Consider the following 265,948-nt stretch of genomic DNA (forward strand, 5'->3'; position numbering starts at 1 on the left):
TTTCTACACAACAAAATAGGTGAACTACATTTTTTAATATAACTTCTATTTTGGGACTCAGATAAAAGCTATTTTGATTTTCAATGAAAAAATGGAGTGCTCAGACATTTAGTTTTTCATGGATTGGCTCTTGTGTAAAAACTTCTGGCCTCTCCACTGAGTTACATACAAATGAGCAAACGTGCTAGCAGAACCAAATGGGCTCCCAACCATATGTGCCAATTACCTTATAAACACATTGTAAGCTCTTCCACAAAGAGAAGAAGAACTTCTTAGGGTTGTGAAGACCCATTAAGTTGGTTGACAGTGGACGGATTGGTGCGTGTGTGGGGGGCGGGGTGATGATGTAGATTTCAGAAGAAAAGACTTGCTCAAACTTCCTCAGGCACACGGTAATGTTCACCACGGATCATTGTTACATCCTTTGGACAGAAGATTAAGTGTAAGCAGGACACAGAGCAAAACAGACAGAAATTCTAAATCAACACATAATGCAGCAGGACAGACCCTAGGATCTGAGGCCAGCAAGTCTTAACTGTAACCTGACTGAAGGTATTAAAATTGCTAAAGAAGCATTTGTAAATCTGAAGGAGGATTATTAGTTGGTGAGGGAAGCACAAACAAAATGACAGAAAGACAAATTTTGAAGCTTTTCAAGTGTCTTATTTTGGGGCTTCCCAAGTGGCCCCAGTGGTAATGAATCTGACTGCCAATACAGGAGATGCAAGAGACACAGGTTTGATCCCTGGGTTGGGAAGAGCCCCTGTAGTAGGAAATGGTTAATCCACTCTGGTTTTCTTGCCTGGAAAATTCCATGGACAAAGCAGCCTGGTGGGCTACAGTCCAAAGGGTCACACAGAGTTGGACACAACTGAACACATAGAAAGGGCCTTATTTGGAAGGGCAATCTGATATTTCAAATTTCTGTCAAGGTAAAAAAAAAAATTAAGTGATGTATAAAAGTCAGCTATTTCTGAAACATAACATGTTAAAATCCAGTGGTATAATACATAGTTAATCTGGATCAATAATTAGATTTTGCTATTATCTAAATGTAATTTCAGGGTGTAAGCCATAGCAACCTACCATTTTGCAGGTCGACTGACTGTTTTCTGGGCCTCATTTCAGAAGTTATTGCTATGGGGCTCTTTTAGATGGCTGACCCCTCCATGGCCCTGACCCTCACGTGTTTCTGACTCATCCACCTTCTGCTCTCCAGTTCTAGGCCCACTTAAACCTCTATATCCTACTTCTTTTGTTACGTATCATTGACATAAAATTTTCTTCTAGCTTGTTCTTTCCTTTTAATCAAAACTTTCAATTTTCTTTTTCCTTTCCACTAGTTCCTATGTAAGACTATTTTTGTAAATTTGACATCACAGTACTTGTTTTTGTTTTGTTTTTACCATTAATTTTTTTTAAATTGAAATATGGGTTTCCCAGGTGATTCTACTGGTAAAGAATCCGCCTGCCAATGCAGAAGACACAGAGATGTAGGTTCAATCCCTGAGGGGATCCCCTGGGGAAGAAAATGGCAACCCACTCCAGTAGTCTTGTCTGGAAAATTCCATGGACAGAACAGCCTGGTGGGCTACAGTTCAAAGGGTCACAAAGAGTAGGACACGACTGAGCAACTGAGCATGCATAAAGTGCCTTATTTGGAAGGGCTTGTTTTTGTTTTGTTTTTACCATTAAAATTTTTTCTAATTTTAATATAGTTGATTGACAATGCTTAGTTTCTGGTGTACAGCAAAGTGACTCATTTGTATGTACATATATATATATATATATTTATATTCAGATTCTTTTGTTATGGTTTACTATACAACATTGACTATCATTTCCTGTGCTGTACAGTAGGACCTTGTTGTTCACAGTACTTGTCACCTGACCCTAATCCTACCTTTGGTTTTCTGAAAGGACTTCATAAGGGGAATGAATGAGAAACCATTCTCATGTCCCCCATTTCAGAAACCTCCCCTCCCCCACCACTGCCAGCTCCTGGAGGGGAGCCTCTTGAGTGCTCTGGGTATTGGCAGAGAGGAGTGATAGTCTTTGCTTCTTGAACTCTTTTGCTGAGAGTTTTGGTATCTATATTCATTGTACTTTTCTTCTTTCCTTCTGTCTTTGCTTGGTTTTGCTGTCAAGATAACCTTTCTATAGGTCATCACTGCCAGTCTGGTTTCTCGCTTGGATCACACCCCAAATTCCCACTGTCCACATGTTCTTGGTCCAGCCAAGGGAATCCTCTGGAAGGCGTCCTCCAAGGGAGGTTATTGCATCTCTCTTCAGCCTTTCACAGGAATAAGCACATGGAAAGGGTAGATCTCAAGGGCATCCAATAAAACCTGCAGGGTGAGTTTAATGAACTAGTGTGGGGTGGTGGGCAGTGGGGAGGTGCTAAACCATGCCCTTTCTGCACTGAGATAGTCCTTAGCGAGCCTTTATGCCAGCTCAGCACCAGGCACTCTGTGAATCAGCCACCCCCACACCTGCAGCCGTGCTGGGCCTTTCCCCAAGTTTAGGTCACACCCTCCAACCTGATGGGTGACTCTCTTGTGTAACCTCTTCCCATTGGCTTTAGGGTAAGACTACTCAAAAGCTGAGAGACAGAGGAATGAAGGGAAGAGAGTTGCTCCCTTACACAAACTGCTTTCCTCCAAAGGCCTCTGCCTCTCTTCATTTAGTCAAGAAGATCCAGGTTTGGATAGGCCTACAGCTTTCTGCAACAACTCCTCTTATTAGACCCCCTGGGTGTGGTCTGTACATGGCCATTTTGTTGACCTCAAAATGGAACAGAGTCCACTGAAATCCTGGTTCCTTCTCATGACTTGCAGGTAAGTCAAGGGCTTCTATGGTAACCCCAGGTGTCTTAGTCTGTTTGGCCTGCTTTAACAAAAATACCATACAACAGGTGGTTTAGAGACAGCAGAATTTTTTTCTCACAGTACCAGAGGCTGGAAAGTCCAAGATCAAAGAGCTGACAGACCCAATGTCTGAGTAGACACTCATGAATATGTTCTCATTGAACTGCATGCAGCAGACAGGGATTAAGAGCTCTCTGGCATCAGGCATTAACCATCTTGAGGTCTCAGCCCTTATCACCGGAGCACCTCTCACAAGCCCTACTTCCAAATGCCATCACCTTGGGCTTTAGAATTTAATATATGGAATGGGGAACACACATCAAATATTCATTCTATAGCCTCAGTAAAGGACTGTCTATTGGGTTTTTACATCCTCATGGAATATATTAGAATGAGCACACAAAAAGCCTTTAAACTCTTAAAGACAAGAATCTTGGGGTGGTGAAGATTGCATTCATTTATGAGGAGATTTTTCAGTTTCTAAGTTATTCATGTGTAGAAATTTATTAATGAGCATGTACTCCTTCTATGTGCCTGCATGCTAAGTCGCTTCAGTCGTGTCCAGCTCTTTGCGACCCTGTGGACTGTAGCCTGCCAGGCTCCTCTGTCCAAGGGATTCTCCAGGCAAGAATACTGGAGTGGGTTGTTGTGCCCTTTTCCAGAGGGTCTTCCCGACCCAGGGATCCAACCTAGGTCTCTTACATCTCCTACATCTGCAGGCGGGTTCTTTATCACTAGTGCTACCTGGGAAGCCCTATTCCTTCTGTAATTTTCAGTAATCAATAAAGATGATAATTATTTTTAAAGAACTCTGGTTTGTAATGAAAGGCTTCCTAGATTTAAGAACATCATTCAGGAGACTGTTTTCAGTCCTTAATGGTCTAGTCGTATGAATTAATAGTACATCCCCACCAGGTGGATGAATGTAGAGATGGGTTGATGTGCATATTTCTACCTGCTCGTGTGTCACCTTCTCTTTTTCCTCTCTCCCAATCTTCCTGATTCAAACCACTACTATCCTTGTACCGAATCACTCTCTCATCAGCATCACAAGTCCATAAGGCTTTTCTAATTTGAAAATCAAACAACTTCCCAATACAACTCCAATACCTAGACATTCAGAGTCAGCAAAAGAGTGAACCCAGTTCATTAAATGAGCTTCATTCAATCTTAAGGTACATCAGCTATTAAAAAAGATTCATTCTAGAATTGAAAAAAATCAACAATATCACATAAAGTGTTGGGGAGATTATGATCTTCAATTCTTTGATTCCCTCCCAACCATAAATTCTCCTTTACATGTAGAATTAAAAAGGGATGTAAGAAGAATTTATTCTAAATTCTTGGGCCTTTCAGCCAAATAAAATATTGACAAATAGACTGGAGTAGGAGAAGAGAAATTGAAGAGAATTCTTCTGTGAGAATTGGTGCTATGAGTTCCCACCTCTAACACCAAGAAATGGTGTGTGTGTGTGCATGAAATGTTAAGAGTGAGATGTTGCCATCTAGTCCCTAGCCTTGTAGGAGAGGCCTCAGCGAACCTACTTGGAAAATCTGAAGTATGGTCCTTCCATCTAAAAGCGAACTGGTACCCAACTCAGGCACGGGGAAACGTCAGTGGACTCTCAAGTGTATGCTGACTCCCTCCAGGATATCCAGGAAGGGCTGATTGTTTTAGTAGTAGAACTAGGACAATGCAGCTACACTGGGAATGGCTTGAGTTCTCAAAGGCTATTGGTGCAAGTCATGTGTAGAGGGGATGTGGGCTCTGTGGTGAAACCATTTGGTGTAGTTTCAAGGGCTCCAAAAGAGCTCTGGTACCACAATGCTTTATGTCTCAGTGCAGAAAAGAATTCGGTAAGAGGCAAACTGATAGATAAGAATGATTCAACAGGATGCTTGTGAGGCTTACACACAGATGGGTGAGAAATGCCATGCCCCCAAAACTTACTGGCCTACAGTGTTACAACCAAAGGAAAAGTAGGGAGGGGAGAAGAATATTTTGGTCTCTCTTCAGTAGATGTCATGCTTCCATCATCAGCTCCTCCTCCAAGTTGGGCAGGGGAATTTTCTTGCCCCTACATGGTCAAGGTAGGTCCACAAACTACATTTTTTTAATGTGTGCAGACAACATATCCTAAGGATCATTAAGTTACTGATCATTAACTCACTGAGCAAGATATAGGTTTCATGTTACCACTGATTTTTTTGTTTGTTTGTTTTGGGGCTTATCTCAGGTTTTTGTTGCATGATTTTGTTGCTAAGCAAACCTACTTTCTTGAGCATCCATTAACTTAAAGTGTTCAGAGCTCAGATGCTTCAGTCGTGTCCAACTCTTTGTGACCCCATGGACTAGAGTCCACCAGGCTCCTCTGTCCATGGGATTCTCCAGGCAAGAAAACTGGAGTGGGTTGCCATGCCCTCCTCCAGGGGATCTTCCTGACCCAGTGACAGAACTCTCATCTCTTATGCTTCCTGCATTGGCAAGGCAGGTTCTTTACCACTAGCACCGCCTAGGAATCAGCTATACATATCATACATCTCCCTCTTGAAACTCCATCCCATGTCCCATCCTTCCATTCCAGCTCTCTAGGTCATCATAGATCATTGAGCTGAACTCCCTGTGCTACACAGCAGCTTCCCACCAGCTGTCTATTTTATACATGGTAAAAGAGTTGGACACGACTGAACACACAGTGTATATATGTCAATGATACTCTCTCAATTTGTCACATGTAAGATTCCACATGTAAGCGATACCAGAATGATATTTTTCTTTCTCTGCCTTACTTCATTCAGTATGACAAGGTCCATCCATGTTGCTGCAACTGGCATTGTTTCATTGTTTTTAATGGCTGAGTAGTATTCCATTGTATATATGTACTACATCTTCTTTATCCATTTCTCTGTCAATGGACATTTAGGTATGCCTTGGCTATTTTAAATAATGCTGAAATGAACACATGAAAAGATGATCAACATCACTAATTATTAGAAAAATAATTGTAGCAAATCAAAACTACAATGAGCTATCACTTCACACCAGTCAGAATAGCTATCATCAAAAAATTCACAAACTTTAAATGTTGGAGAGGGTGTGGAGAGAAGGGAACCTTCCTAGACTGTTGGTGGGAACGTAAATTGCACAGCCACTGTGGAGAACAGTATGGAACTTCCATAAAAAACTCATTTTTAAATGCATTTCTCATGATGTACTCCACATATAAGTTAAATAGCAGGGTGACAATATATAGCCTTGATGTACTCCTTTCCCAATTTGGAACCAGTCTGTTGTTCCATGTCCAGTTCTAACCATAGCTTCTTGACTGGCATACAGATTTCTCAGGAGGCAGGTAAGGTGGTCTGGTATTCTCACCTCTTGAAGAATTTTCCACAGTTTATTATGATCCACACAGCCAAACAAAGGCTTTGGCATAGTCAATAAAGCAGAAGTAGATGTTTTTCTGAAACACTCTTCTTTTTTGATGATGCAACGGATGTTGGCAATTTGATCTCTGAAATCTCTGCCTTTTCTAAATCCAGCTTGAACATCTGGAAGTTCACAGTTCACATACTGTTGATATCTGGCTTGGAAAATTTTGAGCATTATTTTACTAGTGTGTGAAATGAGTGCAATTATGTGGTAGTTTGAACATTCTTTGGTCTTTCTTTGGGATTGGAATGAAAACTGACCTTTTTCAGTTCTGTGGCCACTGCTAAGTTTTCCATATTTGCTAGCATATTGAATGCAGCACTTTATAGCATCATCTTTTATGATTTGAAAGAGCTCAACTGGAATTCCATCACTTCCAGTAGCTTTGTTTGTAATGATATTTCGTAAGGTTCACTTGACTTCACATTCCAGGATGTCTGGTTCTAGGTGAGTGATCACACCATCGTGGTTATTTGGGTCATCAAGACCTTTTTTTGTATAGTTCTTCTGTGTATTTTTGCCACCTCTTCTTAATATCTTCTGCTTCATTGCTGCTGCTGCTAAGTCACTTCAGTCATGTCCAACTCTGTGCGACCCCATAGACGGCAGCCCACCAGGCTCCCCTGTCCCTGGGATTCTCCAGGCAAGAACACTGGAGTGGGTTGCCATTTCCTTCTCCAATACATGAAAGTGAAAAGTGAAAGTGAAGTCGCTCAGTCATGTCTGACTCTTAGCGACCCCATGCACTGCAGCCTACCAGGCTCCTGCTTCTGTTAGGTCCATACTATTTCTGTCCTTTATTGTGCCCATCTTTGCATGAAATATTCCCTTGGTATCTCTAATTTCTTGACGAGATCTGGCCTGGCATTGTCTTAAGTCTCTCCTCCAAGCTAGTGGGCCTTCAGTAGAGTAATAGGCGAGCTTAGCAGGGAGAAGCAGATTTTAAGTGACCATAGTGTTTCCTGCAGCTGGTGCAGGGATTTCCAAGTGGCCTCCTAGAGTAGAGATGTCTCTACAATTCACTTTTAGGAAACCACGAGGGCGGTCTCTGGAAAAGTGAATGGCCCGCAGGAGAGTCACATTCAAACATGGGCAAGTTCAGAGAGCAGGAAGCCACCTTTGATGTTACGTGTTGCAGTAAAACTATCTTCTCTGTTTTCTTCTTCCCTCATATCATCCAGGAGGGGAGACACTGCACTCCTTCCATTCAGCAGGATTGCAGCCCAAAACAGATCTTGGGTAGGGGATAACATCACCACATAATACATTGTAAAGAGATGTGAGATTCATACATAGAGTTGTGGTTAAATTACAAGTATGTTTTGCTCATTTCACTGGTTAACAATGTACCTACACTCCAGTGGACCCAGGCAGGCCATCTCAGGACCATTCCCTGTGCTTCACTTTGGGTCTGTGTGGATTATCTCATTCACTTACAAGCATCACTGCTGCTAAGTCGCTTGAGTCGTGTCCGACTCTGTCCGACCCCATAGATGGCAGCCCACCAGGCTCCCCCGTCCCTGGGATTCTCAAAGCAAGAACACTGGAGTGGGTTGCTATTTCCTTCTCCAATGTATGAAAGTGAAGAGTGAAAGTGAAGTCGCTCAGTCGTGTCGGACTCTTAAAGACCCCATGGACTGCAGCCTACCAGGCTCCTCCGTCCATGGGATTTTCCAGGCAAAAGTACTGGAGTGGGGTGCCATTGCTTTCTCCGACAAGCATCACTAGAAGCTGTGATTTCATATAATATGTTCAGAAAGTCAAGTGCCATTAGGGTATGAAGTTATCACGGAAATTCACAGGCATGTAGAGATTTAAGTGTGCTTAGTCACTCAGTCATCCGACTCTTTGCGACCCCACGGACTGTATAGCCTGCCAGGTTTCTCTGTGAATTGGACTCTCCAGGTAAGAACACTGGAGCGCGTTGCTATGCCCTCCTCCAGGGGATCTTCCCAACCCAGGGATGGAACCCAGGTCTCCCAAATTGCAGACCGATTCTTTACCGTCTAAGCCACCATACAAAGACCATAACATCCCATCATAAGGCAGCGTCCACCTCAGCAGCTACTCAGGCTGGGCCCAGGTGCCAGCAAATCAGAAAGTCATTTGGGCAGCTGGGAAAGTCTGCCATTCCTACAACCTGGGGAGGCCTTCTGCTAATTGAGCGGCTCTTTGGCCAAGGAAGGGACTTCCCTGGTGGCTCAAAGGAGACTAGGGAGCTTCTTCCCTTACGATGGCAGCGCAAGCCCCTGAGGCGACTTGCCTCTGTTGACACACCTGCTGCTTAGCCCATGGGTGCCTGGGCATTTCCGGTCAGCAGCCAGTTACGTGACGTCGCCGGGAGACTGCGCTCTTCAGAACCCAGCACCGCCCCGCTGCCGGCCTTGCGTGACGTCACGGCGCCCGGACGCGCCCCGCCCCCGGCCGCTGTCGCCAGGGGCCGCTCCCAGCGGGTCTCCTAGGCAACCAGCGCTCCGCCCCTCCGCCCCTTTAACCTTTAGGGTGCGCGCGCGCCGCGTACTGCGCCGGTTCCTCCCTCCCTCCCCTCTCTTGTCCCCCGTTCACCGGGGCTGTCCCGGCCGGAAGCGAAGATGGCGGTGGCGGCGGGCGCGGCGTCTGCCGAGCTGGTGATCGGCTGGTGCATCTTCGGCCTCCTCCTCCTGGTAGGGGAGGCGCTTGGCATGACCCGGGGTCTGGCCGGGTCTGGCCGGGGGACGGGGGCGGCCCCGCCGCTGGCCGCCGGGGCCCCGACTTCCTCGTCCCGCCCCTCCAGCTCCGGCGGCCGCCGCGGAGGCGCCGGGTGGGGGCGGGCCGCGGGAGGGGCGCGCCGGCCGCCGACTGCGGGCGCGGGGTGGTCCCCGTGGCGCAGCCAGTGCCCCAGACCTGGGCCCGAACAGAGGCCCCTGCGCACGGGGGAGCGGGGCGCCGAGAGGACAGGCCCCGGAGGCAGGCAGCTCCCGTCTGCGCGCGTCCCGCGGGCGCCGCGTCGTCGGCCCGCGAGCCGGCTCTGCGCTCGGAGCGGCTCCACCGTGTCCCTGCCTTTAGGGCCGTGGGGTCCGCAGCCTTCTCTCCCCCATTGTACGATACTGCCTTGGTGACGTGCGTTCTGACGCCGGCTTTTGCCTTCCTTCCTGGTCTTTGATGGCTGAGACACCTGTGCCGCTGAGTTGGGGCCCTGTTTACTTCCAGGGTCAGGGTCTGTGTGCCCACCTGTCTGACCTCAGGGTGCCTCCATCGCAGCCGCCTGACTCCTGCTTATCCAGGCAGCCAAACGTGGGCCAGGTGGCCTAGCTTTTATTTCCGTGACCCATGTTAAAACTCTTTTAATTGGGAGTTCAGTTTATTTCTCTTCGTTCCCCTCCCCGGTCTCACTCACTCTGGTAGTCTTCAGCCCAACCTGTTGTTTCTTCAGTGTCCCGAAGTATTAATGCCACTTGGCAGTAGGAAAACAACAAAATCAAACCAAAAAGAAAAGAGAAAAATCCAGTTTACTTGTTGAAATCAGAATTTGCCTCATTTTACTTTCTAGGTTCTGTTACCGTGTCTGCAATCTGTATAGTATGTTTTTTCTTGTAGATGTTGCAACAGAAACTACCTCCTTCCTGCAGTGTGTGAAAACTTGAAAAGGCTTCTTTTGTAGCCTTTATCACCTGCCCAGAAAGTAATAATGCCTTCACCTTGGAACATGCTTTTTTCTGCTTGGAGAAAGGGAAAGACCTGAAAGTTGGCTTTGGTTTCCAAAGCCTGTACTTGGGCTTTTCCGGACTATTGTATTCACTTGACTTTGTAGGGGAACAAAATTTGGCACCCCAAAATGTCTCGCTGGCATGGGGATTAGTTTAGACTGGTTATTTGTAAGAAATGGAAGACTCAGGAAATACTTCTTTTTAGAAAAATCTGCCTTAGCCGCTGGAAGAATCTGGATCAGGGCCCTGTCTCCAATATAAGATTTATCACCAGAGATACCTGTAAAGAATGTGGGCTGGGTTTGGTGGGCCTAGAGCGCCGAGAGTCCCTCTGTGTCCTTTGTCCCTGCCTGGCCCAGCAAAAGTAAAAAGTTTGTTTTACTAAACTTTAGCTTTCTACTTGCATGTGAAGTGCTGTCCTTCCAGTTCAGGTCCCAAGCCATCACTTGCAGCATCCTCTGTCTATAGCTGAAGGTGGTATTTAAAGTGAGGGCTTTGGCCATTTTGTTAAGTTTTCTTGGGTATCTCCCCTTTACAGTTATCAGTTCAGTTCAGTCGCTCAGTTGTGTCCGACTCTTTGCGACCCCATGCATCGCAGCACGCCAGGCCTCCCTGTCCATCACCAACTGCCGGAGTTCAACCAAATTCATGTGCATTGAGTCGGTGATGCCATCCAGCCATCTCAAACTCTGTTGTCTCCTTCTCCTCCTGCCCCCAATCCCTCCTAGCATCAGAGTCTTTTCCAGTGAGTCAACTCTTCGCATGAGGTGGCCAAAGTATTGGAGTTTCAGCCTCAGAATCAGTCCTTCCAATGAACACCCAGGACTGGTTTCCTTTAGGATGGACTGGTTGGATCTCCTTGCAGTCCAAGGGACTCTCAAGAGTCTTGTCCAATACCACACTTCAAAAGCATCAATTCTTCGGCACTCAGCTTTCTTCACAGTCCAACTCTCACATCCATATATGACCACTGGAAAAACTATAGCCTTGACTAGATGGACCTTTGTTGGCAAAGTAATGTCTCTGCTTTTGAATATGCTATCTAGGTTGGTCATAACTTTCCTTCCCAGGAGTAAGCGTCTTTTAATTTCATGGCTGCAGTCATTATCTGTAGTGATTTTCGAGCCCCCAAAAATAGTCAGCCACTGTTTCCACTGTTTCCCCATCTATTGCCCATGAAGTGATGGGACCAGATGCCATGATCTTAGTTTTAAGAATGTTTAGCTTTAAGCCAACTTTTTCACTCTCCTCTTCCACTTTCATCAAGAGGCTTTTTAGTTCCTCTTCACTTTCTGCCATAAGGGTGGTGTCATCTGCATATCTGCGGTTATTGATATTTCTCCTGGTAATCTTGATTCCAGCTTGTGCTTCTTCCAGCCCAGAGTTTCTCATAATGTACTCTGCATATAAGTTAAATAAACAGGGTGACAATATACAGCCTTGACGTACTCCTTTTCTTACTTGGAACCAGTCTGTTGTTCCATGTCCAGTTCTAATTGTTGCTTCCTGACCCGCATACAGGTTTCTCAAGAGGCAGGTCAGGTGGTCTGGAATTCCATCTCTTGAAGAATTTCCAGTTTATTATGATCCACACAGTCAAAGGCTTTGGCATAGTTAATAAAGCAGAAGTCAGTGTTTTTCTGGAACTCTCTTGCTTTTTCGATGATCCAGCGGATATTGGCAATTTGATCTCTGGTTCCTCTGCCTTTCCTAAAACCAGCTTGAACATCTGGAAGTTCACGGTTCACGTATTGCTGAAGCCTGGCCTGTACAGTATGCTGCTGCTGGTGCTAAGTCGCTTCAGTCGTGTCCGACTTTGTGCAGCCCCATAGACAGCAGCCCACCAGGTCCCCTGTCCCTGGGATTCTCCAGGCAAGAACACTGGAGTGGGTTGGCATTTCCTTCTCCATTGCATGAAAGTGAAAAGTGAAAGTGAAGTCCCTCAGTCGTGTCCGACTCCTAGCGACCCCATGGACTGCAGCCTACCAGGCCCCTCCGTCCATGGGATTTTCCAGGCAAGAGTACTGGAGTACAGGATACATGTTATTAAATATTTGATCTTCTCCTGTTGATTTAGCTCATGTCAATTTAATTGTTAGACCAGGCAAAAGAAGAAGGAAAAGTAAATTTCTTTCTTCCTGATAGTTTAGAGGAAAACAAAGGAGCACATAACCTGTATCAAAGTTCAGGGATAATAACTTGGCAATTATCAACAAATAAACATTTCAGATACAACAGTTATGCTATAAATTGTAGGAGGATGCAAATAAGACAAAATGTGACCTTTAAGAGGGCCTGAAGATAGGTGGGAAAATAAGAATTCTTGAAACAGGTCTATTAAGTACTGAAAACCAAAGTATGATTTTATAAATTAAATAGGACTTGAGACAATAAAGAACAATTTTGGGAGAAAGTGGAATAGAGGCAAACTTTGGATAGAAAAGGAAGGGAAAGCATTTAAGTTGGTGATATTACAGCAGGAACAAAATAAAATGAAAATAGAATTAATGGTTTGAAATTAGATGTTAGAATAGGACTAAATTAGTAATGAGGGCCATTGTTTAATTTTCTGCAAATCTCTGTAATTTGTGGATTATTAGATGAGAACTGGATTCTCATGTCTGCTTCTGCATCCAACCTTTAGAGAGGTTACCATGAGATTTTAGTGATATGTAGTTGGAAGCAGAGTATCTTTTAGGTCATAGTGACATTGTTCTTTATAATATTACATCAAAACTCAGTAAGTAGAAGCTTCTTAGGATGAAATATGGGATTTGAAACCCTATCAATGAACTTCTGTTCTTTCCCCTATAGGTGGTTTTATAACATGATGCATTTGGTCATTTAGAAAATAACTGGTTCACCGAGCTAAGCAGATCTTCAAAATACGGATATATTTCATTACATAAATCAAATATCACATCCGTCAATATCACCACTGATCTTGTCAGAAGAAATGTCTCAGAAATAAGTATTGAGAAATTGCCAAGCTCACGGTCTTGGATACATAGTCATTTGCGCTTTCAAGTGAAAATGTTGTTTCTTGGAAATTGTGCCTCCTTTGGCTTTCAGCTCTTAACATAGGATACTTTTCCTGGAGACAGCCATCTCTACTTGAGCACATTCACATTTTCTTCCATGGATTATTAAAAAAGTCACGGGTTAAAGTTTAATGAAGTTGACATTTACTGCTTTGTCGATTGTAGTTTTAAGTTAAATAGTCTTTTTTTCCTTCTGTGAGTGTGTGGTAGTTAAAAAAATAGTCACTCCTGGCCTGTTTGGTTCCATTGTTTTGATTTGTGCTTAATTGGCCAGCAGTTGGGTTTCCCTGGTGGCTCAGCTGGTAAAGAATCCACCTGCAATGTGGGAGACCTGGGTTCCATCCCTGTTGGGAAGATCCCCTGAAGAAGGGAAAGGCTGCCCAGTCCAGTATTCTGGCCTGGAGAATTCCATGGACTATATATAGTCCATGGGGTGGCAAAGAGTCTGACAGGACGGAGCGACTTTTCCCACCGTAACTTATGCACCACGAGTGCAAATATCAATGTAGTAGTATTGTGAGAACAGTTTTCAATTTGCAGATCCCCAGAAAGAGTTGTGGGACTGCCGGGGGTCTGGGGACTTAACATTTTGAGAACTGCTGCTAATCACCTGTTAAAGATTCAAAACACTGAAATCGACAGCTTTTGTAATCTTGGGCAAACAGGATGGGCTTCATTTTCTTCTGTCACATAAGGAAAGGTTGGACTTGGCTGCTCCAAGCCTATAATTTAACTGTGCACATTTACTATATCAAATCTGAGCCCTTTACCCTAGTCCCCACCCCCACAGGATTGTCAATAATTTGGCTTACACCATCTTTCAAATTGCATTTCCCATTACTGTATAAGGTTGAGTCTCCGTTTCTGTAAAGCAAGTTTACTTTTGTTACTCCCAGTGAGGGGATCGTCTGGGAACTTGTTAGAAATACAAATATGGGGCCCCGGCCCTGCAGAATCAGAATCTGCAGTTTGACAAGATCTCAAGCGGCATGTGTTCCTTGATTCTCACTCCTGCCTGTGCCCAGGTACTTCTCCACCTTGACTGCTCATTACAGACACCTGGGGAGTATTAAAAGCCCAAATGCCCAAACCAGTTAAGTCAGAATCACTTGGGAGCGGTTGGGGACTGCTCTAAATCTTTCCTTATGACTGTTAGCAGAATTATATATTAGTTTCTTTCATGAAATTCTCTAAAATGTTATTTCATATGACATTTAATAATAATTGCTGCTCTTTGTTGAGCAATTACTAGCCCAGGCACTGTGCTAAACTCTTTACATTCAGTTCCTATAACCTGCTATGAAAGAAATATTCTTATGTTACAGATGAGGATAGTTGGTTTATTTTATAATGTAGTAACTATTGATAGATTTAACCTGAAAACAAAAAGCTCTTTGGGGTCTGTTTTAATAAAGTTTCCCCAAACCCCTAAAAGTTTGGGATCCTCGGGCTGAACTGTTTGCCCAGGTTTCCCTTTTCCTGCTCGACTGCCTGTTATTGGCAAGCTCCTTCCTCTGCAGTAATACCTGCTGCTTCAAACTTTGTATAAGTGCAGATCTTCTTCAAGTCCAGCAAAAAGTTTATTCTGTTTTTTGTTTTAGCTGCTGCTAAGGATAGAAAGGCTCATCTTCCAGTGACTTCCAGAATAATTTGGGGAAAGCTATATTTGTCAATTTAGAAACAAACCCATGAAATATTAATATAAGTAACATTTTATAAAAGAATATTTTCTAAAACAAAATGAAATTAGTAAATTGTTAAGAATTTGAATAAAGGTCTTTTTCCAACCTTTTTTCCTCCTTCCCTCCCTACATTTCCTTCTATTTCTTTCTCTGCAACATCCATGTTCTGAATGCACATTTTTCTTTTCACTTTATTTTTTCCTGCTATTCTGACACCAGCTGAAACGTTAGTAATGTAAAGAAATTACATGCAACAATTTGGATGGATTTCAAATTCATTAAGTTAAGTAAAAGAAGCCAGACTCAAAAGACATACTATGTAAGTACACTGACATTCTAGTAGAAGCAGAATCTGTGGGCATAGATGATAGATAGTGGTTCTCAAGGGCTAAGGAGTGGTGCGCTTAGTCACTCCATCGTGTCTGACTCTTTGTGACCCCATGGACTATAGCCCACCAGGCTCCTCTGTCCAAGGGGGTTCTCCAAGCAAGAATACTGGAATGGGTTGCCATGACCTCCTTCAGGGGATCTTCCCAACCCAGGGATCGAACCCAGATCTTCTGTATTGCAGTCAGATTCTTTACCAACTGAGCCACCAGGGAAGTGGAGAGAGGGGTTAATTATGGAGGGGCAAAGGAGGTTTTTCTGCAGTGATGGAACTGTTCTTTTCTGTTGATTGTGTCAGGAGAATTTAGGAACTATAACTAGTTAGGTGGTGTTCTTAGTTCATTTCTGGCTCCTGAAGTATGATACCCAAAAGGGAAATAATGTTACATGAAAAACTAGGTTTGTTTGCCTATTGATGAGTGTTGAGCCAGCAGACACAACCAAACCAAAGATCAGGAGAAGGGAGAACACTGGGGGTCTTTGCTAAGCCAGTCCTCATCAGCAAGATTGGGGAAGTTTAAAGCTAAGGGTCATACATATTCATGAAGGGGCTTGGGTGGTAGACAGAATCCAAGGAGGGTCAGAAAAGATCAGCGTCATTCCTTAGGTTCCAGTTGATCTTGTAGTTGAACACTTCAGCACAATCTTTAAAACAGACCTGGAAGTGTTTACAACTGATGTACTATCTTTGCTGTAGTTACTTCTCTTGCTTGATAGAGTTGTTTGTTTCTGCATCATTTTGTTCCCTCTAGATTTTTAATTATTGAGATCTGTCCAAGGTCAAGCATTGTGGCCAGGCTTAGATCACAAAGTAGCTTATGCCAAAAATGGCTTCTCATATGTCAAGAAAGCCATGCCTGGATCTCTTTCTCTAGGGAACCCGTACCTTGTCTGCACCAAAAGTTAAATCTGTTGAAAAGCATGAAAGGACAGAACAAAGCTTGTGTCCCAGAGCTTTTATAGAGCTTACTTAAAACCTTGGTTCTCAAGTTTGCCTCAGATTGGGATCCTCAGTGCCGATGCCTGGAGAAGCCTCAGTCTCTGATGAAAGTGATTTGGAGGTGGGGGGTGGGGGTGGGGCGTAAAGACATTTTAAGTTTTTACCAAGGGGATTCTGACACAGCCAAGGTTGAGAATCACCCATTTAGGATCTGGCTGCCATCCCCTATGATTGAGTAAAGCAGAGATTTTCGAAGTGTAGTCTCTGGACCAGCATCAGCCTTTCTGGGAACTTGTTACAAATACAGGTTTTCTGGACCCTCTCCAGACCTATTGAATTTGAAACTGCTATAGTGGCCCTCCAGAGAATTCTGATGCTAGAGTAAAGTCCTTTACTCTGTGTTAATTTCTAGAACAATGTTGGTGACTATTAAGAAGACCTGATGGATTACAGATGTCAACCTCAGTACCTCTGAGTGTACTTTTTCCCCTGGAAATTTCCTTGTAATGCACATGCATCCATTTTCAGTGTTCATTCTTCTTTGTGTGTGTTAGTTGCTTAGTTGTGTCTCACTGTTTGCAACCCGATAGACTGCAGCCCACCAGGCCCCTCCATCCATGGGATTCTCCAGGCAAGAACACTGGAGTGGCTTGCCATTTCCTTCTCCAGCAGGAACTATAGAAAGAAAGTGAAGTCGCTCAGTTGTGTCCAACTCTTTGCAACCCCATGGACTGCAGCCCACCAGGCTCCTCCGTCCATGGGATTTTCCAGGCAAGAGTACTGGAGTGAGGTGCCATTGCCTTCTCCAACTTCTTTGTTTAATACCCTTTAAAATGTGAATTACAGTATAATACGTTGATTGCATGGTGATTGTTGACAGTTAACCTTTAGCTGAATGATACTCTTGAACTGTCACAAAGGGACAGAAGTTAATTTCAGTTTGGGTGGTGTTTTGTGATGCTTATGTAGTAAGAACAGGATAGAACAACTTTTTTTTTAATTAATTTTTTTTTTAATTGAAGGATACTTGCTTTACAGATTTTGTTGTTTTCTGTCAAACCTCAACATGAATCAGCCATAGATATACATGTATCCCCTCCCTTTTGAACCTCCCTCCTATCTCCCTCCCCATCCCACCCTGCTAGGTTGATACAGAACCCCTGTTTGAGTTTCTTAGCCATATAGCAAATTCCCATTGGCAATCTATATCATAATATAAGTTTCCATGTTACTCTTTCCATACATCTCACCCTCTCCTCCCCTCTCCTTATGTCCACAAATCTATTCTCTATGTCTGTTTCTCCATTACGGCCCTGTAAGTAAATTCTTCAGTACCATTTTTCTAGATTCCATGTATATGTGTTAGAATATGATATTTATCTTTCTCTTTCTGATTTACTTCACTCTGTATAATAGGTTCTAAGTTCATTCACTTCATTAGAACTGACTCAAAAGGCATTCCTTTTTATGGCTGAGTAATATTCCATTGTATATATGGACAACAACTTCTTTATCCATTCATCAGTTGATGGACATCTAGGTTGCTTCCATGTTCCGGCTATTGTAAATAGTGCTGCAATGAACAATGGGAAACAACTTTCAGTTACATCTCCTTTAGCTTGGGAAAATGTATAGGGAAAAGTATTCAGAGCTGGTTATAACTGTAATGTGTCAACCATTAATGGTCATACTGTGTTTGCGAGGAAGTATGTAACTGAGCACTGTTATCAACAACCTTTGCTTGTTTTTTTGGTGTCTTGGCACCCCAGTGATGATGTACTGCTTTAATGAACTTGGCTTTGAAAATGATAAATCCTGACTAAGTTTATAAGGGGTAGGGGACTTCTCCATGCACACCTGAAAGCATCTTTACTTGACATAAAGTTTCCCACTGGGAACTTTAAAACACATTCTAAAATCAGTATTAGAGCATAGATAGGGCAGTAACAAAACCTTTCTTTCTGTCTGTTTCAGGCTATTTTGGCGTTCTGCTGGATATATGTTCGCAAATATCAGAGTCAGCGGGAAAGTGAAGTTGTCTCCACCATAACTGCCATTTTTTCTCTGGCCATTGCACTGATCACATCAGCACTTCTTCCAGTGGATATATTTTTGGTTTCTTACATGAAAAATCAAAATGGTACATTTAAGGTAATTATTTTGTCCTTTCATATTCTTGGCAATTAAGTATTTAATTGAATGTGTAGCAGTGCAGTGTGTGCTGTGTTTTATTGTTGTCTCTGGGAGTAAGTGAGAATGGAAATGCACACAGAGGCTGAAGATGTGACAACTAATGTGGAAGAGACTTTTCACTGATTTACAACCATCTAAGAAGTCCTTTTGTTAATCAAAAAATTTGCCAATTGATCACAAAAGGTTTTATTTTTGTGCCTGTAGTAGCTCCCTTGAAGTCTGACTGGATTTCCATTATCTAATTAAGATAATTTAGAACGACCTTTGTTAGTGGCAGATTATGGTCTTCATCTCTATGTCATGTTGAAGACTCTGAGTCACTGCGATGCAGGCTACAGACGATCAGACCCGAGTTCTAGTCTTGGCTCCTCACTACCTAGTTTGTGTCTTTGGCCAAACTGAACTTTTTGGACTTCATGGTCCTTATATTTAAAATGCATGGTGTTAGACTGGAAGGCTTATGAGTTCCTTTTCAATTAGTCAGATTACTTGTACATTTCTTATTTAGTGTAAACTCTGAGATAGAAACTGTATCTTGTTTGTTTCTAGGTGCCCAGTGTCTGACACATAGTAGGTACTTAAATATTTGAATGAAATGTTATTTTAATTATCTCAGTAATGCATGATTCCAAAATAACTTCCTGAATTGGGCCAACTGGACTTAAATAATTTTGTAATTTTTTTGAATTAGGTTTGGCTAGATTCTAATTGCTGTGAAAACTGCATTTCTTTTCTATAGGTTAGTCATTCATTTAGCAAGTATTAATTGAGCTCTTAGTATGTGCTGAATGCTGTAGAGAGATAGTAACTAGTGTCCATAGAGTACTTAGTGTGCGTCAGACCCTCTCCTAAACGGTTTACATATCTTAATGTCCCAACAACCCAATGAGGTAGATAGTGTTATCTCTGTTTTCATAGAGATGGGCAGGAAGCCAAGGTTCAGAGAGGTGACATAACCCATCTCAGGTCTGGGGTTTGAATATGCTGTTACTGGGATTTCCTATTGCAGTGTATAATTATTGTTTGAGCAGGAGAGTTTTCTTAATTTTTAAATTTAGAATATTTGGTTTGTTTAGATTTTGTGGAATTACATTTTCATCTGGAAATTTCTAAAGTATTTTAATGAAATTATGAGCTTCCCCTTAGATCATGTAGTTGTTCTGGGACCATACTTAGTTTAGTAATCACTTTTTGGATACTAGTTTTCTGTTTTATTTATTTTTAATTTGTGAGATTACATTATACTTGTTTAAGACTTTTCACCTGCCTAAAGAAACAAAAGTATTTCCCATTAAGACTTATGACATTTATTCTATTAAATGCTTCATTAGAGAAGAAAATGTATAGCTGTAGTTAGTGTGCTTATTTTATGTTTGTTAAATCGACTTGTCTCCTGAGAAACCTGCATGCAGGGCAAGAAACAACAGTTAAGAACAGACATGAAACAATGGACTGGTTCAGAATTGCGAAAGGAGTATGACAAGGCCGTATGTATATTGTCACCCTGCTTATTTAACGTCTCTGCAGAATACATTATGTGAAATGCTGGGCTGGATGAACCACAAGGTGGAATAAAGATTACCAGGAGAAATATCAACAACCTCAGATAATACAGATGATACTACTCTAATGGCAGAAAGTGAAGAGGAGCTAAAGAGCCTCTTATGAGGGTGAAAGAAGAAAGTGAACAAAATGGCTTAAAACTCAACATTCAAAAAACTAAGATCATGGCATCCAGTCCCATCACTTCTTGGCAAATAGATGGGGAAAAAGTGAACATAGTGACAGATTTTATTTTCTTGGGCTCCAAAATCAATTTGGATGGTGAATGCAGCCATAAAATTAAAAGACACTTGCTCCTTGGAAGGACAAAGCTAAACAGCATATTAAAAAGCAGAGATATCACTGTTGACAAAGGTCTATAGTCAAAGCTATGGTTTTTCCAGTAGTTATGTACAGATGTGAGAGTTGGACCATGAGGTAATCTGAGCACTAAATAAGTGATAGTTTCAAATTATGGTGCTGGAGAAGACTCTTGAGAGTCCTTTGGACAGCAAGGAGATCAAACTAGTCAATCCTAAAGAAAATCAACCCTGAATATTCATTCAGAAGGACTGATGATGCTGATACTGAAGCTCCAGTACTTTGGCCACTTGATGTGAAGAGTCAACTCATTGGAAAAAACCCTGATACTGGAGAAGATTGAAGGCAAAAGAAGCGGGTGACAGAGGATGAGATGGTTAGCATCACTGACCTCAATGGGCATGAGTTTGAGCAAACTCTGGGAGAGAGTGAGGGACAGGGAAGCCAGTGCTGCAGTTCACGGAGTCGCAGAGTCAGACATGACTTAGTGACCAAACGACAACAAAAATCTAAATGTGGCATCAGTAATTAGAAGGGAAAAATTCTGTGTTAAGGTTTTTCCTCTCTTCTTTAAAAACTTTTTCTTTATCGAGGGATTCATTCAGCAATTGTATGGCCTTTGTGATAGCTTACGGTGAATGGTGTTGGATTCGTGATCTCCAAAGAAGATTTAGCTTCTGGACCAGGAACCAGGCTTGATCACTCAAGAGCTTTTGTGTAGCAGAGTTTTATTAAAGTGTGAAAAGGGACAGAGAAAACTTCTGACACAGACCTCAGAAGGGGGATGAGAGTGCCCCCGCCCCGCTAGTGTTAGCAAGGAAGTTATATACTTTTTAAATTGGTTATTACAATAAAAAGAATGTTTCAAGGTGGTAAAGATCTTACTAGACCCACTCCTATAACTTACATTTTAAGATAACAGGATTAGCCAGGTTTTCAGGAAGAGAAACTGTCCTCAAGCAGGATACATTGTTGTTTTATAATCCTTGGTACAGAGTTTAAAGTGAGTTGTTTGTTATGTAATCATCAGTTCTGGGCTTAAAGAAAAAAATGTTTTATGTGACTGAGGAATGTAGACAAAAGATGTTTGTCCTTTTCTCTTCCTTGAGAATTCCAGACCCCTATTTCCAGTTTGAGATCCCTAGACTCCTTTCTCCTCCTCGGGGACCCCAGACTTCTTATCAGCCTGCCTAGGAATTCCCTCCTTTCATTCCCTCCTTTTCTTTTAGGAGAATTATGTTGCCAAGGGAAAGCGGCGTTGTTTTCATTGCATAACTACTTCCTGCTGTTGAGGGGCATAGTCCCTAAATTGTTGAAGCAACATATTCTGCTAAACCCTCATATGGAGGGTCTCTGATCTGGGGGCCTCAAGTAATAGTTGGAGGAGGCTATGGCACTCATAGGAGCCTGGACAGCCATTTGTAACTTAAAAGCTTTAAGACGGTTAGAAACAAACCACATTTTACAGTTACAGATGTAAGGCAAAATAGTCATTAACCCAAGTTAAAACCTAATCAAAATTAAAAGTTACATTATGGCCATAGTTAAGGTACAATACGTTGTACCAGTCCATCTTAGGATTGCTGGATGTCATCACAGAGTTGAAGAAAGTCTTTTCCTTGAAGTGGAGAAACCCACCCTGGGAAGTCTTTAATTGATGAGAAGGGGGAGCGCTCCACAGACCCAGCAATTATGATTCCAGTATTATGGAATGCAGTGTAGGAACAAGCCCAGGACAGGAAGGCGTTGTCTTGAGGGTCAGATTGCAGACTCAGGACTTTTGGAGTCAGCAGGAGTAAGCCCACATAGATTCTCAGACCCATGTCCGTTCCTGGCTCAAACACCAGCTTGTTTGACTTAAAGGCTGGGTCAGGAGTTAACCTCCCAATAATGTCTGTTGAAAAGGCTGAAAGCTGAGTCACATAGTTAGTTCTAAGGCTTTAGGATCTGTGACAGTATCTCTGTGCAAAACCAGTCTGTCATTGAGGTAATCCCATTTTGTGGGGGCAGTCCATACCCTTATTATTAAAGGTATGGGTAAAACTAAACCAACTATCTTGTGTTTCCTGAGTTAGCTTACCAGGATGCCTCTTATTAGTCTTTTCAACCTTTCCTAAAGATTGGGGTCTCTAGGAACAGTGTAAGTGATGCTCTATTCCTAGAGCTTTCGACACTCCTTGAGTCACAGCAGCTTTAAAGATGGAGCCATTGTTGCTCTGAACTTTGGAGTCTAAGATCCCACTTACATCATGAGAAGTCAGTACATTAAGATTTCACCCATTAGTAAACTTAGGAGCTTTAGGCATTAGCAAAACAGTAGTAGCAATTACCCTTAAGCAATGTGGCCACCTTTTTTCAGTAACAAACAAACTGAACTCGGATTCTGTGGGCAAACTCAAAGCGGGAGCCTGCGAGAGAGTAGTTTGAAGAGCCTTAAAAGCCCTTTAAGTCTCTGGGGACCAAACCAGCTTGTCGGTTTGGGCCTGCTGAGTCTCAGTTATAAGTGTATATAAAGGCTGGGCAAGTTCCCCATAACCCAGAATCTAAAGGAGGCAATAGCCTATAATGCCCAAGAATCCTCTGAATCATCTTAAAGTCATGGTAGAGGATGATTTAGTATAGATTCAATTCTAGAAAGCAAACTTAAGATCAATGACTGAAAAATATTTGGTTCAGTCAGAAATTTCAGACAATGAAGTATCAGGATTAGGCACTTACTATTTGTATATCTTGAACAAGTCTCCATTTATCGTTTGACTTTTTTTTACACCCAAAATAGGAGTGCTGCATGGACTGTTACAGGGGATTAATAGTCCTTGTTCCTCTAAATTTTCAATGATGGGTTTTAACCCTTCCTTAACCTCAGGTTTTAATGGATACTGCTTTTGATGTGGAAATAGGTGAGAGTCTTTGAGTTTGATAGTGACAGGAATAGCATTTTGTGCTTGACCCACAGTTTTTCCATCAGCCCACACTTTAGGATTTACATTTTCTTTTCTTTTCTTTTTTTTTTTAGGATTCACATTTTCTTCAGTTATAAGAGCAGGCTCCATATTCATGAAAACAGAGGCCTGGACCTTGTTTAGTATATCCCTCCCCAGAAGGGGTGGGGGAAGCTCTGGCACGATCAGAAATGTGAGAAATAGCACAGAGTCCCAGTTGCAGCTTAAAGGATGACTGAAATAATAGCGTTTGGCTTGTCCAAACAGCCCCATTACGATAGTGGATCGGGAGGAAAGTGGACCAGGGGCTTTAGTGAGCAGAAAGTTGCCCCAGTGTCCAAAAGAGATTGATGTGTTGGCCCCCACAGTTATTAATACCCGGGGTTCCTCAGGTGTAATTAGGACGGGAGCTTGTGTGGGGACCCCTGGGCACCTTCAGTCCTGATTGTCTTGCAAGTCCGACCCCTGAAACCTATGCCTCTGGGGTAGTCTTTCCTCCATTGTGGTCCCTTGCAGACTGGACATGGAGCTGGGGTGGCTTAGAGGCCTGAGGGCAATCCTGCTTGAGGTGCCCCTCGTTTCCACAGTAATAGCAAGCCCATCCCTTTTTACCTGGGTCCCTCTTGGCATTCTTCTCAGGCTGTTTCAGAGAGGGTCTAACAGTCATGCTGGGGATTCAGTCTTTCCCTGGTCTTTTTTTTTTTTTTTTTTTTTTTTTTGACTCGTATTTTCCTCTTATTCTCTACCATAATATACCATCTGAGCCAGCTGCAACAGTTTAAAATTTTTAAAGACTGATTTGGTCCAAATGCCTGTTTTTGTAACTTATGGTGGATATCTGGAGCTGAATGAGTGATAAATCTTTTAAGATCATTCCTCCCTCTGCACTTTCAGGATCAATGTCAGTAAACTTATGGAGAGCCTCCCATACTCTATCTAGGAATTACTAGGAGTTTCCTTCTCTTCCTGTTCTATGTCAGCCAGCTTAGCATAGTTTAGTCTTAGTGTGCGCTTGCTTGAGTCCTTGAAGGTTACTTCTTGCAAAGACTCTGATCCTACCTTCCTTTAGCCGTGTTATAGCCTCAGTCTGGCACAGTTGTGGGAACTGCTTGACTCCCAGTAGGGATGACGGCTATTTCATGTTCGCTTTTCCCCCTTGTCTCATGTTCAAGCCATTTATTTCCAAAAGCAGTAGCTTCCCCCAGAACTCAAGCTCTCAAGTCAGGAGTGAGCGTCAGTCCTAAGACATACCCTCTGAATAGTCTGGACCGCATTGGGACTGTTTGAAATTCTACCTAGACTGAGGCAGCCCCTCCTGGAAGGGTGCCCTGATCCTCAGCCTTGAGGCTTGAGAGTAGTTCAGTTGGGAGCCCCAGATACAGGGGCAAAGTAGGAGGACAGGAGGGAGCTGAAGGTTTCACACCCAAATCTGCACCCTTAGGACATAAGTCTGGCATGTCTCGAGAGAGACAAAGAGCAACACGTATGGCACTTCTGCCCATTTCTCTTGTTTTCTACAGAACTGGTCTAGTTGTGAAACAGTATCGTAATTGAGAGACCTTTTAACAGGCCAGCGTTTCCCCATCTTCTAAAGGATACTATGGCCATTCAGTATCACAGAAGAAGATCAGGCATGTCTCTTTAAACTCTGGGTATCAAACTTGTCCCAGTTTTTTAAAATACATTGTAAATGAGTGGTTCTGGAACTGTTAGCTCCCATCTGTGAGAGAGAAAAAAGCCGCATCCACAACCGTGGCTTCTTTCCACTAGAAGTGTCCCTTCCTGCTCTAAATGGGGGTGTAGACAGACTCTTCACCAAGGTTTTCCTTCCCTGGTCGGACTTAGTCTGTCCCTTACCAACGCAGGCATCTTACTCGTCCCTCCTGGTTGTCCCCCTGAGGCGGGGTAGAGGTGCCCCAGGGGTAGGCCTGATAGCATCCCAGACTGATTTCCAGTTTCTTACCACCAAGACATTTGACTTCCCGGAATGTTTCCCAAGCTAGTACTACCAGGGGAAGCCTCCGTCTTAAGTGTGCCCAGGCACATTCCTGAGTACAGTGCTGACCGCAGTAGAAGCGGTGAGTCATAAAGGGACAAACAGCAACCAAGATGTCCCTCCTGAGTGTCACCACGCCAGCATATGTGATAGGAAAAGGGTCAGCCAGCGAGGAAAAAGTGTTTTTTATCCTCAAGCCACTAGGGCTAATCCTTCCAGTTCATGTCTACAGATTGCACAAAAGGAGTATCTAGGGAGTTGAGACAAAAGTCATCAGAGAGCCTTCTCTGGTCTGCTAAGAGCTGACATTACCACAAAAGAAGCCCATTGTAATTCCAATCTAACCACATCTTGCAATTCCCGATCTATGTCCTTGAAAGCCTCATGGTCACCAGCAGGGCTTCTCTCCACGTAGATAGGAGACACAGCCATGACAGAGACTCACTTTCAGGTCCCTGGCTCCTGAGGTCGGCAGCCAAGAGAGTGCCTGAGAGACTGAGAGACGTTCCTGGAGCTGGAGCTCCACCTTGCTCCCAAACGTGCTCTTGGAACTTTCGGCTCCTAGCAAGGCTAGGCGCTTACATACTTGGGGTCTAAGTAAAAGTACATAGTAACAGCATGGATCACAAGTCCCTTGAAAGTCTGATCAGACAGATTATGTTAGTAGCTCTAATTCCCCACACACTTAGGAAATGGTCAAAGAGACCAGGAAAAGATGACTGAGAAAGGAAAGTTCTGTCCACATGCTTCGCCCATTTCTGGCTGCTCCTCTCGCAGGGACGTTGGGTGTCTCTTGGCATTGGCAGGTCAGTATAAATATAAACCCCTGATGAGATTCCCCTTTTGGGGGCTACCCTCAGTCATTACAAGACACTGTGAAACTGCAGAGCAGGGCTCAATGCTCGCTTCATGCAGGGCGTATCATCCATTCACACAAGCACACCATAGAGTTAGTAAAGCAGAAAACCTGTTTACTGAGAAAGCAGAGACAGCTCTCAGTGTTCTTACTTTGGCCTGAAGATCCCGGACCAGCCCCCAAGGTGATGGCTTACGGTGAACAGTGTCGGATTCATGATCTCCGAAGAAGAAGATTTAGCTTCAGGACCAGGGACCAGGCTTGATCACTCAAGAGCTTTTGTGTAGCAGTTTTATTAAGGTATGAAAAGGGACAGAGAAAGGTTCTGACACAGACCTCAGAAGGAGGATGAGAGTGCCCCCCTTGCTCGTGTTAGCAAGGGAGCTATACGTTTTTAATTGGTTATTACAATAAATCAAAAGAATGTCCAAGGTTGTAAAGATCTTACTAGACCCACTCCCACAATTTACATTTTAAAAGAACAGGATTAGCCAGAAGGTTTTTAGGAAGGAGAAACTTTCCTCAAGCAGGATACATTGTTGTTCTATAATCCTTAGTACAGAGTTTAAACTGAGTTGTTTGTTGTGTAATCATCAGTTCTGGGCTTAAAGAAAAAAAAAAAATACTTTATGTGACTAAGATTAAGAAGTATAGAGGAAAAAACAGATGTTTCTCCTTTCTTCCTCCTTGAGAATTCCAGACCCCTATTTCTACTTTGAGAACCCTGGACCCCTTTCTCCTCCTCAGGGACCCCAGACTTCTTATCAACCTGCCTAGGAATTGACTCATTTTTTTTCTACTTTTCATTTACTTATTAATAGTTGTTTCTGTCTAGTTATGTTTATTTTTAGCCAGCCAAAAGCTTAGATAATATACCAGTTTTTCCCCAATACTTTGATGTATATATATTGATGTTTTAAAATATTCTTTGTTTCCCTTTTTGTCTTTTCTTTGTTTTGGAGCACTGGCTGGGGGACTAGTGAATTTCCTAAGAGTTGTCATTTGAAGCTGGCCTGTGCTAATAGTTAAATGAGAACTCAAGAGACTTTCAAAGAACTAAGTCTGGTAAACTTTAAAGAGTATTTTCTCCAAAAAATTATTAATGAATTCTCTTGAGATGCTTAGTAAAAGACAAGAGTATTTAAACATTAGTATTTAAGAACTAGTTTCAGACTTCATGCCGGAGCTGTGAATTTAGGTGTCTCAGGATAAAAGTGTGCCACAGCACCTTTAATCTCTTTCGTCCTTATTAGAATGTGTAGGTTGTTGTTTTCCATGATGAATTATGTTGTGGCCTAAGTTTTACAAAGTGCATTTCTTACTCCTAAATGAATATGTCTGTCATCTGAGTTTCTCAGTTTCCACCTTGGATGTTGAAGCCTCTAAACTGATTAGGAACCTGCTTATGAGGTACAGTTTGGAAACTTGAGATGTCAAGGCCTGCTGACATTGGGCTTAAGAGCTGAGGACACCAGGCAGGCAGTCAACTACACTTTCTCTGTTTTGTCTACTTTACCTTACTAGTTATTTCTGCCTTCCTTTGGTCAAGGGTATATTGTGATAAAGTCTGAAGTGTTTCCATTGACCTCTTTTTTCAGCTCCTGGCACTATGAATGTTTTTTGCCAGATAATTTCATTGTTTCTAGTTTTCTGTGTAATAATTAACTTCACAGATTAAAAACCACAAAACTGTAAAGAATAGCTGAAAGTGTTCTATTATAGTGCCTTGTGTAGTTGGCCAATAACTTTGGCTCATGAAACATACAAAGTGTGCATGCTCAGTCATGTCCGACTCTTTGTGACCTCATGGACTTGGCCCTCCAGGTTCCTCTGTGCATGGACTTCTCCAGGCAAGAATACTGGAGTGGGTTGCCATTTCCTCCTCTTCTTTCCCGACCCAGGGATCAAACCCACAGCTCCTGTGTTTCCTGCATTGCAGGCAGATTCTTTACCACTGAGCTAAAGTGTACTACTAAAAAAAAAAAATCAGAAACAGCCATTAACATGAGCAAATATTCTTTATTTTATACAGTGTATAAAATTAGTTAAGATGTGTTAACTAATTATATTAACTAATTAAAATTAGTTAATATAAAAATATTTGTTTTGGTAGCTAAAATATTCATTTCTTCCTTCCGTCCATCAGTGATAATCTCTTTATGGCCTGAGATTATCAGGTGTTTATGTTGAACGCTCTCCTATTGCCTCATTCCTCCTCTCAGATGCAGATAATTGTACCTTAGAACTTTGTGTTCTTACTACACCTTAAATGTATTCATGCACTTAGTATTTGCTAAGTATTTAATACAGACCTGACAGTTGTGGGTGCTGGAGACTGATGCTGAAAACCAGTGAGTCCACTGCTCTCAGGCCGTGTACGTTCTCTGAGGCCAGACCAGCTCGCTTCCTAGTGCTCAGTTCTGTGAGGATGCAGAGCAGACCAATGTGAGCGTCCACTCAGCAGTGGGTGTTGAGGTGGGAGGAGGGGAAGGCCAGACTGCTGCAGAGGGTCCTTAAGGTGAGACCCAAGTGAGGTGGCCTTCATGGAGACGCCGCAGCAGGACATCGGCCCTCGGGGAGACATGCATCTGGTCTGCTGGACTGAGGGGTGGTGTTGGGTTGTGCTGTGGTACCAGCTGAGGTCAAGAGGAAGGTGGGGACCTATTGTTTTTCCCTTTAGTTCATGTCGATGGGTTTAGATTTTCTTCTCAGTGCAGTGGGAAGTTAAGGTTTTCAAAAATAAAGTTAACTTGGGATTAGAGTGGTGTTGGTGAAGAAAAGTGATTAAAGTCGGCATGTATTTTGGAGGTAGACTGCGTGGCTTTGCTGATGCATTAGATATGGGGGTGAAGGAAAAAGAAAACTGAGCAGTGATGCCTAGGACACTTTAGAGCAATAGGGATGCCTGGGGAATAATAAGGCCTGTGTATGCATGTGGGCAAGTGAGTTCAGTTCAGTCGCTCGGTCGTGTCCAACTCCTTGCAACACCAAGGACTGCAACACACCAGGCCTCCCTGTGCATCAACAAATCCTGGAGCTTGCTCAAACTCTTGTCCATCAAGTCAGTGATGCCGTCCAACCATCTCATCCTCTGCCGTCCCCTTGTTCTCCTGCCTTCAATCTTTCCCAGCATCAGGGTCTTTTCCAATGAGTCAGTTCTTCACATCAGGTGGCCGAAGTATTGGAGTTTCAGCTTCAGCATCAGTCCTTCCAATGAATAGTCAGGACTGATTTCCTTTGGGATGGACTGGTTGGATCTCCTTGCTGTCCAAGCGATTCTCAAGAGTCTTCTCCAACACCACAGTTTAAAAGCATCAATTCTTTGGTGCCCAGCTTTCTTTATGGTCCAACTGTCACATCCATACATGACTACTGGAAAAACCATAGCCTTGACTAGACGGACCTTTGTTAGCAAAATAATGTCTCTGCTGAGGGGATGTTAGAAAAAGAGCTGCATTCTGGACAGGTTACCTTCCAGGTGCCTATCATATATATTTAGGTGGTGCAGTCAAGTGGCGAGTTAAGCTCCAGGGAAACCTTTGTGCTGTCTGAAAGTCATCAGCCTGTGGATGGTATTTAGAGCTGTGGACAGACCCGTAGCTGGGGAGAGTGAGTGTCAGAGAAGGCTTGACACCAGGGCTGGGCCAGGGATGGCAGAGCTGTATTATTATGTGGAGGCCACCCACGGGGTGGGGCTGCAGCCTGGTGGGGGGAAGGAAAATGGAAGAGGGGTGCTTCTCAGCGGATGTGCTTCAAGAGCAATGCTGAGAAGTGGAGGGAGAGCGGCAAGGGAGTGACCCCTCGCCTTTGGTGAAGAGTAATCTCTTTGGAGCAGTGGGTGGTCAGGTGGGAGTGAGCTAAGTGTGGGCAGGAAGGTGAGGGAGCAGTGACGGGATGCTGGCAGCTTTTCAGGAAGCTCCGTCCTCCAGGGGTGTAGGAGGTGGGTTGAGGGAGGGGTGTTTTTATTTGTGGTGACTGTGGTGTTTGATGGAAACTACTGGAATGCATACACTGAAGGATTCAGTAGAGTGGGAGAGATGTTTGTCAGGGGAGGGTATTGTTGCAGGCCCGGTGTTGTGTCCTTGCAGAAGCAGAGGGTTGCGGGCCTCAGCGTGAAAGGCTTGGCTGTAAATAGCATGGGCACTCAGCAGAAGGAAGCGCTAGCGTCTGAGTACAGGTGGAACAGGGTCTCCATTTGGGACTGAACTGAGTAGCTCTTGTTTTTGGTCCTCAGATTATTTTAGAGAACTTCAGGTCCGGGTTTCTTAAGCATTGGCTTCTGTGCTGAGTGCTTCATTTCCTGTAAGGGGCGGTCCTGTGTGTTGCAGCCATTTAGCAGAGCCTAACCTCCACCTTCGGATGCCAGTAGCATGCTGTCTCTCCCCCAGCCCTCTCCCCAGCCCCACTGTCTCCAAGACACTGCCAGGTGTCCTCTCAGGGAGAGTCATCCATGAGTGAGAGCCACAGGTCTAAAGGGAGGTTATCTGGTAAAGTTAAGGGTACTTAAGTGTAGCTTTGGGTTGGACTGAGCATTTCAAAAGGTCTCCTGGAAGGATGGAAAAGGAGCTTTATGTATACAAATCACTACCTTTTCGCTTCATGGACTGTATCTCCTTTTCCTTTTTTCTCTAAAATGTTCTTCTTGTGTATTCTCTGTGTAGTATTAGTTCTTGTTTCTCTCACATTCCTTTGGGTCTTCTGAAGTTTTTTTTTTTGGTCTCTACTTTGGGAGGCAGAAGTTTGTAAAATGTATCAAGGGCATAACTAAGCAATTTTCAAAATGTGGAAGTTTCATAAATGGGGCTCTTTTGACAGTGAATCAGATACCTTGGAGGCAAGATTGTATATAAAAGCCAAATATACAAATAGTACTTGAGTGATGTTGTATATTTTACACATATTTTTGCTTTAAAATAGTAACAGTAATATTCTCTAACTGCTGCAAGATTTGGTTAAAGGAAAGAACCCTTGAGGGTAAAAGACACTAAATGTCAGTGAACTTTTGAGTTTAAATCGTTGTTGTTTAGTGCTAAGTTGTGTCTGACTCTTACCACCCCATGGACTGTAGCCCACCAGGCCCCTTCATCCATGGGATTTCCCAGGTAAGAATACTGGAGTGGTTGCCATTTCCTTCTTCAGGGGATCTTCCCAACCCAAGGATCCAACCTGCGTCTCCTGCATTAGCAGGCAGATTCTTTACCAGGGAAGCCCATTGATTTTAAACTACCTCCAGTATTTCTACTTGTGTCTTCTTCTGAGGTTATTGTCTTCTTCAGTTTTTAAGTTTAACTTTTATGTGACTGTCAGTGGGTACATTAATACCTCGTTGGTTGGAATCTTGCCGAGGAATAGCTGTAATTATCCTCTGTTTCAAAAAATCGTCAAGTTTCAAAAATCTTTAAAAATTTGTTTTGATATATAAATAATCACTTAAGAAACACAGCTTTTGGTAGCTGAAGTTTTGGTTGTATTCATTCATTTGGATACCTGAAGAAAAAATTTCTCGTCATTGGTTAGAATTTACCACAGTGCTTTTTCCAGTCTTGTGCAGTGAGCACTGCTTAACTTTATTTTTATTTTTCTGTAGTATATATTTGGTGTTTCTTTGATTACATTTTTTAGTCAAAGATTGTGAGTGTTATTGATTGCAACTTGTTCTTTTTAGCCCCATTCAGAAATAGTTCATGGATATCCATATATACCAGTTTATATACATTTTAGAGATTTTAATGTCCATATGGTATTCCACATTATAAAGGTACAATAATACATTTTATTGTTTCTCCCCAGGTGATTAGATTGTCTCATTTTTTGTGGCTTCTTATTGTTTTTTAGCATTTTAAACAACATTATCCTGTTGTTTATTGATCTTTCTGTTGGGGTGCACAGACTTTCTAGTTGTGGCGCATGGCCTAACTTGCGTGGAGGCGTGTTGGATCTTAGTGCCCTGATCAGGGATTGAACCCTTGTCCCCTGCATGGCAAAACAGATTCTTAACCATTGGACCACCCTGAATATTGTCGGGTGAAGAAAAATCAATCACCATTGATTGGTGGAGGCTGTAATTTATGGGAATAAGGGTCAGCAGGTCCACACAGTCTTACACGCTTCCCATTCTGTGAAGTGGTGAGCTTTCCCGTAGTGTGGGTGCTTCAGCAGAGGCACCTCTGCCTGTGGGGCAGGCGGAAGAGTAGCCTCAGGTAGATCAACACCGTGGATGTGGGTCCCCCCAACACGAGCTGGAATACCCGCTGTCTGCAGGCCGGGGACACCACAGGGGCTGGGCACCCCGTGCCTCTGGGCCCCTTGGTCCGCCGAGTGACTGAGGGGAGGACAGCCCACCTGCTGTGGGCGGTGCGGGGCCTGGGCTTGCAAGCTGCCAGGCATCCCTCCGGAGGTCTTGAGGTTGTTAAGTGGGCAGGACTACTTGTTTCAAAACATCCCTGTGCATATCTGTCCTGATTTGTGTGAATCTTTTTAGGACAGATTCCAGCAAAAATGATCTATATCATGGATGATCTATATCATGGACTGTCTTTCTTACTAATTACTGTGTGTAGATGGCTTTTCCTCCACGTTTGCCATTGCTGGATATTTTTAATGTTTTAAATCTTGCCATTTAGGTAAATGGAAGGTCACTATGATATTAATAATAGATTTTCATGGTTTATTAATAAGGTTTAGTAATTGGCTAAATTCCTCCTTGTTGGTCTTTTACAAAAATTTTCTTAGCTCTTTGTATGTTTTCCAGACGACTTTTGGAACCACCATGTCAGAGCATTGTCCCTGCTGTTGGGATTTTGATTGGCAGTGTATGGTTTCATGGATTTGGTATTTACAGCCTTTTCATGTGGAAACACTGACTTTTCATTTGGATCTTCTTCATATTCTGTAGTTACTTGTTTCTTTATTCAGGTAACATAATTTTAAAGTTTAGCCTATTCTTAAGTTTTTCACAGTCTTCATTGCTATTGGAGAAATAGTATTTTTATTGTGCACTGTGTGCCAGGGTTTGTGTCTGTAGTGCTAAATTTGAGTTTTCCACACTTCTGTTCTTTTAGGCATTTTTCAATTAGAAATTCATAGATCCTTGCTGTAGGTGTTTATAAGTGAAAAAGGGATAAAAAAGAAAAACCTAAATTATTTTAGGATAATTGAATGTTACCACTCTGCCTTAAAAGACTTGTAAGTGGGATTCTTAAAGTATTGATGGAACAGAATTGACCTGAATACTAAAATGAGCCTTGTTACTTAATAGCAAGTCACATAGACTCTCCAGGTTTAATTTTTTATATGCATAAAATTAGGGTATTCAAAAAGACTTGCTATTATATCTCAGTTCTAATTAATGTAGTTTTTAAAAAATTTGAGATTAATTTGAATTAATTTTCTAAAATTACTAATTAAAAAATAATTGGGTTGAATGCAAAGGAGTTTAGTTTACTCTTAGGTATTTTAAAAATGCATGTTATGCTGAATACCTTGTTTCTCATTCCACATCGTCCCTGTCGCTCTGTATAGCAGTGTGCCTCTGCTTCCCCTTGCCTCCGACAGAGCCCGGCCTACTTAAGGTGACTCAGAAGCCCTCACACCTGCCCCTCCTCTCCCTCGCTCACCTGTTTTCCCTTCCCTTTCCAGAAGCTCTAATGAGTCTGTATTTTGCTTCTTTGCAGGCTTTTCAGACTCTCCATGTGTGTGCCTTCACTGTCTTCCCTCCTTCCCGCTGTGTTTTTCAGACCCTGTTTAGTTGCCCTGGGAAGCCACCTCTGACAGTCAGTCGACTTCCATCTCATGAACTTCCTCAGAACCACCTGCTCACGCTTGCTCACATTTACCTGCTAATGCAGTTGTCTTTTTACTCGTCTGTCACTTCTTGAAGGCACAGACCATACCTGTCGGTGTCAATGATACATTTTAAAGTGATACTCGATCATATTAAGACTTAAGTATAACTGTTAAGCAATTAGATGTTTCATTAATATTTCTGTTGTTTCCTTTTTGTCCTAGGACTGGGCCAACGCGAACGTCAGCAGACAGATCGAGGACACTGTACTGTATGGTTACTATAGTGAGTAAATTTCCATTTCATTTCCTGTCTGGGCTGGTCACCAAAGTGTAGAATAAAGCTACATATAAACTTTAAATTTTGAGATTGCACTTGAGATGAGTGTTTCAGCACCAGAAATAAGTAGTATAGAATTCACCTCGTCATCTTGAAGCTTCTGTAAGATACTTTGCTTCATTAAGGTTCACCTGCCGCCCTTCTCTGTAGACGTTTAGTCATGTTAAGTCTCAGCTCTCTGCCTCTGATAGATACCATTGTTTGCTCACCTTCTTTACCACTTTCCCACTTGAAGTGTTGATTTTGAGTATCTGTATTCCAGAAATTTCTTCTAAGTATTGGCAGTAGTAGAGTGTACTGTCTGGGAGTTTGCAGCATCACCTTTTCTATACTCTACAGAGCCTATTAATCTGGGAGTCATGGGGGATTGAGGGCTTCCCTGGTAGCTCAGCTGGTTAAGAATTCACCTGCGATGAAGGGGACCCCAGTCTGATTTCTTGGTCGGGAAGATCCCCTGGAGAAGGGATTTCAGCTACCCACTCCAGTATTCTTGACTGGAGGATCCCCATGGACAGAGGAGCCTGGCGGGCTGCAGTCCATGGGGTTGCGAAGAGTCCCATGCAACTGAGTGACTAAGCACAGCACAGCATGGAGACCTGGGCCCTTCCTCCTTTGTTTCCTCTCTTCCTTCTGTAGTGTTGGATTAGGGAAGCTATTTATAATAACCACTTAAATGTTTCCCAAGTGTTTTCTTTGAAAACATATAAATGTGCTTTTAAAAAATGTTTAAGTGCTGAATTAGAAAAGGGATGTCCTTTTTTTTCAGTTAGCAGTGAGTCAAGAGGTTGAAAAAAATTTTTTGTAGAATACTGAAAAAACATCCGTAGAAGTTTGTGTTGATAGGATGAGTTTTTCAAGGATGTCATAGGATTTTAATTTAGCTGCTTTGGCTCTAACTTTGTCCCTTACCTACCTAAAATCTGCAGGACCTATGAAATTCTTTTTCTTTGGTATAGATTTTAGAAATATTTTTATGGTGTTTTGATAAAGAATTCATTATTTCTTATGAATACATTAAATATGTATCATAAACTTCATATTTGACCTAGTAAGTGAACACTTGAAATGCTGGTATATTAAGCAGTCTATTGCTTTTCGTTACAAATTTACTGTGTGCATGTTCAGTCATTCAGTTGTGTCCGACTCTTTGCGACCCCATGGACTGCAGCACACCAGGTTTCCCTGTCCTTCACCATCTCCCAGAGTTATTCAAACTCATGTCCATTGAGTTGGTGGTGCCATCCAACCATCTCATCCTCTGTCGTCCCCTTCTCCTCCTGCCTTCAATCTTTCCCAGCATCAGGTCTTTTTCAGTGAGTCAGTTCTTCTCATCAGTGGCCAAAGTATTGGAGTTTCAGCTTCAGCATCAGTCCTTCTAGTGAATATTCAGGGTTGATTTCCTTTAGGATGGACTGGTTTGATCTCCTTGAAGTCCAAGGGACTCTCAAGAGTCTTCTCTAGCATCGCAGTTCTAAAGCATCAATTTTTCAGCTCTCAGTCTTCTTTATGGTCCAACTCTCATGTCCATAAATGGCTACTGGAAAAACTTTGACTATATGGACCTTTGTCAGCAAAGTGATATCTCTGCTTTTTAATACATAGTCTAGGTTTGTCATGGCTTTTCTTTCAAGGAGCAAGCATCTTTTAATTTTATGGCTGCAGTCACCATCTGCAGTGATTTTGGAGCCTAAGAAAATAAAGTCAGCCACTGTTACCACTGTTTCCCCATCTGTTTGCCATGAAGTAATGGGACTGGATGACATGATCTTAGTTTTCTGAATATTGAGTTTTAATCCAGCTTTTTTCACTCTCCTCTTTCACCTTCATCAAGAGGCTTTTTAGTTCCTCTTTGCTTTCTGTCATAAGGGTGCTGCTGCTGCTAAGTCACTTCAGTCGTGTCCAACTCTGTGCGACCTCATAGACTGCAGCGCACCGGACTCCTCTATCCTTGGGATTCTCTAGGCAAGAATACTGGAGTGGGTTGCCAGTCATCTGAATATCAGAGGTTGTTGAGATTTCTCCTGGCAATCTTGATTCTAGTTTGACAGGATATAAATCCCCTCATCAAAACAGTTCTATGGGTGGGGCCTGTCTCTTTGTGACACTAAACTGCATTTGTGCTGCAAAATGTGACAAGATAAGCCTGATTTTATCTAGGTGCAGTCCAGGTTTATGAACCCTATCTTATCATTGAACCTAGAGGCTACTGTGTTGATCCATCATAGTCAAGGGTACAAAGACTTCTACACTGGAGTGTTAATTCGGCAATCTTTCCCGTTTGTTTTATAGAGAGAATTAAGTCTACAGAAAATGATTTGTGATAATTTTTCTTAATCCTCCTAAGGATAATGTGTCTCTAGTGTCATTTTAAATACATGGGGAAAAATTAATCTTTATAAACAAGATGACTTAGGGATTTAGGGTTTGATTCTCTGTATAATTTGGATTGTAGTGAGAGACTACTTTGAGATAGGAGAGTCACTGATCTAGGAAAGAATTTTGCATGAGAAGCCAAATTATGAAAAAAAAAGATTTCCTGATGACTGTGGAATCGAAGCAAGAGGATTTAATAATATTAATGGTTGTTGTCATTATGTTACTTAATTCATTTTAGCTATGATTGGTAGGTCTTTGACTCGGATGATGACCTACAGCTAAGAATCATAGCTTCTGAGATGGTAACTGTCCTCAAGCCCGGCTGTTTCCTAGAAATGCTCAATAGTACCTAACTGCCCATTACTTCGCTTCTCCTGCACCCTGAGTGCCACACAGACTCCAGAGAATCCAAAGCGCTATTTTATCCGTTCCCTGCTGTGAGATTCTGTAGTTCATCTAATCTCTTCTAACATACCAACACATTTTTGTTGCCTGACCTTGCCAGGTATTGTGCAAGGCTTTCACATTTAACGTTTTCGTTGATCTTCAGGAATGTCATTTTGTGGAGGTATTTTCTACAATTTACTGATAAAGAAATTGATACCTCAGGATGTTACAGATCACCTTGTTAGTGAATGATTAGTCCAGAATGGGCATTATTATAGTATTATTATAATGTTTCCTAAGCTGGAGCTGCTTACTGTTAAGTGAGCTGTCTTTTAATAAACTCTTCTGGGGATGTTTGTTACCTATGGGAATGCTTAGCATGGAACTTCTGGGGCAGCTTCAAACATCACCTGGAGGCCTTTTAAATAATATGGAATACTAGATTACATCCAGAGAGACTCTGATTTACGTTGGCATTCTGTTAACATCACCACTCTTCTTATCAGAGAAGCACTTACGTATGGGAAGGATGGAAGGCTCGAGGTGCTGGATTCAAGTTTCCCCCAAATTTCTGATTCTCTCTTGAGACCTCAAGTTTTATCACTAGTAACAAATACTGTCACTTACTTTCTTTGAAGTGATAGGTTCACTTTGTTCATTTCTGAGAGAGTCGCCTAATACTCCAATCTGGATTACTATTGCTTTTCTGTCCTTTGTTCTTTCAAGCGAAAATGATACTATTTGAGAAGAAGTGCCTAGTGCAGCTCACAGCTGAAATAGCACTAGTGGTTCTCACAAGGACGCTGAATGTGTACTTCCTTAAACAGAACTTAGACCAGATGAGCACTCATGGGTGGACATCTCAGAAGTATTTCTGCTTAAGGGTACTTTCCTGATTACAAGTGCCCCACGCTGGTGAGTGCTAGAGGGTGAAGAATGTAGTAACTGCCAGGGGAAAGGGAAATAGCATCTTACATTGTCATGAAGATGATTTCATGTGCAGATATCCTGCTGATCTGTGCTGATCTTGAGGTCCTGAAACCACATGTTTAAAGAAACTTCTGTTGTATTAATAGAACTTTGGGTGTTTTTTTCTGGAAACTTTGTGGAAGTGAATGCTGCTGCAGATACCTCAGCTGCTGATTGGTTATTACCAGGCTGTGTTAACTGAAGCTGCCTACAAAGACACAGCTTCCTGGAGCTCACAGAAGGCTGAGAGGGTAGACTAGCTTGTGTGCATGTGTGTGTGTGCGTGCGTGTGTGTGTGCACGCGTGCATGCTTAGACACTTCAGTCATGTCCGACGCTTTGCAACCCTGTGGACTGTAGCCCGCCAGGCTCCTCTGTCCATGGAATTCTCCAGGCAAGGATACTGGAGTGGGTTGTCATGCCCTCCTCCAGGGGATCTTCCTGACCCAGGGATTGAACCTGCATCTCTTATGTCTCCTGATTGTCAGGCAGGTTATTTACCACTAGTGCCACCCGGGAAGCTGGTGAATTGCCTACTTCTGCCCCTTTAACCTGTACTCGTGGTGACCCTGTACTCAGAAGAAGACTGTCTCATCAGAGGATGTTGTGCCCACCCCAGAAACATTGTCTCATTTTTCTTTTCCTTTTGAGTATTTTTGTTTATTCATCTTTGCCTTCAAACTTCTTTGATATTTTCTTTTCTTTTTTTTTTTTAATTTTATTTTATTTTTAAACTTTACATAATTGTATTAGTCATTTTGATATTTTCTTTTAAAGTTTCTCTTGCCTGAGTCTTTGGCTCTCAGTTCTGTTTTAGGTTCACATTTGAGCTTCTTATTAACTCCTCTGTATATGTTTAGCCTTTTATCTGAGTTCTGTTTGGCATCAGATTAATTTTTATCTTTAAATTCTTTCTTTTTATTTATTATAATTTATTGTAAATGTTTATCTCTCTTCTCTGACTGTTGTTGAAATTTTTAGTTTTAATTCTTTGACCATCTACTTCCCTTTAGCTTCTTTTAAGTGAATTTTCCTTTTACTTAATCATTTATCTTCACGCGTGTTTTGATTTTGCTGTGAGTGCAGGGCAGTTTAGACACAGGGAAAGCCCAAACCAAGAGCCGGGGTGTTCAGGGCTGTGGTGCGGGCTTGTCTGTGGTTGTCCTGTCACTTGCTTCTGGTGACACTATCTCCTCTTGACGCTGATTTTTGGGCTGTCTCTTGTGTACATAAAAACTGAATCATATCCTGTGTGTTGTTTCCTATTTGGCCTCCTTAGTGCTCAGCGTTACATTTGAAAATCATCCATATTGTTGCAGGTAACAGTGCCTTGTTTATTCCTACTGCTGTATAATGCTTCACTGTAGCCGTGTATCGTGGTTTATCCACGCTCCTACTGGTGATCAGCTGGCTTGTTTAGCATTTGGCCGTTCCCAGTGCTGCTGCAGAGAAGGCGATGGCACCCCACTCCAGTACTCCTGCCTGGAAAATCCCATGGATGGAGGAGCCTGGTAGGCTGCAGTCCATGGGGTCGCTGAGTCGGACACGACTGAGCGACTTCGCTTTCACTTTTCACTTTCATGCATTGGAGAAGGAAATGGCAACCCACTCCAGTGTTCTTGCCTGGAGAATCCCAGGGACGGGGGAGCCTGGTGGGCTTCCGTCTATGGGGTCACACAGAGTCAGACACGACTGAAGCAACTTAGCAGCAGCAGCAGCAGCAGTGCTGCTGCTAGGAGGCTCTTGTGTATATGTGTGTAGGGCGTGGATGTATGTATACTGCATTGTTTTCCATTTTATGGGTGTTCTTTTTCAAACAATCCCACATAGATTATATAATAAATTCTCACTTTTTTCTGTTAAGGAATTCTGTAGTGGAAATAGAGTTTGCCAAGTGTATGCATATTTAGGTGAGTTAAATTATAGAACTGGTATCAATAAGATTGACCAAGAAGGATTCAAACTGAAACCATGCACCTCAGATTTGAACTTGAACCCACACATCCAGGCTTGACCCCAACCAAGACCCAGCCTGGGGCTTGTACCCATGATCTTCTAGTTGAGATCATGATATTCCTGGTCTCAGGACTTAATGAAACTCAGGGTCTTGGTGTCTCGTCATGGAAAGAACTCAGTGAGAGCCACAGGGAGAGGTAAGAAGTGGATTTATTTCGAGAGAAACACACTCCACAGACAGCGTGTACCATCTCAGCAGGTGAGGGCAGCCCCAGGGCATGGGATGGTGTTTTATAGGGGTGGGTAACTTCCTAGGATAATGAGTAGTGGGACAGGTAGTCTAGCTGTTTGGGGAATGGCCAGAGATTTCCAGGATTGAGCCACCACCCAATTTTTTAGTGCTATGGTCAGCCTTAGAACCGTCTCGGTGCCTGTGGGTGTGTCACTTGGTCTGCTGATGGGTTACAGTGAGCATACACTGAGACTCAGGTGTAGTGGAAGTGGACTCATCTGTCATCTTGGACCTGTTTAGTTCTAATCATTTTATGTTGTATTCTCAGGCCATGTCATTCTTTTAAAAGGTTGTACCCTGCTCCTTCAATCCTGTTTCAAAACTGTTCTTGTGGCAGGCATTCTGGAGCACCTAAGAGAGTTTCCCATGTGGCACTAGTGGTAAAGACCCTGCCTGCCAATGCAGCAGACGTAAGAGACACGGGTTCGATCCCTGGGTCAGGAAGATCCCCTGCAGGAGGGCATGGCAACCCACTCCAGTATCTTTGCCTGGAGAATCCCATGGTCAGAGGAGCCTGGCGGGCTACAGTCTGCAGGGTTGCAAAGAGTCGGATATGACTCAAGTGACTTAGCACACACACACCATTTCTCCTCTCTCCCAGTTGGTTAGTTGCTGAACACTTGTAGCTGGAGTTTATACAGTTACTCTGAACTTGCTGTCTAATCTGTGAATCGTGCCGTGGTACCTTGAGGTCCCTTCACTTCTCTCTGGCTTCTCCGTGTGTGTGATGAGGCTGGAGCAGTGCCTCTGCACCATGCTGGGAGTGTGAGACGTGTGAGTGCTGAGCAGGTGTCACTGCCCTGCAGACCTCTCTTGAACTTCATATCCGTGTCCAGTGGTCCACTTGACAGTTTCTACCAAAAAGTTCACATCTCAAAATTAACATTTCTAGAGCAGCTGATCCTCAAGCTGTTAATATTCGATAAATTTCCTGGTGGTCAGTGAATAGCAACTGAGTTCAATCAGTTCAGTTGCTCAGTCATGTCCGACTCTTGAGACCCTGTGGACTGCAGCACGCCAGGCTTCCCTGTCCATCACCGACTCCCAGAGTTTACTCAAACTCATGTCCATTGAGTTGGTGATGCCATCCAGCCATCTCATCTTCTGTTGTCCCCTTCTCTTCCTGCCTTCAATCTTTCCCAGCCTCAGGGTCTTTTCCAAGGAGTCAGCTCTTTGCATCAGGTGGCCAGAGTATTGGCATTTCAGCTTCAACATCAGTCCTTCCAATGAACACCCAGGACTGATCTCCTTTAGGATGGACTGGTTGGATCTCCTTACAGTCTAAGAGACTATCAAGAGTCTTCTCCAACACCACAGTTCAAAAGCATCAATTCTTTGGCGCTCAGCTTTCTTTATAGTCCAACTCTCATATCCATACATGACCACTGGAAAAACCATAGCCTTGACTACTGAGTTACTTCAGTCCAGAAACCATCTTTGACTTTATTTTTTCACAAGTTGTATCAAATATGTATAATGTTCTCTTGTGCTTGGCTTTCAAAATGTATCCAGAATCTGGGACTTCCCTGGTGGCCTAGTGGTTAAGATTCCAGGCTTTCACTACCATGGCCCCGGGTTTGATCCTCTCGGGGATCTGAGATCCTACTAGTCGCAGGTGTAGCCAAAAAAAACAAAACAAAACATTTATCCATAATGTGACCACTTTTTAGTACTGTCTTAATCAGTTGGGGTTGCTATAACAAAAGCGTTGCAGACTAGGTGGCTTAGCAACAGACGTTTATTTCTGTCAGTTCTGGAAGCTGGCAAACCTAAGATCAAGGTGCTGACAGTGTGGAGTCTGGTGAGGACTTGCTTCCTGTTTGCAGATGCTGGTCTTCCTGTTGTGTCCTGACACAGCAGAGAGAGAGCAGGCTCTCTCATAGGCCTTCTGTCACGCACCGATCCCGTTCACGAGGGTGCCACTCTCATGACCTAATTACCTCCCGCCTTCAAACACCAACACGCTGGGGTTAGATTCAGTGCATGAATTTTGGGGAGACAGAAACAGTCCAAAGCACTGTGTATGTGAGAAGGGATAATTTGTACTTCTGTGTTGTTAAGAGTGAATGATCTGGTTGGGATTGTGGCTTCACACATGGCCAAGTAAGAAGGTTGACAGAGCCTCTCCCCCAAAACCAATACAGAATCGACAAAAGAACAACTTCAGTGCTTTGGAAATCAACCAGAGGACTGTTTATGCTTGCAGACTGCTAAGGACAGTGGTTAGTGTGTGATATTTTAGACTAGGTCTATACCCTTCCTTCTAACCACTTCTTCCCTCCTCAGCTTAAACTGAATGAGAATAAAAATACTGCATATCAAAATTTATGAGGTGCAAGTAAGAGAAAACTTGATAAATTCTACTTTATCAAAATTAAAAATGTAGCTTTCAAAAGACAGTTTAAAAAAATGAAGTCACAGATACAATATTTGCAAACTGTATGTCGTATAAGGCTTGTATACAGAATATAATAACAATTCTTACCAATCAGTAATTAGACAAAGAGTTAAAAATGAGCAAAGTATTTGAGCATACTTTCATCAGTAACGATTTCTAAATTGCTTGTAAGCACATAAAAGGATGTTCAACATTGTTAATGATTATGGAAATGCAGATTAAATCCCCAGTGAGATACTGCTGCACACCCACTAGAATGATTATCTCAACTCAGGCTCTGTAAGAAAATACTGCAGACTGGGTGACTTAAACATGTATTTCTCACTGTTGTAGAGGCTGGGAAGCGTAAGATCATGGTGCCAACAGATTCGGTTTCTCTCTTGACTTGCAGAGGGCTACCTTCTTGCTGTGTCCTCACGTGGGGACTGGGGGAAGGAGAGGGAGACAGAGACCGGCCCTCTCTTCCTTTTACCCTAAACCCTCAGATCATGCCATGGAGTCCTGCTCAGGACATGATCTAATTCTGATTGCTTGCCAAAGGTCCCACCTCCAGATACCATCACACTGGAGGTTAGGGCTTCAACCTGTGCATTTTGGGGCAGACCTACATTCAGTTCATAATGGCTGTAATAAAAACCAGATACTATCCAAGTATTGACAGATCCAGAGAAACTAGAAAGTTCAAACACTGCTGTTGGAAATGTCAGATGGTGTGTTGGGTTGAAAAGCAGTTTTCAACTTTCCTAAAAAGTTGAGCTGGAATCAAGATTGCAGGGAGAAATATCAATAACCTCAGATATGCAGATGGCACCACCCTTATGGCAGAAAATGAAGAGGAACTGAAGAGCCTCTTGATGAAAGTGAAAGAGGAGAGTGAAAAAGCTGGCTTAAAACTCAACATTCAGAGAAGTAAGATCACGGCATCAGGTCCCATCACTTCAAGGCAAATAGATGGGGAAACAGTCACAGACTTTATTTTCTTGGGTTCCAAAATCATTGCAGATGGTGACTGCAGCCATGAAATTAAAAGACGCTCCTTGGAAGAAAAGCTGTGACCAACCTAGACAGCATATTAAAAAAGGCAGACATTACTTTGCTGACAAAGGTCCATACAGTGAAAACTGTGATTTTTCTAGTGGTCACGTTTGGATGTGAGAGCTGGATCATAAGAAAGCTGAATGCTAAAGAATTGATGCTTTTGAACTGTAGTGTTGGAGAAGACTCTTGAGAGTCCCTTGGACTGCAGGGAGATCAAACCAGTCCATCCTAAAGGAAATCAGTCCTGAATATTCATTGGAAGGACTGATGTTGAAGCTGAAACTCCAATACTTTGGCCACCAGATGAGAAGAGCTGACTCATTGGAAAAGACCCTGATGATGGGAAAGATTGAAGGCAGGAGGAGAAGGGGATGACAGAGGATGAGGTGGTTGGATGGCATCACCAACTCGATGGACATGAGTTTGAGCAAGCTCTGGGAGTTGGTGATGGACAGGGAGGCCTGGCGTCCTGCAGGCTTTGTGACCATGGGGTGGCAAATAGTCAGACAGGACTGAATTGAACTGAACTGAAAATGTTAAATTTTTTAGTTTATAAACTACGTGATCCAGCAGTTAGTTACACTTCAAGGAATATGCTCAAGAGCAATGGATATAATGTCCACACGAAGATATATATGCAAATTCCACAGCAGTTTTTTTCATAATAGCACAGAACTGGAAAGAATCCACATGTCCAGCAACCAGTGAGTGTTTAAGTGAAATGTGTTCTGTTTGTGCAGTCTAAGTTAGGGGTCAGCAAACTGGCATTCCTGTTTTCTGTGGCCACTTTCTGAGATAAGATCTGACTCTTCACAGAAAAAATGAAGAAAACTCTCTTAGTCCCATGCTTAGTAAAAGAAGCCAGATGCAAAAGACTACATCTTGTTTAATGACCTCAGCATGAAATGTCCAGAAAAGGCAAGTCTCTGGAGACAGAAAGCAGATCAGTCCTTGCCTCAAACTAGGAGTTGGAGTGGGGTTAATTGCAAATGGCACAAAGCAGCTTGTTTGAGATAATGGAAATGCTCTAAAAATGGATCATGGTGCTAGTTACTCAAGTGTATACATTTACTAAAAATCATTGAATTGTGAACTTAAAATTTGTGCATTTTGTGATATGTCAGTTTTATTTCAAAGTTGTTGGGGAAATATTTAATGAGCAGATATAAGTGAAGAGTATAGGACAGTGCTGGGTATATGACAGGCTGTCAGTGCAGGATAGCTGCTATTATTATGACCTAAAACTTGAGGGGACTTGCATTTTTATGATTTCTATTTTCTTTTTTTGTGTGTGTGAAATTTGAACAAAATCTTACTTTAATAATACTGTATCACATGTTAACTTCTTGTTTTTTTCCAACTAAAATTAGAATCTTATGTGAAAAATGAGGCTGAAAAGTTATGAATTACCAAGGTTTATAAACTGGAATGTGGTTCTTTGTGTATGACACAACATGGCTTCCAAGAATTGTCAGTTAGTAACGCTAATCTGCATTATGTCTATTTATGTACCGTTTATGTGTATTTTATGTGCCGGTATTTCAGCTAATGTTTCTAAGTAGCTTTGGCGTCAACAGTCTGGTCATCATTAGTTTCTACACAATTGTGCGTTACATTGTAAATTGCTTAGCCTTTTCCCTGACTCTGTAATTTAACGTTTTAACAGTTTCTTGTTATAAAAATAGCATTGCAGCATAAACCTTGGAATTAATTTGAAAGAGAGGAAAGAACCAACCAAAATAGTCCTTAAGAGAAACGATTGTTCTTCAGACTACGTCAGATGATGTATTCTAACTCAGAATCTATAAATGATTTTATTTGGAAAGTTCTATACTGTCAGATCATGCATCGGAATGTTTTAATCACTTTGCTGTGTTACCAGCAATGGTGCAAATGATCTCTTGTCGTGTAACAAATTGCCCCCAAATTTTTCAGTTTAACACTGCAGACAGATGTTATCTCACGTCCCTGTGGGTCAGGGGTCCAGATGCAGCCGTCAGCAGGGACAGTGGTATCCCGGGGTGTGGGCAGAGGCGGCCTCAGGCCTGGGCTGTCTGTGTTCCACAAAGTCAGCTTTTGCCGCATGCACTTCCCATAGGGCAGCTCATAACATGGAAGCAAGCAAGACGGGAGCCAGAGATTTTTAGTTACTCATCCCCTGCTTTGGTCATACTCTGTTATCAGCAGTGAGTCTAGTCCAGCCCACACCCAGAAGCAGGGCATGAGTATCAGAGATGTTGGCCACTTTAGAGGCTGCCTGCCACAGCTGTTTTGCAAATATTGACAGTTATGGTATTTACTCAACATGTAATACTTTTATACTTGCAGAGTATTTACTAAGCAGACAAGGTATGAGGTTTGAAGCCAGCGTTTTGCAGTCCCCTATGTGCCTTTCCCCAATGCCATCTCCTCCCCAACCCCTTAGAAAAAACACTGTTTAAATTCAGTTCAGTTCAGTTCAGTTCAGTCTCTCAGTCGTGTCTGACTCTTTGCGACCCCATGAATCGCAGCACGCCAGGCCTCCCTGTCCATCACCAACTCCCGGGGTTTACTGAGACTCACATCCATCGAGTCAGTGATGCCATCCAGCCATCTCATCCTCTGTCGTTCCCTTCTCCTCCTGCCCCCAATCCCTCCAGCATCAGAGTCTTTTCCAATGAGTCAACTCTTCGCATGAGGTGGCCAAAGTACTGGAATTTCAGCTTTAGCATTAGTCTTTCCAAAGAAATCCCAGGGCTGATCTCCTTCAGGATGGACTGGTTGGATGTCCTTGCAGTCCAAGGGACTCTCAAGAGTCTTCTCCAACACCACAGTTCAAAAGCATCAATTCTTCGGTGCTCAGCCTTCTTCACAGTCCAACTCTCACATCCATACATGACCACAGGAAAAACCATAGCCTTGACTAGACGGACCTTTGTTGGCAAAGGAATGTCTCTGCTTTTGAATATGCTATCTAGTTTGGTCATAACTTTCCTTCCAAGGAGTATGCGTCTTTTAATTTCATGGCTGCCCTCACCATCTGCAGTGATTTTGGAGCCCCAAAAAATAAAGTCTGACACTGTTTCCACTGTTTCCCCATCTAGTTCCCATGAAGTGATGGGACCGGATGCCAGGATCTTAGTTTTCTGAATGTTGAGCTTTAAGCCAACTTTTTCACTCTCCACTTTCACTTTCCTCAAGAGGCTTTTTAGTTCCTCTTCACTTTCTACCATAAGGGTGGTGTCATCTGCATATCTGAGGTTATTGATATTTCTCCCGGCAATCTTGATTCCAGCTTGTGTTTCTTCCAGCCCAGCGTTTCTCATGATGTACTCTGCATATAAGTTAAATAAGCAGGGTGACAATATACAGCCTTGACGTACTCCTTTTCCTATTTGGAACCAGTCTGTTGTTCCATGTCCCGTTCTAACTGTTGCTTCCTGACCTGCATATAGGTTTCTCAAGAGGCAGGTCAGGTGCTCTGGTATTCCCATCTCTTTCAGAATTTTCCACAATTTATTGTGATCTGTCTATGTTAATTCCTTACTTGCCTTATAGTATTACCATGCTATATCCTTAGTTATACATTTTTTGAACTGTATATGGAATTATTTGCTTGTTTTCATTCAAGTCACGTGTCTCTAGGATTCACACATGTTACTGCATAAGGTGCACTTTATTATCATGGTGTGTGACTATGTGCTACATGGTGATCATTCTGGATATTTGGACAAACAGTGAACGTGTTTGTACACGTTTCCTGTTGTGTGTGTGTAAAAATAACATACATACAGTGGAATCAATGGGTCGTAAGTCATGTGCAGCTTCAGCACCCTTAAATAGTGCGCCATCATTTTTCTAAATGTACCGGTTTCAGTCCTGTTAGGAGGCTTTACTCTTTTTAGTTGTTCTGGACCCAGAACTTTGATATCTCCATGTATTTGTAGTTTTTCCAGTTTGGCAAATGTGAGGTGATCATTCACTAATCTGCATTTCTCTTATTTGGAAATGAAGTTGCATATCTTTTAACATTTATTGGCTTTTTTAGCTTTCTGATTCAAGTGCCTTTTGGCAGTTGGGATGTGTTTTTGTTACTGATTTAAGATTTTTGTTAATGTACTCTGAGTAGTTTAATTCAGTGATTCTAAATATTTTCTTTTCCCCACTAGAAGTAAGCCATGTGAGATGAGGGAAGAAGTGAGCTCTGGTCCATGACCCCAGAATGATGCCTGGAACATACTCAGTAGATGTTTGTTGAATTGAATGCATTTGTCAGGGGGAGATAATCATGTGGAGTTTGTTTCATATTTCCATTCTTCTAAGTGATGTGTTACATGAATAGATTGTTCTTAAACCATCTTTGCATTCCTTGGATAATCTAGATTGGTCATGGTGGTGGCTTTTTGGGTTTGTTTTTAATTTTTTTGCTAGATTTCATTTGCTGCCATCTTGTTTAGGATTCTTTTAAAGCTTGATTTAGAGGTGAAACTGGCGTGTGATTTTCCTTTATCGTTTTCTCATCAGGTTTGAACACGAAGCCTCTGCTAGTTTCCTAAAATGAATCGAGAGGTGCCCCTTCCATGTTTAGAGAGTGCCGTGAACCACCTAGCACTACCATGTGGTTCTGTCCTCCCGTGATCTGTTTACTTGTTACTGGTCACCAGGGAATGGATATGAGCATGGCGGTTTGTACTAGTATTCCTTGTGACCCTTTCACAAAACTGTTGCTCTTCAAACCCTGCAGCTGAACTTGGCTGTTTTTAGAATTCTTCATAGCCATATGGGAATACTTCCAGCAAGGATGAAAACAGTGGTTTCATCGACTTGTTGTTAATTGATGTTGTTAATCACTAAGCCGGTAAGTTGTGTCCAACTCTTTCTAGACCTCATGGACCGTAGCCTGCCAAACTCTTTCTGTCCATGGGATATCCCAGGCAAGAATACTCCAGTGGCTTGCCATTTTCTTCTCCAGAGGATCTTCCTGACCTTTGGATTGAAGCTGCTGCTTCTGCATTGGCACACAGGTTGTTTACCACTGAGCTACCATAGAAGCCTTTTCATCAAATTAGGAGGCGTGATTTATATCTGACAATAACAGGCAAGTTTGGCCTTGGAGTACAAAATGAAGCAGGGCTAAGGCCAACAGTTTGCTGTGAGAATGCAGTGGCACACACCCTCATAGCAAACACCCTCTTCCAACAACACAAGACATGACTCTACACGTGGACATCACCAGATGGTCAAGACCAAAATCAGATTGATCATATTCTCTGCAGCTGAAGACGGAGAAGCTCTATACAGGCAGCAAAAACAAGACCAGGAGCTGACTGTGGCTCAGATCATGAACTCCTTATTGCCAAATTCAGACTTAAATTGGGGAAAACCACTAGCCCATTCAGGTATGACCTAAATCAAATCTCTAACAGTTACACATTGGAAATGACAGATGCAAGGGATTAGAACTGATCGAGTGCCTGAAGGACCATGGACAGAGGTTCGTGACATTGTGCAGGAGGCAGGGATCAAGACGATCCCCAAGAAAAAGAGATGCAAAAAAGGCAAAATGCTTGTCTGAGGAGGCCTTACAAATAGCTGAGAAAAGAGAAGTGAAAGGCAAAGGAGAAAAGGAAAGATGTACCCATCTGAATGCAGAGTTCCAAAGAATAATAAGGAGAGATCAGAAAGCCTTCCTCAGTGAGCAGTGCAAAGAAATATAGGAAAACAGTAGAATGGGCAAGGCTAGAGATTTCCTCAAGAAAATTAGAGCTACCAAGGGAGCATTTCATGCACAGATGGGCATAATAAAGGACACAAATGGTATGGACCTAACAGAAGCAGAAGATATTAAGAAGAGGTGGCAAGAATACACAGAAGAACTTTACAAAAGAGATCTCAATGACCCAGATAACCACGATGGTGTGATCACTCACCTAGGGCCAAACATCCTATAATGCAAAGTCAAGAGGGCCTTAGGAAGCATCACTACAAACAAAGCTAGTGGAGGTAATGGAATTCCAGGTGAGCTATTTCAGATCCTAAAAGATGATGTTGTTAAAGTGTTGCATTCAATATGTCAGCAAATTTAGAAACTCAGCAGTGACTTTAGGACTGGAAAAGGTCAGTTTTCATTCCAATCCCAAAGAAAGGCAATGCCAAAGAATGTTCAAACTACAGCACAATTGCACTCATGTTATATGGTAACAAAGTTATGCTCAAACTTCTCCAAGCGAGGCTTCAGCAGTATGTGAACTGAGAACTTCCAGATGTTCAAGCTGGATTTAGAAAAGGCAGAGAAACCAGAGTTAAATTGCCAGTATCTTTTGGATCATAGAAAAAACAACAGAATTCCAGAAAAACTAATTCTGCTACATTGACTATACCAAAGCCTTTGACTGTGTGGATCACAATAAACTGTGGAAAATTCTTCAAGAGATGGGAATACCAGACCACCTGACCTGCCTCATGAGAAATCTACATGCAGATCAAGAAGGAACAGTTAGAACCAGACACGGAACAATGGATTGGTTCAAAATTGGGCAAGAAGTACGTTAAGGCTGTGTATTGTCACCCTGCATATTTAACTTCTATGCAGAGTACATCATGCGAAATGCCAGGCTTAATGAAGCTCAAGCTGGAGTTAAGATTGATGGGAGAAATATCAATAGCCTTAGATAAGCAGATGACACCACCCTTATGGCAGAAAGCAAAGAGGAATTAAAGAGCCTCTTGATGAAGGTGAAAGAGGAGAGTGAAAAAGCTGGCTTAAAACTCAATGTTCAGAAAACTAAGATCATGGCATCCGGTCCCATCACTCCATGGCAAATAGATGGGGAAACAATGGAAACAGCGAGACTTTATTTTCTTGGGCTTCCAAATCACTGTAGATGGTGACTGCAGCCATGAAATTAAAAAATGCCTGCTCCTTGGAAGAAAAGCTATGACCAACCTAGATCACGTATTAAAAAGCAGAGACATTACTTTGCCAGCAAAGGTCTATTTAGTCAAAGCTATGGTTTTTCCAGTAGTCATGTATGAGTGTGAGAACTGGACCATAAAGAAGGCTGAGTGCTGAAGAATTGACACTTTTGAACTGTAGTATTGGAGAAAACTCCCAACAATTGTGGTGTTCAGAGTCCCTTGGACTGCAAGGGGATCAAACCAGTCAATCCTAAAGGAGATTAGTCCTGAACATTCATTGGAGGGTCTGATGCTGAAGCTGGAGCTCCAATACTTTGGCCACCTGATGTGAAGAACTGACTCATTGGAAAAGACCCTGATGCTGGGAAAGATAGAAGGCAGGAGGAAAAGGGGACGATAGAGGATGAGATTGGATGGCATCACTGACTCAGTGGACATGAGTTTGAGGAACCTCCAAGAAATGGTGAAGGACAGGGCGCCCTGGCATGCTGCAGTCCATGGGGTTGCAAAGATTTGTACACCACTGTGTTACTGAACAACAATAACAGATTTTGGTCTCTTTATTCCATTGAGTGATCAGACAACAATACCTCCCATTTTAGCTGGAGGGCCTGGTGTTTATTAGAGGACTGCTGACTATCAGGGGAAATATGTTTAGAACCTGGACTAGGCTGCCCATCATGACGCTGCCGTCTTCAGGGGCACAGACTGATTGAGCTTCATCTACTGACCACTCGTAGGACCACCAAGGACGTGACGGCTCAGGGGTGAATGTTTGGGTTACCCCCTTTCTCCTGCAACATTCTATGCTGCTGTGAAGAGGTTGGAAATAAATGGCTGGAATGGTTTTTCAGTCTCACTTAAAATAAGACTGGAGGCAGGTACCCGGGCTGGTGTAGCAGCACTATGCAGGGCCTCCGCTCGCTTCCCTCTGCTCTCCGTCCTTAGTACCTGTTTTCCACCTTAAGGCTGCCACAGAGTCCAGAGACGTGGCTGGAGTCTAAGCTATCATGTGTACAATTCAGGCAGAATGTCGAAGGAAGATAGAAAGACAAAAAGGAGAGTGAGCTGAAAGGAAAATGGGTGTTGTGTGTGCAGCTGGCAGTCTTGACCCCAGATGCTTCAGCTGGGCCAGTGGGATAATTTTAAAAGGCTTTTAGAGTTCCCAGAATATCTTAATACTTTGACCCTCTAAAATAAAAAGCTTTGTAATGATCAATTATACTATTACAATATTGACTGAGCTATTCTGTGTTTCAGATTTCTCATTGGTAGTTAGGAGGAATAAAGAATGTCTAGAAATTCCGAAGCCTGATTTGTCCAAGTTAATTCTTATGCCAGTTATAGTTTACAAATGCAGTTTTCAAAAGATACATTGTTTGCTTTGTGTGTATTTAAAAAATCATTAGAATTATCATGTATTCTTTGCCACAGTTTTTGTCTGGCTTTTTAAGAGTTGATGGCTTTCTGTTCACTTGTTCTTGCTAGTTTTGTTTTAAAAAAATAACTTGTTTTATGAGTTTAATTTCTGCCAATTTCTGTAGATGTGAGGTTTAAAATTTCTTTTTTAGTGTGTTTTTTTATTTTATTTTAGTGGGACTATTAAACCAGAAAGTCTGTTTATCTTTTACTTGTTAGTAGCAATCTTTTAACAAAAACTGTTACAAGTAAAATGTATTTTGTAAAGATGTCAGGATTTGAGAGTGTCATTCCTGTTGGAGTTAAGAATAATTTTCCTTTGAAAATAGCTATCAGTTTGAAGTATAACTTTAAAAGAATCAGTTACTCTGTTTCATGATAGCATTTTTTTCATTTACAGATATATAGTACCAACTTGGCATTAGAACTGATCTGAAACACATGAAAATGTTAATGTATTTTTAGTTTCCTTCTTTACAGTTTAACATTTACATGCTGAAGGAAGAAATCTTTTTGAAGGACACTGAAAAAGAGCAGTCCGATTACAAGCAAATGGCTTAGGATGTGGTGTCAGGGCAGCCCTGCATAGACCAGTATCCCAGAGTCTCTTCAGAACTGTGTTTCTTCCCCACTTTCTTCCTCAGGTGTCAGTTCCCAGAAACTTTTTCTGGATATTCTTACCAGCAACATATGAGATTTTTGGTTGCTGTACATCCTCATGTCTCTTTATAGTCAGTAATTGCCCCCAAATACTTTTTTGACTTGGGTCGTAATAAGCCAGTTTTGCTAGTTCTGGAACTTCTTTAAGATGTACTAGAAGGTACTAGAAGGTGTAGGCTTCCCTGTGGCTCAGCTGGTAAAGAATCCGCCTGCAATGTGGGAGACCTGGGTTTGATCCCTGGGTTGGGAAGATCCCCTGGAGAAGGGAAAGGCTACCCACTCCAGTATTCTGGCCTGGAGAATTCCATGGACTATATCCATGGGGTCACAGAGTCAGACGCAACTGCGTGGCTTTCAGAAGGTGTACATCTTCCAGTGTCTGTGCTTTTATTCAGCCTAAGGTCTGTGAGGTCCATCCTTCTCACAGGTATTCATAGTTTTTTCTTTTTTATTGCCATTTGTATGACTGTACCACTCAGCTTATCTGTTCACCTGCAAATGGACATTTAGGTTATTTCCAGGTTTTGATCACTGTTAATAATATTGCTGTCAACTTTCTCGTTGTGAATCAGACTCGATAGTTTCCCTCTCACGTATCTTCAGAGGGACCTGCTTATGTGGCTGACCCTTGACCAATACCTGGAAACCTGGCCCTTGGCTGTCACCTGATAGTACTAATTGATTAGTGGATATGTACCGCTGAAGACAGAATCGTGCAGTCCAGCTTGTTTAGATTGTTTGTGCATGTGACTTGTGGTATAGCTGCTGTCCTTCTTGGAGTCTGTACTTTTGGTAATCTTAACTGGTCACTCAGGCAGTTGTGCCTGCATTATAAATCACCGATAAGATCCCTGGACTCTGCCCCTCAGGTAGGCTTGTCTGGGCGGAAAGACTTTGCATGTGTCACTGCACTTCATCGCTGGTGGCGTGGGACCGTCTGGTTATATGGTAGGTAGGTGTTAACTTGGTGAGAGACTGCTAGACAGTTCTCCACAGGGTTGTGCTGTTTATAGTCCCTCTTGAAAAGCATGGGAAAGTATGCTGTTCTGCATTCCTGTTAATACTTGGTACTGTCGGCTTAATTTTAGCCATTCTGGTGTCTGTAGCCTCTCATGGGCTTAGTTTGCATCTTCCTAATGACTAGTAATTATGAAAGTAAAGAAAGTGAAGTTGCTCAGTCATGTCTGACTCTTTGTGACCCCATGGACTGTAGCCTACCAGGCTCCTCCATCAATGGTATTTTCCAGGCAAGAACACAGGCAAATACAAGAATTTGCTATTGCCTTCTCCAGGAGATCTTCCTGACCCAGGGATTGAACCCGGGTCTCCCGCATTGTAGACAGATGCTTTACCGTCTGAGCCACCAGGGAATAATGATGAGCACCTTGATAATCATGCTTATTGGCCACTGAATACTGGGAATGCTCATGAAATAGTCACTGGGCTCTGTGGCTGTCAAGGCCAAGGCCACCAAGCAGTAGACACATGGACATGCTGAGGCTGAAGCCAGACCTTACTGCATCTGTCAGTTTATCAAGCATGGCATATGGCTCTCAGCCCAATAAATGCTGTTATAATTTAGGGTTTTTCCTAGTCTTAACAAATTATTTGATTATTTCAGTCCTAATACTGGTATAGTGCTTAGGGTGATTTATAGTACTTTCCCTTTTATGTTTAATTTTTTGAAACTTTTTGTCGTTCAGTTCTCAGTTCTGTCTGACTCTTTGCCACCCTGTGGACTGCAGCACGCCAGGCTTCCCTGCCCTTCACCATCTCTAGGAGCTTACTCAAACTCATGTCCATTGAGTCGGTGATGCCATCTAACCGTCTCATCCTCTGTCGTCCCTTCTCCTCCTGCAGTCTTTTCCTAGCATCAGGATCTTTTCCAGTGAGTTGGCTCTTTGCATCAGGTGATCAAATATTGGAGCTTCAACATCAGTCCTTCCAGTGAATATTCAGGACTGATTTCCTTTAGGATTGACTGGTTTGATTTCCTTGCAGTCCACCGGACTCTCAAAAGTCTTCTCCAACACCTCAGTTCAAAAGCATCAGTTCTTCAGAGCTCAGCCTTCTTTATGGTCCAACCAGTATTTTGGTACTCTTTTGAATACTTGTTTATTTCCACTGGCTCTTAGATTTGGAATAAAAATGTAAATTCTGGCTACTCTCTGGTTTATAGTAGAAACATCAGTATTCATTACCCTTAAATATTTACTGTTATTTTTAATTTCTTACAATATTAATAGGCTGCATAGATTTTACAAAGTATCTGTAGTGCCAAAATTCAGTATGCTGACAGTCATGTTGTGATTGGGCAGTATAAATTAACTCTGGCCTTTTTATCAGTTATTTAGAGTCTGGTTTGTTCTGAGTTTTTTTTTTTTTTTTAACTATGTTGCATTTAGTGGGGGCTGTTTCATAAGTGACTTCCAGAAAAATGAAACAGTGCTAGCTAGTATTTAGATCGTGTTTAAAAATTCTGTAATTTATGCATTCTTCCCAAGAGAATGAGTAATTTAGCTTTATTATACATTATTAACAATACTTTTGTTAGTAATTAAAAGTAGCTATTTTAATTTGTTAGTAATTTAAGTATTATATATTAATAACCTTTAATAATACTTTTTTGGATAAAGGAGTATAATGATTCTTATCCTGTGGTTCCTTTATATAATTGCATAGTCACTGTTTCCCATGAAACAGTGTATGAAAATAAATGTAAATACACAGATTTCTTAGGTTTCTTGAGTCTGAAAAATTGTTTGTTATTTTTATTTTAAATACTGTATCTATAGCTGTTGAAATTTCAAGTTCTATGTTGAATTAAAAACAATACTTTGACTACTGGTTGAAAGTATCTCAAATCTAATGTTATTTTAAAGCAGATAAATAGAAATTCGTATCAGTTAACTTTGAATCTGATTTTACCGTTTCTTACATTTTCTGTATCCTGACTTTTTTTTATAAGATCAGTTTCATAGCATCGTATGTCTTAAACTCTGTTGCTCAGTCTCTGGGTCGTGTCTGGCTCGTCGTGACACCATGGACTGCAGCATGCCAGGCTTCCCTGTTCTTTGTCATCTGGAATTTGCTCAGATTCGTGCTCATTGAGTGGATGATACCATCTAACCATCTCCTCCTGTGCCCCTCTATTCTCCTTTTAGACATAGATTGGGGAAATTATTTGTAACAAGGATCGTATCAGTTACAGCTGTTTCTTTAACTTGAGTGACTGGCAGATGGGTCAGCTGTACTCAGTATTAAGTTGTAAAGAATATAAAAGTTAAAGTTTATTTACATAAGATCGTTCACAGAAAGTTTTTAGTACTATCGTAAGACCTAAGATGTTAGAGGGCACAATTTATTGAAACATTTAGTATCATGATTGTTGCTAAAAATTGCCCCAAAGTTAACTTGAATTATGATTTGCTATGTGATAATAATGGTGTTGACTTCTTGAAACAGGGTTCAGAAAAGGTTGATTTGGATATTACACATACATATCAAGTTGCAGGTCTAGGAATCAGATAGGGGAGTGAATTTGGGGTGTGTGTACCTATATGTTTTAAACATTTGTTAAGTTGGTGTGTTTTTATTATCTCTCATCTCATTCTTTCTGCAGCCTTATATTCTGTTATATTATTCTGTGTGTTCTTCTGGATCCCTTTTGTCTACTTCTACTATGAAGAAAAGGATGATGATGATACTGGTAAATGCACTGTAAGTAGCTTTATTTTAGAGATCTCAGTTTAGGGGAGAAGGGATTATTTCTTCCTGTTTTCAAATAACGTGACTTTGATTTTATTCTCGAGCAGTGTTGTCTAATAGAAATATAATGTAATCCACATGTGAATTTAAAATTTTCTAGTAGCCATAATAAAATAAGTAGAAAGAACAATTAAAATTATTTTTCATGACACATTGTATTTAATATTATATGTTCGAAGTATTATTTCAGATAGTCAAAAACGTTATTAATGAGACATTACTTTTTTTTCACATTCTGTGCAAGTTAGAGTGCATTTTACACCTGCAGCATACCCCGGGTCAAACTAACTATATTCCAGTGCCCGGAAGTCACAGGGTACTTGTGACTGTTGTTCTCGAGTTCGGCAGCTGGGTCAGCAAACTTACTTCTGTGTAAGGCCAGTATACAGTGAGCGTGATGTGAGGTAGGAGGGGCTGTGTGTGGCCCACAGGATGCGGTTTGCTGACCCCTGTTCTGGGACGGAAAGGGGGACTCTCAGATTGTCCTTACTAATTCCTGCAGTAATACAGATACAGAAACCTGGTCAGTAGAGCACACGTGCGTGTCCAGACCTGCAGACCAAGGTCACTGAAGTCTTGGTATAAAACTCTTCACTGAAACATTAGCAGGTAGAATTCAGGAGTATCTTAGAAGCATGTTAATATAGTATATAACTGAGTTGGGCCAGTCTCTGGAATGCATTGGTGGTTTAGAACTAGCACTTCTATTAATATATGGTAATTTAATAGGTCCTAGAAGAAATTGTATGTTGAAAGGTATTTGCCAAAATTGAATACTTTATTTCTAATTTAAGGGAAAAACAGCATAAAAAGAATGAATTTATTTTGTTTTTTTATTGAGTTACATGAATTTGTTTTATAATGTGTTTTTGGTTTGTAACATTTAAATACATATGCGTGTGTGTGTATGTGTGTATATACATATATATATATACATACATACATATACATATACATATATTCACTCAAAAGCCAGCATTAGGCATAGCTGTGCTTATTAAAACTTGACAGCATTTGCATTAAGATCATTAGCAAAGTACATCAGCAATATTTTAAATGATTCCCAGAGTGGTAGTCAGTGCAGTTTGTTAGAGGAAAAAGTGTTTAAATATACATAAAGAAAGTTGAATTATTATCTGCAGATACTGTGTGATTCTGTATTTGAAAACCCAGGGTGTGTAAGCTAGAGTGGCTAGTCACAGAGTTGCTGTTGAAAATGGGATGAGCAGGTGCTTCCTGTCTTCACTGCTTCTCAAGTGCATCTTCCCCATCCCCTATGGTTGACCCTCCTTAACTTTACCTTAGGTATTTTCCCAAAGACTGTCTCAACTCCTTTGTGAATAAGAATTTATCATATGAAACATAAAGTTACATTTTAAAAGGTGATTATTTTAAAGATTTCATTAGGCCGAGAGACAAGTCATGTTTTCTTTTCTCACTGATGTAGCTTTTCCTTTGAGATTAACTTTTCTTTCCATGTATTTAGAGTGTCTAGTTTGTGTTTTTGTTAAACTTTGGCTTACATTATGCGTACCAAGGAAAGCACAGGCTTTAAAGAACTGAGTTCTTGGTTTCAAGTCCTTGTTTAATCCCTTGGCACCTATGTGACATATGGTAAATTAATTAACCTCTGGGCCACAGTTTCCTTATCTCTGAAGCAGGGATGGAATGCCTATCTCAGGGGTGTTGTAAGTATGAAATGAGTTTAACATATGTAAAGTTCTTAGAAACAGTCCTGGCATGGTATGTGCTTTATATATGTGTATGCATATTTATAAAATAAATTTTTGTAAGTGTATGTTTTATATATTATATGTATCCAAACATATATAAATTAAATATTATAATTCTTGCTTAATTATTACTTAACCCATTTTGATAAACTGAGGTATGGGCATTGTAGATTCTGATTGCTCCCTATTTTGAGGAATATTATAAAAATATTCTGGTATTTATTAAAGTAAAGCAATTACTGTTACGTCTCCCACAAAGAATTCATTATATTTTAGGTGTACTGCCTTTTCATGAGATCTAATCATTGAAAAGATCTAAAAAATCTAGTATAGTGTGAAAGATACTTAAGATATGTTATATGCATTGTTTTTCAATAAAGAGGAACTTTGCACAGTTGAATATAAATGTATATAGAACATGAAAGTACTGTTACACTGTAGCAAGAATACTTTATATTTTAAAAGTTTTACTAAATGGAATGTTTTTTCTCCTTTGACATCTAGCAAGTTAAAATGGCACTCAAGTATACTTTGGGATTTGTTGTGATTTGTGCACTTCTTCTTTTAGTTGGGTAAGTTTTGATTTTTATTCTCCTGAAAATGGAAACAGCATTATTTTAATGATAATGATAATAGTAATAAGGGCTCATTAATAAAAATCCAAGAAAGAAAGTCAAGAAAATTTTAAAAGAACAGACTACCAACAATCAGTAACCACTACATTGTTCTATCTAGATATTTTTTAATGTGTTCAAATATATGCAGAAAGCCCCTTCTCCCATATACCCTCCATGTTGTAATTTTACACAGATGTGATTACTTTTTATGTGATTTTTGGTAATCACTGGTTGATACATTGCAGGCATCTCTTCAGGATAGATGCATCATTTTTGTGTGTATTGCATTCCCTTCTTAGGTTGTAACAATTTATTTGGCTGGTCTTGTGATGGCTACTTGGACATTTATGATGTTTGCAGTTTTTCCATTTTTGTAAACAACACTGATGAAAAATCCTTGTCTGTACCTCTTTTCAGATTTGATGCATCAGTCTTTAAAACTTTGAATTAATCTTTGTCAACAGGTTCTTTCTTTTTTTCTTTCTCTGTCTCTCTTCTTTTATTCTTCCTGTTTCCCTCCTTCAGTCTCTCTTTCCCTCCCTTTTTTGGCTGTGCTGGGCAGCTTGTGGCATTTTAGTACCTTGATCAGGGATCGAACCCAGGCCCTCAGCAGTGAGAGCATGGAATCCTAGTCATTGGACCACCGGGGAGTTTCTAATGAGTTTGTTCTTAATTCTTTTTCCATACGTTTTTATAAACTTATATCAGTAAGTTTTTGTGTATTTATTAATACATTAAAAAATTTCATTTTGGAAAACATTTGTCCCTGTTAATAGAAGACATTTATCCTTGTAAAAATAGATCTTGATTTTTTTTTTTCCAGCAGCATTCTTAAGCTTCTTCATTTATTCAACTTTAAACACTTAACAGTCTTTCCTTGTGGCTCAGACGGTGAAGAATCTCCCTGCAATGTGGGAGACCCTGGTTCGAATCCTGGGTTGGGAAGATCCTGTGGAGAAGGGAATGGCAACCCACTCCAGTATCCTTGCCTGGAGAATCCCATGGACAGAGGAGACTGGTGGGCTACAGTATATGGGGTTGCAAAGAGTTGGACATGACTGAGCGACTAACACATACACACAAACACCTAGGTGTGCCAAAGAGCATGTGCATGTACATGGAACACTATTAGGCTAAAAAAAGAAGGCCTACCTCTCCAGGTCAAGTTGTGGGCGTGATCACAATAATCAGCATGACTCCAAGTACAGCCAGAACCAAGCAAACAGAAAGGTTTCAGAGATGATAAATGGGCTTTAAAAATTAAAGTGAGACAGCATAGGACCTCAGTTCCTGAAGACCAATGAATTATAAAAAGCATGCATTTGCTGTAGAAGCAGTAATGAAATAATTTCTGTGAGGGAAATTATTTTAAGATCCCCAGGATAAACAGTGAGTTGGGAGTCAATTTAAAAAACCTTAGAACCGAAGATTTCAAACTTCTGTCTTTTTGTGCCTGTGTGCTGCCCAACTCATTCCCAAAAAGGAACAAGAATCAGATTCCTACCAACTTAAGACTCCTAAGACGTGTCATTTGTCATGTTGGTTTCTGCAGAAGCTGTATCTTGTGAAGTAGTCTTTAAAAATAAAAATGAAAGAAAACCAAAGAGTACCATGAGAAGCCACTTTCTCCTTCCCACTGTAATTTTGCTTTGGTTTGCTCTCTAAAGATTTAACAAAAATCAAAATCATTGGTCTCAGATTCCTGAATTAATGTGACCTCACTCCATGGCTGATGTGGCCAAGGTAGATGCTTTTGTACAATTAGAACAGAAGGACTTTATATCAGCAGGACTTTAGGGCTCTGGCTCCACTGTGTTTACTATAAGGTACACTGATGACAGGGTGGAGGTCAGAGAAAGGTGAAAACGTCCGTCACAGGGTAACATGACAGGTAGCAGGACCCTAGGTAGACTTGAAGGAACCAGTTCCATTCTGGCAGGGGAAACCCACAAAAACAAGTTTCACACTTGCAAAATTATCACTCTGAATTCAGGAATAAGAGGCACTGGGTTGTAGATACAATTCCATCTGTAGATACTAACTTTAAATTTAGAGAAGAAAAACACTTAATGAATTAATATAATGGGTTGGGCTTTCTTAAGTGATTCTTAAGTCCAGCTGTGACACAATTAACAGCTGTGATAAGAAGTCTACCATAGCTCTGGCTCAGAGGTGGTCTTTAGTTTCACAAAGTCCGTCTACAGAAAGTCATGTAGCTGTCTGTCATTGCTAAATTTGTTGTTTGCAGAAGCCCCAGAACTCTGTTTGCTGAGTAGAGTCCTCACCATTGAAGCTCTTCCTACATACAGGTCGTGCATCATGCAGTTCTAAGCACAACACAGTATAACTGCTGTCAAAGTAGTGGTTTCAGGGTAACTGTTGGATTTCCTGGTCACCTGTGTAATCCTCTTTGCATACTGGACACTGTGTGCCCGTATCAACTTGTTCCTGAGTTATTGTCACTGTTGGAAGAGATGTGACCTTTCCCATGTCAGCTGGGGGAGGCCCTGTATTTTCCAGTTGTTGAAAGGATGTGTTCTGGTGGTATTGTTACTTATTTTAGCTCTTAAATATATTTTTAAAGTTGTTTTTGGCTTTTTAAATCAAGCCAGATCTAGTTAAGTGAATTTGCTTTGTCAGTGTGGGGGGTCCCTTATCTGTAAATCTAAATTACCTAGAATAGAGATCAGCAAACTTTTCTTAAAGAGTAGATAGTATTTCAGGTTAGTGGACCAAGTAGTCCATGTAGCAGTACTCAGCTCCCCTCCTGTAGCTCTACAGTAAGTCACAGACAGTGCATAAACCAAAGGGCATGACTGAGTGCCAGTGAAACTTTATTTACACACATGAGCCCTTAGTAGTTGGCTAGCTCCTTATTTCGAACATGACTGAAAACCATCAGTGAAATCAAATCTTCATAGTAGCCAGGATATCTTTCCTGGACAAAACAGATTCTGCAATTTATTGGTTCTTTGCAGGGGGTTAGGAGAGCAGAGCAGAGAAAGAAAGGAAAGACTAGGCCGTGTTGGGGGTGTGACCCTGTGAGAAGGCAGGATGAGGAGACCCTTGGAGGAGGTAGGGAGCCCAGCTGTGCGCGTGTGTGAGGGGAGGGCAGCGCAGTGTTCTCTACCCAGAGGAAAGGTTGGTGAGCCTGGGGTGGGAGTGCCTCTGGCGCCTTCAGGACCAAGCGAGAGCAGCGGGGAGCGGCTGGAGTGGAGGGGCTGGACCCAGCCACGGTACAGGAAGAGGGGGTGCTCAGGGCCTGGGGGTGTTGGCAGCATTCTGACATTGATCCTCAGGGAGCGGGGAGTTGTTGAGGGCATTTGCTCATGGAGTGACGTGATCTGAAATTTCACAGAGATTCCTGGATGGTGTATTGAGAGTTGACTTTGTGGTGGTCAGGCTAGAAACTTGAGGTCTGTTAGGAGCTCTTGCAGTCACCCAGACCAGACAGTATGGTCACAGCAGTGAGGAGATCCTGCCTGTGGTTTGGAGAAAGAGCTGGCAGGGGTTTCTCACAAGGCAGGCACAGAGGGTATGAGACGAGGAGGAAAGGAAGATAGATGCGCCTGGACTTAGCCCAACTACAGACTTCAAGGAGCACTCCTCTCACCTCTGAAATCAATTGCAAGCTGTTTCAGGGTTCCTAAAACCACCCTCAGCTTTGGTAATTCTCTAGAGGGATTCACAGAATTCACTGAAAGCAATTATATCCATGGCTACCAAGGACTCCCCTGGTGGCTCAGAACGTGAAGTGACTGCCTGCAATGCAGGAGACCCAGATTCGCTCCGTGGGTTGGGAAGATCCCCTGGAGAAGGAAATGACACCCCACTCCAGTAATCTTACCTGGGAAATCCCATGTATGGAGGAGCCTGGTAGGCTACAGTCCATGGGGGTCACAAAGAGTCAGACACGACAGAGTGACTTCACTTCACTTACCATTTATTACAGGTAAAGAAGACAGATTAAAATCAGCCTCTTGAGAGATGCATAGGACAGAGTCTGGGAAGATTCCAGATGTGAGGTGACTGTTGTCCTCTGGATACATTACCCTCTGGCTTCCATGTGTGACAACACGTGTGGAGTACAGATTCCCTGCCATCCCAAACTAGAGGGTTGCTCAGAAACCTTTCCTAAACTGAAATGGCCTAAAGGGAAGGAACAATTTCCTGAGGACCCACCTTGCTCACGGAGGCACAAAATAAACCAGATAGAGCACAGATGCCCACACACCCAGGTCAGGGTGGTGGTGGCTGGATGCTGAGACGCTGAGTGTGGTTCCCGGGAAAGAACTGGGTGGTGTCACGCTCTGCTCAGGGTGTGCACTGCCTCTGTAAACTGACTCCAAAACCAACTCTGATATTGTCTTTGCCTTTTGCCTTTCTTCATAAAAGTGACCGTTTTCTTTTCAGATTTCTTTCACCTAGTGAAAATAGGTACTAATATAATTCTTTCAGAAAAGTGAAATGGCATAAAGTGAACTTTCAAAATGCTGGGGGGCTACTTGTATTTCCCACAAGGGAAGCTCACGTGGCGTTTTTATTGCAGCATGTCTGAGGGACTGATAGCCTGTAATTGCCTGCATGATCATCTCACCTCCATGCTGAATTGCATGATGGTCTTTCTGGCCTATCATGTGAGGCTGGGTATGGCCAGCCCCTGTCCTGAAAACAGATGCCCAATCAGGTATGACCTGGATGACATGCCAGAATCGTGGGCAAAATTCAGACTTCACTTGGGCAAGGCCAGGTTCTTTACTCCACGGGAAGGGCGACTCTGTCCTCCACAGGCAGATCTGGAGGAGGAGCAGGTTTGCTGAGGGATCCTCATGAGCTCGGCATGGCTCATGGGCAGTCTTAGCCTTCAGGAAGGATGTGGAGTAGGCCACCAGGTCAGGCCGTAGGAAACAGAGTTTAGTCTCTGTTCTTCCAGTAGCAACATGCAGTGAGAATTAGAGCTTTATCCTTTGTCACATGTGGGAAATGAGTTAGATGATTGCCATACACTGCTCCCTGTGCCGCCTCCCTCCTTTCTCAGTCCTGGAACCCTTTTGTGCTTATACTGAGAGCCTTGATGGGCAGGTGAGAAGGAAGGGCGTGCAGGGCTCTTAGACAGTGGGCAGCTGCGATGGGGGCAAGGGCAAGGGCGTTTCCTCCTTTTGTCTAAGAGGATGAGAGTGGAAGGAGTTCCAGGTCGGTGCACAGGTTTTGGGGCAAATGAAAGTGTTCCTCTCTGATGGGCTCTTGTTTTCTCCTGCATGTTTGCAGTGGGAGTCCTGCTGAGGGCCCTGATGTGGGGGGAGGGTATGGGCTCCTCTAGTTCATCGGCCAGAAGCTTGTGACTGGAGGACACACAGTGCTGTCTGGTTATCTCCTTACCCCGTGTGAGTGTCTGCGGGAGGGGCGTTAGGGTAAGTGATGGGCTGCATTTCCTGAAACTCTTGAAGGTGACATGCTCTAGTTTTTGTTAAGTGATGAACTTGTTTTTGATAAAACAGTAGATAATTTTATGGCCAAAATTTGGTCTAGATGTAAGCAGATCATGCAGCTAACACCATTGGAGCCCTTGTGGGTTGTGCAGTGTTAGGAATAAGATGGAGGGTTTTGAACTCTGTCCTCACACTTCACATGGAGAGAGCTGCAGATAGATACTTGAGTTACCATGTTTAAGGACTCTGATAAGAGACCGATGCCAGAGGTTGATGGTGGGGTAGCAAATTCTGCTTTACAGAATCAGGTAAGACATAAAAGGAATTAGTCTTTGAATCAGAATTTGGTGAAGTGGAAATTGGTCAGCAGACTACATAAAGAAAAATGGTGGATAGCAGCTGTAATGTATGGTTTGCCCTTGGATGGATTTGAGCTGTGCGGTCCACTTAAACGTGGGTTTCTGCAGTCACCAGCCCTGTGGTCCTGTGAGGTTGGTTGATAAGTGGATGTGGAACTGCGGTGCTGAGGATCGTGAGTGTGGAGGGAACACATATCTGAGGACGAGTGTAAGTCAGACTCAAGTTGTGATTGCCTAGAGGCTTGGCAGCACCAATCCCACACACAGTGTCAGGGTCACCTGTACTAGTCTGCTCACACGGCTGTGAACAGCAGGCGTTTATTTTCTCGCAGTTCTAGACTCTGAGGTCATGATCAGGGTGCAGGCAAGTTTGGTTTCTGACGAGGCCTCAGAAATGATGGTCTCCTTCCTGTGGTGCCCTCACGTGGTCTTTCCTGTGCTCCATGGGGCAGCATGTCTCCAAGGGCCCTTCCTCTTCTCAAGGGACATCATGCCCATTGGCTAGGGTCCCAACGTATGACCTCATTTAACTTTAGTTACCTCCCTATGCACTGGTCATAGCAAACACCCTCTTCCAGTGACACAAGAGGTGACTCTACACACAGACATCACCAGACGGTCAACACCGAAATCAGATTGATTATATTCTTCGCAGCCAAAGATGGAGAAGGTCTGTACAAAAAAAAGACTGGAAGCTGACTGTGGCTCAGATCATGAATCCTTATTGCCAAATTGAGACTTAAATTGAAAAAAGTAGGGAAAACTACTAGACCATTTAAGCATGATCTGAATCAAATCCATTATGATTATATAGTGGAAGTGACAAATAGATTCAAGGGATTAGATCTGATAAACAGAGTTCCTGAAGAACTATGGATGGAGGTTCGTGACACTGTACAGGAGACGGTGATCAAGACCATCCCCAAGAAAAAGAAATACAAAAAGGCAAAATGGTGGTCTGGGGAGGCCTTACAAATAGCTGTGAAAAGAGGAGAAGCAAAAAGCAAAGGAGAAAAGGAAAGATATACACATCTTAATGCAGAGTTCCAAAGAATAGCAAGGAGAGATAAGAAAGCCTTCCTCAGCGATCAATGCAAAGAAATAGAGGAAAACAACAGAATGGGAAAGACCAGAGATTTCTTCAAGAAAGTTAGAGATACCAAGGGAACATTTCATGCAAAGATGAGCTCGATAAAGGACAGAAACAGTATGGACCTAACAGAAGCAGAAGATATTAAGAAGAGGTGGCAGGAATACAGAGTACTATACAAAAAAGATCTTCATGACCAAGATAATCATAATGGTGTGATCACTCACCTAGAGCCAGACATCCTGGAATGTGAAGTCAAGTGGGCCTTATAAAGCATCAGTAGGAACAAAGCTAGTGGAGATGATGGAATTCCAGTTGAGCTATTTCAAATCCTGAACGATGATGCTGTGAAAATGCTGCACTCAACATGCCAACAAATTTGGAAAACTCAGCAGTGGCCACAGGACTGGAAAAGGTCAGTTTTCATTCCTATCCCAAAGAAAGGCAATGCCAAAGAATGTTCAAACTACCACACAATTGCACTCATCTCACATGCTAGTAAAGTAATGCTCAAAATTCTCCAAGCAAGGCTTCAACAGTATGTGAACCAAGAACTTCCAGATGTTCGAGCTTAGGTTTAGAAAAGGCAGAGGAACTGAGATCAAATTGCCAACATCTGTTGGATCATTGAAAACACAAGAGAGTTCCAGAAAAACATCTTCTGCTTTATTGACTACGCTAAAGCCTTTGACTGTGCGAATCACAACAAACTATGGAAAATTCTGAAAGAGATGGGACTACCAGACCATCTTACCTGCCTCTTGAGAAATCTGTATTCAGGTCAAGAAGCAGCATTTGGAACCGGACATGGAACTGATTCCAATTAGGAAAAGGAGTATGTCAAGGCTGTCACCATGGTTATTTAACTTATATGCAGAGTACATCATGTGAAATGCCAGACTGGATGAAGCACAAGCTGAAATTATTGCACGGAGAAGTATCAATAACCTCAGATATGCAGATGACACCATCCTTATGGCAGAAAGTGAAGAGGAACTGAAGAGCCTCTCGATGAAAGTGAAAGAGGAGAGTGAAAAAGCTGGCTTAAAACTCAACATTCAGAAAACTAAGATCATGGCATCTGGTCCCATCACTTCATGGCAAATAGATGGGGAAACAGTGGAAACAGTGGCTGACTTTGTTTTTCCACAATCACTGAAGATGGTGACTACAGTCATGACATTAAAAGACTCTTGCTTCTTAAAAGAAAAGCTATGACCAACCTAGACAGCATATTAAAAACCAGAGACATTGCTTTCCCGACAAAGGTCCATCTAGTCAAAGCTGTGGTTTTTCCAGTAGTCACGTATGAATGTAAGAGTTGGACTGTAAAGAAAACTGATAGCTAAAGAACTGATGCTTTTGAACTGTGGTGTTGGAGAAGACTCTTGAGAGTCCCTTGGACTGCAAGGAGATCGAACCAGTCAGTCCTAAGGGAAATCAACCCTGAATATTCATCGGAAGGACTGATGCTGAAGCTGAATCTCCGGTACTTTGGCCACCTGCTGCAAAGAATTGTCTTCATTGAAAAAGACCCTGATGCTAGGAAAGATTGAGGGCAGGAGGAGGAGGGAATGACAGTGGATGAGACGGTTGGATGGCATCACCGACTCGATGGACTTGAGTTTGAGCAAGCTCTGGGTGTTGGTGCTGGACAGCGAAGCATGGTGTGCTGCAATCCTTGGGGTCGCAAAGTCAGACGTCCCTACAGGCCCTGTATCCAAATACCATCCTGTTGGCGACTGAGGCTTCAACATCGATTTTGTGGGGACAAATTCAGTCTACAGCACTCTGTTCTCTGCCTTCCCCAAAATCCATGTTCTTCTCATATGCAAAATGCACTTACCTCATCCCAGCAAGGCCCAAAAGTCTTAACCCAGCATGGAATCTGAGTCTTGGGTCTCATCTGAATGTCATCTAGATCAGGTGTGGGTGAGATCTGAAGACTCTTCCTGGTCGGAACCCTTGCCCAGCAGTGAACCTGTGCAGCAGGACAGGTCGTGTGCTTCCAACCACAGTGGTGACAGGAAATGTGAATGTGCCATACCAGTTCAGAACTGAGCAAGGCAGAGTCCCTTAGATCTTAAGGCTCAGGAATAATCATCTTCTTTGATGGGGGCTTTGCCCTCCAGGCCCACCAAGGGGTGGGTCACTGCCCCGGCCCTCCGCAGCCCTGCCCTGCACCACCCCCTGATTCTGGGTGTTGGTCCTGCCCCTTTGACTCTGCATCAGCTCCCTGGCAGCTAAGCTGAGCAGAGGACCCTGTCTTCTGAAATTGAGGAGGAAGCAGCTTTGCCCTCTTGTCTAGTAGGAGCGGCAGCCCTGATAACTGAAGTGCCTTTGGGGTCTTTCTTGAAGGATGAAAGCACATTCTCTGCTAAATAACTCTGTGACCCCATCCTGACGAATCTCGAGTCTCAGAGCCTTCCCTTATTGTGTCTCATCTGTGCTCCCTTACCTTAGTTCTGGTTGACTGTGTCTCTGCTGGTGTCACCCTGTCTCTTCCTGTCTTCTGTGAGACAGCTGATTAAATCGATGGTTTCCACCCATACTAATCTCCTTGACAAGTGATTGTTCAGCCAAGCTCTTAGAACGTGCCTGCTCACTGTTTTCAAAAGGCTGGTTCCTTTTTGCTTATCTCTCTCTCTTGCATTTTACTATAAATGGTATGGAGAAACCAACTTGCTCCTTCCAGCACTTTGCTTAGAATTTTCCTCAGCTAAATATCCAGTCTTATCTCTTACGAGTAGTTCTGCCTTCCATAAAGCACTATAAAACTATTCAGTCAAACTCTTCGTCACTTTCTAATAATGATCTCCTTTCTTTCAGTTTCCATTAACATATTCTTCATTTCTAGCTGAGATTTCCTCAGAATGACCTTTTGTGTCCATATTTCTAACAGCATTCTCACAGCTTGTATGTCTTCTCTAAGATGATAGAGGCTTTCTCTAAAACACTCTTTTCTTCCTGAGTTCTCACCAGAATTGCCTTTAACATCCACATTTTTATCAGTAGTCTGTTCAGGGCAGTTTGGACTTTTTCTGGCATGCAACCTCCGATGTCTTTAGGTCTTTCCCTGTCACTGAGCTCCAAAGTCACATGTACATGTTCAGGTATTTGTTACAAAGTAGAAACCTGCTTCATAGTGCCAAAATCTGTATTAGTCTACTTGGGCTAGGAATAATGTACATACGTGCACAGCTGTGTCCAACTCTTTTCAATCCCATGGACTATATAGCCCACCAGGCTCCTCTGTCCATGGAATTTTCCAGCCAAGAATACTGAAGTGGGCTGCCATGTCCTTCTCCAGGGGATTTTCCTGACCCAGAGTCTGAACCCATGTCTTCTACATCTCCTGCTTTAGCAGGTGGATTGTTTACCACTTAGCCACCTACTTGAGCTATCTTAACAGAATACCACAGGCTTGCTAGCTTCCACAGTGGACACTTACTTCTTACAGTTCTGGAGGCTGAGAGTCTAAAATTAAAGTGTCAGCAGGTTTGGTGTCTGGTGGGAGCTCTCTCCTTGGCTTGCAGATGGCCGCCTTCTCACTGTGTCATCCTACGGCTTTTCCTCTCTGCTGGCCACCAGCGAGCTCTGGTGTCTGTTCCTCTCCCTAAAAGGACATCAGTCCCATCAGGTCAGAGAGTCACCTTTGGGACCCTGTATCCAGGTACCATTCACATGGGGACTTAGCACCTCAACATAGTAATTTGAGGGGGAGGGGACACACTTGAGTCTATTCCATATGATAACTGAGAAACTGAAGTTAGCATGGAATAGTTAAAGAATGATATAAAAAGTGGAATGTGAATTTAAATCCTCCCTCCCCCAGTTGTTGTTGCTGTTGTCCAGTCTCCAGTCGTGTCTGACTCTGTGACCCCGTAGCACGCCAGGCCTCCCCGTCCCTCACCATTTCCTGAAGTTTGCCCAAGTTCATGTCTATTGCATGATGCCATCCAGCCATCTCATTCTCTGATGCCCTCTTCTCCTTCTGCCCTCAAATTTTTCTCAGCATCAGGGACTTTTCCAATGAGTTGGCTGTTCCATAATGTGACCAAAATACTGGAGCTTCAGCTTCAGCATCAGTCCTTCCAATGAGTATTCAGAGTTAGTTTCCCTTAAGGTTGACTGGTTTGATCTCCTTGCAGTCCAAGGTACTCTCAGGAGTATTCTCCAGCTCCACAGTTCAAAGGCATCAATTCTTTGGTGTTCTGCCTTCTTTATGGTCCAACTCTCACATCTATACATGACCACTGGGAAGACCATAGCCTTGACTATACGGACCTTTGTTGGCAAAATAATGTCTCTGCTTTTCAACACAGTCTAGGTTTATCATAGCTTTCCTGCCAAGAAGCAATCATTTTCTGATTTCATGGCTGCAGTCACCATCCACTGATTTTTGAGCCCAAGAAGAGGAAATCTGTCACTACTTCAACCTTTTCCCCTTCTATTTGTCATGAAGTAATGGGGCCAGATGCCATGATCTTAGTTTTTTTAATATTTAGTTTTAAGCTGGCTCTTTCACTCTCCTCCTTCCCCCTCATCAAGATGTTCTTTAGTTCCTCTTCGCTTTCTGCCATTAGAGTGGTATCATCCACATATCTGAGGTTGTTGATGTTTCTCCTGCCTATCTTGATTCCCGCTTATGACTCATCCAGCCCGGCATCTCTCATGATGTGCTCAGCATCTAGGTTAAATAAACAGGGTGACAGCCGTGTGGTACTCCTTTCTCAGTCCTGAACCAATCAGTTTTTCCATTCAGGGTTCAAACTGATGCTTCTTGACCAGCATACAGATTTCTCAGGAGACAGGTAAGATGGTCTGGTATTCCCATCTGTAAGAGCTTTCCACATTTTGTTATGATCCACACAGTCAAAGACTTTAGTGTAGTCAATGAAACAGAGGTAGATGTTGTTCTGGAATTCTCCTGCTTTCTTTATGATCCAGCAAATGTTGGCAATTTTAATCTCTGGTTCCTCTGCCTTTTCTAAGCCCTGCTTGGATGTCTGGGAGTTCTTGGTTCATGTAATGCTGAAGCCTGGTATGCAAGATTTTAAGCATGACCTTACTAGCATGGGAGATGAGTGCAGTTGTCCGATGGTTAGAACATTCTTTGGTACTACCCTTCTTGGGAATTGGGATGAGGATTGACCATTTTCAGTCCTGTGACCACTGCTGGGTCTTCCAGATTTGCTGACTTATTGAGTGCAGCACTTTTTAAAAGCAATTTCATCCTTTAGGGTTTTGAATAGTTCTACTGGAATTCCATTGCATCCACTAGGTTTATTAACAGCAGAGTTTCCTAAGGCCCGCTTGACTTCGTGCTCCAGAATGTCTGGCTCTGGCTGACTGACCACACCATCATAGTTATCCAGTCCATTAAGATCTTTTTTATACAGTTCTTCCAGGTATTCCTTCCATCTCTTCTTGATCCTTCAGTACAAAAGAAAAAAAAAAAAAATTGTAAGGTGGCATTTCAAGTGTTTGTGTTGGCAAGTGACAGACCATGAGCTTAGCCACATAGGTGGGCTCCTGATCTTACATACGGTGTTTAAGACATTGAGTTTTATCCTGCTGAGCAATTGAAAGGCAGTGCAGGTGTGGAGAAGGAAATGGCAACCCACTCCAGTATTCTTGCCTGGAGAATCCCAGGGATGGGGGAGCCTGGTGGGCTGCCGTCTCTGGGGTTGCACAGAGTTGGACATGACTGAAGCGACTTAGCAGCAGCAGCGGCAGCAGCAGGTGTGGATATACTGGTGTTTGCACCCATGAAAGCAAATATATATGAATTTTTTGCAGCACTGAAGGATGCATGGAAAGGGGCATTTGGGAGTTGGTCAGTGAGACACAAGCGGTGGGAAGGAAGATCAGTCAGTTAGCCACCACTGTCGTCGTTCAGGTGGGAGGTGAGAGTCTGAACTGGAGTAGTTTCGGAGAGCAGAGAGGAACAAACAGGTAGGCAATGTGGAAGATAAATGTGACTTGGTGATTGAGTGTAGGAGGTAAAAATCTTATTTTCAATTTTGCTAAATTCCTGATTTCAATTTTATATCTGCTGAAATTCATTAGCCTTTCCTTTGTCCCTTCCTGCAGAGATAATCTGTATTAAGCTAATTCACTCAGATTGGGTGTTGAAGGTTTTTTCTAAGCAGTTTTACTGTTGTTAAGAGCAGAAAGGAAATGTATAATCTTATGAGGATTTCAGTTCTTAGCTTGATCTTGTATTGTGTGTCTTTGAAAGTTGAGGTTCTCTGTATTCATTTCTTTACGTTGGGGTATAGTTGATTAACAATGATGTGTTAGTTATAGGTTTGCAGCAAAGTGATTCAATTAGTGTATACACTACTATATTTAAAATAGATAACCAACAAGGACCTACTGTACAGCACAGCGAACTTGGCTCAACATTCGATAATAACCTACATGGGAAAGGAGTTTGATTAAAGAACAGGTATAAACAGTTTGCTGGATCCATTTTTTTTTTTTTTTTTGAGAGATATAGACTGAGGTTAATAAAATATCTGTAGCTTTCAACCACACAAATCTCACTACACTTTTGGTTTCTTTAGTATCATCACCATTCAGTAAATGCCTGATAGTCATATGACTATGTCAGTAAGTGCCTCCCCATTAGAGTGAATGTGTCTATATTTTGGGCTCTTTCTACTGAAGTGGCCTCTGCATCTGTTAGGAGGTGCTTGCACGGCAGATCTCTGTCTAGGTCTTTGTCTGCAGGGCTGATATTTGACTGGTGAACATTGCTTGACCCCTTCTCGTTGTTAAAAGGTTGAAATGCTTCCACGTAGGTCATCAGCTACTCCTGAGTTACCCCACCCTTGGCCCAGTCAGAGGGTAAATCCCGGTTCAGCAAGGTCTTCAGAACCAAGGGCAGCATATGTTGCCATGTGAATACCTTTGCCATGGGAAGTGAGTGAAAGTCTCTTAGTCATGTCTTACTCTTTGCCATCCCACAGACTGTAGCCCTCCAGGCTTCTCTGTCTATGGAATTCTGGAGTGGGTAGCCAAAGCCTTCTCCAGGGGATCTTCCAACCCAGGGATCAAACCTGGGTCTCCTGCATTGCAGGCAGATTCTTTACCTTCTGAGCCACCAGGGAAGCTTGAGAATCATTGTTAAATGTTTTGAATATTATCGCCCATGACATATAAACATATTTAGTTTTAACTCTTGAATTCTGCTTATGGATGTTGCTCTTAGTTTATGAGAAGATATTTTACATCTTTTTGGATTACATGGTCCTGGTGGCAAGGCGGCTGATGAACCTGCTTAGGGTTTATGCTTTAGCTGCTCGCTCTAGTTCTACCTAAGATAATAGTGCTGGAATGTTAGTGCTCTGCTGGTTGCCTCAGAGTAAGTGTCTTCCAGAAGTCATTGACAATAGTTTGGGCCATTTAAGATTTTTGTTTTTGAGCACTTCAAGTTTCTCTAAATATTTGAATTGTTTAAGAGCCCTGCTGCTAAGTCGCTTCAGTCATGTCTGACTCTCTGCGACCCCAGAGACGGCAGCTCACCAGGCTCCCCTGTCCCTGGGATTTTCCAGGCAAGAACACTGGAGTGGGTTGCCATTTCCTTCTCCAATGCATGAAAGTGAAAAGTGAAAGTGAAGTCGCTCAGTCGTGTCCAACTCCTAGTGACCCCATGGACTGCAGCCTACCAGGCTCCTCCATCCATGGGATTTTCCAGGCAAGAGTACTGGAGTGGGATGCCATTGCCTTCTCCAAGAGCCCTATTCAGCAGCTTTAACATAAAAGTGTCAAGAGCAAGAGTTAATTACTTTCTTCTCCCACTGGACAGAACCTTTGGTTACATCAAACTGATATAAATACTGAATATTCTAAGTAGGAATGCTGTTTTTAGATATTTGTAATACATATTTCTGTCTTAATAGTACTGGAGATGATATTTTGTGCAACATAGAATTTTTCCCCGTGTTCCAACTAACAAGTTCAAAGTATACTTTTCAAAAATATACATGTACAATTTTTTCCATATATATATATATCTCTCTCTCTCTGAAAAAACTGCATCCAAATAAAATAGAAGAATGTTATATAGATTTTCTGGCTTGATTTATATTTTTATTCAAGTGCTAATACATAAGTTAATGTCATTATAGAAGTATATTATGCACAAGCTGTTCTTTATTTTTTGATTCCATCTTAATGGTTGTATTTAATTGTTTTTGATTTTATAACCAGGGAAACAAACAATGAATTTTTTACATGTATTTCTCTTTCCTTGTGGATAATCACTTTTCTCTGTAAAAGTAGTGAGAAATAAGTCTCAAAGATTGAGATGAGTGTAGTAAATTGATGTTAGTGCAAATAGAAATTTAGATAACCTCGTGCTGTGTCTGCTGATTCATCTTTTTATAAGGATAAAAAGTATCGGTTTTACCAAGTAAGGGCTTCCCTGATAGTTCAGTTGGTAACGAATCCACCTGCAGTGCAGGAGACCCCAGTTCGATTCCTGGGTCGGGAAGATCCGCCGGAGAAGGGATAGGCTACCCACTCCAGTATTCTTGGGCTTCCCTTGTGGCTCAGCTGGTAAAGAATCCGCCTGCAAGCAGCAGTCTAAAAATTTTTTTTAATTAGAGTGATTTCTTTGTTTTACTTGCATACATTATCAGAATGACCATCTTAATATATTGTTGAACTCATTCGGTATTACCCCTTTACAAAAAGATAGATCTTGCCACTTTGCTCACAATTAAGATTATGTTGGATAGGAGGTAGTATTAGGAGGTGGGGTTCACAGGCACAGTCTAAAGGGGGTGCTCAGCCTTTCAGTCTCTTGTTTTGTTTCTGAGCTAGATAATGAAGTGCTTTTCTTTCTTTGTCTCTTTTTTTCAGTTGTAGATTGAAAAATAAATGAAACTACTTCATTGTATATGCTAGATAGAATCTTGAAATACCCAGAAAAATAAAAATCACCTCTAGTTCTACAATGAGATATTTACTGTTAATTCTAGTTTATTTTCCTTCTATTCTTTTCTATGCATTTAAATATACTGAAAGCATGACTTCTATTCTGATTTAACAAGAGATTCTTAACCTTTTTGTGCTGTGGACAAAATAGCTTTAAATGCAAAAAGTAAAATACATAGGATTACAAAGGAAACTAATTATACTGAATATAGAAACTAAATCATGAAAACAAATGTGTGATATATTAAATGCGTGGATGAGAAACTTCTCACACCCCTCTGTACATGGTGCAGGTTGGATTTGCTAATTCTTTCAGGGAGAAGGTTGACCTCACCTTAAAAAAATTACTAGAAATGGAGTTTCAGGTCATTTCCTTTTATTCAACCTTTTGTCTTTAAAACCATTAAGCAGAGTTACTTTCTCCTTTGTAGTGCTTTCGTTCCATTGAATCTTCCTGATAACAAAAATTCTACAGAGTGGGAAAAGGTAAAGTTCCTGTTCGAAGAACTTGGAAGTAGTCGTAAGTATTCTTTAAAAGTCCATAGTAATTCATATTTCATGATACTTGTGACTTTCTTTGGAAGGTGTCTGTTTTTACACTGCTAAGAATTTACCTTCATAATTCTTTTAACTCATGGTTTAAAGGATGCTAGGCAGATGAGGAATCCATCTAGCTGTTATATAGCCAATCTCTTGACTTCTTTATAAAAGTACCATGTTGAAAAGAAAAGGTGATCTTCAAAATATTTTAGCAATAAAGGTTTTATAATTTCTGTGTGGTCTTTAATTCACTTAGGATAATATAGAGTAATATGTTAAATATGCTAGAAACTGGTTTTTATCTTTAAACTGAAAGAACCTTATATTGCTCTTTGATCCTGATTAGGTAATTTTTTTGTGTAATATAAATTGGAGAGTTTTTTTTTTTTTTTTAATGTTTTTGCCATTTGCAGCTTGAGGATCTTAGTTTCCCAACTAGGGATCAAACCTGTGTCCCCTGCAGTGGAAGCACAGTCCTAGCTGCCGGACCACCAGAGAATTCCCCAATTACAGAGGTTTTATGTGGATAAAATGATACGTTATTATAAATTTACCTCACCAAAACATTTTGAAGTTCCTTTTCCAAAAGTTTTCCTTGCCTTAATCAGCATAGCCTACATTTTTAGAGGGGGAAAGAAAGCAGGTTTAGGAAGTCAGTTTAAGAAAGTTTTTTATCATTAAAAAATTAGTATTTTAGAAACTGCTATCAAATAAGAATGGGCATTTTGTTATTCAAAATTTCATGTACATTTGAACATAGTATCTCTATTTTCAAAGAAACCTAGAAAATTTATAAACATGTGGAAAATTCTTACTGCTTTTATATTTATTCTTTTTCTGGTACTGCACATTGTTTGATCAGTACTTCTTTCTCTTTACCTAGATACAGTATTAAATGATGATTAAACTAAGTCTTAAAATCTTTGTTATACAACTTCTTAATTTTCTTGCTTTCCACTTAAGATTTCATCTTGTAAATTGTGGTCCATTAACATCTTGCTGATACCAGCAAGAAGACAGTAGCAGGCCTGGCATCTAATGATACTGCATGTCAGGATTTATGCATCTGAGCCTGTTGCTGAGAAAGAAATTGCTTCTTTTCCTGCAGTTAACTCCTTCAGGTCTCTTGAGTAACTACCCTTTTGCCCTGAACACTTTTCTCTCTTAAGTTTTGCTGGTCTTTGAGTGTTGGTATAACTTGAATCCCTGGTGGCTCAGACAGTAAAGAATCTGCCTGCGATGCAGGAGACCCAGGTTCAATCCCTGGTTGGGAAGATCCCCTGGAGAAGGGAATGGCCCTCCCAATCTTCTTGCCTAGAGAATTCCATGGACAGAGAAGCCCAGCAGGCTACAGTCAATGGGGTCACAAAGAGTTGGACACGAGTGAGCGACTAACACATAACACACACATAGCTTGAATCGGTAATTATATAGGTAGCGTTATTGTTCTACAGGTAGCATTACTATTGTAATGCTATATAATTACTTGCTGTGATCTCTTTAGTCTTAATTAACATTTAAAAAACCTCAAATCTTAAACACTATATTTTAGAGTACATTTTGTTTATCACTGTTAGTAATACTAGTTTTTTTGTTTGGCCAGGTATCTTAGCAGAACACTCCTCTTTATCAGTTCTAAGATGCATATTTTTACATGTTTTCATATCTCTGATTTTGTGATGCATTTTATAAGTGAAAATACCTTAAAACTGCTATTAGCCAAATGCCTGGCCTCTCTTAGTTGTATGAATACTTTTTGTTGATACTTCTGCTGCTGCTGCTGCTACTAAGTCGCTTCAGTCGTGTCCGACTCTGTGCTACCCCAGAGACGGCAGCCCACCAGGCTCCTCCATCCCTGTGATTCTCCAGGCAAGAACACTGGAGTGGGTTGCCCTTTCCTTCTCCAATGCATGAAAGTGAAAAGTGAAAGTGAAGTCACTCAGTCGTGCAGTCGTGTCTGACTCTTAGCGACCCCATGGACTGCAGCCCACCAGGCTCCTCCATCCATGGGATTTTCCAGGCAGGAGTACTGGAGTGGGGTGCCATGCCTTCTCCTGTTGATACTTCTAGTAAGATCAAAAAAGTAACGGCATCAGTGTCTTTGATTTGGTAAAATGTAGTATTACAGTTTCAAAAACTGAGGCTTAAAAATCTGCCTTGCACAGTTTCTGAGCTTGTCAGTAATATGTTCTCCCTAAGTATTATATTTTAAAACTGAGATATTAGTTTTAATAAGGTAGGTCATTCTAATTTTTATTATTTGATATTGATAAAGTGAATTAATTTAATAATTATATTTGGTTCCACAGGACCTGCATTTAACCTAGGTCAATACTGGTCTAGTAAAACCTGTATTAAAACTAGAACAATTAGTATTATTCTAATTTGAATATTAGAATAATATTTAATATTAGAATATTTAAGAATATATACATATTAATATTCTTAATATTTAAGAATATTCAAATTTGCATAGTACTTCATTGCATTATCTGGCATGTTTATTTGAAAGTGTCACTCTCACAACCCACTCTTTGGTCTTCTGTGAAAGTGAAAGTGTTAGTGTCTCAGTTGTCTCTGATTCTGTGTGACTCCATAGACTGTAGCCCACCAGGCTCATCCACCCGTGGGATTTTCCAGGCAAGAAGACTGGAGTGGGTTGCCATTTCCTTTTCCAGGTGATCTTCCTGACCCAGGGATCGAACCAGGGTCTCCTGCATTGTGGGCAGACTCTTCACTGTCTGAGCCACCAGGGAAGCCCCTTCCTTTTAGAGGTTTCTTAAATATAACTTGGTAGCATAGTATTTCCAGAGAAAGCAATGGCACCCCACTCCAGTACTCTTGCCTGGAAAATCCCATGGATGGAGGAGCTTGGTAGGCTGCAGTCCATGGGGTCGCTAAGAGTCGGACATGACTGAACGACTTCACTTTCACTTTTCACTTTCATGCATTGGAGAAGGAAAGGGCAACCCACTCCAGTGTTCTTGCCTGGAGAATCCCAGGGATGGGGGAGCCTGGTAGGCTGCAGTCCATGGGGTTGCACAGAGTTGGACACTACTGAAATGACTTAGCAGCAGCAGCAGCAGCATAGTATTTCTGTTTTCGTATTATCTTTGAAACAATTTTCTATTTGTTTGCATTTTTTTTTCCCTAAGGGAGAATGCTAGCTCCTTTCAAGTTAAAGAGGGAAATAAACTCTTTACGATTTTAGGTATAAGCTGTATTTTTCAAACTTATTTGAAAGTTAAGAACAAAGAAACTAGGAGTTTGAGATTGAGCAGAAGGGGAAGAAAGGGTCAAGGACAGTGACATTCCTATCATGTTATTTCTCAAGGTCTGCCATTGAGAAAGGCCAGGGAATTTTTGGCCAACTTCTGAACATCTAATATTCTGCTGATTTCTTTTTAGGCTCAATAATTAGGCAGTGATTTCCTTTAATTTTAAGAGGTGTGAGGGGAAAAAAGTCTTACTCTGAAAGATCTTTAAGAATTCCATTTATGAAGAGCTATTTTAAAACTTTTCCATTTGAAGTTAGCACTTCAAGAATGGGATAATGCATATGGGGTTTATTCCTTTGGGATGTGTGAGAAACCCAATTTTTATATTTATATTGATTTGTTGAATATAAACATTTAGATAGCTATATATTTTTAACATTGTTTTTCTTCCTTTGCAGATGGTTTAGCTGCCTTGTCATTTTCCATTAGTTCTCTGACCTTGGTTGGAATGTTGGCAGCTATAATCTACACAGTAAGTGTAATGGTGATAATTGAGTTAAAATTAAAGAATCACTTTATGAAGCAATTTTTGCCTTATTAATATATTCAGTTTAGCTCTGTTTTCCTCTTTAATATTTAGTACTTTCTTCATTTTTCTTGAGAAGAGGATACATTTTTAATTACTTATCTGTATTTGTGAAATTTAGTGTTCAGAAATAAATTTTATAAGTTGTGAACCTTTAAGTGGTTATATACATTGTAACAATAGATTCAGTGATTTATAAGCATAATAGAACTGTGAACCATAGATCAGTATCTGTTATGAATCGAGTAGATTTATCTTATTTGGGGATGGTGCTAGCAGTAAAGAACCCACCTGCCAGTGTAGGAGATGTAAGAGATGGGGGTTCAATCCCTGGGTAGGGAAGAACCCCTGGAAGAGGGCATGGCAACCCACTGCGGTACAACCCACATGGCAGTATTTTTTCCTGGAGAAGCCCATGGACAGAGGAGTGTGGCAGGCTGCAGTCCATGGGGTCGCAGAGTCGGACTCAACTGAAGTGACTTAGCATGCATGTCATTTGTGTGTGTGCTCACTTGCTCAGTGTGTCCAACTCTTTGCAGCCCTATGGACGGACTGTAGACCACCAGGCTCCTTTGTCCATTGGTTTTTCCTGGAAAGAATACTGGAGTGGGTTGTCGTTTCCTCCTCCGGGGGATCTTCCCAACTCTGGGATCTAACCCACGTCTCCTGCATTGCAGGCAGGTTTCTTTCACTGCTGAGCCACTGGGAAAGCCCATTTGGGGATATAGAGCTTTTTAAAGTCAGGTATTTTTCATAACTTGATATTTCTTTAGTATAAAGAATCTAATCTTATACTGTCAAAAACTTTTTTTTTCCGGTCTCTCTGGGAATGGTATGACATGAATTATAATAGCCTGACTAACTTGTGTACAGACGGCTTTTTCAGTTTTTTTGCTCAAATTATAGAGGAAAATCTGGTAAAAATGCTTCTTGCCTGCCTCCCAAAAGAAAGCTGTTCAGGAAGCTTTAAACTGTATAGAACCTTTTTCAGATTAATGAAGTTGCAAAGATGGAAAATACTGGTTATAAAGAAAATATTTTGGGGCTTGTTCCAGTGTCTTCCTTGAAACATAAATGGGCTATTAGATAGCAGAATCTAGTTTTGTTAGATAATCATTCAAGTGTCATAATGTGTAATAAAAGAAGTCTGAAATACGTGCATTTTAGTATCTTTGAGGTGCTTATTTGAGTACTCAGTTTTCTTATTCATTGCCATTTTTGCTTTTTTCATGTTTACTACACAAGGAAGATATCAGTGGGTAATTAACCTCCTATCTGACACAATATATGTACAGCAGGAGAATTGTCTTTTAGAAAACATTCACAAGTTAATAACATAATAGGGTTTGACCTGGGCTCTATTTGCTGATCTGTGACTGGTCTGTTACGCTGATCATGGGTTTGCCTTTTACCCTTTGTGGGTCAATGTCTTCGCCATTAGATGAGAATAAAAAATAACCTCTTAAGGATTTTTGAAGGTCCACGTCAAATGATACTTTTTTGTAAAATGCTTTGAAAACTGTAGGGAAATGAGGATGCAGCAGTCAGTGAAAGATGAGTCAAGAGAAATGATCAGAAAAAGAGGAAACCAACAAGCAGGATCTTCGTCAGAAACCAAGAAGGCTCTGCGACTTTCCCTGACTGCTCCAGTTCCATGAGTGCTGGTCAGAGAGGCAGGACTACTTGTCGGGGACGAAGAACTTTCTGTTTCCCATCAGGAGCAGCAGCCATGGGACCACATTGTCCTGCGCCAGCTTCCTGAGTCCTGACCCTCACAGGGACACATGAAGAGCACCCAGCGGGACTGTCAGAGAGCTGGGGCCTCAGGGTACAGGGCAGCTGAATCTTTCCAATGGCCTGGAGACGTGCCTGTCTTTGCTTCAGAGGAAGATACTGTCTTTGTCTCCCAGGCTCTTTGCTGCAAAAACATTCTTGAAAAGATTGTGCAGGAAAAAAAGGGCAGTGAGTGCCTGGCTTGCAAGATGTGCAGAAGTGAGAGATGCATGGAGAATTGTCTTCCGACAGTCAAGAGGCGGATGCTGTGAAGGTACAGAGCGCAGACGGCAGTGAGGGCCGGAAGTAGCTTCTCTGATCTGAGCAGAGATTGGATTGAGGTGGAGGCACAGAGCCGTGCAGGGAGGGCAGTGCAGGCTCCTGGGGAGGGCACCACGCTGTGCTCAGACGGGAGTGGGGGGGTGTGGCCAGCCGAGCAGGTGCAGTCGGGGGGGAGGCAGTGAGTGCCCAGAGAGATGGCCAGAGGGCAGCTCTGCATGCCTTGTGGGCTGTGCCTAGGATTTTGAATTTTATTCCCACTGAGATGAGAAGCCACTGGAAGTTTCTAAATGGAAAAGTAATAGGTTCTGACTAACATTGTGGAAAATTCTGAAAGAGATGGGAATACCAGACCACCTGACCTGCCTCTTGAGAAACCAATGTGCAGGTAAGGAAGCAACAGTTAGAACTGGACATGGAACAACAGACTGGTTCCAAATAGGAAAAGGAGTACGTCAAGGCTGTATATTGTCCCCCTGCTTATTTAACTTATATGCAGAGTACATCATGAGAAACGCTGGGCTGGATGAAGCACAAGCTGGAATCAAGATTGCCGGGAGAAATATCAATAACCTCAGATATGCAGATGATACCACCCTTATGGCAGAAAGTGAAGAGGAACAAAAGAACCTCTTGATGAAAGTGAAAGAGGAGAATGAAAAAGTTGGCCTAAAGCTCAACATTCAGAAAACTAAGATCATGGCATCTCGTCCCATCACTTCATGGGAAATAGATGGGGAAACAGTAGAAACAGTGTCAGACTTTATTTTTGGGGGCTCCAAAATCACTGCAGATGGTGATTGCAGCCATGAAATTAAAAGACGCTTACTCCTTGGAAGGAAAGTTATGGCCAATCTAGATAGCATATTCAAAAGCAGAGACATTACTTTGCCAACAAAGGTCCGTCTACTCAGGGGTATGGTTTTTTCCAGTGGTCATGTATGGATGTAAGAGTTGGACTGTGAAGAAAGCTGAGCACCGGAGAATTGATGCTTTTGAACTGTGGTGTTGGAGGAGACTCTTAAGAGTCCCTTGGACTACAAGGAGATCCAACCAGTCCATTCTAAAGAGATCAGTCCTGGGATTTCTTTGGAAGGACTGATGCTAAAGCTGAAACTCCAATACTTTGGGCACCTCATGCGAAGAGTTGACTCATTGGAAAAGACCTGATGCTGGGAGGGATTGAGGGCAGGAGGAGAAGGAGACAACAGAGAATGAGATGGCTGGATGGCATCACTGACTCGATGGGCGTGAGTTTGAGTGAACTCCGGGAGTTGGTGATGGACAGGGAGGCCTGGCCTGCTGCGATTCACGGGGTCGCAAAGAGTTAACAGGACTGAGTGCTGAGTGACTGAACTGAACTGAACATTGTAACCGTGTTGCTTCGTTGGGTCTGAATTAAGCTGTGGAGCTGATGAATGGGAGTGGGGAAAATATGGGAAATGATTAGAACTCTTTGAAAGAGAGCTTCCCTACAGGAACAATATTATTGTTAAGGTAAATATTTCAAACTCATATATTTTATATTGAAATGGATACTGAAAATTATGTATGCCATCAAATCAAGTATAATGATCACACTGGCTTGGTTAAGATACCCTTGTGCGTGTGTACTGAGTCATTTCCGTCATGTCCGACTCCTTGCAACCCCGTGGACTATAGCGTGCCAGGCTCCTCTGTCCATGGGATTTTCCAACACTGGAAGTGGGTTACCATTTCCTTCTCCAGGGGATCTTCTTGACCCATAGATTGATTCGTGTCTCATGCATTGCAGGGCGGTTCTTGACTGCTGAGCCTCTAGGGAAGCCCTTGACTCTGAGTGCAAGAAATTAATTATTAAAGGTAAAATCATGTCTGTTCTAGAATCTGTAGTTATTAGTATTGAAACTACAGAAGCTTTTGTAGTTTATATGTAGTTTATATGAGTGTGAATTTCTTAGGTACACACTGTTGTTTAGTTCAGAAACTAGTTGATTATCTAAATTTTATTGAGATAATATCCACTGTACTGCATCTAAAGGAATAGCCAAATAATTGGGCACCCAATTTTAGAAGAATGTCAAATGACATGTTATCTTACATAGTGTTTTCAACTTAAATTGAAAGAGAATCTGCTACTTTTTAAATTAAAAAAAAAATAAAAAACCGAACTTCTAGGCACAGTTATTTATGCAGACATTTTAATTTTTTGGTGCCACCAAGTGGGGAAATGTTGAATAATGCTGTTTTCATATAAAATGAATCATATGGACCACTGAAATGCCTATAAGTACAGAGACTACTGACCTGTTTATTATGTATATGCATGCTAAGTCCTTTAAGTTGTGTCTGACTCTTTGTGACCCTATAATATGTAGCCCACCATAGGCTCCTGTGTCCATGGGATTCTTCAGGAAAGAATACTGGAGTGAGTTGCCATGCCCCCCACCCCCAGGGGATCTTCCTGACCCAGGGATCAAACCTGCATCTCTTCCGTCTCCTGCATTGGCAGGCAGGCTCTTTACCATTGTGCCACCTAGACTGTGTGTGTGTGAGTCACTCAGTCGTGTCTGACTCTTTGTGACCCCACCGACTGTAGCCTGCGAGGCTTCTCTGTCCATGGAATTCTCCAGGCAAGAATACTGGAGTGGACTGCCATTCCCTCCTCCAGAGGAACTTCCCAACCCAGGGATTGAACCCAGGTCTCCTGCCTCACAGACAGATTCTTTACCATTTGAGCTACAGGGAAATCTTGTGCCACCTAGAAAGCGCTTTTAATTATGTACACTTACCAGTAAAAAAAAAATGAACATGTCTTCCATGTATATATGTATATACGTGTGTGTGTGTGTGTGTGTGTGTGTGTGTGTGTGTGTGTGTATTTATGCTAAATGTGCTATGCTTAGTTGCTCAGTCGTATCCGACTCTTTTGCGACCCTGTGGACTGTCGTCCACCAGGCTCCTCTGTCCATGGGATTCTCTAGGCAAGAATACTGGAGTGAGTTGCCATTTCCTCCTCCAGGGGATCTTCCTGATTCAGGGATCGAACTTGTGTCTCTTGTGTCTCATGCGTTGGCAGGTGGGTTCTTTACCACTAGCGCCACCTGTATAAATTTACTATAAATGAAACTAATGGATTAAAGAAAATTGTGTTGTTTAGTCGCTCAGTCATGTCTGACTCTTTTTCTGACACCATGGACTATTAGCCCTCCAGGCTCCTCTGTCCATGGGATTTTCTAGGCAAGAATACTGGAGAAAATTAGAGTGATAAATTAAGGATTTTAACATAGAACTAAAGCGGTGGTTCTGAATAACCTTTGAAGACAGAACTGCTTTACGTGCTCAGTCGTTCAGCCTTGCCTGTGGCAGCATGCTTGCCGGAGTCTCTGACCTGATTGTAAGATGCGCCTCTCTCTGTGTGCCTCCCTGATGGCTCAGTTGGTACCACTGTGAGGGAAGGGTCCCTGCCATGCTGTCTTATCATTTATAATTTTTGTTTTATATCAGTGACAGAAGTGTTTTAGCCTTACTTGCTTAAAAAAATCAGATCAATCTTCTTCATGCAAAATAAGGCAAATATACGTGAAATAAGTTGTAAAGTATTCCTAAAACTTCACATTTGGAACATCTCTTCTCAGTCACTTTTTTGGATTGACTGTTCATGTCCATGTTTCACTATAGAGTGTCTTTTATGCTGTCAAAAGAACTGATGAGACAGCTTTTCTTGAGTGCTCAACTTGTCTCTTGTGAATGTCTTTGAAGCTGCTGACACACCCACTGTGTAAATTTAAGCTGTTTTTGTTTTTGTTGTGTTACTGTTTCTTCCCTTGTAACCTGAGTAGCAAAATACAAAAATGTCTTCTACTTTGGGTACCTTCCTTTCTTAAGCTTATAAAGCCTCTGACTATTGCATTGCGAGGAAATGTGGAATCATAATTGTTCCAGTGAAGTTTTGCTTCACTGCTTGCTCTTTTGCTCTGTGTTTCCTTACACATTAACTTTTTCCTTTAATGTCAAATCAGAGTACTATCTTATAAGACATTGTAAGTGGCAGTTTAACTCAGTAGTTGTACCACAAATGCATGTAACTCTACTAGAGAAGTAATTGTAATCTAACCAGCTATGACCAAATTTGTGAATATCTGGATAATGACCGCTGTGCCATGACTTCTCACTTGCCTGTGTTCATAAGATGCATTCAAATTTCGTTGGTGTTAAATATGAGAAAAAAAAATACACACACACACACAGCTTCCCTGGTGGCTCAGTTGGTAAAGAATCTCCTGTAATGCAAAAGACCACCTGCAGTGCAGGAGGCCCTGTTTTGGTCCCTGGGTTGGAAATGTCCCCTGGAGAAGGCAGTGGCAACCCACTCCAGTATGCTTACCTGGGAAATCCCATGGAGAGGAGCCTAGCGGACTACAGTCAATGGGGTTGTAGGAGTTGGACACGACTTAGCAACTAAACTACCAACTACATATACACACACACACATACATACATAATTGTATTTTAGAATCACTGAACACTTAGACTGGAAATCTTTACTGAATAAATGTTGAGTTGTTTCACTAGTTTCGGCATCCGTGTCCTTGAATAATAGGTTTTATAAGTATATTCAGGACATGTGTTCAGTTTATAGGCAATGCTTAGCATTGTCTACAAAAGGTAGAGAGAGATGGCAGGGAAAAATGTGTTTTAATGGGGCAAGAGCATATTAGAAATGTTTTAGTTTGTATATGTTCTTTCAAAACATTTGAGTTTTAAAATGCAGATGGTGGTTTATTTTTGGAAATTGAAACATGATATTAGGAGGCGAGTATGGCTGACCTGGAAGCAGTTTGCCTTGTTGATTTTCTGGTATTTCACTAGAGGGCAGTAGTAAGCAATGAAAGTTCTGTGCTTCTGAAAAATGATAGTCTTCATACGAGTTTTTCAAAGAAATCTGAGGTTAAAATCAAAAGATTGTTGTTTAAGGATCTTAAAGTTGTAATGAATAAATACTTTGTATAATGTGTTATGTCGTTTATCATAATCTAAATATTATAGTTAAATTTCCTGATAGTCACTGAAACTTAAGCATGTAATCCAGAAACAAGCTAGGTAACCAAAATTGTAATTGCTCTCTTTTACTTGTTCTCTTCAGACAGTAATTCCCAAAAAGATGTTGTATTCTGGCCTCATGTTACCACAGGGTGTTGTGAAGGACATACATTTTTTCCCCCAAATTTTTGCATTACTCCAATGCATGAAAGTGGAAAGTGAAAGTGAAGTCACTCAGTCATGTCTGACTCTTCGCGACCCCATGGACTGCAGCCTACCAGGCTCCTCCATCCATGGGATTTTCCAGGCAAGAGTACTGGAGTGGGTTGCCATTGCCTTCTCCCATGTAAGCTATAGGAATTCAATTTAACTCTTCTAAAAAATGTATAAGTTCCATGTAGGGAAGAGAGTTCATGTGAATAAAGAACTCTTTAAAACAATTTTTTGGTTAAGTATTATTTTCTTAGAGAAGTTATTTTATGTTCACTCTTGGAATAAAGGTAGGAAAAAGAAAAACAGACCTAGTCCTTACATATCAAACAGTTTACTGCAGTTGTTACTCGTTTGGCTGAGAAATCCGTCTTGTCACGAACTTGCTGCGTGATTCTGATAAGTTACAAGTTTGGCAGACCTAGTGATAAAACAGATGTGCAGAGCAATAATGTTCATGTCCAGTGTTCTGCACTATAATTGAATTATAAGCAAGGCACATTTACAAATCAAGGAACGTTTCTCAGATGTGGTGTGATTAAGCTGAGACCTGAAGGGCATTGGACTTGGCTAGTGAAGTGAGGTAAGCGGGGAGGCGTTTTGCTAAGGCACTGCAGATTCTGCGTGTGGCCCCCGGGCAGAGCTGAAGGCAGAAGCTGCAGCGAGGAGGAGCTGTGAGCAAGAGGCATGAGGACGGGGTGGGAGGGCTGGGTCATGAAGAGCTTTTGCAGGCCGGGATTGGACGCTGATCATTCTCGCACTGGAAAGAAGTGCACACTGCTTTGTCAAACAGTCACTCGTGAAATTCTGATACATATAAAAATAGGTGGACAGAGTAGCATCACTCTGGCTGGAGTGGCAGCCGACCCCTCGTCTCCCTGCCCTCTGACCTGCTCTGTTGATTCTGATGGCTCCAACCCAGAATCCCAGGGACTCCCACCGGCGCAAATACCCTTATGGGTCCTGGAGAGTCTCAGTGGATGTTAGCTAGGGGAATGCCACGATCTAACTTGAGTGTGAGAGATTGCTTCAGAAACAGTCTGGAAGATGAATTTGTAGTGAGGGAGATCCAGCAAACTGGTTAGGAAATTTTAGATTACTTTGTGTTTGACAGTAAACTCTAAGTAGGGGTCACATTTTAATACTGAGTAGGGTACATATTCCTTGAGTTCTGAGGTTAGTATATTTAGAGATCCAGATCCATCAAACAGAATAGCAAGCATTGGGATAAAATAAGCCTTGTTTGAAACTGATTGGCAAGACAGAAATATACCTGGGCATAAACTGGGTTTTTTTGCCTTGACAGTTGGTTATAAATAGCAATATGGACTTGGGATAAAATGGTATGTGAGACTGGAGAATGACTGAATGATTATCATGTAATACTCATCGAAGTCTTAAAGTATTTACTTTTTTCAATAATGTTTAAAAGATGTGGAGCTACTAGAAGAACAGGAATAGGACAGTCCTGTAAGGGAATGGTAACAATCTCTGTGGACTACATTTCAAGGAGATCAAACCAGTCAATCCTAAAGGAAATCAATCCTGAATGTTCACTGGAAGGACTGATGCTGAAGCTCCAATACTTTGGTCACCTGATGACTCATTGGAAAAGACCCTGGTGCTGGGAAAGATTTGAAGGCAGGAGGAGAGACGGGAATGACAGAGGATGAGATGGTTGGATGGCATCTCTGACTCAATGGACGTGAGTTTGAGCAAGCTCTGGGAGATGGTGAAGGACAGGGAGGCCTGGCATGCTGCAGTCCATGGGGTCGCAGAGAATCGAACATGACCGGGTGACTATACAACAACAGCAGCAATCTCTGGGCACCTTGTTTTCCATAGACTTTTTTCTTTAAACTTTCAGTGTTTTGAGGATATAAAATTTACTGTTAAAAATAATTTAAACCTTATTATGTATTTCCTTTTTATGTTTTACCAAGGTCATTAGGAGTATAAACTTGACAAGAATTTAATTACAAGAAAATTATTCTACTCTGTCCAAATTATGTACTTTTTCAAATACAAACAGAACCTTTCCCCAACCTCTCCTTTTTGTTTTTCTTGTTTTTGGCTGATGTGGAAATCGTGAGAACATTAACTTATGTTTTAACAATATTTAAAATGCAAGGTTTTAAGTATTTCTCCTTTAGAAAATGCAAGGATTTGCGTATTGGGTAATAATTTCAGCTAGTTACTTATCTAAATACAATAAGCTATAGAGTTGCTCTAACTTGATAGAACTGGTGATTTCTGAATTCCTTTTAATCATATTCTTTGTTTGCATTCTCTCTTAATTAAAAAAGAACCCTGAAATGTCAGAATTTATGGTTTCATATATGAATTGTGATTTAATCAATATTTAATCAATGTCTAAAGGAGACCCAGTGAGAATATCAAAATGATTCAGAATGACACTAAGCATATTTGAGATCATCCTGGGAGTTGAAAACCAGGTAGCAGAGCATGAGAGAAAATCTGCAGAGTCACTCAGAACATGAGTTTGGGGTTAAGCCTAAGAAGTAGAGCATTGATCACTTCTGCCTACATTCATTATTTAAGCTCAGTCTCATGACCCTGCCTAACATGACCCTGCTGGCTAAAGTAGTTTGGTAGTATGTCAGGTAGAAAATGTAAAAGATTTAAATACATAATTTTGTATCGACTTTAGAGCCTGTTGATGCAATGAGTGAATGATCATCGTTGCAGCAAAGAGATGATGGTTGTCAGTTTTTCTTCTAAGGATTTAAGGTCAATAACGATTTTGAATAATGGTCACATGGCATTTGCTATTAAGTGTTTCTAATAGTTAAAATAAAACTTCACATTTGGGACTGGCTAGTAGAGAATTGGATAGTATAAAATAATGTTTATTCTTAATGCTGATTAAAATTTTAAAATTTCTTATAGGAATTAAAATACTTAGCAAAAAGATTATAAATATTCAGAACTTACAAATAAACTACATACAGATCATTTGTATGCTAATCAAAATGTATATTAAAATATATTTTACTAAGAGTTTACTACATTTACTTGGATAAAATTGTTTTTTTCCACAGAAAATAATTTTGTAAATTGTTTTTACTGATTTAGACTATCTTAACCCCTGATTAGCCTGCAATCATGATTTATTACTTTGACAAAGTATTATATTTACATTAATTTGGTAACTTATCCTTGAGAAGTAGATATTATCTATTCTAGGAGTAGTTAGTATTACAGTATAATATACATAGTTTAACTCTGTGTAACTAAATATGTAATAAACAGGAGAATCATGAGACCACATAGTCATGGTTCACTCCCATTTACTCTGTTCTTCAGTGACTGTGCCCCTCACAACTGCTTACTCTTTGTTATTACTTCAAAGGACATTTATTTTACCTGAAAATTGTGTATTAATATATTTAAAATAGTATTGCTAACACTAGTCTTGCTTTTGTTTCTTTCAGGCCTATGGCATGTCGGCGTTACCTTTAAATCTGATTAAAGGCACGCGAAACGCTGCTTATGAGCGTCTGGAAAACACTGAAGACATTGAAGAAGTAGAGCAGCACATCCAAACAATTAAATCAAAGGTGAGTTGGTATTTTATTGCCGTTGAGGGTCATAAAAGTACTTTGTCTTTGAGCTGCTTTCTGTTGTGACTTAGACATTGGTGAGCCTATATTTTGATACTGTTTGAATTTTTGTGCAGCATATCTTTAAAAAACTACCTTCTATAAAATGTAGGACGCTGACAGTTTGAGAATTTTTATCTGTGTGTAACAACTGAAACACAGAAGTTCTACTTCCATATGGCCATTCCTTTGCTAGTTCCCAGGTATGCTGATGCCATATGCAATATCGGACTGCACTGTATCACTTATGTTCAGGTTTATGTACTAGTTTTTCTTCCTCTATCACCTTCAACTAAGATGTAAATCTTATTTATAGAACATAGGAAAAAATGGAAAGTTTTCTAAATAATTCTGTTAAACTATGATAATCCTGATACAGAAACCAGATGGTAATATGACACACACACAAAAAAAAACTGTTTATATGACTGGTCTCTCTTCTGAAAGTAGAGGCAAATAATTCAATATAAGTAAAAATATTAGCAATTCAAAAATGATGCTGTAGTAAGGAAATATTTCATAATTGTCAGACTAGGTTTATCCCAGGAATGCAAAGATGATATGTTAGAAAATAAAAGTAGTTTAATATATTGAGAATAAATGAGAAATATAAACATCTTAATAGATGCCAATGAATCTTTATTTAGAGTCAATTTGTAGTTACTACGTTTAGAGAAGTGTCTTACCAAATTGGAAGAAGAGAAGAAACTATTTGGCAATGGAAGCCTCCATGAGCTTGGTGCCTAATGAGGAAAGGAATGTTTTTGTTAAAGGCACATATAGGACAGTAGTGTCTGTCCTGTTCCTGGAGGTCTTGGTCAGATAAGAAATGTGGGAGGAAGAGGGAAGAAAAGGGGAGTAACTTGTGTTATTTGAAGATCTTATCTACCAAAAAAATCTAAAAGAATGAACTGACAAACTAATAGAACTAATAAAAGTTCATCAAGGTGCCCGTTCATATGTACAAAATCATTAACCAGGTGGAGGATGTAATAGAAAATGATCTCATTCACAGTAACTATGAACTATAAAATAATAAGAAATGTCAGAATCTTCTTAGTGAAAATTATAAAATTTATTGAAATAATGTAATAGAAGACTGAAATAAATGAAGAACTTCATCAGTTCCTAATTGGGAAGATTCAATAATGTAGAGATGAGAGTTTCTCATAAGTTTAGGTGGAAATTCAGTATCATGTATAAAAGATAAAAAAATGAAATTTTCACAAACCTCCTGTTGCTGCCAAGTCACTTCAATTGTGTCCAACTCTGTGTGACCCCATAGACGGCAGCCCACCAGGCTCCCCTGTCCCTGGGATTCTCCAGGCAAGAACACTGGAGTGGGTCGCCATTTCCTTCTCCAATGCACAAAAGTGAAAAGTGAAAGTGAAGTCGCTCAGTCATGTCTGACTCTCAGCGACCTCATGGACTGTAGCCTACCGGCTCCTCCATCCATGGAATTTTCCAGGCAAGAGTACTGGAGTGGGGTGCCGTTGCTTTCTCTGTCATAAACCTCCTACTACGTAATAAAACAGATTCAGAATTTAAATCGAATTCATTTAGAAAATATTAGGAGAAAATAAAAGTAAAATTGTAATTTGTTGTGCAGAGGAATTTTCTAAACAAGACTGAGAACTCAAGTGCAAATTAAGAAATTGTTGAATTTTAAATTTTTATGTTTTTAAATTTATGTACCCAAAAAAGTGGCACCAAAAGGAATTTAAAGAACTAACAGTATTTTGAGAGGAAATAATCTGCAATATAGGTGATATATACTGAGCATCTGTAGGTCAAGAAGAAGAAGGGACAAGCAATACATAGAAATAATGAATAAAAGACTAAATAAATAGACAGTATATTGAAGGAGAAATTAACCTGCTCAGTGAAAATATGAAATGATCTTTCAGCTCATTAGTAATGAAGTTCACTAAGATCCCCCTTTGCATGGGTTGTGAGGAGTTTTCCAGAACATGGAACTTTCAGTGCTAAAATGAAAGTCCAGGATGGCTGGAAATTAAAGTAACTCAGTATTTTTTTTTTAATCCTTTGAAAGTCTTAAAAAGTTTACCTTTGTCATGTGAGAATATGGGGATAGGCGTACTGTTTGTGGGAATATAAAATACACAGGTTTCTAAAGAAAATTGAATGTTGTCACATGTGCCCAAACACATAACATGTACCTTTTAATAATTAAAGTTTAACATAACAGTTTGCACCAGTTTGTGGATCACAGCATTGTTGTAGTGAAGGGACTTGCATGTGTAGGGCCACCCAAGATGGACATGTCACAGTGTAGAGTTCTGACAAAGTGTGGTCCACTGAAGGAAGAAATGGCAAACCATTCCTGTATTCTTGCCTGGAGAATCCCATGGACAGTATGAAAAGGTGAAAAGATACTGGAAGATGAGCCCCTCAGATTGGAATATGTCCAGTATGTTATTGGGGAAGAGTGGAGAGCAACTATGAATAGCTCCAGAAAGAATGAAGTGGATGGGCCAAAGCGGAAATGATGCTTAGTTGTGGATGTGTCTGGTGTTGAAAGTAAAGTCTGATGCTGTAAAGAACAATATTGCATAGAAACCTGGAATGTTAAGTCCGTGAATCAAGGTAAATTGGATATGGTGAAGCAAAAGATGGAAAGATTGAACATGGACATCTTAGGAATCAGCGAACTCAAATGGACTAGAATGGGTGAATTTAACTCAGATGACCATTGTATCTACTACTGTGGGCAAGAATCCCTTAAAAGAAATGGAGTAGCCTTCATAGTCTACAGAACAGTTCAAAATGCAGTACTTGGGTGAAATCTCAGAAGCAACAGAATGATCTCAGTTCTTTTCCAAGGCGAACTGTTCGATATCACAGTTATCCAAGTCAATGCCCCACCCCCTTGAAGCTAAAGAAGCTGAAGTTGACTGATTTCTATGAAGACCTACAACACCTTCTAGAACTAACACCTAAGGAAGATATCATTTTCATTTTTGGGAACTGGAATGTAAAAGTAGAAAATTAAGAGATACCTGGAATAACAGGCAAATCTGGCCTTGGAGTACAAAATGAAGCAGGGCAAAGGCCAACAGAGTTTTGTAAAGAGAACATGCCAGTCATAGCAAACATGGTTTTCCAACAACTGAAGAGATGACTCTACACATGAACCTCACCAGAAGGTCAGTACTGAAATTAGACTGATTATATTCTTTGAAGCCAAAGATGGCTAGAAGCTCTATACAGTCAGCAGAAACAAGACATGGAGCTAACTGTGGCTCAGATCATGAGCTCCTTATGCAAAATTCAGGCTTAAGTTGAAGAAATTAGGGAAGACCACCAGGCCATTCAAATATGACCTCAGTCAAATCCCTTATGATTAAACAGTGGAGGAAATGATTGGATTCAAGGGATTAGATCTGGTAGACAGAGTACCTGAAGAACTATGGACAGAGATTCATAACATTGCACAGGAGGAAGGGAGCAAAACTATCCCAAGAAATTCAAGAAGACAAAGTGGTTGTCTGAGGAAGCCCTACAAATAGCTGAGAAAAGAAGAGAAGCAAAAGGAGAAAGGGAAAGGTAAACCCAGCTGAATGCAGAGTTCCAGAGAGCAGCAAGGAGAGGTAAGGAGGTCTTCTTAAATGGACAGTGAAAAATGAGAGAGGAAAACAACAGAATGGGAAAGACTGCAGATGCTTTCAGGAAAATTGAAGATACCAGGGAACACTTCATGCAAGGATGGGCACGATAAAGGACATAAACAGTAAGGGCCTAACAGAGGCAGAAGAGATTAAGAAGTGGTGGCAAGAATACACAGAATTGTACTAAAATGGTCTTAAGGACCCAGATAACCACAGTGGTATGGTCACTCACCTAACATCAGACATCCTGGAGTGTGAAGTCAAGTGAGTCTTAGGGAGCATTACTGTGAACAAAGCTAGTGGAGATGATGGAATCCCAACTGAGCTATTTCAAATCCTAAAAGATGATGCTGTTAAAGTGCTGCACTCAATATGCCAGCAAATTTGAAGACTCAGCAGTGGCTACAGAGCTGGAAAAGGTCAATTTTCATTCCAGTCCCAAAGAAGGCCAATGCCAAAGTATGTTCAGACTATCACACAGTTGGTCTCATTTCACATGCTAGCAAAGTAATGCTCAAAATCCTTTAAGCTAGGTTTCCACAGTACATGAAGTCCATAACTTCCAGATACAGTGTTGGTTTTAGAAAAGGCAGAGGAACCAGAGATCTAATTGCCAACATTGACTGGATCACAGAGAAAGCAAAGGAATTCCAGAAACACATCTACTTCTGCTTCATTGTCTACACTAAAGCCTTTGACTGTGTGGATCACAACAAACCTGGAAAATTCTTAAAGAGATGGAAATACCAGACCACGTTACAAACTGCTCTCTGAGAAGCCAGTATGTAGCTCAAAAACAAAAACAAAAAAAATCAGAAAACAGAACTGGACATGGAACAACTGGCTGGTTCAACATTGGAAAAGGAATCCATCAAGGCTGTATATTGTCATCCTGCTTATTTAACTTATATGCAGAGTACATTATGCAAGATACCAGGCTGGATGAATCACAAGCCAGAATCAAGATTGCTGGAAGAAACATGAACAACCTCAGATGTATAGATAATACCACTCATGGCAGAAAGTGAAGAGGAACTAAAGAGCCTGTTGATGAAGGTGAAAGAGGAGAGTGAAAAAGTTGGCTTGAAACTAAAAAAATTAAGATCCTGGTACCTGGTCCCATCACTTCATGGGAAATAGAAGGGAAAATGTGGAAGCAGTGATAGATTTTATTTTCTCAGGCTCCAAAATCACTGCACATGGTGACTACAGCCATGAAATTAAGAGGCTTGCTCCTTGGAAGGAAAGCTATGACAAACCTAGAAAGCATATTTAAGAAGCAGAGACATCACTTTGCCAACAGAGGTCCATATAGTCAAAACTATGATTTACCAGTAGTTGTGTATGCATTTGCGAGTTGGACCATAAGAAGGCTGAACGCTGAAGAATTGATGCTTTCAATCTGTGGTACTGGAGAAGACTTTTGAGAGTCCCTTGGACTGCGAGGAGATGAACCAGTCAATCCTAAAGGAGATCAGTCCTGAATATTCATTGGAAGGACTGATGCTGAAGCTGAAGCTCCAATACTTTGGCCACCTGATGCAAAGATCTGACTCATTGGGAAAAAAGTCTGATGCTGGGAAAGATTGAAGGCAACAGGAGAAGGGGGCAGCAGAGAATAAGATGGTTAGCATCACTGATTCAATGGACATGAATTTGAGCAAACCCTGGGATATGGTGGAGCACAAAGGAACAATCAGTCCTGAATATTCATTGGAAGCACTGATGCTAAAGCTGAAACTCCAATACTTTGGACACCTAATGTGAAGAACTGACTGCTTAGAAAAGACCTTGATGCTGGGAAAGATTAAAGGCAGGGGAGGAAGGGGACAACAGAGGATGAGATGCTTGGATGGCATCACCGACTTGATGGACATGAGTTTGAGCAAGCTCTGAGAGTTGGTGATGGACAGGGAAGCCTGGCGTGCTGCAGTCCACAGGGTCGTAAAGAGTCGGTCAGATATAACTGAGTGACTGAACTGACTGAATAAATGAATAGAATTACTATTACCAGCCCAAAGTTTTCTGAAGATTTGAGGAGAATAACCATAAAAGAACAGATCACTTTAGGCATAGGAAATGTTAGCTATTATGTAAAACATCAGTATGTTTGCATAGGAGGACACGTGTGTATACACAGAATTTTGTGTCCGATGTTGATCTCTGTTAGTTTCTGTGACAGTGGTAACCTCAAAAGAGGGAGTGGTCACTGGTGGACCATGGGAAGGGAAGCTTTTTTGCCTATATACAATGTGACTACATTTTTTCCCCAAAGGAAATAATTGGTTGACTGCTGGGTGCCTTTCCTGGTGTGTGTTTGAGCACATTTCTTCCCACAGTGGTTTATGCTGTTGGCACAACAGAGCGGGCTCCATCCCTCCCTCAAATAGGCAGATAAGTTGAGCTTGTTTTTCAGTGGATCGCTAAATCAGTTTACTAAAAAATATTTTTTCCCTGAACTAGCGAAAGCCAATGGCAACCCACTCCAGTACTCTTGCCTGGAGAATCCCATGGACGCAGGAGCCTGGTGGGCTGCTGTCTACGGGGTCTCACAGAGTCGGACACGACTGAAGTGACTTAGCAGCAGCAGCAGCAAAAGCCAGCAGTGAAGTAAATCTACCTTGTTGGTGTCAGTGTGGTCTGGATCTGTCTGTGGAGGGAAGTGTTTCATTCCTCTAGTCTTCAGGAAACAGTCTTCTGTAAGGCTCCTTTGAGGATGCACTCTGATAGTAAGCAGTGTACTTGACTTAAAGCAGTAAAGATAGTTAAATATAGTCCCATGGAATTCCCTGTAATTCCATGTAATTCCCTGGTGGCTTAGCCAGTAAAGAATCTGCCTGTAATGCAAGAAACCTGGATGTGATCCCTGGGTCAGGAAGCTCCCCTGGAGGAGGGAATGACAACCCATTCCACTATTCTTGCCTGGAGAATCCCATGGACACAGGAGCCTGATGGGCTACAGTCCATGAGTTGTAAAGAGCCAGACAGGACTGAGCAACTAATACTTTCCACTTTCCATGCAGAGTATGGTTTCTGGACCAGGAGCATCAGGACCTCCTAGGAATTTGGTAGAAAAGCAAAGTATAGGCCTCACCCAAGGCCTGACTGAGTCATATTCTCTTGGGGTGGGGTCTAGAAACCTGTGCTTAACGAAATGTCCTGTTGATTGTTAGGTGTGTTGAAGTTTGGGAAACAGCATAGTAAGGAAGAGATGGCTGGTTCCAGAAGAGCTTGGCAGTGCGTCTGTGTGGAGATCACTGTGGCCATGCGCGCCTCTTGATGAAGGGTTATCCGGGCACTGTCTGCATGTGTGTGTTATTTCACATGACAGTACTCCATGCTGTGTTATAGACCACCGTGTGCTGTCTCTCCCAACATCCTGTTTGAACCTTGAAAGGACTTTAACATTCTAATTATCTAATGTTTTTACATTTTAAAATGGTGCTGAGAATTTCCTGGCAGTCCAGTGGTTAGGACTCTGTGCTTTCACTGCTGAGGAAAAGGGTTCCATCCCTGGTCAGGAAACTAAGACCCCACACGCCATATGGTGCCACCCCAAATTTAAAAGTAATAAAAATGTCCCTTGTAAACATTTTCTTGGTCCTTCCAATAAAAGCAAATGTATATTTCACCCTCAGTATTTAGCAGTTGTCTGATTATTGTGGTTTATTACTGTACCTGGTTGAAGGCACTTTGGGGCAGGGGGAGTTCACGAGGGAACGTGCCCCTGAGACGCCGCAGAAGGTGATGCTCACGGTCACAGTCCATATCATATGAAAGTACAGGGGAGTTACCTTCCCGAGAGGCCAGCCCAAGGAAACCTGGCTCCTTCGCAAATGTACTTGGGGGGTAAGAAAGTGCCAGTTCTTAGCAGTTGTTATAAAATCATATGAGAAACGAATTGCCAGTCCAGGTTCAATGCAGGATACAGGAAGCTTGAGGCTGGTGCACTGGGATGACCCAGAGGGATGGAATGGGGAGGGAAGTGGGAGAGGGGTTCAGGATTGTGAACATGTGTACACCTGTGGCAGATTCATGTTGATGTATGGCAAAACCAATACAATATTGTAAAGTAATTAGCCTTTAATTAAAATAAATTAATTAAAAAGAAAAAAAATCTTACGCTCAGCACATCCTAATCCTACATCCCCCTGCTGGTGTTTGAGTCAGGGACTGAGGAGCATCAGCCCAGGTAAACGCTGGAACACAATCTGACCAAGAGGAGGAGGAACATAGGGCTGGGTATATGAAAGGATGGGGTGAGGGATTTGGAGGTGAAGGAGAGTGATCAAGCAGAGAACATAAAATGCCTCATAAAAGGGGTGTTTAAAAAGATATTATGTCTCTACATAACTTCACCATATTGAGTATTTGGAAAATAGGGATCAAGAAAAGTTCAGCATTAAATGTGCATGCGTTCTTATCACATTTTGACACTGACCTTGGTTCAGAGATGTGTATTCTCACATAGAAGTTATTGGGTTTTGCTTTTTTCCTTCAGTTTGTAAATTTGCCTCAGGAGTCAAGTCCAACCTAAAAAAGTTTTTGTTGTCTGAATCTGCTAAATCTGATGTGTACTCTATTAAGACCTTAATGGTAAAAAACTGTTTTATTTTGATCTGTTATTTGTAGAGCAAAGATGGTCGACCTTTGCCGGCAAGGGATAGACGCGCCTTAAAACAATTTGAAGAAAGGTTACGAACACTTCGGAAAAGAGAGAGGCGCTTAGAATTCATTGAAAATAGCTGGTGGACAAAATTCTGTGGTGCTCTACGTCCCCTGAAGGTAAATGGAGTTTTACAGGATTACGCTGTCACTCTATGTAGCACCTCTCAGGGAGATTGAGCTCGTGTGGAAGCATTGCAGTGTGGCGCCTAGAGCATGGGTTTTAGAGTTAAAATCATCTGGTTTTAAATTGCAGCTCCGATGCCTGGCAGTTTGGGTAAGGTGCATAATCTCTCTGAGCTTTATTTACTCATGTGTAATGTATAGTGCTAGAGGCTTGAAGAAACTTAAAATACAGGTAAGTAATGTAGTATGCTTCTAGTTCTACAACTTTGTACTTTTCTATAGGAGATCTGGGACCCATATTAGAACTTTTTCAATCAGATAGATTTCAGTATTCAAATTCAAAATTTCAACAGAATTTGCTTCATTGTGTGGTGGCATGTTTCTGAAAATATGTACAAGGTATTAAGATGAAAAACTATTAATTTCCCTTTTTTTTAAACCATCATTTGCTAGCCTTAAATTCTTCAGACTCTGGTCTTCCTCTCATAATTCAAAAGGAAATGGGGAAATTACCTGACTGCTTACCCTAAAAAGCTCCTTTTCTAAGAGTTCTTCAAAAACATAATCAGTTAGATCTACTGTATACCATTTTAAAACTGTCAGTTAGAATCAGTTTCTTTTTAAAGACTTACCCTAGTCTGTTTTCCCAAGGTGATTGTTTTCATACCACCAAAGGTATAAAGAAACTGTGGCCACCCTTAACTTAATTTTAAATTGTTTATATATTAGCTTCTTTATAGATATTTATAACCTGGTCACTAACATTAGCTGCCTTGTTTTATATGCTTTGTGCCATTTCACTGTACCTGTGTTTAGAGGGACTTTCACAGCTTTATAAAGTGTGTAGAATGATTTCACCAAATGTAGGCTGTGGTTAGAGAAGATCCACATCGCTGCATAAAGCTGGGTGTCCTCCCGGGCGCATCGCATCGGGCCCCAAACAGTCGCTGACGTCCTTCTATCATTGAGGTTAACTTTCGCATGTTCTGTGGAATTGTAGAAGGTACAGACTTTTGTCTGGCCTTGGCTCAGCTCAGTGCTTTTGAGGTTCACCCGTGTTACCACATTTCTTTTCAGCGGTTCATTCTGTTTTCTTGCTGAGTACCATTCTGCTGTGTCTGTATCACAGCTTGTTTATCCATTCACCTGCTAATGGGGATTCAAGTTGTTTCCAGTTTGAGGCTGTTATGATTATATGCTGATATGAACATTTGTGTACAAATCTTTATGTAGACATTTACACATTCCTTCATTTTTCATTCTGTTCTTTTGAATCTTTTATTTTATATTGGGGTTAGCAGATTAACAGTGTTGTGATGGTTTCAGGTCAACAGCGAAGGGACTTATTTTTCTTTTTGTTTGTACCTCATGTTTTCCAGTTTTTTTAAAAATCGATTTTTACCTGGGGGAAATTGCTTTACAATGTTGTGTTTGTTCCTGCCTACAAAGACACAAATTAGCCATGGAACTCAAGGAAGAAAATTAGTTTTGAGTTGAAGAGTCTTACAGAAATAAGTGTTTAATTAGAATAAGTTAATGGGTCCTTAAAATAGTGTTTATATACAATACTGAGCACATTTCTAAGCATGCAGTCTACATTACTCACTTGATTAAACTTGCTCTCTGACAGATGCACATTTTTCTAGTGTATACAACTAATTGGCCTAGATAACCTAAAGCTCCTGATGCATCTGTTATACTTAGACCTCTTATATTCATATAGAAAGTAATAAATTCATATCCATAGTTATATCACTTATCTTTTCAGACTTTTTTGTGGTAAAACATATATAGCATATAATACACCATTTAAACTATTTGTCGATGTGGCATAACATACATTCACAGTGTTGTGCAACGCTCACCACTGCCCGTTTCCAGAACCTTCATCATCTCTAACAGAACACTCAACAGTAACTAATTCTCCATGCCTCACCTCCACCCCACCCCCATCCCCCTGAAACCATACAGCTCAGATTGGGCTTGAACCCACTGTCTTTTAACTGAGATCACACACCTGGTCTCAGGACTTAATGAAATTCAGGTTCTTGATGTCTCATAGCAGAAAAAATTGAGTGAGAGACAAAGTGATAGATAAGAAGTGGATTTATTTAGAGAGATAAACATTCCATAGACAGAATTCGGTCTGTCTTAGAAGCTGAGAACGGTTCTGGGAGAAATATACTCCTCAGACAGTGTGGGGTGTCTCAGAAGGTGAGAGGCCCTGAAATACGGAGTGGGTGGTTTTTATGGGCTGAGGAATTTCATAGGTTAATGAGTGGGAGGATTATTCTAACCATCTTGGAAGGTGCGGGGATTTCCAGGAGTTCACTTGTTGACCTTTTATGGAATTGTCATGGCACTTGTGGGGTGTCGTTTAGCTGATGTATTACAATGAGCATGTAATGAGGCTTAAGGTCCACTGGAAGTCGAATCTTCTGCCTTCTCAGACCTAGTTGGGTCTGACCAGGTTATGTCGTATCCAACACTGACTTCCTTTAAAGATGGTACCCTTTAAAGGTTGTACTCCTTCCTTCCTGATTCACCTGCCCAGCTCACATCCCCTAATGACCTCTATCCTGCTTTGTGTCTCTCTGAATTTCCTATTGTAGGTACCTTATGTAAGTGAATTATATATCCTTTTATGTCTGGTTTATTTGAATACTTCACATAATTTCTTCAAAGTTCATTCATGTTTTTGATGTATAGAAATTTCATTCCTTTTTAAGGTTGAATAATATTAATTTTGTTTTTCCATCCATCATTTTGTTTATCCATCCATCAATTGGTGGACATTGAGTTTTTTCCAACTTTTGGTTATTGTGAGTAGTGCTTTCAAGGTAATTGGTGTACAAGTACCTGTTTGAGTCCCTGCTTTCAGTTCTTTTGAGTATATATCTCGAAATGCAATTGTTAGATCTTGATCAGTTCTGGTATAACTTTTTGAAGAACCTACTATTTTCCACAGTGACTGCACCATTTTACATGCCCACGAGCAATGCACAAGGGTTCTAATTTATCCATATCATTGTCAACACTTATTTTCCTTTGTTTTGATAATAACCAACCTTGTGCTTGTGAAGTGATATCTCATTATGGTTTTCACTTGCATTTCATTTGATTAGTGACATGGAGCATCTTTTCATTAGACTGTTGGCTTTGTATGTTTACTTTGGAGAAATGCTTATTCAAGTTTCATTTTTAATATTCTGAATGTTATTCCTTATCAGATACATGATTTGTAAATATTCTCCTATTCTTGGCTTGTGTTTTCACTCTGTTGGTAGTGTCTTTTGATACACAGATTTTTAATTTTAATGATGTCTGATGCATTTTTTTTCTTTTGTTACCTGTGTTTTGTGTCATATCCAAAAAATAATTACTAGATCCAGTGCCATGAAGGTTTTTTCCCTTAGAGTTTAATAGTTTTAGCTCTTACATTTAGATCTTTGATCTATTTTGAGGTATTTGTATATGGTGAAGGATAACAGTCTAATTTCATTTTTTTGCATGAAGATTTCTTCTTCCCAGCATCATGCTTTGAAAAGACTGTTCTTTCCCCTTTCAGTGACCTTGGCCCCCTTGTCAAAGATCATTTGAGCATATGTATGAGCATTCATTTCTGGAGTCTTTTCCATTGGCTATATGTCTGTCTTTATGCCAGTACCATACTGTTTTGGTTGCTGTGGCTTTGTAGTAAATTTTGAAATAGAGAAGTGTGAGTCCTGTAACTTTGTTGTTCTTTTTCAAGATTGTTTTGACTGTTTGGGCTTCCTTGAAATTCATATGAATTTTAGGATGGCTTTTTCTGTTCCTGCAAAAAAAAAAAAAAAAGGTCATTATGATTTTGATAGGGATTGCATTGTATCTGTAGAACACTTTCAGTAGTATTGTCATTTTTAATGTATTAAGTCATATTACACCATAAATATGGATCGACTTTACATTTGTTTATGTCTCATTAAATTTCTCTCAGCAATGTTTTGTTGTGGGGAAGAAAGAAATGTTTTTCTACCTTTCTCAATTCTTCTCTCTAGTCTAAGAATTAAATTGACATGAGATAGGTTAACAGGAGAATTTCAAACAAAAATTTGATAACATGTATACACACTGGAGAGACCCAGGAGAACTGAATGACTTCTTAGTCTTAGGAACTAGACAGCACTTCAGCAGTATGCTTGGGGGCTATTTTAAACAAGAAAATTGCAGACAGAAAGTACAAAAATGCAAAGAATGTAGCAGTAAATAGTGCACTTACAGGATACTTGTTTATAGTAAGAGAGCTGAAACAAGAAAGCAGAGTATTGCCTGGTTCATGCTCAGCTCGGAATGTGAGCATCAGGAACTTAGAATTTTTACCTCTTTGCATGTATCTGCGAGGACTTCCCAGGCGGTGGAGTAGTAAAGAATCTGCCTGCTAATGCAGAAGATGCAGGTTCGAGCCCTCTGTCAGGAAGATCCCCTGAATAAGAAATGGCAAATCACTCCAACATTCTCGCCTGAAAAATTCAATGGACAGAAGTAGTCTGTTGGGCTACAATCTGTGGGGTCACAAAGAGTCAGACATAACTGAGAGACTGAGCACACATGCACAGTGTATCTTCAAAAGACCGCTAAGAGCCATGTGTGTTGATTTTAAGGCCATAAATAAATTTTAGCGAGCAGCGGGTTTGTAAATGCAGAATCCACAAATGAGAATCAACTACTTATAAGAAAAACAACAACAAAAGACCTCCCAAATCCAGCAAGTTTTCTCGCCAGCTCTTACTACAAAACTTTGTATTAAACAAAGACAATCTGGGAAAATTTTGGTAGAGAGAAGAGGAAATTTGGAGATGAGCCTGTGATTGATCTTAAACCCCCAATCTTAGGTGAAATAAGCCAATCACCAAAAGACAAATACTGTATAATTCAACTTTTAAGAGGTACCTGGAGAACCCTGGTGATTCTCCAAGGGTCGGGGGGCAGGACGTCTAGGGAGTTCTTTAATGGGTACAGAGTTCCAGTTTTGCAAAATGAAAAGAGATTGGTTTGCAGAACAGTGTGAGTTAATTTAACACAACTAAACTGTACATTTAAAAATGTTTGAGATGGTAAATTTTATGTTATTTGTATTTTACCACTATTTAAGAAGCAAGAAAACAGAAAATGACAAAAAATCAGATAGAAATAGAGTTGAATTCAAGGGAAAATGGGAGGAAAATATACTTAATTTTGGAAATGAAAACAAATTTACAGTGTGTCCAAAAGAGAAAAGGATCAAATAAAATTTAGTAAGAGGGGGCGTTTGAAGAAAGGCAGAAGGATAACCAAGAGAAGGAAAATAAGATGAAGTTAAAAAAAATCCAAAAACGAGTGTTGAAATGGAAGAGAAAGAAAAACTACATATGTGTAGGTTTCCATGCAGTGGCAAAACAAAACAAATTAGCAGAATATTTAAAGGTATAATAACCCCCCCCCCCCAAAATCCTAAAGTAAATAGACATGAATCCACATGTCATGAATATTCTATATCATGAATAGACAGGAAATAGCCACTTTGTACCTGGGAAAATTTTTGTGCAGTTTCCTGGTAAAACCAACTTCAGATTTAAAGAAAATCCTCAAGATTTCCAAGCAAAAGGATCAGCTCACAAGGGCAACATTATTAGACTTAGACTTCTCAAGAAACATACAAAGCTAGGAAGGAATGGAAGAACATTAAAAAAATTAAATCTCAATGAAAATGTATGAACTACTGAAAAAAAAACCAACGCACAATGTGAGAGTTGTGAGTTAAGTTTTACTGGGGGCAAAATGAAGACTAGCCCGGGAGACAGCTCCTCAGGTAGCTCTGAGGAGCTGCTCGGAAGAGGTGAGGGAAAGTCAGTATTGTATATGATTTTAGTGAAGGGGCGCATGCAGTCAGGCACACATGTTGGCAGAAGGTTATTGGCCAGTCATGAGGAACAGAAGTCAGCATTAATGATTTTAGTGCTAGATCTGAAGAGATGCAAGAATCGGGCTCATACAGTTGTCTCCTGAAAATACCTAACTCCCTGAGGGCCTGTTCTACCCATTTTCCTGGATCACAGAGTGCCTCACTCCTGGTCTCCACCCTGAAGCCTTCTCAGGGGGTGTCGAAGGTAGGCAGCAGCAGTGGTTTGTGACTTAGTCTTTGCAGAGACTGATGGCAAGTGCCCAGTTTTAGTTGGCAGAACCAAGGAATTTGTATTTAGCCAAAATATCCTTTAGAAAAACAGTTTTTAAACATTTAAGAACTCAGGGGATTCTGTACCGATGAGCTGTTGTTGAGAAATCCCCGGTTGCCAGGTTCTGGCCTGTTAATAGGTGCAAAGGTGAACATCAGCAAAAGGACTGTGGTGAACATGTAGTATTGTATGAAGAGAAAAGTGTGGGCTGGGGCAGAGAGTGAAGCACAAACATATGTGCTGAGGAATAGGTAATTAAGAAGGGAGAAAAAGAAAATAGAATTTCTCATAGATTACTGTGTAGGCAGTAGGTAGGAGTTGAACACATAAGAACCAATACATTGTTTAGTAAAGAAGTGAATAAGAACATGGGGGCTAGGAGCACTGGAAAATTCAAGTACATGAACAAAAATACAAACTTTCTTAACACAAAAGGACTAAAAATCCAGGAGCAAGGAATTCATATTAGCTGGAGAAAGAAACACAGGAAATACATACATAGTTATCAAATGAGATATTTTCTAAACTAAATGTGTTCAGTTCATTTCAGTGGCTCAGTCGTGTCCGACTCTTTGCGACCCCATGAATCGCAGCACACCAGGCCTCCCTGTCCATCACCAACTCCCGGAGTTCACTCATACTCACGTCCATCGAGTCAGTGATGCCATCCAGCCATTTCATCCTCTGTTGTCCCCTTCTCCTCCTGCCCCCAATCCCTCCCAGCATCAGAGTCTTTTCCAATGAGTCAACTCTTCGCATGAGGTGGCCAAAGTACTGGAGTTTCAGCTTTAGCATCATTCCTTCCAAAGAAATCCCAGGGCTGATCTCCTTCAGAATGGACTGGTTGGATCTCCTTGCAGTCCAAGGGACTCTCAAGAGTCTTCTCCAACACCACAGTTCCAAAGCATCAATTCTTCGGCACTCAGCCTTCTTCACAGTCCAACTCTCACATCCATACATGACCACAGGAAAAACCATAGCCTTGACTAGATGGACCTTTGTTGGCAAAGTAATGTCTCTGCTTTTGAATATACTATCTAGGTTGGTCATAACTTTACTTCCAAGGAGTAAGCGTTTTTTAATTTTGTGTTAGTCATATCAATAAATGCGGATGGGACTTCCCTCTGGTCCAGTGGTTAAGATTGTGCTCCCAATGCGGGCGGCACAGGTCTGATAACTAGTCAGGGAACTAGCTCCCACATGCCACAGCTGAAGACTTTACATGCCGCACCCAAGATCAAAGATCCAAGTGCTGCAACGAAGAGCCGGCACAGCTAGATGAATAAAGACAGAGAGCCTCCATGGCAAGAGTCAGAAAGATGTGGTCAAGTGTGAGAGAAGCACTCAGAACTGAGCTGCCGTTACTGATTTGACGATGGAGGGAATGTGAAGAGGGGACTGAGAGGCTCCCAGCTGATAGCCAGCAAAGAGGTGAAGGTCTCAGCCCTTACCCTCAAGGAGCTTGATTCTGTTCATCAGACTTGATCATCTCAATCAATTCATCTTCAAGTTTAATGATTCTTACCAGTTAAATCTGCTGAACTTTTCATTTTGTTTTCTAGTGAGCTATTTGTTTCAATTACTGCATTTTCCATCTTGAGAAATTCTGTCTCTTTGTTGATATTCTGTATTCAGTGAGACATTGTTTTCAATTTGTTTTGGTTCTTAAAAAAAACGTTTTTCTTTAGTTCGTTCAGTTCAGTTCAGTTCAGTCACTCAGTTGTGTCTGACTCTTTGTGACCCCATGGACTGCAGCACACCAGGCCTCCCTGTCTATCACCAATTCCCAGAGTTTACTCAAACTCATGTCCATTAAGTTGGTGATGCCATTCAACCATCTCATCCTCTGTCATCCTCTTCTCCTACCTTCAATCTTTCCCATCATCGGGGTCTTTTCAAATGAGTCCAATCTTCTCATCAGGTGGCCAGAGTTTCTGAGCTTCATCTTCAACATCAGTCCTTCCAATGAATATTCAGGACTGATTTCCTTTAGGATGGACTGGTTGGATCTCCTTGCAGTCCAAGGGATTCTCAAAGAGTATTCTCCAATACTACAGTTCAAAAGCATCAATTCCTCGGTGCTCAGCTTTCTTTATAGTCCAACTCTCACATCCATACATGACTACTGGAAAAACCATAGCCTTGACTAGATGGACCTTTGTTGGCAAAGTAATGTCTCTGCTTTTGAATATACTATCTAGGTTGGTCATAACTTTACTTCCAAGGAGTAAGCGTTTTTTAATTTTGTGTTAGTCATATCAATAAATGCGGATGGGACTTCCCTCTGGTCCAGTGGTTAAGATTGTGCTCCCAATGCGGGCGGCACAGGTCTGATAACTAGTCAGGGAACTAGCTCCCACATGCCACAGCTGAAGACTTTACATGCCGCACCCAAGATCAAAGATCCAAGTGCTGCAACGAAGAGCCGGCACAGCTAGATGAATAAAGACAGAGAGCCTCCATGGCAAGAGTCAGAAAGATGTGGTCAAGTGTGAGAGAAGCACTCAGAACTGAGCTGCCGTTACTGATTTGACGATGGAGGGAATGTGAAGAGGGGACTGAGAGGCTCCCAGCTGATAGCCAGCAAAGAGGTGAAGGTCTCAGCCCTTACCCTCAAGGAGCTTGATTCTGTTCATCAGACTTGATCATCTCAATCAATTCATCTTCAAGTTTAATGATTCTTACCAGTTAAATCTGCTGAACTTTTCATTTTGTTTTCTAGTGAGCTATTTGTTTCAATTACTGCATTTTCCATCTTGAGAAATTCTGTCTCTTTGTTGATATTCTGTATTCAGTGAGACATTGTTTTCAATTTGTTTTGGTTCTTAAAAAAAACGTTTTTCTTTAGTTCGTTCAGTTCAGTTCAGTTCAGTCACTCAGTTGTGTCTGACTCTTTGTGACCCCATGGACTGCAGCACACCAGGCCTCCCTGTCTATCACCAATTCCCAGAGTTTACTCAAACTCATGTCCATTAAGTTGGTGATGCCATTCAACCATCTCATCCTCTGTCATCCTCTTCTCCTACCTTCAATCTTTCCCATCATCGGGGTCTTTTCAAATGAGTCCAATCTTCTCATCAGGTGGCCAGAGTTTCTGAGCTTCATCTTCAACATCAGTCCTTCCAATGAATATTCAGGACTGATTTCCTTTAGGATGGACTGGTTGGATCTCCTTGCAGTCCAAGGGATTCTCAAAGAGTATTCTCCAATACTACAGTTCAAAAGCATCAATTCCTCGGTGCTCAGCTTTCTTTATAGTCCAACTCTCACATCCATACATGACTACTGGAAAAACTGTAGCCTCGACTAGGCGGACCTTTGTTGGCAAAGTAATGTCTCTGCTTTTTAATATGCTGTTTAGGTTGGTCATAACTTTTCTTCCAAGGAGTAAGCGTCTTAATTTCATGGCTGCAGTCACCATCTGCAGTGATTTTGGAGCCCCCCAAAATAAAATCTGCCACTGTTTCCCCATCTGTTTGCCATGAAGTGATGGGAACGGATGCCATGATATTAGTTTCCTGACTGTTGAGTTTTAAGCCTACTTTTTCACTCTCTTCTTTCACTTTCATTACGAGGCTCTTTAGTTCTTCTTCACTTTCTGCCATAAGGGTGGTGTCATCTGCATATCTGAAGTTACTGATATTTCTCCTGGGAATTTTGATTCCATCTTGTGCTTCATCCAGCCCAGCATTTCTCATGATGTACTCTGCATATAAGTTAAATAAGCAGGGTGACAGTATACAGCCTTGACGTACTCCTTTTCCTATTTGGAGCCTGTCTGTTGTTCCATGTCCAGTTTTAACTGTTGCTTCCTGACCTGCAAAGAGATTTCTCAAGAGGCAGGTCTGGTATTCCCGTCTGTTTCAGAATTTTCCACAGTTTATTGTGACTTACACAGTCAGAAGCTTTGGCATAGTCAATAAAGCAGAAATAGATGTTTTTCTGGAATTCTCTTGCTTTTTCAATAATCCAGTGTATGTTGGCAATTTGATCTCTGGTTCCTCTGCCTTTTCTAAATCCAGCTGGAACATCTGGAAGTTCACAGTTCACATATTGTTGAAGCCGGGCTTGGAGAATTTTGAGCATTGCTTTACTAAGCGTGTGAGATGAGGGCAATTGTGTGGTAGTTTGAGCATTCTTTGGCATTGCCTTTCTTTGGGATTGGAATGAAGACTGACCTTTTCCAGTCCTGTGGCCACTGCTGAGTTTTCCAAATTTGCTGGCATATTGAGTGCAGCACTTTCACAGCATCATCTTTTAGGATTTGAAAGAGCTCAACTGGAATTCCATCACCTCCACTAGCTTTGTTCATAGTGATGTTTTCTAAGGCCCACTTGACTTCACATTCCAGGATATCTGGCTCTAGGTGAGTGATCAAACCATCGTGATTATCTGGGTCATGAAGATCTTTTTTGTACAGTTCTTCTGTGTATTCTTGCCACCTCTTCTTAATATTTTCTGCTTCTGTTAGGTCCCTACCATTTCTGTCCTTTATTGAGCCCACTTTTGCATGAAATGTTCCCTTGGTATCTCTGATTTTCTTGAAGAAATCTCTAGTCTTTCCCATTCTGTTGTTTTTCTCTATTTCTTTGCACTGATCACTGAGGAAGCTTTCTTATCTCTCCTTGTTATTCTTTGGAACTCTGCATTCAAATGGGTATATCTTTCCTTTTCTCCTTTGCTTTATGCTTCTCTTCTTTTCACAGCTATTTGTAAGGCCTCTTCAGACAGCCATTTTGCTTTTTTGCATTTCTTTTTCTTAGGGATGGTCTTGCTCCCTGTCTCCTGTACAATGTCATGAACCTCTGCCCATAGTTCATCAGGCACTCTATCAGATCTAGTCCCTTAAATCTATTTGTCACTTTCACTGTATAATCATTAGGGATTTGATTTAGGTCATACCTGAATGGTCTAGTGGTTTTCCCTACTTTCTTCAATTTAAGTCTGAATTTGGCAATAAGGAGTTCATGTTCTGAGCTACATATATTTAAAACAGTAGCTTTAAAGTTTTTGTCTTATAAGTTCAGTGTCCTCAAGGACTTCCTCAAGTACAGTGCCTATTGATTTTGTTTTTTTTCTCTGTATTAGCTGTACTTTCTTGCTGCTTTGCATGTCTCTCTCTCTCTCTCTTTTTTTTTTAAAGTTAAAACATGAGAAATTTTAAATAGCATAATGCAGTAACTTGGGAGATGAAATTCTCCCCTGGATTTTCTGTTATTACTTTTCGTTGTTTGTTTAGTGACTTGTGTGCATGCTATGAAGTCTGTGTTCTTTGTTGTTGCAGTCACTGAAGTTTCTGCTTGGTTGGTTTAGTTAATTATTGGACACAGATTTTCTTAAACACCTAGAATCTGTAAGTCTCCCAGTCTTGCTGAGGGGCCATCTGTGAGTGGAGACGTGACTTCAGCACTCAGGATGCACTTACACCACTCTTAGCCCACACATCCTGCTCGTGCAGACAGAACCTCAGGGTCGACCAGAATGCACAGTAAGGCCTCTCCTATATTTCTGAGCATGCACAGGGCCTTCTTCATTGCCGGGAATATATAGAAACTTTTCAGAGCCCCTGTGGACATCGCATTCCTCGCGTTTCCATTTCAGTCTTTTTGGTTAGTTTATTTTTTGCCTGATATTGACTAGCTCTAATGGCCATGAAGTTCACTGGTTCCTGGGAAAAAGGAATTTTTGCACTGTATGAGCTCCATTTCAGGCCAGACACAGTCTTGCAAGTGGGATCGTCCATGTACCTTCCAGGCAGGTCAGGTAATGGCAGTCCTCTGGGAAGGAGACTGAAAGAGCCCCAGCCCCTACTGTTTCTCAGGTGGCTGCCCAGCTTAGAGAGGAAGGGCTGGTACCAGAGCAAATCAGAATGCCACAGTGTTCTGTGCTGTTACTGAGAGCCAGCCCTTTTCCTTAAATAAATGCTCCTGGATTGTGGCATGCTTCTGGTTCATTTTCAATGTTGAAAAAGTTTGTTCTGACAATTTATGCTGGTTGTTAAATTGCTTTTAAGGGGAAAGGATTTTCAGCGATTTCTACTTTGTTACTTTTACTGGTGTCATCTCTTTGGCTTAATTATTTTTTCCAAATGGATATAATAGCTAGTGTGGAATATGTAACATTTAGGTCAACCCAAGGTGGTCACCCCTGACTTGATTCTGTAAGTACTACTAACTTAAGTTCTCATATTTAAATATATATAGTTTCCTTGGTCTTTATAAAACATTTATTTTTTAATCTTTTTCTTTGTTTTGTTAAGTAGCTGTGGTTAAACCGTCATAACTCTGGTTCATTCATCTCAGCAGATTGGGGTGTAGTTAAGGATTTTCTCTTCTTTCCTTCTCCAGCGGGCATCCAGGCAGGGCAGTGCTGATTTCTCCCACTCTCTGCCGTGCTCCTTTACTGCTTGCTGGCAGTTGGTGCTGGCACTACCTCCTGCTACAAGCTATTTGCTGTCAGCAGGCTGCTGAGAAATAATATGCTTCCTCAGTGTATGGATATTGGCTTCAGTTCTCCTGGATATCAAATACAGTGCTCAAACCTGGTAGAAAAAGACTGTGTATGCTCCTTTATACCTGCTACTAATAATCTTCTGTTACTATAAAGTAGTCACTTCAACTTACTTAGCAATGAAACATTTTAGAGTAAATGCTTATGTGAAATCCCAGTATGTAAAATGGATATATGCAGTATATTTTGAGTGATATACTAAAGGTACTCTTTCAGAACCAAAGAATTCCCTAGAACACAACTTTAAGATTTATTTCCAGATCTATCTTTCTGTGCTGGGTCGGATAATGTGTTGTTAGTCTACTTTTCTTTTATCATATCAGAATTCTAAAATATTCTTCAATGATCATGTGAAATAAGATGAAAAATCTCCCTAGCATTCATAATGTTTTCCATCTATTTCTATCAACTCCAGGCAAAGGAGAAACCAAAACAGTTCAGTTCAGTAGCTCAGTCGTGTCCGACTCTTTGCGACCCCATGAATCACAGCACGCCAGGCCTCCTTGTCCATCACCAACTCCCGGAATTACTCAAACTCATGTCCATTGAGTTGTTGATGCCATCCAGCCATCTCATCCTCTGTCATCCCCTTCTCCTCCTGCCCTCAATCTTTCCTAGCATCAGGGTCTTTTCCGATGAGTCAGTTCTTCCCATCACATGGCAAAAGTATTGGAGTTTCAGCTTCAGTATCAGTCCTTCCAATGAATATTCAGGACTGATTTCCTTTAGGATGGACTGGTTGGATTTCCTTTCAGTCCAAGGGACTCTTGAGAGTCCCAAACATAGATTTCATCATTTTTACTCTGAAATTTTATTCCTTAGGGACACAGTTCCAATCATTGTTTTCTTGTATACAGCTCATACATATCCTTTCACACTGTCAAGTTCATACTTAGAGTATAAGTAAGTATATCCCATCTATTACAGTACTTAGCACATTTTTCCACAGAGTTAGTTTTATGTGACATTTTCTTCAGTGCTGTTGGTACTCTATTTCAAAAATAATACCAGCAATATAGACTTTTCTAAAGATGTGATATAATTTATTTATAAGATATAAGCTGTTGACCCATGAACAATGTGATTTGAATTGCTCAGGTCCACATACACAGGGATACTTTTCTGTAGCCCATGATACAGCACTCTGCACCCACAGTTGGAGGACTGTGTGGATATGGAGGAACTGCATGTGCAGAGGGCTGACAATTGATTTTTGACTATCCAGAGGGTTGTCCAAGAGTCAACTGTATATCTCATTACTTCTGTGAGAAAATGTTGCAAGTTCTCTATTTTAACAACAGGTTAATATAACCGGATGAGTTTCTTGGTTTTGGTTTTCTGTGTATGTGTATTAGTCTTAATATATTTTTCAGTTAACTTCTTGTATTTGAATATAAGTCAATATGAACTTTTATTTGACCTAGCAAAGAGTCTCATTTGTTTACTTACCAATGAAGACTTTAAATGCTTTTTCTCTTCTGTGTATTTGTTCTCAGATAGTCTCATAATGAAAATTTAGTGACATATGCCTAGGATTATAGATTAAGTTAAAATGTATTTTTAGGTCATTTTTAAGATCATTTTCACATGGTACCTACTCTTATTGAGCATAATGGTTTTGTACTTTTAATATCAACTTTTAGAAGTATATTTTAATGATTTTTTTTTTTTTTTTGCTTTTAGATCATTTGGGGAATATTTTTCATCTTTGTTGCATTGCTGTTTGTAATTTCTCTCTTTCTGTCAAAGTAAGTACAGTAGACACATTTTCTAAAGCACTTACACATCTCCTGTGATATTATACATTTTCCATGCTGAATTCCATTAATGTAGCCTATTCATCTTAAGTAGCTATTTTACTTGAAGTGTTCTACAGCATTAACTCAAAGAATGACTAAAAAGATCCAATAATAGTATTTCTTTGGTCTATATCAATTGAACAATATCTGTAAGATATTTAAATGATGTTTGATTTGTTATTCGTGGTTTTCTTGGACTCAGTTGAATGTACATGCTCAGGTTATGATGTTATTCTTTCTAAACTAACTGAAAATGTGATGGTATAATGTGTAAATTCACTGTATACTTTGTTATAGCTTGGATAAAGCTCTTCATTCAGCTGGAATAGATTCTGGTTTCATAATTTTTGGAGCTAACCTGAGTAACCCACTGAATATGCTTTTGCCTTTACTACAAACTGTAAGTAAAAAAAAAAAAAAAAAAATCAGTCATTTTATACTTTAGCAAACATTGTCAAATTATTATATTGACAAACCTGTTAATGCTTGGCAATATATGCTTGTGCTCTCTGTTAATTTGACTTTATTTACATATAATTTCTGCATTGATATGTTGTCCTAAAAATTATTGTATTGACATATTATTGAACTCTTTAATTTATATATTATTTGAATTGGAGATATATTTAAATTTAGGGTGAACTTTTCCAAGCATTTCCTGATTTTGCCTTTTAATGAAGTCTTTTATTGCATATATAAATATAATTTTTAGTTTAATTTATTGTAGGATTTTTGTTAGGATGATAATATTGAACAATTTGGTAATAGTTTGGTAATTTGCTTCTTGGAGTTTTTTGTGTTTTTTTTTTTTGCCTTTTTTTTTTTTTTTATTATCATAGTAGCCTGATCAGGGTTGGTATTTTAAACATTGCCAAATATGAATAATGAAGTTTCACTTAATTGTATTCAATGCATGACTCCTGGAGCCCTTATTGTTTGTGTATTAAGTTTAATTTTATCTTTTTTCAGGTGTTCCCTCTTGATTATATTCTTATAACAATTATTATTATGTACTTTATTTTTACTTCAATGGCGGGGATTCGAAATATTGGCATATGGTTCTTTTGGATTAGAGTGAGTATATGTTATAATATTTTTTTATTTTTTCCATCATTTTGTATATATCCTCCATTATTGCAAATTATCTTAGATTTATAATACAGGAGTTATAAATATCTTGATACCAAAATGGTGGAAGTGCTGGCCTTTTCGCTTTATGGTAACATAAAAGTGCTCTTTGTCCAGAGCGTGCATGCTCAGTTGTGTTCAGCTCTTTGTAACTTCATGTACTGTAGCCCACAAGTCTTCTCCGTCCATGGGATTATCCCACCATGAATACTGGAGTGGGTTGCCATTTCCTCTTTCAGGAGATCTTCCTGACCCAAGGATTGAACTTGCGTCTCCTGCATTGGCAGGTGAATTCTTTACTGCTGGGTCACCTGGGAAGCCCCTTTGTCTAAAGCAGCAGTTCTTAAACGGGGGCAGTTTTGCCCTCCTGGTATATTTGGCAAAGTCTGGAGATGTTTTCAGTTGTTCTAACTAGGAAGCACTACTGGCATCTGGTGGGTGGAGAGCAGGGAATCAGGGCAGCGTACTGTATTGCACAGGCAGCCCCGCAACAAAGACTTGCTTATCCAGCCCAAAATGTCAGCAGTGCTGAGGCTGAAAAGCTGTGGTTTAGAAGTTCTGTTATTTTCCTTAGTGTTTGGCTGTAGCCCAACCGCATTGCAGCACAACTGGATACACTGTAGTTCGAAACATGGCCCTGTGACTGGGAGTGAAAGATTCCTGTGCTATTGGAGAAGGGGTTATTTTCTTCTTATTCTCATTTTGATATTAAAATGAGATATATCACTTCATACTTCCAGCTGTGTGTAAAATGCAATTAACTAGAGGCTTGAACTAATGAAAGACTTCCTGCTGTGGAAAATTTTTTAAATCTAACATTGCTTCAGTAACTCAAAAACATCAAGTCTAATATCTCTGTATTTATTCCTCTTGGCTTCTCCCTCATGGTTGAAATATGGCTCCTTCAGCCCTCTTTACCCCGTCTGTCTTCTGTGAGGAAGAGGCAGCTAGGAGAAGGGGTGACAGAAGGCGTGGCTTTCCCAGAAGTCTCCCACAGACTGCTTTCTTTCTGATGCGTAATGTTTTATCACTACCAGCCACTACTGGGCATAGGGAAGTGGGAAGTGTGCATTTTTAGGTGATCGTGTCCCATCCAGAATTAGAGTCCTGTTACTGTATTGTACTATTATATTCAGTCGAGTAATAAAGCAAGGGGTTGCGGTCTCAGTCGCTAAAGTGTGCTCTGTCATTGAAATGAGAGGCCTGTCACCAGGCTTCTCGTATCTGCTCCCACATGTTTCAGTTTCCATCCATCCATACAGGATGCACATGGGAATAGCTATAGTCAGATGGTCATAAATTACCATGAACTAGATGACAGTGTTATAGTTGAGTATAACATGAGGATGGGTTTCCCAGATGGCGCAGTTGATAAAGAATCCGCCTACCAGTGCAGGAGACACAAGAGACACAGGTTCGATCCCCGGATCAAGAAGATACCCTGGAGGAGGAAATGGCAGTCCACTGCAGTATTCTTGCCTGGGACATCCCATGGACAGAGGAGCCTGGCAGACACAACTCAGCAGGCGCGTGGGTGCATGTGCGCATGCACGCGCGTGTGCACACACACACAATATGAGGATATCATGAGTATTTCATAGAAATGAGTATTTAAAACATGACATGTCTGTCCTTGTGCAATAATATAGAGAAAACTATAAATATATTACTAATACTTAGAGCTTAAACTCACTCTTTTAACCTGTAGATAGAATTAGACATAGTTCACCATTCTTAGCTCTATGAATTTCTAACAGATGCTGTTACATAATAAGTTTAGAAGATTCTTTGAAACAAACCATGAAAATACTAATTTATTTCTCTAGGTCTTGAGTTTTTAAAATAAACATGAATCTAAATCTAAAAGCTTTACAGGGAAAGAATTGTCTTTGTTATTCTTATAGTTATCTGGAAAGATTAAGAAATCTTAGTATTTATTTTGGAAAAAGAATTGGTGGATTGAACTGCATTCATTGCCCCCTAACAAATGAGCAAGACCCAGTGCCTTCACGTAAAATGTATTGCTGAAATAGCGTCACTGTGTTTTTCCTTCCAGTTGTATAAAATCAGAAGAGGTAGAACCAGGCCCCAGGCACTCTTATTTCTCTGCATGATACTTCTGCTTATTGTCCTTCACACTAGCTACATGATTTATAGTCTTGCTCCCCAGTATGTTATGTATGGAAGCCAAAACTACTTAATAGAGGTAAGTACAAACACTAAAAAAAGTCATTATTTTGACATTTTAAACATAGTAATATCTAAAACCAAATTCTAATTTGTGAAAGCTAGCATAAAATATTAGCTCATCAAATTAAATTTAATACTGCTAAAACTAGTTTTACATTCCATTGTTGGGCATATTTACATTTGCTTCATACAAATTCTTTTGAAAAATAACACTGAATTTCATAATAGTTGTTCCTTAAATGGATCCCATGCTGCCAAACTGCTGAGCTTTATCTCAGCACTTTACTAGAACTCATAATATTTACTTTAAAGTAATATTTTAAGTAAGTTTATTAAGATGGCTCCCCAAAACGTTTTGGTGAGCAAAGAGCAAAAAACGTCTGCTCATTGGTACCATGAATCCCATAGGAGAGACTTTATAAATGTTTTATTTCTGGGTAATTATGCTTTCTCATATCCTGATAGGGATCCTCTTACCTGTTACAGTGATTCCTTGGTGTTATCTTTCAAAAGCCACCTGTGATTCTTTGTTGTACCTGGAGAGCTAGTTTGAATATTTTGAAAGTTTAAGATATTTTGACAATATCTAATTTGGCCTTTATTTAGTTTCCTTTTCCTAAAATGTCTCTTGCTCTGCTTTCTAATAGTTTGAATCAAATCTGTGTTTTAGGGCCCAGTTCAAGCCTTACTTTAATAGAGTCTTTAATTATTAATCCATTCTGCCCAGATCATTCCTTTTTCATCCTTCATTCTTTCTTTAACATGTAATTAGTAGTTAGTTCACTGAGAAATATCAGTAGTGTAAGTGGATCAGAGATAAGACACACATCACAGCAGAGGTACACAGGTGACCCAAGTTTGGGAAACACACTGCTAAGATCACCTTACTCATTCTTCTCATTTCTTACACCTTTTGTTATCTTCTTGCCTTATCCCCTGCGCCTAGTTCTCGAGCTCATGTTATGAAACATTCTTCTGTGAATGGATGAAATAAGATCATGCTTTTGCATGGATAAATGGTATTCTCTTCTTGTTCCACAGTGGAAAACCAAGGGCTGTTTTCTCTGGGCAGAAGCTCCATTGATTAACACAGGGCCTAAACATTGTTGCAGGAAAGCCTTAATGTCAAATTTACCATGAATCTTTTTATTCTAATTGAAATTTTACATAAAATTTACATTTTAGAATATTAGCCAAATGTGGTTTAATAGAAAACAGGGTATAAAGTTCATAATGTGTCACTTTTTAATCAAAATATATATGTTAATATACTATTTACATTTTAACTATATCTTCATTTTTTAGAGCAATATGACTTTCAGTGACCATAGAGGCAATTCATCCCTTTCTGTGCCAAAGAGATGTGATGCAGATGCCCCTGAAGGTAAAGCAGCTTGTGTCGCCTTTCTTAGAATTTATAACTGTGTAAGAAAAGATTTGTTTTGAATTTTGGTGTCTTAAGCATTTGATACATTTGTTTTCATATGTGGTGACAAAGGAACTTTAGAAGAAATTGGTCTCTTCAATAGAACTTATTGGTGATATAATGATTTCCATTAGGGAGAGGATCATTATAAATTAGTTACCCTTGAAGAAGAAAATGTGGTTCTTATTTACCATACTTACGGGTATAATAAGAAATCATTCTTAAATGCCTTTTTTGTTGTTGTTTTAAAAAATTCAATAGACTTTTGGTAGAATCTGTCACTTTTAGGACTGAGAACAAAAGTACCTATGACCTAGAACAGCTTTTAACCCATCCAGCTCTGGTCACTTTAGTTAATAAAATAATGATAAAGTTAATGACGACAGCAGTTAATGTTTAAGAATGTGTAATTGTGAGCCAGACATTGTAAGTTTTTCCAGTGTATTCTGACAAAAGCTCTGAGATCCTGTGCTCTTCATCTCTGAATTTTGAGAGGGTCATTTTTTTTCTGTCTTCTGTTTGCTAAGATGATTTTTTCCCCTGTTACTATTATAGCATTCTTTCCTGGTTAAGGATTCCAGATTTATTCTTTCAAGATATGCAAAAACTTTTCTACTTTTGCCTTCAAAATGCTTTTATTCCAAAGTAAAGTAATATGTCAGATATATTTCTTGATAAGTCATTGAGGGGTTCCATTATGAAAAAGATAAATTTGGAGTGTTTTAGCAGAGTCAGCTCTAGACTGTTGTAGAGTAACAGGAATAGGTACAGAACACTGGATGGCCCGGTAAGGAAGCAGTGAGCTCTATCTGGAGATCGCTGTGGGCTCATCAGAAAGAAAGGCTTCAGACAGGGGATGGCAGGGCCACCTCTCCAGGTGAGAGGAGAATCCAGGGAAGGCTGCTCCAGGCGGAGGAACACAGCGCACACATCAAGTTACCTTCGACCGTATAGTTTTGTGTTCAGACAGTTTAAAACCATTATTATTGTTTTGTTTTTAATTGTGGAGATGTAAGGGGTTGGAGGAAAGAGGAAATGGGGTTGCCGAGTTAGAAGTCAAATCAGAAAGGTCTGGGAAAGAGCCAATGGATGGTTTTACACAAGAAAGTGGAAACCGTGGTCTGGCTTGTTTTCAGTAACTTAAATTACAGAAGAGAGAGAATGGATTTCAGAAACTGAGACCAGAGCATAGAAACCATTTGGGAGAGGGTGCCAGGAGGAACAGTTTTCAGTAATCTAGGAGAGATGGTGAAAGCCTGAAGCAAACGGTGGTCTTAAGAGTGAAATGAACACAGAATTGAGAGATCTCCTTGCTTGGATATGAAGAGTGGCAGGGGAGGCAGAATATTTTGGAATGGCCTCCAGTTTCTGAGTAATATGGTAAATTTTGGTATCACCAAACTGAGGTAAAAATAGATACTAAGATTAAAGAAAAAAGTATAGATACTGCTTAGCTGACTTGAGATGGAGATTTCACGGGCAGTTGGATGTTTACAGAATGAACTCAGAGGGCAGAGTGTGAGGAGCCTGGAGACCCAGGCAGGCGGGTGACAGAACTATGGGGGAGCGAGCGGAAAGAAGAAGGAAAGATGTGGATGCTGGAGGCAAAAACTACGTGCAGTGAATAAAAGGGAATGTAAAGCACTGAAATTCTTCATAGAGCTTGAGAGGGATTGGATGGAAACTAGAGAAGGTATGCAGCATCAGCAGAGAATCTTTTTTTTTTTTTTTAATGAAGAGAGACTTTAGGGATGATGGTATGAATTCATGGATCAGGAAAAGTTGAAGAAAAATATGAGAAAGGGTGAATGATGAGCCAATGTCATCCTGTTCTGGAGGAGATAGTAGTTAGAACATCGAAGAATGCTTTAGGTAGAAGGAAGGATCCTTCTTTGTCTAGATTGCAAGGAAGGAGGCAACAATATGAACTCAGATAGTAATTTCTTAGTGAGGGTGAGCAGGAAGTTCTCTGTGATTGTCTCATCTTGCTTTGAGGTGTAATTTCAGTTATTTGCCGGGAATCATGTGGGCCACTGGGCACAAAACTAAAGAAAGTGGCAAAAGTTTTGCTAGGTGAACAGAACGATCTGACCAGAGATAAGTTAGTGATAAATGAATATATGCCAAGGGGCAGAGATGAAATTATCTCTCTGTATTTTTGCTGATGTGTCTGCACAGCTGGTGCCCTTTTCCATCAGAGCCTAGGCTGTCTGGGGAGATGATTTGAAGGACTGGGGGAGGATGAGAGTTAGAGACAGGACAGGCTGAGAGTCAGAGAAGGAAGAGACCAAACTCAGAGTCCAGGGTGCAGGGCAAAGATGGGAAGAGACCAAAATTGGGAGGAAAGAACAAGATCAAGAGATGAGTCAAAACCAAAATCAAGGGAAAGCAAACGTGAAGAAGAAGTAATAGTAAAATGTTTCTATTATAAATTAATTGACTTAATTTTCCAGGTCTGCTTTGGTAGCTAACAACAAAGACACTTTAGTCCCAGATTTTTAACTTTGAAATGCACACAGCCCCACCACCACCCCACACACATCACAAGTAGGGTTGATACGTGAAATGCTTTGGGTTGTCATATTTTGCTAAGTGAGAATAGAATGAAAAATTACTGTTGGGTTGATTTGTAATTTTTTGAGAGGGCTCTGATCTTGAAGATCTAAAATAAGTTCTGTTTCTTAGATTCTTACATTATTGAAACCTTAGCAGAAAAACAGGTCAAACTTTCAAAATCAGGTTGCACTGGTACAAGGGGCTTTAAAATGCCCCTGTATCGCTAAACTGAATGATTTTGTATGTTATAGATCAGTAAGCTTTAAATGATACACTTGGCCATAACTTTTATATGAATCCCATTTGGTATTTTTCTTTTTCAGTCTAGTTTATAGTGGTTTAAGTGATCTCCTTTGAATTGTTAAATATTTTTCTAAAACATTTTCGTTGATTTATGCTTTGAAATGTTACTTTGCAGTACAAAGCATACCCTTTAGATTTATGGATTTATCTCTCCCAATATTTTGTCTTTGTTCTCTACCAAATCTCTAAATGTCAAATTGCCTGTGCATGCTGGGAAGAGGATGGCAGAAATACAATCGTTATATTTGGGGCATCAGGGTAGTTTTCTTAAGAGAGTGAGAAAAAACAATGATGGACTGTAAGAGAGCTCTCCCTGCCAGATTCAAAATTAAGCATGCTCTGGGTACTGCCACTCATAAAGGAGATATTAACCCTACTAATGCACATATAAGCAAATGAAAATCATTGTTTTATACATTAAAAATTGTAATAATGGAGAAGAATGAGCAGTTCACATGAGATTTGACACGTGGGGTGGGGCTGGGGTAGAGTGTGTGGTGAAAGACTGATCGCGCAGTGTCCATTCACTGTGGACTAGGAAACCTCAGCTTGCAAGAAGAAAATCATCACTTTGTTACTTGTGACATTATGGTGGGCACTTTGACTAAGGTAGATGATACTGTAATAAAAATACCCCACAAGGCACTTGGTGTCACCTTTGTTATGTACCTGTTGCAAGTAATAGTTTTGGAGAACAGTTTTTCAATTTAGAAACAAAAAAGTTATAATTTATTGTGTTGTACTGAAAATTATTTCTCTTGGACTGCAAGGAGATCCAACCAGTCCATCCTAAAGAAGATCAGTCCTGGGTGTTCTTTGGAAGGAATGATGCCAAAGCTGAAACTCCAGTACTTTGGCCACCTCATGCAAAGAGTTGACTCATTGGAAAAGACTCTGATGCTGGGAGGGATTGGGGGCAGGAGGAGAAGGGAACGACAGAGGATGAGATGGCTGGATGGCATCACCGACTCGATGGATGTGAGTTTGAGTGAACTCCGGGAGTTGGTGATGGACAGGGAGGCCTGGTGTGCCGCAATTCATGGGGTCGCAAAGAGTCGGACACGACTGAGCGACTGAACTGAACTGAAAGATAATCTTCCTAGAAAGATGTTAAAGCAGGGATTTTTCTAAAACAGACATATATTGATCTCTTACTAATACTGAGTACATTTTAGAGACTTTTTTCTTAAGTAATATTGCATTCATATATGAGGTTGTCTGGCATTTTTCAAATGTTATAATGTTTGAGAATTAAGAGTCATCTAAAAATAGTTAAGGTTTTTTGTGTTTAAAATAATCTCTGAAAGAATAATTTAGCAGAGTTATAAACAATGCCTATCATACCATGTTTACAAAGTTCTCTTAAAGCAACAATTTTTCAAATTTATCCTTTCGCATAATGCATTGTTTATAAGTTCTAAGTGAGCCACCTGAGCAAATTAGAAATCCATTTTTAGATTTTATATGCAATTATGACAAAAGGACTTTTACATTCTTAGTTTTATATTTGTTAATTGCTACTTAATCTAATAGACATTAATACATGCACAATTTATATGCTAGTGTGAGTAAAATAGTTAAACACAGAATTATAAAAAGTAATATAAACATGCAGAAATATTTGAGTCTGGATAGGAAGATGAATGATCAGTGTCCCTTTGTGGTCTGGCAGAATAGAGTACTGGGTAGGTTCTCAGAAAGAGAGACAGCATCAGAGACATATGCACAGCCCATGCCTTTGGAAAGCAAACAGCCTAATGAATTTGGATATGAAAATAAATAATAGTAATAGAAAAGTAAATGGCATACTGTAATGAAATTACAGGCAGAATGCTGTGGGAAGGCAAAGGAGGTAATGGTTTTCCCTACAGTGTAACATTTTAACTGGGCCCCAAAGCGCAAGTGAATCTAAATGAACAAACAAAACAGTGGAGGCTGTACCAAGCAGAGAAGGAACCTGTGTTAATAAGGCATAAAGACAAATTTATTTGGCCTGATATGGAAAAAGTATGTTGTGGCAGGAGCATTGCATGTTTGGGAAATACAGAGAGGGATGAAGCAAGATTGTATCTTTCTGAATGACCATTTTAAAAAAAATTGTGAACCACAAGTTTAATTTCTGCCATCCTGTTTAATTATTTTACCTTTCCTTGACGTGAACTTGTGTTATTTGGACAGTAAAGCACCTAGAAATGTGATGATCTGTATAAATCAAGCTTGATTTTTGTGGGATGTTCTGGTTAAGTATATTTGTTAATGTATATAGCCAGCCTTAAAAATCATTAATCTGTGGTTTTAGATTTTAGCATTAGGATATAATTTCACTAGGACAAATGGTTAAGATAATTTAAGTTAACTGATGATGCTAAAATAAAAACTGATGTGTTAAACTAAACTACATGAATTACAAAAAGTTGAGCAGATTTAAAATTAAAGAGCTAAAGCAGAGTTATAATTACATATACTAACTACAAAGGGAAAAGTAAGATGATATTGAATAACTAAAGATAATGTTAGAGGAAAATTAATAAAGTAAAACATGCATACTTTTACTCTAAATACTTACTTTAGAGAGGAGTTGAATACTAAGTTTTGGAGTAAACAAGCCCATTATCAGGGAGGGCCTCAAAATACATTCTATATAAATAAAATGTATTTACCATGCTGTTTTGCTTTTGTCATTAGTAAAAGGAAGTAGACCTGTTTTTTCAGAATTTCAGGTACCTATCCTTCTGCAGACTTTTCTCTGAGATACTGCATCATCTAAGATACTATGTCAGTTTGCAGCTGCAAAGAACCAGCTGTGAGAGCGGGATGATCATGGCATGTTTTCCCTGAGGTCAGCCAAGAGGACTCAATCAGCAACAGCTGTCTGCTGGCCAGCTGAGACGAGGGCAGACTTCGGGGGCCTGGCGAAAGAGGGAAATCTAGCTAAGGGTTACTTAAGTCAGATCAGCAAGCTGGTTGTTCTGATTGATCAGTGTGGACAAATAGCTAATCTTCCGTGAAGCGAAGGCTGGGAATGTTGGGGGCTTGTGTCTGGCTGTTTTGCAGGTAAACAAAGGGGTGTCCTAGAGCCTTCTCTATATCATAGGTTGTATCCTTCTTCATACTAAGCCTTCAATACCTGATGTGTATTTTATACTTAAGGAACATTTTAATTCAAGCACTAAATTTTTATTAAGTAAGTTAATGTGACCATTTAAGTAAGTTAAAGGTGAAACACAGTTCTACTAAAGTACTGCTTCAGTTTTTAGTTTAAATTAATTAAAAGTATGTAGTATTAGAAATTTCGTTCCCTAGTCTCAGTAGTCATATGTCAAGTGCTGAAAAGTTGCATGTTTCCAGTGGGTGTTATGTTGGACAGTAGAGCCTGCGTGGTTGGTTGGTGCGTGGTTGGTTGGCATCTCATAGGAATCAGAGCTTCTTACAAAGTGGAGCCCCTCCCTCTCCTGAAGATGGCACCGTCACGTGAAGTAAAGTTAAATATATTACTTGCAAAAAGTGGAAAGCAAAGTTGACCTTAGTGTCAAGAACAAGGAGAAAGAACCAGATTCCTAAGAAATTGTAGTTGCAGACTAGCACTTTGCAGCTATGCAGGCCAGATGCACGTCAGCAGAGTGAATTTGTTTCACTGCAGTTTCAGACTGGCAGTGCAGTAAATGGTGCAAGTAAGTACAATCTTCACGAGAGAACATACCTTAATTCTTGGCTTCACAGAATTCCCACAAAGGAGCGCAAGTGAAGATGTCAGAGTCAAATATTCAAGCACACAAGGAGACAAAGCACCGCAAACAGAAGTAGCAGACAGCAGAGAAAGACCTGCCAAGCTCTGATCCTGGAACTATCAACACAGATTATGGAACAGTTAGCTATGATGAAAGAAATAAGACCAGATCAACATACCACAGACGACAGCAAAGTATTAAAGAATGAATGAAACCCTAGCAAATTTATAAATGGACCAAATGCAGTGTTTGAAAATGTAATTGAAATTAAACTCAGTGTAGAGAACTACAAGAGTAAAACCACAACAAGGCATCTCCACTTACCGTTCATTAACTATGGGAGGAGGAGGGGTAGCTGAGGTAGCTCATCTCAGAGGAAAATGGGCACAAGCCCCTCCAGGTAAATAGATGGACACCATCCAGCATGGCCTGTACCTCCGGGCATGACCGCCTGGGACGATCAGAGAACGGGGCTCAGATCATGAGGAAACAGAACCCAGACCCAGGCTGATGGCTGACAGCCATGATGTAAAAGCAGTGCTTTAGATCCATCAGTGTCATCAGAGACCAGAGGCTGAGGGGCTCACAGGTTCAGGGAAGTAAACAGACATCTCAAGTGAGTGTGATATGTGGTCCTGGATTTGGTCCTGCCCTTAAGGGATGAATGTTTTAGGAAGAATACACTCAGATAAATGACATGTTGCAGTATGGACCATAGGGCCAATTTTTAAAAATATAATATCAATATTAAAAGTCTTAAATTTAATAGCTCTTCTCTGGTTAGGTAAGAGAAGGTCCATCTTGTAAAAAATGCTGTGTTAAGTGGCTAAATTGCATAATGTATGGTTCAGAAAACAGAAGTAAATATTTATGTTGAGAAAAAGATAAAAGAGAGGGAAAAAAAATGAGGCCTACTATATACCACCAGATGGCTGTTCTTACTGTTCAGTCGCTATGTCATGTGCTACTCCTTGTAACCCCAAGGACTGCATCATGCCAGGCTTCCCTGTCCTTCACCATCTCTGGGGGGTTGTTCAAACTCATGTCCATTGGGTTGGTGGTGCCACCTAACCATCTCATCCTCTTTTGTCCCCTTCTCCTCCTGCCTTCAATCTTTCCCAGCATCAGAGTCTTTTCTAATGGCCCCTTAGGTGGCCAAAGTAATGGAGCATCCGCTTCAGCATCAGTCCTTCTAATGAATATTCAGGGTTGATTTCCTTTAGAATTAACTAGTTTGATCTCCTTGCAGTCCAAGGGACTCTGAAGAGTCTTCTCCAATACCACAGTTCAAAAGCATCAATTCTTTGGCACTCTTTATAGTCCAACTCTCACATCCATACATGAGTACTGGAAAAAGCACAGCTTTGACTAGACAGACCTGTCACTAAAGTAATGTCTCTACTTTTTAATACGCTGTCTAGGTTTAATAGCTTTTCTTGCTGAGCAGAATTTAATGCTTTTAATTTCATGGCTGCAGTCACCATCTGCAGTGATTTTTGGAGCCCAAGAAAATAGTCTGTCACTGTTTCCGTTGTTTCCCCATCTATTTGCCATGAAGTGATGGGACCAGATGCCATGATCTTCGTTTTCTGAATGTTGAGTTTTAAGCCAGCTTTTTCACTCTCCTCTTTCACTTTCATCAAGAGGCTCTTTAGTTCCTCTTTGCTTTGTGCTGTAAGGGTGGTATCATCCGCGTGTCTGAGGTTATTGATATTTCTCCTGGCAATCTTGATTCCAGCTTGTGCTTCATCCAGCCCAACATTTTGCATAATGTACTCTGCATGTAAGTTTAATAAGCAAGGTAATAATATACAGCCTTGACATACTCCTTTCCCAATTTGGAACCAGTCTGTTGTTCCATTTCTGGTTCTAATGGTTGCTTCTTGACCTGCATACAGATTTCTCAGGAGGCAGGTCAGGTGGTCTGGTATTCCCATCTCTTTAAGAATTTTCCACAGTTTTTGTGACCCACACAGTCAAAGGCTTTGGTGTAGTCAATCAATTAAGTAGAAATAGATGTTTTTCTGGAACTCTGTTGCTTTTTCTGTGATCCAACATATATTGGCGGTTTGATCTCTAGTTCCTCTGCCTTTTCTAAATCCAACTTCAACATCTGGAAGTTCACGGTTCATGTAATGAAGCCTAGCTTAGAGAATATTGAGAATTGCTTTGCTAACGTGTGAGAGGAGTGCAACTATGCAGTAATTTGAGCATTCTTTGGCATCGCCTTTCTTTGGGATTGGAATGAAAACTGACCTTTTCCATTCTGTGGCCATTGCTGAGTTTTCCAAATTTGCTGGCATATTGAGTGCAGCACTTTCACAGCATCATCTTTTAGGACTTGAAGCAGCTCATTTGGAATTCCATCACCTCCACTAGCTTTGTTCATAGGGATGCTTCCTAAAGCCCACTTGAGTTTGCACTCCAAGATGTCTGGCTCTAGGTGAGTGATCACACCATCGTGGTTATCTGGGTCATTAAGATCTTTTTTGTATAGTTCTTCTATGTATTCTTACCACCTCTTCTTAATATCTTCTTCTATTAAGTCCATATGGTTTCTGTCTTTAATTATGCCCATATTCACATAAAATGTTCCCTTGGTATCTAATTTTCTTGAAGAGATCTCTAGTCTTTCCCATTCTTTTGTTTTCCTCTATGTCTTTGCATTGTTCACTTAGGAAGGCTTTCTTATCTCTCCTTGATATTCTTTGGAACTCTGCCTTCAGAGGGGTATAGCTTTTGTTTTCTCCTTTGCCTTTCAGTATTCTAAAAGCTGACAGTACCAAATGCAGGCCAGGATATGGAATTACTGAAGATAACCACTTCTAATTACCTTTTTAGTAGAATTATAATTATATTATTTATATAATTATACATTAATTACATCCTTTTATGGAAAAGGAAATGGCAACCCTCTGCAGTATTCTTGTTTGGAAAATCCAGTGAACAGGTGAGCCTGTCTGGCTACAGTCCATAGGGTCGTATAGAGTCAGACAGGACTGAAGTGACTTCATGCATACATCCTTTTAAAAATTTACACTTCTATTAATACATGTTATTTTTCTTAAATTCCAAAAATTTAAATTTATATGCACAGTGAGTGTTTCAGCATGATGTATTTTGTCCCACAAAATGACAGGAACATATTTTGAACATAAGAATTAGTGAATATAATGTATGCTATGTGGTAACTCCCTAGCAATTTAGACTAAAAGGTATATCTTCTTGTGAAAGTGAGTGGATCTTTTGTGTGTAATTTCAATTTTGAATCTGCTAAAAATAATTCATCTCTCACATTTTCCTGTCATTTCTGATATAAATTGTTAGCATCAAATAAACCTTGATTTAATTATAGACATATTCAGTTGTAGAAAATGAGTCATTCTTTGACTTGGTTTATAGAATGTATTCCGTTTGAGGTTCTGTAAAAGGACAGTTTAAATCCACAAAGAACATATTAAAAAACTCTTCAGAAATTAAACCTCTAAAAGCGCATAGTACTTTATAAAGCTTGTTGAATTTTTTCATATTTTAAATAACCCACCAATTTAAATTCAAAGATGATATTCTGTATTTGGTGATACAGTTCAACTTAATTCAAGATATTCTTATAAAGTTCTCACTTATTTTTAAAGATAGAGCAACTTCCACACTTTCTTATGTGAAGCATTTGCTTTGAAAACTATGAGCTAAAACAGGATATTCTAATCAAAATTGTTTCTTATGATAGTGTCAGACACCTAGCACTTTCTTTCTGGATATTTTCCATATGTACTCTAACTCCAACATTTTATCTATTCCAGGGCATTCTATTGTAACAATTTGTAATAGACCCTCTAAAGTCTTAATGGTTCCCAAATGTTGCTCAATAAGTTTTAAAAGCTTTTGAATCCCATAAAATGTGAGGAACTGACACCAATATCGTGTTGCTAATGCTCAGCAGACACACAGACACCCGCCTCTGCTCTCGGGTTAAACACCGCTGCGGACAGACGCAAGTGGCTGGCGATCCTGACTGAAACAGCTCCAGTAGCCCCCTTACCAAGACAGGTGGCCTCAGGAGGCTTGCTTTGAGACTTGGCATTTCACTCCATCCACCAACGTAAACCTTGTGTCATAAGCGTAGCCCAAATGTAGTTCTCCACCTTTTACGACCTCGATTAAAGTGGCCCAGCCCAGGCCCTTAAACCTTGTAAATACTCTTTGCCTTTCCCCTTCTTATTCTCCCTCACAGTATTTAGTCTAATAAATATAGTTTTACTAAATGGATGAGGTTTTCTAAGTCCTGTTTTGGAGTGTTGACAGTTGACAATAAATAAGCCTAGTGATGCTGGATAATTTAAGGGGGGTTTAATAATTTAATCAGTAAATTAAGAATCTTAGGTTTCTGTTTCTGCTTTCTAACTACCATCTGGTTTACATATAACGAAATGCGTGTCCTGCCAACCTCTCAAACCTCAGTTCCAAGGCTGAGCTCCTCTCCTTCTCTCTTCCATTTAGCTTTTCCACATGTTACCCTCATGTCATAGGGTAGGAAAAGTTGTCTTGTGCCTTTTGTGTGCCCTCAACTATTTATTTACTCAGAAATCTTGAAATTTTTTTTGCATTTTGTTACTTTTCCAATACTAACCATTTTCTACATTCCACCAAGATTAGATGAGAAATAGCAAACTATACCCATCAGTGAGGATACTTGAAATACATTACATACAGTGTAATAATACAGCTTTGTATGTTTTCACAGAAAAATATTCACCACATGATGATAGTGGAAGAGTGTATATATTATCTCATGTTTTATGTTTTGTGCATAAATAGTGTAAAAGTCATGCTACAACTTTACAGGGATGGTCCAATATATGCAGATCAATCAATATGATATACAGCACATTAAGGAAAGACCGAAATCACACGAGCATCTCAGTAGACACAGAAGAAGCCTTTGACAAAATTCAGCATCCATTTATGATAAAAATTCTTAGCATAATAGATATAGAGGGAACATATCTCAGCATAATGAAAGCTGTTTACAACCAACACAATACTCAGTGGTAAAGCTGAAAGCCTTTTGCTAAAATCTGGTACAAGACAAGGATACTCACTCTCACCTCTTCTATTCAACATAGTATTGGAAATCCTAACAGCAGTCAGACAAGAGAAAGAAAAAAAAAAAAGGGATCCAGATTGGAAGGGAAGAGGCAAAATTGTCATTATATGCATATGGCATGATACTATGTATAAAAAACCCTCAAGTCTCCACACAGAAACTACTTGAACTGATAAATGAATTCAGCAAGGTAGCAGGATACAAGATTAATATAAAGAAGTCGGTTGCATTTCTTTACACTAATAATGAAATAACAGAAAAGGAATGTAGAAAAATATTAACCTTTTAATATCACATCCTCAAAAATAAAATACTTAGAGTTAAACCTGACCAAGAAGGTGAAAGACATATGCCAAGAACTATAAAAATGTTAATAAAGGAAATTGAAGATGATTCAGAGTTTGGAAAGATATCCCATGCTTTTGGCTTGGAAGAATTAATATTGTTAAAATGACCATACTACCCAGAGCAATCTACAGATTTAATGCAATCCCTATCAAATTACCCTGGATTTTTTTCACAGAGCTAGAACAAATAATCCTAAAATTTATATGGAAACATAAAAGACCCAGAATTGCCAGAGCAATCCAGAAGAAAAAGAAGAAAGCAGGAGGCATAACCCGTCCAGACTTCAAATACTACAAAGCTACAGTAATCCAAATAACTTGGTACTGGCACAAAAGCAGACATGTGGATCAATGAATCAGAGCAGAGAGCCCAGAAATAAGCCCACACACCTCCAGTCAGTCAGTCTTTGACAGAATAGACAACGATCTACAATGGAGAAACGATGGTCTCTTTAGCAAGCGGTGCTGGGAAAGTTGGACGTGCGTGTGTGCTCAGTCACTAAGTTTAGCTGCATATAAATCAATAAAGTTAGACACAGCCTCACACCAGACACAAAAATAAACTCAAAATGAGTTAAAGACTTAAGCATAAGACATAACAACAAAAAACTCCTAAAAGAAAACATCGGCAAAACATTCTCTGACATAAATCATATCAGTGTCTTCTTAGGTCAGTCTCCCAAGCAATCGAAATAAGAACAAAAATAAACAAATGGGACCTCATCAGACTTCCAAGCTTTTGCACAGCAAAGGAAACCATAAATAAAATGAAAAGACAACCTATAGAATAGGAGAAAATATTTGCAAATAATGTGACCAATAAGGCATTAATTTCCAGTATACACAAACAGCTCATACAGTTCAACAACAACAAAACAAACCAATTAAAAAGTGAGCAGAAGACCTGAATACACATCTCTCCAAAGAAGACATGCAGATGGCCAATGCACATGAAAAGATGTTCAGCATCGCTAGTTATTAGAGAAATGCAAATCAAAACTACAATAAGGTATCACCTCACAACTATCAGAATGTCAGTCGTTGAAAATTTTACAAATAGCAAATGCTGGAGAGAGTGTGGATAAAAGAGAACCCTCTTGCACTGTTGGTAAAGATGCTATGGAGGAGAGTAAGTAAGTTCCTCAGAAAACTAAAATTAGAGTTAGCATATGATCCAGCAATCCTAGTCATGGGGATATATCCAGATGAAACTATAATTCAAAAAGATACATGGACTTCTACGTTCATAGCAGCACTGTTCACAACAGCCAAGACATGGGAACAACCTAAATGTCCGTCAGCAGAGGAATGGATAAAGAAGATGTGGTGCACATGTACTATGGAATACTGCTAGCCATAAAAATAATGAAATACTGCCATTTGCAGCAACATTGATGCAAACTAGAGATTATACTAAGTGAAGTAAGAAAGAAGACGGCAGATACTATATGATATCATTTAGATTTGGAGTATAAAATATAACACTGGTGAACCTGTCTACAAAACAGAAACAGACTCAGGGACATGATTACCACGGGCTGGGGAAGTTTGGGGAGGGATGAATTGAGAGGTTGGGATTAGCAGATGTAAGCTATTATATACAGAATAATAAACAAGGTTCTGCTGTATTTTGTTATTGTTTAGTTGCTAAATTTTGTCCAACTCTTTGCAACTCCATGGACTGTAGCATACTAGGCTTCCCTGTCCTTCACTGTCTCCTAGAGTTGGCTCAGATTCATGTTCATTGAGTCAGTGATGCCATCCAAACATCTCATCCTTGGTTGCCCTCTTCCTGCTCTCAATCTTTCCCAGCTTCCGGGTCTTTTCCACTGAGTTGGCGCTTCATGTCAGGTGGCCAAAGTAGTGTAACTTCAGCTTCTGTATAGCACAGGGAGCTCTATTCAATATCTTACGATAAAACAAAATGGAAAAGAATATAAAAAGAATGTGTGTGTATATATATGTGTGTGTGTGTGTGTGTGTGTATAACTGAGTCACTTCACTGTACAGCAGAAATTAGCAATGTAAATCAGCTCTACATCATAAATATATACATGTATACATATGTACACACAAACAGCATATAAAAGGCTGTACCTCAGAGAACAAAATGTGGAATAAGGACAAGAAATAAGTATTCATTGTTTTTTGATGTTGTTAATAAATGGCTTTTATTATATAATTAAAGAAAAAAAGCATTAATAAGCCTTTTTAAGAATGAAAACAATGACAGTCCAGATAGTGGCATGCATCTATCTGCCCAGTAACTATTGGTTGTAGAGAAGACCTTTTTCCTTCCAGTTTGTTGAAAAGTGGCAGTGGAGAGGGTAGTTTCTGAGACTTTGAAAAAATGTAATTCTCAAAATCTTAGTATCATTTTTTTCCTGGAATATAAAATGTTTCTTTCTACTTATACTTGGTTCCAGGAAATTTTGTTTAGAAGTCAAGGTGACTAAGCAATATTGCTTAAGTACTTACATTATCACTAACAGTGGATTCAGGTGATTTTTTGTTTTTCCATCTATACTTCACCTCTAAGCCAAAAAAGAGAAAAATGTGTTTTGCAGGAAAGACTTATTTCTATTTAAAACCAATTTCATTAGAGGAGTTACTATACTAATTTACACTTGATGTTTGATGTATAGTTTTAAATAAAAAGTTCATTTTAAGGAAAGCTAGTTTTGACAGGCTGAAATGAAGCTGGTCAAGGAGTTTCATTAGAACCTTAGCCTTATGGCCTGAGGTTAAGAATGGACACTGATGCTCTGTGATGACAGTATTTGTTAATGTCTCTTGTGGTGCTGAGTGCCCAAGTGGGTGATCTATAAACACAATTTGAAATGAAAACGGTACCAAACTCTTCCTTTGTGGATTTAAAAGACAGGTTTGAATATGGGCTTCAGATTTAATACCTCCTACCTACTTCATATTAAGTGAAGCTAATTAATTTTAGCTCTCTGGAGATTTGTAACAAGAAGATCCAATTTAAGAGACTATAAGTCATTCTTTCCCTCTGACTCAAGTACATGGAGCAGTGGCCTTTAAAAATACTACGTGGTCTTTTTGTCTTATACTCTGCACATTTGGAGGGAGGGGATGAGATAGTTCAGGACAGTTAGATTTAGTCTAAAGATGAGGATAAATGAGGTCACCTAGAATTATAATAGATTTGATAGGCTTATTTAGAATGCTATCCTATTTATTTAAGGAATACAAAATTAATAACAGCCTTTGCAATTTAAACACATTTGGAAGATATTGATACATCAGTTTTCATAATAGTGAGAATCACAGTCCTGTGTGTCTTGAAATTCACGTAAGATTTATAAATGTCTAAGTTTCCAAGATTCTATTTGCTGTTGTTGTACAGTTGGTCAGTTGTGTCTAGTTCTTTGTGACCCCATGGACCGCAGCATACCAGGCTTCCCTGTCCTTCACTATCTCCCGGAGTTTGTTCAAACTCAAGTCCATTGAGTCAGTGATGCCATCCAACCATCTCATCCTCTTTTGACTCCTTCTCCTCCTGCCCTCCATCTTTCCCAGCATCAGGGTCTTTTCCAATGAATCATCTCTTTGCATCAGGCAGCCAAAGTATTAGAGCTTCAGCATCAGTGCTTCCAGTGAATATTCAGGGTTGATTTCCTTTAGAATTGACTGGTTTGATCTCCATGTTGTCCAAGGGACTCTAGAGAGTCTTCTCCAGCACCACAGTTTAAAAGCATCATTTCTTCAGTGCTCCGCCGCCTTTGTGGTCCCGCTTTCACATCCATACATGACTACTGGAAAAACCATGGCTTTGACTATACAGGCCTTTGTCAGCAAAGTGATGTCTCTGCTTTTTAATATGCTGTCTAAGTTTGCCATAGCTTTTCTTCCAAGAAGCAAGTGTCCTTTAATTTCATGGTTGCAGTCAACATCTGCAGTGATGTTGGAGCCCAAGAAAATAGTCTGTCAATTGTTTCCATTTTTTCCCCATCTATTTGCCATGAAGGGATGTAGCTGGATGCCATAATCTTAGTGGTTTTGAATGTTCAGTTTTAAGTCAACTTTTTCACTTTCCTCCTTCATCTTCATTAAGAGGCCCTTTATTTCCTCTTCACTTTCTGCCATTAGGGTGGTATCATCTGCATATGTGAGGTTATTGATATTTCTCCCTGTAATCTTGATTCCAGCTTGAGCTTCATCCAGCCCAGCATTTTGCATGGTGTACTCTGCATAGAAGTTAAATAAGCAGGGTGACAATACACAGCCTTGATCTACTCCTTTTCCTATTTTGAACAAGTGTATTGTTCCATATTCTAACTATTGCTTCTTGACCTGCATACAGGTTTCTCAGGAGGCAGGTAATGTGGTCTGATATTCCCATCTCTTTAAGAATTTTCCAGTTTGTTGTGATCCAGTCAAAGCTTTGGTGTAGTCGTTGAAGGAAAAGTAAATGACTAATTGTTCTCATCTATTTTCTCATCTATTATTTTCATCTCATTTCCTTGTTTTTTCAGTTAACTTTTTAAATTGGTATCTATTATGTGGCAGGCACTATTCTAAATACTACTGATACACAGCTAGTGAACAAAGCTCAGATGTGCTGTCCCCATAGGGCTTATTTAGAAGGAGACAAATAAGTATATCAGGCAGTAATCATTATGGAGAAAAAGTACCAGAGGAGAGTAATGGTGCCCAGAAGGAGGGATGGTTTGAAATGCTGAGTAGGGCAGAAAGGAAATCCTTACTGAGAAGCTGACATCTGGGCAAAATGGCCTGAGGGAGGTGAGATCAGATACCTGGAAGGAAGGCAGATACCTGCAGAGAAGCCCTGCATGCCATGGTGACAGCAGGTGCAGAGGTTTTGGGGCAGGGGGACCCAGGAAAGGAGGAGGAAGGGCCAGTCATCAAAGAGAAGGACTTCATTCAGCTTTTAAGCTCAGACAGGAAGTCTAGAAGGCTGTGAGCAGATGACCTGATGGGCCTTACATCCTCAGGGGGTTACTCTGACTACTCTTTTGCATGTAGACCAGGGTATGGGAACTGTTTTTCTGTAAGAGACCAGTTAATAAATATTTTAGGCTCTGTGGGGCCTGGAGTAGTGTCCACACTGCTCAGCTGTGCCCCTGAAACACAGAGGTTGCCGTGGACAGCGTGTCATGTTTCAGCATAACTTACAAAACAAGTGATGGACCGAGTGAATCCTCCTGGGGTATAGTGTACTAGCCCCTGAGATAGACTATAATAAACCAAGGGCAAAGGCAAATTGATAGGACTTTTGCAGGAATCCAAGGCAGAGCTTGTGGTGGTAGAATTGCAGGAAGTGGTTAGATTCTGCGTAGATTTTGAAGATAGAGCCAGTGTGATTTTCCAATGCCATTCCTCCAGTAGGAACCTTAAACGTTCCCCTATACCACCTATACCACTGTTCCACCAGGGATTGAAGGATTCCACTTTTTAACCCATCCTGCATGTTTCCAGTCTTTTTTCTGAACTTGGTCTCCTTTTCCATTGTTGCTCTGCAACTGTTTGTTCTGGAAATGTCACAGCCAGATTCTGCCTAACTCCTCCCATCTTCATCAGTCAGATTCCTGGTCATCTTACAAGGTTTCTTTCCAACCTGATCCTCTTTTTTGAATCTCCAAACATGTGTACAGTTTTGTTTTTTTTTTTTTTTTTCATTTGAATTCCCATAGCAGTTTTACTTCTTACGGTGTGACCTTTACTCTGTCTTAATCTATAGTCATTTATGTATCTTATGTCTAGCCTCCTCTTTTGTAGGAATGTCAGCTCCTTGAATTAAGAAAACATATTAATATATATATATGTGAAGTATATTTTTCTGTCTTGTTCAACCAGCGTTTGTAGAATTGAATCACTTTTTAAAATTTGTTCCTTTTTTATCTTGTTAAAAAATGTTCTTGAAGTAACATAAGATTAACATCACCTAATATCTTGTCTCTTCTTGCCCACTTTATCTATTGAATGAAATCCATTGTATTAACTTCCTGCTCGGTACCTACTGACCCCTTTTCTTACTTGGATCAATTGCTTTCTAATTGTGCTATTAGGTCTAATGTTACAATTTCTGCTTATTGGACTTCTGCTGCATTAGAAACCGTATCTTCTTTCTGGATTTCCTTCCCAAAGCTAGTTTTCCAAGGGTTTAAAAAGAGAAAGAAAAGAAATGCTTTGTACAAAATATATATCTGAAAAGTCCTTGGATATCAACATCCTCACAGTTGATGATATGATGGGAAGTTTGTGCTATGTAAAAAATCGTTTTTTTTTTTAGAACTTTAAAAGTATTGTACCATCTATGTTTCATTTCTGATGGGTGAGAAATCCAGTGCATCTATTTCTTCTTTTGAAGTTAACTTGATTTTTTCTCTTTTCTCCATTTTCCCTTTGGGGAGCTCTTGTTCATTAGTTCCTGGATGTCTTCAATTGATCATCTGTCTCCTCTCATATTTCATATTTTCTGCCTACCATTTTGCTCTAGATTCTTGGGTATGTACTCAGTTTTATCTTCAAACTATACCCTGAATTTTTTATTTCATATAACACATTTGTACTTTCCTTGGGGTACTTTATGTTTCTGATTTTTTTCCAAGTATCTTTGTTTTATGATGTAATATCCTTGTCAGTATATGAAGATACTAAACATTTTTCTTAATGATTGCATTTAAGTAGAATTACAGTGCTGTTCATCTTGGAGTTCTGTTTATCTCGTTCTTTCCCTTCATGCTGATAGTCTCCTGTATATAGCTGATGATTTATTCATATTTATGTTAATTTGTGTTTAAGTATCAGGAACTAGGAAGCCTCATCACGGGGGCCTCTGTGATTGGGGTTTCTTGATCCTTAAGTTGTATTTTTAAATAAATGAAAGGGAAACCAGCTGTTTTACTGGAGACCTTCTAAGTGTGGCTTTCCATCTTACAGAATATTGCCGAGGTCTCCTGTCACCGAGTGGCCTTCCTCCCTTTCTGTTTGCTGTTAACAGTTGCTCCTGGCTTTATTCATGTTCTGTAACTTTAATGAGGTCCTGGGAAACTGGACAGGAAGCAAATGACTGTTCTCGTAAACCTCTTGTGTTCAACAAATTAAAATAGTTCTTCATGGTTAAGTGCTATAAGCTTAAGAGTTGACTCGTTGGAAAAGACTCTGATGCTGGGAAGGATTGGGGGCAGGAGGAGAAGGGGACAACGGAGGATCAGATGGCTGGATGGCATCACTGACCCAATGGACATGAGTTTGAGTGAACTCCGGGAGATGGTGATGGACAGGGAGGCTTGGTGTGCTGCAATTCATGGGGTCGCAAAGAGTCGGACACAACTGAGCAACTGAACTGAACTGAACTGAACTGAATAATAACTTTGTGTCAATAGCCTCATTCGATTTAATTCTCCCCATCAAAGGGGCAGAGCAGTATTGAAGTTAGAGTGATGAGACAGAATTATTAAAGAATCCTGTCGTACCCTAATCTCCAGCATCTGTATTTGACTCCAGATAAGTAAAGAGAGAGTAAACTAAAGTATTAGCCAGATGGTAATATATTAATTTACCATAGGAAGTATTACATTAAAGAAGCTAGAGGCTCACGGTTAGTGAATTCTCACCAGAGAGAAGGAATCTGTATGGAAAGCTGATTTTACAGTCACATAGTTTCTGGGTGGGCCTGGACTCAGGAGAGGGTCTCACTGATGTTGGCTGGTATCATCCAGCTGAGAAGGCCAGAAGTAGTGTGCCCACTGTCAGGTGAGGTTGCCGTGTGTGTGCGCACTTAGTCATGTCCAACTCTTTGCGACCCTGTGGACTGTAGCCCACCAGGCTCCTTTGTCCAGGGAATTTCCCAGGCAAGAGTACTGGAGTGGGTTGCCATTTCCTTCTCCAGGGGATCTTCCTGACCCAGGGGTTGAACCCGTGTCTCTCGTGTCTCCTGCACTGACAGACGAGTCCTTTACCACTGAGCCACTGGGGAAGCCCTGTAGGCCAAAAAATGAAGTATTGATCAGAGCATATTTCTCTTGGATTTTGCTTGAGATACAGAAAGTCTTTTTATTGTCGACGTTCTTTTTCCAGGTGACATTTTGATTGTGTTGATGAAGTTCAGCAGGGACAGTACAGTGAAGTTAACTAGGTATAAGGTTTCTCGGTTTTCTGAAGTCCATGCTAAAGCAGCCCAGGTGATCTTGTGAAACTTCTCAGCTACTTTCTACAGATCCTTGTTTAAGGATTCTAACTCATAAAACATCAACCTTTTTTAAAAATCATATTTAGAATTCTCTGTAAATTTAATTCTCGGAAGGTCAGTTTGTCTTATCACAATCCATCACGAGCAGATATTATATCGATGACACTTAGAAAGAAACTGACTTAGACGTTAAATGACTCCATCCAGAATCTCACAGTAAATGTAATCAGCAGACTCAAGAACCAAATCTCAATTTTCTGTCTCTAATATTTTCTAACATACCTTTTAAATTGCTGTCATTTTATGAAAAAGTTAAGGTAATAGAAAGCAGTTGCTTTATATTTTACCATCTTGGACAATTAAGAGTAATAGGAAATCTCATTAATTTAGAGTTCACTAATACAGTCTGAGATTGTTCCTACATTTATATGCTAATGCTTACCTTTGGCACTATCTTTTATAAGCTGTGTGTGGCCAATTATATTTATATGGTCAGGACAAATGAAATTAGGTACAGTCATTCTTAAAGGAGCAATACATATTTTAGCACTTTTGAAGTACATTGAACTTAAATGTAATCAAAGCTCAACACAAATTATACTGGTTCTTAACACAGTCACTATGAGACTTTATTTTTCAATGCAAAGCATGTGGCCAGGTACTAGCTTTGTTAACCTGGTACAGTTAATATATTCATAAAATATAATCTATTCCCTTTAGAATTTCTATGACTTTTGATGTTCACCAACTCTTTCTTTCCCTTTTACCCAGTTCCTGCAGTGAGATTTAACAAAACATGATTTAACTATATGCCATTTGTTGAATTTCAAGATAAACCTACAATTTTGGTTTTTATGCAAATATTTAAATTTTTAAAAATTTCTTCTGCCCTCCCTCTTCTTACTGGATATATGTTGCTGGTTTCTCAAATCTTTCTCTGTGTGTGTATTTCATATGCTATAAATCCATTTGACAGTGATGATTAACTGGGACTTTAACTCCTCAGATTCCCAGGTCTAGCCTTCCTTCTATCCCAATAGCATGCTTTCCCCTTTCTCAGAACCATTTGATAAATGATTCCTAATCATATCACGATAAAGCCCAAGGTGCTTAGCCTGTTTACATTTAAGATTTGTATGTCTATTATAAATATCCAACAGTAGCAAGACCTAAAGTTAGCATAATCACACGCAACCATAAGAAAGGAAGCATTGTTCTGAGGAATCCAGTCTTCTCCCAGTTCTTTTGTCACTAGTTAAAGAAATTGCTTTAAAATTCTCTGTGGCATATAAATTTCCCCAGATACCCTCCCTCTACAACATACGTATCATAAGGATTAATTTTATAAATAAAGCACAAATATAGACTTAATTCTAAGCTGATTTCAAATGAAGGTATAACATGATGATGACCTAATATTGGCTTAAGTCAGCATTAAATGTTGTTTTTCAAAATATATTTAAAGTAGAAGGTGCTGTTTATTACAGTTAATAACCAAAGTTATCTTAGTGGCAGTCAGCATACACTAACAGTGATGGTTCCAGCAGTCTAAAAGGAAAAAAGTATATAAAACTTATGGGTACGTCAAGCTTTAAGCCAACTTTTTCACTCTCCACTTTCACTTTCATCAAGAGGCTTTTTAGTTCCCCTTCACTTTCTGCCATAAGGGTGGTGGCATCTGCATATCTGAGGTTATTGATATTTCTCCCAGCAATCTTGATTCCAACTTGTGTTTCTTCCAGTCCAGCGTTTCTCATGATGTACTACTCTGCATATAAGTTAAATAAACAGGGTGACAATATACAGCCTTGACGTACTCCTTTTCCTATTTGGAACCAGTCTGTTGTTCCATGTCCAGTTCTAACTGTTGCTTCCTGACGTGCATACAAATTTCTCAAGCGGCATATCAGGTGGTCTGGTATTCCCATCTCTTTCAGAATTTTCCACAGTTTATTGTGATCCACACAGTCAAAGGCTTTGGCATAGTCAATAAAGCAGAAATAGATGTATTTCTGGAACTCTTGCTTTTTCGATGATCCAGTGGATGTTGGCAATTTGATTTCTGGTTCCTCTGCCTTTTCTAAAACCAGCTTGAACATCAGGAAGTTCACGGTTCACATATTGCTGAAGCCTGGCTTGGAGAATTTTGAGCATTACTTTACTAGCATGTGAGATGAGTGCAATGGTGCGGTAGTTTGAGCATTCTTTGGCATTGCCTTTCTTTGGGATTGGAATGAAAACTGACCTTTTCCAGTCCTGTGGCCACTGCTGAGTTTTCCAAATTTGCTGGCATATTGAGTGCAGCACTTTCACAGCGTCATCTTTCAGGATTTGCTTAAAGCTCAACATTCAGAAAATGAAGATCATGGCATCCAGTCCCATCACTTCTTGGGAAATAGAGTGGAAACAGTGTCAGACTTTATTTTTCTGGGCTTCAAAATCACTGCAGATGGTGACTGCAGCCATGAGATTAAAAGACGCTTACTCCTTGGAAGGAAAGTTATGACCAACCTAGACAGCATATTCAAAAGCAGAGACATTACTTTGCCAACAAAGGTTCGTCTAGTCAAGGCTATGGTTTTTCCTGTAGTCATGTATGGATGTGAGAGTTGGACTGTGAAGAAGGCTGAGTGCCAAAGAATTGATGCTTTGGAACTGTGGTGTTGGAGAAGACTCTTGAGAGTCCCTTGGACTGCAAGGAGATTCAACCAGTCCATTCTGAAGGAGATCAGCCCTGGGATTTCTTTGGAGGGAATGATGCTAAAGCTGAAACTCCAGTACTTTGGCCACCTCATGCGAAGAGTTGACTCATTGGAAGACTCTAATGCTGGGAGGGATTGGGGGCAGGAGGAGAAGAGGATGACAGAAGATGAAATGGCTGAATGGCATCACTGTCTCAATGGACGTGAGTCTGAGTGAACTCCTGGAGATGGTGATGGACAGGGAGGCCTGGCGTGCTGCGATTCATGGGGTCGCAAAGAGTCGGACATGACTGAGCGACTGATGTGATCTTATCTGACATTTGTAAAAGCTATTGTTATATGACAGATAGAGGCTTAATTGTACTTTCTTTTGGTTATTCATCTAGTTGGATAAGTGAGAATAGATGGAGGAAGGTGGAAGAAGCAGGAGTCAAGTCTTGATTTTTTTTTTTCAGCAAATTTCCGTGCCCTTTCTTGGCTCTTTTAATTTTGGTCTTTTTCATATGGCCACCTTGTCTGAAAAAAAAAAAAAGCTATTGTCTGAACCCTTATTTTTAGTTTTTAATTGTTAACATCCACTCTTTGGTTTAGCTGGAAGTTTATATGTCCCTTTGAGAAATAACAGCCAGAGTCTCTTGAACACCTGTGATTTTAGAATGCAGTTCCTAAATTGAGCAATTCACATTTACTTTGAAGGTTAAACCAAGTTCAAAATACTTATTCTAGTGTTTCAGATAACAGTAGAAAGACTTCTCTAGATTTCCTGGATACCTGTGATGCATACGATCAGCTAGGAGAGGGCAGATAGGGGAGTGGAGAGAAGCCCCTCCATGTTACTCAGTGTGGAGTTGTAGCTTGAACATAAAATATTTGCATGAGGATTATTAACCAGAATTCCTCTGTGGACATCTGCCCCTTTATGTGCATATAAATCTAATGATAAATACATATAAAGATAAAAGCTGTTACATACTTTTCAACAACAAAGCAGAATACAATGGTCATACTTTTTTTTTTTTTTCTCTTATTTTAGAAGGCTTGTGTCAAATCTTTAAACAATGCAAGTGGTAAACATGTGAAATGATGTGATAGGAAAAATAAGATACACTCTTTGTGGAGGAGAAAGTATCAGCAGGTGTAGCCAATTTAAAGTGTCATTGAGTGGGTTATAGAGCCCTGGGAAAAGTCATCTGATTTCACCTGCTTCTGCCAGTTCAGCCACCGTCTTGTTCCTGTTCTGGCCCTGAAGCTTCTAGTTCACTCTAGTTCTGACCACTGCCCCCAGATACCCTTAGCTGTGGGAATGAGTAACAGAACTTTTATTTTTTAAGTTTAGAGCATTATCAGTGTTGAGAGGGTTGAATAACTTTTTTAAAAACAGGTTTGTGTGTGAACAGCAGAGCTTACATAGTACTTAACCCATGAAAGATACCATTGATGTTTTTAAATTAATTGTGAACAGGCATTTTTTTTTTTTTTTAAACAGTCTGCACCTCTCTTCATTACAAGTTGGTTTTTATTTAAAGGTATGTTACTGTTTAGCAAGTATCCTTTTACTGAATTATACACATTTAAATTAAACCTAGACAGAATATTAAAAAGCAGAGACATTACTTTGTCAACAAAGGTCCGTCTAGTCAAGGCTATGGTTTTTCCAGTGGTCATGTATGGATGTGAGAGTTGGACTGAGCGCTGAGCTCAGAAAGCTGAGCACCGAAGAATGGATGCTTTTGAACTGTGGTGTTGGAGAAGACTCTTGGGAGTCCCTTGGACATCAAGGAGATCCACCAGTCCATCCTAAAGGAGATCAGTCCTGGGTGCTCATTGGTAGGACTGATTTTGAAGCTGAAACTCCAGTACTTTGGCCACCTGATGCAAAGAGCTGACTCATTTGAAAAGACCCTGATTCTGGGAAAGATTGAAGGCAGGAGGAGAAGGGGACGACAGAGGATGAGATGGTTGGATGGCATCATCGACTCAATGGGTGTGGGTTTGGGTGGACTTCTGGGAGTTGGTGATGGACAGGGAGGCCTGACATGCTGTGGTTCGTGGGGTTGCAAAGAGTCAGACATGACTGAGCAACTGAACTGAACTGAAATTAAACCAAATCCATCTGTATCTGTTTTGACTGATACAATATTGAGACAGAACAATAATGAAGATGTCCAGAGTAGTCATGATGCTGATAGCTAAGCAAGTATTTTCCTTAGTGGTAAGGAGCACTAGTCACTTTTAAAATCTTAAGATCAGTTTTTATTGGCACCATTTGAACAGCTCTTGAAAACAATATTCTTTATCATGGGCTTGGTTATATCTTAAAGAAGAAAATTAATATGAACTGTCACTCTGCAGACTTCATCTGGTCTTTAGGATGAGCCCGTAAGGAAAGGTGGTGACACGCACGAGTGTCAGTGGTCAGACGTGCCTGTTCACGTGGCAGAGAAGTGGCCGAACGAGAGCCGACACCAAACCTGTGAAACCAGGGTCTGCAGCTCTTTTCCCGTGCTGGACATTTGAGTTATGCTTTCATTTTCAACATGGATTCAAGTATCTTGTTTTGACATCCTTGGAATCTTCTCAGATTTTAGTCAAAAGAAATTAGAAAATGCATTAGTTATCAGTATGATTTTTAAGTAAAATACCTCCCTTTTGAACAATTTAGTTTACTTCATCAATCATATTAAATATGAGTGCCAGGTACTCCGAGGGGTACTCTGGAATACTCAGGCCAACCTAGTGGGAAAAGTGACAAATTTCGTAAGTTTCTTCCTGTGAAGCATGTTCTGTTGTCACGGGGCGGGGGTAGGGGGTGGGCAGAGTGACTGACCAGCGGCTTTCCTGCCCAGGAGGCTCTGCTGCTGCCTGAGCTGCATGGCCTGGTGTGAAGGCGTCACCTTGGGGGCCAGGAACTGCAGAACTGAGGGGAGAGAAACATTGGTCCCACACTGCTGCTCGAGTCCTTCTTGGTTTTCCTTAGGAAGCTTCGGCTATTCCTTCTAGACTTTTCTGTTGAGAAAGACAATGAGGAATGTGCAGGGGGGGCCCTCGGGGTTCAGTGGTTGGCATTAGACTGGCTGCCCTGCCTGTGAAGAGAAGGCATGTCCCTGCCACACTGCGTGTTTTCCTATAGGAAGTAGAGGCTGTCTATCCAGCTGGGCCTTGAGCCATTCAGAAGGACATGCTGAGCTTCGTGGGAAGGGAGGAGGAGACTGGGATAAAGTAGGACCAAATGCTGCTTTTCAGAGATCCATGCCACAGACAGTTGTAATAAACAAGTATTTCCTTAGATGTCATGTATTAGATACCTAAAGGACTTTGTAAGCTAATGGAAACAGTTAATTTAAATAATATGGAGTCTCACAAAGATATCAAATAACCAGTCTGCTGCTTTCTCCTTAAGAGTTACGTTCTGTTTTTTTTCAAGGAGAAAAGTAAATGATTGTTTTTAGATTCAAGTTATAACAAATATTGTCTAAAGCAGAGACATTATTTTGCCAACAAAGGTCCATCTAGTCAAGGCTATGGTTTTTCCAGTGGTCATGTATGGATGTGAGAGTTGGACTGTGAAGAAGGCTGAGCGCTGAAGAATTGATGCTTTTGAACTGTGGTGTTGGAGAAGACTCTTGAGAGTCCCTTGGACTGCAAGGAGATCCAACCAGTCCGTTCTGAAGGAGACTAGCCCTGAGATTTCTTTGGAAGAAATGATGCTAAAGCTGAAACTCCAGTACTTTGGCCACCTCATGTGAAGAGTTGACTCATTGGAAAAGACTCTGATGCTGGGAGGGATTGGGGGCAGGAGGAGAAGGGGACGACAGAGGATGAGATGGCTGGATGGCATCACTGACTCGATGGACGTGAGTCTCAGTGAACTCCAGGAGATGGTGATGGACAGGGAGGCCTAGCATGCTGCAATTCATGGAGTCGCAAAGAGTCAGACGCGACTCAGCGACTGAACTGAAGTGAAAGTTCAGGGAGTAAGCAAGTCAGCCATCTTTTCAATAGCATTCTTAAGCTCAAAAAGATCTTTAAAGGTATCATCACTTTATTGTTTTAATTATTCAGTTAAAGCTTACCTATATATCGTGGCTGTGCTGGACCTTCATTGCAGTGCATGGGCTTGTCTGGTGGAGCCTGGGCTCTGGAGCCCATGGGCTTCGGTTGTGTGGCTTGCGGGTTTAGTTGCTCTGTGTTGTGTGGGATCTTAATTCCCCAACCAGAGACCAGAGATCAAACCCGTGTCTCCTGCATTGTCATGCAAATTCTTAACCAAAAGCTCTTAATTGGATTCTTAGAAAAGTGCAGCCTAATGCTAACCACATCTGCTTACTTCGTTCATTTCTTTTTTTCATTCTTCATCAGGAAAACTGTTTTGTTTTAGGACATGTCTGGCATTCCAGGTTAAAATGCTTTTTCTAGTTTAGATACATTGAACTAGCCAATACAACTTTTTTATACCTAACAGCAGGAATTAATATTGGTGGTGCTCGCTTTTAAAAATGTCATGTTACATTAAGGTGGTTGAAAGAGTGGGCTTTGGAGATAGATCTAGATTTCCATCCTGTCTCTAAAGCTGATTTAGTTTTGTTTAATACGACCTTTTAGGTAAAGTATTAATAGTCTATTTCAAGAGAGAAACTACTCCACCTTGGTCCTTTATTTGCTTTTATAGATCAGTGTACTGTCACCCGGACCTACCTGTTCCTTCACAAGTTCTGGTTCTTCAGTGCTGCCTACTACTTTGGGAACTGGGCCTTTCTTGGGGTAAGTATAGGCATCCCAGGGATGCCGTGACCATTAGTGGCTCATTTATGGATGGGTTTGGATTTTAAAGTCAGTGCTTTCTGGGAGATTTCAAGTTTGAAAAATAACATATGGCCTGTTTACCTCTGCAGGTGTTCATCATTGGGTTCATCGTGTCCTGCTGTAAAGGGAAGAAGTCTGTCCTTGAAAGGGTAGATGAGGATGACTCAGACCTGAGTGATGATGAGCCCTCTCTCTACTCCGTTTGAGGGCCTCTGTCCTGCAGCGTTTACAGAGTGGACTGCATCTCATGTGCGTTTCAAAGTGTCAAACTAACATTAGGATGAACTGACTAGCTTTCATCAAAAATGGGAGCATGGCTATTAAAAAACTATATTTTTTATGTTTTCTGAAGTGACATTATTGTATCATAGATTAACATTTAAAATTGCTATAATAATAACTATGTAAACATAAAACTACCGGCCTTGTGAGGGAATGTTTGTGGAGATTTTTTTCCTCTAGTGTATAATAGTGTTGAACTGATTAAAAACCCTCCAGAATTAATATTCCCTTCATCATTTTTTAAAAACATAATAAATCACTTGTACCTGTGCCTTTTGGTCTCTAGAGTACTGTGGAATTTTCAAGTGTCTATATCTGATTGTCAAAAAATAATATTCACAGTATAGCTGAATACTAAATATTACTCCTTTATGCAGCTTGTCTTCTAGTTTCTAGATTAAATTACTAGGGCCACTGAAATAGATTTCATGAGCAAATTTCAGGCTACTTGGTGTCTCAGATATATTATATTGTTCATATAGTAATCCATTGGCTATATTGTCACCTCTCAATATTTAAGGCACATACATTGTTGTAAATAAGTAACCTCAAAATTTGTATTCCAGCATAAATGGGAGTATTGTCAAGAATAAGTAATCCTGAAAAATGAGTGAACTGATCAGTTTAAAACATATGACAGTGTTTTGGCATTAAAGATAGTTTTTCATTCTGAAGATTTAGAATTTGCAAAAGATATAGGGAAAGCTGTATAGTATTGATAGGGCATTTTGAACACATTCTGAATAGTGAGAATTCATCACAAGTTATATTTTAGTTTAATAACATAGGCAAATAAGAACTCATAGAAGACACATAGTATGATTCTTGAAATAAAATACCACTCAGTTCAGTTCAATTCAGTTGCTCAGTCGTGTCCAACTCTTTGTGACGCCATGAATTGCAGCACGCCAGGCCTCCCTGTCCATCACCAACTCCCGGAGTTCACGCAAACTCACGTCCATCAAGTCAGTGATGCCATCCAGCCATCTCATCCTCTGTCGTCCCCTTCTCCTCCTGCCCCCAATCCCTCCCAGCATCAGAGTCTTTTCCAATGAGTCAACTCTTCACATGAGGTGGCCAAAGTACTGGAGTTTCAGCTTTAGCATCATTCCTTCCAAAGAAATCCCAGGGCTGATCTCCTTCAGAATGGACTGGTTGGATTTCCTTGCAGTCCAAGGGACTCTCAAGAGTCTTCTCCAACACCACAGTTCAGAAGCATCAATTCTTTGGCGCTCAGCTTTCTTCACAGTCCAAAATACCATAAAGTTTCTGAAAAAGACGTAGGAATTAGCAACCATCTCTCAGTTCTTCTCTCCCTTAATTTTTGTGCCACCTTGCTCTGATTCTTTGTCTTTCTGGATAAACCTTCACACCCTTCCTTTGGTGACCCTTAATGTTCTCCACCAAGATTCTATTTCCTTCTGCCCTTATTTCACGTTTTCTTTCTGGACGATCTCATATACCCTCGGTTTCCATCTACAGTCATTGTTGCATTGGAGGGGTTGGGTGCTATCAATAGAAATGCAATTTTTTATGCCAGCGTGGATGGCAGGGGAGCTTGGGGTAGAACGGATATGTGTATGGCTGAGTCCCTTCACTGTTCACCTGGAATTATTACAACATTATTAATCAGCTATACCCTGATACAAAATAAAAAGCTTTAAGAAAATGCTGATTACTGTAAACAGGAACCAGAAACTGTAAAGAGGAGCTGAGAAAAATTATAAAACTCAATTGCTGAGACAAAAGCTGAGCAAAAGACAGTGAGCGAAAGTGAAAGTCACTCAGTAGTGTCCAGCTCTTTGCGACCCCATGGACTGTACAGTTCATGGAATTCTCCAGGCCAGAATACTGGAATGGGTTGCTGTTCCCTTCTCCAGGGGATCTTCCCAACCTGAGAATTGAACCAGGGTCTCCTGCATAGCAGGCAGATTCTTTACCAGCTGAGCTAACAGGGAAGCCCTTAGAAGTAGATTGAATAATGCAGAAGAACAATTAAGTGATCTGGAATATAGAATAATGGAAATCACTCAATTAGAACAGCAGAAAGACAAGTGGAAAAAAAATGAAAGCAATATAGGAGACCTATCTGATAATATAAAGTGAACCATATACACAAAATAGTAACCCTAGAAGAAAGAGAAAAGGGTTTGAAAGTGTATTTGAAGAAATTACGGCTGAAATTTTCACAGACCTAAAGAAGGAAACATAGCCACGTACAAGACACACAAAGGGTCCCAAACAACATGAACCCAAAATCAAAATAGCAAAAGTTAAAGAGGATTCTAAAGGCAGCAAAAGGAAAGCAAAAAGTTAATTACAAAGGAACCCTCATAAAGCTATGAGCTGATTTCTCTACAGAAAATTTGCAGGCCAAAAAGGAGTGGCATGATATATTCAGAGACCTAAAAGGGAAAAATATGCAATCTAGGATACTCTACCCAGCAAGATTGTCATTTAGAAGAAGAGACAAAGAGTTTATCAGACAAGCAAAAACTAAGAGAATATAGCAATTCTAAACCAACCTTAAAATTTTTTTGAAAGGGCTTCGCTAAATAAAAAAAGAGGAATCTATAGGAAAGAGAAAATCACAATTGCAAAGTAAATCACTTAAGCCAGTAAACAGATTTTTTTAAACAAAGTATTTTTTGTGAAAGTGATGATAACCACAATAAACTGCAAAAGAATAAACATGAAGATGTAAGAGGATATCTAAATCAAAACATGTCGGGGAGGAGAGTAAGAAAATGTTGATTTTTTTTTTTTTTTTAAATATGTTTGAGCCTATATGACTAACAGTCTAAAGCAAGTAACTATAGGAAGGGGTTAACACTAGCTTTGTTGAAGAACAGGGTAACTACAAAATCAAACAATACATTCACAAAAATCAAAAGGAAGAAAACAGAAGCATAATAGAAAATTATCAAATCACAATAGAAAAAAAACAAGAAGAAATACAAATCAAATGGCAAACTATGTAAAAATGGCAAAAAAAAAAAAAAGATTATGTATCAATAATTACCTTAATGTCAATAGCCTAAATGTTACAATCAAAAGTCAGAGAGTGGCAGATTGGATATAAAAAACAAGAGCTTATAATGTGCTGCCTACATGTGACCCACTTTAGGGCAAAGGACCCAAATAGATGGAAAGTATCAGAATAGAAAAAGATACTTCATGCCAATGGAAATAACAAGGAAGCAGGGTTGCAATACTCATATCAGATAAAACAGACTTTAAAACAAAGGCCATAAAGATTAAAAAAGGATATTATATAATGATAACAGGATCAATAGAAGAAGAGGATATACTTGCTAATATATATGCACCCATATAGGGGGACCCATTGAGTTAGACAAGGTTGGGGTCCATGTGATTAGACTGGTTAGTTTTCTGTGATTGTGGTTTCAGTCTGTCTGCCCTCTGATGCCCTCTCTCAGCACCTACTGTCTTAACTAGGGTTTCTCTGACCTTGGACGTGGGGTATCTCCTCCCAGCCGCTCACCACTCCAGCACCGCTTAGCCGTCACTATGAACAAAGCTAGTGGAGGTGATGGAATTCCAGTTGAGCTCTTTCAAATCCTAAAAGATGATGCTGTGAAAGTGCTGCACTCAATATGCCAGCAAATTTGGAAAACTCAGCAGTAGCCACAGGACTGGAAAAGGTCAGTTTTCATTCCAATCCCAGAGAAAGGCAATGCCAAAGAATGCTCAACTACCCCACAGTTATACTCATCTCACACGCTAGTAAAGCAGTGCTCAAAATTCTCCAAGCCAGGCTTCAACAATACGTGAACCGTGAACTTCAAGATGTTCAAGCTGGTTTTAGAAAAGGCAGAGGAACCAGAGATCAAATTGCCAACATCCACTGGATCATCGAAAAAGCAGGAGAGTTCCAGAAATACATCTATTTCTGCTTTATTGACTATGCCAAAGCCTTTGACTGTGTGGATCACAATAAACTGGAAAATTCTGAAAGAGATGGGAATACCAGACCACCTGATCTGCCTCTTGAGAAATCTGTATGCAGGTCAGGAAGCAACAGTTAGAACTAGATATGGGACAACAGATCGGTTCCAAATAGGAAAAGGAGTACGTCAAGGCTGTATATTGTCCCCCTGCTTATGTAACTTATACAGAGTACATCATGAGAAACGCTGGGCTGGAGGAAGCACAAGCTGGAATCAAGATTGCCGAGGGAAATATCAGTAACCTCAGATATGCAGATGACACCACCCTTATGGCAGAAAGTGAAGAAAAACTACAGAGCCTCTTGAAGAAAGTGAAAGAGGAGAGTGAAAAAGTTGGCTTAAAACTCAACATTCAGAAAAAAAAGATCATGGTATCCAGTCCCATCACTTCATGGCAAATAGATGGGGGAACAGTGGAAACAGTGTCAGATTTTATTTTGGGGGGGCTCCAAAATCACTGCAGATGATGATTGCAGCCATAAAATTAAAAGATGATTAGTCCTTGGAAGAAAAGTTATGACCAACCTAGATAGCATATTCAAAAGCAGAGACATTACTTTGCCAACAAAGGTCTGTCTAGTCAAGGATATGGTTTTTCCAGTAGTCATGTATGGATGTGAGATTTGGACCATAGAGAAAGCTGAGTGCCGAAGAATTGATGCTTTTGAACTGTGGTGTTGGAGAAGATTCTTGAGAGTCCCTTGGACTGCAAGGAGATCCAACCAGTCCATCCTAAAGGAAATCAGTCCTGGGTGTTCATTGGAAGGACTGATGTTGAAGCTGAAACTCCAATACTTTGGCCACCTGATGCAAAGAGCTGACTCAGAAAAGACCCTGATGCTGGGAAAGGTTGAAGGCAGGAGGAGAAGGGGACAACAGAGGATGAGATGGTTGGATGGCATTACTGACTCGATGGACGTGAGTCTGAGTGAACTCCAGGAGTTGATGATGGACAGGGAGGCCTCACGTGCTGCAGCTCATGGGGTCACAAAGAGTCGGACAGGACTGAGTGACTGAACTGAACTGACTGACAGGAAGACCCAAATACATAAAACAAATACTAAGAGACATAAAGGGAGAAATTGACATGAATACAGTAATAATAGGAGACTTTAACATTCCACTCACATCAACAGATGGATTTTCTATACAGAAAATCAGTAAAGAAACATAGATCCTAAATGATCTAATAAAAATATAGGCTTGATAGTTTCATTACATCCCCCAGAAACAGTACACACATTCAAGTGTACATGGAACATTCTCTAATTGACCACGTCAGTTCAATTCAGTGGCTCAGTCGTTTCTGACTCTTTGCGACCCCATGGACTGCAGTACGCCAGGCTTCCCTGTCCTTCACTGTGCTCAAACTCACATCCATTGTATTGATGATGCCATCCAACCATCTCATCCTCTGTCGCCTCCTTTTCCTCCTTCTTCAATCTTTCCCAGCATCAAGGTCTTTTCCAGTGAGTTGGCTCTTCACATCAGGTAGCCAAAGTATTACAGCTTCAGTTTCAGCAACAGTCCTTCCAATAAATATTCAGGATTGATTTCCTTTAGGATTAACTGGTTTCATCTCCTTGCTGACCAAGGGACTCTCAAGAGTTTCCAACACCACAGTTCAAAGGCATCAATTCTTCGGCGCTCAGCCTTGTTTATGGTCCAACTCTCACGTCCGTACATGAATACAGGAAAAACCTTAGCTTTGACTAGACACACCTTTGTCGGCAAAGTGATGTCTCTGCTTTTTAATACACGCTTGGTTTGTCATAGTCTGCCTTCCAAGGAGCAAGTATCTTTTAATTTCATGACTGCCGTCACAGTCAGCAGTGATTTTCAGATCCCAAGAAAATAAAATCTGTTACATGACTCAGACGGTGAAGAATCTGCCTACAGTTCAGGAGACCTGGGTTTTATCCCTGGCTTGGGAAGATTCCCCTGGAACCGGGAATGGCTACCCATTCCAGCATTCTTGCTTGGAGAATTCCATGGACAGAGGAGCCTCACAGGCTGCTGTTATGGGGTTGCAAAAGAGTTGGAACAACTAACACTTTTTCTATTTTTTCCCCTTTTATTTCCCATGAAGTGATATGACTGAATGCCAGTATCTTAGTTTTTTAAATGTTGAGTTTTAAGCCAGATTTTTCACTCTTTTTTTTCTCCCTCAAGAGGCTCTTTTGTTCATCTTCACTTTCTGCCATTAGAGTGGTATCATCTGCATATCTGAGGTTGTTGCTATTTCTCCTGGCAATCTTGAATGCAGCTTGCGATTCATCCAGCCCAGCATTTCACATGATTCAGGAGACCTGGGTTCGATCCCTGGGTCAGGTATCTCCAGGGGATCCCCTGGAGAAGGCAACCCACTCCAGTATTCTTACCAGGAGAATTCCATGGACAGAGGAGCCTAGCAGGCTACAGTCCATGGGGTTGCAAAGAGTTGGACATGGTTGAGCAACTAACACTTTGACTTTCAGTCATTTTGCCTGTAAGTTAAATAAACAGAGTGACAATATATAGCTTTGTCTTATTCCTTTTCCAATTTTGAACCAGTCAGTTTTTCCATGTAAGGTTCTAACTGTTGCTTCCTTACTTACCCACATACAGATTTCTCAAGAAAAAAGTAAGGCATTCTGGTATTTCCTTCTCCTTAAGAATTTTCCAGTTTGTTGTGATCCACACAGTCAAAGGCTTTAGTGTAGTCAATGAAGCAGAAGTATTCCTAGAATTCCTTTGCTTTCTCTATGATCCAATGAATATTATTTGATCTTTTCTAAATCCAGCATGTATATCTGGAAGTTCTTGGTTCATGTACTATGGAAGCCTATCTTGACAGATTTTGAGCATAGCCTTACTAGTACGCAAAATGAGCACAATTGTACGGTGGTTTGAACATTTTTTGGCATTGCCCTTATTTGGAATTGGAATGAAAACTGACCTTTTCCATTCCTGTGACCACTGCTGAGTTTTCCAAATTTGCTGACAGACTGAGTGCAGCACATTAATAGCATCATCTTTTAGGATTTTAAATAGCTCAGATAAATACTAGAGCACGTCAATGAACCTGTTAAAGATATTGGATAGAAAATTATAGAAATCTGTGGCATCTGTATAAACTGCCAATGAAATGTCAGAGAAAATAAGGGGGAAAAATCCCATTTACCATTGCATGAAAAAGAAGAAAATAAATAGGAATAAACCTACTTAATGAGGCAAAAGACCTGTTTCTGAAAACTATAAGGTGCTGATGAAACTAACTGAAGATGACACAAGCAGATGGAATGATATACTGTGTTCTTGAACTGCAAGAATCAATATTGTTAAAATGACTATAATACATAAGACAATCTACAGATTTAATGCAATCCCTATCAAATTACTAATGGCATTTTTCACAGAACTAGAACAAAAAAAATTATCATTTGTATGGAAGCACAAAAGAACCCAAGTCACCATAACAATCTTGAAAAAGAAGAACAGAGCTGGATAAATGAAGCTTGCTGGCTTCAGACTACAGTATAAAGCTGCAGTCATCAAAATCCAGTGTGGTATTAGCACCGAACAGACACATAGATAATGGAACAGGATAGAAACCCCAGAAACAAACCAACACATGTATGGTCAATTAATCTATGACAAAGGGGGCAAGAATATATACTGGAGAAAAGACTGTCTCTTCAATAAGTCATGCTGGGAAAGCCTGCCAGCTACATGTAAAAACATGAAATTACAGTGTTCTGTAACACTGTACACAAAAATAAACACAACATGGGTTAAAGACATTACATTTGTAAGACAATACTGTAGAACATTGTTTGACATAAATCACAACAATATTTGTTTTGGATCTGTATTCTAGAGTAATGAAAATAAAAGCAAAAATAAAGAAACAGGACCTTAACTTAAAAGCTTTTTGCACAGCAAAGGAAACCATAAACAAAATGAAAAGAGAACTCATACAATGGGAGAAAATGTTTGCAGATGATACTACCAAAAGGGATTAATTTTCAAAATATAAAAATAGCTCATATAACTTAATATCAAAAAGCAAACAAGCCAATTAAAAAATGGGCAGAAGTTCTAAACATACACTTCTCCAAAGAAAGATTATTGATGGCCAACAGGCACGTGAAAAGATGCTCAATATCACTTATTACTAGAGAAGTGCAAATCAAAACTACAGTGAAGTATCACCTCACCCTAGTCAGAATTGCCATCATTAAAAAATACAGAAATAACAAATGCCAGAGAGGATGTGAAGAAAAAGGAACTCTACCATACTGTTGGTGGGAATGTAAACTGGTGCAGCCACTATGGAGAACAGTATGGAAGTTACTTAGAAAACTAAAAATACAGCTACTGTATGATCCAGCACTCCCACACCTGGGCATATTCTGGTGAAAAGTCTAATTTGAAACGATACGTGCACCTCAATGTTCATAGCAGCACTATTTGCAATAGCCAGGACATGGAAGCTACCTAAGTGTCCATGGACAGATGAGTGAATAAAGAAGATGTGGTACGTATATGCAATAGAACGTTAATCAGCCACAGAAAAAGAAGGAAGCCATGCCATTCCAGCAATATGGATGAATTTAGAGATTATCATACTAAGTAAGGTAACTTAGACAAAGACAAATATCATATGATATCACTCCTATGTGGAATCTAAAGCAATGATACAAATGAATTTATTTACAAAATGGAAATAAACCAACAGATATAGAAAACAAACAGGGTCATCAAAGAGAAAAGAGGTAGGGAGGGATAAATTAGAAGTTTGGGATTAACAGACACACAGTCGTATGTATAAAATGGATAAACAACAAAGACCTACTGTATCAATATCTTATAATAACCTATAATGGAAAAGAATCTGAAAAAAATGTGTATATGTTTAATTACTTTGCAGTACACCTGAAACTAACACAACTTTTTAAATCAACTATACTTCAATAAAAAAAAAATCATTTTGCTAAAGGTAGTTTTAGTAAACCAGAAAAGTTGACTAATGACATAATAATAAAAATACAGAAGGGGCACTGGTAACTTATGTGAAAGATAATTTTCTTCAAATGCTTATAGCATGCTGTTTCATATTTTTTTCATGATTAAACATAACTTTGAGTTTAAAGGTGATATGAACTTGTAAAAGAATTCAGACAACTCACAGGTTATAACTGACCTAGAGAAAATAATAATAAATAGAATACACAGTGATCTCTGAACTTACTTGATCAAGTATTTGTTTGTCCTGAATCTTTTCATATGGAGCCCAATGGGAGAAATAATGGACAGAATTATGTCTGAGCTTTGTTCCGCTTCCAATATTTGTGTCCTATGTCTCTCTTTTGGTCAAAGAGAATTATAAACGTGACACCAGGATTGAAAATTGTGAGTACACTTGCCCTCTGGTATCTGCAGGGATTGCTTCCCAGACACCTCCAGTGGATACCAAAGTTGGTGGATTCTCAAGTCCCACATGTAAAATGGCAGAGTGTTTGCATATAACCTGCTGCATATGCACCTGTATCCTTTAAGTCATCTATGGATTACTTATAATACCTAACACAATGTAAATGCTATGTAAAAAGTTGCTAGCATACAGGAAATTCAAGCTTTGGTTTTTTGGAACTTTCTGGCATGTTTTCTTTCTGAACATTTTTGACCCCTGGTTGGTTAAATCTGTGGGTGTAAGACCCTGCGATGTGAAAGGCTAGCTCCACTAGTGACTTTTCTTTCCGTGTCACAGTTTCCTCATTTGTAAAATTGGGATAAGGATGTTATTCTCTTCATGGAATTATTGCAGGCACACAATTAGTATAAGATGCTTAGTATAATGCCCGTTAGGTGATAAATTCTCAATATGTATTAGCTTTTACTGTTATTTCTAAGATGCTTTCGTGTTTTTAATAATGCTCTTTAATAATCAGGACTCCATTTTATATTCAATAAATATTCCTGTACCCTCACCTCTAAGTACCTAGTAGATTCAAAAACATTTAATTGTGTTATGAAAGCCCAGAGTGGGAGAAACCCTAGAGAGGAAATATCCTGGAGACTTCAACTTTTGTCATATAAATGATCGCTATTAATGCCTGTTTCTTTCTGTTTAGAAATCTTATTTTCTCAAATTGTATTTCAAAATGCCAAAGAATGAAACGCAAGAATAAAGCATCCCGGTTCCTTCAGACACAGGAGCAGTGAGTCCCTCTCAGGGCACTGATTACCAAGCCCAGCACTATATGCTTCCTTCCCCGCCCAGCTCCCTCGCTCGGTCTCCATGAAAAGGCCACAGTACAGTCTTTGTCTTCTAGATTTTTGTGTTTCTGTTTGCCTAAGTGTACAGAGTGGAGAATTTCTCTTCAGTTTCTCTTGGGAACATTGTGAATTCAAAAAATTACACTTGTAAAGCCTTTTTCTCTTTCAGAGTGAATAAACATTGTACACATCCCTGTGGAGTTCAAAAACAAAGTGAAATTAAATGAAACATCCGTCACTTTAACGGCTAGGACTTGCAGTTTATTACCTAAGCTTCTGTTTCTTCATACTCACATCTCCGGCAGACTTGCTTCCATCAGCAGTGTTAGAAAAGTAGAAAGACTGACCTGGGTCAAAATCTGACCTGAGATGCTTAGTATCTGGGTGAATTTAGGCAAGTTATTTTACTTGTATAAGCCTATTTCTTCATCTGTAAAATGGGCTTGCACTGCCTATGCTGTTATCAAAGCACTCTGAACATAGTAGGCACTCAGCCAATTATCACCAAAGACCAATCTATAAGCCTTAGGAACACATAGGAAGGCACAGGGTTTCAAACCAAAACGGATGTGAGTGCTTTGGGTGGGGTGTTTATTCTCCAAGCGGCCATACTACTAACCCAACAGCATCACACATTTGCAAAAACAGGCTTCAAGAAGCCTTCTGAGTTTCGCTGTGAATTCTGTCCCGAGTTCAGATGGACAAGCTTCCCAAAGGAGCAAACCAACAGCACAGGTTTGTCTCCCCATCCATTTTACAACCACTCTTTTGGGCTGAATGAGCAGAAGTGGAGACCTACAAAGACGTATAAGGCATGGACCTCTAGGGTAGCCTGCTCTAACATGCGCGTCAATGGCCTGTTGATAATTCTGAATTAAAGTTACCTAAGAAACGGCCAAAGCAAAGCAGACACTGACTCTCCCATTTGTCTCCATGAAAGCAGGAAATAAACCTCCCTCAACCTACCTGCATCTGGAGGGAGAGGGACCCTCACCCCTAGACAGGGAATCTGGACTGAGAAGCCTGTGCAAAGCAACCAAACTGCGCTGCTTCAATTTTGTTCACCAAACCCATACTCTGTGTCAGTTCTTCACCAATTAAGCCCACAAAGCCTGAGTTTCTTTGTCCTATCAATTCATCATAAATTTATTGTTTCTTTTTCTAAAGAGTATAAAAAGCTACCTGCTTTTGGTCAGTCTCTGAGCATCATTTTATGATCTCCTGTGCACACAATATTAAATTGATTTTTCTCCTTTTAATCTGTCTTGTGTCAATTTTATTCTTAGTCTAGCCACAAAAGCTCAAGAGAGGTAGAGGGGGAAATTCCCCCCTTCTGACACTCCTATCCAAGGAACTTTTCCATTCAATGACTGTGTAACAGCTGGGATTAAAATTGCATAATATATTATGATCAAATATGTGTGGCAAGATTTAAATGCACACAAATGCCAGAATATAAATAATTAATTTTCTGTTTTAGCTTTAACTCTTCTCAGCCTTAATTCTAATCTCTTTCTCCTAAAGTTTCAAAAATGAAAGCTCTAATTCTTCATCTATGCTACTTCAGGCGCCAGTTTTCAGTGTCAGAATGCAGCTTCACGCTCTCAAAGGCAACGGCCCCCAGGACCACTCGTGGACCCGGCAGGGGTGTGTTATCTCAGTGTCGCCCTGTTTAGCGGTGGAAGTAATTTCCTCACAGAATTGTGTGCTTCACTCTTTCAAAACTGTCTTTCTCTTCCCTTTGGTTTGACAGAAAAAGAAGAAATTTCAACCATGGAGGCTCCACATTTCCCAGCATGACTCCACTTTTCTACTCAGTAAAAGCAATTTCTCACTTTTTCCAAGTTACAGTCAATCCTCTCCTTCTCTTGAATTTTTTTTATAACTACTGCAGCTTTTTTCCCTGATCCAAGTTGTTCATATATAAAAGAACCAGCCTTTCTCTCCAACTATATTAAAACAATGTTGAAACACACATTTCAACAATTTAACGCATTTTGGACCTAGACGTGAATGTGTCCGACTATCATACATTTTAAAATGAAGTAAACAAAAGCCAAACAAAACCAGGTTTCACTCTCACTACATAAAAATCACGGGAACTTCAAGGTTACAGTCTTGTCCTGACTGTCCTTTTGAAATAGATATACATATCATATACTTATAAGATTAAGCACTTTTAGAATCATTAAAGAAATGGCAACTGGAGAAGAAAATGGCAACCCACTCCAGTATCCTTGCCTGGAAAATCCCATGGACAGAGGGGCCTGGTGGACTGCAGTTCATGGGGTCGCAAAGAGTCGGGCACGACTGAGCGACTAACACTAACACTAAAGAAAAGAAAAATAAGTTAGAGTCTATAGAAATTTCCAGAAGACCCCATAAAAGAAGAGCTGCGGTCAAGGGCTTGCCCTGGATGTAGCCTCAGAACATCTCCCTAACACAAGGGCTTTCCAGTCTGCGTGGCCATTTACACAACAACTCCAACATTCCTAAGGTGACACCTGGCTTTTGTAGACATTCCGTGAAAGGTAGTTGCCACTACTTCATACGCTGACGTTCCTGCCAACAGAACTCCGTCTATCCAACCATCTCTCTGTCTTAGTAGCTGGAAATGGCTACTTGATTTCACCCATCCATGTCCCCCCACCTTCCTGGATAAAAATCATCACTGTTGGGAAGGTCCAAGCATTATGGCACAGCAGTATCTTCTGTGAAAAGAAACGTTTGCAACTGTCTTCAGAGTTATGTTTTTAAGAGTATAAGGCCCTCACTTAGGCAGTGTCTTGTTCAACCTGCAATTAACGTGTACAAAGGAAGTAATCTAGCTGTGGCTATTTAAGCATTGCAAGATACATCTCTCTTCACATTTACAGCAGCATTCTTTGATATTATTTGCCTAAGTGCACACATTGCTATAAGGAGTCATGGTGACTTAACAAATGCAACGCGCTTTCAATCAGAAACATATTGTGAATGTTTACCGTGTGCCAGCTTCCAGGAGATGCTGAGATTACAAAGACAAATACAGCCTTCAACACAGAATCCTTTCACACCTTGAGGAAGTCTCATGTTATAAGCAGGCTTGCTCCAGAACTTTCAGAAAAGCAGATTGCACGATTCTCACTGACGGAGCGTGTGAGGCCAATAACATCACGGCCCTCATCGCCCAGGCTCCTGCCCGCCTCGGGTTGGTGGCTGTGTACATCGTCTCCAACATTCCTCAGCATCTGCTCCGTAAATAATTTATGAGTTTTGCTCGCCAAAATTTCTGTATGTGATTGTGAATCACTCGATGGCATTTTCTGTCAATCAACAGGCACTCTAGAACCCACCTTGGGAAGCACGCATGCACACCTCTGTTTACACTCCTAACTGTGCCCAGCAAGCTGGCAGTCGGCACTCCTCACCATGTTTATTTTCTGGCCAAAATATCCACTGTAGCTGTTTATTCCACTTTACTGATAATGAAGCAGGGAAGAAGGCAGGAGTTTTACGAATAAATTGAAGGTGTGAGGCTCCCTTGAAGTTCAAAAACTCTAGGTAAACACCATGTCAAAAGTGAAGGATTAAGAAATATTAATGCTGGGCTTTGACTTATGATGCTAGGATTTTGAAAATAAATATTTACAGACAGCAAATGAATTGTTTCATACCAGAGAGGAGCAGCTGCCCCATCCTTTACCTGTAGAAAATGCAAACGGTGCTGGGACCTCCATGTCTCTTTCTCTCTTGCTCCTCCAGCCCCAAGGCTTTGTGAATTGGGTTCAGGGTGATTTGTGCTTTATTGTAAACAATGCTCAAAGTGTTACTCAGATCCACTTTCCAAAAATATACTTTTTGCCTAAGTGTTCAATCTTATATTTTCATTCTTATTAAGACTTGGAAACATTTTTGAAAGGAAAGCATCTCCATTTAAAAGTGAAAAAGGTCAGTGGAGAAAATATACCTTAGTTTTCAGAAACACACTACTCTGCAAGTTTATTTTAAACTGTTTAGGCAGATATGCCTGGTAGACACATCAGCATTAGATTGTGTGTTTGACTGAACAAGTGACAGAAAGAATCTTGCCAGCTCGAATAACAATCTTTTAGGTCAAATTTCCTGTACCCTGCTCTTCCTTTTGGAAAAATGTAAAGTTTGGTTGGCTTGGAGAAATAAGTTATTCCTATAATTTTACTCGATTTAAATATATTTAAAGGTTTACTTTTTACATATGGGTCCTTTTGTGGAGTTTCTGTTATTAAAAATGGAGTTAACGTTTGCAAGGCAGAAGAGCAGCTTTGTGGCAGCTGTTTGGGACATGACCCCTCCAAGTTCGTGCTCCTCCAGGTTCAGCTCCCAGAGCAGAAGCAACATCTCAGGAGAAGATGCAGAGAAGGGAGCTTGGGTGCAGTGGCCGATCCACTGGCACCCAGAGCCATCTTCCCCTTTGTTCCCTCCAGCACTCTGTGCTTCTCCTTCATATTGTAGATTATTTTTTATTTTCCAGACTAGTAACCCTGTTCTCAGCTGTGACCATCTTCTCTTTTAGTTTCTCCATTAACATTTTAACTACTTATTATATAATCGCATGATTATATTATATAATTACATTAATTAATGGAATTAGTAGTATATACAACTCTATGATATACATTATTGTGGGTTTATATAATTACATGATTTTAATTAAATGTCGCATGACAAATTATTAAATACAATCATTTAATTGGACAATGTACACCCTTTTCTCCAGAAGCTCTATTTTTTCACTCTAATGTCATCTCTTTGAGATTTATATTTAATTTTGTGTGTCTTCACTTCTTTTTCAAAGGGAATGTTTTGTTCCACTTTTTTTCAGGTTACACATCCTCTTAAGTGTATTCTGACTTTGCTTTGCTTGCTTGCTCACGATATGTTCCCTGTTTTGGATGCTCCATCCTTGTCAGCAGGGAGTGACTGGGCGATTAGGAGACAGCGAGTCCTCATAAAGACCAAGGTAGCAAGCCAGCAGATTCAGCCCCACACTCGCCCTGAGAACCACAGGCACTCCGACCGCTTGAGTCCTGGGGGAATGAACCCAAGTAGGACCCTTCAGTACAGGGCCTTCTGGACTGACCTCTGTCCCACATCCCCTGCTTCCCCTCCCCCTGCCTGAAGTACCTAAATAATAGTGTCTGATGCACATTCCTCAGCTGTTTCGCAGTTAGTTTCAAATGATAGAAATTAACTCCTTGGTGACCGTGAGCACCTAGCTCCCAGACCTCCTAGAGTCTGAGGGTTGATGATTTTAACCCCTATGACACAACCCTGTGACCTCACCTCAACCAGCCAGAGAATTGTGCACAAGCTGATCACACACCCTAGGATGCCCCTCCCTCACCTGGCTTTAAAACTGCTTCCCTGAAACCCATCAGAGTTCAGGCTTTTTGATGATTAAGCTGCCTGGACTCCTCATCTGGTTCCTACAATCCTGCAGAACATGCTGCACTTTCCTTCACCACAACCCAGTGTCAGTAGACTGGTTTTACTGCATACAAGATAGTGGAGCCCATTTTGATTTTGTAACAGGAAGACAAGGCCTGAAACCAACTCTGATACATCAGATGTCTTAGACATCAAGATGACAATTCCTTATTAGAATTAGAACATGAATCAAAACTACAAGTTATCACCTCATTCCCATCAGAATTTATTGTTGTTCAGTCGCTAAATTGTGTCCAATACTTTGCGACCCCATGGACTGCAGCACGCCAGGCTTCCCTGTCCTTCACCAACTCCCGGAGTTTACCCAAACTCATGTCCATTGAGTTGGTGATGCCATCCAACCATCTCATCCTCTGTCGCCCTATTATCCCCCTGTCTTCAATCTTTCCCAGCATCAGAGTCTTTTCCAATGAGTCAGCTCTTCACATCAGGTGGCCTAAGTATTACAGCGTCAGCTTCAGCATCAATCCTTCCAGTGAATATGCAGGGGTGATTTCCTTTAGGATTGAGAAGTTTTATATCCTTGCTCCAAGAGACTCTTATGAATCTTCTCCAGCACCACAGTTCGAAAGCACCAGTTTTTCTGCTCTCAGCCTTCTTTACTGTCTAATTCTCACATCCATACTTGACTACTGGAAAAAAACATAGCTTTGACTATATGGACCTTTGTTGGCAAAGTAATGTGTCTGCTTTTTAATATACTGTCTAGTTTTGTCATGATTTTTCTGCCAAGGAGAAAGAATCTTTGAATTTCATGGCTGCAGTCACTGTCTGCCTGGCCATCATCAAAAAGTCTACAAACAACAAATGCTGGAGAGGGTGTGGAGAAAAGGAAACGCTGCTACACTGTTGGTGGGAATGTTAATCGATGTAGTCGCTATGGAGAACACTAGGAGGTTTCTTAAAAAACTACAAATAGAGTTATTATATGATCCAGTAATACTGTTCCTGGGCATATATCTGAAAAAGAGACAAACTTTAGTTGAAAAAGATACATTCATCCCTATGGGTGCAGGACTATCGCAGTACAGCACCATTTACAATAGTCAAGACTTGGAAGCAGTCTAAATGTCCATTGATAGATGAATGGATAAAAGGATATGGTATATATACACAATGAAGTATTATGCAGCCATAAAAGGTGAAATAATGTCACTTGCAGCAACATGGATGGACCTAGAGATTATACTATGTGAAGTAAGTCAGAGAAAGACAAATACCGTATGACATCATTTACATGTGGAATATGAATGACAAAAATGGACTTAGGTACAAAACAGAAACAGACTCACCGACATAGAAAACAAATGGAGAGGGAGAAAAAGATAAATTAGGAGTCTGGAATTAGCAGGTACAAATAACTATACAAAATAGATACACATCAATGTCCTATAAGACTGCACATGGAACTATACTCAATATCTTTCAACTGTAATGGAAAAGAATCTAAAAACCATTATGTATATATTTACTAATGCTAATAGTTCTAATAGATTATTTTATATTTCCTATATATGCAGAAGTAATATACATGTGATATCTTTATTCCTTTTTATGAATGAAGGCTGAGATTTTACTTTTATTATTTTTCCAAAACAACTATGGGTTTATATGTGGAGTCTAAAATATGACACAAATTAGCCTATCTATGAGACAGAAACAGAATCATGGGCATAGAGAACAGACTGGTGGCTGCTAAGGCAGAAGGGGTTGGGGAGGGACGGAGTGGGAGTTTTGATTTAGCAGATGTAACCTTTTATATATAGGATGTATAAACAAGGTCTTATTGTATAGCACAGAGAACTATATTCAAGATACTGTGACAAACTATAATGGAGAAGAATATTTAAAAACACACACAAACACACATTCACTTTGCTGTACAGCAGTAATTAACACAACATTGTAAATCAACCATATTTCAATTAAAAAAAAAAACAAGTGTGGCTATTGGTTCTATACAACCTATCTCAAACTCAAGCTGTGATCCAACTTAACCTGGTTGTTACACTAGAAAGAAAATGGAGACATTTCATTGTATTTCTAGGTAAGCATCATATTTAGGTTAAGAGTCAGAAAAGCTTAAGATATAATTTAGCAGATTTAGATCCAATTCTGAAGCCATAAATAAAATTTAAAATATTTTACTGTGGTTGTTGTTTAGTTGTTAAGATGTGTCCAGCTCTTTTGAGACCCCATGGACTGTAGCCCGCCAGGCTTCTCTGACTGTGGGATTTCCCAGGCAAGAATACTGGAGTGGGGTGCTGTTTCCTTCTCCAGGGAATCTTCCCAACCCAGATATAGGATCTGTACACTCCACACCTTTGCAAAGGATCAGTTGTCTTTCAACGCTTGGATGTATTTCTATAATCTCTATTCATTTCTACTGAACTATTTGTTCATCTTTATGCCAATACTACCCTATCTCAATTACTTTATAATAGTCTTGAAGTAAGGTATTGTAAGCTCTCCACTTTGATCCTCGTTTAAAAATTTTTTGGCCCTTTGTGTTTTATAAATATTTTACAACTGGCTTGTCAATTTTCACAAAAATATCTACTGGGATTTTGATGAGCTTTTACTATAATCTACAGATTAATTTGAAGTTAATTGCTATCTTAACGATATTGGGTCTTCTAATCCATAGACACAGTACTGTCTTTCCATTTATATAAGTCTTTAATTTTTCTCAGCAATGTTTTGTAGGTTTCAGAGTATAAGTCTTATACATCTCCAGACTCACTTATCCCTAAGTATTTCATAGTTTAATGCAATTGTAAATGGTATTGTTTAATTTCAGTTTCTAGCTATTCATTGCTATAACAACTGATGTTTTATATTGACCTTCAATTCTTCAACCTTATTTAAATGACTTAATTGTTCCAAGATATTTTTTGTAGCTTCCATCTTCAAAGACAGTTTTATTTCTTCCCTTCCAATATGAAAGCCTTTAATGTCTTTTTATTGCCTTTGGCATCTCCAGTATGCAAATACAATTTAGAGGTCAGTCAATGATTTAAAAGAAGTTTTGCTTTTTTCTTTTTTCATAGATTTTGGGGCTTCTTCCAAATTCCAAATTCCAAATTTATGAATGACTCCCTCCTTTTCAGGGTTTTCCCTCTCAACTTCCGGCCATTCTGATGGCCCCAAATTCTATCCTTTGACGCCTCAAGTCAGTAAGACATTTTCTGCCTGAGGTCTAGTATCTCTGCTCGTGTGGGCTGAAGAGGGCCTCAGGGAAAAATGGTTTGAAAATGGATCTCTATGCACGTCCACTCTTCCAAGGATCGATTTCCTTCCAATGTTTACCTGCTTTTGGTCACTCTCCATGGTTTTTAAATCGTTTTTTTTTTTTAATATTTATATTTTGTTCAGAACTTACAATTTTGTATGCAGGAGGGTGTTGAAGGGCATGTTTCTACACATTTCATGGCAGCTTTTCTCCCAGGTAATCTTTATACTGATTTTTGAATAGAAAAGAACCTTGGAATATAGAAACAGGAGCTGTTATGCCATGAGAAGAAAAGTCCTTCATTTTTGACCTGCGAGTCTGGTTTATTGTGCCAGCATCTACGAAAACTGTGACAGACTTAACTTGCTCGTTTCAGGAGAGTTAAAATCTGACTGCCCTCAGCCCTTGACAGAGGCCACTCATATACCTGTTTGTTGTTTAGTTGCGAAGTTGTGTCTGACTCTTTGGGACCCCATGGACTGTATAGCCCCCCAGATTCCTCTATCCATGAGATTTTCCAGGCGAGAATACTGGAGTGGTTTGCCATTTCCTTCTCCAGGGAATCATCCCAACCCAAGGATTGAACCTGTGTCTCCTACATCAGCAGGTGGATTCTTTACCACTGAGCCACCAGGGAAGACTCTGTTAATCCACTATTAACAAAATCTGAATCTTCAAGCTTTATATGTAAACCCTGCATGACAGTCCATGGTGTGTAAATACATTTATTCAATTATTCTCAGACTGATGGGAATGTTTTTTTTTTTCTCTCTCTCTTTCCCTCTGGCAGTACAAATAATAAATATAATAATAAATACACTCTTCTAAAAAAATCCATTTTGTTATGATTTTTTTTTAAGTTGGCTAGATCACCAAGAATATTATGGCTTTGTCCTATTCAGATTCTGTTGTTTGCCTATTGACTATGTTTAAAATCTCTTTGCCATACAAAACACTTAATGTAGTCAATTAAATCTATCTGGGCCAGTTATTAAACATTTTGTTTTTAAGTCCAAAAGTCCAAAATCATTCCAAATGTCAGAGCTGAGACACCTTTAGATAGCTTTTCTCCTTGAAGCCAGCCTCATGTAGGGTCTGTGGCCCAAGCTTGCAGGGTCCTGAGCTCCTGTTGTTGTTCAATGGCTCAGTCGTGTCTGACTCTTTGCGACCCCACGGACTGCAGTATGCCAGGCTTCCCTGTCCTTTGCTATCTCTTGGAGTTTGCTTAAACTCATGTCCACAGAGTCAGTGATGCCATACAATCATCTCATCCTCTGTCGCCCCTTTCTCCTGCTGCCTTCAATCTTTCCAGCATCAGGGTCTTTTCCAATGAGTTGGCACTTTGCATTGGGTGACCAAAGTACTGGAGCTTCAGCTTTAGCATCAGTCCTTCCAATGAATATTCAGGGTTCATTTCCTTAGGATGGACTGGTTTGATCTCCATGCAGTCCAAAGGACTCTCAAAAGTCTTCTCCAGCACCACAGTTTGAAAGCATCAATTCTTTGGCAGTCAGCCTTCTTTATGGTCCAACTCTCACATTCATACATGACTACTGGAAAAACCATAGCTTTGACTAGACGGACCTTTTTCGGCGAAGTGATGTGTCTGCTTTTTATTACACTGTCTAGGTTTGTCCTAGCTTTTCTTCCAAGGCACAAGCGTCTTTTAATTTTATGGCTGCGGTCACTATCCACGGTGATTATGGAGCCCAAGAAAATAAATTCTGGCACTGTTTTCATTTTTCCTTATCTATTTGCCGTGAAGTGATGGGACTGGATGCCACGCTCTTACTGTTTTGAATGCTGAGTTTTAAGCCAGTTTTTTCACTCTCCTATTTTACCCTCATCAAGAGGCGCTTTAGTTCTTCTTCTCTTTCTGCCATTAGGGTGTCATCTGCTTATCTGATATTGTTGAGATTTCTCCCAGCAATCTTGATTCCAGCTTGTGATCCATTCAACCCAGAATTTGCATGATTTACTCTGCATGTAAGTTAACAAGCAGGGTGAGTATATACAGCCTTGATGCACTTCTTTCCCAATTTTGAACCTGAGCTCCTGGGCTTTGATAACACCAACCTCTTCTCTCTGCTCTTCCCACCCTGGAGTAGAGGTGTGTGTGTGTGAAAGTGTGAGTGTGTGTGTGAGTGTGTTTGAGTGTGTGTGTATGAGTGTGTGTGTGTGTGTTCACAACTGCTTCTGCAGTTAATATCTCTGGGTTTTCTCAGTGTCTTCTTGCCTGCTAAGCCCTCCAACAACTCAGTTTTTATACTAAAATTTTATACTAAATTCCCTCTCCTGAAATAATTAGTGTACTTCTTTATTTTGTAACAGGATTCTGACTAATGTACAATTTCATTAAAAACTTCTAGACCTTGGTTTTTAAGTATTCCCTAAATACTAGTTTGTACATATTTTATATTTTCTGATAATACTTAATTCTCTGCACATTGAAATCTTTAATATATTTGAAATTTACTTTTGGATTATTATATAAGAGAAACCAAATTTTAATTTAAATCAAATTTTAATTTTATCCCAAATGAGTTCTCAATTAGTATCACAGACATTTATTAACTAATTCATCCTTATCCCACTAGGTTATAATATAAAATTATCTTATACACTCAGATATATTTCTGGAACCCAATCAGTTTTAGACTACCTCTTCTCATTTTATATTGCAATATTATAGTAGATTTATAGTTTGATATATTTAAAATTTTCCTGTTTCTATTTATAGATACTTATGTCTAGAAATTTTATTTTTTATTTTTATTTTTTTTAGTGTTTTTTTTTTATTTATTTATTTTTAAATTTTATTTTATTTTTAAACTTTACATAATTGTATTAGTTTTGCCAAATATCAAAATGAATCTGCCACAGGTATACAAAGTTACTGATTTTTTAATATTTATCTATAATAGTATCCAGCTTTAGTTGATGAGCTTATGACATATAAAGTTTAATTTGCATGAAAATAGCATATATTAGCATTGTTAAAACAGACCTTTATGTTTTGCTTTTTATTTCATCTAACATTAATTTGAATTTATAAGCTTTTAAAAAATCTTTTAGTATTTTTTATTCATTTATTTCATACTTTCTCTATCCTATACAATCTGCATATAGCTGTATTTTTAGTTTATTTCTTAACATTTCTGACAATATGTCTCTTTTAATTAAAATTTTGGCTCACTTAAATATATGTTGTTATTCATAATGTGGATTTTTCCTGCATATTTATTGAGCTTTTTATTTATCCTGATTTGTTGTTGTTGTTTCTTTTTTCTTCCTCTATGCCTTCATTCTTTCTCTCCTTGTTTTGACTTAACCAGTCTGTATTGCATTGGGAATAAAAATCTCTGCTTTATTATTTTAGTTCATATTCTGGAAATTTAAATTCTAAATATAGTCAGTATCCTTATGCTTCCCTTAAACCAAGGATATGTAAACTTTGAAAAAAGTAAAAACCAGAGAGTAAATATTTTAACCTTTGGGGTTTTTTGCAACTGCAACTCTGCCATTGTAACATGAAAGCAACCACAGTGACCACATAGAGAAACAGATGTAGTAGTGCTCCAAGAAAACTGCATTTATAAAAATTGATGCTGAGTTGTCTCCAAGGGTCCAGAGTGTGGGGCTTTCTCTAATTCCACAGGCTAAGAGAGTAGAATATCAAGCCACAGACTGTTGTGAGTTGAACTTTGTCCCACAAGAGGATATGATGAAGTCCTAATCCCAGTATCTGTGAATATGACTTTATTTGGAAATAAAGGCTTTGCAAACATAATCAAGATGAAGTCATACTGGACTAGAATGGATCCTAAAATCTGATGGTTAGTGCCCTTCTGAGAAGGCCAAGAGGGCACAAGTTGGTACACAGACAGAAGATGACCACATGAAGAATGAGGCGAAAATTGGAGTGATACATCTACACACCAAGGAGCCCCAAGAGCTGCCAGCAATTATCAGAATCTGAAAAGAAACAAGAAATAATTCTCCCCTATAAATGGGGTCCTGTAAACTCCTTGACTTTGGATTTCTAGCCTCCAAAATTGAGAGAATAAATTTCTATTAAAAAATATATATATATAAATATATATATGAGGCAAATGGGGTTCAGCCAAAGGATGTAGCTCATAAACCTTTCATATACTTCAAGTACTAAGTAGAATGCTTCATCTCTGGTCACCCCATTGGTTTGTAGCTTACATTCAAATGTTTCCAGACCATATATCTGTATCCTTTTAAAAAAATTGTACAAAGTGAACATTATATTATTATTATGTATTAATTATTTATTGTGTTATACTAGTTTGTATTCAGATTTATCCATGTTTATAATTTTTCTTTGATATTTTTTATTTTAGCCTTTTTAAACTGAAGTATAGATGATTTACAATGTTATGTTAGTTTCAAGTGTAGGCAAAGTGCTTTGGTTTTGTGCATACACTCAGGAACCAGCTCTGCCTGACTTCAATCAGCACCAACCCCAGGATCTAGCTGTACATGCCAGAGGTGGGCAACTGTCCCAGAGTCTTTGAGGCCCTGACTCTGCCCACTAGTGAACCAGCAGTAACAAAAGGGACCCGATAGGATTCTGCAACCAGCTGCCTTGTGACCAGGCCAATTAACAAAATGGCAGAAAGAACACACATGTTGATAATTACCTTCAATATAGTTGGACTAAATACTCCAAGCAAAAGACAGACCACAATGCTATAAGATTAAGAATTGACAATAAAAAAAAAAAACTGCAAAAATAAACATGTGGAAGCTAAACAATATGCTACTAAGCAACCAATGGATCAAGAGAAGATTAAAAACTACCTAGAGACTAGTGAGAATGCAAACACGACAGGTGAAAACCTATGGGATGCAGTAAAAGCAGTTCTAAGAGGGGAATTTATAATGATGCAATCTTACCTCGGGAAACAAGAAAAGTCTCAAACAGCCGAACCTTATACCTAAAGCAACTAGACAAAGAAGAAAAACAAAACCCAAAGCTAATAGAAGGAAAGAAATCATGTAGATCAGAACAGAAATAAATGAAATAGAGACAAATAAAAGATAAATGAATCTAAAAGCTGGTTCTTTGAAAAGAGAAAAGAGCAACTCCCCTGGTGGCCCAGGGGCTAAGTCTGTGTGCTTCCAATGCACGGGGCCTGATTTAGTCTCTAGCCAGGGAGCTAGATCCCACATACTGCAACTAAGACCCTTTGCAGCCAACTAAAGAAGTAAACACAAAAGAATGAAATAAAAAGAATGAAATCATGCCATTTGCAGCAATATGTTTGGAACTAGAGGTTATCAGACTAAGTGAAGTAATTTAGACAGAGAAAGATAAATAAATCACATGATTGCTTAAATGTGGAATCTAAAAAAGAAGATAAAAATGAACACATTTACAAAGCAAAAAAGAGACTCATAGACATAGAAAGCAATTTTATGGTTACCAAAGAGGGAAGGATGGGGGATTAAATTAGGACTTTGGGATTAGCAGATACACACTGCTGCCGCTGAGTCACTTCAGTCGTGTCTGACTCTGTGCAACCCCATAGACAGCAGCCCACCAGGCTCCCCTGTCCCTGGGATTCTCCAGGCAAGAACACTGGAGTAGGTTGCCATTTCCTTCTCCAATGCACGAAAGTGAAAAGTGAAAGTGAAGTCGCTCAGTCGTGTCCTACCCTCAGCGACTCCGTGGACTGCAGCCTACCAGGCTCCTCCGTCCATGGGATTTTCCAGGCAAGAGTACTGGAGTGGGGTGCCATTGCCTTCTCCTGTATATAAAATAGATAAACAGCACACATCTACTGTACAAGAAAGATTTTCATGACCCAGATAATCACGATGGTGTGATCACTCACCTAGAGCCAGACATCCTGGAATGTGAGGTCAAGTGGGCCTTACGAAGCATCACTATGAACAAAGCTAGTGGATGGAATTCCAGTTGAGCTATTTCAAATCCTAAAAGATGACGCTGTGAAAGTGCTGCACTCAATATACCAGCAAATTTGGAAAACTCAGCAGTGGCCACAGGACTGGAAAAGGTCAGTTTTCATTCTAATCCCAAAGAAAGGCAATGCCAAAGAATTCTCAAACTACCACACACTTGCACTCATCTCACACGCTAGTAAAGTAATGCTCAAAATTCTCCAAGCCAGGCTTCAACAATATGTGAGCTGTGAAATTCCAGATGTTCAAGCTGGTTTTAGAAAAGGCAGTGGAACCAGAGATCAAATTGCCAACATACACTGGATCATCGAAAAAGCAAGAGAGTTCCAGAAAACATCTATTTCTGCTTTATTGACTATGCCAAAGCCTTTGACTGTGTGGATCACAATTAAACTGTGGAAAATTCTTCAAGAGATGGGAATACCAGAACACCTGACCTGCCTCCTGAGAAATCTGTATGCAGGTCAGGAAGCAACAGTTAGAACTGGACATGGAACAACAGACTGGTTCCAAATAGGAAAAGGAGTACGTCAAGGCTGTATATTGTCACCCTGCTTATTTAACTTATTTGCAGAGTACATCGTGAGAAACGCTGGGCTGGAGGAAGCACAAGCTGGAATCAAGATTGTTAGGAGAAATATCAATAACCACATATATGTGGATGACACCACCCTTATGGCAGAAAATGAAGAACTAAAGAGCCTCTTGATGAAAGTCAAAGTGGAGAGTGAAAAAGTTGACTTAAAGCTCAACATTCAGAAAATGAAGATCATGGCATCCGGTCCCATCACTTCATGGGAAATAGATGGGGAAACAGTGGAAACAGTGTCAGACTTTATTTTTTGGGGCTCCAAAATCACTGCAGATGGTGATTGCAGCCATGAAATTAAAAGACGCATATTCCTTGGAAGGAAAGTTATGACCAACTTAGACAGCATATTAAAAAGCAGAGACATTACTTTGCCAATGAAGGTCCATCTAGTCAAGGCTATGGTATTTCCAGTAGTCATGTATGGATGTGAGAGTTGGACTATAAAGAAAGCTGAGTGCAGAATGGATGCTTTTGAAGTGTGGTGTTGGAGAAGACTCTTGAGAGTCCCTTGGACTGCAAGGAGATCCAACCAGTCCATCCTAAAGGAGATCAGTCTTTGGTGTTCATTGGATGGACTGATGTTGAAGCTGAAACTCTAATACTTTGGCAACCTGATGCTAAGAACTGACTCATTTGAAAAGACCCAGATGTTTGAAAAGATTGAAGGCAAGGGGAGAAGGGGACGACAGAGGATGAGATGGTTGGATGGCATCACTGACTCAATGGACATGAGTTTGAGTAAGCTCTGGGAGTTGGTGATGGACAGGGCAGCCTGGCGTGCTACAGTCCATGGGATCACAAAGAGTCAAACACAACTGAGTGACTGAACAGAACTGAACTGAACAGATCTACTGTGTAACACAGGGAACTATATCAATATCTTGTAATAACCTATAATGTAAAAGAATCTGAAAAAGAATATGTAAATATACATTATATATATAATATGAATCACTTTGCTGAACAATTGAAACATTATAAATCAAAAACACTTTAATAAAAAAATTTTCAAAAGATGCTCTATTTTCCACCCATTTGTTTGACCTCTCCCTGCTCCCACCTTTATTAGATGGGACCTTTACAGCATCTTAACTTTCCTCCTCTCTTGTTCGTCTACTTCACTCTCAACTACATGAGACATATGGAAAATTTTTACTTTCCTGTATCCTTTTCTCCATATCAATTCTTTGGTTTTGTTAATTTAATATTTTAGTTTTAGATCAGAATTTCCATTGAATTTACTTTTCAGAAATGATTTTGCTTTTAGGGTGCTTATTTTACATTTAAATAATATTAACATTATTAATAATATCATATAATATAATGTCATATATGCAACATATATTATATATTATACTAACATCATATAGTAAAAACATTTTCTCGGAAAATCTAAGATAAATCCATTCAGACTCATCCATGTTCTCCATTATTTCTCTCTTCCTCATAGACACCCATTTTGAGGGCTCTGTTTTGCTCCATTTAAAAATTTTTTCTGCTTTTTTTTTTTTGTTTGTTTAAATAAAGTTGTTTCTAGAGTATTTCTCTAATTCTTGCATCTTTTTGACTTGCTGGTGAATAATTTTGGGCTGGGTATAGAATTCTTGGATTGCAACACTTTTCTCCCATTTGTCTTCCATACTTTATTTGGGAAAAATAAGTCTGAGTTTATTATGAGATTATCATAAGAAACACTGGTGGCAGGAAAGATGTAGACCCTCAGAGCCTAGATTTATTCCACTGTGTTATTCCACTACCAGTTTATATATGAGAAGCCCAACATTAACATGTCTTCTTTTATCTAAATAACTGGCTCTTCTGTTTAAAGGTTTACTCCTTTGTCTTAAGAACTTGAGAATTAGATTAGAAAATGGCTAGATTTCTCTTTTCCCATTAACCCTGCCTGAACTCGTCAAGTCATTTACATCTGCAGGTTCAAGATTTCTTCAGTTTAGGTAATTCGTTTCCTGGTTTTAACAATTGCTTTTGTTCCACGTGTCCCTTTATCTCTTACCAGAAATGGCTACAATGTTAATGTATGTAGTAACATTATATGTAGTATGTAGTAACATTGCATATGTAGTACCTTTATGTTACCTATCCTGTATCACCCAACTAGTCTTTTTTCATCATTCTGTCTGGTGTAGGCCAAACAATCCTCCCTTCAGAGATGTCCATGTTCTAATCCCTGGACCCATAAATATGTTAATTTGCAGATACAGTTAAGGATCTTGACATGCAGAAATTATCCTAGACGATCCTGGTGGGCCTAGGTAATCATAAAGGTGTTTTTATAGGAATTTCCTTTTTACATGAAGGCATGTCAGAGAGGAAAGAGGGTGCTGTGCTGCTGACCTTGAAGGCAGAGGAAGGGACCATGAGCCAAAGACTGAATGTGAGTCTAGAAGCTGGAAAGGTGAGCAAACACATCCCCCCAGAGCCTCCTGAAGAAAAGCAACCCCAGTGACCTACTTTAGGCTTGTGACCTCTAGAACTGCAAGATGATGAATCTGTGTTGTTCTGAGTGATTGGGTATGTGGTAGTTTGTAACAGCAGCAGTAGGAAATCAATTCACAATCTTCTTATACTTTAAATTGTGGTTTGAGATATTTCTTGTAGTGACTATCCATGCCTCTAATTCAAGTATCACAAGTATTAGCTTCTCTTTCAGTTCTCCTACTAAAATATTTAGTTTTAAAAAAAAAAAGTGTGTTTTGGTAGCTCAAGCAACTTTTCTGTGCACTCTTGAGTCTCTTCAAGGGCACCTTCAGTTCAGTTCAGTTCAGTTCAGTCACTCAGTCGTGTCCGACTCTTTGCGACCCCATGAATCACAGCACGCCAGGCCTCCCTGTCCATCACCAACTCCCGGAGTTCACTCAGACTCACGTCCATCGAGTCAGTGATGCCATTGAGCCATCTCATCCTCTGTCGTCCCCTTCTCCTCCTGCCCCCAATCCCTCCCAGCATCAGAGTCTTTTCCAATGAGTCAACCCTTCTCATGAGGTGGCCAAAGTACTGGAGTTTCAGCTTTAGCTTCATTCCTTCCAAGGAAATCCCAGGGCTGATCTCCTTCAGAATGGACTGCTTGGATCTGCTTGCAGTCCAATTATTGTGTTATTCATTTAGTCATGTGCCTCCTTTACTGTTGAGCATTCTGCCTTGACTGATGCTTTCTCTATCTAGGTGCTGGGCCTGATGTGAGGTTGTTTTTCTTTGCCAGCTTATTTGGAATTACTCCTGCAGTGGGGCATATGTCTGTCTCTTCCGTTGGTCCAAATGCAGAAGCAGGCAGGCTGTCAGTCTCCTGACCAGGACACCTGGAAGAAGCTTCCATGCGTTCTGGTCTCTTTCATCTCTCCCATGCTCCCAGGCCAAGGAGCACTCGCCCATTATTCCAGATCCTTCTTGATCTCCTCAGGGGCAGGCAGTCTGCACATGGTCACGCCTTTCCACCTGAGGCTGAATGCACTGTGGCTGTGGTCGTCCACCTGGGCTTCCCAGTGCCGGTGTCTGGGTGCTGACCCAGCCCTGGGCAGAGCCTCCCCTCATGTCTTTCAGGAGCCCACAGCTTTCCTTGGCTCTGGTTTCCTGTTGCCACCAGTAGCATTTGACTCAAGTGGGCCAGAATGATTGAAACTGGTGCTAGGAAAGGAAGTCATCATCTTCCTGCAATCCCCAGGGTCCTGGATATTTTTTAATCCTTTTGAATATTCTTCATATGTCTCATTTTCCCGTTAAATGTAATGTATATCAGCACTAATTTTACATTTTTTAACTGGTCACCTCCATTCAAAATTTTGTCTTCATATCTAGGGTTCTGGAATAGGTCTTCACCTGACTCCTCTAAAAAGGTTAATATATTTGCATATCTGGGAATGTCATTTTGGTGATTTTCCACATAAGCAACACCTTGATTCATTCAACTGTTTATAAGTGAGATTTCTTCACTTTCTGGCCTCAGTTCATCCATAGGGGAAAATGTTTCTCTGACTTTTTATTTTTCTATTCCTTAATATAACACTGTTTGCAAATTGCATGTTTACAAAATTATTTTTACTTGCAGCCAATTGTTTTTTAAAACCTGAGACATGGGTGATGCCTATTTCTAAGCTTAATTACTATTTTATTTATGTTTGCAATTTTTTAATTTACATTTTCAAATTACCAATGCCAACATGCATTCATCCTGTGTTCTTCTTTAGAAAATGCTGTCATTTGTAGATTTATTATCCCTGGTTGTCATATTTTTTGCTGATTTTTTAATATCTACATTTATTCCTTTGGTGACCGGGATATGGTTATCACTTTCATCGTCTACTTTGTTGATTCAGCATTTTGTCATGAGGCCTGCTTTGTTATGCTTTTCAGTAAAATTAACATGTTTGAACTGCTTACCATGTACTAGAAATAGATGCAAAAACATTATTTTATAGTAGACCTTTAGCATGATGTTATATAGCTCCAGGGGCACCATTTACGTTATATTCTCCTGGGTTGTACAATGGGATGTTTCTGACTAGCCTAGGATGTACCATTAACCTCAATTTACATATGAAGAGACCTGTTCGGAGACAGTGAGGGATTTTTTCCTGGTCTCATGGTGAATAAATAACCAAACAAGTTTGAATCCCAGATCCTCGGACTCTCACATTCTATCCACTCCATCACCCAACAGCCTCTCATAATAACCAACTCTTGGATGCTTCCAACAGTGATTTTATTTGGTCTATTGCAGATTTCATTTTGTTTTTTATTTTATTCTGGATTGTTCTTTAATAGATGTCCTGTCCCTTTTTATCTCTTTGAGAATAGATTTTATCCCTTTTCTAAAAGCTTCTTGTAGCAAATCTATTTTGGGGTTATGTTTATCTCTGAGCTCTCACAGTTTTATTCTACTTTAGTGCTGTAAAAGCTTTTCAGTGATCCAGATTATTTTTGTTCTGTTTACTCACCCTACCTTCACCTATGTGGCTTTGTGTTTCTGCAGAAAATGACCTTTGTGTGAACTATTTTATATATGTATTGAAAGAAATATGTATAAATATATGCATATATTATATTAATAAACAAATATATGTGTAAGTAAGTAAATAGAAACCTCAAATTAATAGAGTCAAGAGACCAGCAGGGGGAGCTGTCACACACTGTGATGAGGGCAGAGTCCCTCAGAAAGAGAAAGACTCCTTCTTCCTGGGAAAGACTCAGGCAATGAAAAGCTGTGGACAGTTTGTTTACTCCAGCCCTCCCAGCTTCCTTTTCCCTTTATAAAAGGTGGTCTTTCCCCCTCACCATCAGGAGACTTGTGTGTGGCTCACCATGTGTGCAGACCCTGAATAGCAGTTCTCTGCTGATCCCAAATAAACTCATCTTTGCTGGAGAAATACCTGTTTATTTGTTAGAGGTTATGTGTACACATACATATATACACACACACACATATGCATATGCATACAGATACACAAATATACATACACATACATACGAATTAAGATGTAGCTATCTATGTAGTTTTTGCTTGCTTGCATATCTGCATAACATGGCAAATCTGTGAGCTTATATTAATAGTGCAAAGTGTCTGAAAAGGATGATTGCCCCTGAAGAAACAATACTGTATTCTTTTTGTTGCCTACCCTTCAAATGACCCAGCTCTTCATAAGGTAGGGCCACTTTCCTACATCTCAAGTTCATTGTATGATTTCCAACAAGTTCTATTATTATCATTGTTACTTTAATTCTAATTCTAAAGCTCCTCTTCAAAATATGGGGATTAACTTATTTTGGAAACTATATTTTCTGAGTAGATGCTCAAGGTACCGTGAATAAAAACTGCTCAGAACCTGCAAAATATCCACTTCCTTGACATCTCTTCAAAATAGACATGGGTTTACTTTATTAGATTTCCTGCTTGTCTGATAACACTTGAGGAATATTCCATTTGCTCATTTAAACTACTTTGTTTTGAAGTGTTATGCTTGAAGCAAAAATAAAAGCTAAATTAATCACGGCTGCATATTCCTATCCAGTGACTTATGTGAAATGAAATTGATGACCGGGCCTTGTGTTATACAGATGGTTCTTGCTATGGAAATAAACTCCACATGTGAAAACTCACTTTGGCTAAATATATAAAGGAAAATATTTACCTGTTCCCAATCATAGTTAGTTAATAAGGTAGATTTTGGCCCCACCTTCTGCTGTCAAATCATTCTGATAAAAATAGTTCAGAACAGTTCAAAATGACATCTTTGCTGTTTGCATTTATAATTTCTTAGATATGCTTCACTGTTGAATAAAGGGATCAAACCTTCAGAGTGAGCAATTTTCAACACAGTAATTCGAAGGTTAGCAAGCCTTTTAAAATTACGTTTGTGCCTATAAACAATATTCTGATAATTCATTTATGTAAGTTTTTAGTCAAGATCCAATTTTGGTGTTTAGATTCTTCTCTCCTTCCTTTCAGAAACATTATATAAGCAGTGAAACACAGGCTTACAAGGTCCCCTAAGTTACACTGCCTCCTAAGAACACAAAGCAGGTCACCTGGTTGGACAGGCATCACAGGCAGCTTGAGGATATTTACTAAAAGATGTGATGTAGAGCAAAGGAAAAATATCAGGAAAAGGCTAAAGAAATGAATAAAGAAGTGTGGAAAGCCTCAGAACAGTAACAAAGTGGTTTATATTGTGTTCATTAAAAACAACACCTAGACAGGCCCTCCTATCTCACCCCCAGGTGAGCTTGCCTCATGTGTCACTGTGTTAGGCCCAAGCAAACAGGCCCCAGCAAACTGATGTGGAAATATCTCAGACATCAAGACTCAGACACAAGTCATTAAGAAACCTCTGGCACTTAAGTATACTGATAAGGGCAACTTAGATGGAATTTCCCATCCCATCTACAAAATTGAGGAGTCTTTAAGTATGGAATTAATGACAAAGAAGCTCTGTCAGAAGAAGTTTGACCTTATAACTCATATGGAGCTAAAAATTATCTTCCCCACAGCAATGAGTTTTCTTATTCAAAATTCCAGTATGTGCAGCTTTCTTAAACTATGTCCTTTCTTTAACAGTATTGGATGTTGTTCACCACACTTTGGGAATGAATTGACAAAGAGGAATGAAAATTTGGAAATAGAAAATAAAAGTGGAGCAAAGGAGAGAGAAGATAAAAGATTTCTTTAACAAAGTCTTGGCAAGAGGAAGGAACCTGAGAAATTGGAGGTGCTAGGACTGAGTTGAAATGTAACAGCATTGGAAGGTCATCGTCATGGAGAACCTGAGATACATCCTTTGTGCTTTGGACAGGATCCTTGAAAAATAACTCTTCAAATATCCCAAACATCTAAAATGTTACCCCAATCATCCACCACTTGTGCATTGCCCAGAAGTACCATATATATGACTGCTGGAGCAAGCCCTCTCCACCCCTTAAGGATGTCAGTAAACGAATAAAAATCAGTGCCAGTAGCAGAAATCTCACAGGTCCTTGTAGACCTTTACCACTTGCTTTTGTTTCAAATCACCATTTCTAGTTTCTGAGCTCATTAATATTTGGTCAACCATTTACAGTTTTTGTAACATATTTACTCTTCTCAACCAGAGTTGTAGCCCGAAATCTCCCCTCTTTCTGGTCAGTATAGAAGTCACTGCATTTCTGCATCTTGGACAATGAGCTGAGGGGCAGGAGAAGTGCATTCGCAACTGAGACATCTAATCAGAAAGGATGCCAATTTGAATGTAGGACCAGACACAGAAAAATATCCCTCAGGATGCATCCTACCAAATTTGGATTCCTACCTATCTTAGATCCAAAAATTTTTAAAAAGATGAAAAACATATGGGTTGTAGGGTTTTATTGCCCAAAACTCTGTATTAAACTCTCAGGACAAAGAAGTAATACTCATAATACTCATTGCAAGCAATGTGGGAAATCATTGCTCTTGTTCTCCAAATCCACATCATTGGTCGGATCTATAAGAATCTAGAAACAAGATCTTTTCTGCCTTTGAAAAAATCGTGGATTCTTTCTGCCCAGAGTCCTCAGACTCTCCTGTGGATCACTCCCCTTAGCTGGATGCTTCCTAGGGGGATCTCTTCCACTCATCTCCTATCTAAAATTGAGGGAAGGGGAACCTCATGTTTTTCATAGAGACTTAACATGTATGTGTTATTCACTCAGTCATGTCTGACTCTTTGTGACCCCATGGACTGTAACCCCCCAGGCTCCCTTGTCCATGGAATTCTCTTCTCCAGGGGATCATCCCAACCCAGGGATTGAACCTGAGTCTCTTACATCACAGGCAGATTCTTTACCATCTAAGCCACCAGGGAAGCCCACAGAGACTTAATAGCTACTCTAGAACTAGAAAGCCCTAGGTGATTCTGTTCCTCCCTACTTCTTCCACCTCATTCTTTCCTCTCCTCCAAAAAGTCATTCCTTCCTGGTCTTTGTACTTGTGATCCCGTTTGCTTAGAATGCTCCATCTCCAGTTCTTCACACAACTGGGTCCTTCCATCAGGTCAGTTGGATTCAAGGAGGCTTCCCTGACCAGCCTATTGAAAGCAGCATCCTTTTACCTAGCAGGTGTTTCCCATACTACTCTGCTGATTATTGTCTTCAGAACAGTTACCACGATTATTAGATTGGCTTCATTATTTTTTTGTTTCTGCCCACTAAATTGTAAGATTCATGAGAGCAGGACCCTAATCTAACCTGTTTACAGCTGCATCTCCAGTACCTGGCACCATGTCCAGCTCATGGTAAGTCCTTGGTAAATATTTTTGAATGAATAAATAAGTTAATAAGTATCCAGTTAATACCTTATCCAGGGCAAGGCCTTAAGCCTTGGGGGACCCAAATGACCTTGATGGTCAAACAATCCTTTGATGAACAGAAGTTTGAATCTTTGGTGCCACACTCTCCACATGCTGCCCCATAAATGATAAACAGGAAAACTGGCAGCTGGCACCCTGTCCATTGAAAAGCATCCATATCTGTCCAGGTTTCTGCAGGAAACTGATGAGAAAGGCGTAATAGAGGGACTCTTTACAAAGTGGGGGCAACACAGAAGAGAAGAAACAAAAGGTGGAGTGTTGCCGTGGGAGACTGATAACCACACGAAGCATCACCATGCTAGAGATGAAGACACCGAGAAAGACACAGCCAAAGAGCAGTGCCCTGGCAATGAGGATGGATGTGGGGCAGGTTCTTCCCTGTGTCTCCCCCTGCTCCTGGGTCGCCTGAGATGCCTCTCCGTAGTGAATCTAGGCTGGAGCAGGAGAGCAAGTGAGCCTGTGGAGGCATAAAGCAAGGTGAAGTGGATCTGGAGGAGCTGAGACAGGTCCAGCACAACACCCATTACCCAAGTTACCAGTGAAAGCCGGGAACTCTGAAGAGATGACCAGTATCTGGCAAGAACCAGAGAAGCCACATATCCTGATTAAAAGCTGGGGCCCTGGAGCTGACAACCAGGTCTGAATGCTGGTTCCTTCACGTACTAGTTGTCTAACTGAATTTGTCAGTTGCCTTACAGGTAAAATGGGATTAGAGAGATTTGTCATGAGGATTAAACAACTTAAATAAGCTTATGTGTAAAATGCTTAGAAGAATACCTGACATTCATTATGTGTTGGCCTTATTTCAGTGTCCTGATATGATATAGACTCTAGGCTCTCAGAACTAGCCTAAAATGATATAAATATTGGTTGGCTAGGTCAGTGACTATAGTGTAGGACTTTAAGATAAACATATCCTAAGGTGTTTTTTTTTTTTTTTTTTTGAGGTCCTGGTTTGAGGTTTCTCTTTATTTTCTTTCTTTCTTTCTTTCTTTTTTAATTAATGTCCTCAAATAAAACACTGGCTGGAAGATCACCTTTAATTTTCCATCATTAATGGATTGTGCTCTGTCTTTTCAGATTCGAAGCTCATTTCTTGTAACTTTCTAAAACCTTGAAGATTTTGTTTGAGGCCCAACGGAATGAACATTTGTCTTGGGATAAATCCAAGGAAGTCCAGCACCTTGAGAGAATTTTCAGGCTCTTCCAAGATCCTAATGAGGATGATGCCGTCTAAATTAAGTAGTACTCCCAGGAAACTCATGTCCATGGTCTCTTTTTCCATCCACACCTGGAAGGAGCAGGGCTCTCTAGGACCCACTGGAGCATTTTCCCACATTCCCCACAAGGAAATGAAAGCTGTCTTTTCTCTGTTTCCTCTACTGCTGCTGCTGCTGCTGCTGCTAAGTCGCTTCAGTCGTATCCAACTCTGTGCGACCCAATGGATGGCAGCCCACCAGGCTCCCCTGTCCCTGGGAATCTCCAGGCAAGAACACTGGAGTGGGTTGCCATTTCCTTCTCCAATGCATGAAAGAGAAAAGTGAAAGTGAAGTCGCTCAGTCATGTCCGACCCTCAGCGACCCCTTGGACTGCAGCCTTCCAGGCTCCTCCATCCATGGGATTTTCCAGGCAAGAGTACTGGAGTGGGGTGCCATTGCCTTCTGCTGAGACACTTGCAAATGCAAATCCACTAACTTACTAGCAATCTGTGGGTCACAGTAGAATGTTGTTCCAGAGACCAGTGATGCACATAGATCTGGGTTTATCTAGGTTTTTCTTAATCATACAAGCATATCAACTGAAAAAAAAAATAAACAAACATGCCAACAGAGTCTGATATGTGTGGGTATGTGTGTAAGTTCACACTGCAGCAGCCACTTAAAATACCTTTTCACTTAACCTCTCATTGAAAAAACAGAAGATCAGGATCCAACAATAGATAGCAAATTCAGTGTCGATTGTATAGAACTTTTGTTCATTTGTATAAAGTGTCGGTTTTGCCTTTTCAGTTTACATAAATATTTGGAGGCTTTCCTGAATTCACTTCCTACATCTTGTCTCCTGAACTCTAATGTCCTAAACTTCTCTATCCGCTAAGTTCAAGTTTTTCAGAAATCTATTCATGGACTCAGTCAGTTCAATTGCTCAGTTGTGTCCAACTCTTTGCGACCCCATGAACAGCAGCATGCCAGGCCTCCCTGTCCATCACCAACTCCCAGAGTCCATCCAAACTCATGTCCATTGAGTCGGTGATGCCATCCAACCATCTCATCCTCTGTCCGTCCCCTTCTCCTCCTGCCCTCAATCTTTCCCAGCATCAGGGTCTTTTCTAATGAGTCAGTTCTTCGCATCAGGCAGCCAAAGTATTGGAGTTTCAGCTTCAACATCAGTCCTTCCAATGAACGCCCAGGGCTGACCTCCTTTAGGATGGACTGGTTGGATCTCCTTGCTGTCCAAGGGACTCTCAAGTCTTCTCAACACCACAGTTCAAAAGATTCATGGACTAGAGCTATTTATAAACCCAAGAAACCATCCTGCATACACTAATGGCAATAGTGTACGGGGTCAATGGGGAATGTAATCACCAAGGCCAAGAAATATGTGTGCTCAACAAGATGCAGGGCCAAAGAAGCAGACTGGGGTGTGGGAGAGGAAACAGGATTAAACCAGGCTCAAAGTCAGAGAATGAGAAGAAAAACCAAGATAAATTAATGACTTACAAATGGAATTAATTCTATCAATGTTTAAAATCATTAAAATTAAAAAATAGGACCAAATGTTGATTTAGTAAAGGTATCAAATATAGCATGAATAAATTGAGAAACTTTAGGAAACCAAAAAATGTGAAATACAAGTAAAACTTCAGTATAAATATGCTTAGTACTTGATATATCTACAGAACTGACAATGTGCACGGTATTTATTTTAACGACACACAGATGCATTCCCTGCCCCAGATACAAAAGACCATAGCCAATAAATGCAAAAGTACATGTTATCCCACTTGCAATTTGTATATAATACATATTTTAAAATGTCAGCCTACAATTTGACTCAATTTTCTTTGTAAAATTCATGATTATGCAAATAGTAAGTACATTTAATTCTACATAATTACAGTGCAAAAAATACTTCCAGAAAAACATAAAATACATTTTTATTACATAGGACACATTTTTACTTTAGATCTAAAATACAAAACAATGAGTCCTCAATAAAAATATCAGGTTCCAATTTTAAAAGTTATTCTGTTGTCTGGAAATAAGAGTTTCCCTTTAATGAGCTGCTCGACACCCAAGTTTTATTATTTCTCCTAAAACTTCAAGAAGTTACTCTCCTATAATCTAAAACAAGATCTTATTTTGATATATTCTGAACAAAAAAAGAGGATAGAGATTAAAAGCTTAATGTCACATCGTTTCCTCTATACCCAGGTTTTACCATTTGCCGAGCAGCTGCTCTCTGATTTTCACGATGATTTTGAGAAAACTACATTATCCCTTATATCTCTTTTCATCATAAGGCTCTTATCTGCTTTTCTGAGTTGTTAGCATTTTTCGGGTCCCATCAGGGCTTTATTTTCTATTGTGTATTAGCACATGTACCCTTTCCTCCAGAATAATTAGACTCATTTGCCAGCTGATAGCTTCAGCTGGGCTTTAGAGTGGTGACTTAGGACAGAGTTTATTGTTATCTAAGTACTCAGCTGCAAATGAAAGTGTGAATTTGGGTAGTCTTGCTTGGCCTTACTATGCTTTGCCGATAAAGAGAGAATTCATTAATTTTCTTCTTTGAACACAGGGTCTGGTCATTTCCAGCAGTGGCGATTGTTTTTATGTGTTGTAGTTTGCTACCTAAGTGCAAGTGTGGACCCACTTAACGTAGCTTTCATTCTAATTGCTAAACGTGGGTGAATCCAAGGTGGTGAGCTTTATGAAGGTAGTCAGAAAAGCCTGAACCTAGAGGTGTTACTAGAGAGGGGGAAAAAGAAGTTGACATTTCCACTGCCTTTTTGAGGGGCTAGGGGCTTAGAATTTGAGTTGGTAGTTGGTGAATGCCTGCATCATGCTGCCACCAAAACAAAGAAGCCAATGTTTAGCACTGCCACCTGTTCGGAGTGGGACACCAGCAAACACAAGTAGAAGTGAGAAGCTTTGGAAACAGGAAACCAATCTGCCCTGGACAACATTTTCCAAAGTGTATTTGTTTTTAAGTTAATTGATGCTCAGAGGCGAAAATGACTTCAACGTCAATTTAATGACCTTGGGACCTGGACAATTGCTTGACTTTTCTAAGCCCCAATTTGCTGATCTGTAACCTGTAACTGGAGATAATCGTCACCCATGGCACTGGATTGTTCTGACAATCAGGTAAGATTGTTTAAGGGGCTCCGCGTGGGCCTCACACTTTGTTATTGGTAAGTGGTAGACATTTCAGGACCCTCTGTATTCCCATGTGCACTGTTGTCTACAGTTTAGTGTGGGGTACAGTTTTCAGTATTTTTTGACTGCAGTTGACAACAGCATCACTTACTTGTAACTTTGTCTTTTGTATTGGGGTATAGTTGATTAACAGTGTTGTTTGAGTTTCAGGTGAACAACAAAGGGAGTCTGTTATGCACATATATGTACCTATTCTTTTTCAAATTCTTTGGCCATTTAGGCCAGCATATGACATTGAGTAGAGTTTCCTGCACTATACAGTGGGTCCTTTCTGGTTATTTTAAATATATATAGGAATGTATACATTTCCATCTGAAACTCCCCAAGTATCCCTCCCCTACCTCCTCCTGGTAACCAGAAGTTTGATCTCTAAGTCTGTAGCATCACTTAGTTCTCATTATGCATCCATGGGATTATTATTTTGAGGAAACATCTTTAGAAGACACATCTCAAGGGACAATGTTTTATGTACAGCCTTACAAATATTAGTAGGTATTATAATATAAAGGTAATTTTGAGAGAGCAGCCAAGACAGAATAGACAGACTGTCTCATGAGCTCACCAAAATCACAACTATTGGTGAACAACCATCAGTGAAAACACCCAGAACCCACAGAAAATATAACTGCTTAGAAGATAACCACAACTAAAGACATAAAGAAGGAACCACACTGAGCCAGGTAGGAGGAGACCTCTGGGACAACATCAAGTGCATTGATAATCCCTTATTGGTGTCCCAGAAGGAGAATAGAGAAAGGACCTGAGAAAGTACTTAGATAATAGCTGACAATTTCCCAAACTTGGGAAAGGAAGCAGCCACACAAGTTCACAAAGCAGAGTCCCAAACAGGATTACCTGAAGCGGAACACACCAAGAAACATTGTAATAAAGTGACAAATTTACAGATAGAGAAGATTAAAAGCAATAGAGGGAAAGCAACAATTAACATTTAAGGGAAACCCATTAAGGCTATCAGCTGGTTTTTCCAGCAGAAGCCCTGCAGGTCAGAAGGGAGTGGCGTGATATATTTAAAATGATGCAAAGGAAAAACCTAAAACCAAGAGTACTCTACCCAGCAAGGCTTTCTTTCAGATTTGATTGAGAGATCAAAAGCTTTAAAGACAAACGAAAGCATAAAAAATTGAATACCATTACAGCAGATTTATAACACAAGGAACACATGTATACCTGTGGCGGATTCATTTTGATATTTGGCAAAACTAATACAATTATGTAAAGTTTAAAAATAAAATAAAATTAAAAAAAAAGTCACAGCAATATAAAAAATAAATAAATAAATAAATACTTCTAATGATCCAAAAGTAGGTCTGCCAGAGTCTTCCAGCTGTTAAGAAAGGTAGATGCCAGGTTTTTAAATTCATCTATCCCAGATCAATTTAATCTTGGAATCAAATAATTTTTCAATAAAATATCTTTCAGGACACACTCTGAAATGTGTCTCTGAGGATGAGCATCAGATAGGTTAAAATTATTATGTCCCTCATATTTAGTTTTACATGACAACCCAACCAAGATCTAGATAAATAGAAAGTTAGAATGTTCTAAATAATCACTTGCTGCAACTCTCACATACAGAGCCACTCTAGGCTCTTTAACACACAAATAAAGTTATGATCTAAAAGTAAAAATAGAACTTCCCTGGTGGCTTAGTGGTAAAGAATTCTCCTGCCAATGCAGGAGACACGGGTTCAACCCCTGATCTGGGAAGATCCCACATGCTGCAGAACAGCTAAGCCCATGCACCACAACTACTGAGCCTGTGCTCTAGGGCCAGAGAGTCGCAAGTACTGAGCCCACATGCCCTAGAGCCTGTGCTCCATGACAAGAGAAGCCACCACAATGAGAAGCCCACGTACCTCACCTAGAGAGGTACCTCACGTACCTCAACTAAAGAGGTAGCCCCCGCTTTGCACAACTAGAGAATAGCCCTCAATAGCAATGAAGACCCGGCACATCCAAAAATAAACAAATAAATAAAATTAGCTAAAAATAAATAAATAAAAACAAACAAAAAAAATAACACAAGCTAAAGGAGTTGTTCTAGGTGAAAAAGAAAAGGCCATAACTGGAAACAAGAAAATTATGAAATGAAAAATTTCATCAGTAAAAGCAAACATACAGAAAGATATCATCCACACTCAAAGCTAGTTAGAGAGGTTAGAAACCAAAAGTCATAAAATCATCTGTATCCACAATAAGCAATTAAGGGATAAACAAAAAATATGTTAAATATGACATCAAACAGTAATCATGAGGGGAGGAGGGTACAAATGCCAGGTATTTAAAATGCATATAAATTTAAGAGATCAGCAAGTTAGACACATATATTGTTGTTCAGCTGCACAGTTGTGTTCAACTCTTGTGACCCCATGGACCGCAGCACACCAGGCCTCCCTGTCCTTCACCATCCCCCAGAGTTTGCTCAAACTCATGTCCATTGAGTCAGTGATGCCATTCAACCATCTCATCCTCTGTCATCCCCTTATTCTCCTGCCTTAAATCTTTCCCAGCATCAGGGTCTTTTCAAATGAGTCAACTCTTCACATTGGGTGGCCAAAGTATTAGAGCTTCAGCTTCAGCTTCAGCATCAGTCCTTCCAATGAATATTCAGGGTCTATTTCCTTTAGGATTGACTGGTTGGATCTCCTTGCTGTCCAAGGGACTCTCAAGATTCTTCTTTAGCACCGTAGTTGGAAAGCATCAGTTCTTCAGCACTCAGCTTTCTTTATGGTCCAAGTGTCACATTCATACATGGCTACTGGAAAAACCATAGCTTTGACTTACAGAGGTTTGCTGGCAAAGTGATGTGTCTACTTTTTAATATGCTGTCTAGGTTTGTGCTTTTCTTCCAAGGAGCACGTGTCTTTTAACTTCCCATGGCTGCAGTTACCATCCACAGTGATTTTGGAGCCTAAGAAAATAAAAGCTGTAACTGCTTTCATTGTTTCCCCATCTATTTGCCATGAAGTGATGGGACCAGATGCTATGATCTTCATTTTTTGAATGTTGAGTTTTAAGCCACCTTTTTCATCCTCCACTTTCTGCCATTAGGGTGATGTCATTTGCATACCTGAGGTTGATGATATTTTTCCTGGCAATCTTGATTCCAGCTTGTGCTTCATCCAGCTTGACATTTCTCACGATGTACTCTGCATATAAGTTAAATGAGCAGGGTGACTACATACAGCCTTGATGTACATATATATAGAGCCATAGACACACATATATACAGACAGTTATACAAAAATGTCATGGTAATCACAATCCAAAAATCTATAGTGTATATATACACACACAAAAGTAAAAAGAATTCAAACATAACACTACAGATAGTCATCAAATCACAAGAGAAGAAAACAAAAGAATAATGAGAGAAAAAGACAAAAATAACCTCAAAACAATTAATAAAATGACAATAAGAGTATACACATTTATAATTATTTAAAATGTAAATGGATTAAATGCTCCAAGCAAAAGACATTGAGTGACTGAATGGATATAAAGATAAAAACCCTTATATGTATATTGCCTCCAAGTAACCCACTTCATATCTAAAGACATATACAGACTGAAAGTGAAGGAATGGAAAAAGATACTACAAATAATAAATGATGGAGAGAGTATAGAGAAAAGGAGACTCTCCTATGCTATTGGTGGGAATGTAAATTAGTGCAGCCACTATGGAGAATAGCATGTAGGGTCCTCAAAAATCTAAAAATAGAGTTACCATATGATTAAACACATATTTATTGGGTATATATTCAGAAAATACGAAAGCTAATTCAAAAGATACAAATATGCCATTTGATACCAGCATTATTTACGATAGCCAAGACATGGAAGGAATTTAAATTCCTATTGACATATGAATGGACTGTTGCTGCTACTGTTAAGTCGCTTCAGTCGTGTCCGACTCTGTGTGACTGCATAGACGGCAGCCCACCAGGCTCCTCTGTCCCTGGGATTCTCCAGGCAAGAACACTGGAGTGGGTTGCCATTTCCTTCTCCAATGCATGCATGCATGCTAAGTCGCTTCAGTCATGTCCGACTCTGCATGACCCTATGGACAGCAGCCCATCAGGCTCCCCTGTCCATGGGATTCTCCAGGCAAGAATACTGGAGTGTGTTGCCATATCCTTCTCTGACAAATGGACTATGTGTGTATAAATAATATATACATATTATATATACACAGATACACACACACACACAGTGGGATATTACTCAGCTATAAAAGACCCATATCTCTTAATGGAATCTAAAAATTGGGTTCAATCCTCGGGTTGGGAAGATCCCCTAGAGAAGGGAAAGGCTGCCCACCCCAACATTCTGGCCTGGAGAATTCCATGGACTGTGTAGTTCATGGGGTCCCAAAGAGTTCCACAAGACTGAGCGACTCTCACTTTCACTTTCATTTACAAAACAGAAACTGGCTCACAGCCAATAGAAAATAAACTTTGGTTACCAAAGTGTAAATGGGGGTACAAATTAGGAGTTTGAGGTTAACAGATACACACTACTATATAAAATAGATAAGCAACAACATCCTACTGTATAACACAAGATATTCAATATCTTATAATAAACTGTAATAGAAAAGAGTCTGAAAAAGAATATATATATATATATATGATTCACTTTGTTGTATACTCAAAACTAAGACAAAATTTGTACTTCAGTTAAGAAGGTAATTTCACATAAATAAAATAAAAGCAAATTAATTTAAAAATACAAGTAAGAACAGATTTGTCAATAGTATCAACTCTCTTAAGCCAGTTCTCAATTGTTTTAAATCCTTAGAAAACCACCACTTAAATCATTAGTAAAGCTTTGTCAAGTCACCAGACAAGTTCCTTCTTTCTGATTCCTTCTTGCTTCTCACAGCCCCAACCTCTTTTACACACTGGGTTTCATTCTTGGCTGCTAAGGGCTTCCTCTTCCACTGCAAATGTAGACTTTTTTGACATTATCCCCATGGTCATACAAATAGTGATTCTGATTTAATACATTTATTAACACGATTGATTTATATATGTAAAATTTTCCATACACTGCCTTTTGATGCTTTTCCATCTTGTCATAATCCAGAAGATGGAGAGGGAAAAATGAAGCAGCTCTGTTTGTGCTTCTGTCCTGACCTCACCATCACACACCCTACTAAACAGAATGGTCCTCCTTAGGGCTGGTGGGGACTCCATCATGCACTCACCAGCACTGGGGCTCAAGAGTGGTCCTTCCCTACCAGTTACCCACTTTGCCCTTGGGATTAAACTGAAAAGTGAAAGTGTCTCTCTGTGACCCCATGGACTGTAGCCTGCCAGGCTCCTCTGTCCATGGGATTCTCCAGGCAAGAATACTGATGTGGGCTGTATGTCTTCCTCCAGGTGATCCTTCCAATTCAAGGATCGAACCTAGGTCTCCCACATTGGAGGCAGATTCTTTACCATCTGAGCCACCGGAAAGCCCTTGGGATTAAGTCAGTTGTCAAATGCTGTAGGGTCTGTCCTCGTATCTGCTGACCTACCCCCACTGATAAGTCATTAGGCTAAGTTAAGATCCTTTCCATCCCTTACCTTTACCATCTGAGCCACCAGGGAGACGGTAAAGAACCTGCCTACAATTCAGGAGATCCAGGATCAATCCCTGGGCTGGGAGATGCCCTGGAGAAGAGAATGATAACCCACTCCAGTATTCTTGGCTGGAGAATTCTGTGAACAGAGGCTACAGTCCTTGGAGGTCACAAAGAGTCAGACACGACTGAGCAACTAACGCTTTCACTTTTATCCCTTACCTGAAAATAACTTCCTACTTTCTCTCTCTGTCATATATATATATATACACACACACACACACACACACACACACACACGTATGTATATGTATAGGCACATGTATGTGTGTGTGTGTATATATATATATATTTGCTTATATAAGATGCATATGTGTGTGTGTGTGCATGTGCGTGAATGCATGCTAAGTCACTTCAGCTCTGTCCAGCTCTTTGTGACCCATGGACTGTAGCCCACCAGGCTCCTCTGTCCATGGGATTTGCCAGGCAAGAATACTGAAGTGAGTTGCCATTTCCTCCTCCAGGGGATCTTCCCCACCCAGGGATCAAACCTGTGACTCCTGAATTCGCAGGGGGATTGATTCTTTACCACTGAGCCTCCAGGAAAGGCCAAGATGCTTATAGTTGAGAACATTTATATAGATCTGTGTGTGTCACACAGATACACACATTCATATCATGTAAATATATCAAATATATATACATTTACATAACAAGTAAAATTGTACTTGTATATATAAATACATAACGTGTACACACACAACATCTTCTCAGCTATAAGAATCTGAAAAGTGAGCCTTTGTCCAATCATTTTTGGTCTCCTCCATAGTGCATAACAGGGAGAATATAGCCACAATAATGATGTACATTAGGGAGGGAGGCACAATGAACAGGCAAAGCAGAAAGCAGACAAGCACTCTATGATGCAACATATTAACATTATGTTCACAGGAAAGTATTTAATATGAGCTTTCAAATGCTGTCAATTTATAGTCACAAAGCGGAGAAAAAGCACGTGTTTTGCCTTTCTCATTACATGGTTTTTCACAAATCTCTTTTTAATGACCCCTTATTCTCTGGAGGCCACAAATCTGGTGGTGAGTATGTTGTGCAAACAAATGAAATGCTTCCTGGGTCAAAGCTTGAAGCAATATATCTGTTTTAGGCAAAGCTTCCAAAGGTACAAAGTGGGTTAAGTCAACTCCTTCACTCGAGGGGACTTTAAACCATGCAAACCTCATTTACAGATGAGGAATTGAGAGGCTGCAAGCTAATGAATCCAGAGACATGCAGTTATTTAATTATTATATTTAGGATTAGTATCCAAGCCTAATACTTCATATTTCCATGGTTCTTCTTGATGAGCGAATATGGTAGAAGGCACCAGCTTTGGTATTTCCTAGGCCTGTATCTGGTCTGCCATGCTTACTCTGGTACCAGGGTGTCTGTGCTAGTATAATACCAGCTGTGGAGTGGAACGCTGTGTTATTTCTTAAAGTAAGTCTCCTCTGCCTGTTGGCTGAGCAAAATTTTTGTATCTCTTCTTTTAGATTGAGGTTGGCTTATATTCCAATGTAAAGTGTTGAGGCCAGGTAAGAAACTATGGCAAAGCAAAAAGAACAGAAGAAATAATAGTAAGCTCCAATTAAAGCATCAAAAACATTATAGAAACTAGACCAAAAGGGTTTCATTTTAGCTCTGTGAAGAAAGGGAGATTATTCAGTCTACTTGATAACTGGCCAAATCTGCTTTAATTATAAATTTTGAATCACCATCTAAGCTAGTCTAGCCTCTGATTTATGAACTAAATGTACTAAAAGAAATTTGCCCATATCAAACATTGTTAATGAGATTTCCTGACATAAAAAGATATTATTGGCATCACCCTTCCAAGAGTTTAAAGAATATCTTGAAGTCATATGAGCAGTAGCAATTTTCCATTTTTTGTTTGTTAAATAGTCCTCTGTTTTTTTCTGATATTCTTTATTTATAATTTATTAAGCACCTACTATATGTCAGCTATGCTTTAGAAAAGAACACATCACCTTTGTTTCTCAAAACTATTACTGAAAAACTGCATTTCACCTGACATTTGCCATCTACGCACAAACAACTAAAAACAGTCACGTTGTTTCAAAGCCAGTTTCGCTCCTGCATCTCCATGGGTGACATAAGCCAGCCTACATCTTTCCTCTTGTTTCATCCTGGCTTCTTTTCACGGCCTGCTGTGTTTTCTGCGTCTCTGTGGTTTCTTTTGTTCCGGACCCTTCTTTCTTAGCACAGAGTTCCCGAATCATTCCTATCAGTACGCAACCAGGCTCACACAGAACCGTGAGAGGCAGCTTGTGCTTTCTAATTTAAAGCTTGACTAGGTTCCCTTGTAGCAGAGAGGAGTGGTTTTTGTTTGTTTTGTAGTTTTCTTTTCATAGGTTCACAATAGGAGGTGGACAAGGTGGTTCATGGAAAGAAAAGGAGGGAATTGCTGCAGTCATAAGCCCCCCTGCACAGATTATTGTAACAGCTTGCCTGCAGAAGGCACCCCCACGTGAGCCCAGGGGTAAGGGTTCCCTTTCTTGCATGTCTGGCAAAAGCCTCCGCCTGCGGGCTTGTACCACAGCTGCAGCCCTCAGGGGCCTGTGGGATTCTGGGTCTCCACTCTCCCCATTTCCAGTCTACTTTCTCTAAGAAGTTCTCTAACTGCAGCATATGGTGACTACACCTATAGACCTATACTTTCGGCTTAGAGTCAGGGTTTCCCTTTTACTATATGAAATGGGTTACATTGGCTAGCTCTTCACTCGATGCATTTTTTTTTCTTCCTGGGCACTAACACAGACTACAATCCTTAGACCCTCTTTCCCTTAGGCATATCATGTGACTGAGTTCTAGCCACTAGAATGGGGCAGAAAGAGCCACGTGACACCCCTGCTGTTGTTCAGTTGCTGAGTCTTATCCAACTCTTTGCAAGCCCGTGGACTGCAGCATGCCAGGCTTCCTTGTCCTTCATTGTCTCCCAAGTTTGCTCAAACTCACGTCAGTGATAGCAGCCAACCATCTCACCACTGTTGCCCCCTTCTCCTCCTGCCCTCAGTCTTTCCCAGTATCATGGTCTCTTCCAATGAGTCGGCTCTTCACATCAGGTGGTCAAATATTAGAGCTTCAGCTTCAGCATCAGTCCTTCCAGTGAATATTCAGGGTTGATTTCCTTGAGGATTGACTGGTTTCATCTCCTTGCAGTCCAAGGGACTCTCAAGAGTCTTCTCCAGCACCATGATTCTAAAGTACCAGTTCTTCAGCACTCAACCTTCTTTATGCTCCAACTCTCACATCCTTACATGACTACCGGAAATACCACAGCTTTGACTACATGGACCTTTGTCCACAAAGGGATGTCTCTGCTTTTTAATATACTGTCTAGTTTTGTCATAGCTTTCCTTCCAAGGGGCAAGCATCTTTTAACTTCACAGCTGCACTCACTGTCCACAGTGATTTTTGGAGCCCAGAAAATAAAATGTATCGCTGTTTCTGCTTTTTCCTCATCTATTTCCTGTGATGTGATGGACTGGATGCCATGATCTTTATTTTTTTTTTCCATTAGTATCCATTCTCTGACCCAAGTTTCTGTTACTTATTTCTGTTACTTATCTCACTCGAAGGGTATTAGATAATTGGAGATGACTTCAGTATATTCTCCATCACTATTTAATCAAATTTTGGCTATATTCCCGGCATTATGCACGATTCACTTAACCTGATTCTCAAGCTCCTTCTGGGACTTGGGTCTCTGACATTTAGCAGCTCCGCTTGGTGCATGACTTCTCTCACATGGATTACTTTATTTTAGCAAATTTACTTTTTCCCTAAACACTGGTGTGTGGACCAGCAGCATTGGATCAGTTAGAACAGCAGAATTCATTCCTATTGAACTAGAACCTGCATTTTAACAAGACTCCCCCATGGTTTGTACACTCTTAACGCTTGACAAGCAATTCTCTTTCTCTGAAGAAAGGTTGATTTCTTTAGCAAGATTTGTTGCTGTGGGTGGTGTTGTTGCTTTATTTGTTTTCTCTTTTTGTTTGCCACTTGGCTTGTGACATCTTAGTTCCCTGATCAGGGACTGAATCCCGGGCCCTGATATGGAGAGTATGGAGTCCTAACCATTGGACCACCAGGGAATTTCCCAGCAAGACTGTGATTGCCCCAAGTTACAGAGGAACATTAGTAATACACTTTGCATAGGATGGCAAGTTAACCAACAATGGATTTAACTCTTTCCAAGTGAATCTACTATGAAACCAACCAAGCTGATCTGAGGATTCTGCTTTTCATGTGAAGATTTGTCTTTGAGATTGAGTTTGAAAGAATGTATGCTGTTGGCTATCACTTAACAATGATTCACTTGAGACATTGTACCAGACTTTTGCAGTTTTCCATTCAGCAAGAAGAGGGCCCACTGAAATGATGAAGGAAGTCTTATCTCCTTTGTAACGTTCGGAATCTTCATCTCTATTGCAGATGATGGGGAGGGCTAAGGTTGGCAGATAAAATACAGGACACCCAGTTAAATATGAAAGTCAGATGAATAAGAAATGCCTTTTCAAAAGTAGTGTGGCCCAAATATTGCATGAGACATACTTATATTAAATATTCATGGGACATGATTATACTAAAAATTATTCATTGTTTATCTGAAGTTCAAACTTAACTGAGTGTCTTATATTTTTATTTGCTAAGTCTGGCAGCCATAGAGAAGGCAAAACTTGAAAGAGGCAAATTAATGGGAAATCAGAAGATAGTATTTGAATGTCATTATTTATATTTTAACGTAAAATATAAAGGTACCCTTTGAGCCTCCAGAGATCACTTTCTTGGTATCAGGACAGCCAAATTTATTCCCACCAAATTGGTGAAGAAAGCAAAGGGAAGAGACTTTGATTTTGCATTAATCCAGGTATTACTTTTAAGAATGTGTATACCCTTGATGTAACACATCAAGCACCAGTCCAAATCTCAAATCAATTGCTGTGATGTGAAAAAACCAGGTACGTTACCAGGCAATTAGCTGTTGAGAGCTGCTAAGTTCAGTGGAGATGTCTGCAGCAATGTCCTTTGAGATGTTAAATTCTGGTAGCTTTGACTGCACAGCTGTGGAGAGTAGGAGTCCTCCAACACATGATAATCAACCACCCTGTCCAAGAGCACCTGTGGCTCTTTAGGTGCAAGAAATAGGAAAACTAATTCTGCCTTACAACCCAACTTAAATTGAATTTGACAAGTATTCCAAAAATTCATCATTTTCCAGGTAACCAGTTTCTTCAGCAGCTTAGATGATATGAGGAACTCATAAATTGGATGGTAATTAATTCCTTGGGTAACTCATTCCTATGAATTTAGACCAGCTTAGGCTATAAAGTGCTCCTGGGTAATTGTAAAGTGAATTATGTCAGAGCAATGTTTTGCATCAGCAGTTTTTTTTTTTTTAATATAAAATTAAACGCTGCAAGCAAGCTGTTAAAGAGTCTAATTCTTTTCAGCATATCATATTTTCCGTCATCTGAAGATGGGGAAGTTTTGTCTGTGGTAGATGGCAGATTTGAACACTCAATTGAGAAATCCACACCTCAGGATAGATTTTCCCCTTATGAATTCTTTTCTGTTGATTGTTTCAACACTGTAATTTTCATTGAAAAAAAAAATCAGTCCTGTTTATAACAACCATTTATTGTGGAAAAATATCAAACAACCACAAAAGCAGAGAATATTCAACTCCCAGGTACCCAGGGCCCATCAGCACAGTGTCTTCTCTTTCTCTCCATCTCCTGACTTCCACGTGGGATGGCTTGAAAGTAAATCTGAGACATCTTCTCTCACCCGTGTGTTTCAGAATGCACCTCAAAGGCAAGGATTTCCCTTTTAAAATATAGCCAATATATTGCCATTATTAATCACTGCAGATGGTGACTGCAGCCATGAAATTAAAAGACGCTTGCTCCTTGGAAGAAAAGCTATGACCAACCTAGGCAACATATTAAAAAGCAGAGACATTACTTTGCCAACAAAGGTCTGTCTAGTCAAGGCTATGGTTTACCCGGTGGTCATGTATGGATGTGAGAGTTGAACTATAAAGAAAGCTGAATGCTGAAGAATTGATGCTTTTGAACTTGGTGTTGAAGAAGACTCTTGAGAGTCTCTTGGACTGCAAGGAGATCCAACCAGTCCATCCTAAAGGAGATCAGTCCTGGGCATTCATTGGAAGGACTGATTTTGAAGCTGAAACTCCAAAACTTTGGCCACCGATGTGAAGAACTGACTCACTGGAAAAGACCCTGATGCTGGGAAAGATTGAAGGCAGGAGGGGAAGGGGACGACAGAGGATGAGATTGTTGGATGGCATCTCTGACTCAATGGACATGAGTTTGAGTAAACTCCAGGAGTTGGTGATGGACTGGGAGGCCTGGTGTGCTGCAGTCAACAGGGTCACGAAGAGTCGGACGTATATGTTTCTGCCATGATACCTGTAAAATAGTGCTGTGAAAATTCATTTAATAGCTGGGATAATTGTATGAGGAGATACTTCCTCTCATTAACTATTAGTTTATGGGGAGGCCTAGTACATATGGAAAAAGTAATAAGTGAAATTGTTATTCACTCAGTCATGTCTGACTCTTTGCTACCCCATGGACTGTAGCCTGCCAAGTTCCTCTGCCAATATAATTCTCTAGGCAAGAATACTGGAGTGGGTAGCCACTCGCTTCTTCAGGGGATCTTCCCAACCCAGGGATCAAACCTGGGTCTTCTGCATTGCAGGCAGATTCTGTATTGTCTGAACTACCAGGGAAGCCCAGTACATATAAAGAAAGCAGAAAAATGCTATATTCTTTCACTTTATTTACAAGTTTTTAATATTATGTTTAGGTTTTTTAGTTTACTACTTCAAAGATGATCAATAAGATTTTTTTAAAATTTGTCACTATGTATTCAGACTTAAACATATTTCATGTTTTACTCTATTACCCTAGTATCCTCTTTGGTGTTCAAGTTGCTGTAGTAGGAGCCTATTCAAATTGTCTTCTGAGTCTTTTTGACATGATCCTAATAGTCGTTGGTAAGTTCATTTTGTTTTGTTTTCCTTTCTGGTATACCAAGATGCTCCAGGATCTTTCTCACACATTTCTTTCTCACACCTGGAATAAGTCATTTTTCCAAGGAGCCTTGGATCATTTTAGTGGGAAATGCTATTTAGAGATAGCAATCTAGATGCTATTCTTTGCTACCAGGCAGGATCCTACTTCTAGGCACTTTAAGAACTTTTAGATTTGCAAAATTGTAATTTGCAGAATTTGCCTTTTCATAGTTTCATGGATATTGGTAGAAAAATGAGATTCCTGGGTTAAAAATGAACAGTTTATTACTCAACTCAGAAGAAGCAACCAGAGTGTCAGCATTTCTGCATCAGTATCCCCACCTTCCCATTTCTTGCCCTGTGGGCCAGATGATGCTGCACAGGAGCTGCATATGTGATGCTGAGCTTAGAGAACTTGAATATTTTCAAATGGGCGATAAGCATCCTTGCTCTGAGCTCTGGAGGAAAACTCTGTCTTCATCTTTCAAGGCTTTTCTCTATATATGCTTAATTGCTCAGACTCTTTCCAACCCCTGGACTGTAGCCCACCAGGCTCCTCTGTCCATGGGGTTCTCCAGCAAAGAATACTGGAGTGGGTTGCCATGCCCTTCCTCTTTGATCTATATAAACACCCTGAAATGAGAGCTGGAAACAAAGCACAGTCAGTGCCTCTGCTCACAAGATGCGCAAAACTGAGACACCTATGGAATATTATATCACAACAGGCGTTTTCAGTGGATGATTAAAACTAGCAATGAATCCATTCAGATGTTTCCAATTCAAACTGAGGACAATAACATTTTTACTTAATTTATTGGTGTACGTTTGTGTTTTCTTTACCACACACCCATGTCCCAACCTCATGGACTCCAACGTAATCATTCATTTTCCTTGTCTAAATCAAGAAATATATTCAAAATAAGATACCAACACTAGCACTGAAAACATAAATAATATTATTACTATAACAGGTAAACTTGTTTTGCCTTTTGTGCTTAAGGCTTTACATGCAAGAATATACAGTCAACTGATAAAACAGAAATGGCCTCAGACATAGAAAACTTATGGTTACCAAAGGGGAAAGGAGGGAGGGGTAAATTAGGAGTTTGGGATTAGCAGATGCATATTCCTAAATATAAAAGAGATCAACAACAAGGTCCTACTGTATAGCACAGGAAGTTACATTAATATCTTGTAATAACCTATAACAGGAAATAATCTTAAAAAGAATACATACACACAAACGTATGAATATATGTATTCAATTCAGTTCAGTCACTCAGTCATGTCTGACTCTTTGCGACCCCATGGACCACAGCATGCCAGGCCTCCCTGTCCATCACCAACTCCCGGAGTTTATCCAAACTCCTGGATAAACTCACCGACTCCTGTCCGTTGAGTCGGTGATGCCATCCAGCCATCTCATCCTCTGTCGTCCCCTTCTCCTCCTCCCCTCAATCTTTCCCAGCATCAGGGTCTTCTCAAATGAGTCAGTTCTTCACATCAAGGTGGCCAAAGTATTGGATCTTCAGCTTCAACATCAGTCCTTCCAATGAATATTCAGGGTTGATTTCCTTTAGGATGGACTGGTTGGATCTCCTTGCAGTCCAACTCTGCAACACCACAGAGTCTTCTCCAACACCACAGTTCAAAAGCATCAATTTTTCAGTACTCAGCTTTCTTTATGGTCCAACACTCACATCCATACATGATTATTGGAAAAACCGTTATCTTTGACTATATGGACTTTGGTTGGCAAAGTAGTGTCTCTCCTTTTTATGCTGTCTAGATTTGCCATAGCTTTTCTTCCAAGGAGCAAGTGTCTTTTAATTTCATGGCTGAAGTCACCATCTGTGGTGATTTTGGAGCCCAAGAAAATAAATTCTGTCACTGTTTCCATTGTTTCCCCATCTACTTTCCATGAAGTGATGGGACCAGATGCCATGATCTTAATTTTCTGAATGTTGAGTTTAAAGCCAACTTTTTCACTCTCCTCTTTCACTTTCATCAAGGGGCTCTTTAGTCCTTCTTCACTTTCTGCCAAAAAGGTGGTGTCATCTGCATATTAGTTGAGTTCAGTTCAGTCGCTCAGTCATGTCTGACTCTTTGCGACCCCATGAATTGCAGCACGCCAGGCCTCCCTGTCCATCACCAACTCCCGGAGTCCACCCAAACCCATGTCCATCGAGTCAATGATGCCATCCCATCATCTCATCCTCTGTCATCCCCTTCTCCTCCTGCCCTCAATCTTTCCCAGCATCAGGCTGTTTTCCTATGAGTCAGCTCTTCACATCAGGTGGCCAAATATGGGCGTTTCAGCTTCAACATCAGTCCTTCCAATGAACACCCAGGACTGATCTCCTTTAGGATGGACTGGTTGGATCTCCTTGAATATTAGAGATTATTGATATTTCTCCCAGCAATCTTGATTCCAGCTTTTGCTTCATCCAGTCCAGTGTTTCTCCTAATGTACTCTGCATATAAGTTAAATAAGCAGGGTGACAATATACAGCCTTGATGTACTCATTTTCCAATTTGGAACCAGTCTGTTGTTCCATGTCCAGTTCTAACTGTTCCTTGGCCTGCATACTGGTTTCTCAAGAGGCAAGTAAGGTGGTCTGATATTCTCACCTTTGAGAATTTTTTGCAGTTTTTTGTGATACACACAATCAATGGGTTTAGAGTACTGAATGAAGCAGAAGAAGTGAAGTGAAGTTGTTCAGTCATGTCTGACTCTTTGCGACCCCATGGACTGTAACCCAACAGACTCCTCCATCCACGGAATTTTCCAGGCAAGAATACTGGAGTGGGTTGCCATTTCCTTCTCCAGGAGATCTTTGTGACCCAGGGATCGAATCCAGGTCTCCTGCATTGCAGGCAGACACTTTCCCATCTGAACCACCAGGGAAGCCCTGGTGAATGAAGCAGAAGTAGATGATTTTCTGGAATTCTCTTGCTTTTTCTATAATCCAATGGATGTTGACAGTGTGATCTCTGATTCCTCTGCCTTTTCTAAATCCAGCTTGAACATCTGGAAGTTCTCAGTTCCTGACCTGTTGAAGCCTCACTTGGAGAATTTTGAGTATTGCTTTGCTAGTGTGGTAAAATGAGTGTAAATGTGTGGTAGTTTGAGCATTCTTTGGCATTGCCTTTCTTGGGGATTGGAATGAAAACTGACCTTTTCCATTCCCGTGGCCACTGCTGAGTTTTCCAAATTTGCTGCATATTGAGTGCAACACTTTAACAGGATCATATTTTAGGAGTTGAAATAGCTCAGCTGGAATTCCATCACCTCCACTAGTTTTGTCCATAATGACATATCCTAAGGCCCACTAGACTTCATACTCCTGGATGTCAGGCCCTAGATGAGTGATCACACCATCAGTGTTACCTGGGTCATTAAGATCTCTTTTTTATAGTTCTTCTGTGCATTCTCACCACCTTTTCTTAATCTCTTCTGCTTCTTTTAGGTCCATACTGCTCCTGTCCTTTATTGTGCCCATCTTTGCAAGAGATGTTCCCTTGGTATCTCTAATTTATACGGCTTCCAAGGTGTCTCAGTGGTAAAAGAATTGCCTGTCAATGGAGGCTACTCAGGAGAAGTGGGTTCAATCCCTGGATCAGGAAATGGCAACTCACTCTGTTATTCTTGCCTGGAATATCCCACAGAGGGGTCTGGCAGACAACATGTCCATTGGGGCACAAAGAGTCAGACATGATGAAGAGACTGAGCATGCACATGTGTATATATATATATATATATATATATATATATATATATATTTGAATTACTTTGCTGTACATGTGACACTAAGATAACATTGTAAATCAACTACAATTTAAAAAGAAATAAAGACTATACAGTCAAATTACTATGCTTTAAATTCATTTGGATTAGATCCCCTCTGTATGGTGATTACATCAACTGAACATGTAGCATATTTTTATGTTACTTTTAGTTTTTAGGAATTGCTCTTTTGACATTTAATTTGAACTCTTAAATATATAAAATATTTACAAGGTTTCAAAATAAAATATGTAAAAGAAGATAAATTCAAAGATATCTAGCTTCTATTCATGTTTCATCTGTAACAAACAGAACTAAAATTCAAAGTTCTGTGGATTTATCTTTACATATATTGACCAATCTAGCCTGGGGACAGACAAAAGTGGAAATCCTAGATCAAAGGGTAGATGCATATACAAAGTGTTCCACAAGCTCAGTGTGTTTTAAGGTTTAACAATGTCAGAAATATAGATGTTAGAAACTTACAAAAACATATCAGTTTATGGCTCAATTATTTTCTAATTTTAATTTTTCAATCAACGTTTGGCTTATTCAGAGAGCATAAAAAAACCTAAAAAGTAAATAAAATTATTTAAAATTCACAATATTAAATGAATATATAAGGAATATAAATAAACATTCAAATTATTTTTTCAAAAACTTGTAGCATTTATAGCTCTGAAGTTAAAGCTTTAAAATGCTCTAAGAATTTTGGGACACACATATAATGCTGCTAAATAGTGTATTAGTTTGCTAAGCTTGCCAAAGCAAATTACCACAAGTTGGTTGGTTTAAACAATAGAAGTTTATTTTCTCACAGTCTGGAGGCTGGAAGTCCAGGATCACAGTTTCTACAGGTTCGGCATCTCTGGAGGTCTCTCCCCTAACTTCCAGATGGCTGCCTCCAGTTGTGTCCTCACGGGGTCTCCTCCACGTATCCACATGTGTGTGTCCTACTTCCTCTTCTTTCAAGGACACCACTCGGGTTAGATTAGGATGCTCTCTAATGGCTGCACGTTAGCTTAATCGCCCATTTAAAGGTTCTATTTCTGAAATAGTCAAGTTCTGTGTTACTGGAGACTAGGGCTTCAACATATGAATTCTGAGAGGATGCAACTCAAGCTGTAAGAGCATCAAATTCTACTCCATGAGGTCGTGACATGTAGCATCCCACCAGCAATGCCTGGAGAACACCTTTCTTCCCAGCCTCACCAACCGAGTACATTGCCCAACTTTGGAATTGCTGACAAACACTGAGATATGCCGATCTCAGTGTAGCTGTCTCTGTAAATTTTTTGTTGCAGTATGACATGTATGAAGTAAAGTACACAAATCTAAAGGTCCCATTAATTTCTCCAAAATGAACATGCATGTATATTCACTGCCCAAACCAAGATGGGAGATTGACCTTGTCCCGGAAGCCAGCCTCAAGCCCCCCTCAGCCACTTATTCCCTCCCAAGGTGACACTCATCTGACTTCTATCACCCCATTCTGAACGTGATATAAATGATATATTACTCTGCTATGTCTAGCTCATTTAATTCATTTCCGTGAGATTTATTCATATGCTTAAATAACAACAATGCACTCTTTCAATGTATAACATCCCATTAGGTGAACATACTAACATTTATGTACCCATTCTATATGTTGATGATAATTTGGGTTATTTCTAGTTTGGTGCTACAAGATAAGTATGTTCAGCTTTACTTTTAAAGGTTTTTTTTTTTTTTTTTTTTAATATGGACCATTTTTAAAGTCTTTATTGAATTTGTCACAGTATTGCTTCCATTTTATGTTTTGGGTTTTGACCATGAGCCATGTGGGATCTTAGTTCCTTGACCAGGGATCCAACAGGTAACCCGTGTATTGGAAGGCCTAGTCTTAACCACTAAACCACCAGGGAATTTCCTATTCAGCTTTAATAGCTAATTATTAATTTTCCAAAGTAGTTGTGCCAATTTGCCTTCCTGACAGCAGTGATTACGACTTCTGGTTGGTACATATCCCACCAACATTTAGTGCCATTAGTTTTAAAAATTATAGCTGTTCAGGTGTGTCTGTGGTGGTTTCTTATTATAGTTTTAATTTACTTTCTCCTGATGACTAATGATATTGAACATATTTTTATATAATTATTGGAAGTCATGTGTTCTAATTTGCAAAAGACATATTTAATCACTTGACCATTTTTGTTTTTCCTCATCAGCTTTTCTTTTTCTTTATATATTCTGTATACAAGTTTGTTCTTTATATTTTCTATATATAAGTTCTTTTCTGAATATGTGCCACAAATATTTGCCTCATTCTATGGTAGAAATTATTTTAAAGATGAATTTTACTTTAGAACAGTTTTAGATTGACAGAGAATTCCTGTATATCTCATACCCAGTTCCCTCTATTATTAAATCCTACATTAGTGTGGTTCATTTGTTAAAATTAATGAACTGATATTGATACATTAATATTAACTAAAGTTCATATTTTATTCAGATTTACTTAGGTTTTAACTAATGTCCTTTCTCTGTTCCAGGATTCCATCTAGGTTATCACATTATTTAGTTGTCATGTCTCCTTAGGTTCCTCTTGGTTGTGACAGTTTATTAGATTTTTCATTGTTTTTGGTGATCTTGAGAGTTCTGAAGAATACTAGTGAGATATATTTTTAAATGACCCTCTGTTGGAATGTGTCTGATGTTTTTCTTTTTTTGCATTTTCTTATCAAGGGTATATATATATATATATATATATATATTCAATTGACAAAACAGAAAAAGGCCCACAGACATGGAAAACAATCTTATGGTTACCAAAGGGGAAAGTGGGGAGGGGTAAATTAGGAGTTTGGGATTAACGGATTAAACTGGCATCACAGGCTTTTCAGAGGATGACGACAGAGTGGCATTTCCATCCCATCACATCAAGAATGCACATTATCAGCCTGATTTATTGCTGGCTGATCACTTGGTTAGATGGCTGAGGTTATGTTCATCAGGCTTCTCCTCTGTGAAGTGTTTTCTCCTTTTGGGAGGAAGCCACCATGTGCAGACCACCCTTCAGGAGTGGGGAGTTAAGTAAGCATGCTCCGATCCTTGAGGGCAGTCACTACATAAATTATTCAGAAATCTGCATGGGAGATTTGTCCTTTCTCCATTTATTAACTTCTTTCATTTATATCAATACAAACTCAAAAGATATTTATTTTATATTGTGGATTATAATCCACTATCATTTTGTTGCTCAAACTGTTTTGGTTTTGGCCATAGAGATTCTATCAATTGATTCCTGTGTCCCATTGATGTACCCCAAATATTATGGGCTATTTTCATTTTGGAACACTTCCTTACTTCATAGCACTACAAATATCCTCTGGTCTCATCTTACATATTTTGTGTTCAAGTTCTAGAATAAATTGTTCTTCAGGAATCCCTGATTCTTTTTATTAGAGAGTAGTAAAAAACATCATAGTAATCCAAGTCTATGCCCAAACCACTGAAGTCAAAGAAGCTTAAGCTGACTGGTTCTATGAAGACCTACAACAACTTCTAGAACTAACACCAAAAAGAATATCCTTTTCATCAGAGGGGATTGGAATGCAAAATTTGGAAGTCAAGCGATATCCAGAACAAAAGGCAAGTTTGGCCTTGGAGAACAAAATAAAGCAGTGAAAAGAATCATAGATTTTGTCAAGACAACACACTACTCATAGCAAATATCCTTTTCCAACAACCTAAGAAATGACTCTACACATGGCCATAACCAGATGATCATCATGAAAATCAAATGGATTATGTTCTTTGCAGCTGAAAATGGAGAAGCTCTATACAGTCAGCAAAAACAAAACCTGGAGCTGACTGGGGCTCAGATAATGAGCTTCTTATTGCAAAATTCAGACTTAAATTGAAGAAAGTAGGAAAAACTGCTAGGTCATTCAAGTATGACATAATACAAATCCCTAATGATTACACAGTGGAGGTGACAAATAGATTCATGGGATTTTTCCTGGTGGATGGTGTGTGTGAAGAACTATGAATAAAAGTTTGTAACATTGTACAGGAGGCAGTGAACAAAACTATCCCCTCTCAAAAAAAAAATGCAAGAAGGCAAAGTGGTTGTCTGGGGAGACTCTACAAATAGCTGAGGAAAGAAGAGAAGGAAAAGGCAACGGAGAAAGTAAGAGATATATCCAACTGGATGCAGAGTTCCAGAGAAGAGCAAGGACAGATAAGAAGGCCTTCTTAAATGATCAATGCAAAGAAATAAAGGAAAATGATAGAATGAGAAAGACTAGAGATCTCTTCAAGAAAATTGGAATATCAAGGGAATATTTCATGCAAGGATGGGCACAATAAAGGACAGAAATGGTAAGGATATAACAGAAGCAGAAGAGATTAAAAAGAGTTGGCAAGAATACACATAACTATATTAAAAAGGTCTTAATGACCCAGATAACCACGATAGTGTGGTCACTCACCTAGAGCCAGACATCCTGGATTGTGAAGTTAAGTGGGCCTCAGGAAGCTTTATAACAAGCAAAGTGTGATGGAGTTTCAGCTGAGCTATTTCAAATCCTAAAGATGATGCTGTCAAAGTGCTGCACTCAATATGTCAGCTAATTTGGAAAACTCAGCAGTGGCCACAGGACTGGAAAAGGTCAGTTTTCATTCCAATCCCAAAGAAAGGCAATGCCAAAAAATGTTCAAACTACTGTACAATTGCACTCATTTCACATGCTAGCAAGTGTATGCTCAAAATCCTTCAAGCTAGGCTTCAGCAGTACGTCAACTGAGAACTTCCAGATGTATTTAATACAAGCTGTATTTTGAAGGGACAGAGGAACCAGAGATCAAATTGCCAACATTCACTGGATCATGGAACAAACAAGGGAATTCCAGAAAAACATTTACTTCTCTTCATTGACTATGCTAAAACCTTTGACTGTGTGGGTCACAACAAACTGAAAAATTCTTAGAGATGGGAATACTAGATCACCTTACCTATCTCCTGAGAAACCTGTTGCAGGACAAGAAACAACAGTTAGAATGAACCTGGAATAATTGGTTCCAAATTAGGAAAAGTGCATGACAAGGTTGTATATTGTCATCCTGCTTATTTAATTTGTATGCAGAGTACATCATGTGAAATGCTGGACTGGATGAATCCCAAACTGGAATTAAGATTGCTGGGAGAAGCAGCAACAGCCTCAAATATGCAGATGATACCATCTAATGGCAGAAAGTGAAGAGGAACTAAAGAGTCTCTTGATGGTGAAAGAGAAGAATGAAAAAGTTGACTTAAAATTCAACATTAAGAAAAACTAAGATCATGGCACATGGTCCATCACTTCATGGCACATAGAAGGTGAAAAAGTAGAAACAGTGATACATTTTACTTTCTTAGGCTCCAGAATCACTGCAGACAGTGACTGAAGCAGTAAAATTTAAAGATACTTGCTCCTTGGAAGGAAAGATATGACAAACCTAGACAATGTATTAAAAAGCAGAGATATCACTTTGCAGAGAAAGTTCCATATAGTCAAAGCTATGGTTTTTCCCATAAGTAATCATGTATGGATACAAGAGTTGGAGTATAGAGAAACTGACCCCTGAATAGTTGGTGCTTTTGAACTGTGGTGTTGGAGAAGATTCTTGAGAGTCCCTTGGACAACAAGATCAAAGCAGTCAATCCTAAAGGAAATCAGTCCTGAATATTCATTGGAAGGGCTGATGCTGAAGCTGAAGCTCCAATACTTTGGCCACCTGATGCAAAGAGCTGACTCATTGGGAAAGACCCTGATGCTGGGAAAGATTGAAGGCAGGAGGAGAAGAGGACGACAGAGGATGAGATGGTTGGATGGCATTGCTCACTCAGTGGAGATGGATTTGAGGAAACTCTGGGAGATGGTGGAAGACAGAGGAGCCTGGAGTGCTGCAGTCCATGGGTTTGCAGAGTCAGATGCAGCTTAGTGAGTGAACAACAACAACAAAGACCCTAGCTCTGGGCACTAGGTGGGCTCATTGCTACTGGAGGGTTGGTCACTTCTGTGCTCTTTCAGGTGATATAGTAAGGCTGTATATGTGTGTATATCAACCTATGTATATGTGCATATTTATAAGTGATTCTATGTAAGCTGATTTCAGTTCCTATATTGTTCTGCAAATGCCTGTTCCTTCAGATTTTGAGGTGGCAATTCGCCCTGCAATTGCATTCCTCTGATAGATTAAGCAAATTCATTTGTATTCAGTTTATTTGTTGTTTTTTTTTTTTTTTTTTTTTAAGGATGGAAATGATGACTTCCAAGTCCTTTATGAGTTAGAGATTTGGTTTGATTTTTTACACTCAATGATCTTTTGGTGAATTGAGGTACTTTTTAATGAAGGTTGAATTATCAAATTTTTATTCTTTTGGGGTATTACTTTTTCATCTTGCTTAAGAAATCTTTGGCTTTCCAAGGTTCAGTTCAGTTGAGTTAGTCGATCAATCGTGTCCGACTCTTTGCGACCCCATGAACTGCAGCATGCCTCCCTGTCCATCACCAACTCCCGGAGTTCACTCAGACTCACGTCCATCGAGTCAGTGATGCCATCCAGCCATCTCATCCTCTGTCATCCCCTTCTCCTCCTGCCCCCAATCCCTCCCAGCATCAGAGTCTTTTCCAATGAGTCAGCTCTTCACATGACTGTGGCTCAGATCATGAACTCCTTGTTGCCAAATTCAGACTTAAATTGAAGAAAGTAGGGGAAACCACTAGACCATTCAGGTATGACCTAAATCAAATCCCTTATGATTATTCAGTGGAAGTGAGAAATACATTTAAGGGACTAGATCTAATAGACAGAGTGCCTGATGAACTATGGACGGAGGTTCATGACATTGTGGAGGAGACAAGGAACAAGACCATCCCGATGGAAAATAAATGCAAAAGAGCAAAATGGCTGTCTGGGGAGGCCTTACAAATAGCTGTGAAAAGAAGAGAAGCATAAAGCAAATGAGAAAAGGAAAGATATACCCATTTGAATGCAGAGTTCCAAAGAATAGCAAGAAGAGATAAGAAAGCCTTCCTCAGTGATCAATACAAAGAAATAGAGGAAAAAAACAGAATGGGAAAGACTAGAGATCTCTTCAAGAAAATTAGAGATACCAAGGGAACATTTCAAGCAAAGATGGTCTCCATAAAGGACAGAAATGGTATGGACCTAACAGAAGCAGAAGATATTAAGAAGAGGTGGCAAGAATATACAGAAGAACTGTACAAAAAAGATCTTCACAACCAAGATAATCACGATGGTGTGATCACTGACCTAGAGCCAGACATCCTTGAATGTGAAGTCAAGTGGGCCTTAGAAAGCATCACTACGAACAAAGCTAGTGGAGGTGATGGCATTCCAGTTGAGCTATTTCAAATCCTGAAAGATGATGCTGTGAAAGCACTGCACTCAATATGCCAGCAAATTTGGAAAACTCAGCAGTGGCCACAGGCCTGGAAAAGGTCAGTTTTCATTCCAATCCCAAAGAAAGGCAATGCCAAAGAATGCTCAAACTACCGCACAATTTCCAAGGTTATAAAGCCATTTTTCTAAGTTCTTATCTAACCACTTAATTTTTTGATCTTTCACTTTGATCTATAATCCATCTGAGATTGATTTTGATGTGTGGTAGAGGTGAAGTTAGGATTCATTTTTTCACAAGTGGATTTCCAATTGATTTATCACCATTTGCTGAAAAGTCCTTCCTTTCTCTACTGCACTAGATTGGCACCTTGATTGAAAATTAGGTGATGATTTATTTAGACTGTTTCTAGACCCTTAATTTTGCCCCAGTGGTCTATTTGTTTATCATTGTATCAGCATCACAGTGTTAAATTACAAAAGCTTTATAATAAGTCTTGATATTTGGTTCTGTAGTGTCAATATTTAGTAGTAGAAGTCTTTTAATTTTGTTTTTCATCAAAGTGTCTTCTCTGTCTTTGCTCCTTTCAATTTCTGTAAGAAATTTAGAATCAGTTTGTTAAATTTCAAAAAATGTCTGCTGAAATTTTGAATGGGACTGTGTTGAATCTATAAATCTAATTTCTTTTTTTTTTCTGTTTATTTATTTATTTATTTTACTTTACAATATTGTATTGGTTTTGCCATATATTGACTTGAATCCACCATGGGTGTACATGTGTTCCCCATCCTGAATCCCCCTCCTACCTCCCTCCCCATCCCATCCCTCTGGGTCATCCCGGTGCACCAGCCCCAAGCACCCTGCCTCACGCATCGAACCTGGACTGGCAATTCATTTCACATATGATAATATACATGTTTCAATGCCATTCTCCCATATTATCCCACCCTCGCCCTCTCCCACAAGAGTCCAAAAGGCTGTTCTATACATCTGTGTCTCTTTTGCTGTCTCACATACAGGGTTATCATTATTATTTCAGTCCATGAATATGGTATATCCCTCTGTTTAGTCTGTTCTTTTCAAATTTGCTTTTAGTCTTTTCTGTACTGATTTTATATCTATCTCAGTAAATTAATTCCCAGGCAGTTGATGTTTTTGGCTCATTATAAATTATTTTTAAAGTTCATTTGACATTTGTTTTTGTCAGTACCTAGAATAAAAGCTAATTTTTATATTTTCCTTTGAACTAGTTACCTTGCTAATTTAAGTCTAATAGTTTGATCTTTAAAATTTTTCCATGTACTGGGTTGGCCAAAAGTTCCTTTGGTTTTTAAGTAAAAGACACATTTTTCATTTTCACCAAGAACTTTCTTGAGCAACGTATTCACCATTTTGTTCCACTATCTTCTGCCACTTTTCAGACAACTTCATAATTTCATCTTCTGAAAACTTTGTACCTTTTGGGGCAAAAAACTGTTCCAGATGCCTTTTACAGTCTTCCAGGAAATTGAAATGTTTTCCATTAAGAGAATTTTGTAAAGACCAAAATAGGTGCAATGTCTGGTGCATATGGTGGATGAATCAGAACTTCCCACCCAAGCTATAACAGTTTTTGCCTGGTCATTGAAGAAACATGTGGTTTTTGCATTATCCTGATTGAAGATTATGCATTTTCTGTTGACTAAAGGATGGTTTCCACTGAGTGCGACTTTCAGCTGGTCTGATTGGGAGCAGTACTTGCTGGAATCAATCATTTGGTTTTCTGGAAGGAGCTCATAATAGAGGACTCTCTTCCAAACCTACCATATACAGTGTCACCTTCATTGGAAAAAGACTGGCCTTTGGTGTGATTGGTGGTGGTTCATATCACTTGCCCCTCAATCTATTCCATTCCACATTATTGTACAGTATTTGCTTTTCATCACCCAACAATTTATTTGAAGAACAGAACATTTTGATTATGTTTCAGTAGAGAATCATGCATGGAAATATAGTCAAGAAGATTATTTTTTTCACTTAACTTATTTGGAACCCAAACATCAAAGTGATTACTATAACCAAGCGGATGGGAATGAGTGTCAGTGCTTGATTTGGATATTTTGAGTCTGTTAGCTATCTTTCACGTGCTGTGCTGTGTGCTTAGTCACTCAGTAGTGTCTGACTCTTTGCAACACTATGGACTGTAGCCTACAGGCTCTTCTGTCCATTGGGATTCTCCAGGCAAGAATATTGCAGAGGGTTGCCATGCCTCTTCCAGGGGATTTTCCCAACCCAGGGATCAAAGACATGCCTCCCACATTGTAGGCAGATTCTTTACCATCTGAGTCACCAGCTATCATATTGTTTGTTCTCAATTAATGTCTTGAATTTCATCCCTATCAACTTCAACTGGGTTACTCGACCATGGAGCTTCATCCAGGGAGAAATCTCCAGCATTATCTGTGAACAATGACAGTTATAATTCTTCTTTTGCAGGCCTTGTTGCTTTTATTTTGCTTTTTGCAGTGACAGACTTCTATCATGTTGAATAAAGTAAGCATTCTTATTTTATTCTCCATATCAGAGAGTAAAACACACTCTTTCAATTTTAAATAAGACATTTACTGTGTAGTCATTTTATAGGTAATATAATTTATTACATTATGCCAATCAATGATAAGCAATATGTAACAAGAAATTACTTTTCATTCCTAATTTAATAAAATTATATATACATATTTATGTATTATGTATATGTATATATACATATATGAGTTTTACATTTTTTTCAAATGTTGTTCTCTTGGGTTTTTCTCCTTATTTAGTTAATGTGGTTAATTGAATTAATTGATTTCATATTTTTAAAAAATTTACACTCATGGATTAAATTCAATTTAATCACAATATTTATATTCTATAGTTTGATTACTAACTTTTTGTAGGTGTTTCATATCTATGTTTTGGGAGAAATTTTATTGCAATTTTCCTTTCTTGTAATATTCTCACCAAGTACTGATATCAAGGTTATGCCAGCCTCATAAAATATTTAGAAAGTATATATTCTCTTATAAGTCTCTGGAAAAGTTTGCAAAAGATTGATATTAAATATTTGAAAGAATTTACAAATGAAATAATCTGGTTCTGGAGATTTTTCTGTGAAAAGGTTTCAATTATGGACTATAGTAGACTATAGCTATAGGAGCATTTAGATTTTGTTTCTTAATTTTCCATTTCTGGAAAATTGAATTTTTAAAGAATTTTGCTCATTTAATGTTAGTATCTTTTTACTTTATGCAGGATCTCTAGGGAAGACCTTTGTTTAGTTCTTATGATTGGCAATTTATGTCCTCTCTCTTTATTCATCTTGATCAAATTTTCCAGAGATTATTAAATTGGTTAGCTTTTGCAGATATCAATTTTTGCCTTTTAAAAAGTCTTAATTTTTTATTTTATATTTTATTTATTTCTGCTTTTTTTTTTCCTCAAGTTCTCTCTTCTAATTTTTTGAACTTTAACTTTCTCTTTCTTTCTTCTTCCTCTTTTTCTGTTTGACTTCCTGATTTAGGTTGACAAATCAATTTTGTACACCATCAGGGGCCTAGTCTGTAATGGCCTGATAAATCACTTCTGAAATCAAACATTAAAACTGTCTTATGATCATAGTAGTGGTTACCTATAGGACATAGTCATTAAAACAACCTAAAATATTAGGATTCATAATCATAATCAAATAAATTATTAGCCTTAATGCATATCATTTTTAGTTAATAATATACTATAAATATTTTTTTACAATACATTAACTTTTATAGCACAATTTTTAAAGGCTGCATAGTGTTATAGTGTAATATAAAAGTATGCTTTCTGTAAGTAATAATTTCTATAATTATTAATTATAAAATTAATAATTAATTTTATATTGATGGATAAGTCATTTGTTTCTAATTTTTACTACTGATTCACTAATTGTACTCTAATTTAATTAGTAGATATGCTCCTGAAAATTATATGGATCTAATTTTTATGAATTAATGGTTATTATGGAGAGAACAAGTATGGTAACTTATTGTGTTAAAAGGAAGAATTTGTTTTCTAAAATACTTGCTCCCAAAATCTAAATGTTTATAGAATAGTTTGACTTAAAGTTGGCTGATGTCTGTGATGTCATTCTGTTCACTTAATTTAGCAGTTTTTTCCTCTCTCTCTAACACAACCATACGCACTACTTTATATTTTTGGATGTGGCACATTTACCTCATGTAACAACAAGTTATTAGATAACGCTATTCCAAGAGGTATGGAATAGCCACTCTATTACCTGAAATAGGCTGGCCAGGACCACTGAAGGGTTAACTACAGATTATTAAGTGCTTAAGAAATGAAAAATGTTCTACAAATGCCAAGGTTATTAAGGCACTTAACAGCATATATCAGAAAGTGGAAATTTTTCTGCCAAGGCATCAAATCCTCAAATTTCAATTTAATTCAACAAGTACTTATTGAATACATATGATTACAGGACTGGTAAAGGTCAATTTTCATTCCAATCCTAACGAAGGGTAATGCCAAAGAATGTTCAAACTACTGCACAATTTCACTTATTTTGCATGCTAGCAAGGTAATGCTCAAACCTTCAAATGAAATTTCAGCAGTCTGTGAACTGAGAAATTCCAGATGTACAAGCTGGATTTAGAAAAGGCAGACAAACCAGAGATCAAATTGACAACATCCGCTGGATCATAGAAAAAGCAAGGGAATTCCATAAAAATATTTACTCCTTCATTGACTACACTAAAGCCTTTGTGTGGATCACAATAAACTGGAAAATTCTTAAAGAGATGAGAATAACAGACCACCTTACCTGATTCTTGAGAAATCTGTATGCAGGTCAAGAAGCTACAGTTAGAACCGGACATAGAACAGACTGGTTCAAAATTGGGAAAGGAGAGTGTCAAGGCTGTATATTGTCACCCTGCTTATTTAACTTATATGCAGAGTACATTTTGCAAAATGCTGGGCTGGATGAAACACAGGCTGGAATCAAGATTCCTGGGAGAAATATCAACAACCTCAGATATACAGATGATACCACTCTAATGACAGAAAGCAAAGAGGAACTAAAGAGCCTCTTGAAGATGGTGCAAAAGGAGAGCAAAAAAGCTGGCTTCAAATTCAAAATTCAAAAAGCTAAGTTTATGGCATCTGACCCCATCACTTCATGGCAAATAGATGGAGAAACAGTGGAAACAGTGACAGACTTTAATTTTGGGGCTCCAAAATCACTGTAGGAGGTGACTGCAGCCATGAAGTTAAAAGACACTTGACTTTTAACCATGACCAAACTAGATAGTACATTAAAAAGCAGATGCATTACTTTGCTGGCAAAGGTTCATATAGTCAAAGCTATGGTTTTTCCAGTAGTCATCTACAGGAGTGAGATTTGGACCATAAAGAAAGATGAGCACCAAAGCACTGGTGTTTTTGAACTGTGGTGCTGGAGAAGACTCTTGAGAGGCCCTTGGACTGCAAGGAGGTCAACCAGTCAATCCTGAAGGAAATCCACCCTGAATATGCATTGGAAGGATTGATGCTGAAGCTCCAATACTTTAGCCACCTGATGTGAAGAGGTGACCTATTGGAAAAGATCCTTATGCTGGGAAAGATAGAAGGTAAGAAGAGAAGGTGTTGACAGAGAATGAGATGGTTGAATGGCATCACCAACTCAATGGACCTGAATTTGAGCAAGCTCTGCAAGATAGTTCATGGGGTTCTCTAGGAAGAATACTGAAGTGGTTTGCAATTCCCTTCTCCAGTGGACCACATTTTGTCAGAACTCTCCACTATGACTTGTCCATCTTGGGTGGCCCTACACAGCATGGCTCATAGTTTCATTGAGTTAGGCAAGGAGGTGGCCTAACCTCCTTGTGATCAATCTGATTAGTTTTCTGTGATTGTGGTTTTCATCCTGTCTGCCCTCTGAAAGATAAGGATAAGAGGCTTATGGTGGTGGTGGTCTAGTCGCTAAGTCATGTCTGACTCGTGTCATCCCATGGACTGTAGCCTGCCAGGCTCCTCTGTCCATGGGATTCTCCAGGCAGGAATACTGGAGTGGGTTGCCGTTTCCTTCTCCAGGATATCTTCCTGACCCAGAAATCAAACACAGGTTTCCTGCATTGTAGGCAGATGATTTACCAACTGAGCTATGAGGGAAGCCTGATGGAATAGGCTTATGGAGGTATACTAACTGGGGAAATCTGGGTCTTGTTCTGATGGGTGGAGCCATGCTCAGTAAATCTTTAATCCAATTTTCTGTTGATAGGGCTCTGTTCCCTCACTATTGTTTGACATGAGACCAAACTATGTTGGAGGTAATAAAGATAATGGTGACCTCCTTCAAAAGGTCCTGTGCACCAACTGCCACACTCAGTACCCCCGACCATGCAGTAGGCCACTGCTGACCCACGCCTCCACCGGAGACTCCTGGGCAAGTCTGGGTCAGTCTCCTGTGGGATCACTGCTCCTTTCTCCTGAATCCTGGTGCACACAAGGTTTTGTTTGTGCCCTCCTTGCATGTTCATTGGAAGGACTGATGCTGAAGCTGAAACTCCAATACTTTGGCCACCTGGTGTGAAGAACTGACTCCCTGGAAAAGACTCTGATGCTGGCAAAGATTGAAGGCAGGAGGAGAAGGGAATGACAGAGGATGAGATGGTTGGATGGCATCACTATGCAATGCACATGAGTTTGAGCAAGTGCTGGGAGTTGGTGATGAACAGGGAAGCCTGGCTTGCTGCAGTCCATGGGGTTGCAAAGAGTCAGACATGTCTGAGCAACTAAACTGAACTGAACTGGGGGATAATGAAGGAGAGGGAAGCTTGGCATGCTGCAGACCACGGGCAGCAAAGAGTTAGACATGACTTACCTACTGAGCAAGAATGTATGATTTTCAAAATTTGTAGACAAAAATGAACAAAACTTGTTCCTCCCCTTAAGAGGTTCACTGTTTAGTGCCTGGATAGACAGACACATGGCTTATTATTACAGCGGGTACATCCAAAAAGTTCCTCAAAGAGGTAGAAACTGAGTGCTATAGACGTCAGAGTTGGAGTGTACTTCCAACTGGAGTTAATTAGAAATTGAATCATGGTTGAGGAGGTGTTTGATCTGGTCCTTGAAGGATGGTAACATTTTGACAGAGCACATATTGGGGAAAGGGCATTTTAAGCAGAGGAAACTACACATTTAGTGGTGGAAAAGGCAAATGCCTAGAAAATGGAAGTTTATCAATTTGGTGCGTATTGAGCAACGACTGTGCTGAGAAAGTAGGATGGGGTCAGACTATAGAAGACCTTTATTACTGAGCTAAGGAGGCAGTTGTGAGCTGTTGATGGCTTTTGAAAAAAAGCAAGTAAGGAGGCTGACACATAGGGCATGACTGGACATAAAAAGTAGACACTCAATAATTATTTGCAGAGTCATCCAACAGGTTACACTTTCTTAGGAACAGTCGAATGCTGACCGTGGGTTTTTTAGGTGAGTTCCTCTTTGCATTCAAGTCAATGGTCAAGTTTCTGCTAAGAGCCAGCTTGTGTTAAGGACATCTGCCCTATCCTTGCAGAAATACCTCTCTTTACCCTGTCTTCACCCTCCCATCTTGGTCTCCTGCCAGACTCACTCAGCTGCCCCCCGATCCTCTCAGAATCAAAACCACTTTCCTGTTCACTCTTGTGCTGGCATCTCTAGCTGGGTTGCTTTCCTTGTCTTACTGATTCTGGCTTCTTTTGTTTCCCTCCAGATAATGGAGAGGTAGCTGTACCCCTGAACTTCTTGATTTTTTTTTTTAAGTTTTCAAAGCTTAACATGAATCATGGTAGAGAAAAGTGAGGCTTATTAGTGAACAAAAGCAAAGCCCTTTGGGAACAGAGAGAAGAGAGATCTTTAAAGCAATTTAAAAAATAGCTATTAAAGAAGATGATATCTCTGCCTCAGCTTCTTCCTGTGTCACAAGGATGGGGATAATGTCTGTTGCATGGGTTGTTAAAGTATTAAATGAGTTCGTATTTTTAGAAAATGGTTAGGCAAGTGACATGTACATGGATACCACTCAGTAAAGTTTCCCTTAAACAGAAAGATGAACATTCAATAAGTATCCTAAAATAACTTTAACATGGAAAAACAAGTTTGCTTTTTCTGCTATCCTTATTCTTATTCTACTTTCCCAGATTCCTCAAGTATTTTTAGCCTTGAGAAAACATAACAAAACCTTTGTGTAGAGATCGTCTTCCCTCCCAGAAACCAACTAGTAGAAGGAAAGCCAAGTAGCAACTGAAAAGACAACCATCTAAACTAATAATGTACTGAAATCTTTCCTGCTTAACTCCAAATTGGGCTTCCCTGGTGGCTCAAAAGGTAAAGCATCTGCCTGCAATGTGGGAGGCCTGGGTTCGATTCCTGGGTCGGGAAGATCCCCTGGAGAAGGAAATGGCAATCCACTCTAGCACTCTTGCCTGGAAAATCCCATGGACGGAGGAGCCTGATAGGCTACAGTCCATGGGGTCGCAAAGAGTCGGACACAACTGAGCGACTTCAATAACTCCAACTCCAACTCCTTATATGTGAAGAATGGATGTAGCGCTTGTAAAAAATAACTAGAGTGGGAAGACCAGCAGGGGGAGCTCTCATGCCCTGTGATGACAGAAAACCCAACAAGAAGGAGAAAGACTTTTCCTCTTTCCTCCCCAGGACTCAGCCAAGGAACGCCATGGACCCTTTGTTTACTCCAGCTTTCCCACCTTTCTTTCCCTCTACAAGGTTGTTCTCTCCACTTTTGCGGGGGCCTGCCACGTGGCTTGCCATGTTTGCAGACCCCGAATTGCAACTCTCTGCTGATCCTGAGTAAAATTGATTTTGCTGGAGAAATATCTGGCAACCTATTTTAGGTCAACACTTTGCACATATTTTATCTGATAAGACTCTCATGTCTCTCACTCAGCCAATTGCACTCATAATAGCTGGGATCAGTGGTTCTCAATCAAGGACACTTTGTCCCCCAGGGGATATTTGGCAATGTCTGCAGACTTTTTTGTTTAGCAAAACCAGGGGGTGCTATTCATAGGTATAGCCCAAAGATGCAGCCAACCATCCTACAATACACAAGACGGCCCTCCACACACACAAAAGCATAAGAACATTTGTTATTCAGTTGCCCAGTTGTGTCCAACTCTTTGTGACCCCAGGACTGCGGCATGCCAGGCCTCCCTGTCCCTCACCATCTCCCAGACTACTGAAGATAAAATGTAACTAGGGCCAAGGTTCAGAAAATCTGGGTCATAGTGAGAGGGTCTACCCTTCAGTGCCAGCTGAGAGTGAAGCTTTGAGGAGATGGTGCTACAGGATGAACAGATAGAAAGGCAAGTTGACTACCCCACACACCTGAGTGGAGGATTCTGGACCAGGGCAGGTAGGAGGATCCTGAGATCCAGGGAGAATTGCTGGCAATTGGAGTCTGCAACAAATTTTGTTTATTTGTCAATTTGGTCAAGGCAGTAGGAACAGAATATTCAGGGGCTCACGTGGCTATAGGGCAGGGCTTGGGTGAATATCTGCTGTGGTGTATATCCTCTGATGGGGGGCCCTTCCAGTAGGTACGAATAGTGACCTGGGGAAGGCGGGAGCATCCAGCTCTGATTAGTTCAGCCCTTGTGGGCACATTGCAATGAAATCAAGAGAGCAGGGACAAAAGATGACCTAGAGCTAGAATCACTTAGAATATTTGCAATAAGAAAGATATGAGTGGTGGTTTATATACGTGCAAAATTCTTTGACATTTCCTTCAACAAAGAGCCTCTTTCCCTACTCTGAGTTTGGGTTGGGCTTAGTGATTCACTTCTAGTGATGGGCTAAAGAAGGATTCATGATATATGACTTCCATGGCTGGGTTACAAGGTTCATGGTCTCTGCCTTGCTCTTTCTTTTTGGATCACTTGCTTTGGGGGAAGCCAGCTATCATGCCATGAGGATGCTCAAGTATCCTTACGAAGAGGTTTGAGGCCAGAAACTGAGGCCAACAGCCATGTAAGTAAACCATCCTGAAGCAGGTCCGTGGTCCCACACACATGCTCAGATGACTAATGGAGAGCAGATGGGAGACCCTGGGTCAGAGGCCCAGCTGAGCTGCTCTTAGATTCAGGGTCTTCAGGGACTTCCCTGGTGGTCCAGTGGTTCAGAATCCATTCTTCCATTGCAGGGGGCTACAGGTTTGATTTCTGGTTTGGGAACTAGGATCCCACCTAACCAAAAACAAATAAAGTGTATATATATAATTTAAAAAAATCCCTCACCTTCAGAAACTGTAATAATACCTTCTCATTGTTCTTAGGTGGCAGACTTTGAGATAATTCATTAAGTATCAATACATACATAACACATAAATATTTAGGAATGAGTTTTTTCATTAAGAACAGTTTGCAGGAGGTTTAGGTATAGATTTTAAGGGGAAGGAGCTTCATTGCCTCTTCATTGTAGAGAATTTTGATTCAGAACTGTGTGATTAGGAATATGGATTTGTGAGTAGACTGCCATAATTCCAGTGCTGACTCTCACTTACTAGCTTGTGATCCTGGGCAACTCAACCTCTTGGGATTCAGCTTCTTTGTTTTTAAAACAAAGATAATGACTAATAGCTGGAAAGTGTTTATAAGAGTATCTGGGAAATAGCGTGAAATAAACATTAGCTGCTATTATTATTGTGTCTGTAGTTGTATCACCTTACACTCAGATGGTGATTCACATTTATAAAATACTCTGCATAAGTTATTGGAAAGTTTGGCACCTGGGTCATAAAGGGTTCCGTGAATGAATCTCAAATTCAGCATAATGTGGACCTTGTCATGCACAGTCTTCAAGCTGATCTTGAGGATGCAACACTTCAGCCAGCTGTGTTAGGACCATGGTGGTGGCCGCTTGTCAAATATTTTAAGAAGAACAACTTCAAGTATATTTGTGTGAGAGGCAAATAAAATGGTCATAAAACATCCATATTTTGGCAGCTTGGCTCTTAGTGAATATTCTTTCTCCTGAACTCTTAAAGAAAATGTGTCTAATTTTAGTGCTAAGTAGGTTAACTTTTCAAAGAGATATGATCTCAAATGCCATGTCCTTTTACATACAATGTATTTTTACCTGCTGGCTAATGTTGATAATGATGTTAAATACATTTAAAGTACAGATTTGATACAAATCTGGAACTCAAAATATAAAATTGCAAAATAAAATTTAAATTTACCAACTCTTCAAAACCACCTTTCTGTTTAAATGAGGAGTGTCAGCTATTTGTTCTCTCTCTTACTTGCACCTGTGAACTTTCAGAATAAACCCATTGTCATGCACTAAATGCTTGTGTCCCTCCCAAAATTCATATTTTGAAAACCTACCCCTCAACTAATGGTGTGAGGTGTCAGGGTCTTTGGGAGGTAAGGAGTATTAGCTGGGCTCTCTTCTGAGGACACAATGAGAAGTCAGCTGTCTGCAGCTCACAAGAGGGTGCTCACCAGAACGCAACTGTGCTGCTGCACTCCGGTCTCAGATTTCCAGCCTCCAGAGCAGTGAGGAGTGAATTTCTGCTGTCAGTGGTTCATTCAGTTTATGGTATTTGTTATGCAACTGACTAAGATACCAGGCATATTTACTAGGCAGCATCACACTCGAGCAAATTGTGTGTCTAACGAGGAGAGAGTAAGGCAGAACAATCAATCACTTTGACTTTTTTTTTCTATTTTTTTTTTTACCCTAACCTTGAAATAGCACAATAAATGGAGAGAAATTTTAGAAAATTTTGTTGGAAAAGTAAAATGTGAGAAAATAGACCAAGAACATGCCTTTCCTGCTTTGAAACAGAAATGGCAGATTTCTATCACATTTAATAAAAATAGTAAGAATAAGATAAAGGCATTTGAACCGCCGTACTTTTAAAATGTAGAAAAGAACCATACTGCTCAAGAGACATAGTAAATAAAAAAGACAACTTGGCATCTTTTATTGTGTGGGGAAGAAACGTACCTGGGCTAAAACGGACACTACTTAGAAAATCAAAATACTACCTCTAATCACAGTGCATCTTGTATGGGTTTAACCTGTTTGCTTTAAAGATTTTACTGTAATTGTCACCAAGTCCCTGCACGACAGGCTGATGAATCCAAGAGATGACATTATTTGAAAAGCTGGCTGACCAAGAGGATGGTAGACTCATAGTAACCATCTTGTCAGGGTCTGGATGCCAGAACATTTGAGAGAGACAGAGAGAAAGAGAGAGAGAGAGACAGAGAGAGAGAGAGAGACAGAGAGAGAGAGAGAGAAAGAGAGAGAGAGAGAGAAGCAATGAGAAACCAAAATGAATGGGGCTTCTGTCTTGCAAAGCATCTCCGGAAAGGGCCAGCCTTTGGAAGGGGTGTATTAATCTCTTCTTTTTGTTGTAGCTATTCCCAGGTGGGCAGGGTCAGATTATCTCTCTGTGAGCTGAACGAAGACTCTTTAGTTTAACAGTCAGGTAGAGGGACAGGGTCCTCTGAAGCAGTCCATATGTATAACTGTAATAACAAAAGCAAGAAAAGCATGTCAAAGAAACGGTTTCCCATATGGAGTTGGAACTGGCTTCTCCCTGCAAAATAATCAGTTTGACTATGTTTTGTCATTTTTACTAGGACAAATCCTTAAGCAATTGCATTTCAAATCTTTTCTTGATATAAAGTGCAAAAGTGATGGAAAGAAGAGAGAACACTATTTGGGGAAAAATGTTCTTCATTTTGTACAAAAAATTTTTTTGAAACAAATTACTATATTTTGTTTTTCTATTAATATAAATATGGATAATAATATTTCAACTTTATAGGGTTGTTATCAAGATGAGTTGTCATTATGAGTTAATATTAATAAAGAATTTAGAACAGTGCCTTACTCATGATGCATGTTATATAAGATCTGCTGCTGCTGCTGCTAAGTCGCTTCAGTCGTGTCCGACTCTGTGCAACCCCATAGACGGCAGCCCACCAAGCTCCCCCATCCCTGGGATTCTCCAGGCAAGAACACTGGAGTGGGTTGCCATTTCCTTCTCCAATGCATGAAAGTGAAAAGTGAAAGTGAAGTCGCTCAGTCGTGTCTGACTCTTAGCGATCCCATGGACTGCAGCCTATCAGGCTCCTCCATCCGTGGGATTTTCCAGGCAAGAGTACTGGCGTGGGGTGCCATCACCTTCTCCGGATATAAGATCTAGTTAAGTGTAAATAAGATAATTTTTAGGATGCAATCATTTAGGGTAGAAATAAATATTAGTGATAGTGTGGCATGAGATAGGTCACCAGAGGTGAGATAGGAGCACACCAGGCAGTTCATTTGTGTGATTACTTCTGTTTGCTTCTTATCGAATGAAGCTGACCCTAACTGTTCAGACAGATCTGCAAGGTCTTCTGGGCAGATGATGACAGGAGATGGTTTTTTAAGTGTTGAAAATTCTTTGATTTTCTTTCCACTGTTAGGGCTTTACCCCTCCTTGCTTGGTTCTCAGAGAGTTGTTCAGATTTTTCTTTATGGCTTTCTTGTTGCATTTCTTTCATCAGAATTTTCCCTAGCATTATTATGTTGCTCACTGACTTAGAAGAGCACAATTTTAACATAGTGTATCTCTCTGACACACATGCTCACACTCATGCACTCACAGGAATATCCCCTTGGTTGCTTGGTTGTCAGAATTCATTTATCCTCCAGGGTGATTATTCAGTTAAGGAGAGGTGGGGCTGGGTGCTCTGATTGTCTCTAAAGTAGGCTTAAACTATTTGTGATGATCTCAACAACACACATTTGCTTCAGGCTTTACAGTTAAAAAAAAAAAAAACTTTTTGGAAATGGTCAGGTTTGATCCTCATAACAATCCTATAAAGCACTATTATTATTATTCACTCTTTATCTAATGAGGAAACTGAGTCTCCAACATTAAATAATGCCCCCCAATTTCACCACTATACGTAGAGCTGAGAGTTTCCAGACCTAAACTTTTTTCTGAACTTACTTTCAGTCTATTACTAAAACCAAAATCAAGGCAAAAAATCAAGATGGTTAGCAGTTTTGTTTGTTTGTTTTTTCCTTTTCTCTCTCTTTTTATGTTTCACCCTCTCTATATAGTTGCTTAAAAGAACAAGTTTGAACAACACTTAGCCACATGTTAATGCCTTTTGCTTGAGTATTTTAGACCTTGTGGGAAGCAGAATTCTGTATCCTATAATTCCCATTCTCTAGTTTTCCAATCAAATAGTTGACTACATACTGCTAGACGGGGCTCTGCTGATGTAATTAAGGTTACTAATCAGTAGACTTTGAAGTAGGGAGATTATCTTGGTTTTTGTGAGCCCATTTGACACCTGAGTCCTTTGGAAGTCAGAGAGGACATAGAAGAGAAAGCCAGAGGAATTCAAAGTGTGTTGACTCCTATGTTGCTGCTGGCTTGAAGGTGGAGGAGGCTGTGTGGGAAGTCAGAGGAGCCCTGCCAAAACCCAGCAAGTTTGGCATAGGATGCCGAACCCCATATAAGAACTGCAGCCCTGCCTGGTCATTGTTGTTCATTCACTTAGTCATGTCTGACCCTTTGCAACACCATGGACTGAAGCATGCCAGGCTTCCCTGTCCTTTGCTATCTCCCAGAGTTCACTCAAATTCATGTCCATTGAGTCAGTGATGCCATCCAACCATCTCATCCTCTGTCACCCCCTTCTCCTTCTGCTCTCCATCATTCCCAGCATCAGGGTCTTTTCCAACGAATTTGGTACCTTGGCTTTAGCCTCGCCAGACTCGGACAGAGAATCCAGCCGCATCTTTGGCCTATAGAATTGCGAGGTCATAACGGAGCATTGCTTTAAAACATTAAATATGTGATAATTTGTTATGTAGCCATAGATAACTAACACACTGTACTTTTGAAGTCTATATAATTCAAAAGAGAATATGTGGTATTTTTATCTGCTGCATTCTTGGTCCCACTGGATCCTGAGATGACAGAGTGGTAACAATCCCCATTCATCACTGTCAAAAAACACATGGTTCCAGGGGATTCTAAATGACTTCTGCACATCTCATCAAGGGTACTTTACTACTGCCTAAGCATCAATAACATTGCTCTGTCTTGTGAATAAAAGGAATCTGAATCTCTTCAGGAGGTTGTGCATGTGGGTGATTCCAGTAGTGATAATGTTGTCTGCCAAGATGCCTACATGCATTTCATCTACCTACTGGCCAAGGCCACATGATTCTCACCATAGGAACTCTGAGATCTTTTTTCCTTTTGTATGATTCTAATCGACCTCTTGGCAGTTGACAAATCCCTGCCTCCTTCATAGGGTTATAAAAAAACACAACCAGAACCTAAGCCCAGTCCATTGGGCATTTTTTGTGGACCATGAGTTCTCTTCTCTTATCATAGACTGAACTGTGTCCCTCAGAAATTCACATGTTGAAGCCCTAAACCCTGTTATCTCAGAATGCGACCCTGTTTGAAACAGGGTCATTGAAGTGGTAATAAATTAAAATGAGATCATTTTGGAAAAGTGTGGACCATCCTCAGGCCAATTGTCCTGGTATCCTCATTAAAAGGAAAAAAATTATAAACATATACACACACACACAGGAAGAATGCCATGTGGAAATAAAGACAGATTGTATTTTGCAAATACATTTTTAGAGCAGTTTTAGGTTCACAGCAAAAAGGATAGGAAGGTACATAGATTTTTGGCAGCAGAAGTCAAAGAATATCAAGCATGCCAGAAAGCCACCAAAAGCTAGAAGAGAAACCTGGAATAGTTCTTCCCTCACTGTCCTTAGAAGGAACCAGCTCTGCCAACACCCTGATCATTGACAACACCAGATCTTCCAGAACTGAGACTATATATTCATTTTCTGTAAGCTACTTAGTTTGTGGTACTTTGTTATAGGAGCCCTAGCAAATCAATATATCAGGTGATATAGAAACTATCTCCAGACCAGCCCTACTTATAGCTAAAGAGGGGAGAGTAGTATGTCCCATAGGCTTGTGTCAATCTAATTGTAATTTTGATCTTAGTAGCAAAACTTTTCTGATACTACCAAGAAGTTATGCAATCTGGTGTCATCTCTAAATCTTTTACAGATTAGAGATGCCATCTCTGAACTTGCCTATATGATCCTATATTCATCAGATATCCTGAAGCCCCACATGGAGGTTACAGCACTGAACATAAGCACACGATTCATTGATTAGAGATGGGCCAAATGCTGAGATCCCCCTCCATAGGTCAGAGCTTTGTCATGCTGAAGGGGCTTGCACAACTCAATAAAGCTATGAGACATGCCACACAGGGCCACGCAGCGAGGATAGGTCGGAGTGGAGAGTTCTGAGAAAATGTGGTCCATTGGAGGAGGGAATAACAAATCACTTTAGTATTCTTGCCGTGAGAACCCCATGAACATGAACAGTATGAAAAAGCAAGAAGATATGACACCAGAAGATGAGTGCCCCAGGTCGGAAGATGTCCAATATACTACTTGGGAAGAGCAGAGGGCAATTGTTAATAGTTTCAGGAAGGATGAAGTGGCTGAACCAAAGCAGAAACGATGCCCAGTTGTGGATGCACCTGGTGGTGAAAGCAAAGTACAATGCTGTAAAGAACAATACTGCATAGAAACCTGGAATGTTAGGTCCATGAGTCAAGGTAAATTGGAGGTGGTCAAGCAGGAGATGGCAAGAGTGAACACTGACATCTTTGGAATCAGTGAACTAAAATGGACAGGAAAGTGCAAAGATTTAAATCAGGTGACCATTGCATCTATTACTGTAGGCAAGAATCCCTTAGAAGAAATGGAATAGCCCTCAATAATCAACAAAAGGGTCCAAAATGCAGTAGCTGGGTGCAGTTTCAAAAATGACAGAATGATCTCAGTTCATTTCCAAGACAAACCACAACATCCAAGTCTATGCCCAAACCGAAGTAGCTGAAGTTAACCAGTTCTATGAAGACCTGCAAGACCTTCTAGAACTAACAGCAAAAACAATGTTCTTTTCATCACAGGGGATTGGAATGCAAAAGTAGGAAGTCAAGAGATATCTGGAGTATCAATCAAACTTGGCCTTGGAGTACAAAATGAAGCAGGTCAAAGGCTAACAGAGTTTTGTCAAGAGAATGTACTGGCCATAGCAAACACCCTGGAGGTGACACGGCAAACACAGTGGAGGTGACAAATAGATTGAAGGGATTAGATCTGGTAGACAGAGCACCTGAAGAACTATGGACAGAGGTTCATGAAATATACAGGAGGCAGTGACCAAAACCGTCTCAAAGGAAAAAAAAATGCAAGAAGGCAAAGTGGTTGTCTGAGGAAGCTTTACAAACAGCTGAGGAAAGAGAAGGGAAAAGCAAGGGAGAAAGGAAAAGATATAGCCAGCTGAATGCAGAGTTCCAGAGACTAGCAAGGAGAGGTGAGGAGGCCTTCTTCAAGAAACAGTGCAAAGAAGTAAAGGATAATAATAGAATGGGGAAGGCTAGAGATCTCTTCAAGAAAATTGGAGCTACAAAGGGAACATTTCATGCAAAGATGGGCATGATAAAGAACAGAAACAGTAAGGACCTAACAGAGACATAAGAGATTAAAAAGAGGTGGCAGGAATAAACAGAAGAACTATATAAAAAGGTCATGAGACTGGGGTAACCACAATAGTGTGGTCACTCACCTAGAGCCAGACATTCTAGGGTGTGAAGTCAAGTGGGCCTTAGAAGGTATTACAATGAGCAAAGCTAGTAGAGGTGATGGAATTCCAGTTGAGCTATTTCAAATCCTAAAAGATGATGCTGTGAAAGTGCTGCACTCAATATGTCAGCAAATTTGGAAAACTCAACAGTGGCCACAGAATTGGAAAAGGTCAGTTTTCACTGCAGTCCCAAAGAAGGGCAGTGCCAAACAATGTTCTGTCTACCTAACAATGGTGCTCATTTCTCAAGATAGTAAGGTTATGCCCCAAATCCTTGAAGTTAGGCTTTAGTAGTTCATGAACCAAGAACTTCCTGGTGTACAACTGGGTTTAGAAAAGGCAGAGGAGCTAGAGATTAAATTGCTAACATTCACTGGATCATAGAGAAAGCAAGGGAATTCCAGAAAAAACATTCACTTCTGCTTCATTGACTACACTAAAGCATTTGACTGTGTGCATCACAACAAACTGGAAAATTCTTCAAGAGATGGGATTATCAGGCCACCCTTCCTGTCTCCTGAGAAACCTGTATGTGGATCAAGAAGCAACAGTTAGAACCTTACATGGAACAACGAACTGGTTTAAAATTGGGAAAGGAGTAGGTCAAGGTTGTATATTGTCACCCTGCTTATTTAACTTATATGCAAAGTACATCATTCAAAATGTTGGGCTGGATTATCATAAACTGGAATCAAAATTGCCAGTAGAAATATCAGCAAAAACAGATATGCAGGTGACACCATTCTAATGTTAGAGAGTAAAGAGGACCTAAAGAGCCTCTTGATTAGGTGAAAGAGGAGAGTGAAAAGAGCTGACTTAAAACTCAACGTTCAAAAAACTAAGATTATGGCATCCAGTCCCATCATTTCATGGCAAATAAAAGGGGAGAAAATGGAAGCAGTAACAGATTTTATTTTCCTGAGCTCCAAAATCCCTGCAGACAGTAACTGCAGCCATGAAATTAAAAGATGCTTGCTCCTTGGAAGGAAAGCTGACAAACCTAGACAGTGTATTAAAAAGCAGAAATATCACTTTACTAACAAAGGTCCATATAATCAAAGCTATATTTTTTCCAGTAGCCATGTACGGATGTGAGAGTTGGACCATAAAGAAGGCTGAGAGCTGAAAAACTGATGCTTTTGAATTGTGCTGGAGAAGATTCTTGAGAGTCTTTTGGACTGCAAGGTAATGAATCCAGTCAATCCTAAAAGAAATCCACCCTGAATATTCATTGGAAGGATTGATGCTGAAGCTCCAATATGTTGGCCACCTGATGTGAAGAGCCGACTCATTGGAAAAGACCCTGATGCTGCAAAAGATTGAAGGCAAAAGGAGAAGAGAGGGGCAGAGGATGAGATGGTTAGATAGTATCACTGACTCAATGGACATGAATTTGAGCAAACTCTAGGAGATAGTGAAAGACAGTGAAGCCTGGTGTTCTGTTGTCCATGGGGTCACAAAGAGCCAGACACAACTTAATGACTGAATGTCAAGAAATGCTGAGAAATATTTGATTGCTTTTCATAAAAAAGTATTAAATAAGATCACCAAAAGTATTTTCAAAGATATACCGTAGTTTCATGAACGAGCAATGGGAGGGAGTCTCAAAGGGAGGGGATATATGTATACCTATGGCTGATTCATGTTGAGGTTTGACAGAAAACAGCAAAATTCTATAAAGCAATTATCCTTCAGTAAAAAATAAATCAATTTTAAAAAGTGCATTTGGTTCTGAAGTTAACAAAATCAACTTATTGTTCCTTCACATGAATATGAACATTTAGAGTAGGAAAAACACTCAAGACTAAGCTTTTACTAATTCTAATAGCTTTTTGTACCCAAGACAGAAAAGGTTGAGTATTGTGAAAGCATTTGTCTGTAAAATATTGCATAAATTTAGGAACAAAATGTTTTTCTTATCTCTGTATTTAGTAACCCTAAAAGTTAATGTTTGAAGACAGAGAGAAAAAGGAAAAATATGATGTGGGAAACATGTATTTCAGGTCCAGTTTCTGACATTAGGGGCCATGGTCGTAACCTGCCTGGGTCCTGTATCCTCTGACCGGTTCGTCATCTGAGATATGGACATGGGTGGGCTGCCACTATATTCTTTCCCAGAAGGTTATCATGAGATAACTCTGGAAGTTTGTTAAGTTCTATGAAAAATATATATATTTTCCCAAAGAAATGTGAAAACTGTTGATACTTCTGTATGTGTGTGAAAACTCATCTGTCACTGTGATTTCTACATCACCTGTTTACTGGAATCGTTTCTAACAAGATTTGCTTAAAAAGAGGAAAGTGTGCAGGATGTAGGATAAGGGGAAGCAGTGGGTGAGACCTGTGTCGGTTCACCAAGATGGGGAGGGGACCAGGAGAGAGAGCTCAACTATTACAAGGTCTCCATTTAGTGCTAATATTGATATTATCAATACCTATGACATTTTGCAAAAATGCTGAGGTTGGGATGACTTTATGTATATATGTATATGCATATACATGTACCTATACACACACACACACATTTTGAAGCTTCCTAGAAAGAAGTTTCATATAATAAGCACTTTATATACAATCTGAGCTATCAGGGAAGCCCATATAAATACATGTATGTTTATATACATGAAAATGTTAGTCACTCAGTCATGTCCAACTCTTTGTGACCCTATGGACTGTAGCCCACCAGGCTCCTCTGACCACTTTATATAAAGACTAAAGCAATATGGGAAGGCCATACATGTGAATTTCCAGTTTGGAAAGATCTGTCTTGCAATCTTCATCCTTATATTGATTGAATTGTGTTAAGATATTCAGAGCCTTAATAAACTCCCAAATACAGGGTTGTGATAAGAAATGCAAGTGGGATAACTGGGGTAGATTGATCTGAAACAGCTCATTATAAAATCTGACTCATTCTTTCAGATTTTTTTTCTCTGGAGTGTTTCTGACCTCTCATTCCCCATTCTGATGCCCCCTGAGCAGAATTGATTCATTTCATGACCCTAAACTTATCACAAGGTATTCATTCAGAACTCGCATTCTCTTTCTCTCACACAGCAAGAGGTAGAAAAGACCTTGGCAGGGACAAATCCCTATCCCTGCTCAGCGCCAAGCAGAATGCAGACAATGAGCCTATTTGATTCTGTTAATACCTTGTGTTTACTCAAAACGCTGACCTGTGCCTGTCTTCGATCAAGTTTTCACTTCTACCTGTAGTCACTGGTCCTGCCTTCATTTCTCTGCTTTTTTCTGAGTTGAACTATTATCCAGATCCTTGAGTAAGGCCTGGCAGGCAGTGTCTATAATGATATGCTGATTGAGTAAATGAACTTCTACACAATTTGATGCTGTACTGTGTCTATAAGTTCAGTTCTGTAATCAGAATTGTATTGAACCCTATGTTGGCCACTTATTGGTTTTGTGATTACAGATAAATCCCTCAATGTCTGTAAGGCTCATCTGTAATACAGAGGTAGCAGTACTTAGCTTACAGGGTTAGTTAAAGACTAAATCTTATATATAAGGTTATCCTTATGGATTTTGTATTGTCTTTTTAAGTTTGTGTCCAATAATTATAGGAATCATCTTTATTCACATTTATATCTTCAGAACCTAGTGCAAAGTGCCCTGCTTTAGCAGTGCATACTTTAATGTGGATAAATGGTAGGATCATGCGTGGCAGGACACTGGAATTTTTGCGAAGATTTTTTTGAACAGTTTTAGGTTCACAGCAAAATGGAAAGGAGGGTACAGAGAATTTTCTTTTTTTTTTCTGTTTTGTATTTTTATTTTTTTACTTAAAAAATTAGTTTATTTAATTGGAGGCTAATTACTCTACAATATTATGGTGGTTTTTGCCATACATTGACATGAATCAGCCATGGGTGCACATGTGTTCCCCATCCTGAATCCCCCTCCCACCTCCCTCCCCACCCCATCCCTCAGGGTTGTCCCAGTGCACCGGTTTTGAGTGCCCTGTTTCATGCATCAAACTTGGACTGATCATCCACTTCACATATGGTAATACACATGTTTCAATGCTATTCTCTCAGATCGTCCTACCCTCTCCTCCCACAGAGTCCAAAAGTACTCTTTATATCTGTGTCTCTTTTGCTATCTCACATATAGGGTTGTCATTACCATCTTTCTAAATTCCATATATATGCGTTAATATACTGTATTGGTGTTTTTCATCTGACTTACTTCACTCTGTATAATAGGCTCCAGACTCATCCACCTCATTAGAACTGATTCAAAAGCATTCCTTTTTACAGTTGAGTAATACTCCATTGTGTATATGTACCACAGCTTTCTTATCCATTCATCTGCTGATGAACATCTAGGTTGCTTCCATGTCCTAGCTACTGTAAACTGTGCTGCAATGAACATTGGGGTACACGTGTCTCTTTCAATTCTGGTTTCCTCGGTTTCTATGCCCAACAGTGGGATTGCTGGATTGTATGGCAGTTCTATTTCCAGTTTTTTAAGGAAATTCCACAATGTTCTCCATAGTGGCTGTACTAGTTTGCATTCCCACCAACAATATAAGAGGGTTCCCTTTTCTCCACACTGTCTCCAGCACTTATTGTTTGTAGGCTTTTTGATAGCAGCCATTCTGACCAGCGCGAGATGGTGCTGCATTGTGGTTTTGATTTGAATTTCTCTGATAATGAATGATGTTGAGCATCTTTTCATGTGTTTGTTAGCCATCTGTATGTCTTCTTTGGAGAAATGTCTGTTTAGTTCCTTGGCCCATTTTTTGATTGGGTCGTTTATTTGTCTGGTATTGAGCTGCATAAGCTGCTTGTATATTTTTGAGATTAATTCTTTGTCAGTTGCTTCATTTGCTATAATTTTCTCCCATTCTGAAGGCTGTCTTTTCACCTTCCTTTGTTGTGCAAAAGCTTTTACGTTTAATTAGGTCCTATTTGTTTACTTTTCCTTTTATTTCTATCACTCTGGGAAGGGGGTCATAGAGAATCCTGCTGTGATTTATGTCAGAGAGTGTTTTGCCTATGTTTTCCTCTAGGAGTTTTATAGTTTCTGGTCTTACATTTAGATCTTTAATCCATTTTGAGTTTATTTTTGTGTATGGTGTTAGAAAGTGTTCTAGTTTCATTCTTTCACAGGTTGTTGACCAGTTTTCCCAGCACCACTTTTTAAAGAGATGATCTTTTCTCCATTGTATATTATTGCCTCCTTTGTCAAAGATAAGGTGTCCATAGGTGCATGGATTTATCTCTAGGCTTTCTATTTTGTTCCATTGATCTATATTTATGTCTTTATGCCAGTGCCATACTGTCTTGATGACTGTAGCTTTGTAGTATAGTCTTAAATCTGTCAAGTTGATTCCTCCAGTTCCATTCTTCTTTCTCAAGATTGCTTTGGCTATTCGAGGTTTTTTTTACTTCCATACAAATAGTGAAATTATTTGTTCTACTTCTGTGAAAAAATACCATAGGTAGCTTAATATGGATTGCATTGAATCTATGGATTGCTTTGGGTAGTATATTCATTTTCACTATATTGATTCTTCTAATCCACAAAAATGGCATATTTCTCCATCTATTTGTGTCATCTTTGTTTTCTTTCATCCGTGTGTTATAGTTTTCTATATATAGGTCTTTTGCTTCTTTAGGTAGATTTATTCCTAAGTATTTTATTTTTTTTGTTGCAATGGTGAATGGAATTGTTTCCTTAATTTCTCTTTCTGTTTTCTTATTGTTAGTGTATAGGAATGCAAGGGATTTCTGTTTGTTAATTTTATATCTTGCAACTTTCCTATATTCATTGATTAGCTCTAGTAACTTTTTGGTGCTGTCTTCAGGGCTTTCTATGTAGAGGATCATGTCATCTGCAAACAGTGAGAGTTTTACTTCTTCTTTTCCAATCTGGATTCCTTTTATTGCTTTTCCTTCTCTGCCATGGCTAAGACTTCCAAAACTATTATGAATAGTAGTGGTGAGAGTGGGCACCCTTGTCTTGTTCCTGACTTTAGGGGAAATGCTTTCAATTTTTCATCATTGAGGATCATATTTCCAGTGGGTTTATAATATATGGCTTTTATTATGTTGAGGTATGTTCCTTCTATGCCTGCTCTGAAGGGTTTTTTAATCATAAATGGATGTTGAATTTTGTCAAAGTCTTTCTCTGCATCTACCATATGAGATAATCATATGTTTTTCATCTTTCAATTTGTTAATGTGGTGTATCACATTGATTGATTTGCGAATATTGAAGAATCCTTGCATCCCTGGGATAAAGCCCACTTGGTCATGATGTATGATCTTTTTAATACGTTGTTGGATTCTGTTTGCTAGAATTTTGTTAGGGATTTTTGCATCTATGTTCATCAGTGATATTGGCCTGTAGTTTTCTTTTTCTGTGGCATCTTAGTCTGGCTTTGGTGTTACAGTGATGGTGGCCTCATAGAATGAGTTTGGCAGTTTACCTTCCTCTGCGATTTTCTGGAAGAGTTTAAGTAGGATATGTGTTAGCTCTCCTCTAAATTTTTGGTAGAAATCACCTTTGAAGGCATCTGGTCCTGGGCTTTTGTTTGTTGGAAGATTTTTGATTACAGTTTCGATTTCCATGCTTGTGATGGGTCTGTTAAGATTTTCTATTTCTTCCTGGCTCAGTTTTGGAAGGTTATATTTTTCTAAGAATTTGTCCCTTTCTTCCAAGTTGTCCATTTTATTGTCATGGAGTTGTTGATAGTAGTCTCTTATGATCCGTTGTATTTCTGTGTTGTCTGTTGTGATTTCTCCATTTTAGTTTCTAATTTTGTTGATTTGACTCTCCCTTTTTTTTCTTAATGAATCTGGCTAATGGTTTGTCTATTTTATTTATCTTCTCAAAGAACCAGCTTTTAGTTTTGTTGGTTTTTGCTATTGTCTCCTTTCTTTCTTTGTTATTTATTTCTGCCCTAATTTTTATGATTTCTTTCCTTCTAACAACCCTGGGGTTCTTCTTTTTCTAGTTGCTTTAGGTGTAAAGTTAGGTTATTTATTTTATTTTTCTCTTTTTTCTTGAGGTAACTAGTATTGCTATGAACCTTCCTCTTAGCACTGCTTTAACTGAATCCCATAGGTTTTGTCGTGCTTTCATTTTCATTTGTTTATATGCATATTTTGATTTCTTCCATGATTTGTTGGTTATTCAGAAGCGTGTTGTTTGCATTTTTAATAGTTTTTTTTTTTTTGTAGTTTGTATAGTTTTTTCTTTTTTTCCCCTGTAGTTGACATCTAATCTTACAGCATTGTGATCAGAAAAGATGCTTGAAATGATTTTAAATTTTTTTGAATTAACCAAGGCTAGATTTATGGCCCAGGATGTGATCTATCCTGAAGAATGTTCCATGTGCACTTGACAAAAAGGTGAAATTCATTGTCTGGGGGTGAAATATCCTAAGATATCAATTAGGTCTAACTGGTCTATTGTATCATTTAAAATTTGTGTTTCCTTGGTAATTTCTGTTTGGTTGATCTATCCATAGATGTGAGTGGGGTATTAAAGTCTCCCACTATTATTGTGTTATTGTTAATTTCACCTTTCATACTTGTTAGCATTTGCCTTGTGTATTGCAGTGCTCCTATGTTGGGTGAATATATATAATTTATATCTTCTTATTGGATTGATCCTTTGACTATTATGTAGTGTCCTTCTTTGTCTCTTTTCACAGACTTTATACCAAAGTCTATTTTATCTGATGTGAGTATTGCTACTCCTGTTTTCTTTTGGTCTCTATTTGCATGAAATATCTTTTTCCAGCCCTTCACTTTCAGTCTGTATGTGTCCCTTGTTTTAAGGTGGGTCTCTTGTAGACAGCATATATAGGGGTCTTGTTTTAGTATCAATTCAGCCAGTCTTTATCTTTTGGTTGGGACATTCAACCCACTTACATTTAAGGTAATTATTGATAAATATGATTCCATCACCATTTACTTTGTTGTTTTGGGTTCGAGTTTATACACCTTTTCTGTGTTTCCTGTCTAGAGAAGATCCTTTAGCATTTGTTGAAGAGCTGGTTTGGTGGTGCTGAATTCTCTCAGGTTTTGCTTGTCTGTAAAGCTTTTGATTTCTCCTTTATATTTGAATGAGCTCCTTGCCGGGTACAGTAATCTGGGTTGTAGGTTTTTCTCTTTCATCACTTTAAGTATGTCCTTCTATTCCCTTCTGGCCTGAAGAGTTTCTACTGAAAGATCAGCTGTTATCCTTATGGGGATCCCTTGTGTATTATTTGTTGCTTTTCCCTTGCTGCTTTTAATATGTGCTCTTTGTGGTTGATCTTCATTAATTTGATTAATATGTGCCTTGGGGTGTTTTGCCATGGGTTTATCCTGTTTGGAACTCTCTGGGTTTCTTGGGCTTGGGTGGCTATTTCCTTCCCCATTTTAGGGAAGTTTTCAACTATTATCTCCTCAAGCATTTTCTCATGGACTTTCTTTTTTTTCTTCTTCTTCTGGGACTCCTGTGATTTGCATGTTGGTATGTTTAACATTGTCCCAGATGTCTGATACAGAGACTTTCAATGTGCCCCTTACCCCAAAATGTAGCACCTCCCCTGTTATTAATATCCTCCCCATTGATGAAGCCACACACATCATGTCACAATATGGGTTTAAATAAAAATATAATTGGAGATAGAGAAAGGGTGTGCCATGCAGGAAGATTGCTTTTGAACTCAAGTCCTGGAGAAAACACGTTTGGATCCACAGATTTATTCAAATAAGAAGCAAGGATCAGAGAGATACTTTCTAAGGTATTTCCTGCCAGGACATGAACTCTTGAAAGTGGGTGAATATTTCATGCCTTCAACCAGGTCACACTGACTTCTAGATACCAATGAGACAATGTGCCTAAGGTCCATAACTGTCTCACCTGAGATAAACTTTCTTCCTCTCAGGGAAAAAGGCAGCAGCAGTCTGTGAAATTGTTTCTTGAAAATCACATATGGGCTTTGCTCTTTGGGCCAGCTCAGCAATCCTCAAAATTTACTGAATTTTTGAAAAGAATGCTTCCTAAAGATAATTTTACTTTGCTATAATATTGAGGAATACACAGAATAACTGTACAAAAAAGATCTTCAGGACCAAGATAATCACGATTGTGTGATCACTCACCTAGAGCCAGACATCCTGGAATGTGAAGTCAAGTGGGCATTAGAAAGCATCACTAGGAACAAAGCTAGTGGAGGTGATGGAATTCCAGTGGAGCTATTTCAAATCCTGAAAGATGATGCTGTGAAAGTGCTGCACTCAATATGCCAGCAAATTTGGAAAACTCAGCAGTGGCCACAGGACTAGAAAAGGTCAGTTTTAATTCCAATCCCAAAGAAAGGCAAAGCCAAAGAATGCTCAAACTACCACACAATTGTACTCATCTCACATGCTAGTAAAGTAATGCTTGAAATTCTCCAAGCCAGGCTTCAGCAACACATGAACCGTGAACTTCCAGATGTTCAAACTGGTTTTAGAAAAGGCAGAGGAACCAGAGATCAAATTGCCAACATCTGCTGGATCATGGAAAAAGCAAGAGAGTTCCAGAAAAACATCTATTTCTGCTTTATTGACTATGCCAAAGCCTTTGACTGTGTGGACCACAATAAACTGTGGAAAATTCTGAAAGAGATGGGAATACCAGACCACCTGACCTGCCTCTTGAGAAACCTATATGCAGGTCAGGAAGCAACAGTTAGAACTGGACATGGAACAACAGACTGGTTCCAAATAGGAAAAAGAGTACATCAAGGCTGTATATTGTTACCCTGTTTATTTAACTCAAATGCAAAGTACATCATGAGAAACGCTGGACTGGAAGAAGCACAAGCTGGAATCAAGATTGCCGGGAGAAATATCAATAACCTCAGATATGCAGATGACACCACCCTTATGGCAGAAAGTGAAGAGGAACTAAAAAGCCTCTTGATGAAAGAGGAGAGTGAAAAAGTTGGCTTAAAGCTCAACATTCAGAAAACGAAGATCATGGCATCTGGCCCCATCACTTCATTGGGAATAGATGGGGAAACAGTGGAAGCAGTGTCAGACTTAATTTTTGGGGGGCTCCAAAATCACTGCAGATGGTGACTGCAGCCATGAAATTGAAAGATGCTTACTCCTTGGAAGGAAAGTTATGACCATCCTAGATAGCATATTCAAAAGCAGAGAAATTACTTTGCCAACAAAGGTCCATCTAGTCAAGGCTATGGTTTTTCCAGTGGTCATATATGGATGTGAGAGTTGGACTGTGAAGAAGGCTGAGCACTGAAGAATTGATTCTTTTGGACTGTGGTGTTGAAGAAGACTCTTGAGAGTCCCATGGACTGCAAGGAGATCCAACCAGTCCATCTGAAGGAGATCAGCCCTGGGATTTCTTTGAAAGAAATGATGCTAAAGCTGAAACTCCAGTACTTTGGCCACCTCATGTGAAGAGTTGACTCATTGGAAAATACTCTGATGCTGGGAGGGATTGGGGGCAGGAGGAGAAGGGGACAAAAGAGGATGAGATGAATGGATGGCATCACTGACTCAATGGACATGATTCTGAGTGAACTCCAGGACTTGGTGATGGACAGGAAGGCCTGGCATGCTGTGATTCATGGGGTCACAAAGAATCGGACACGACTGAGTGACTGAACTGATAATATTAGCTTATGTAATTCTCAAAAGCATAAGCTTAGCATTGTCATACAATTATGAAATAATATATATATTGTGTCTGAAAGTCAGAAAACATCAAAGAGCTGAGAAGATAACACAAATTGAGTATAAATATGCTGGATTTTTGGATATGCATATACACACATATCTTTGTATATATATATACATATATCTGTGTAAAAGTGAAAGTCACTCAATCGTGTCCAACTTTTTGTGACCTCATGAACTGTAGCATGCAAGGTTCCTCTGTCCATGGAATTCTCCAGGCCAAAATGCTGGAATGAATAGCCGTTCCTTTCTCCAGGGGATCTTCCCAGCCCAGAGATCAAACCCAGGTCTCCTGCATTGCAGGTAGATTTTTTACAGTCTGAGCCACCTATCGAGTTTTTGTAAGTATTCACTTAATTCTCATAACACCGTAATGAGTTAAGCACAATTACTTTTCATTTCACAGATGAGGAAAAATGAGACTTAGAGAGGTTACATGACTTGACTTAATTCATACAGAAAATTGTAAAACCTGAATTTTAACGCAGGCACTGTGACTTACATCTCTGTTCTTCAATTTCTGCTGTGTGTGTGGGCACAGATATATATGGAGAAATTTAGGGTCATATTGTATATACTCTATGGAAACCTGTTTTTCAATTGCTTATAAATATTTAGCTTAAATTGAAGAAAGTAGGGAAAACCACTAGACCATTCAGGTATGACCTAAATCAAATCCCTTATGATTATACACAGCAAGTGACAAATAGATTCAAGGGATTAGGTCTGATAGACAGAGTGCCTGAAGAACAATGGACGGAGGTTCATGACATTGTATAGGAGAAGTGATCAAGACCATCCCCAAGAAAAAAAATGCAAAAAGACAAAATGGTTGTCTGAGGAGGCCTTATAAATAGCTGAGAAAAGCAGAGAAGCAAAAGGCAAGGAAAAAAGGAAAGATATATCCATTTGAATGCAGAGTTCCAAAGAATAGCAAGGAGAGATAAGAAAGCCTTCCTCAGTGGCCAATGCATAGAAATAGAGGAAAACAATAGAATGAGAAAGACTAGAGATCTCTTCAAGAAAACTAGAGATACTAAGGGAACATTTCACACAAAGATGGACACAAAAAAGGACAGAAATGGTATGGACCTAACAGAAGCAGAAGATATTAAGAAGAGTTGGCAAGAATACACAGAACTATAAGAAAAAGATCTTCATGACCCAGATAACCACGATGGTGTGATCACTCACCTAGAGCCAGACATCCTTGAATGCGAAGTCAAGTTGGCCTTAGGAAGCATCACTATGAAAAAAGCTAGTGGAGGTGATGGAATTCCAGTTGAGCTATTTCAAATCCTGAAAGACGATACTGTGAAAGTGCTGCACTCAATATGCCAGCAAATTTGGAAAACTCAGCAGTGGCCACAGGACTGGAAAAGGTCAGTTTTCATTCCAATTCCAAAGAAAGGCAATGTTAAAGAATGCTCAAACTAATGCACAATTGCACTCATCTCACACACTAGGAAAGTAATGCTCAAAATTCTGCAAACCAGGCTTCAACAGTATGTGAACCGCAAACTTCCAGATGTTCAAACTGGATTTAGAAAAGGCAGAGAAACCAGAGATCAAATTGTCAACATTTGTTGGATCATCGAAAAAGCAAGATAATACCAGAAAAGCATCTATTTCTGCTTTATTGATTATGCCAAAGCTCTTGACTGTGTATATCACAACAAACTGTGGAAAATTCTGAAAGAGATGGGAATACCAGACCACCTGACCTGCCTCCTGAGAAATCTGTATGCAGATCAAGAAGCAACAGTTAGAACTGGTCATGGAACAACAGACTGGTTCCAAATTGGGAAAGGAGTATGTTAAGGCTGTGTATTGAAACCCTGCTTATTTAACTTATATGCAGAGTACATCATGAGAAATTCCAGGCTGGAGGAAGCATGAGCTGGATTCAAGATTGCCCAGAGAAATATCAATAACCTCAGATATGAAGATGACATCACCATTATGGCAGAAAGAGAAGAAGAACTAAAGAGCCTCTTGATTAATGTGAAATAGGAAAGTGAGAAAATTGGTTTAAAACTCAACATTCAGAAAATGAAGTTGATGTCATCCAGTCCCATCACTTTATGGCAAATAGATGGGCAAACAATGGAAACAGTGACAGACTATTTTCTTGGGCTCCAAAGTCACTGCAGATGGTGACTGCAGCAATGAAAGAAAGACACTTGCTCCTTGGAAGAAAATTTATGACCAAACTCGACAGCGTATTAAAAAGCAGAGACATTACTTTGCCAACAAAGTTCCGTTTAGTCAAAGTTATGGTTTTTTCCAGTAGTTTTGTATGGATATGAGCGTTGGACTATAAGGAAAGCTGAGTGCTGAAGAATTGATGCTTTTGAACTGTGGTGTTGGAGAAGACTCTTGAGAGTCCCTTGAACTGCAAGGAGATCCAACCAGTCCATCCTAAAGGAGATCAGTTCTGAGTGTTCATTGGAAGGACTGATGCTGAAGTTGAAACTCCAATAATTTGGCCACCTGATGCGTATAAGTGACTCATTGGAAAAGACTCTGATGCTGGGAAAGATTGAAGGCAGGAGGAGAAGGGGACGAAAGAGGATGAGATGGTTGGATGGCATCACCAACTCAATGAACATGAGTTTAAGTAAACTCCGCAAGTTGATGTTGGACAGGGAAGCCTGGCGTGCTACAGTCCATGAGATCACAAAGAGTCAGACACAACTGAACGACTGAACTGACTGACTGATAAATATTTCCGATGTCATTAGTGTTTTTTATGATATTAGTTTGGAATATGGCATAGTTATCCATCGTACAGCAGGATTTACTTAAAAAGACATCATTAGACATAAAACATCCTTTGATAAATATCAAACTCATAAGCATAATGGGATCTACAGAATGCATTCCTAGAAGGAGATTCCTTGGTCAAATGACATGCATATTATTAAGGCTTTCAATACATATTGACCAGGGTGTTCCAAGTGTTGCAATTTTTTCCTGTATAACAGAGGTCTGACTAACCAGTTTGGCCTAATGTCTGTATTTGCAAATAAGGGTTTATCAGAACACATCCATGCCCGTTTGTCTGTGGTCACAATTGTGCTAGTAGAGCAGAGTTGGATAGTTGTGACAGAGATCGTATGACTCACAAAGCTGGAAATATTTATTATATGACCTACTGCAGAAAAGATTTAGAACCTCCTCCCTGCATATTAGATTTAAAAATGTTTCTCTGTTTTTCTGCCCATCTTGGATATAAAAAGGCAGGTGGATATATATATATATATATATATATATATACACATACATATATACATGTATGTATATATGGTCATAAATTTGGATTGGTAGACTAAATTACTATTTCAATGTAGAAAAGAAAATTTCTTACCTTTACTGTCCATTTGTCTGTTTTCTTTTCTGTCCATTATCCTTTTTTTTGGTGTTTTTACTCTATATGCCATTTTGTTTCTTGAATTCTTTATAAGTTAAATATATTTGCAAATTTCCATCTATGTATATTTCACTTTGAGTCATCTATTTTGCATTCTTTACTATGGCTCTTGATATATAGGAGGTTTTGATTGTTTTATAATTAAAATGTGTCAGTATTTTTATTTAGGATTCTATCATTCATTTATTTTTTTTTCCTTTTTTAAAAAAAATCTTATTTATTTTAGTTGGAGGCTAATTACTTTACAGTACTGTAGTGGTTTTTGCCATACATTGATATGAATCAGCCATGGGTTACATGTGTCCCCATCCCAAACCCCCCTCCAAATCCTACTTAGGAAATCCTGTTTTTCCTTTGTGCTCTGTGCAGTTCACATGTATTTTAACTTGGCTCTCTTAGAGTTTACTTATTTATTTGTGTATTCATTTATTACTATTCCTTTAATTCATCTAAGCTATATTTTGAATGAGTCTTTAAGTGAGGAACTAGTTTAAACTGTCTAGATAGGCAATTATCCATCATTATTGATGAGACTATGTTTCCCTACTGAATCACAATTCTACTGTCATGATCTGCTAAATTCTGGTTCACATGAGTATTTATTTCTGACTTCTGTGATGGTCCACTCATTCTGTTTGTATTCATTTTATCCACTAAATTCATACTGTTATAATTGATGAACATAATTCCCTCATTAATTTTTAGAATTTTTTTACCTCTTCAATCCTGTTTATTCTTTCAATTGAATGAGCGTTAAAATGATTTTTTCAGTTTTTTTATTGGAATATAATTGCTTTACAGTGTTGTGGTGATCTCTGTCATACATCAAGACAAATCATTCATAATCATATATAATTCAGTTTTTAAAAAATTAATCAGAGTTTAAGTTGAAATTCATTAGAACAGTACATTAATCTGAGAGGGATTGAATCCTACCATATTAAATCTTTCCATTGAATCAGATTCTTTTATGTTTCTGGGAAATATTCAGTAGTTTAAACAGTATAGATCCTGCACACACTTTGAATTGCTTATTCCTACATAAACCAAATTTTCTGTGCTAATAAATTTTCATGCATTACATTTTCTAATTGGATGCTGTTGGTATTATAAAAAGCTATTATTTTTCTAATCAGTTACATTTGTGTCTGCTTTTAATAATGTAGATTATTCTTCAGTTGATTCATTTTAGTTTTCTAGATGAAGAATCTTTTAAAATATTAGAGTTATGATTTAAGCTTTTTATTATCAGTCAGAAATTCCAGATATTGTCAAACACTAGGAGTAACAGTAGGTATCTTATCTGTGCATCATTTCTCACTTTAAAGTAATTCCTTGAATGTTTTTTAGTTATATATTAGGTTGGCTTCTGAGTTAAAATAAATTTTTTTTGTCATGTTAAGGATCTATCCTGTTATTCCTTTTTTATTAGGGAATCATTTATTAAAAAAATAAGTAGTTATTGAAATTTAGCAAGTAGCTTTAGATATTCAGTTCAGTTAAGTCTCTCAGTCGTGTCTGACTCTTTGCAACCCCATGAACAGCATGCCAGGCCTCCCTGTCCATCATCAACTCCCGGAGTCCACCCAAACCCAGGTCCATTGAGTCGGTGATGCCATCCAACCATCTCATCCTCTGTCATCCCCTTTTCCTCCCGCCTTCAATCTTTCCCAACATCAGGGTCTTTTCAAAAGAGCTCTTTGCATCAGGTGGCCAAAGTACTGGAGCTTCAGCTTCAACATCAGTCCTTCTAATGAACACTAAGGACTGATCTCCTTTAGAATGGACTGGATGGATCTCCTTGCAGTCCAAGGGACTCTCAAGAGTCTTCTCCAACACCACAGTTGAAAAGCATCAATTCTTCAGCTCTCAGCTTTCTTTGTAGTCCAACTCTCACATCCATACATGACTACTGGAAAAACCATAGCCTTGACTAGATGGACCTTCGTTGGCAAAGTAATGTCTGTGCTTTTTAATATGCTGTCTAGGTTGGTTATAATTTTCCTTCCAAGGAGTAAGCGTCTTAATTTCATGGCTGCAATCACCATCTGCAGTGATTTTGGAGCCCCAAAAAATAAAGTCTGCCACTGTTTCCACTGTTTCCCCATCTATTTCCCATGAAGTGATGAGACTGGATGCCATGATCTTAGTTTTCTGAATGTTGAGCTTTAAGCCAACTTTCTCACTCTCCTCTTCTCATTCATCAAGAGTCTCTATTTCTTCTTCACTTTCTGCCATAAGGGTGGTATCATCAAACTTACTGATAAATACTGTGGATCTAGTGACTTTTATAAGGTTGCCAATTATGTTTTAAATTTGTTTCTCTCTAGCTAGTGATTTCTTCCAACATTTTTAAAGTTTTGGATGAGTTTAAGAAATATGCCCCATCAGAATATGATGAACTGTCCTGGGTCCACAGCTTGAAAACGACAGTACCTGTATGCATGTATGCTTTTCTATATCACTTGTTTTCAGTAGTAACTTCCTGCTCTCAAAGTCTTTGGAATCTACAAGCTCAGACACACTCTGCTTTACCCTCTCTAGGGGGTAAAACCTCTCATCTTCTGCAAGGTGAGTGAGAAGCAGTTGGTAGGCTCCAGTAGGGAAGGGATTCTTTTGTTTTCAGTCTCATCCTCAGAGGCAGCTGGTACTGCCAGTGACTGGGCCTCTGGGGGATTCTGTAGTGTACACCGGCTGGCTGTACCCACCTCTGGTTTCAGATTCAGCTCTTTGAATCTGTTCAGTAAATCACTACTACTCCATCTGCTTCTCTGTTTCCCAAGTTCTATTGTTCCTGCTCATCTCTTTGTCCTTGTGGATTTATACCTTTAAAAGTCAATTCTGGGAGGATTTTGTGAGTCAATGAAGCTACCTGCATTATTTAAAATTGTGGTTTTCATTCTTTTAAAAAAAAAAAACTTTTTGTATTAAAATCTTCAAGTCTATGAAAAGTTTCAAGAACATTTCCTTTAGATGTATCAATTATTATCAGTTTGTTTTAAATCTCTACATATCCTTGATGTATTAGTTTTTTTGTTTGTTTTACAAATAATTGGAGAGTAAATTGCAGATGTCATGATCCTTTATTCCTAAAGGCTTTAGTATCTATTTCCTAGAAGCAGGACATTTTCTTGCACAGTCATAACACAACGATAAGATTCAGGAAGTTTGGCACTGTTGCAGCACTGATGCAATGTTATATCTAAAAGAGAGCCTGTATTCAAACTTGGCCAGTGGTCCTAGCAGTTTCCCTTTCAGAAACTCAGGTTCTTACTCTGCATCTAGTTGTCCTGTTGTTTTTGTCTTCTTGATGTGGAACAGTTCCTTTCATTTGAATAACTTCCTTGGTCTTTCTTTATCTTTCATGACACTGACGCTTTGAAGAGTTCCAGACAGTTGTTTGTACAGGTTAGCACTTCTGGCAAGAATGCTTTGTAAGTGATATTGTATCCTTCTGGTTATAAAATTAAGTCAAATGTTGTCAATTTCTCTATTATCCCTGATGTTAAATTTGACCACTGTTACAGGCAGAATTGTATTCCTCCCCCACTCATATGTTTGGCCTTTAACCCCCAATATATGATTGTATTGGAAAACTGGGTCTTAGGAGGTAATTAAGGTTAAATGAAATCAGAAGAGGGGCCTGACTCTACAGGACTGGTGTTCTCATAAGCAGAGGAAGGGATGCCAGGAGTATGTGTGCTTAGAGGAAAGACCACGTTAGGACACGGCAAGAAGGCCAGTGCCTGCAAGCCAAGGAGAGAAACCTGGCTATAAACCAACCTGCTGGCCTTTGACCTTGGACCTCCAGCCTCCAGGAATGTGAGAAAATATGTGCCTGTTTTTTAAGCCACACAGCCTGTGGTATTCTGTTATATCAACACATGCAAGTTAATAAAACTACTTAAGGTTCCATCTGCAAGAATTCTCCATTTGAAAGGAAATTTATCTTCCTTTGTAATCAACAAGTTATATTTGAGGAGGTACTTTGAGAAGATATTTTGTAATTATCTTATTACTCATCAAAATTTAACTAAAAGTTTGTTTCATTGGCATTCTTCCTTGAACAGTTATTCACATGGTGGTTGCAAATGGTGATTTTATAACTCTATCATTCCTTCTACCTATAGTAACTGGCAATCTTCTATTTATTTATTTATCTCACCTATTTATCCATTTATTCAGCATAGACTCCTGGATATTTTATTTTAATCCACTAGGTAGTACATTTTACTGACCTTTTTCTTTTGGGTGATCAAGATGTCCCAGATTCAGCCAGTGTCGCCTTCTTCAGGCTGACTTACTTTCTGGCACACGGTGTTCTTTCCTACTCCATCTCTTATGTCTTTTGTACTTAATACTGCAAGGACATCCAACCAGTCCATCCTACAGGAAATCAGTCCTGAATATTCATTGGAAGCACTGATGCTGAAGCTGAAACTCCAATACTTTGGCCACCTGATATGAAGAAGTTACTCATTGAAAAAGACCCTGATGCTGGGAAAGATTGAAGGCGGGAGGAGAAGGGGATGACAGAGGATGAGATGGTTGGATGGCATCACTGACTTAGTGGACATGAGTTTGGGGAAACTCCAGGAGTTGGTGATGGACAGGGAGGCCTGGCGTGCTGCAGTCCATGGGGTCGGAAAGAATCGGACATGACTAAGTGACTGAACTGACTGATTGACTTCATACCTGGAACAGGCCATTTCTCTAAGGAACCCATGTTTCTCTGACTGATGCACAGGGATGGATGTTACAGCTGAGCGGTCATTTTTCTATGCCATTTCAGAAAACAGCCAGGGCTGTTTTGAAGGAATGACTTCAGAACAATATCTGAAATTCCATTTTTGTCTCATCTCCCTTTATTTTATTTCATTAAAAAAATTTCCCTTTTGATTGCTTTTATTTGCCAGCAAACTAAAATATGATGTCAAATTCAGCTGAGGTCAAGGAGGTAAAATAAATAGTTGGAGTTTGAGAAAAAAGGAAATGTGAAATGTAATCACAGAGTAAACTGATTATAAGAATGTCAGAGGATTATGAGGTATGCTTGAGGGCCCACTTAAGGTTTTCAGGAATAAAGTGGATCTAATCTGCACATTTCTGCATTTATTTTGTTTATTTATTTACTTTTGTGGACCAAGGTCTATAGCTGCAGAACAAGCCAGAATGGAGCTTAATCAAGTTCAGATTTTGCTGACACATATGATGAAGTCAAAGAAGTTGAGACTAAATGCAAGAGAGGGATTAAAATGATCATGGAGTCTAACTAGGTAAGCAGGTGAGGGGGGAGTTGAAATAAGCAGGTGAGTGGGGAAATGAACAGTGAAGAAGCTGCAGGGTAAAGGGATGGGACAGAGCCAGAGGGTCAAAGGAAGTTGGCTGGAAAGTTGAATGATGGTGATCAGAGATGCAGATCCTTGCATTGGGTGGTCAGGGAATGCTGCTAATGTCAGCACTGAAGTTTGATTAGGGATGCATGGTACGGTGGACCATGTGACAAGACACTGAAGGAGAAAATAAAGAAACTGAGAGGCCAGGGTTTGGATGGGACTCTCCATGTTGATACTGAAATAAGGAAGAATCACCATAGGAGTAGTGGTAATGCTGACTTGAAGCACGATCCTATGGCCTTCCCACCCCACATCCTCCACCTGCCTTCTGTCTGTAGAAGAACTTTAGCCACATGATAAGCTTTATCAGAGAAGAGAGAAAATGCAGAAGCAAACGTAAACAGTCAAACAAGACCAAATAACACTATAGTCATTAAGCAAAGTCAAGGACTTCTAATTCCTTCTCAAGGGCTACAGTGATATTTTGAGCCAAATGCTTTGAGCTGTCTTGTAGATACTGAAACCTCTACCAGGTAGAAGTTAACTATGTGATGACCAGACTGTAGCCGTGACATAATCTGCCACGATTCTGAGGACTGGCCTCAAAAAAAAAAGGGGGGGGAATCAACCCTGGCACTAAAGACTGACTGTACTTAAAACAATCAACACTGATCAGACAACTGTATGACCGGTTTTAAGATGACTGTCAGACAAGATCAGGTGCGTTCAGGGTGGTATGGCCCTAGACAGCTAATCAATGAATATAGTAAAGTTTCAGGATACAAAATTAATACAGAAATCCCTTGCATTCCTATACACTAACAATGAGAAAACAGAAAGAGAAACTAAGGAAACAATTCCATTCACCATTGCAACAAAAAGAATAAAATACTTAGGAATATATCTATCTAAAGAAACAAAAGACCTATATATTGAAAACTATAAAACACTGATGAAAGAATCAAAGAGGATGCAAATAGATGGAGAAATATACCATGCTCATGGATTGGAAGAATCAATATAGTGAAAATGAGTATACGACCCAAAGCAATCTATAGATTCAATGCAATCCATATTAAGCTACCAATGGTATGTTTCACAGAACTAGAAGAAATAATTTCACTATTTGTATGGAAATACAAAAAACCTCGAATAGCCAAAGCAATCTTGAGAAAGAAGAATGGAACTGGAGGAATCAACCTGCCTGATTTCAGGCAATACTACAAAGCTACAGTCATTAAGACAGTATGGTATTGGCACAAAGACAGAAATATAGATCAATGGAACAAAATAGAAAGCCCAGGGATAAATCCACACACTTATGGACACCTTATCTTTGACAAAGGAGGCAAGAATATACAATGGAGAAAAGACAATCTCTTTAATAAGTGGTGCTGGGAAAACTGGTCAACCACTTGTAAAAGAATGAAAATAGAATACTTTCTAACACCATACACAAAAATAAACTCAAAATGGATTAAAGATCTAAACATAAGGCCAGAAATTATAAAACTCCTAGAGGAAAACATAGGAGTAAATCAGAACATAAATCTGACATAAATCACAGCAGGATCCTCTATGACCCACCTCCCAGAGTAATGGAAATAAAAGCAAAAATAAACAAATGGGACCTAATTGAACTTAAAAACTTTTGCACAACGAAGGAAACCATAAGCAAAGTGAAAAGACAGCCTTCAGAATGTGAGAAAACAATAGCAAACGAAGCAACTGACAAACAACTAATCTCAAAAATATATAAGCAACTCCTGCAGCCCAGAAAAATAAATGACCCAATCGAAAAAATGGGCCAAGGAACTAAACAGACAGTTCTCCAAAGAAGACATACAGATGGCTAACAAACACATGAAAAGATGCTCAACATCACTCATTATCAGAGAAATGCAAATCAAAACCACAATGAGGTACCATCTCACGCAGGTCAGAATGGCTGCTATCCAAAAGTCTACAAACAATAAATGTTGGAGAGGGTGTGGAGAAAAGGGAACCCTCTTACACTGTTGGTGGGAATGCAAACTAGTACAGCCACTATGGAGAACAGTGTGGAGATTCCTTAAAAAACTGGAAATAGAACTGCCATACAACCCAGCAATCCCAAGGCAGGGCATAGATACTGAGGAAACCAGAATTGAAAGAGACACATGTACCCCAATGTTCATCACAGCACTGTTTACAATAGCCAGGACATGGAAACAACCTAGATGTCCATCAGCAGATGAATGGGTAAGAAAGCTGTGGTACATATACACAATGAAGTATTACTCAGCCATTAAAACAATACATTTGAATCCATTCTAATGAGGTGGATAAAACCAGAGCCTATTATACAGCGTGAAGTAAGCTAGAAAGAAAAAACACCAATACAGTATACTAATGCATATATATGGAATTTAGGAAGATGGTAACGATAACCCTATATGTGAGACAGCAAAAGAGACACAGATGTATAGAACAGTCTTTTGGACTCTGTGGGAGAGGGCGAGGGTGGGATGATTGGAGAGAATAGCATTGAAATATGTATATTATCATATGTGAAACAGATTGCCAGTCCAGGTTTGATGCATGAGACAGGGTGCTCGGGGCTGGTGCACTGGGATGACCCAGAGGGATGGGATGGGGAGGGATGAGGGAGGGGGTTTCAGGATGGGGGACACATGTACAGCCATGGCTGATTCATGTCAATTTATGACAAAACCAATACAGTATTGTAAAGTAATTAGCCTCCAACTAACATAAATAAATTAAAAAAAAAATGACTGTCAGAGCTGACTGTGTTGTTTCTGCATTTAGCTTCCTCCTCTGTCTGTATACCCGTGAAATTCCCCTTTAAAAGTGCTTGCCCACTGATTATCAGGGGGACATTGGCCTTTGGACATGAGTCTACCTTCTCCCTCAATTGCCAGCCTCCAAAATAAAACAAATTTTCCTTTCCACTGATCTTGTCTCTGGAGTATTGGCTTTCAAGCAGTTATCCACCAGACGTGACTTCAGTAACAACTAAGAAAGTCAAAGGCAAGTCTGAGTCCGGCTTTTGTGGGGTCACTGCTCCTTTATCCTGGGTCCTGAAGTAATGCTCAAAATTCTCCAGGCCAGGCTTCAACAGTATGTGAACTGTGAACTTCCGGATGTTCAAGCTGGATTTAGAAAAGACAGAGGAACCAGGGATCAAATTGCCAACATGTGTTGGATCATTGAAAAAGCAGAGCGTTCCAGAAAAACACCCACTTCTGCTTTATTGATTACACCAAAACCTTTGTGTGGATCACAACAAAATGTGGAAAATTCTTCAAGAAATGGGAATACCAGACCACCTTACCTGTCTCCTGAGAAATCTCTATGCAGGCCAATAAGCAACAGAGCCAGAAAAGAACAACAGACTGGTTCCAAATTGGGAAAGGAGTACATGAAGGCTGTATATTGTCACCCTCTTATTTAGCATATGCAAAGTATCATGTGAAATGCTGGGCTGGATGAAGCACAAGATGGAATCAGGATTGTGGGAGAAATATCAGTAACCTCAGATATGCAGATGACAACACCCTTATGGCAGAAAGTGAAGAACTAAAGAGCCTCTTGATGAAAGTGAAAGAGGAGAGTGAAAAAGCTGGCTTAAAGCTCAACATTCGGAAAACAAAGATCATGGCATCTGGTCCCATCACTTCATGGGTAATAGATGGGGAAACAGTGGCTGACTTTATTTTTCTGGGCTCCAAAATCACTGCAGATGGTGAGTGCAGCCATGAAATTAAAAGACACTTACTCCTTGGAAGGAAAGTTATGACCAACCTAGACAGCATATTAAAAAGCACAGACATTACTTTGCCAACGAAGGTCCGTCTAGTCAAGGCTATGGTTTTTCCAGTAGTCATGTATGGATGTGAGATTTGGACTATAAAGAAAGCTGAGCACTGAAGAATTGATGCTTTTGAACTGTGGTGTTGGAGAAGACTCTTAAGAGTCTCTTGGACTGCAAGGAGATCCAACCAGTCCATCCTAAAGGAGATCAGTCCTGGGTGTTCATTGGAAGGACTGATGTTGAAGCTGAAGCTCCAGTACCTTGGCCACCTGATGCAAAGAGCTGACTCATTGGAAAAGATGCTGATGCTGGAAAAGATTGAGGGCAGGAGGAGAAGGGGATGACAGAGGATGAAATGGTTGGATGGCATCACTGACTCAAAGGACATGGGTTTGGGTGGACTCTGGGAGTTGGTGATGGACAGGGAAGCCTGGCATACTGTGGTTCATGGGGTCACAAAGAATTGGACACCACTGTGTGACTGACCTTAACTGAAAATCAGATTATCAGGACAAAATTAATGAATAATAGACAAAACAAAATCAAATCATGAAACAATAGGTTTAACATTTTATTTATGGATTTGAAGAAGAATCAGAATTAACTTTTAGAAGCAATGTGCACTTATTCACTTTGCTTTTTTTTCTCTTTTTTTCCATAAGGAAAACACACTTGTTCTATGTCTCACACTTTCTGATCCCAGAGTCTGATATTTTTTGTATTTGGTAACATTCTGCCCCTCTAGCCTGCATCGTGGCCTGAGGTTATGTCGTTGGGGCCAAGAACAAGTGAGAGGAAGGTGTCACGGTAAAGACGTAGTTTCACCACCCACCAAATATAGGAGACCAGCCCTTTGCTGATAATCCTTTATGCTATAATTAGACTTACTCCTATAAGTCTGATTGTCACCTGTGAATGCCAACTATGCTCCCATATCGTGTTTCACATTTTATCTCCAGAGACAGACTGCCCAGAAAAAAAAAAGGCTTAAAGAATGTGCAAATTCACACCCCTGAATTGCTTAGAAATTCCTTAGCCCTAACTTAGTAGCTGTCAGAGGAGCTATATTTGCTCTCTGTGACTGATATGAAACAGGAGTTCAAGGATCACTTATTTTTCATTTCATTATTACAAATGAAGCTAAAAATAGAAAACAAGGGTTTTGTTCCAAAGTTTAATAAAAAAAAAATCACCCTGAGCAACACATGCCACACACCATTGTGACGGCCAGCTTGGTGATGTCAGCCAGCCCTTCTTGGACTGCTGAAGGCACCCACCCTTACTTCTCTGAGCAGGAAGGTCTGTGAAACTGTTTTCCTTGAGCAAAGAGGGCTCAGGGTCAATGTAGGTGTCCTGGACACTTTCACTAGGACAGGCCACTCTTCTGCATGGTTTTAATGCAGTCACCATCTCCACCATATTTCTCCTGGGATTGACATTTCCTGGGAGTAATTTGAAAAAGTGGATGCATAAGCAAGGAAATGAAATATTTTCATTTCTCTGCTAACTTTAGAACTGTGGAGGAGATAAATGCCAAGGCTGAAACCGTGAAGGAAGGCTGGCTGTTCCCAGCAGAAGGGTGGTTACCACTTGATGAGAACAAGAGGGAGAGACTGAGGAAAACATCATCTACCAGAGACAGGGCAAGAACTTGAGCCTGAGGTTAGGTACATCATGGGTCTCAGCACGTGACATCCACCTTGAGTATAGATTTGTTTTTTGCATGCAGTGTGGCAAGAGGGCTTCCCTGGTGGCTCCGATGGTAAAGAATCTGCCTGCAGTGCAGGAGATCCAGGTTTGATCCCTGGGTTGGGAAGATCCCCTGGAGAAGGGAATGCAACCCACTCCAGTATTCTTGCCTGGAGAATCCCATGGACAGAGGAGACTGGCAGGCTATATAGTACATGGGATCACAAAGAGTCAGACACATCTGAGTGGCTGACACTTCACTTTCATGTTCTGTGTGGCAAGAAATCTGTCTAGGATCTAGGTGGATGTGTTTGGAAGAGCTGGATCCTACAAGACTACTGTTTTTAATTCTCTGAGTGTGTTGACAGGTCGGGTCAGACAAGCAGACCCCAGCCTAAGTAACGGTGGGGAAGGAGCTACTGAAGGGGAAGTGGAAAGGAGTGAGGAGAGCAAGCATTACCTCTGAAATAAATGAGGACTTCTCAGGACAGTTATACTGAATTTGAGCTGCTGCCTTACTCGTAGAAATAACACTTAAAACATTAGCCTTCCTCCCTCCATACCTCCCTCTCTCCCCTTTTCCTTCCTTCCTTTCTCTCTCTCTCTCTTTCACTCGCCCTTTCCTCCTTCCTACTTTCCTTTCTGTTTTTTTTTTTTTCTTCTTTTACTTGTCAGACAAGTCATGATTTGTATTGCGTTAGTGCCATGTGGTGATGTGTGCGGGTTAAGCCTTTGTATAGTATTGAACTGGGATCAGGCAGGTTTCATTTTGCTGATAAAAGATATGAGTGTAAATCTACTCCCCATTCTTTCTATCCTCTCCTCTTCCAGATGCAGAATGGTCTTTGATTTTCTTTACTTCTCACCTCCCTCACAAGCTTGTTCATTTTATTATCTTCAATGATGCTGTTGTCTAAATCAATCTCTCTAGAGCAGTGTTTTTCAAACTGACCAATACTGGGTCTTGAAATTAATTTAGTGGGTTGTAACCAGCATTTAAATAAATGAAGAAGAAGAGACTATGTGAAATTAGGATGCACATTCCAAAGTGCAATACTTGTTTCAATGAGATGGGTTTAATTATCTGTATTTGGCTATACTGTGGGCTTCCCAGGAGGCTCTGTGGTAAAGAATCTGCCTGCCAATGCAGGAGCCACAGGAGACATGGGTTTGATCCCTGGGTCGGGAAGATCCCCTGGAGGAGGGAATGGCAACCCACTCCAGTATTCTTGCCTGGAAAATCCCAAGGACAGATGAGCCTGGCAGGTTACAGTCCATGGGGTCGCAGAGAGTCAGACATGACTGAGAGACTGAGCATGCAAACACTTGGCTGTACTAAAACGTTATATAAAACACACCCTAGATGTGGGACGCAGATAAGTAAGACCGAAACTCCCTGCTGAGGGATGGTGAGGATCACTGGTGGGGAGGGATGGTAGGGGCCCTAGGAATGTGGCCACAGCAGCCTACAGACATACGGTTTGGATTACTTGAGGTGGCATCTGGTTCAGATACTGTTCTTCTGTCTTCTGAGCCTCTTGGAGTTGCATTAGTTTCTGTTTTCCAAGACTTGTCCTTTAGATAGTTTTGTAAGATCCCACCATCCTTCCGGTACATTATTTTGCAGCCTAAATGAACCAGAGTTGAACCATAGTAGCTTGGAAGAGTCTCTGAATTATGCGTTTGAAATGGCAGCCCACTCCAATGTTCTTGCCTGGAGAATCCCATGGATGGAGAAGCCTGGTAGGCTGCAGTCCATGGGGTTGCACAGAGTCAGACACAACTGAAGCAACTTGGCAGCAGCATAGAAGAGTTAAATGTTAACCTACCTGATACTGATGTTTACAAGAGTTCTCAAACGGGCAAGGACAGGTGTAACTGGTGTCACAAATCCAAAATTAAGGTGGCTTACTTCCTTTCCCTTTTTTTTTTCCCCATCAGGAAAAGCCAAGCTGAATTCACTAACGATTAGGGTCAAACAGATTCTCCAGTGAAGCAATATTCTGATTATTGGTGATGTCATTTAAAATTTTAATGAAGTTTAATATGCCACATCACTCTTAATTAATGTTTACTGAGAACCTACTGTTATACTTGGCAATTAGACTTGGAAAGGGAAAAATCACCAGATGAAATGGTTTGAAGTATGAAAATTTGTTTCTGTGCTAATAATTCAACCAAATATTAAATACTTACAGGGTTTAGGATCTAAGCAGAGTCCTAGGCTATAAGTAAAATACATGTGTGTGTGTATATATATATATATAGAGAGAGAGAGAGAGAGAGGGAGAGAGAGAGAGAGAGAGCGTGCTTCCTTTGTTCCTAATTGTATAAGATGAGATCTAAGTATTCATCAATAGGGAATTTTAACAATTAATTGGATATTTATACAATTGAATATAATGCAATGAAAAAAATTAACTGAAAAAAACAAAGTGCAGCATGATGCATATAGTAAGCCCCATTTGGTTAAAAAAATGAGTATATTACATATTTGTTTAGTTAGGCATAGAAACACCTATGGAAGGGGCCATAAGAAACTGATGCCATTGGCAAAAGAGATTGGAAGACAGGGAAGGCTACTTTCCTATGTCTTACAAACATTTTGAATTTTGCATTAAAAAAGTCAGCAAATTTAAAATTCAAAACATTTTTTTTATGTGCTAATCTTTGACCCTGGCTATTCTGGGGCTTTTTTAGAGCTTCCTTTTCTCTTTTTACCCTAGCCTTGGTATGATGAAAATTAGACTTTCAGAATTCCCGTTTGGGAGAATGTGGAATTGAGAGGAATAATTTGCCTTGATGAATCCTGAGATACCAGGGACCCTGCAGCACGTGACCTTCCAAGATAAAGTTTGGCCCTTGTCCCTTGGACCCTGTGTGTTTTGGCATGTTTGTGTGAGCAGCAGCATCTGTTTCATTATTTTATATAGAGTTTGATCACTTGTACATGTTTCTACAAATGGCAGGTATTTAAACATAACACCAAACGTATACAAATAAAAATTTCCCCTGTGATGAGGATTCAGTTGCTATCATAACTCATCAGTGCTTCTGAAACTGACCATTTTGTGACACCCAGGATTATCATTTGCTAAAACAGACGCTTGGTACTATATACTTCTTATCAAGGCATCACTATGAATACACATGATGACCAAAATGTATTTTATATTTATAAAGCAGGTGAAAATGTCTGATGAATATGCTGGTATTTAAAAAGGCACTGAATCCTACAGCATCAAGAACAGCACTTAGACTGCAGTCTTCTAAAGAACCCAAGAGAAAGGAAAATAATTAGATAATAAGATACTTATTTGTGCATTTACTTAATAATTTAAACACTTATGCTTCCTATAATCTCTATTTTTCCATGTTCTTTGAATTTTTCTAGTACCCAGAATGAAATAAATCCAACATGGCTCTGTATTTTTCCCTTTGAGCCTTCATTTAGGTGATATTAGCATATTTGATCAATAAAAAAAATATGCTATCATATTCATAGTATATTTTAAGGACTTGACCTAAACTTCTTGACACATATTGGATAAGTGGGTGCATTAATAATATTCAAAGGTTCTATGAAGTTTTATTAGTAGAGGTATAATTTTAAGATAAAAGTTTAAACTTTCAGGTTCAACTCCATAATGTTTAATTCATTGCATGCATTTTAAAAGCTGTCATATTTTCCACTGCTGCAACTTTCATACCATCTGTTTGGTGAGGGGATATTTGGAGTCATGCCAATTGGCAGCAATAGGTATTGTTGAAGCTTCAATTTGGCACGTAATACCCTCCTTTGTACCCCTAACACTTACCCATCCATGAATAAAGGTACCTGAGCTAAGCTGATGGATTTAAACAATTCAGCCATCCATCCACAGGGCTTTTCTTTCTGTCAAACACAAAAGGATCTTGGTAGAATTTGCAGTAAAGATGATTACCACTTCCATTGTTGCCTATGAATTTTGGAAAAGAGAATGTTTTATCTAATTATTTACCTATCTATATCAGTATCTCTAGGTTTCTATGTGCACATAGATTAAGGTTTCTCACTATGGAGTGAGCCTCCAGAAGACAGCAATAGAAAGTATAAAGAAACAGTATCAGGAACAACGAGAATGCTAGGCTGAAGGACACTGACGACTCTGGAAAAGATGAGGAGGAAGGGGAAGAGAGTCCATTTGCAGTGTAACAGATGTCTTAAAACCAAAATAGATCTTAGGTTTGGCAAGAATTCATAAAAGCTTCAGAGATAACCTCTGCTACCAAAGTTGACATCATCTTTCTTTATCTAGCAATTGGTTAACTTCAGCAATACTGACACTTTGGGCCAACAACTTGGCAAGGACACTGTTTCAACTTGAAATAAAGATATTAACTTTTATACAGAAATGCCCTTAGGTTTTATCTGGTTATAAAATTATTTTAAATAATGCAAACAAATGAAAAATTCAAATTAGATACTGAAAATGTTATTATAATTTCAGTTAGTTCTTGATAATAATACATGCCTAGAGGTGCTCTGCCTTTTCATACTGTTGAATTGATGCTTTTGCACTGTGGTGTTGGAAAAGACTCTTGAGAGTCCCTTGGACTGCAAGGTGATTCAACGAGTCCATCCTAAAGGAGATCAGTCCTGGGTGTTCTTTGGAAGGACTGATGCTGAAGCTGAAACTCCAATACTTTGGCCATCTGATGTGAAGAGCTGACTCATTTGAAAAGACCCTAATGCTGGGAGGGATTGGGGGCAGGAGGAGAAGGGGACGACAGGATGAGATGGTTGGATGGCATCACTGACTCAATGGACAGGAGTCTGGGTAAACTCCGGGAGGTGGTGATGGATAGGGAAGCCTGGCATGGTGCAGTCCATGGGGTCGCAGAGTCGGACACCACTGAGCGACTGAACTGAACTGCATTGAGTGGTGCTTTTGCTACTTGGCCTCTGGCTTCGGGAAAAACTGTGCTACGTACAGAGCAATATTCAACCAGAAATGCATTTAGTCCATTTAGATAGAGGTATCTGCACTTGTTTTTCCATTTTTGCTTCCAAAACATAAACTCTCACATGGATTATTGTATTGTATTATTGTATTGTATCATCAGGAAACATGGCAAGTGTACATTCTTGTACTGATTAGGAATACTGACCTTATTTTGAGACTAGACATAGAGAAACACTATCAATATCAATTTATCAATTATATACAGGAAGCAGTGTTTCTAGTTTTGCTTTTGGTAGTGGTACACTCTTTCTGCTGTATTGTGTGTCTACACAGAGATACACAAAGAGGACTAGAGAGCGGGGCTTTGGGATTAAAAGCACAAACTTTGCTGTAAAATAAGTTTTGAGGTCAGATCTCAGCTCACCAGTTATTGGCTATATGACTTTGGGCGAACCACTTAATCTGAATGTCAGTTTTCATTTGTAAAATGAGGAAAGTAATTACACCTGCATCAGTGATAGAATTAAATGCGTTGTGGGTGATATGTATTTTTCTTCTCTGGTTGGTTAATTTCCTTTCCTCTTTTTTTTTTTGTCTGACATTTTAATATTTTACTTGTTGATAATCTTGTTTTGTATGTAATGCCAATAACTTATTTGTTGTGAACAACTTTTCCCAGTTCATACATAGCCTTGCATTTTGTTTATGATATTTTATATTTGCAGTTTTAGAATTTTCATATTGGCAAAATTGCTTTGTCCTCTGTAGATTGTTTCTGGCTTTCCTTATCTAGAGATCAGGTCCTCTCAGATATATATACAGTTGACCTTTGAACAATGCCAGAATAAGAAGCGTCAACCTACTTCATATTGTGCAGTACTATAGTGCACATTTATCGAGGAAATCTGTGTGTAAGTGGACCTGTGGAGTTCACACACACCCCGCCCTCCCCATCTCAACACACACACAGTTGTCCCTCAGTATCCATAGATGATGTCAGGACCTGCCCATGGGTACCAAAATCCATGAATGTTCAAGTCCCAAAGTTACCTTATCTGCTGATTCTGCATCCACAGGTAAGGAGGACTGACTGTATATGTATTTCATGATTTTTATGCTTCATTTTACATTTATTTATTCATTTCATTTATTATATATTTAGTGTATAATGTCAGATGACAACTTAAATGAATGTTCTTCCAAATAATTAGACAATTTACCCAAAGGCAAAAAGCTTCCCACATTTTCAAGTTTTTAAAAAACAATGCATTAAGTTCTTATTTTGCTGCTGCTGCTGCTGCTAAGTCGCTTCAGTGGTGTCCGACTCTGTGCGACCCCATAGACGGCAGCCCACCAGGCTCCACCATCCCTGGGATTCTCCAGGCAAGAACACTAGGAGTGGGTTGCCATTTCCTTCTCCAATGCATGGAAGTGAAAAGTGAAAGTGAAGTCGCTCAGTCCTGTCCAACTCTTCGCGACCCCATGGACTGCAGCCTACCAGGCCCTTCTGTCCATGGGATTTTCCAGGCAAGAGTACTGGAGTGGTGTGCCATTGCCTTCTCTGTCTTATTTTGCTAGAATTGACTTGAAATTATTTTTTCTGTTACATTGGTCTCTGTGTTCATTCTTCTGTCAGTTCTTTACTGTTTAAAACCTTTCTATGTTTATAGCAGGCATTGCCATATGTCAGGGCCAGCCTTCCTTCATTAGACTCCATCAGAACATAGCAGTCGTTTTTCCTCCTAGTTTTCCAGATGTGCTTTAGACTTTGTGTAGTGTTTTTATAATTTTAATTTTATGTTTTTTAAAATAGTAGCCTCACAAGCAATATAGTGCAGAGGACATATTCCTATTAACCTTGACTCCTAGGTTTTCTTCTCTGAGGCAAATTATTTAGTATTTATTAACACTGGTTCACAATCGCAGTCATCTCACATGCTAGTAAAGTAATGCTCAAAATTCTCCAAGCCAGGCTTCAGCAATACGTGAACTGTGAACTTCCTGATGTTCAAGCTGGTTTTAGAAAAGGCAGAGGAACCAGAGATCAAATTGTCAACATCTGCTGAATCACGGAAAAAGCAAGAGAGTTCCAGAAAAACATCTATTTCTGCTTTATTGACTATGCCAAAGCCTTGGACTGTGTGGATCACAATAAACTGTGGAAAATTCTGAAAGAGATGGGAATACCAGACCACCTGACCTGCCTCTTGAGAAATCTGTATGCAGGTCAGGAAGCAACAGTTAGAACTGGACATGGAACAACAGACTGGTTCCAAATAGGAAAAGGAGTACGTCAAGGCTATATATTGTCACCCTGCTTATTTAACTTATATGCAGAGTACATCATGAGAAACCCTGGGCTGGAAGAAGCACAAGCTGGAATCAAGATTGCTGGGAGAAATATCAATCACCTCAGATATGCAGATGACACCACCCTTATGGCAGAAAGTGAAGAGGAACTCAAAAGCCTCTTGATGAAAGTGAAAGAGGAGAGTTGGCTTAAAGCTCAACATTCAGAAAATGAAGATCATGGCATCTGGTCCCATCACTTCATGGTAAATAGATGGGGAAACAGTGGAAACAGTGTCAGACTTTATTTTTCTGGGCTCCAAAATCACTGCAGATGGTGACTTACAGCCATGAAATTAAAAGACGCTTACTCCTCAGAAGGAAAGCTATGACCAACCTAGATAGCATATTGAAAAGCAGAGACATTACTTTGCCAACAAAGGTCCGTCTTGTCAAGGGTATGGTTTTTCCAGTGGTCATGTATGGATGTGAGAGTTGGACTGTGAAGAAGGCTGAGCACCGAAGAATTGATGCTTTTGAACTGTGGTGTTGAAGAAGACTCTTGACAGTCCCTTGGACTGCAAGGAGATCCAACCAGTCCATTCTGAAGGAGATCAGCCCTGGGATTTCTTTGGAAGGAATGACGCTAAAGCTGAAACTCCAGTACTTTGGCCACCTCATGCGAAGAGTTGACTCATTGGAAAAGACTCTGATGCTGGGAGGGATTGGGGGCAGGAGGAGAAGGGAATGACAGAGGATGAGATGGCTGGATGGCATCACTGACTCGATGGATGTGAGTCTGAGTGAACTCTGGGAGTTGGTGATGGACAGGGAGGCCTGGTGTGCCGCGATTCATGGGGTCACAAAGAGTCGGACATGACTGAGCGACTGAATTGAACTGAGCTGAACACTGGTTCTGGAGACAGACTGCTGCTGCTGCTGCTGCTAAGTCACTTCAGTTGTGTCTGACTCTGTGCGACTCTATAGACGGCAGCCCACCAGGCTCCCCCGTCCCTGGGATTCTCCAGGCAAGAACACTGGAGTGGGTTGCCATTTCCTTCTCCAATGCATGAAAGTGAAAAGTGAAAGTGAAGTCACTCAGTTGTGTCCAACTCCTAGTGACCCCATGGACTGCAGCCCACCAGGCCCCTCCGTCCATGGGACTTTCCAGGCAAGAGTACTGGAGTGGGTTGCCATTGCCTTCTCCGTGGCTGTTGCTATCAAGTAGCACATGTTCTTATAAATTCTTCTAGAGATAGACTACGCTGATGAAATGCATGTACTTTAATGTTTTATTCAAAAAATGGAAGCAAAATGTGCACATTCTTCTGCAGTTCTTTTTTAAAATATTAAACAGCAAATGGAAATCATTTTCCATAAGTATCTGTGTGTGTGTGTATTTGTGTGTGTGTGTGTGTGTGTGTGTGTATGTGTGTGTGTGGTATATAAATATAAATACATATGTATTTTTTAATTGCTTCATAATAAATTATTGTATATATTTACTTTAAAAGTATGTTGCTAATGAATATTTAGATTGTTTCCTGCCTTTTGCTACTGTAAACAGTGTGGCAATGGATGACTTCACCTTTTTGCACATTTATAACTGTATGTGTTGATCAATTTCTATAGGTATAATTGTGGATCTAAGCATATTTTCATATTAAATAGTAATAAATCTTTTTAACTTGACCTTCGTATATATTATATCAACTTGTTACAGACATCAGTTATGTATGATGGATTCTGTGTCAATACTCTGTTACTAACACAAAAGATTACCAATCTTGGTCTTTGTTAGTCAAAGAGGTAAAAAGTGATGTCTCAGTGTTTTTAATTTGCGTTTGTTTAACTATTATTATGGTTGATTTCCTCTGATGTGGTTAAAAAATTATATTTATTTTTATCTGAACAGCCAATAAATGTCTTTTGTCCATTTTAAAAATTAGAGTTTGGTCTTTTTTTTAATTTATTTTTTTATTGAGGGACAATTGCTTTACAGAATTTTGTTGTTTTCTGTCAAACCTCAACATGAATCAGCCATAGGTATACATATATCCCCTCCCTTTGGAAACTCCCTCCCCTCTCCCACCGCATCCCACCCCTCTAGGTTGATACAGAGTCCCTGTTTGAGTACCTGAGCCCTACAGCAAATTTACCTTGGCTATCTTGGCTAACATATTTTACATATGTTAATGTAAGTTTCCATGTTACTCTTTCCATACATTTCACCCTCTTCTCCCTTCTCCCCATGTCCATAAATCTATTCTCTATGTCCATTTCTCCATTGCTGCCATGTAAATAAATTCTTCAGTACCATTTTTCTAGATTTTGTGTATGTGCATTAGAATATGGTATTTATCTTTCTCTTTCTGACTCACTTCACTCTGCATAATAGGTTCTAGCTTCTTCCTTATATATTGATCTGTAAGAGCTTTGGGAAATTAAGAATATTTGGTCTTTGACATACATGTGGCAAATATATTTTGTCCACCTCTTTACTTGTCTCCAATAGTTTATGAATTTTTTGAGGTGTAGACATCTAAAGTTGCTCTGTCAAGTTAATATACCTTCCTGTGACTTCTGGGTTCTGACTTTTCTTTTGAATCATGGGCTTGGTCGTAGGTAACATCTGTCATCCTCTATATCTTCTGGGTGCTATTCAGGAATGAGCTCAAGAGAATTAGGATAAGGAACGAGACGCTGGTGTTCTGATGGTGACTTAGCTCAATTCAGTAGGTCTGAAGGTGCTCCACCAGAAGACTAAAGTCATGGAGTCAGAGCAAGGCAACCACCGTCATGCCCACCTGTCATGAGAATGAGCCTGGTGTCTTCCTTTCCAGACAAAGACTCCTTGCTGATGAACTGCCAACCCGCAGACCAGTAGATAGAATATCATTTTCTCCGAATTGGTAACTCCCTTTCTTTGGGCAAGTTACTATAAGCGGAATTTTAGACCCCCAAGTAGGGATATTCTTAAGGTTTTTGACACCCATTCGTATACTCTCTTCCATAATTTGTGGAAATTGTTGCCAACAGTGGATGAGAGTTCCCTTTCCTAGAGCCCTTGTTAATTTTTTAAAGTCTCTTCCAATCTGTAGGCAAAAATATGAAATCCCATTAATTGTGTAATTTTTTTTTATTGCTAGTAAGGCTAAAATTATTTTTCTTGCTGTTTTTATGTTTTTTCAAAAATATTATGTACTTAAATAATTTCAAAAATTTTTGGTGTTTGACTTTTTATTGTTGACTTATAAGTTTTCATTATATATTAAAGTTATTAATCCTTTAACTGTCATCCAGTGCACCGATTATTCAACAATCCAAAACTTCTCATCTTGTTAATATATATGTATATAACATACTTACACTTAATTTTTACATATCATTTTACCATCTTCTCTCTTATATGTAAGTGCATATATAAATATAGCCCCTTGTATAAATATAAATGTAAATATAAATAAATGCCCACAAAGATGTATTTTATTAGATTTTAGATAACATGACTATAAAGGACATTAATTTACTACAGCATATTGTTTTGAAATTTGTTTTAAAAATACTATAATTATAAGTCTCTTCGTTAAAATTTTAATGTCAGTTTTAGAAGTTCTATCCTTCTTGCATTGAGGTCTAAGGACATTTTGCCTCTGCTATGTTGCTTGAGATGCTTTCTTTTACGAAGTAATCACTTATAGAAGGAGTGACATCAGCATCAGGGTGGTGTGAGACACTGTTTTTATCACCTTCAATTTAAAAACAGTAAAGCATTGGTAAGTCAACGAAGACTCCTCTATCCAAACACTAAGGCACCAGAGAATTCCACTCATCCGTACTCCTGAAGGTGGGTGGATTGGAGCAGGCAGAAGAAGCGAAGCTGTTGGAATAACTGAGGCAGAACTCACAACCCAGGGAATCCTAGACACAGCAGAGACACCACTGTCCTTGTGCTCCAGATGGCGACAGAAGTGCCAGCAGTGCCCCTGGCAACAACAAAGCGCCAGCAACCCTGGAGGCACGGGGGCACCAGGTGACATTTCTAGCAGAGCCAATGGAGGTCCTAAAAAGTGCAGATTTTCAAACACAGCCAGAGGCAGCCTAGAAAGAGAAGCCAAACTCTGGTGCTATAGCGCCATCTACCGAAGACTAACTAATTATCAAGTCATGGAATCGTTAGCGGCCTTCCCTGCTGGCTCAGATGGTAAAGAAAGTGAAAGAAGCGTCCGACTCTTTGCGACCCCATGGACTATACAGTCCATGGAATTCTCCAGGCCAGAATAACGGAGTGCGTAGCCTTGCCCTTCTCCAGGGGATCTTCCCAACCCAGGTCTTCTGAACCCCGGTCTCCCACATTGCAGGCAGATGGTTTACCAGCTGAACCACCAGGGAAGCTCAAGAATGCTGGAGAGGGCAGCCTGTCTTTTCTCCGGGGGAATCTTCCCGACCCAGGAATGGAACTGGTGTCTCCTACATTGAAAGCAGATTCTTTGACCTGGTAAAGTATCTGCCTGCAATGCAGGATACCTGGGTTCAATACCTGGGTCGGGAAGACTCCCTGGAGAAGGGAATGGCTACCCAACTCCACTGTTTTTGCCGGGAGATTCCATGGACAGAGGAGCCTGGTGAGCTAAAGTCCAGTTCAGTTCAGTTCAGTCCCTCAGTCGTGTCCGACTCTTTGCGACCCCATGAATCGCAGCACGCAAGGCCTCCCTGTCCAACACCAACTCCCAAAGTTCACTCAGACTCACGTCCATCGAGTCAGTGATGCCATCCAGCCACCTCATCCTCTGTCGTCCCCTTCTCCTCCTGCCTCCAATCCCTCCCAGCATCCGAGTCTTTTCCAATGAGTCAACTCTTCGCATGAGGTGACCAAAGTACTGGAGTTTCAGCTTTAGCATCATTCCTTCCAAAGAAATCCCAGGGCTGGTCTCCTTCAGAATGGACTGGTTGGATCTCCTTGCAGTCCAAGGGACTCTCAAGAGTCTTCTCCAACACCACACTTCAAAAGCATCAATTCTTCGGTGCTCAGCCTTCTTCACAGTCCAACTCTCACATCCATACATGACCACTGGAAAAACCATACCCTTGACAAGATGGGCCTTTGTTGGCAAGTAATGTCTCTGCTTTTGAATATGCTATCTAGGTTGGACATAACTTTCCTTTCAAGGAGCAAGCGTCTTTTAATTTCATGGCTGCAGTCACCATCTGTAGTGATTTTGGAGCCCAGAAAAATAAAGTCTAACACTATTTCCACTGTTTCCCCATCTATTTCCCATGAAGTGGTGGGACCGGATGCCATGACCTTCGTTTTCTGAATGTTGAGCTTTAAGCCAACTTTTTCACTCTCCACTTTCACTTCATCAAGAGGCTTTTTAGTTCCTCTTCACTTTCTGCCATAAGGGTGGTGTCATCTGCATATCTGAGGTTATTGATATTTCTCCCGGCAATCTTGATTCCAGCTTGTGCTTCATCCAGCCCAGCGTTTCTCATGATGTACACTGCATATGAATTAAATAAGCAGGGTGACAATATATAGCCTTGATGTACTCCTTTTCCTATTTGGAACCAGTCTGTTGTTCCATGTCCAGTTCTAACTGTTGCTTCCTGACCTGCATACAGATTTCCCAAGAGACAGGTCAGGTGGTCTGGTATTCCCATCTCTTTCAGAATTTCCCACAGTTTATTGTGATCCACACAGTCCAAGGCTTTGGCATAGTCAATAAAGCAGAAATAGATGTTTTTCTGGAACTCTCTTGCTTTTTCCATGATCCAGCAGATGTTGGCAACTTGATCTCTGGTTCCTCTGCCTTTTCTAAAACCAGCTTGAACATCAGGAAGTTCACGGTTCACTTATTGCTGAAGTCTGACTTGGAGAATTTTGAGCATTAGTTTCCTAGCATGTGAGATGAGTGCAATTGTGCGGTAGTTTGAGCATTCTTTGGCATTGCCTTTCTTTGGGATTGGAATGAAAACTGACCTTTTCCAGTCCTGTAGCCACTGCTGAGTTTTCCAAATTTGCTGGCATATTGAGTGCAGCACTTTCATAGCATCATCTTTCAGGATTTGAAATAGCTCCACTGGAATTCCATCACCTCCACTAGCTTTGTTCGTAGTGATGCTTTTTAAGGCCCACTTGACTTCACATTCCAGGATGTCTGGCTCTAGGTCAATGATCACACCATCGTGATTATCTTGGTCATGAAGATCTTATTTGTACAGTTCTTCTGTGTATTCTTGCCACTTCTTCTTAATATCTTCTGCTTCTGTTAGGTCCATACCATTTCTGTCCTTTATTGAGCCCATCTTTGCATGAAATGTTCCCTTGGTATCTCTAATTTTCTTGAAGAAATCTCTAGTCTTCCCCATTCTGTTGTTTTCCTCTATTTCTTTGCATTGATTGCTGAGGAAGGCTTTCTTATCTCTTCTTGCTATTCTTTGGAACTCTGCATTCAGATGTTTATATCTTTCATTTTCTCCTTTGCTTTCACTTCTCTTCTTTTCACAGCTATTTGTAAGGCCTCCCCAGACAGCCATTTTGCTTTTTTGCATTTCTTTTCCATGGGGATGATCTTGATCCCTGTCTCCGGTGCAATGTCACGAACCTCATTCCATAGTTTATCAGGCAGTCTATCTATCAGATATAGGCCCATAAATCTATTTCTCACTTCTGCTGTATAATCATAAGGGATTTGATTTAGGTCATACCTGAATGGTCTAGTGGTTTTCCCTACTTTCTTCAATTTAAATCTGAATTTGGTAATAAGGAGTTCATGATCTGAGCCACAGTCAGCTCCCGGTCTTGTTTTTGTTGACTGTATAGAGCTTCTCCATCTTTGGCTGCAAAGAACATAATCAATCTGATTTTGGTGTTGGCCATCTGGTGATGTCCATGTGTAGAGTCTTCTCTTGTGTTGTTGGAAGAGGGTGTTTGTTATGATCAGTGCATTTTCTTGGCAAAACTCTATTAGTCTTTGCCCTGCTTCATTCCGTATTCCAAGGGCAAATTTGCCTGTTACCCCAGGTGTTTCTTGACTTCCTACTTTTGCATTCTAGTCCCCTATAATGAAAAGGACATCTTTTTTGGGTGTTAGGTCTAAAAGGCCTTTTAGGTCTTCATAGAACCATTCAACTTCAGCTTCTTCAGCGTTACTGGTTGGGGCATAGACTTGGATTACTGTGATACTGAATGGTTTGTCTTGGAATCGAACAGAGATCATTCTGTCTTTTTTGAGAGTGCATCCTAGTAATGCATTATGGACTCTTTTGTTGACTATGATGGCTACTCCATTTCTTCTGAGGGATTCCTATCCGCAGTAGTAGACATAATGGTCATCTAAGTTAAATTCACCCATTCCAGTCCATTTTCGTTCGCTGATTCCTAGAATGTCAACATTCACTCTTGCCATCTCTTGTTTGACCACTTCCAATTTGCCTTGATTCATGGACCTGACATTCCAGGTTCCTATGCAATTATTGCTCTTTACAGCATCGGACCTTGCTTCTATCACCAGTCATATCCACAGTTGGGTATTGTTTTTGCTTTGGCTCCATCCCTTCATTCTTTCTGGAGTTATTCCTCCACTGATGTCTAGTAGCATATTGGGCACCTACTGACCTGGGGAGTTCCTCTTTCAGTATCCTATCATTTTGCCTTTTCATACTGTTCATGGGGTTCTCAAGGCAAGAATACTGAAGTGGTTTGCCATTCCCTTCTCCAGTGGACCACATTCTGTCATCTGACCCGCCCGTCTTGGGTTGCCACATGGGCATGGCTTAGTTTCATTGGGTTAGACAAGGCTGTGGTCCTAGTGTGATTAGATTGATTTGTTTCCTGTGAGTATGGTTTCAGTATGTCTGCCCTCTGATGCCCTCTTGCAACACCTACCTTCTTACTTGGGTTTCTCTTACCTTGGGTGTCCATGCAGTCTCAAAAAGTCAGACATGAGTAAGTAACTATTATCTTAATTAAGTGAAAAAACAAAAACAAATCCTGTTTGTCTAAGGAAGAAAGGTTTTCAGTATTTCAAGTGCACCAAAAGAGAAACAACTTATTAAGCACATGAACAAGCATAGTATCACA

General features: G+C 39.9%; 1 protein-coding gene across 2 annotated transcripts; it reads left to right on the forward strand.

Moving 5' to 3' along the window:
• Positions 1–8,739: 8,739 nt before the first annotated feature.
• Positions 8,740–145,537, forward strand: LMBRD1 (LMBR1 domain containing 1). 2 transcript variants are annotated; one of them, XM_006074255.3, is made up of 16 exons: positions 8,753–8,963; positions 18,011–18,187; positions 33,894–33,954; positions 56,022–56,119; positions 58,405–58,472; positions 74,776–74,864; positions 78,561–78,634; positions 89,428–89,553; positions 97,857–98,009; positions 112,400–112,464; positions 112,813–112,915; positions 113,485–113,589; positions 115,700–115,849; positions 117,139–117,217; positions 144,851–144,942; positions 145,074–145,537. In XM_006074255.3, the coding sequence occupies exons 1-16, from the start codon at positions 8,892–8,894 to the stop codon at positions 145,188–145,190; spliced, it is 1,629 nt and encodes a 542-aa protein (XP_006074317.1). In that variant the 5' UTR covers positions 8,753–8,891; the 3' UTR covers positions 145,191–145,537. The 2 variants fall into 2 exon arrangements, with proteins under 2 accessions (XP_044780480.1, XP_006074317.1); XM_044924545.1 differs by lacking the exons at positions 144,851–144,942; positions 145,074–145,537 and adding an exon at positions 127,787–129,315 and having other exon boundaries at positions 8,740–8,963.
• Positions 145,538–265,948: the final 120,411 nt, after the last annotated feature.

The sequence above is a fragment of the Bubalus bubalis genome, chromosome 10 (assembly GCF_019923935.1).
Source record: "Bubalus bubalis isolate 160015118507 breed Murrah chromosome 10, NDDB_SH_1, whole genome shotgun sequence".
Lineage (NCBI taxonomy): Eukaryota > Metazoa > Chordata > Mammalia > Artiodactyla > Bovidae > Bubalus > Bubalus bubalis.

Excerpts from the sequence above, each read along its gene's own strand:
- LMBRD1 (XM_006074255.3), top strand. The coding sequence starts at position 8,892 with ATGGCGGTGGCGGCGGGCGCGGCGTCTGCCGAGCTGGTGATCGGCTGG. Across the intron at positions 33,955-56,021 it reads TGTACTGTATGGTTACTATA|CCTTATATTCTGTTATATTA; the intron begins GTGAGTAAATTT and ends TTCTTTCTGCAG. Across the intron at positions 89,554-97,856 it reads TCCAAACAATTAAATCAAAG|AGCAAAGATGGTCGACCTTT; the intron begins GTGAGTTGGTAT and ends TGTTATTTGTAG.